Raw genomic sequence first — 257662 nt, forward strand, 5'->3', positions numbered from 1 at the left:
TTCACATTCAAATAAAACTACTAAAAACTTATATTCAGTCAGTTTTCTTGTTAAGGACATTTAACAATAATTGTTAACATATCATTTGCATAATTTGAAAATTTTGTCGGGTGACATCACAGGATATGAACTAGTGCGACACCTGTGGTCGGGTGCGTAAATAAGTTATGGTACATGGTCTAGAAAGAAGCATGTCCGTTTAAATTAAGTCCTGTTTTGATAGGAAAAGCTATTTTTTAAGGGCGGGTTTGAGACTGAATAAAATAAGTATACAGAAAAAAACTTAAAAAAGCTGCAAAGCTAGTCAGCAGCGGAGATACATACGCAGCCAAAGTTTTTCATATTGAGTACTGAGATTAACAATGTTTTAAAGAGACATTGTTTTAAACATTATTACCACCAAATTTGATAGGGCAGACTTCTAGGACTGCCGAGATATTTGCCTTTTCAATAGATTTTGAGAAATATTTAGTTCGTTAATTGAATTTATTGATTTTTTGATGCACTCGTGCATTAATAATATAATAATAATAAGATTGCACGAGATTTGGTATGTTAGTATATGACATAAATTAGGATTGATTGACGTATTCAATTGTTTTTGGTCACTTCGTGAAATTCTGGTGAAACGGAAACGAGTACAACTTTCTTTGTTTAAATGACACCCTCGGTATTTTGTTACTTTATTCGATAGAAAATAACATTCTGTGGTTGGAATGACATATCATATGTCAACTTTTGACATTTTTGAATATGGTTTATTTGAAGTTGCAACGAGCCACTTTTGAGGCGCACCCGGTATACTGAATGATCCATTTTTCCGAAAAATATCCATATCAAGATTGATGTTTGAGATTTTTAATTAGTTTTTAATAATATTTGCATAGATATACAGGGAAATTCAAAATTAAAAAAATATATTTTTTCAATGAAGAACTAGTTTCTAATGAAATGTATATTTTTTTCGGCCACCCTGTAAAATTTTAGTGAGTGTTTTACCTGAATTGATATCTCATTGCATGTCCATCCAGTAGTAAAAAGAAGCATTACCGATCCGCTGAAATACATTATTGAACTCATGCTAGTCCCGAAAGTTTGTAACTGAAACGTTTAAAATATTAAGTTGAACATTTTTTTGTAAATATGATGTTACCTCTATGATTTGTCCAGCTATAGAAGCATCGATAAGTGAAGTCAGTATAAAATCTAACAGGATTATATTTCTAAAAGCTGTATTGATATCTGTGGCAAACCTGTATGATAAATTATTAAAATGTAGATACAAAGATACAAGGGCGGTTTTATAAAAAAATCTAGGGGGGGGGGGGGTAATTTTAAATAAAAGATAAATAGGGAAATGTAAATGCCAATATAATATTTTTATTAAAAATAAAACATTAATATAGAAATAATAATAATAATATCAATAATAGATGTTTTTTCTTACATTTACTTTTCTTAAATTCGCTGGCCTTAAATCAGAGACTGGGGGAATCTGACTTGCATGTCATGTTGATGTAATAAATACTTTTGTGTGCAGTAGTCAGTTTACTGACTTGAAATATTGGTGATAGAATGATAGAACAGAATAAGCAAAGGTACCTCTGAGGTGCAAAGGTGTACCTCTGAATTACAATTTTTAAGATTGTCCGCGTTTTAGAAGGGATGAGAGTTCTTAACCGAACGGAAAATTCTATTATACCGAGGTTCATCCGGGCAGCTTGCGGTGTATATCAGGAAGCCGTGGTTATTGGGACCCTTCGACTGTTGAGGATCACTAAACAAGCGGATGCATAGCGGATGCGAGGAGTGATCGTCGATACGGATAGACGTTCAAGAACAAGAACAATAATCCTCCTAGAATAGAAGACCTAGAATACATGACTAGAAAACTAATAGAAGAATACAAAAAATGGGAACTGGAGCTAAACAAGAATAAGACAAGATACATTTGTGTTGGTGGCGAATTTGAAGACTTGGTATTAAATAATAATAATTTCTGTCCAACATAAAAAGACTCAGGGCAAAAACACGTCCAAATTCATCACAGAACTTCAATACGCTGATGACTGTGCTCTAGTTGCAAATAGGTTACAGCAATTGCAAGAAATGTTGAACACATATACCTGGGCATACGAGGTTTTGGGACTTAAGCTGAACATCGATAAAACTAAAATCATGTGCACTTCCCCGGAAGATCACAATAATGCTATGAAAATCGGAGAACTATTGGAATATGTACCGGAATTCAATTACATCGGCAGTTTGATTTTGGAAAAGGCCAATATCGACTCTGAAATTCAGGACAGGATTAGCAGCGCCTCCAGAGCATTCTGGAAATTAATAGACATGGTTTTCTACAATCATGACTTGAGCACAAAAACGAAACTTGCCATGTACCGAGCAATAATAATTCTCAACATGTTATATGGAAGCGAAAACCTGGGTGCCGTACCGCCGACACATGAACGCATTAAACAAGTTGCAACAGAGACATCTTAGACAACTCTGAAGAATCAAATGGTTCATCATGTCTATCGTATCGGTCCTTGAAAAAGCTAACTGCGAGAGTATTGAAGTCATGATTACAAAGTCCCGTTTAACATGGACTGGTCAACCAAAATCTCTGCTTTACGGTGAGCTTGTAGACAGTAAGAGGAGGCTGGGTGGACAACTCAAAAGGTACATGGATATTTTCCACGAAAACTTAAAGGGGATTAACATGCAGAATGAGTGGGAAGAAGCAGATTACAATAGAACGGAATGGAGAAGAATTATAACCTCAGTTAACAGAGACAACCAAAAAGTAAAGAGGCAACAAAACAATGAGATTTTTGAATGTCCGGGTGCGGTAGACAGATAACATCACGTATCGGGCTTTTCAGTCACAGAAAAGCACATGAAAGAAAACGCCTTGCATGACCATCTTATGATGCGTGTCAAATACTCACCAGCGAGTAATGGCAGTATGTAGGTATGTATGTATGTATGTATGTATGGTATTAAATCAATACTAATATATAAAATCTTTAAGTGATTGACATACTGATTAATAACGATCCTGCTCAAACCATTCAACGTAAGAAGCTCAATTTTGGCATACAGGTTGATTCTAGGGTGTAGAAGTTCGATAAAACGGGATTTTTCGAAATTCCAGTTCCAAGAGGGTGAAACCACCCCTCACATATTACAATATTTTATATACATTATTACAAAAAACGGTCAAGTTTCCGAAAAAACACTTAAACACCTATATTTTATTTTGTTTTTTTTTACATATTTTAAGATTTTTTAAAAATGTATACAGGGTGTTTCGAAAAATCTGGTCATTGATTAATCACGATCCTGCTTAAAGCGCTTGACGTAAAAAGTTAGGGTGTAGAGGTTCGATAACAAGGGATTTGTCGAAACTCGAATTCTAAGAGGGTGAAACTATCCCTCAAATATTAAAATATTTTTTATTTAAAAACCGGTGAGTTTTTCGGAAAAACTCTTAAACACGTATATTTTATTTTGTTGTTTTACATATTTTACGATTTTTTATAATTTTATACAGGGTATTTCATATAATATGACCATTGAGTAATCACGATTCTGCTTAAACTGCTTGACGTTTAAAGCTGATTTTTGGCAAACGGATTGACTGTGGGGTGTAGAGGTTCGATAAGGAGGTGTTTCTCGAATCTCAAATTCCAAGAGGGTGAAAACGCCCCTCAAATATTACAATATTTGTTATTTAAAAAACGGTTAGTCTTTCGGGAAAACGCTTGGACAAGCATAATTTATTTGTTTTTTTTACATATTTTAAAATATTTTAAAAAATCATACAGGGTGTTCCAAAAAGTTGGGTAATTTCTTAACCACGATTCTGCTTAAACTGCTTGACGTAAAAAGCTTTTTTTTTGGCAAACGGATTTTTCGAAAGTCAAATTCCAACGAGATGAAACTACCCCTCAAATATTACCAAATTATATAATAATATCGCCATATTGTTTTTTTTCATGTTGACATTAATGTGAGAAAATTTTATCCAGTTTGTATGTTAATTGAAATTCTTGCTTTGCTTTATCATCACCATTACAAATGATTAATTCGACGCGAACGAAGTCGCTGGTACACGCTAGTAACAATATAAAGATTGAAGAATATATTATGTATTTAGAGATAAAAATCGAAGCAAAGGGATATCTCTGATCGCAGAAAAAAACTGATCTATAACGCGATCTTGAAAAGCGTAATGTTATATGGCACTGAGGTACGGCAGTTAAGTAAAAGACATAAAAAAAATGTGGTAGACAATGAGTCAGTATTAAAACTAAAAGAGAAAAAGAGATTCTTTGACTTGAGTTCACACTTGATTACGTTATGTAAGCAAAATAAATAAAGACAATGGAAGTCCGAAACTCTTTTAGTTTTAATATATAAAAAGAAGTTGTTGTCGACCGAAATGGACTTTTGGCGAAGATCAGCCCGAATCTCCCATTTAGACAGAATTAGGAACGAGAGAATACGAGAAAAAATAAATGTGGATGGTAACATTATGTTCAAGAAATATAAGAAAAACAGTTGCGTAGTACAGCCATGTACAACGAATGGCTGATGAGAGAATACCAAAGCAAGTGTTGCACAACCTACAGATAGAGGTAAACGAGGCCGACCTAAACTTTCTTGGAATTAAAGAATTGATAGAGCCATGTCGGAAAGGAACTACCAGGAGATTGGGACAAGAGACCGAGGTGGCGCATGAAGAGTATGGAGACCGGAAGGCAACGAAGGAAAAACCGGATATACATTTGTACATACGTAATCATATCCTTACTTAATTAAATATTGATGGCGGCGTATTAGGTCTACAAGAGCACTCTTCACATCTCCATTATATTCTTCTTCGGCTACCTGTTGCAATTTTCTTAATTTAATCTGTAATATTTTTAGCTGGGAGGCGCAAAATACAAAGCAAGTGGTTGGGACAACGTAACAGATACAAACCAAATTACACTGATACCCAATAAATACGTTCACAATGTAGAAGATGACCTAAAAAACAGATCAAAAAATTGATATAAGATATCTGAATAAAAATGGGTTGAAATAATTTGTATTTTTTCTAGAAATATTTTTTTGCAAACCCAATGTTTATCCTTATTTGGAAAATGAAAATGGTACAGATCTGCTGCAACTATGCTTTGGTTATTCTTGATATTTTCCATGTTGACTTGAACGCTTGCATATGTTTGTAGAACAAAATACATTACAATAGTAACGGTAATTGGAATAGCTTGAGTAGATACCTAGAAAATATATTTTATTAATGAAATAATAAAATAATACAAAACAAAAATGCTTAAAAAGAAATTCGACAATTGAGAAATAGCCACCTATTATTGTAAAGCCCAACTCAGATGACTCGTGTACTTGGCAAGTACACCAAAATTTGCGTACTTGGCAAGTATACCGTCTTTGTAAACATTTTTTTCATTTGTAATCAACAATAAGCGACAAGCGACGCGACGAGTGAAAAATAATTGCACAAGTAAACCACTCACATAACATGCCAAGTATGTGCCAATAACAAATGATTGTCAAGTACACGAGTCGTCTACACAAGTCTTTCACAAATTCTAATAATTTGGAACCTTCCATACTCTCAATTAGTACTCCAATCAATACTCCCTATTAGTAATAGGTACAATTTTTTAAATATATTAATAGGACTCTGTCTACAAAAGTATCCAGTTTCACTCTTAAAAACCCCAACAATGGATTACCTATCATGGACGACTATGACATTGCTGAGGAATTTGCACACCAGTTTGCATCAGTCTTTACGACAACCAATGACTCTTATATTCCAACGCTTTCACAGAGTTCTAGGCTTCTGCAAGAGATTACTAACATAGAATTTACAGAGCTCAACGTTAGCGAAGCCATAAAATCATTAAAAACTGACAGCAGCCCGGGTCCAGATAGTGTACCGACTGTTTTTCTTCAGAAATGTTGTCATGCCCTCGCACAACCTTTAGCATGTCTATTTAATGATTTACTAATATCTGGCAAATTTCCAGATACTTGGTCTCTTTCTTTCGTTACACCGCTTCACAAAAAGGGAGACAGACAGTTAGCTGGTAATTACCGACCAATTAGTCTAACTAGCTGCATCTGTAAATGCATGGAAAAGGTAATCATCCGCACACTTACTCCATACCTAATGGAAAAAGATGTCTTACCCAGCACACAGCATGGATTTCTTCCTGGTCGATCCACAATAACGATACAATACTACAATATCTACAAATCGATCTACAATAACATGACATCTTGTCTTAGCGATTGGACAGCAGCCTTTGATAGAAACCAACAAACAGACGTCATCTATCTCGACTTTGAAAAGGCATTTGATAAAGTACCCCACAAGATGCTTCTTTATAAACTAAACCACTACGGCATAAGAGGGAATTTATTCAAACTTATATCAAACTTCCTAACCCGACGCTACTTCCAAGTCAGAATAAACGGATCTCTTTCAACTAAACACAAAGTGACCAGCGGTGTTCCTCAAGGCTCTGTGTTGGGCCCACTGTTGTTCCTCCTGTATATCAGTGATCTGGCAAGAGGCATAAAAACGAATATCATATTTTTTGCGGATGATACAAAGTTATATGCAAATCCCGAAACGAGCTACGTCAATCTTCAGCATGATCTAAAGTTGGTGCAATCCTGGGCCAAACAATGGAGAATGAAACTGAATGAGGACAAATGCACTGTTCTTAGCATTGGAATGAATTGTACGCACAAAACCTACACCCTAAATGAATTAAGTCTAAGACATGTAGAACAACAGGAAGATCTAGGGATTACAGTTACTGGAAACCTAAAATGGTATGTGCATATCTCAAAGATTACTAAAAAAGCAAATTCTCTTCTTTATTTCATTCAAAGAGCATTTCAAGACCGCTTATTGATCTTATTTTAAAGATATACAAGTCCTACATTAGACCCAAAATAGAATATGGTCAAATAATATGGAGTCCCTATTTTCAGAAGGATATTGATCTCATCGAGAAAATTCAACGCAAGGTGACAAAAATGCCCCATGAACTTAAGGATCTAGAGTATGAAGATCGTCTTGCGATGTTAAATCTCACCACATTAAAACAGAGGCGTTTGCGGGGGGACTTGATAGAGACTTACAAAATTCTAAACTGTTTCTACACTTGCCCATTAAATATATACCATCCTTGCCAAACTCCACAACTTAGAGGCCACAGCTCCAGCGAAAAATTTTTTTGACTAACCGCATAGTGTACCCGTGGAACTCGCTGTCAGAAGAAAGTGTTTCAGTACCAACTCTCAACTCATTTAAAAACAAAATTGATCAAGAAATGAATACCTTGAGTTCTGTACATTTGCATTACGGCCAGTAAACTCGAAAAAATTACGCGCTACATAAAAAGACAGTAGACTCATCGGTATTTTTATACCGCTTTCTATTGTGTAGATAATAATAATATAGCTCTTTACCAACGGCTTATCATCGTTACAAAAAATTAATATTTGCCAGACTATCGCACTGACAGATCTGTTTGGCTTGTCTCTGTCCTGATGTCTTTTTCCACCATCCTAAAGAGATTGGCTCCACTGTTTTGTACAATGACTAAAGAATACAAGGACATGTAATGCCCATATACGGGCTGCAGCAGAATTTGTGACTTTAGACGCCATTTCTTTGGAAGCAATGAATGAGTCATCAGCTGGTCATCAGCGACAATTTTAGCGATTTTTAATAGTTGGTTGTGTTAGTGAACTTTGTATAAACTCTATTACAATGGTAACTTGTTCAGCTTTCAAGTGTAAAAGGCACAATGATAAGAAAGAGCCAGGAGTTTGGTTAGGAAAATAAACAATCCACTCCAGCATTTTAGCGTTTTTTTTTGAATTTGATAATTAATTTTTCTGATATTATATGTACCTACTTGATATGAGCTATACTTCGATATTAGTTTTATACCTTTTGTTAAGATTTTAATACGTTTTTTTCGTAATTAATTAGTATGATAACACCGGATACACCATAGGCGTAGTAAATACATTTATCAAAAATATAAATATCGCTTCAAGCGGCTATGTTAAGAAAAATATGTGCCACGGCTCTGTTTGGAAGAAAGATCACAATTTGGTCTCGTGTGTTATTTGTCCTTGTATTCTTTAGTCATTGGTTTGGTTTGTGGTTTGGTCCAATGAGATCCAAATGGCTTTAATCGTCTAATAGGCCCAGACCCATTCTGCGGCGTTGGTAAAGCAGTCACGAGAATGGCCACAAAACGATGGGTATCCAACAAATCTTTAGAACGGTGAAGAAATTCACCAGGGCAGAGACAAAAAGTTTATAGTAGAACATTCGCCAAAATCCACGGCAGACACAAACAGATAAACAGTCAAAGCTGTAGTGGGTCTACTCTGGGTCTACTAACAGGGCATTGTATTGACTACATTGATTTACGGACAAAGCCAGTTCTGTCAAGAAGAAACGACAGAACACATTCTTTGTTGGTAAATGTACAGTTCCCGGTAATAGGCAATGATAGGCCATTCACAGAGCTATATGGAGGGTTCAGGTTCAGTCTCCAAGTTGCTAGACTTTGTGAAAAGGATAGGACTGGCGAATGTGACCTAAGATCAGAAGAGGACCACAGTAGATCTGAAAAGATCGCAGTCTCTAACAATACTAATAATAATATAATCTATGAATAGCCTTGATTGACCATCTTTGGTCGTTTCATCTGCCTTTTTATATATAATATATAAATATAATACAAGGGCAATGATGATTCGATACTCAGACAGGGATATACAAAACATTCAAAATTAGAGGCTACATATCAGCAACCAGTATCCTGCCGAACTTACCACATAACCACAAAATTTACAGTACGAAGAAAACGTTTTTTTAATTTCCTCATCTTTAGAATTATTAATTTTCTTTTCCTCCTCCACAAAACCATCGATTAACGAATAGATGTTGTATTTTCGATAAACGTACAGTTTTATAGTTGTCCTCATTATATCCATGCAGATCTAAAATGTATGTAAATGTAATATGTAATGCAGATATAATGTGAAACTGAATGAAAAAGTCGTCATAGTAGGCTTAGAAATAACACTTTATATCGAGATTTTTCAATTTTTAGCCGACCATACCAACAGGTATGGTAGGCTATTAAGATCGGCAAAAAAAAAGTTTTTTTAATTTCAATCAAAATGAGTTATTTGGATCGTAAATGACCTAAATACAAAATATTTTCATGGTGTCTGTCTGTCTGTCCGTCTAGAACACGATAACTCAATAACCGCTAAACCAATTTTAACCAAATTTGGCACAAAAATACTGTGGCACCCGAGAATCTGGCCATTAGTTTTTTTTGGGACTGGCGGGTTGGTAGGGGGGTATTGGAAAATTAAAAATTTTAAAAAAATCGTAACTCCAAAATTACAGTCGCTAGCGAAACGCTGTTTTCAATTCAAAAATCGCAGTTTTTGAGATATTCCGTGTTTCCGTAGTCTGTTTTTCAGAAAATCCGTGAGGAGAACTCCAAACTCCCATCGGACGCGACCCCAGGTGGCGGATAGGTGAAATAACCACGGACCAAAATTGGAAAAATTCCTTACTTTGAAACTAAAAGAACTGCCTATCAACTTTTTATTAACATATTTTAGTATGGGCTGTACGTGCCTCCCGGCGCCAATTTTTTTGAGATATGCAGGGTGATTAATTTATATTTTTACACTGAAGCTGTAATTGTTTAAATGAACAGCTGTATATTTTTTCCCTCAGTATAGTCAGTCATAAATTCTCTATTACACAAATACAAGTTTTCAGTGATACCTATTGGAGATAGTAAAAAACTTGGAGATAGTAAATCTAGGTGTTGTAAGGTTTTACCTGAACCGCCAGAAAGTAAAAAAAGCAAACAAAAGATGATCAAAAAGTTAAGAAAAATGAATAACTTCAACAAGTCATGGGTTATGTAAAAAAAAAACTACACTAAAATGCATGATGTTGATGCATCAATCGGTTAGAGAAAAAACATTATGAATAGTTTTGGCTCATCCTTGATAGACCAAACAATTTAGGCTATTTTAAATTAGTTATAAAGAAGAAAGGTACTCATTTTGTACTCAGCAAGTGTACGGCTTTGTGTTTTTCTCAAAGATGGTACTAAGTATTTGAAAAAGCTTTAAATATACAGTATGCCCCAGATTGTCTTTACAAGAGGAAAACCTTTTTATTATTGACCTTTTAAGAAAATATTTTTTTCCATAGCACAATTAAAATTGCCTTATATCTATCAAAAATAGCACTTTAACCGCAAGGGTAAATTAAATGATACTTTAACAGTGAGGATAGGTTAAAAACTTTATTTCTTCTCGCACGTTTTTTAATTGCTTCCATTTTTGAAAATTTTTGTATTCCTTTTCATAAATTATTCGGGATTTAAATGGAAGTAATTTGGATATGGCGTTTGTCTCCTCGGCCTGAATATCTCTTGGTAATCTACTCATTTCGTTTTGAGCCATTTCTGGCTCTAATTCAATCAGCAATGGACACGAAAGAGAATACAAAAATATTGACTCAAAACTGACAACTAAAGAGACAGATTTATTTATTTGTCAACTTACATAGAAACCAACGCCAACCCAGCACAATATTCTTTCTACTCGTAATAAATTCCTTGAAATAATAATTTCTGAATATTTTTTAAAACGTAACTCGCTATGGAAAAAAATATTGTTTTATACACGACGATAAAATACCATTTTATGGTCTTGTATAGAAAATAACTATTTTATAAAAATTAGAAGAGATATTAGATTATCAGAGAATGAAAACTAAATTATATTACCATAGAAACGCGTTTTGAATTTTAGGACTTTCAACTACATACAGGGTGGCCCGTCGAAAACGTTCCGCTCTTTTCATTGCGGCGCCACTTGACCCCCCTTCCCATTTGAAAAAAGTTGGGGGATGACACCCCCGCTCAGAGGGTTGAAGATTTTGCAATCATTTTTGGGGCAAAAGTTGTCCCCCTCACAGACAAAATTGACGTGTTTTTGGATTTTTTGAAAAAAGGAATACCCTGGCCGTTATGCCTTGCGGAACGTTTTCGATGGGCCACCCTGTATATGCATTTTCATGTTTTTTTTTAATTTTCTCTAACGGTATAGAAATTTCGAAAATGTATAAATGGGATTAACGTGGGATTAACCATTTTATATTAAACAAACATTTTTATGAAGAATGCATTTTTCACGAAATGTCAATAATAAAAAAGTTTTTAATCTTAAAAAAAATAAAATATTACAAAATTCTCTTAATGCAAAAACTACTTGTATAAATTATGACATAATGATTATTATAGAATGCAAATTTTATGTTAAATACACTGATCGGAAAAATATACAGGGTTCAGTTTAAAAACATACAATTTTTATATAAAAATATGTTTCAGTAGCCCTGTATAAATAGCCTATAATTAAATTGTGCGCTATTAGAAAATCTTAATTAGAAAACCTGATACATAGCTTCTTTTGTACACTGAGTCACTTTCTATTATCTAACATCATTTTTATTGTATTTGACGGCATTTTGTCGATTTTTTACTAACCGCCATATTCAAGAAGAGTGGACCAAAGGATATATGGGCGGCGTAACTTTGGGCTACTACAATGGTATTCGATATTCCGAAAAGTGTGAAAGTTGACTGACATAAAATTGAGAACACAAAATAAATTTTGCCAGATAGTGTTTTACGGTTGTTGTTAACTTGCCATAGCCCATGCCATTTCAAAAAGAATGTTGTCATTCTTATAAACTGTGAATCGTCCATGACGATGTTTCTGTCTGATACTGTACTTAAATTATTTTAAGCAAAAATATCTGATATGCATGAATGCGGGATTTTGGTAAACACTCATACTATAATTTCATAATTTGATTCATTAATCATTTACTGCAGTCGTTAACTTGCCTCTTATAAACTATGAATTATCCATGATGCTGTCCTCTCTGATACTGTATACCGGGTGTGTCTCAAAAGTGGCTCACCCCTGTTATTTTTTCAGATAAAAAAACGAGATTTGGTATGTTGGTATATAACATAAATAATTATGATTGATTGACATATTTAATTGTTTAACTTTTGTTAACTTTTGGTTTTTAAATGGTACCCTCGGTATTTTTTTACTTTGTTCGATCGAAAATGACATTCTGAATAGAATGACATATCATATGTCAACTTTATGACATTCTCGCTTAATAAAAAATCGTATTTTAAATTTAAATCTAGAGTGGCTGTTCTTAATCAAGGAGCCTTGGAGAAATAGATTTGATCGTCTAATGTTTTTAGTGTCTTCTCCTGGCCAGATAGAAAATGCTCAAATCGTATTTTTAGTCATATTTCAATTATTTGAAATGGAACGAGGGTTCATTAGCCTATTTGGAAAAAGGATTTTTTTACGAATATAATTTGATACCACACACCTGGTATTTCGAGTCAAATTGTCGTTATATGAACCACAGGTTACAATTTCAAATAAACTATATGCGAAAATGTCAAAAGTTGACATATGATATGCCATTCTATTCAGAGTGGTATTTTTATAAAGTAAAAAAATGCCGAGGGTGCTATTTAGAAATCAAAAGTTGTAGTCATTTCTGGTAAAACAGGAAGTGACCGAAAACAATTGAATACGTTAATCAATCCTAATTATTTATGTCTTTATTATTATGTGTTTGTATATACCAGATTTCGTTTTTTTTATCTGAAAAGATAAAAAAGTTATAGAGATGAGCTACTTTTGAGACGTACCCGGTATTTAAAGGTCATATTGAAGAAGACGTTGCGTCTCTATCGAAGTATATATATATATATATAAAAAAATTTACGCGTCGTAATTGATTGTAAAATTTTAAAATTTAAAATTCGAAAATTTTAAATTGGGTGAGACACTTAAAATGATTCTGGAACAATTAATTTTTAAATCCACTGTATATCAAAAACATTGCATATAAACAACATATTTTTGAAATTAGCTAAAATATGTCTACCGGACCATGCTAAAACATGTAAGGGTTTCCATTTAAAAAAATCAAGATGGCGCCGTATCTGTCAAAATTGACGTTTTAAAAAATTTTGATGTAGAAAATCGGCATACTCGCAAAAAATCACGTTAAAATATCTTTTTACTATCTTAAAAGAGAAAAGAGGAAAATTTTAAATTGGGTGAGACACTTAAAATGATTCTGGAACAATTCATTTTTAATTCCACTGTATATCGAAAACGGTAACTGCAAAGTATACTAAACTATATATTTTTGAAATTAGCTAAAATATGTCTACCGGACCATGCTAAAACATGTCGGGGTTTCCATTAAAAAAAAATCAAGATGGCGTCGTATCTGACAAAATTGACGTTTTAAAAATTTTAATGTAGAGAATCGGCATCCTCGCGAAAAATTACATTAGAAAATCTTTCTACTATCTTTAAATACACTTAAAATGATGTCCCTGTACGTCCCTGGTGAATATGTCGACACTTTTTTAGCATTAAAATATGTAGTACTTATAGCACAGATTATACAGATTATAATCTTTGTTTTTTCTTTATTGTTTTTCATGGTTCCAATTTTCGGTATCGGGCACTAGTTAGGTGACTAGTTTGCGCACATAGCACGCCCACTTATGGCCTCTAAAATTGTGCACAGCGCCTGACCGGCACAGTTTTTAGAGAGATATCGGAAAACCGAATAGCGTCATCCAGTATTTACGCGTACCTTATCATGGTTACGATATGCGCGAGTCAACGCAACACCCGCTAATAACGTTACCACCTGACGTAATTTGCAGATCAGTTACACCAAGCGCTCTTTCTAAATAACCTCTGATAACGTTTAAAAATTGCTTAAATGGGCATGTGCGGGTATTTGACAACCGGAGCCGACCGGCGAGATCTTTTATTTTATGTTATGTTTGAATTGTTTTGAATTATTGCTTTAGTTTTATTAGGTAATTTGATATTTAAGTAGCTGGGATTAGTTTTAATTAAATAAATATGGCCTAAAATGTGGATTCCACCTCTTCCAATACTAAAGAACCTATAAAGAGTCTTAGGTTTACAGCAGATGACGACTTAGCCCTTCTAAGAGAATTTGTTGCTTGTTGTCCTAAACCCATTGGCAGACGTTGAATAATAAAGCACTGGAAATAAGCACTTTAGCCCTTTAGTTTTAAAATACCTAGTAAACAAAACAATTTCTAAGTTTTAAATTCAAAGTTAGGTTAAGTTTAAATAGCGGACGCGACGCGATCAGAATTCTTTCCGATCCGATAACTATAAATGAAGAGAGTTACCACCTGGCCTTATTAACGTCCATGCACGCTATTCGGTTTAACGATATCTCTCTATTACGCTGTTTATTGTTATTTTACGCGAGTTTATTTTTGCGCACAGGAAATTTGACTCGTTTGCACATCGTCATAAAAAACAATTTTCGTACCACGAATTAGGGACAAGATTTTTATCTGTATACTTATAGGATACCTAATCTGTGCTTATAGTAACTTATATTCTCAAAATTTCATTCGAATCTCTAAAAACACTTCGAAGAAAATTATAATAAATCGAAAAAAGATGAAGACTTTAACCCCCTGTAGGTACGAAACAAAGCAAAATCATGTTAATATGAAAAATAAATCATGGCACTTGTTTTTTGAAACACCCTGTATATCAGATATGGAAGTATGTTGGATTTTGGTTAAATGCTAGAGCTGTAATTTCATAATTCGATTTATGAATATTTTACATATCTTGTTAACTGGCTTGCTTATTTCCTGGACTAATTACGATAGGTCTTATTGGAAAATTTGCAATTGAAATTATTATAGGAACTATATAACAGATGCAAAATTTTAGTTTGCCCACCTTGCGTTTAAACCCATCATTACCGCTTGCTCGTTTATTTCTTTAAAATTTAAAAGGAAATTATGACGTGTACCAAAATCGTGTAGATCGAACTATAAAGATTTTCCTGTAGCTTTAAAAAAGACCATAGTATTATAACAATTTTAATGAATAAAATAAAAAGAAATTAGAGAAAGACAATATGAACGAGAAAAAAATGGCGTCAGCCGTGGCTATGAAATGAAACTCGCTGTTATTTTATATTATGTAAAATTATATAGGGAATATCATCGATCCTTATTTCTAAGCCAACAGGACGCCGTTTTTTTTTCGAGCATACGCTATAACTCTTTCTATAATTAAAATATGTTTTTTTTTTCACATCAGCTTTGCTATATGTTTGGGAATAATCATTAAATATAGTCTGTCCAACGAAAGGATACATGACAGTTCTGTGCATTTTAATTTACGAGTGTATTTTCTATCATTTTTTGGATGTCTGTCGAAATCTTGTATGACTTTACCTCACAACAATTTTGTAAAATTAAACTATACTTGTATTTTTTTAGTGTAGGCAAATTAACAGTAGAATGAAGAATGTTTAGGTAGGGGGTTAATCACCGCGACCTGACTGATCTATTGTGTGTTCCCCTTTCTTAAGTTATAACGGGTTATAACTCATCATACAGTCTCAGGGCTTTGATAAAAGCCAGTATCTGAGACGGTTCCACAGAGGCCAGCTCTCCGTCTGTGACATCAGCCGTAGCAAAGCTTATGGCATGAACGGTTGTCGTCTCGGCGATAAGGTGTTCTGGTGTTTCCCCATTTTCCCCACAGAATCTGCATTTGCCGTTGTTTTTCAGCTTCAATCTACTGAGGTGTTCGTTGAGGAGACAGTATCCTGTTAGAAACCCCGTGACAATCCGAAGATTGTTTTTTACATAAATCAAAGGAAATCTTTTATTTTTCTCAGTTGTAAGTTCTGAGGAACTTTTTCGGGTGTCCCAGACCATTAGAGGATTCCCATTCCAGGTTACGGATGGAGTCCTTCAGGCTCCTGGATGGAGTCCTTCAGGCTCCTCAGTTCCGCTTTAAGTTGGTTTCCGCTTGGAAAGCAGAACGAGTCTGGTCCATTTAGTGGAGTGTTCGCTCCTTTTCTAAATAGATCGTTTGCTTTTTCATTGCCTTCTATCTCTTGGTGTGCGGGCACCCAGAGTAGGAGGACTTTATTTTCTTGGCCTAATTTGTTCAGCTTCTCTAGGCATTCTTTGACTAACTTCGAATTGATGGTTACGAAGCGATCAACTCAGCTTTTAGTGCTGCTTGACTATCGGTTAAGATGGCTATTTCCAGTTTTAGATAGTTTCTATCTTAATTCAAATTACAGTTTTGTTATAGAATTGAACATCCCGTGGGTTCTTTGGACTCTCTTCCGTTTTAGTTCAGTTCAGGAAAACGTCCGTATTTTCGTTTACACGCAATGTTTTGATCCGTTTTGACTGAACAGGCAAGATGTATAAGGTAAAACTGACAGTGTAGACTCGGCTCCAAAACGAGAAAACGTTCAATATTTTGGGATAAACCAAGTGCTTTTTTTTGGGGATAAAAAAGTCCTTGTAATAATATAAAAACAATTTAAAAGGTATAAACAAAAAAAATCATTTATTAAAAAGTAATTTTCTTTATTTCTCTGACAAACCACAAGTTAAAACATTGGTAAAAATTGCAAATGTATAAATTATCTCTATTTACATTTTTCCTTTGGTCCTAAAAGTTAAGTACTTTCCTTATTACATAACATTCTTCTTTACATTGGAAGAACCTCATCGTTATTTAGTTAAAAAGGCCATTAGAAATTGTTTCAATAATCTACATTATTTTCTTATCACAATAGAATAATGTTCAACGTTCAAAAGAGGACATTTGAACTACTGATCACACATCATAAAATTTACATTAACATTATATTTAAAATATCTCATTACGTGGACGGGAATATCATAAGACTATAAGTTAATATAATTAAGTACATTTACCCTACTTAAAATACTATAGACAAAAATATTCTAAAACCTATTAAATAATATCAGTCAGAAAATTAGTATGGGAAAAAGAAAATTTACGTTGTATAAAAAAATACAATAAATTAAGTAAAAAGTGAGGAAAAATAAATTAATATGACAAAAAAAGGTTAAAAGTTATAATATCATGGTATGCAATATTAGAGACGGTTTCATTGGAGAAAGTAAAATATTTATAATCATTTTTTTGCCGTCATTCGCAAAAATTATAAAGTACAGTACTGGTAAAAAATAAGGAACTAGGCCATCAAGTTATTTTATTTTTTCGATTAATCCAAAAAGGGTATCATTTTAATCAAATTAATCGTTCCTCAGGAGGCGGTTTCAGAACATGATCTAATTCTACCCTTGGATTGCAAAATTCTTGGGCAGAAGGACTGTAAGTGCCTCTTGTAGCTCTTTTACTGCGGGCTACGTTCACCATACCGCCATTCCTATCAAAAATGCAGTAAGCAGAATAAGAACAATTGGAACGATGATATACAGTATGTTAATTCCGCTATCTGCTTGGCTTAAAGCAACCTAAAAAATATAAAATAGTTTAAAAATCTGTTTATTAAGAGCTATACCCTGCTGGCAACTCTTACTTTTGGGTCGGTATTTACGTATGTGTGTGGAAGTAAATCGCATAGAAATCTTATTATGTCGAAGTGAGAGAAATGAGACGGTGTGCTGTTGCGGCGTTGCCACATTTTTCCGGTACGCCTTTCTCTATCAAGTAAAGTAAAATCACGATCGCAAACCGCTTATTTTTAAAAAGACTTAAAAAGCTGCTATATCCCCTTTCACGTATCTTAGCAATGTGTACAGTTTCTCGATTTATTTTATACGTTTGGCAACGTTTTTACTATTCTCTTTGTTCAGTACATTATAAACGCATTGCACTCTTCTTACTACGTATGGAAAACTCGACCCAAAACTAACCTTTGACAGCCCTTAGAATAAGTCTGACCTTTAGATCGCTGCAGTTCTTTCCTGTCCAATTGTCTTCGCAAACGCACAAATAGTCAGGTTTGTCCGTGCACTGAGAGATACAACTACCATGAACACACGGTTTTTCGTGTTCGCATGGGTCGTCTAGGGCACAATGGTATCCGCATTTTCCACTATTTCCACATGTACACCTGAAGAAAACAAATTTAATATTAAGAAATAAATAAATAATCCGATTTAAACTAACCTGTATGTTCCAGGTAGGTTTTCACAGGTTCCTGCTTTGCCACAAGCAAAATTGTTTACTACGCATTCGTCTATGTCTAGCTCGCAAGAGTCTCCTTCATAACCTGAAAGAAACAAATAATAATTCAGATAAGCATTATTAACGCAAGTTGACATATCCCTGTATAGTTATGAGAAAAACAATCAAGTTTTGAATTAAACTTTATTGTTTTTCCTATAATTATTATACATATTATAATTATCCTTACATTGAACTGACTATAATATAGTCTAGTGAGGATCGCTGAGAGTGACAGTTCGTTGCGTCTGTCATTACGATGACAGTTACGAAGTCATCTCTAAATTCAACCAATAAAATTAATATCGTGTCATCGTTATCTATCTGACGCATGAAAATCCGCCTTTAAGCTGGATTTTGATGCATCTGGGATCCGTTGATACAATGATCCGAAAAAATCATTTTATGTTAGTTATACAGGGTGTCCGGAAATTAATGTAACAAAATTTGGTTATAGATTCTTGAAAAATAGGTGACCCGTATTTTTTATTTTTGGCGAGTGGCCCCCCTTTTCGGATTTACAGCCCCCTGAATATCGCCCCTAAAAAGAGTTTTTTTTTTAATATCTTAGGGCCCGGTTGGACGAAAATCATTAAATTTGATACACGTTGTTTTACCATAAAATGGCATTTTTTGATGCTATTAACTTTTTTTTTTATTTTCATCAGTGGCATCCCTACGGTATTTAAACTAAATATTATTGAAGAAAAAAATGGTACGCCACTGGTTTTTCCTAAAATAAAAATCCTTCTTAAAATCTACATTAAATTTGGAACAAATTTGATCTTTTGACTTTGTTTTGGTACGACGCACCGATTTCGCATAAAAAAATAAAAACCATTTTCATACATGACCAAATCGCTAAAATTTTAATGTAAATTTTCATAGCAAAATTTAAAAAAAAAGCAATTTATGTTTTTGGACATTTTGGTTCGCACTTAGGTAATAAAAACAAGATTTTGGAAAATAAAAAATTATTTTAAACTTAAGTTTGCCGTTTTAAAAATTTTGCCATTTAAATTTACGGTAAAATTTTAGCGATTTAGTCATGTATGAAAATGGTTATTATTATTGCGAAAACGGTGCGTCGTACCAAAAAAAGGTCAAGAGATCAAATTTATACCAAATTTAATGTAGATTTTAAAAATAATTTTTATTTTAGAAAAAAACAGTGGCGTACCATTTTTTTCTTCAATAATATTAAGTTGAAATACCATAGGGACGCCACTGATAAAAATAAAAAAAAGTTAATAGCATCAAAAAATGTCATTTTATGGTAAAACAACGTGTACCAAATTTAGTGATTTTCGTCCAACAGGGCCCTGAGATATTAAAAAAAACTCTTTTTAGGGGCAAAATACAGGAGGCTGTAAATCCGAAAAGGGGGGCCACTCGCCAAAAATAAAAAAATAGGTGACCCGTATTTTTTATTTTTGGAATTTTTCAAGAATCTATGACCAAATTTTGTTGCATTAATTTCCGAACAACCTGTATAAAATTTACACTATGTGTATTTTACTCACCTATGCCGGTACAATTACAGTCATAATTTGCGATACCATCAATGCACTGTCCACCATTTTCGCACGGTTTTTTACCGTTCGCAGTAACACAGTCGTCTATGTTCGTTTCGCAGTATTTCCCTTCATATCCAAGATCACAGGCACAATACGGTACCTATTTATGTAAGAAATATACATATATACAAATTTGACAGTTACCCCCTATATTACAAAAACTTACTTGACTTGTAGTATTACAAATTCCTTTTACGCATTGTTTTACTTTACAGAATGGAGTGTCACAAAGAGTTCCTTGCATGCCTTCCGTACAGAAGCAGGTAAAGTTATTACCGGTGTGCACATCTAAAAGACGAATCAAAAGCATTAGCAATAAAGTATAGACCGATTCACAAAAGAAGACAGGTTACATAATGACCAATGATGACCGTTCTGATAAATCAGGTATCTGCGATATTCAACAATATTGAACAAAAATAGATAAACATTTTAGTATTTACTTACTTGGACCAGTTTCGCACGTAGCGCCCTCTTTACAAGGCTTATTCTCGCAAGTGATCAGCAAGGGTGCTTCGCATTGCTTTCCCACGAAGCCTTCCGGACAATCGCACTTAAAATGACCAATCAAATCCTGACACGTTCCTCCGTGCTTGCACGGATCACTGTTGCATTCGTTGATGTCCACTTGGCAACTGAAAATATCAACTAGTTCGTTTGTACCATACATGCATTTGCTCATTGCATGAAAAAAGTAAGGTAGGATCTAATATTATTTATACCCTTGTATGAAAACAAATTATTGAATACATAATTAATAACAAAATAAGCTCAAAAATGCGCAACAAATCCTCAACATTTCAAATCAAACTCTTATCGCGTTTGACCTAAGTTTGTTGATATGTTCCTCCTTAATATTTTTATTCAAAGCATCTTTTACATGATTAAGCAAAAGTTTACATAATCTAGATTTTTTACTTACAATTCACCCTCGTAACCTTTGGCGCACGCGCACTCGTATTTGGCTACAAGATCTATACAAGTGGCTCCATTCTGGCACTGATTGTTTTCGCACTCGTTTATGTCGACTGAACAATCGTCCGCGTCATATCCTTTGACGCAATCACATTTATAAGTGTTGGTACCGTTGATGCACTGGCCACGATCATTACAGTCGCTGTCGTAGCATAGGATACAACCTATGTCCGGTTTGGTATTCGAATCCAGTTCAAACAGCTCGTCGTAATAAGTCTCGTTGGGATAAATTTCTTTGGTTGTGAAAAACGGTAACAGCAACTCTCCTATAAATAAATTATTTAAGCCATACATAAAAGTGCTAAATTGGGAATTCCTGTATATTAAAAACAAAGAGTTAACCAATTCAATCCTACGAGGTCAACAGGAGATGAAGCAAAAAGCTTTTAATATTTCGCCGGCTGTACTATCTTTATAGACTTGGTGCATTTCAGTTCATTTTAAAAATTCCGACCGCAGCGCTCCAACGGCAGAAATTAGAAGTGCTGTATTTCACGCAGTGCGATTACCGTTTATGTCGATCGCATTGAAATAATATTAAAATCGTGACTTTGTCATAATATTTGGAATTCTCAAAGTATTTGATTTTTTACTAGTGCAGTTATTGAAACTATAAAACACTCAGGTACGAAGTTTGTGTGATGTAACGCTGTTTTGGGTAGTAAAAAATAAGTGAAAAAGAACCCGAACTAGGCGTCGTGTTGTGTTGTGACAATTTCAAATGTTAATAAAATTGCCGAAAAAATGTTAACGCGTAAATAAGAGCGTAATTAGGGCGTTGTTGGGTACAATAACATTCAATAACACAACTTTCCCGGATATTCAACTCTCCCAAAACAACATTTTATAAAAAATGTCTATACCTATGTTGCGGATTCATGTCTCCAAAAAATCCTATATGGGTATTTCGCCACTGCACTGCAAGAAAATCTACAAAATAAAAAAAATATTTTTTGTAAACACTTCTGCGTTAAACCCAAACGGAAACTACTTGTCAGAAGTTATGTTTACAGTTATACAAATTTGCCTAACAAAGAAAAATTGCTTAAAGATTATCTCTTTCCGTCGTCGGAAGCAAAAAAATACAAAGAATAAAGAAAAAAAACTATTTAAAATATTTCAATTCAACTATTCGAGAACACTTTAGATTTTTAAAACAGATACGTCTACAAGAAACTGTTGACGTTCTGTTAAAATGAACAGAATAAAATAATGAACATGTTATTTTAACAGAACGTCACGGTTTCTTGTAGCAGTATTTGTTTTAAAAATCTAAAGTGTTCTCGAATAGTTGAATTTAAATATTTTAAATAGTTTTTTTCTTTATTCTTTGTATTTTTTTGCTTCCGACGACGGAAAGCGATAAACTTTGTATAAAAAATAACTATTTTATTTTGTAGATTTTCTTGCTGTGCAGTAGCGAAATACCCATAGAGGATTTTTTGGAGAAACATTTTATAGCTTCACAGTTTCCCACCAATTTGATCAAAGTCAAAAGCAAAAATTGATTCAAGTGGCTCGACGAAACAAGTGAGCAAACAAAGAGCTCATTACATAATCAAAAAATTTAATAGGCGTGTACTATGAGAGGATAAAAATAATTTACAATATTAATGGTATACTTTTTTTAATCAACTAGTGATTAAATGTTTTATGAATATCTTCTAAAATTATAATTATGATCCTTTAAAAAATTTCGTTATAGCCGAAATAGCCCCAATTGTGACGTCACTAGCAAAACCGGTGAGTAAAACTATGCTCGCTACCGTAGTTGAACTCATCTAAAAAGTTTTTTTAGCTGGAATAATAAATTATAATACAAATTAGATCTACTGGTGATATCAAAATATTTACTTTTTTATTTTTATTTTTAGAATTTTCACAAATTCTGCTTCCTTACACTTTTAGAATAATTATATAATACATTTTTCATACCCTGCTGGCAAGCGAAACCTTGGGTCGGCCTTTACATGTATAGGAGAGAACTGCTATGGCAATCTAGTAAGTCGGAGAGAGCAACAATACGAAGTATTTGTTACACAACCACTTAATCTGACGCTAAATTCCATGCGCTTGGGAAAAGCGTGTTGACCGTACTGTTCGTATACACGAAAATCGGCACCCAAGACCAGAAATGCCAGCCCTAGTATACTCGCTATTTAAACCCGTGCATTTGTATATACCAGTTGTTTACGATATCCTCCGATGGTGGCAGGCACCGGCGGAGAATGCACCAAGCTTATAAATTCTTAATTTTTGTTACAAGTCTACTTATAATGTGATACCAAAAAATTAACGCTTTTTTAAACCCTTATTTAAAAAAGGAAGGTAGAAATCTAACAAATCACAGACAATTTTTTTTGAAGTATTATTTTTATATTAGTAGAGCATTGTGAAAATAACTCAGTTAACTTACCTATTCTGATTTGACCCAAGCATCCTTTAAATCTGTCAGATTTTTTGTACTGATCGATTCTAGAGAGAAACAGATCATCAACATAATTCTCTGAACTCTCTATAGAATTGCTTATAATCAATGGGTCAACAGTCGTAGTTTCAGTTGTGGAAATTACATTGTGAAGTTCAGTATTTTGTATTGCTATAAGTAATATCACATTTCGGTTACTTTTTAATATTACTGCAAGCACACACTTACCTAATCCGAAATCAAATGTCTTATTGTCACTTCCTGCGACATAAATATCTCCAACCCTAACAAGTGCAGCTAAGAACGCTATGTCAAACGGTTGTAACTGAACATTAGGTTCACCAGCTAACATGTTCTCTTCAAAACCAGCTAAAATCCACTTTTTTGTAGAAAAAAATATAAAATATACACCCAAAAATTTACTTACCTTGAAAACTTTGTTCCTTGAATTCTATTACAACAGTGAGCCATTGTCCGTCAAATTTATCTTTTTTAAACCTTTTTGTAACAATTCCTGTACCCAAATTCCATTCAATTACAACTTCGTTGTGGTAAATAAACACCGTAAAATAATTTACTTCGTGTTTAATAAACAATGCTGTTCCCCATGACCTGAAAAAATACGTCAAAGTAAGCCGTAAAATAACATATCAGTTCAAGCATTTCAATTCTATGAGTTTAATCTGTACAAGGTGTAGCACACCTTCTACGTTACAATGTCAACACCCTTTTCATAGATAAATGAAACAAGTTTAAATTGGAAAGTGGCCATAAGGACAATGTAAACACTATTTGGCGCTATTCTTGCAACGGTCGCGACCCAAAACTTTTGAAAATTTCGGAGCGGTTCGGCTTTTTCCGGAATTATATCGCCAAATATTGTTTATTCAAATTTATTATTATTTTCGTTTAATTTTATAAATAAAAGACAGTGTGTTGCATACAAGAAACTTTATTTTATATAAGGACGCATGTATGAAATACCTATGAAACATTGGAAACCGACGTTATGCCACGATCCACGATGGTTTGTGCAGTTCACAGTTCACAGCACAGCTTTTTAAGTTTTTAATGCCACTTTTTCACAATTATCACCGGTTGGAGTAAATAAAACTTGAATTAAACTCACAAGATAGCAATTACTACTTTGAAAATGGACGCTATAAACACTTTTCGGAATTTCTTTAATGAGAGCGGTTTGGATTTTGAAAGATTATGATTTTTGAAGATTCTGACTTTGACAAGAGAAAATTATTTCAGTTTTTGTTTGCCGTTGTTCTTAGCGACCGCTATAGCAGCGCCAGATCGCGTATAACGGTCGCGACCCAAAATAATTTCGCAACCTAAAATTTTTACGGGCTTTCCAATCTAAACTTGTTGCATTTATCTATGACCCTTTTGAAGTGTTTGAAAACTATATAATATAAAAATTCGCACAACAGACATTATGACATACGTCATGCATATGAATAATGAAATTATCATCTTAATTATCACAAGTTTTCAAACAAGATATGTATAGTACTTGATTTTCATGCATCCGGTGTCCGACGATACAATATTAATTTTATTGGTTGAATTTAAAAACTTCCATTGGTTAGAAAATATCGCAGTTTTTAAATTTATTGCATTTTTATGCCTCCGTTCATCGGATATACGATTTGCTTGTGATTGGTGTCATTTTATATTTTCATTTCCATAACAATTTCGCTGTTTTGCTTATAGTCTAAGGCTAAGATCTTTTGCTATCCTCTCCTGAACAGAGTGCGGACCGTCTGGCTGCCGGTAGACGTTGCGTTCACTACTGCGCATCATACCTATATAGTCTGTCCAACGAGAAGATCCTTGACAGTGATAGATGTGTCTGTCATTTTAATTTCAAAGTAGTTTATTTTATTTTACAAAGAAATAAGTTGGTACAACTGGAACGCATAGCAGGATATATTTAAAATTTGATTGACAAGATGACAAGTGATTACTTCAAAATATTGTGAAAAAAACTGTATAAAACTGAAAAAATGTAATCGAGTTATTTTATTTAATAATAACGGTATGTGTTAATACAAAACAAACAAGAACAAGACACTACATACCAAAAAAATATAAAAAAGAACTATTATTTACTTTCAAGCTTTATGAAACTACCCGCATTTATGAGATTATATTTATCAATATAACTTATGCACAAATACAAATTTGTAATATTCCACAGGAATAAATAAAACAACATAGGTAAATAAAACAAAATATTTTATTAATAATAACACCTACCAAATTTTATACCTTAAAGGTTGATTAATTAACTTTAATCTTAATTTTTTTAAACCAGTACCTTTTGACATTATTTTCCTGCAGTACTAAAATCCATTATTTACCTATCGTGTGATGTCGATATTTTACAGCTACTCCAGTTTTTAGTATGTGTTTAGTTTGATCCTTCTACCATATACGAGATGCACTTATCTACGACGAAATGGTATACAAACTTTATTGATGGCAACTTCATTGGTGTATAAAACTTTCTGCCTGGGCAGCGAGTATAAACCATAAACTGTGCTCTGGGTTTACAGTTAATTTTTCCTCGATTTTTCCTCCACTTGACTTCAAAAGACACAAAACACACGTACTAATACGAATCAAAATGCATCATCTTCCAAAACGCAGGGTATTTAACAAAAGTTGACACAAAATTCTAACCTATAATTTGGCAAGACTTTGACAAGCTTCAAAAATGACAAAAATCTAAAGGCGAGTTCATACGCATCGGCGTCCGTTTGTCGTTCATCGTTCCGTCAAACCAATAAAATTGAAATACGATCTGTCATTTTTTAAATAAACCAATAAAACTGGTTAAAAACAACAAGACACGACGCATGACGGATTTATATTTAAACCCATCCATAGATAACTTAAAAATTATTAGAAACTTTTTTTAGTAAAATAAATAGATTGGTATGGGACGTCATCTGCTTTTCTTCTGTCATCGTCTGTCGAAATCTTACCTGAGAAAAAAAAACAGAGTATATTCAACATCTGTTCACTACGCGCAGTAGTGACAAATTCGCCCTGTATTTCAGGAACTAGGGAGGCTAGGACAAACCTATGTGTAGCATATTTAGTTTCATAAAAAAGTAGCAAAGCAATGTGAAAATCGCATCATTGTATCTCTACTCATAAACGAGAAATCCCATAAAACACACGAAAATGGGATATCCTATACAGATGCGATGCGCAGTAGTCTACCGGCAGCCAGACGGCAAGCACATTGGAGAGGAGAGCACAGGAGAGCATAGCAAAAGATATATTAAAGAACCAGTTGTCTTAAAATTCTCGTTGTCCCGACTGTGCTAGCTCTTGTACTATTATATTTTTATTAAGGTTAGATTAAATCTGTCACAAAAGTGTCAAAACGTCCGTTATCGTACGCACAAAACATCCCCCTTTAGAACTTTTTCTTTAATGGCCATAAGCGGGAGTAAAAGACCAACCGCCCGAACAAACACTAGAGGCGGTTTCGTCATCAAATGGTGTAAAAATTGCGAAAATTTAATCATCTAATTTTGACACAAGGGGTCGCGCTTAAATTTTTTAATTTTAATTCAATATTCATTGTTTTCAAACTAAATTATTAGTCTTTATTGTATTTTGTGAATGAATAAATGTTATTTTAAAAAGTTGCCATTATATTAATTTAAATTATATTACATACTACCTTATTATTATAATATATATTATTATATTACAAAAAGTTAGTTATTGTCAGAAATAGTTAAAATCATGTTAAAATATTAAAATTTACAAGTTATAATTAGATATTTTATATTATTTCAAAAACAAAAACATAATGGTACAGCATTGATATGCAGGTCCAAAACAAAAAGTGCCGTTATATTTTTCAGTTTTCGTTGTCAGCCGCGGAAGTTTCAGTGGTTTTAGTGTTGTCGGATATTTCTATTTGTGAAATAGAAATATTGCGTTTGGATTGCAAAACTAAAAGTGGAAGTTTTATTGCAATGTAAGTAAGCGTTTGTCCATTTTATATTTTACTTTTTTCATACCTCCGACAAATATACGTATATTGAAATTTTATAATTCGTTTTATTTAAAAAATTTTAGAAAACAAGCTTGTAATCCTGTAATTGACATAATTGTTATGTAATATATTCCATTTAAAGGTAATATATTACTTTACAATTAAAAAATATATTAAAAATATATACAGGTATTAATTGAGATTTTTAGTGTGCGAACAAACACGAGAGACACTTTATTATTTACTTTCATTTCTTAACATAACAGACGAAGTTCTAAAGGGGGATTTTTTGTGATCGTACGATCTTACTCCGTTGACGGGCTGGAGTAAAAAATTTACGGATGAAAAGTGACGCGAAAACGTTATGACCAATCAAAGCATCGTGGGACCATCGTATCAATGGATAACGGACTCATGAAAATCAAGCTTAAACGCTTATTTAAAAAAAGGAGAAAAATTATTGAAGTATTGAAGAAACTATTTTTTAAAAAATATAAAATGTCAAATAAATGACAGAAATAAACAGAATATTTAATAAATGCAAAACAATTTCAAACATACCTTGTCCTATAACTAAGCCGAATTTTCTCTAAATCTTGTGTGGTATTAGAGTCTGGCAGTGACGTGAGTTTATACAATAAGGGATCTTGTTTACCATTGAAAGTTGCATTAGCCAAACATTCATATCCGTCTTCCAGATTCCTACAAGACGCTTCGTTAGGACATCGTCCTAGCTCACAAAACTCCAACTCATTGCACACTTTTCCTTTAAATCCTTTAAACAAAATCAATTAATATGTGGATGATAATACAAATCTATATTTTATTACCTCTTGGACATATACATCTATAATCGTTCCAGGTATTCTCGCAAATGCCGTTGTGGTGACAGGGATTTATTTTACATAAGTCGTCGGTCTGTATACCTCTGAGAACTAAAGTTTTATCAAACGATACGTTCCCGAAAGGTCGAGGTATGACCAGATCTGGACCGGATATTGGATAAAATTCTACTACCATCACGTTAGTACCATTGCTGACCTATAACCAAAACAATATACTTTTATCTAGACAAAAAAGTCGTTTTGAACTCTATTTAACCTATAGGCTTGGTGTATTTCAGTTGATTTCAACAAATTCCGACCACAGCGCTTTAGCGGCAGAAATCAGAAATTATCAGCATGTATTTCACGCCGTCGCGTCGGCCATCCCGGTTACAGTTCATGTTTTTAAAATTTTCAGTTAAAAATATAATATCTGTATTGTATTGACGACACTATATTAGATTTGAGAACTCGTGGGAATTTTATAAAAAACGAAAAATTCTCGCCGTCCTTGTGGGAAATTCTATTTCAGAAATTTAACAACACTGGCTATAACACTAAATACAACTCTCCCGGAACAACCCAATTATGTCCTAACTAGCAAAACTGGTGCGTAAAAATAGGCTCTCTCCCGTAATTGAAACAATCGGCGTGTTATTACTCATCTAAATAGTTATTTATGATATAAGTGCTAAAAGTGGTATTTTATTTTGTGAGAAGGGAGGCTTGGGACACGACGCCGAAGGTTTACAAACCATCCCTCGAACCTCGTTTTCAAACCATCCTTCGAACAAAATAAAATCAATTTTAGCACACATATCATACACTATTTTTTCTACAAACAAGTTTATGCTCGTATATATCAAAATTGCATTAGCAACTACAAATAGTTACTATTCTATTATATAATTATAATTATTTATTATATTATATTATAATTTTATTACAACAAGTACTAACCACAACACTACAACATAAAAAAAACTATACCCATATTAACTAAAATTCGTAAAATAAATGACAAATAATAATTATTATTTTTACACACACCACTGACACTAGCAGTAGATTGTGTTTGTCTCAGAATATATGCCCCGGCCCGTCCACAATTCAACCCCAGCATCTTTTATCTTCGTCTCTTCAACGCTAACGGCGCCGATCTCGCCTATCTCTTTCTCACAGGATTGATTGTTGGACGGGCCGGAAATCCACGAGCTTGCGACGTTACTACTTGACATCTTGATAGAAAATGCAGACCTGCCGCGTCTTTTGCGTGTTTTTAATGGACACAAATCGAAAAAAGTGCTTAACACGGTAAAATCGCAAAAAGCGCTTGAGACGCAAAAAACGCAAAACGCTAAAAACGCTTTCTGTGTGGCCGTGGGCTAAGACGGCTTTACAAAGTTCTCCATCTCCGATATCAGTTGTACTAAAGTTTATGGCACGAATGGTTGTATTTTCGGCGAGCTCAGTGATGAGGTGTTCTGGTATTTCCCCATTTTCCCTACAGAATCTGCATTCGCCGTACCGTCGGAGAATATACCTATATTTTCATCGTTATCTTTCGGGTTAAAATCCAGACCACGGATTTAAAATAGCCAGGCCTGTATAATCTAATATGTTAAGTGTTTTCCGATTTCTTACTTACTTGAACGTCTTGAATGATTCCCTTAAAATTGACATTGCTGAGTGTAGATGTGATTGCAGCAGATGCCGTTGGCGCGATTAGGTCTGATTTAGTCGTACCTATATTTTCTGCTTGCCTGACAGTTCTCAACTGAGGCTGTCCGCCCAAGAACAGTACTTGCGCATCTAGTATTCCCGTTGCTGATATGGTTTTTCTATAGAGAGGTAATTATTAGATAATTACATATCAAAATAATGAAGCTACACCCACCTAAAGTACTCGGTACCGTTCAGTTTAACTTGTACCAAAGTAACGTTCCTGATAACTTCAATAAGATGATTGTATCCATTGTGTAATTTTACTCCACCTACAGTATAGGCTTCCAATGAACCATTGAACTGTATTCTCACTAATAATTCACCTAAATAAATACAATTAAAGATTATCTAACTGATAATGATATTATAAAGATATATACTTGATTTTATTGTGTTATTTACATGATAACAGGAAAACAATTGTTATTAGATATTACATTAGATTTTTTTTTAAATGACAAGTAAAAGCCTACACATTTTTGATCCCACGATATTTTATGGCTTACCTCCTTCAAGCTGAGCTGCTATATAAGTTTCGTCATTTATATTTTGACCTAACGAAGATCCTAAATAGAAAATTTGGCCCTTTGATTGTCTCGTTCGTATAAACATAGATATATCCACTACCATGCGTATATCTCTTTTAGGAGACTCAAATACATTGACCTAGAATTTATTTAAAAATAATGCATTTAAAATTAAATTGTATTTGTCTTAAAAAATAATTTTCCTTACAGTTACTAATGAGTCTGTTATATCCTCATGACCAAAGGTAGCAGCTGTGTAATTATATTGACATCTGTTACCCAGATATGGCCTGGTACAAGTGCAGCTAAAAGTAAAAGTTTATTAAAAAGTAGTTCAAATGACCCAATTACATTTTTCGTTCTTAAAAATATACTTTTTTGAATACTGGTATTTCAATACACAGGGCGCATCTTAAGGACTGTATTTTAGCTGCTAGTACATTTTGAGCCTCAAAGCACTACGCTCGTGAGTTATTTTGGGCAAATGCATTCGAAAGTGCATACTTTCCGGAAATCTTACAAAAAAATACGGTTGTAGGTTCATTCCCTAAAATTTCATGAGGGTGTATGGAAATCTTGCAATGTTGCCCCCTACTACGTTATCCACACACTTATATGTTGATAAGTTTGAAATCAAAAAGATTGAAGAAAATTAATTTTAATATCGATGTGCATTAATATAATTCTGGAAAAATGGAAATATATACATATTACAAAGTAATTTTAATCTTAGATAATGCATGTTTCAGTAAACTTAAAACGTTTCTTTTATTTATTTTGCAGTATAAAAATACAGGTGAAAAAAACATATCTGCAAAACCCCTTGATGTGAAGTTTTTGACGTAAGACATATATTATTTTGACATATTTCAAAGTTAAGTGTATACTTTCTTGTCCATGTAGCAACACAGGACGTCGTATAACTGAGTACCCTTCTGATTTCCAGTCGGTATCGGCGGTTCTCAAAAAGTAAGTGTAATTTATTTATATTATCAAATGTCCAATAGAAAATATATTTGGTTTTTGTCCATATCTACCATTCCTTAACTTACTAGAACTTATTTAAAAGACATCCTGTATAAAATTTAGTAAGCTTTATATACCCAATACATTTTTCAAAGTAAATGACCAATATTTTAGTGTTATGTTAATACTATATTATACTATACGTATTTGAAAAAGCCGGTTATATCAGGTAGTTCAAATGTACAACTAAGAAATACCTGAAATCTCTCCATTTATCAGTGCAAAATCCTCCAGAATGGCATGGATTAGGATCGCATTGAGGTTTTCTGGGGCAACCTATTTCAGTATTTTGAAAAATAAGATGGCTTGTATTTCTAGGTTGTGGTATAACCCATTCGGAGTTTATTTGTATGTCTTCCGCACAACCTACAAATAATAAAATAATATTGATTTTGCTAATATTCAAATACAAAAAAATAACAATTAGACTAATACTAACCAACGAAAAATGGCTGATGAGTCAACTTGCGGAGATTTGATGGAATTCCGCCAATATAAGTGACAGGAAAACTAAAACATAATGTATATATCACCTATCAAGGGGATTAAATTAAACTATAATAACATGCATCCTTTGAATAATCGAGATATACAATTATATTGTATTAGAGATATTTAACTGTTGTGTAATAAAGTACCTATTAGTTGCATAGTTTTCATTAAAAGTTATGGGATAAATAGTCTGTTCTTCATTGGCACTCAAAACCAAATGGGTTGAATTAATAGCTACAAAAACTTTTTGCCAATTGCTGTCGTTGAGATTAGATCCAATAAAAACGCCTTCCCATTTATTTAATAAACTTGATTGTAAGTTCAATCTCCCTTTGGATAATTCTAGAATATAGTATGTCGGACCCTTGCCTAGAATTGCAGAAAATTTTAATTTACAATATTTATTATTTATATCCCATGTTATTTAATAACCTAAAGCCAAGAGTCCGTCTCCTAAAGTTGTTTTGAATCTAAACTGGACATCATACCCTTCATCTCTACTGGTATTAACTGTCACTAATGAATTACCTGAAATATATTTATAAAAAATATATAAGTATAATATTTAAAATAATCGATAACAAAAATAATACCTCCAAAAGAAATAGTAGTCCTATTTTCACAAGCATAACCAAAAAATCCACTGGGACAAGAACAATTAAATCTATGGTCATTTTCACCTCTCAAATATGGAATACACACCCCATTGTTTTGACATGGTTTTTCGGCACAACCTGTTAATATATAACAAAATTAAAAATATTGGCAGATAAATCAAATAAGAAAATCTTTACCTATTAGTTCCACTGAACAATTCTTTCCACCATAATTCTGATTACATATACACGAATAATTTGCTACTTTATCTATGCAGGTACCATGTATACATGGATTATCTGCACAATCGTCAATATCCTATAACACAAACATTATAATAGCAGATAAGGGATTATTATAAAAAAATCATACTTTGTCACAATGAACACCTTCGTATCCTTCAAAACATTCGCAGATGTAGCTTCCAATTTGATCAATACAATTTCCAAAATTACAAGGATCAGACTCACACTCGTTAATGTTTATTTCGCAGTTCTGACCTGTTACACCTTTAACACAAAGGCATTCGTATCTGAAATAAAGGTTTTGGATTTGTTATGGTCAAAGAATATAAACACGTTCATAGTTTAATCGTTGATTGAAAGGATTGTAAAGATACGCAACTTAATGGGTAAATTCGTGACAAGGCTGATTTGATTTCCCCTTAGATCTCAAGTGGTCTCCGGTGGGGCCGCATAAAACACTTATTTTCTCTAATTTGGCTAGCGAAGGCATATCAAAGACGGTATGGAACTGAAAGCGACAGTATTGCCATTTAAAATGTGTAATATTTGTAATACGTTTTGACGAAAATATCTTTGGATGACAAATCCGCGTTTATGTATCGAAAATTTATTCGTGTTAAACATAGAATAAACAACAAAAATAAAACTTATTTTATAGGTACTGAATATTTCGTATAATCGAAAAAAGTCGTTTACTTAGCTTGGAAATGACGACTATTGACATTTACCATAATATTATACATATGAAACAACAGAAATCTTCATTTTCAAGCCAACTCTGACGCCGTTCTTTGTTTAGTCATATAATATTATATTATAAATTGTTTAATTGTAGAAAATTCGTATTATTAACGTATTGTACCCAAAATCCGTAAATCTACGGATTAATCCGTAGTTCTGGCAATACTGTCTCCGGCAACCACCCACTCTGTCGATAAAAGCAGAACTACGGTACAGTATTCTTTCTCCGCTGTGATGTAAAGAACTGTTAATGCGCAGCGACGCAGAGCTAAACTAAATGCAGTGCGATTCTGTAAACATATTTTCTGTCTAGTGACTCATCAATCGTATAAAAATAACATAGGCTAGGCAAGAAATTTTTTGCTACGGAGCTTACAGAATACCACTGCAGGTTAACTAGCGGCGATGGTATCAGTTACCAGCTACATCTTACTAACATCTCGAACAGGTTTTGTGCCACGAAATCGGCCATAAGATTGCGTATCTTCTTATTTCTCCAATCAACGGTTTAATCTAATTATTTATGTCTTGGATATCTTGACTTACCCTTCAACATCTGAGTAATTAAAAGGTCTTTGGAAAACTTCAGGTAATTCAATATCCCACTTAGATACAATACTAGGATTATAAAGGGTTTTGTTTGATCTTTCTAGACATAAACCATCATATTTGCAAGGATTGCTTTCACACTCGTTGATATCGACCTCGCAATCTTTTCCAACGTAGCCCTTAAAATAAAAAAAACTCTTATAATTAACTGTATTGATAGTGCCTGGAATTAAAGTCATAAAACATTTTATCTAAACATAAAAACTAACGACAAAATAATCATACAATTTTTACGATGCAGTATTGCATACCAATGAATTAAAAAATTGGTCAAGTACGAGTCGGACTCGCGCACGAAGGGTTTCGTACCATTCATTATCTATACAACATTAGACACTATATAATTATAAACTTTTTTTTCCGATTTAGCTGAAATTTTGAATGCGCGTATAAGTAATTTAAAAAAAATGAAGAACACATTACTAAAAATTGTATTAATCAATAATAAATATGTAAAAAGTAAAAATAAATATGTAAAAATAAAAAAAAACGATTAAAAAAAGTCCCCTTGACTAGGATTCGAACCTGCCTTACTACGGCTCCAACATCATAGCAGCGTAAAGTCCTAACGCTTTAACCACGCGGCTTAAAAAAATTCTTACTTAAAAGATAATGTTTAGTGAAAGTACTTTTTTATTTATAGAACAACATTAAACATAGATACATTATCTGTAAAAAATTCAACTGTCTAGCTATAACGGTTCTTAAGATAGACCTTTGTGACAGACGGACGGACGGACGGACAGCGAAGTCTTAGTAATAGGGTTCCCGTTTTACCCTTTGGGTATAGAACCCTAAAAAAGATCTTCTTTATTCACTGTTGCATACATGCAAGAGTGCGTCGGGTTTCTACAAGTACTATAATAAAGAACTTAGGAATTCGGTTTATGTGCACTTAAACTGTGTACTAGAACGTATTTCAGAAAAATAGTTCACTTGTACATGATGTTCCAAAACGGGTGAGTAAATAAAATAAAACACCCTGTATATTAGCATTTTTTGGGTTCCTTCCTGGTCATTTTACATAATCCTAGGTTATTATTAAATTTGTTGTGATAGTACTAAAGAAAAAAAAGCATTTTTTCTAATCGTTAAAAAAATAATAAGCTCGCTTGGCTAGTTTTTGGCACGACCAACCAACTGAGCGAGTATATAAATGCTCAATTTGTAGATATTAGTTTAGTTTTAACGCGCGTCCCGTGTAAAAGTAAAAGTGTTTTGGTATATTGTGGTGATTTAGTATTTTATTTTGCTTTTTATTTTGATATCCAATTTGAACCAAAAATAAAACAACAATTTTGTTCACTTGACTAAAGAGAACAATTTTCTAGATTCTGATAAGAAATACAATTTGATGTTTCATTCAGTAGTTGTATTAGTGATGCGATAGCTATATTTATAAGGCGATAATTACTGGAAAAAGATTCTTACCGCATAGCATATACACTCATAGTCCTTAATCTCGTCCACGCAAGCAGCCCCATTCAAACATGGATTTCCTTTGCAATCGTCAATGTTGATTTCACAATGAACTCCTTCATAGCCTGTATCCGTACAATTGCAAGTATATTCGTTTAAACCATCTATACATTCGGCACCGTTTTGACAAGGTGATGACTGAAATAACAATAAAAAAACTAATAATTTTGTATTTTATAGTTAATACTTAAAACTATCATTCTTACCAGACATATGCGTACGAAATATATTTTTGAATAAATTTGGACAATTATTAACATTTATTGATGCAACGTAAAAGAAAACCAACAAATTATTATCCGTGCCCTTACCCTACCTTGTATTATTTTTTTTTATATTTTAACATGTTAAAAAATAAAAGGCCACTAGTAAACTAAAATTCAAGTCAGTCATATTAAAAACCTATCGCGGTCTCTCTAATTATATTTATAGTTGAATGATGTATCTTAGTTTAAGTTTAGAAAGAAAAATTCACTGTTTGAAAAATATCAAATAATCTCTGAATAATATTGTCTTACTTCGCAATCATCTATGTTGATGCTGCACGTTTTCCCAGTTAAACCAGGTGGACAAACGCAGGTAAATTCGTTGATGCCATCAATGCAAGTTGATCCTTCCATGCATGGGTTAGAAGCACATTCGTCTATTTCTTCTGTGCAATTTCTTCCTTCATATCTTTAAAAAAAAATATATTATTTTTGATAAATATTTCCATAAATACAAACAAGTAAAGATCCAAAGCAGTAAAAAATGTTGTTGTTGACTAATGCAATCATTTACACTTTCTTTTTATTTTATGATCAATCAAAATAATTTTATCGAGATATTATGTTTATAAATGTGCGACCCTGTATTAATCCAACATAAAATCTCTCCAAAAAATCTTATGCAAAATGTCCTTTATAATGAAAGAAGCGATAGACTGTAGATGTTAGTTAATGTTGGTAATGTATGGTTGAAATCGCTTCTTTGATTTTAAAGAGCATAACATAAATAAACATAACATACGTAAAAATTAAAAACAAATTAAAAATAATCATAAAGAAAGTTTGAAGCTTTTTGGTTTTACCTTATTAAGTAACTGTTTCTCCAAAAAATCCTATATGGTTATTTCGACACTGCAAGAAAATCTACAAAATAAAATAGTTATTTTTTGTAAACACTTCTGGCGTTAACCCAAACGGAAACTACTTGTCAGAAGTTAGGTATTGTCTTTTTTTTAAGTAATTGTTATCAGGTAGTAATTGTTAATTTTGAAGTTTAACTTGATATAATGTCATTTTAACAGAACGCCAAGGGTTTTTGTGGGTTTTTGTAGACGTATCTGTTAAAAAAAAAATGTTCTCGAATAGTTGCATTTGTAGATATTTTAAATAGGTTTCTTTCTTCTTTGTGCTTTTTTTGCTTCAGACGACGGAAAGAGATATACTTTCCGAAAGGTTAAGCATTTTTTTTCCGTTAGGCAAATTTGTTTATTAGTAAACCACTGCTGAATTAGTTCCGTTGGATTAACGCAGCAGTGTTTACAAAAAATAATTATTTTATTTTGTAGATTTTCTTACAGTGGAAAAATACCTATAGGACTTTTTTGGAGAGATAAATCCGCCTCAGAGGTATAGATATTTTTTCCAACATAAAATATATTATATACAAAAGCATATTTACCCGGGTTGACAAACACAGGAATAATTGTTAACTAAATTGTAACAGGTTGCTTGATTTTGGCAAGGCTGCGGTAGGCACTCGTCTATATCCTTTTCACATCTAAAAATATCAAATATATTGATATAAATTGCAAAATATAATTTTTTATTTTAACATACCTTAATCCCGTATAGCCCGGTTCACAATAACATTTAAAACTTCCTACGGTATTCACACATAAGCCTGTTATGCATATTTTTGTATTGGGTATATTACATTCGTCGATATCCATGTCGCAGAGTGGGCCTAAAATTATATTTTTATTCAGAAATATCAGATTAAACTAATTTTCAAAGGATAATTTTTATACAGGATGTCCCTTTAAATAAGTCTAAATATTTTAACTGGTAATATACCGATCTAGTCATCGAAACTACGTGGTCTGGATTTTAACGTGTAGGACAGTGATGTAGACAGCTTAATAACCAATCAAATGTATTAAAAAGCGATAAAAGTTGGGTTTATACATTTCTTCTATGCTTCTACGCGGTCAAAATTTTAAACCGCACAAGTAGGCGTTTACGAAAAATGTTGCATCTAGGGTTGGAACTTTATTTTTCACAATTAGTTACTCATTTTGCTACAGCTGTAATAGATTATATTTAGTTTAGATATTATTATCTTCATTCCAAAAGAAAACATGAAAATTTTTAAAATAGTTTATTTTTTCTGTCACATTTTCCTACACGCGTAAAAACCGGCAACACTGTATGTCGGTTTTTATTTTGTCTCTCTGTCTGTCGACCGGTCATTTATATTTATCTCTGTCGCACCGGTTAGTCGATGTCAACAGTTCCCAAAATGTAAGCATTTAGGGAACAAGGAAAACAAGCTTAAGGAAACGCACTACACCTACCTGTAAAACCTGGTTTGCATTTACACTGCCATTCGTTTGTCGTTTTATCAATAACGCAAGTGCCATTGACACAAGGATCTTTGGCACAGGGATCGATGTCTACACTACAGTCGTCCCCTATAAAACCCAAGGGACATCTACACTCGTAGGCATTAATCATATCATAACACACCTGAAAATATATACAAGAAATAATGTAAAATGACAAAAATAAATTATTAAAAATATTATGACATAACAATATAAAATTTTGAATTAAATTATCAAGAACTGTCATAATGTTCACCAGACACACTATAAAAATATTATAGATATATTTAGAGCCTATCTATTAATTATAAATGGTTATTAGCGTAAGAACTGGTATATTGCGGTATATTAATAAGCGGTAAGTATAGGCTAAGATAAAAAATATATGAAGAAAGTTATATTTTTTATGTTCCGGTGGATGGAAATTTAATAAACAAGTATATAGTGCTTTAATTAGGATTTTTTCGCAGAGATAATTTTACCTGGCCTGCTGGACACTTGATGCCTTTACAGTCGTCAGTATTAATTTCACACTTTGGTCCCTCAAATCCTGGCTGACAACGACAAGTAAAGTCATGCTTGTTTGCACCTGGTATACAGGATCCATTATTCTGAACAAAATATATATTTTTAACAACAGACTGCGTACAGAGCGAAAACAAATCATTATTCCTCTAACACATAGAATACTGATATTCTATGGGCTAATTTGACTACTGGAATAGTTATACAGGGTGAGTCTCAAATAAGTGCAAATACAGGATGTTTAAAAAAGACATGTGCCATCTCTCGTGGGGAGATTCCTCACGTAAAAATAAGATTTATTTTTCATAGCAACATAGGTCCGATTCAGCTTTCTTTCGTAGCTACAGGGCGTTAAAATCTTAATATTTTTTGGATTTATTATCATTTTCTTCCAAGTACTTTTAGCGTTTATGAAATTAGCGTTTCGAATGAAATTTTGAGGGTAAAATTTACTATAAATGCGACATATTTTAAAACTAAAAAAGTGTCGATATATTCACCAGAGGGATGTGCATATGGGTTATCAATCGAATATTTTTCTAAAAAAAGCATGTACGCCACTGACTTTTTTTCTCTTGTTAGCGAAATAGTGTAAGCAGTTTAATGCCGATTAAAAGTTGTCTCTTGATATTTTGTCGATTTCGGTCTCCTTGATGAGATAAACGCAATTTTATTAATTTGCTTTGATGCAAGTCCAATAGCAACCTTTAAAAAAAATAATATCAACTTGCGAAAGTTTTAAATAAGTACGCATTGATTCTTCGTCAAAAAATATGAAAAAAAGTTCCTATAAACATGGGTATGGAAATGCATAGTTTTAGAGTTACAGGATGTTAAAACTTTTTTAAATTAGGTTTTTTGTGTGTTGGACGTTTATGAATTTTTCGCTGTTTTTTTTTAAATTTCTATTTTTTTTATTTCTTTTTATTATTAGTTAAAAAACATATCTTGATATTATGGCAACATAGTTAGTAGATTAAATCTACAAAAAAGGAAATCCAAAAAATCCAGTAGTTCTCAAAATTTAAACAAAAAATATATTTTTATAATTTTTAAGTAAAATAAATCGAGTATTTTGGATTTATTTGAAAAACTGCAAAAAGAAAATATGTTTCTATTATCGAGATCTACCAGTCCTGAAAATATTTGCACTTATTTAAGAATCATCCTGTATAATTAATAAAAAAAAATAATTAATTAATTAATTATGAATATAAAAATAAAAACATAACGGCTTGACAATGACAAAGTAATATTATTTTCTTATATCTTACTTGGCAAGGTTGTAACTCGCACACATCGTATGGCTTTTCACAAAATGTGCCCATCCACTGCTCTGTACAATTACAGTAGAATCCATTTTCAACATCTACGCAGACACCATCATTCAAACAAGTCGTTGACTGACAGCTATCCGCGTGGGTTTGGCATAGTGGTCCTATTAACAATTTATTATTAAAACAATATTCCTTCAAGTGATTTCCACATATAAATGTAAGAAAAAAAAGTAGAGAGTATGAACTAAGCCACAACAAACAAAGTGACTAAAATGAAGATGTCTCAAATGATTTATTTATATATCATGCATCTAACTATAATAAAATTAAAAAAAAACTTCATTTTGGCATTTAATATAGTGAATATTAAGTACGTTATCCAAGTACAATTTTATTATTAGAGTATCTGTAAGTTGCAATATGATAAAATATTGTGTTGGTCGTCGCTAAAACAGCGAAAGAGTACATCAGAATAAGTTCTAAGTGTATATCATATTAGAAATAAATTTAGTACAAATATTATTATCCTGCCATAAAATAAATTTTCCTCTCGAGAATTATGTTTAATATCTAGGAAAGTATAGTACAGACTTTTTAACACTTTTAACAGTAAATAACTTATTTTTTTTTATCTAAACTATATCGATACTATGATAGAAATTATATAAAGGACCAAACAAAAATTTGATATAAAATGCATAATGAATAAACAAAGCAAACAAGTAAACCCAAAATTGCAAGCTAAACAGCATTACCGACATCCATAGACATTTTTAAATATAAATAGATAACAATCATTGAATAAAAATATCTAAGAGAAGTCAAACACTATTTTTACATGTATTATTACATTAAAGAAAGAAGTGACGTCATCGACACCCCTTTATGTCTCTTCTCTCGACAATTTTCAAATTATGCGAATTGTGGTTTTCTGTAATTGTAATGTATATTTTATTCGATTTATTTACGGATTATTGAGATTACGATGCTATATTAAATAACATTGTATATGAAACTACCGTTAAATTATCAAAAAAGGGTGTTTAATTTTTCTTGTATTTCAAAGTACACAATTTTTCATCATTTGGCAACATGGAGTACCTCTCGACAGTGAGCGGGAGAAACCCTGTGTTTGTTTAACTGAAATAACGCTGATTCACTACTGTGCCATATGACACAATCGTGCCGATACTGTGTGTTGATACCGGAAAAGGTGTCAGTGTTACTGTATCAACACACCAAAAATTAGAGTGTTACCCATGACTAAAAGAAATAAAAGAATTAAAAGAAACACAATAACTTTAATAATAAGCTTTTACGCTGGTATCGAAATCACCGTTTCGAAACAGTTCACGAAGAGAAATACAATTCTGGTTGAAACGCAAAAGTCATCGTTCGCTAAACGATTCTCTCGCTGATGGAACGCATTTATTCTACTGCGCATAACCGTAACCGTACCAAGAACGGTTATGTTGGGATACATCTTTTGTTGATATACCGTTTCCTTAGTATTTTTATTCAATGATAACAATAAATGAGTATATACAGTCCAGCATACAATTAAAAGAATCAATGCAACATCTATTTATATCACGTCTATGGTTCTACCTTTAAACCCAGTACGACAGCGACACGTATACCCTAAACCATTTTCCACACAAACTCCATAATTGAGGCAAGGATTCGACAAACAGGGGCCCAATTTTCTTGAGCAATTGGGACCTATCCATCCCTGCGCACACGTGCAGTAATAACCACCCCGCTGTGAGAATGTGAAAAAAGTTCAATGCAGAACAAAAATGTTGCAACGTGATTTGAGTGTGGGTGTAGCACCATATAATAACAAATAGATATAGATATACTTCTTGAGGAGCAGACTTTCTAGATGTATTTTGTCCATTTTTTCGAATTTTGGCAAACAAAGAGAAAATGTTACGCTTAAACAATAATAAAAAATAGTACACCTACATGTGAAAAATCTAGTTTTAATGATATCTGAAAAAAACTGTTGACTGTCCTTTAGACGTAAAATTTCTCTTTATTTTTCTGCTACTACGGTCCGTATCCTCAAATACATGGTCCCCAGTCGTAGTTCCATTCGTTATTTTAAGCAGTATTATTCAAAAAATAGAGAAGTTGTAGTCCAAAAAAACACTTTTCATCTGGCAATGACAAACAAACAGCAGATGTGCACAGCACAAGGACATACTTATGTTTGTTTGTCTACCGCCAATGGACATAATACATAATGTACATACAGTCTACATACTGACATAATATTGTAGCTCTGTGTATGTAGTTTGCAATGCCACCTTTGGTTGAAAAGCTTAAAAATGGACAAAATGAATTTAGTAAGTCTGCTGGACACTTATGCTTATTTAATACCAACGTGAATCTAATTTATCTGTAGATCAAAATTCTCTATTGGTGGCATAAAAACGAAAAAATCTGTTATAATAATAAAATAACAGCATTTACGATGCAGAGATGTGACTTAATGTTTTTCACTAGCTCATTGACATAAAACATCAATTCGTCTCACTAGTGATGACGACAATCGGTTGAGCTGATGTCTTAAATTTTATGGAGGCACTGGTTTATTCATCATAGTGTCTTATAAGAAATCATTTCCTATTTAATAAATATATTTTACCATCATTTAAAATAATAATTCAAGTACAAAGTGTCCAAGAATATATCTAATTAATTTTAATTAAGTGTAGCACTGAGTTTACTTAATACCGGTTGTTTTTCAAACTTGCTAGAGCTCACCCCTATAACTTCTAAGTAACATAAATCAGGACTGATTGGCGTATTCAATTATTTCCTATCATTCCTGTTTCACCGGAAATTACTACAATTACTTTGCTTTTTAAATGGTACCCTCATGGTATTTTTTAGTTTATTTGATAGAAAATTTTAAAGTTATTCTATAAAATTTTAAATTTTATAGAAAACGTTTCATATGTCAACTTTTGACATTTCCGCTTAAAAAATAATATTTTAAATTTCAATCCAGAGTGTGATTCAAATGAGAATGGCTGTGTTCATAACGACAATTTGACTCAAAATAGCACTTACTTAATAATTATAAATATACTGGTATATGGTACCAAATTTTCCGCTAAAAAAATGCTTTTCCCCATATGCTACTGAACCCTTCTTCCATTTAAAAAATGAGTTATGATTAAAAATACGATTGGGACATCTCTTAAACGACCAGGAAACACCACAAAAAACACTTGACTATGAATAAAATATACTCTTGAATAAAAAAAATGAATAAAAGGCCTCTTGATTAACAATTAGTGGTTTTAACACACGCATACGCACTTTTTTTAAGCAAAAATGTCAAAAGTTGACATATGATATGTCATTATATTTAGAATGTCATTTTTCTACCAAATAAAGTCAAAATTTCGATGGTACCACTTAAAAATTCGGTGAAACAGGAAGTGGCCGAAACTAATAGAATACGTTCAATCATACCTGATTTATATCATAATATACTAACATAAAAAATGTTGTTTTTATCTGAAAAAAAAAATAAAAAAGTTATAGGGATGAGCCATTTTTGAAAAATACCCGCTATAATTACTAATAACAATTTTGATTTGTTTTGGCAAATTGTGTCCCACCATAATTTTTAATGGCTACCTTAATTATATCTATTCGTGATCATACGGTATTTTTACCCCTAAATATTAGTAACTTACATAATCTAAACAAGAAATTGCATGCAAGCATGGGTTATTTTTACAACCGACTCTCAAATGGCAATATTTTCCTGTCCATGGCTTCCGGCACTTACAGTAGGAACCATTAAAGTGTTCTTGGCAAGTACCACCATGTTGACATATGTCTTTTTTACATATCGAAGCTCTTTGGCATAAAGAACCTGAATATTCAAGTGCGAAAGAAAAAGGTGAGCATGCAAGTAAGTAAAAGAATGTCGTAAAAACAATTCGCCTATTTCCTGTAAAAGCTAATATAGAAATAGAGTGAAAATATATAAAATTTTGTGTAATAAACAATTATTAGTTTTTTAATACTTTTGTTGTTAATCTACAGCAAGGTTTCTCAAATTTATAGTGGCATGTACTTCTTTTAGTGTAGGTTTACAAAACATACTCGCTCCAATCATACTAAGTATGACCTGTCATTTATGAACCAATAAAATTGCATATCAGCAACGGGCGACGCATGACGAATAAGGTAGTAGTAAAAAATGTTTACACCTATGTGGCAGATTCATCTATCCAAAAAAATCCTTTATGGGTATTTCGCTACTGCACTTTCCTACTTTCGGAAAGTTTTCTCTTTCCGTCGTCGGAAGCAAAAAAATATTAAGAATCAAGAAAAAACTATTTAAAATATTTGAATTGAACTATTCGAGAACACTTTACTTTTTAAAACAGATACGTCTACAAGAAATCGTTGACGTTCTGTTAAAATGACATTATATTAAGTTAAACTTCAAAATTAACAATTACTACCTGATAACAATTACTTAATAAGGTAAAACCAAAAAGCCCAAACTTTCTGTATGATTATTTTTAAATTTTACGTATGTTATGTTTATTTATGTTATGTTCTTTAAAATCAAAGAAGCGATTGCCATACATTACTAACATCTATAGATGCATGAGCAATACATTTATTTTTATTAGATTGAATTAAAAAAGCCTCTTTTATTTTTCTTTTAGAAAATTCGCTTCTTTCAAAATTATAATGAAAGAAGCGATAGCCTCTAAAAGAAAAATAAAAGAGGCTTTTTTAATTCAATCTAATAAAAATAAATGTATTGCTCATGCATCTGTAGATGTTAGTAATGTATGGCAATCGCTTCTTTGGTTTTAAAGAACATAACATACGTAAGTAAGTAGATTATATTTACAAGAAAAAAAACCCTAAGAGATACAGTGGACAGTGGTTCTCAAAATTTAAGCAAAAATTAATTTTTTTATTCTCAAAGTAAAATATCTATGTCGGTTATTTTGGACTTTCATGCCTCGTCTCTTGTTGTTTTTACCAGTCTTAATGGTTTATTTCGCAACCAAAAATGACAGATCATATTTCAATATGATTGAAGTGATTGGAACGATGTACAACGCACGGACGCAGATGCGTATGAAGAATAATATTATTAGATTTTTTTGCATTATGTGATGTTTTGTATCATTTGTCACTAAAATATTATATATTTTTTTATATCTCTGAAATATATTAATTTCTCCCTATGATACAAAGAAAACAAGGTATGATCGATAGCAGCTAAGGCAATAAGTTTGAGTTGCATATCACCTGTGACGTCACTATGCCAATATCTATATTGTTCAATTGCCACTAATAAAAAAAGACTCATAATAGGGAAGAATTAGGACATAACCTCAAAAGTTATGCCAAATCATTGAGCTTGACATTTGAAAAGTCATTTTCATATTTATTGTGTCAACAGTTTGACGATTTGAAATTAGCGCGCGGAACAATGCAATGGTGCCGATATCAACTGTGACGTAGCGACCAACCTGCGCAATATCATACCTTCTTTTCTTTGTATCATGATTTCTCGCTTTATATCCCAATTGTACCAACTTATTTCGTTATAAAATAAAATAAAATAATTTGAAATTAAAATGACAGACACATCTATCACTTTCAAAGATGTTGTCGTTGGACAGACTATAATGCAAAAAGTTCATGTAGGTAAAATTGAAATATAGGATGTACGATAATATAAAAAAGCAATAACTGTTGAAAAAAGTACGAAGAAAGAAAATAAAATCGTTTCTTGATGTGACGAGTTCGATTAAAATTTGCTCAAATCCTACAAAATCCACAATTTGAGAAACCTTAATCTACAGTGTTAAACAAACAAGACACATAAATGTGTAGTTATCATTAGAAAAATATAGGTACCTGTAAAACCTGTTGGACATGAGCAATTCATATTTCCATTGACCACGTTGCACTGGCCTCCATTTTTGCACGGATTATTGGCACAAACAGCTTTGCAGTTTGGATATTCTCCAGGGAATTCTGCTTTACAAACGCACTCAGCTCCATTTATTGGATCTAAAAATATGTTTTTTAATAAAGAGTCTCTTTTAAATAAAAGTTATAGTACCTTGTATACATTCGGCAAGCTTGCCACAAGAGTACATGTCACAGTGTTTTTGTTGTCGCTGTTCAATTTCGCAATTATCTCCAAAATATCCAGGCAAGCATTTGCATTCGTAGCTGGTCTTGTGACTGACGCACACTCCGTTATTGAAGCACGGTTGTGAAGAACATTCATCAACAATCTACAGAGAAAATATAATTAAAAAGAAAACAGTGTGTGCTCTATGTCATGTGTGCGCAGTATGTAAAACTTCTTGCTAATAGCTATTAAATTCAACATGTTTGAAAAAGTGACATATAATTCTGTTTTAATATAAATATTATAATTATATAAATTATTATATTATTTTCAATTTATTTCTGTAATCTGTACATTTTCTGTTTCCTCAATGTTATGTTGTGGCAACACTGCCTCGCCTAGGGTTTGTGTGCGCAAGCAACGCCGACTACAGCCCGTCGGTAACAAAGTACAATTCACTAAACATGTCTGAACATGTCGCGTCCTTCCCTTAATTAATTGTGATATTATATTATCTAATAGTAATAAAGACTAATGTATTGAAATAAGTGTTTCCTTCTTGCCACCCTCCGAAACATAGCACTCAATAGCCTGCAAATTTTGTGGAATACCATCCAAACTACACACTTTTATGCAAATGTCTAATGTTAACGCTTAAATTTATTTAAGAATTCCTATTTACAGTGGTTTACAGTAATTTTTGATAAATTATAGGAATATTCATGTTGATTATTGGTTTGAAATAAATATGATAATCCCCTGATAATGAAAATGCGAGTTGCTTAACTCTAATAATTCTAATTCTGAGCTAGCAAACGAACTAGATGTAGAATGTAGAATGTTTAGGAGAGGGGTTAATCACCGCGTTATAACGAGTTATAACTCATCATACAGTCTCAGGGCTTTAACAAAAGCCAGTATCTGAGACGGCTCCACAGAGGCCAGCTCTCCATCCTCGACATCAGACGTACCAAGGTTCATGGCACGAATGGTCGTCGTCTCGGCGCACTCAGTGATAAGGTGTTCTGGTGTTTCCCCATTTTCCCCACAAAATCTGCATTCGCCGTTGTTTCTCAGTTTCAGCCTACTGAGGTGTTCGTTGAGGAGACAGTGTCCTGTTAGAAACCCCGTGACAATCCGAAGATTGTTTTTACTTAAATCAAGAAAAACCTTTCATTTTTCTCGGTCGTAAGTTCTGAGGAACTTTTTCGAGTGTCTTAGACCGTTGGAGGACACCCATTCCAAGTTACGGATGGAATCTTCCAGATTCTTCAGTTCCGCTTTCAGTTGGTTCCCGTTTGGAAAACAGAACGGTTCTGGTCCAGTTAGTGGAGCGTTCGCTCCTTTTCTAGCTAGATCATTTGCTTTTTCATTGCCTTCTATCCCTTGGTGAGCTATCCCAGAGTAGGGGGACTTTATTTTCTTTGCCTAATTTGTTGAGCTTCTCTAGGCATTCTTTGACCAACTTCGAATTGATGGTTACTGAGTTGATCGCGTTAAGTGCTGCTTGACTATCGGATAGGATGGCAATTTCCTGTTTTCGATAGTTCCTATCGAAGATAAATTGTACGCATCTTCTGATAGTGTAAATTTCTGCCTGAAGGATACTGGGGTAGGTGCCCATTGGTTCGGAGTATTTAGTTTTCGGCCCAAATACTCCTATCCCTGTCCCTGCTTTGGTTTTGGAAGCATCAGTATACCACGTGATGGTATGGTCTTTTATATGCTGAGTAAGTGTTTCTTTCTTCCAATCCTTTTTATTACGCAATACTACAGTGAGGTGTTTCTCAAAGTTGTAAATTCTTGGTATGTCATCCACTGGGAGTTGGAGAAGTGGAATTTTCTTTTTGAATGTGTTCCAAGCCCCTGACTTGATGAACGAACTAGATGCTTTATTATCGATGAAATTATGCATTATTTATTATGCAAATTATTTATTATTGATGAAAATATGCATGAAAATGTACTTCTTAGCACACAACCAGAGGATATTGGTACACAGATACAGTATCAAGTTTATTATAATGATTTTCTTAGCTTTAAATCGAATGTTTTTTGGTATTTGCAGAATCGTTACCATTTTTTTTCTCGTTAGTTCGTGCGTCAAGCCCGTGTCGTGTCTAGACTGTCACTGCCTTGAATTTTTACACCAATCGAGCATAAAGAAGTTTCACTTCAATAAATAGCAAACTTACAGAAAATAAATAAGGATAACTAATATTACATCTTTAATTAGAAACTGAATGAGATATTCTCAAAAACTAAACTACTTACAAATTGACAGTTTGTTCCTCCATAACCTGCTGGACATTGACATAAATAAGATCCGTAAGTGTCAAAACAAACCCCACCATTTAAGCAAGGACTGGCAATACATTCGTTTATGTTAATATCGCATAATCTTCCAGTATAACCAGTGTGATTACAGTCGCAATTGAAATTGTTTAGTTCATCTGTACAAACACCTCCTGAAATTATTACAATATGATCAACGGAATTCGTAACAATATTATTTTTATTTGCATTTAGAATAGCTGGAGGCTTGGTGTATTCTTTACCAAAGATATCATCCATCATCGGAGACTCCCGTAAACAAACGAGTTATACAAACACACAAACTTAAATAGCGAGTACACGAAAAATTTGATATTATATTATTATTATTTGAAATGTACAGGGTGAGCAACGATAAAGTCCACTATCTCAGTTGTTTCGAGGTTTCCAAAAAATATTAAATATAAAAGTTATTATTATAGAGTATACAGGGTGTTCCAAAAAAGTGTGGCGAATATAACATATGTATGTTTTCTTAAATGCAACACCCTATTTTTATTTTATTATTAGATTCTGCGTAAAATTCCATAACTTTTTTACATATAATGTTATATACTTAAAATTAATAGTTTTTGTAATATTTAAATCTGTTTAAACAAATATTTGATTGCAGTGTGGTAAAAAATTGTCAGTGAATTGTTTCTGAAGTTGGACAACTAAAATTTGGTAGGAGAATTTCATAGAGATATAGAAAAAAAGTATGTGAAGATATTTTAGTTAGATGATACGAGGCGTTAAAAATATATTTGTGAATTTCAACTGCTTAAAATTAAGAAATTTCAATTTGTTTAAATAGTAAACTTGAGATATTAATCAATCTTTCTAATAGATTTTACAAAACTCTTTTAGAGTCTCTTTATTTTACAAACAACTTTTATTAAGTATATTGATGGTATATTGTCAATGTGTGTGTGTGGCGACATCTATCGGAGAAACGCTACGTGTATTGCTGGTTGATGACACTGTTTGAGACGCCATCTCTTAGCCAAGTAGAAAAGCGAGTTCTAACCAGGCAGCAGAATTTACTGGTAGCTGGCAGAATAGCGAAAAATAGCGAGGTATCGAAAATTACAGATAATTATCGAATGTTCGAGACACCACCAATTGGAAGGTAACACCGCCCAGTCAGTAGTTTTAAGTTTGAAAATACGGTTGAAAACTATGAAATTAAAAGCAATAAAAATTTTGATAGATAATTACCGTTCAAACAAGGTCTGTTGGCACAATCGTCTATGTCTAATTCGCATTTCGATCCACTGAATCCTGGTCTGCACAAACATTTCACAGTATTAGTGTCAATGTCCATATCACATGTGCCACCATTTAAGCAAGGATTGCTCTGTAAATTATTACACAATAACGAAACTTACTTTATCTAATTATTTATTTAGCGAACTCCAAAACTTACAGTGCATTTGGGATGAATTTTGAGTTCGTTTTCGCAATTCCTACCACTAAATCCAGGGGGGCATATGCACCTGTAATCGCCCATTGGATCAGTGATGCAGGTTGCTCCGTTCTTACACGTAGGCTTTCGACGCTCGCATGGGTTTCCCAAATCAATTTCACAATTTTTACCTACAAAAAATATAGAAACATTAAAGCTATAAAAGTTTTCAATTGGACATTTTCCTAAAATTAATAAAAACTGATATTTTTGTAGTCCTTTAGTCTTTGTATATTTTTCAAATCTATTTATTTTTGTAGTCCTTTAGTCTTTGTATATTTTTCAAATCTATTTATGTTCTGGACAATGATGTATACAGGGCATTTACGGTAATACCCGGCCAATAATGTCCCCGATATTTACGAAAATGACCATCAATTAGGAGCAATGTTGCAAAAGTAACTCTTCTATTGGCTTCATTGTTCAGATAACAACGTTATTGACCACATAATATCAGCAATGTAGAAATACAATAGCTAACTGCAGCAACAACAATATAACAACTAACATTTCCCCAATGTCTCTATTAACCGTTTTTAGTGAATTCTAACTTTCACATTAAATTTTAGAATCGAGACATTCAAACCAATCAGATTATTTTATAAAATAAAAATAAAAGAATCACAAAAAAGGGTTGAAAGCAAAACTTTGAATAAAAATATTAAGGAAGTACTCCTTCCTAAAGTTTTTTGAAAAAAAAACCGGATTTTTTTGATTATACAACTCTATATATATTTTTCCTATATAGAAGGATGTGATAAATAAGTGATTATCGCTGGGTGGCCATATTGTAATTGTCATTTTTTGAAATATTAATTCAGAAGTCATTTCTGTCAGTTCCACAAAATATCCCGTCAATTCTTATTACAAAATGGCAAAAGATGTTTAAGATAAGAAGGATAATATGTACTTTATTTCGTTGTATAATCTTTTGAATACAACTCGATGTTTCGAGATTACCTAATACTTTTGCCTGACACTCAATGCGATACCGGCAACAGTACTCCTCCTTCAGAGTCGTAGAGTTGCCGGGTAACGCATTTAGTGTCAGGTAAAAGTATTATTCGGTAATCCCGAAACATCTTGCGCTATTACATTAGAAAATCAATTTTATTTTTTCCTGTCATTACTTTTTAGAAAATCAAAAAAACGAAAATTACACATTCTCATAACCACTTTATTAGGGCTATCTGACAGTATTTTTAGATTTTCAAATTAGCTGATAATTTGAGACCAACTTAATTTTTTTAAATACGGACCTGCATTTTTTATTTCAGGTTTTGAAAGAACTCGGTCTCCTGAGTACAACGATATAGCACGCTTAATATTTTTGTTTTGTTTTAGGTTCCTTAACAATAACAAAACTATTTAAAATAATTTCAAGTCCAATTCTGTTTTTTTAAGTTATTTCGTCTGATTATATTCATCACAACAATATTGATCAGCGCTAATTAATATTGAATAAGAAAAATCGAGCCATTTGAAAGATTGTCAAATAAATAATGTCCAGAAAAAAATGTCTATACCTATGTGGCGGATTCATCTCTCCAAAAAAAATCCTATATGGAAAATTTTCTTCTGACAAGAAAACTTCTGACAAGTAATGTCCGTTTAGGTTTAACGCAGAAGTGTTTATAAAAAATAACTATTTTATTTTGTAGATTTTCTTGCAGTGCAGTGGCGAAATACCCATATAGGATTTTTTTGGAGAAATAATGTCCAGGTCAGGCAATTTAAAGATATTCTTTTTAACTTTTTTTATTGTAAATTTGAAATCTCAATGTCTAATCTAATCTAATAATATGCCATAATATTAATAGTAGCAATTATAAAAAAAATCAATTTTTACAAACTAGTTTCTAATGCTCTACATGTTCGAAAGGGTTACCACATTCCCTAATGCACATATTTCTTCTCTTATACTTCCGAATGCATTTTGTACTCTTTATTGTAAATGTTGAAATGTATTGATTTCACTTTTACAAATGAAGTAAAGTTATGAGCCCCCCCTTGGCGGATATATGATATAATTATCATATTTATATTATTTATTTTATTTAATTTTTTATTATTTTGTAGCTTTTGATTTTCCTTATTCAATATTTTAACTCACGTCATTGTTAAGTTTGAAAGCTTACAAACAAACAAAAATATATTAAGTGTGGCATATCATTGTACTCAGGAGACAGAGTTCTTTCAGATCGTCTCAGGTATCTCACAAATTATCAGCTAATTTGAAAATCTAAAAATACTATCAGATAGCCCTAATAAAGTGATGGCTATGAGAATGTGCAATTACTTTTTTGATTTTCTAAAAAGTAACGTCAGGAAAAAGTAAAATTGATTTACAAAAAAACCGTTTTTCTCAAAACACTCAGCAATCCTTGAAATTTTTTGGATAACAGGTTGGCAAAATCCCAAGGCGCAACTCTGCCCCAATTTAACCATCTTCGTATCTATTACGGTTTCCGAGATACCAATGCTCGTACCTCGAATTTGTAACACCCTGTATACATATACTTATTTTTGTTGTGGGGTATAAATTAATTTGGCGTTCACTTTTTTCAATAAAAATAAAAAAGACAGTTGCTGTATTCTAAAAATCCGTATTACCTGTATATCTTGGAAGACATGCACAAGTATACGTGTTGTGATTATGATCATTTATACATGTTCCATGCCTCATGCAAGGCTCATTGAGACAGTAGTCTAAACCAGTCATTTTCTCAACTGGAACACCTGTTTAATAATAATAGTAATATCAAATAATCAAATAAATAGTGTTTATTTAACTTACAGTTGTCTAATGGTATGGGACATTGTTCAAATATAACGTTGTGATACGACGAAATTAAGTTAGGCTCGAAAACTATACTGGGACCTTCCAATAGACATCCATTGAAATTTTTACCAATCAAGAGTACTGAAGCTCGTTCGTTGTATAACTTATTGCTGGTCAATAAGGCGTAGTTATGACTTGAGTTAGCTATGAGCTAGAAATAAGAATTATGTAGAAAAAATATCTAAATGAATATACAAGACTATGAATTGTATATTATAAACCTAATTACAATCACAGTATGTATTTAAACAAATAGTAATATATTTTAATTTTTTTTTTTAAATATAGTATTTATAAAGCAATTTTTGCAAGCTAAAGTTACAAGTAATCTGCAAAAAAAACGTTTCATGTAGAACTTTACTTACCTTAGAATCTCCATCTACGTCCATTGTTAAATTGCCCATTCTATATTGTAAATAGACTGTATGCCATTTGTTATTTAAAAAATTACCATATACCACTTCTTCATACAACATTCCGTCTAATTTTACCTTAAAATAAACACCCTTTGTATTGACTAGTACTTCTAAGGAATCTTCGTTTTGCTGTTGGGAGAATAGGCTCCCTCCTATTTGCAAAGAAAAATAAACTTAGCAATTAAATCAACGTATAAAGTGTACACCGGGTGTTTCTCAAAATTGGCTCACACCTATAACCATATAATTAATACTGGAGTATTAATTCTAGCCTATAACTTTTTAATTTTTTTAGATAAAAAAACAAGATTTGGTATGTTAGTATATGGCATAAATCGGAATTGATTGACATATATTCAAGTGTTCTCAGCTCAGTATACTTTTTTACTTTATTCAATAGAAAATGACACTCTGAACAGGATGCCACATCATATGTCAACAGTTTCGCATATGGTTTATTTGAAAATAATTGTAACATGGCGTTGTTGTCATAACGAAAATTTTACTAGAAATCGGCTACTCTGAAATTAATTTCGTCCAAGGCTCCTTGATTAAAAATTAGTGTTTTTAACACAGCCAGATGGCACCCTAGATTCAAATTTAAAAAGAACATGAAACAGGAAGTGACCGAAAACAATTGAATACGTTAATCAATAAATATTTATGTCATTTATTAACATACCAAATCTCGTTTTTTTATCTGAAAAAATAAAAGTTATAGGGGTGAGTCACTTTTGAGAAACACTCGGTATATTAACTAATTTAAAATATATATTTAAAAACAGCTTGATAATTAATTTGATATCAAATGAAACCAGACTAACACAAATCCATATAATACTATGTTGTTTTACAAAGAATATAGTCTGCCCAGATAGTAAATACAGGGTGTCCCAAACCAACCCCAGAAACACGCCTATGAGGTTTTTTTCGGGAAAATTTTTTTTTGAAAATTTCACACCTCTACTTTTCAACCAATAACATGCTTTAATGTTGACTAGTTACCATGGCAACTGAAAAAATTTCCGGAAATTTTTTCGAGGCGCCACGAAACTTTAGTGGAAATTTTTTGACAGTTGAAAAGGTAAACATAAGATCTACAATCATAATGTGAATGAACTACAATGTCTATATATTGAAATATTACCCATTTGAGTTTTAGCATTTGATGTAACTAAGGTTGGTAATATTTTTTATTTAAGGAAATATGTTAGATATACCTACATATGAATTTCTTCGAAATTGCCATGTTCTAAAAAATATAGTTCTGCCGCCTTTATTTAACTAAAGCTGGTATTTTTCTATTTAACGAAATATGATGGATATATCTATATGATTTTTTTAGAATTTATTTCATGTTGAATTATCTTCAATGCCAAATCTTTAATGATATCGACTAATATAGCAAAATAATAACGAAACACATTTAGTAATTATAGGTTTTATTAATATTAAAAACACAATTATTGTAAATGTTTGTAGGCTGGCTTGAATTGGTGGTTTGAATCTGGGTATTTTCTGTTTTATTTTGCATTGTGCTCTGATCATGATTGAACTGGCTAGTACTTGATGAAATGCTCCTCATGGATTCAATCATCTGTTGATGATGTTCAGCGTCCAACTGTAAGTAAGGTTTGATCGACTGACTATTACTATGTCCAGTAATTTTAATGAGCTGTTGTTCACCAACTCCTTTCTTGGCCAAATTCGAAACAGCTGTTGCTCTTGCAGAATGATTGGTTATTTTAACTTTTTTAGTGTCAATTCCTATATCTGAAGCTGCTGATTTAAACCATGAAGATACAATGTTCTTACCAACTGGGCTATTCTTGTACCATCCTTTCGAATTGGGTTGATTCCAGTATGGGTTTGGTGTTAAGAATAGTCTGTCGGTTTGAATAAGATTTCCCCTTTTTTCCATCAACTTTCTAAACAAGCGAACCGGACACATTTGTGGATTTTCGAAATTTCTAATCAACCATTTACTATCCGACAGTTTTTTAGAACCACCTTGTGTGGTTTTAGAGAAAATTGGATTATATTCTATCCGACCTTTTGGGTTTCCGAAATTATCAGTTTCTTCTTTGAAGTATTGGATACAAGCAGAATGTCCTTCCCCTCCTCTCCATGCCAGCTCATGTGAAACTATGTGAAAAAATTTACGCTGCAACCCATCTGGAGTATTTTCATCCCACATTTCAATAATTTTTTTGTATTCGTCACTGGTTAAGGCTGAAGCACTCACTTTTCTTTTTGCTGAATCTCTCTGTAGTATTTTGCGCTTAGCATCGCGTGCAGCTCTGGCGGTCACAAATTCCACATCAGAAAACGGATTAAATTTTATTTTATATTTTTCGTAATAAATTTCTTGCAACTGCTTAGCAGTAGAGTTCCACATCACTTTGACCACACTTTCCTTATAATCTTCAAAATTTTTCTTTTTCATATTAAATGCGTAGTCCTCCAGTATAGTAGCCAGCTGTACTACACTCATACACTCATGAATATTATACGACTTTTCATCACAAAATTCAACAAACTGTTTCCATACACTTGATTTTGATTTTCGGGTGTTATCTGGTTTTATATTTTCAATTTCTTCTTTAATGACTTGTTGGTTTACTTTTCCAAATCGCGACATTTCGCTATACACTTCTTACTCTACGTACAGACGTTTTAAAACTAGTAATAGCTTAATGAAGAATCGCAAACAAAATGACAAAACACATAATATGTCAAAAACATCAATACCTTGGCCAACTTAACAAATTGAAATTATTTTAAAATGTCATGTTGGATTAATATTTTTTTTTTCAAATTTAGGTGTGAAATTTTCTTACCGAATACCACGCAAGCTTAAATTATTCCTGGAAATTTTCTTTAGGGCACGAATATTTTAGGAAAATTATCCCTCGTCTTCGACTCGGGATAATTTTCAAAATATTCGTACCCTCAAAAAGATTTCCGAAAATATAATTTAAGCTCTTGTGATATTATAAGTGAAAATTCGGAATTTTTTGCAAATTTGTTTAGTTTTTATTTAAAAAAAAAAAATTTTATAATAATATGGTAACATAGGTAGTAGATTAAATTTACAAGAAAGAAAATCCAGAAAAGATCCAGTGTTTCTCAAAATTTGAACAAATAAAACATTTTCTTGGAAATTTTCAAAGTAAACTAATTCCGTTATTTTGGACTTATTTGAAAAACGATAAAGAGAAAATATGTTTCTTTTATCGAGATCTCCCACCCCTTAAAATAATTACACTTATTTCTGTATAGCCTATATAGTCTATACTATTCTGTATAGTCTTTCCAACGAGAAGATACATGGCAGTGACAGTTCTGTCTGTTATTTTAATTCACAGGTAAATTGTATTTCATCATTTTGGGATGTCGTCTGTCGAAAACTCCCGTGAATCATGACAGACAATTTTGATAAATGATATCCAAAAAGTGCCAGAAATACAATTTATTTTTGAACTAAAATTGCAGATAATAACTGTCACTGTCACTTATTCTATCACTGGACAAATTATACTGTTAAAGACTCCTGTATCTGTATAGTTTAATAACAAAAGGTTCAGAAATATATACAATAATATAAGACTGTGAACTTTTACATTACCATACTAAGCTTTTTATGAAAAATTTAAGATAAATTTATTGAATTTATTTTTAATTTGTCTAATTGTTAATTTTGTTCAAAAAGAGAATATCTCATTGTAGATTTATATATAATTAAAACCAGTTTTTAATTATGTTAATGTATTATTTACTTAGTAAATTTTATTTATCAGTTAGGTTGACGGTATAAATGCTATTTTGAAAAAGTAAGTACAGAATAATAATTATATTTTTATTTTATCGTGGAGTAAGATGAGTCAAATGTCCTTACTGTATGGTAATGCGTATTGTAACTCTTATTATACAAGAAACCATGATTTATTTATAAATATTAAGAGGAAAGATTCTTACCAAAGCATGTTCGAAAATTTAACCCTGTAAATCTCTTTAGTGATATAGTAGTTTGCAGTCTTAGGTAGGATGAGCCATTGAAGTATGCTTCTGATTGGTTCGACGGGCCAATGGCAGAAGCTTCATTTAAGCTGTCACATTCTGGTACATAACAAAAAGCTAGAAAAAAAACCTTTCTTTAATACGACTTCATAATTAGAGAAGGTTAATTTTAAAAAGCAAAAACAGCAAAATAAAACACTAAATCACTACAATACACCAAAACACTTTTACTTTTACATGTATTCAGTGTAAAAGTAAAAGTGTTTTGGTGTATTGTGGTGATTTAGTGTTTTATTTTGCTGTGTAACACCAAAGGTTCCAACCCCCAACTGTAATAAGGTTAATTTTATATTACTAATGTCACAACATATGCAAATTGGTACGCAGATATGTTTTTTAATATATTTAAATGATATTTAATAGAACACAGAGGGTATCTATGTATAGTCTGTCCACCAAAAGGATCCATAAGAGCGACAGTTGTGTCTGTCATTTTAATTCACAGGAAAACGTTATTTTCTGTCATTTATTGAATGTCATCATAGTTTTGATTTCAGGACAGATCTTGTATTTGTAATCATTTTTCAAGGAAGGTTGAAAATATACATTTTTTATTTATTTATTAATTAGTAGTAAAATTATATGGAAAACGTCATCGATCGTCATTTCATAGCCATCGCTGACGCCGTTTTTATTCGATCATACCGTACATTTACTCACATCTTAGTATTATGTAAAGTGATCTAAAACGAAGCCAAAAATGCAATAATATACAGAGTGTTCCATTTAAAAAAAATCATTCCGATTCACACTTAGAAGTTAAAATATTTTCCTGAAATTCATCCTCATACAATACTTTAGGTTTACACTTAAACAAACAAAAATTTTCAAGTTTTTTATTCTAGGAGCTACAGATGCCCGACGCACTATTGCCGGACCCTGTATAAAAAATCATCTTGATTTTATTCAGCATATATTTATTGGCCCTATACAGGGTGGTCTGAAATGTATTCGAGAAACTTTGGCAGCATATTCTGCAGATGAAAAGTTCGTAAAAATTCATGTCCTAAAATTCTTCGTTTCGGATATATATGGTGTAAAAATTTTTGACATGAGAAATTCGATTTCAATATTAGTTTAACACCTCCATTCAGGGTTGGAAAAAATCATGATTTTTTTAAAAAAATCAAAAAAATCAAAATATTTTTTTGATTTAAATCGGATTTTTTTATTTAAATCAGATTTTTTTGATTTTAATTCAAAATAATATTTAAATCGGATTTCCAAATGACTAGGACTTATTTCCAATTAAAGCCCTATCCTAAATGGCGAAATCTTTGTAACTCTGAGCGATACCGATAACATTAATAATTCTACGGCACGTGTCATTTTTCCACATCGGTCACCAATATATTCCGCAAAAAAAGTCGCTCGCTTCAGATCAAAAGGATTTTTTTTTCAAACGTCTCAAAAGTATTATTTTTTGTCATTTTAATAGTAAAGCACCGTTACGCCTAAGCACAAAAGTACAAAAATATATTATTAAACTGATATTAGGTGTCAAATTCAACGAGTGTACAAATCGTTTCTCGATTACTGTTTGTATTATTTGCAATGTTTGAAATTGATTAAAACATTTGTAATGTTTAAAAAAAAGTGTTTTATTCGGAGTAAAAATGTAATTTTTGTGCCTCCTTGTAACGTCGGAATAGCTTTACGATGGTCCTTAAAATGTATAGCATCGTCAAAAAAAGTATAATTTCTACTCTTAATAAAACAATACACTATTCTTCGGAAATAGTCTTAAGTCGAGAATGAAATTAGTATTATCTAATGCCAAAGTGTAAAGTACTTACTGCAAATCAAAATGTCGGTAAAAATTTGGAAACATACAACCGTTTTAAAAAAAATAAAACATTTTGTTTTCTGACAACGATTCTAGATTCTCGGGTATGAAGATATAGTCTCTATATCAGAAGAACCTATGTAGTTCTGTTCTGGTCTGCGAATGATATGTATTCGAACCGCGAATTTTTGTTACTTATACATAAATTTTAAAATAAATCCCTGCGTATAGCGGTCTTATGGATTCACACCAAATTACTTTAAAAATCGGTTCAACATTTAAATTGATGAATAGGTATTTTTATACAGTTTTATAAAATTTACAATTATTTTTCAATTTATTATCTGTTATATCTGTTATAGAAATATTTTTATAGCTTTCTAAGACAGATTTTTATAACTTTTACAGTTATTTTTTTATTTATTATAAAGTTTCAATAAAATTAATTTTTTGATTTAAATCACATGATTAAAATTAAAAAAATCACTTGATTTAAATCATTTGATTTAAATCATGCCAACCCTGCCTCCATTACATGTTTCTTACCTATGGAGTAATAACTTTTCGTCCATACCTGTATAAAACTACCGATAACAGCTTTCTTGGTAACAATCGTTACGAACAACCGTTCTTAAGGTATTTAGAATGGAAACAGTCAATACATTATAAAAAAAAAATATGTCGACAACATAGTGATTTCACTAAATTGATAAATTTGGGAACTTTTTTTTATTTTTCTACTATGTACTATCTTTCTATGAGTCTACTGACATTGAAATCAAATTTCTCACTCTCGGAAAACACCCAGACACCAATTTTCATTCAAATATGGAAGTTAGTTCAGAAATTATTTGGAAAAACAGTAAATAAAATTAAACTTGTACACCCTGTATCTCAGAAATAAATCATTTTAGAACATAAGATTATACGAATTTTATCACTTATTTTTATCTGTAGAATATATTGCTTGTGATATTGCCGAAGTTTCCCGAATACAATTCGGACCACCCTGTATATCAAATACAAACAAACTATTATATTGTTTTTAATTAGGTCGGAAAATAATTTCAGCCATAACATACCATAGTTATACCAAAAAGTTTGCAACAAATGGGAAAACTTTTTACTATCGAGTTTAAAAAAAATAGTAACATAAAAAGAAATGCTCAATAAAACTAAAATATTATAAAAACATATATATTAATTAAAACTTTAGAATATAATATACGTTATTTTCCCAATATCCTATAAATATAACGTGCATCCAGAAACATACACAACCAATAGATCTATAAGTAGAACAACAATATTGTCACAAAAAAAGGAATGAATACATTTATCTAACAGTAAATGATGTGCACTTGAAAAAAAAATATAAAATTAATCATGTCATAGTTTGGATTTCAAATGTTTTGCCCTCAGAGCGTCAATTTTAGCTGCAGCAGTCTGTTGCAGTTGAGTCAGTTTCATTGCCAAACCCATGTTGCCTTGAATCTTAACTTTTCCTTGGAAAAAGGCTCTTTGCGGCTGGATTTTTCCAGTAAGCAAGTCGAGCACGTCACCATCTTTTACTATAAACGTTACATCTGGTTTTACTTTTGAATTAAATTCAATTTTGCCCTTTCCTTCTTTGGCATTGATGACCCAAAAACCTTCTTCACCATTATCTTTAATAACCTAAAATACAGTTGGTTTTAATACTGTCGTAAAATAAGTCAATATAATCCCACAAGAATAAGTAAATATAGAAGTACTATGTCAAAAAGTTTGCATAAAATGCAATTTTTTTTCTATTGATTACAATTTTATTTATACAGAGTGTTCCTTAATGACATGATAATATTTAAGAGGGTGATTCTTGGGCGTATTTTAAGCAAAAAACTTCATATGAATGTATGTCCTAAACATCTTAACTTTTGAGATACAGGGTGGTACAACTTTTTTTAAAAAATATTTTTTCATAATTCTGATGATATTGTAATTATTTTTATGAAATTTCATACACGTCTTCCATGCTTAAAAATTATATTTATATATTATATTATGTATACAAAAAAAAAATTGTGTTGTATCTCTCAATTTCCATCCAGCCAACATTTTTAGCCATTTGACCCCGAAGTAAAATCAGTTTTATTTTTTTTAACCAAAAACTATGTGTCGGACAAAAAAATCAAGAGTAGAAAATTATTTAGAAATGAATGAATATTTTGAAAATAACTTTTATTCTAAAAGAAGTCAGTGGCGTACCATTTTTTCTTTCAAAAACATTCAATGCAAAACCCGTATGAACGCCACTGGTTGAAATGAATAAAATTCTTTGTAGATCAAAATAGGCATTTTGATGCATAAAAGACGTGTATTAAGATTCATAAAGATATCTATAATAAAATCAGAGTTATTATGAAATAAAGTTTTTTTAGAAAATTTTACCACCCTGTATCTCAAAAGTTAAGACGTTTTGGACACATATTCATATGAAGGTTTTTTTTAAGAATAGGTCCAGGACTCACCCCCTTAAATATTAGCATGTCATTAAGGAACACCCTGTATAGTAAAAACTTATCAAATAATATAAAATAACAACGCTAATATAATTAAAAAATAATATTGGAACTTTATTTCTGCATAAATAGAAACATTACTCTTGTATCAAGATCGTCTAGTTTACTTATTTCTCTGAAAGTAGGACATTACCTTTAAACCATATATTGCTCTATGTTTCTCAATTAACTTATCTTCATCTTCCAACATAGCTTGCTGTAAAATCTTTAAATATTCAGAAACTGTAAAGGAATCTTCTTTAGAACTACCACCAGAACTTGGTGGAGGTAAACTTTTGTTTCCTGGGAATCCCAACTGATAGAGAGCAACTACAACAGCTCCACCAAGCCCTATGTTGTGTTGGAGCGCTACCTTCGCGTTGGGCACCTAAAATATATTTTATAATTTAGATTTTGTGGTTAGACTGTATGATTCTGTAGCTTACTTGTCTTGGACCAGCTTCGCCCCTTAACTGCCAAGAAAGTTCAGCACATTGTGCTAAACCAGTGGCTCCCAAAGGATGACCTTTGGAAATTAAACCTCCTGAAGGATTTACCTAAAAAATAATGTATTTTTAAAAAAATAATGCATACACTCACCAGTACGAAAAACGGGCACCTTAAAATTTTCATGTATTTTGAAGTTTTATATATTGTGTTGTAGTGGACCGATTTTAATGATTTTTTAAGCAATTTGTAGCTAAATTCTTTGACTTTCTAGTGTCTCTTTCTAAATTAAAAATTTAAATTACCATCTGTCAATTATACAAGGGAAAAAAAACAAAATCATAATATTTTGGTGACAGTTTGAAACACCCTGTGGAGAACGTTAACAAAGCAAGGAATTTAAAAATCATTCTATCAGTATCTTTTCACGATAGTTTCTTTTTTGGTTCATCTCAATAGCTGTATTCCTTTTGGAGATATTCACTTTTGAAGAAGACACAACATTTTTTAGTATTTTTTACATCAAAACCATGCCTTTGCTTTTGGTCCTAGTCAACGTCCAATGGACCAGATGACTAGTGACTAAAGAATACAAGGATATGTAACGCCCATATACAGGCTGCAGCAGAATTTGTGATGTTAGACGCCATTCTTTGGTTGTAACGAATGATTCATCAGCTGGTCATCAGTGAAAATTTTAGCGATTTTTAATAGTTTGTGTGTCGTGAACTTTGCATAAACTTTATTACAATGGTGATTAGTTGTTCAGCTTTCAAATGTAAAAGCCACAGCGATAAAAAAACAGCTAGGAGTTACGTTTTATAGGTAAATAAACAGTCCACTCCACCGTTTTAGCGTTTTCTTATTGAATATGATAATTATTTTTCTGATATTATACCCTCCTGACAAGCGAAACCTTGGGTCGGCGTTTACGTGTAGAGGAGTGGCAATCTAGTAAGTCGAAGAGAGCAAAAATACGAAGTATTTATTACATAATCCCTTAATCTGGCGCTAGATTCCATGCGCTTGGGAAAATACTTGCCTTCTGTCTTTATTCAATACATATTATTTTACTAAGCGTGTTGACCGTACTCTTTGTACACACGAAAATCGGCACCCAAGACCAAAAATGCCGACCCTAGTATGTACTTAATATGTGCTATACGTCGATACTAGTTTTGTACCTTTTTATAAACATTTTAATACGTTTTTTTTGTAATTAATTAGTATGATACCACCGCGTACACCATAGACGTAGTCAAAACATTTATCAAAAATATAAATATCTCTTCAAGCAGCTAAGTTAAGAAAAATATGTGCCACGGCACTGTTTGATGGTATGGTAACAATTTGGTCTCGGGTGTTATTAGTCCTTGTATTCTTTAGTCATTGGTAATGTCACTGTCTTCGAAAAATCATATTATTATTGTCTCCTGAGCAGTTACTCCAACAGATATGGTTTTAAGTCCAAAAGTTGATCTCTACCATGATCAATTAAAGCAACAATAGCCGATACTTCAGTACTTAAAACCATATCTACTAGAGTAAATGTCAATAAACAATAATAATATGACTTATTAATGACCGTTACATTACAAAAATAATAAAAACACTATTTTATAAGTGTGTTGATGAGGACCCAAAATCAATGCTAAAACTGCGTTAAAATCGTTAATGTCTTATTCAAAAGCGAATATCTCCAATAAAAATAAAGCTAATGAGACAAATCAAAAAACAAACTATCAAGAAGAGATGTAGCTAGATAATAAAATGATTTTTAAATTCCTTGCTTTGTTAACATATTCCACAGGGTGTTTCAAACTTTTACCAAAATATCAACATTTTCTTTTCCCTCGTTTAATTAACAGATGGAAAGTTTCATTTTTTTCAGAAAAAGATACTAAAAAGTCAAATAATTTAGCTACAAATTTGATGTTAAAAAATCATCATAATCGGCCCACTAGAAAAAAATATATTAAACTTTAAAATACTTCAAAAATTTAAGTGTATATCTAATACAAAAAAAAAATATTTATTTCCAAAAAAATCTTAATACTTACAACATATTTTCCTCCATAAGTATTGTCTCCCCTGTCAATAAATTCACCAGCTTTTCCTGGAGGACACAATCCAAGAGCCTCATAAGTTAAAAGTTCATTTGCTGAAAAACAGTCGTGCAGCTCTACTACTTGTATGTCTCGTGGAGACTTGTTAGTTTTTTTATATAAACGGTCAGCAGCTAGTTTTGTCATGTCATAGCCTACAAGTTTTAGACTGCTTTTTTCTCTGAAAAAAATATTATAAATTAATAATTGTAAATTTATTTTTGGTAAAAAAATAGTTTACTTAAAAGTTGAGGGTAAATCAGTGGCCATTTCCATGCCTAATATTTCAACAGCTTTTGATTCAAGTTTATGAGCACGAACAAAAGCTTCTGATACAATTATTGCAGCTGCTGCACCATCACTTGTAGGACAGCACTGGAAGTTGACATATTAACTAAAATTATTTTTTAAAAAAATTAAAGATTCTTACTTGAAGTTTTGTCAATGGTCCATATACTTTAGGAGATTTTAATATTTGTTCTAAGGAATACTCATCCCTAAATTGAGACAAGGGATTATTAACAGAATGTTTATGATTCTTATATGCCACTTTAGCAAAATGTTCTGGCTTGGTACCATATTTCTTCATATGCTCTATCCCAGCATTACCAAACATTTGAGCAGTTATAGGTGAAGCATCTAAAATTTATGTCATTCAATATACTGAGTAATAAGAATGTGATTAACACCAACCAATATCGGCAATTTCAGACATAATTTCAACGTGTTTTTCCATCGGATTGGCTCTGTCTTGAAATACAGATCCCAAACTACCTCTTTGCATTTTTTCAAACCCTACAGCCAGAGCACATTGACATTTGCCACATTCTACCAGTTCCTTAGCCAGTAGCAATGCACTCGAACCAGTTGAACAGTTATTATTTACATTAAATATAGGAATACCTGTCATTCCTACCTCATAAATTACCTTGAAAAATACGGATTAAAATATGGGTAATAAAAAAGCCATAAATAAGTTAATTACTCGTTGGCCACTTGTTGAATCTCCATAAACAAAGCCGGCAGTAGCAAGTTCAACCTCTTCAATTCGGACTCCGGAGTCTTTTAAAGCTCCTAGAATGGCTTCTTTGCCCCAGTCAGGATAATCTCCGGGTTTAGTACCGGGCTTATCGAATTTGGTCATGCCAACACCGACAACAAACACTCGCACCATGTTGATAAGTTCTTTTGATTCTAAAATAAAAAAACTAACGTTAGAAACCTACAAATTGCAACGTATGCATATAATGCACTTTCAACTAAGGTATGATGGTAAGAACAGTTATTAGAACTCGATGACACTGCTTTCTCTGAGCATTTTATTTATTTTGCCAACTTCTTCAGTAAAAATAGGTTATAAAGTAAATATAATCGGAACTTCTGTACTTACCGTTTAAATAGAAGACCTAACACTCTCCAATTAGTTTTCTAAAACTTAACAAACGCACTTGGTTAATGCAAAAACGAAATTAATTAGTTTTGTTTAGTTCTTGAACCTCGTACCGTGCCTCCCCATTCAAGTTTCTGGAGTTTCTCGACATTTTCTACGTCTGACGGTGTTGCCTGTTCTCATTTAATTAAATCGTACCAAAAAATATTACAAAATTGCATAAATAATAATGTCCTTCACAAGAGGAAATGTCCTTTCAGCTAAATAAATGTGATTATAAAGTCTAATCCTTAAAAATCATTATTTATCACAAAAACGTTAAATAAACAATGAAAACTTGACAACGCTGCATTATGTTTTTAATGATTTTGTAAAATTCCATTCATTTCTTGTAAATTTTAATTTTATGATCAGGTACAAGGTGCTTTAATGAAGAATTTAACAACATAGCCAGGTAATTTGTGCAAATCCTAAATATGGTAAAGGGAAAAAATGGAAAAATATATTTAAAATGGGTGCCAATGTATTTCTGGTTGCCTATAATTTTAAACTTAATTTCTACAAATTCAATATTGGTTTTGTCTGTTGTCTCTGGTGTTACACAATACTTTCTAAATAGCAGAGATTCTAGGTTCTATTTGCGAGTACTAAACAACAGCTCTAGGCCCTGCGGCTACATGAAACATGCATAAAATACGCTCGTAGTAGCGGGTATTGTATAATTGACGCCGGTATAGATAAACAACAAACTACATCTATTATGTCGTAACATCCAAGTTCTTTCTCATGCTTAATTGCTGTGTCTGTATTTTCCGTTAAAAAATGAAACAAGGGTCATTGTTGAATGTAAACCACACCACGAATGAACTAAAATTCGTTTAAAAGAATTGTAGTAGCTTGTTTTTATTGGATGTAAGCAACGGTTTTTCTTTTCGCGTTATTCACGTTCGGTTTGATGTTAACGGCACGATTTTTTTACATGTTTTTGTTTATCTAACAGTGAAATTTTTCGTGATGTACTTATCACTTTTTGTCGAAAAAAATATCACGATATTTCTATTAGCAGGTGGTGAAAGTTTTAGACATCGCCTGATGCACCTGTTGATAAAAATAAATAAGCAGACAACCCGAAGGAAATTCGGAAAATAAATAAATTAGATTTGTCTAGAAAGCAAGATAAAAATATAAATTGGTTTTACAAATTGCAATTGATGTTTAGAATATTTAAATGAAGGAAAGGATGTTATTAGGATAATCGATGAAAAATGAGATTAAAAAAAAAATATATTAATAAAGGAGAACAAAAAACAAAAGCACTTAAATATAATTTCACTAATAATATTGAAATATTGTCGGAAATCTCTTAATGATTTAGATGATAGTCTTTTGAATAAATTTTCATTGGGCAAATTTTTATGAAAATTTAAGTAAAATAAGAAAAGGTAGAGGACATTATGCTTAAATATATTAATAACATAACAGAATTTAAAAATGCAATAATATATGCAGGGTCAGTAATTTTTCCGAAAAGCTCTAACAGTATGTCCCCGGATTGTCTCTATATAAGACGAAAAACTTTGAGATTGTACTAATATCCAGGTTATTCAAAATAAATCTTCTGCATATAGGGTGGCCCAGTGTTCCAAAACAAATTGAATATCAGCTTATCTAATGGTATTCAGAGATACCGTATGATCGGAAAAACGGCGTCCAGTTGACTTGGAAATGAACATCAATGACATTCCCCATATCATTGTACATATAAAATGACAGCGATCTTCATTTCATAGCCATCGCTAGCGCCTTTTTTTCGATCATACGGTATTTAGTGCGATAAAAAGTGAAGTTATATATTTTTTAACTTTGTGATCGTCTTAAGTATGTTTATTTTTATTTCACTTTCCGGCGGTTTAGGTAAAACTTTACAAGTCCCAGTCCTATGTACATTTAAATTTTCTTAGTACCTCCAATAAATAGCCTGCAGGTATCGTACTAAACAGCTCTAAAACCCTATACAGGCACAGACAAGATATTATTCATGGAACTAGAATTTTACAGTAAATCTACCGCAAAATAATACATTTCGTCAAAGTTTATTTAATTCTGTAAACTTTGATTTCGTTTAAAAAAAAGTCAAATTTAGTGTTAAAATGTATTTCTATCACTCTGTATGTAAATTGTAAATGAAAAATATTTTTGTGGATATTTTTAATAGGAAATTTCATATACAGTATGTCCCCCGATTGTCCCCGACATTTTCCTCTTTACAAGAGGAAAAACTTTTTTATTATTGAGATTTTGAGAAAAAATCATTATAAAAATGTTTGCTTGTTCTAAAATTGTTAAACCTGTTGATACTTTTCCGAATTTCCATACCGTTTTAGAGAAAATTAAAAAAAAACATGAAAATATAGTTGAATTTTTTCCAAAAGTCCTAAAAGTCAAAAGACGTTTCTAGGGTAATATAATTTCCATTTAATTCTTTGATAGATGGTTATAGTTAATTTTGATTAGCGTCATATTTTTTGCTGTTGTTAAAATATCACATTTTCCACACTATTATCATCCTTTTCGTAGCATTGAACTAAATAACAAAATCCATTTATTTTATATTGTTTCGTTTTAAATTTAAACATTAGGGTAACCGTAAATAGGGAAAAATAAAAAGCGTTAATATAGACGCGAATTAAACAATGAATTCAATGATTTTCGGCAATTTTACTATTACTTGTTTAAAAAATTAATCAATTAACCCGTCCCGTGACTGCATACCTATATGTTATTTTATATGACTTTTAATACTGGCTGAACACGAAAAAAAATTATGAAGGTTATCATTTCCTGGTTTCACAGAGACGTCTTTTTATCTGTAAAATGAAGAGGTTAGTCACTGAGAGCCGTTAGAATTAGCGAGACCTAGCTAAGACCTATTCGTGCTTCGTTACAGGACTGGGAAAATACAACAATAATTTGTCTTTGGTATATAAGTAGGTAAAATAAGTAGGTATAATATGAATAGGATCTAATTACATAATTTTGCGAAAGAAAAAAAAACCGACGACAATGGAAATGTAAAATTCCTTTGTATTTCAATCCTTCAACGTGAATTTGCAATTCACTTTAAAGTTAGATTTTAAACCGAGCTCTTATAGTCCAGGAGGTAGAGAAGATTTTCGGTACTTATTTTCCCAGTCAGCAAACACTGATAGAATTATTTGGTATCCTATTCTAAGCAAATTTCATATACATGGTGCTGCAAATTCGAGGTATGAGCATTGGTATCTCGGTAACCGTAATAGATACGAACATGGTTAAATTGGAGCAAAGTTGCGCTTTGGGATGTTTACCAACATGACATCAAAAAAGTTTTAAACATTTCAAGGATTGCTGAGTTTTTTGGAAAAAACGGATTTTTTTGAAAATCAATTTTAGTTTTTCCTGTCGTTACTTTTTAGAAAATCAAAAAACTAATTGCACATTCTAATAGCCATTTTATTAGGGCTATCTGATACTATTTTTAGATTTTACCCCGAATTTGTAGCACCCTGTATATGTAGGGGGGTATTCTGATGGGCTGGGGCGGAAAATGCATTATCAAATACAAATATACTGCACTTTTTTTCCAGCGATAAAAATGTTCTATTAGTGAGAGATGTTGTGCCCCAGTTAAGAAAAAAAAATAGTCCAGCTAATCTGTGAGAATGGGTAATAAATAGCCTTTAATAGGTACGTCTAGCAGGTGAAAAATTGGAAAAATAATTATTGAAACCATTACCCTTATTTTTGCAGTCCTAAAAATTTGCCATATGATAGTTTATATTTATATTATAATTTTAGTTTCGGAGATACAGGGTGTAGAAGTTTCATTTTTATTTCATTTTTTTTCCAAATAATTTCTGAAGTAACGTTAATATTTGGATGAAAATTGTTGTCTAGGAGTTTTTTGACATGACAAATTTGATTTTGATGTCAATATGACTGCTACTTGTAGGGGGCGCCATCTACATGTGTTTTAACTGTTTTGAAGAGATTTTTTCCAAATAATTTCTGAAGTAACGTCAATATATGGATGAAAATTGGTGTCTGGTAGTTTTTTGACATGAGAGTAAGAAATTTGATTTTGATGTCAATATGAGGGTGCATGTGTTTTAACTGTTTTGAAGAGTAATAACTTTTTGTCCGTACCTGTATAAAACTATTGAGTGAAAAAATATACATTTTTGTGATTTTTTACGTAAAAAACGTCTCTTGGTAAAAATCGCTACGAGCAACCCTTCTCAAGATATTTAGAATGGAAATAGTGAATACATATCGTTATTGACAAAAAATAAACATGTTGAGTAGATATAGTTATGCGACAGAAATGGTAAATGTGGGAACTATATTTTTTTAAATTAATCATAAATTTTTCTTCGAAAAAATGATAATAAAGCAGTTTCTGTTGAACTTTTGGCACAAAACCATTTAAAATTTATGATTTCTCAACATGTTTAATTTATGTCAATGATGACAGGTATTGATAATTTCGATTCCAAATATCTCGAGAACCGTCACGCGTAGCGATTTTTACCAAGAGACCTTTTTTACGTAAAAAACGTCGCAAATGTATATTTTATTACACAGTAGTTTTATAAAGGTACTGACAAAAAGATATTACTCTTCAAACCAGTTAAAAAATATGTGTGGCGCCTGTAGGAGTAGGAGTGACGGATGAAGTAGGAGTCATATCGACATCAAAATCAAATTTCCCAGGAACGAGAAAATCGAAATAAAAATGAAACTTCTACACCCTGTATCTCCGAAACTAAGCATTTTAGGACATATATTTATAGAACTTTTTTACTTATTTTTATCTGCAGAATATGCTGCCGAAGTTTCCGGAAAACAGTTCCGACCACCCTGTATATTCACACTGGGAAAATAAGTTAAAAAAAAATTCACTGCCTCCTGGACTATATGATTTATATGATTTGCTTCAATAAAAAATGCCGTTTAAGATACACCAGTGCCTTCTATTATTTATTATATTACTTTAAAGATCAGCCTAGGGGTGGCTATTGTTTACTTCATCAGCTGTACATACTTAGATATTGGCAGAGATATTGGGTTAGATTCCGTTTCAATATTTTGTTGGTTGATTTTTGGTTTTAACTCTTTGATTTTTGGTATTATTTATTATTGTAGTGCAAAAAACTAATTATTTTGGTGTTTAAGTGACATAAACTACAACCAGATATATGGTCATTCTCGGTTTCGCATAAAAAAATAGAAAAATTGAAAAATTATACGTTGTGTAAGTGATTTAACCTAAAAGTGCCCATACATTTTTTACTTATCGTGATTTTTGTGTGTGTTTTTTAAGACTCTAACAATTCATCAATAAAGCTAAGTGGAGTGTGTTTTTGGTGCTATGCCTCATCTTTGTTGTGTTCCTGGTGGAAAGGATATACATATAGTTATACTAGGCAGCCTAAAGTGTCCGGAAGAGCAAGAAAAGTGGGTACGAGTTATAAATCAAGAGAATTCTATTGAAAATATCTTTAATAAATTTAAAAATAATATTCTCCCATGATGGTATTAATGAAAATTGGACAATTATGTTTATTTTATTCATATTGTGGAATCTCCACTCCAAGTGTTGTTGGTTCAGCTTCGATAGATTCAAACACTTAAGTAGGTATGATGATCTAGGGAAAAATAAAGAATATGTGTATTAAAGATCATGAAAAAGATTATTATTTTGAGTTCAAATTTTAAAAAAGATTTTTGTAAAGACAAGACTGATACAGTTTAAACGAAGAATGTGTTTTTGTTTGATAATATATAATGTATGTCAAGCATAACATATATTTGTTCAGTCATTTTTAATGAATAGTGTTGATTATTTATAATACCAAATTAATATCAAATATTTAAGTGATGGCTCAATACAATACGAATAAAATAACAATAAAATTGGTATATTTGCATAATACAAAATTAAGTTTTAAGAATAAAGGTGTTACTAAAAATACTAAGAAATTCATATTTCTTTGTTTTAATTGGTCTAATGTTATTTACATTTTACGTAAGAATTATACCGTATCATCGAAAAAAATCGGCGTCCAGTTGGCTTGGAAATTAACCGGCAACACTGTATCCCCCCTTTTATTTTGCGTCTCTCTCTGTCAACCGGTCAATTGTATTATTCTCTGTCGTATCCATTAAAATCCTATACACAGTAATTAAATGACCAGGACTGTATTTGCATAATACAAAATTAAGTTTTCAGAATAAAGGTGTTACTAAAAATACTAAGAAATTCATATTTCTTTGTTTTAATTGGTCTAATGTTATTTACATTTTACGTAAGAATTATACCGCATCATCGAAAAAAATCGGCGTCTAGTTGGCTAGGAAATGAACATCGATGACATTCCCTAAATAACTGTACACATAAAAAATAATTAACTAGAATTTTACAATCTTGGAAAATTTGATATTCTTGAACCTTGTTTCTAAATATTCTAATTTTTTTTATTTTCTTGGGATTTAGGTTCGGGAAAAACGCTGATTAAGTTTTCATTTGGTTTTTCATTATTTTTATGTATGTAATTTTTTGGATTATATTCGACACTATTTTTCTCATATGACACAACACTGATGAAGGCTATAGTTAGCCGAAACGTTTTTTTTAAACCAAATAAAAATAATGAAAACCCAAATGAAAACTTAAATCAGCGTTTTTCCCGAACTTAAAAATACCAAGAAAATCAAAAATTTTAGAATAATTTTACATATAAAATGCCAGCGATCTTCATTTCATAGCCATCGCTGACGCCTTTTTTAGATAATACTGTATTATTTGTAAATATAATTTTTCGAACATTGATACTTGCAAAATATACATATAAATTTTGTGAATGCAAATAATAATACATCACTATTAGTAGATATTGAATGTTTTTTGTTAAATTAGATCGATTTTCAAACCCAAAATTTAAAATATATTTACATTTTACCCATTATCTTATGTACCTATACATTATTTGTACATTGTAAAATATTTGCTGCATTTGTATGGTTCATAGTTTATTTGCCAAAGTATTTATTACTATAAATAGGTAGGTATATATGTTGTAGTTATTAACTGTATATTATGTATGTTTCATGTAAACTATATCATTTTTAAAATACAAACCAAAAATCTGAGGAATAATTATGTTTTCCATGTATTCTACAACATATTTATTAATCCGTTATATCTAACTAGCGTGACGTCATAAATCTCGCCCGTAGGCTGATCTTTTAATAGAAGGCACTGGATACACCTTCAATCCTAGTCTTTTTAGCACTTAACCTATATTGAAGATCATGTGCAATATGACAATGCAGTTGCACCATAGGTATACATAATCCACACCGGTAACAGATGACCACTTTAATAACAAAGCTCATGTTACATCAAACGGAATAATACCCGTTCAAACACTTGGCTATCATCACGAAGGATTTACTACATCGCCTCATAATTAATTGATTTAAAGGCCGAAACGGGTCTTTATAAAACATAGCGAACCGCTTTTTCTGCACATTAGTAGATCAAGTACGGCCCGTCAAAGCTCCGATCAACGGTGTTCCCTTAATTAAACGCAAATGAATATTCATAATGATTAAATAAATATATCACAGTTACGACCGTTTTACTGTACATCCATCCTCTCGATTTATGCTAATTTAAACATAGTGAACTAGTTGAAATTCATTAATCGATATTTTTTAATGTCGGAAAATGTTATTGGCTAATTGTTTATTATACAGGGTGGCGCCTCTCATACGCCGCGGAGGCTCCAAGAAGAACGACAGCTTGTATTGAAATGAAATTTTATGAGCATATGTAGGTTAATTCAGAGCCCTTTTAAAAAATATAGAGTTCTACAGGGTGTACCCCAAAAAAATACATATCAAAGTTGTGTTTTTTGTAATAACCCTATATATTAATTGATTTTCGGATTCTGGGAGATAAATAAAGGTGAGTTTTATAAGAAAATGTAAAATGTAAGGTTTTTGACATATTTAACATTTTCTATAAAGAGAACAATTTTTAAATTAAACGAAATAAAGAACAATTTTTGAATTACAATAACAGCTACATAAATTGGAATTTACCCCGTATAGCCTAATATGTAGTTAAATTAACTATTATACTTTAAATCAAATTAAAACTTGATCCAAAAAGTTATATAGGGTGAGACAAAATTAATATTGAACATTTCACCTTTAAAAACATGTGACTCTCTTATTTTAAATGGAACACCCAGTATATTATTCCGATATTCACTGGATAATTCGTGTCTCTTCAAAATACTATAAAGGCTGCCTACCCCTCAAACAAAGATTTTTCTAGATATTTTCATTTACGTGGTTTGGTCTGGGTAGATCTTTATTATTAAAAAAATTCTCAGAAATTTGCCGAAAATGCAAACTTATCCTACATCAGAAAGAATTGATATGATTCTATCGGTTGGCGAATGCAGTGTGCTTTCACCGATTAATAGAATACTTAAATGCTCCTGATTTTATCTAGTCTAAGAGGGATATGTTAAAGACAGTGTTTAAAAAACTCGACCAACTATTGTCGACAACATGAGAGAAATTATTGTAGCTGCTTTTCGAGGTAGAACTCCAAAGATCCTGTGAAAAGACAATAATTTTATGCAGTTAACAGGAAAGGAAGCATTTTGAGCATTTGATTTCATCTAGCTAATTTTTGTCACATAATTATAGGTTTATATCTAGTTTTAATTCTGTAATAATTAAAATATCTTTTAAACGTGTATTTTTTATTACCGTTGAGTATTTTACTCTACAATCTTTAATTTTTGTTAAATTAACAAAAGATATCACAGCCACCTAGATTTTTTTCACATAATAAAGACCTTCTGATGCAAAATCATACAAATTAAAATATCTAGCAAAATCTTTGTCTGAGGGGTAGGCAACCTTAATAATATTTTGAAGATATATAAATTCCCCATTGAACACAGGAATAATATACTGGGTGTTCCATTTAAAATAAAGGAGTAACTTGCTTTTAAAAGTGACTAATGTTCTATATCAATTTTGTCTCACCCTGTATAACTTTCAGGGTCAAATTTCAATTTGGTTTAACATATAATGGTTACTGTAATTAAATATCAGGCTATACAAGGTCAACTAAAATTTAGGTAGCTGTTATCGAAATTTAAAATGTATTCTTCATTTTCAAATGTAAATCATAAATATGTCAAAATCCTTTCATTTTAGGTATATGCTTCTTTAATAAAACTCACCTTCATTTTTTCCTAGAATCCGAAAATCAGTTAATATATAGGGTGTTCCATTAGAAAAAACACAACTTTGATGTGTAACTTTTTTTGGGGACACCCTGTACAATTCTATATATTTTTATCAAATGCTTTCAGTTAACCTACATATGCTGCCAGAATTTCATTACGATATAAACTACCGTTTTTTATAGAGGTTCCGCGGCGTATGAGAGGCGCCACCCTGTACAGGGGGTTCCGTTTAAAAAAAATGAAACTTTGATGTGCCACGACTTTATGACCGACAATGTATACTTAAATTTATTACCCACTTAATAGATATTTATAAACCCTATATAACTTCTATATTATGTAACTTTTTGCGGAATAACACAAATAGAAGTTAAATGAGATGATACCGTATGATCGAAAAAAACGGCGTCCGATTGGCTTGGAAATGAACATCGATGAATTTTACATATAAATAAAATGATAGCGATCTTCATTTCATAGCCATCCCTGACGCCTTTTTTTCAATTTATTATTTTTTTTTCAATAACTACCTATTAATTTTCTATACTCGTTTCAAACGGACAATCCGGTAAACTTCACACTTGACGGCAACAGTTAACTCGTCAAATGTTATCCATAGTTGTGGTCTCTCATTTATGGCCTTGTTTTCCAATAATTCGATCTGCCTGGTTAATTCGACAACGATTTCGGTAAACTGGCCATTTTATATCTATATTAGAGATTGTGTAATTGATATTTGAGTTCGAATTGATAGCAGAACCGTTTGTTTTAATGTGGTTTGTGACCATAAAAGCTATTAAATCCGCAACCTATTTAATTAATGTCCGTGAAAAAAGCGCCATTGACATGATCCACTTAAATGTCTTAAAATATACCTTTATTAATTTAATTTTGAGAACTATTTTAGGACATTATTAATTATTAAGTACCTATAGCATATATATAAGCTAAAGATGGTATGGATAATTATTAAGTACCTATAGCATATATATATGCTGAAGATGGGCGGAAAACCATTAGTGGATGCCGTGGAAGTATTGTTAAATAAATGTCTGATGGAGGGTAGAATCCCGGACGCATGGAAAAACGCAGAAGTTGTGCTATTATACAAAAAAGGAGATTTTACAAATATAGAGAATTATAGACCAATAAGCCTTCTCTCGCATCTATACAAGCTCTTCACTAGGATTATCAACAACCGACTGTCTACGAAACTAGATTCCTATCAGCCAATAGAACAGGCAGGCTTTCGAAAAGGTTTTAGTACCATCGATCATCTACAAACAATTAAAACAGTCATTGAAAAAACAACAGAATACAATATACCTCTACATTTGGCCTTTGTAGACTACCAAAAAGCCTTTGACAGCATCGAAACCTGGTCATTTCTAGCTGCAATGGAGGACGCGAGAATTGATTCCAGATATTATTCCATTATTAAAAATATCTATGATAGTGCAACCTTCCAAGTTAAATTAGATGATGACCTCAAAACAGAAAAAATACTACTCGGCAAGGGCGTGAGACAAGGAGATACCATCTCTCCCAAGTTATTTACACTGGCACTGGAAAATGTCTTCAAGAAATTAGAATGGGAAAATAGAGGTCTAAACATCGATGGGGTACACCTTAGCCATCTGAGGTTCGCAGACGATATTGTCTTGCTGAGCACCGACATTCAAGAACTAAACACCATGCTAAATGAGCTAAATGACCAATCCCAGAAAATTGGCCTTAAAATGAACTTGAAGAAGACCAAGATAATGAGCAACAATATCCATAACATTACCGTTGACAACGTTATTATTGAAAACGTCGACCATTATATATATTTAGGTCATAAAATCAAGCTGGGCAAGGAAAACCAAAATACGGAGATCAAACGCAGGATCCATTTGGCATGGGTAGCATTTGGAAATACGAGCGATATTTTCAAGGATAAAAAGGTGCTCGTGAACCTAAAGAAAAAGGCTTACGACAGCTGCATTCTACCTGTGCTTACGTATGGCTTAGAGACTATGGCAATTACACGAAAAACAGCAGAACAACTACGAGTCGCACAAAGAGCCATGGAAAGAATCATGTTGGGAGTCACCATTAGGGAAAAAATACGGAATACCCACATACATCAAAAAACAAAATTAATAGATGTCGTTAAAAGAGTGGCAAGTCTGAAGTGGCAATGGATGGGACATGTGGCAAGATAGGATCCAGACCGATGGCCCCAAAAAGCAATCCTATAGAGACCTAGGGGAACAACAAGAAGTGTGGGCCGACCAAAAAAGAGATGGGTCGATGACGTCAGGGCAGTGGCGGGAAGACAATGGATAAGATTGGCTAGAGATCGCGAAGCATGGAAAAACCTAGAAGAGGCCTATATCCAACACTGGATGGAACCAGGCTGAGAAAAGTACCTATAGTAAACGCCACGAATGTTTGGGAGTGATTCATCGCTTGATAAAGTTAGAATCGACACGCGCGCTATCATTTTTACATTAAAAACGTAAATTTTTACCGCAGACGTAGGTTTTTAAAGGCCCGGTCTAATCATCTGCCTGCGCTCCTCCTACTTATTCTAAAATGTTAGCGCGATTGACAAAGACGATACTATATCGCGTTTCTTTGATTGATTCGTTTTTGTGCGTCAGTCAATTGGTGTGCTTGCAGTGCGACCAACGGGGCATTCCATTTTATATTTATAACCAAATATATGTTTTGACAAGATTTTGACAGTTAAAATAACAAATTACAACAGATTATATATTGATTATTATATGACTTGAAACACCACGGCACTGGAATTAAGTTTTATGTAACCTTGAACAGATTAGTTCACATGGTAGCGACCAATGAATCACTCCCAAACATTCGTGGCGTTTACTATATCAATCAGGGTTCAGAACCTTTTTTGAGACATCAAAGCACCAGGACGCAAAATTATTAATTCCCGTTTTTTTCGGTAATTTCGGGACTCGGTAATAATAATTAAAAACATATTTTTTGTTACGTGCGAAGGACTTTTGATACTTTCTAGCGGTCGAAATCAAACCCTTCTAAATAAGTAGTGATGCTATCTCTTACTATTCTTACTTCTGAAGTTATTTTGAAGTTTCTATAATGTTTTTTAGCAATTATTGAAGTTTGAATATGTTATTTTATTATTTAGTATAATAATGCTGAACGTATTAGTTATATTTTTTTGTGTTATATTTTTATAGGCATTTTCATCTTTAATTGAAAATGTTAAGTGTTTTTTTTTAATTTAGTTAAGTTGGTTTCGAGGTTGGTTGATGTTGTTTCGTTTGGGTTCATTATTTGTGTTCATGTTTATTTTCTCATGACTTAATAATTTGATATTATTTTCATTTGAAACTCAATTTTTTATCGGTTTTACTTTTGAGAACCATCCCTTGCTTGCTAGTTGACGAACTCCACAATCGTTGAACGAAAATGTTTTAGCGCGGTTCTGGAAACTCTAAGTTGGTTTATGTTGTTTAGTGGGAAATTTAAGTTACCTATACTTTTTTCTTTACTTATGTTCATGTTAATTTTTTCATGACTGATTACTTAATAATTATTTGATATTATTTTCATTAAAAATCTCAATTTTTTATCTATTTTACTTTGAAAAACCATTCCTTGCTTTCTCATTGATGAACTGCACCACCATTGAACAAAAATTAGTCAGTATCGAAAGTACCGAAAAAACCGGGAAATCCCGGCTCGGTACCGAAATTCCCGGTTCCGAAAAACAGCTCCGGTTCCGGAAACCCTACTATCAATGTACCTATCTGGTTTAAATATGTAGTTACTCATTTTTTAATTTTTTTTAATGGCGTCTAGAGACCTGCGGCGAATTGTTTTTTTTTCTGGAAGTCAGTTCTAGATAGGTACGGTATTATATATGTAAAGAATGTAGTTTGTTTAGGAAGGGGGTTAATCACCGCGACCTTACAGATCTATTGTGTGTTCCCCTTTCTTAAATTATAACGAGTTACAACAATCATACAGTCTCAGGGCTTTGACAAAAGACAGTATCTGAGACGGCTCCACAGAGGCCAGCTCTCCATCTTCGACATCAGCCGTACCAAAGTTTATGGCACGAATGGTTGTCGTCTCGACGCACTCAGTAATACGGTGTTCCAGTGTTTCCCCATTTTCCCCACAGAATCTGCATTCGCCGTTGTTTCTTAGCTTCAATCGACGGAAGTGTTCGTTAAGCGGCGGCTACACGACAGCGACTTGCCTGCACGGTATAGTTTGCGCAAACAAGAAGGAACACTGTGCGGTGTCCACACGATGCAAGTAAGAGCGTACATTCATCATTATTTTTATTCGGAATTTGTGGTTCCGTTCGTGGAAATGTCAAGTGACGAATTATTAATTTTTATTGCTTATTGTTAAAGAAAAAACAGCAAAATAAACGGTATAGATCGAAGGAGTAAAAACTAACTTAAATAGAAAACAATTTTCTTGTACGCATCATTTTTTTTTGTTTCTATTGGAATAATCTTTCAATTTTATCTTTCATAAACATGGCAACGATTAATATATTTCAATAAAACTCGTCATAAACTCCTTATTGGAATAAGTACGAATATCAGACATTTTCTAAGAGTTGATAACTAATAGCACAAAACCCACAAAATAAGTCACAAAACTGTACCTTGAATTCGCTGATACCGCACAAACTGGTTTGCGCAAACTAAAATTTTTAGCAGCGCGACGTTTAAGCGGCGGCTATATGGTAGCGACTTGCCTGCACGGTATAATTTGCGCAAACTAGAAGGAACACTGTGCGGTGTCCACACGATGCAAGTAAGAGCGTACATTCATCATTATTTTTATTCCGAATTTGTGGTTCCGTTCGTGGAAATGTCAACTGACCAATTATTGTTTTTTATTGCTTATTGTTAAAGAAAAAACAGCAAAATAAACTGTATAGATCGAAGTGGAGTAAAAATTGGCTTTTAAATAGAAAACCATTTTCTTGTACGCATCATTTTTTCTGTTTCTATAGGAATAATCTTTCGATTTTATCTTCCATAGGCATGGCAACGATCAATATATTTCAATGAAACTCGTCATAAACTCCTTATTGGAATAAGTACGAATATCAGACATTCTCTAAGAGTTGATAAATAATAACACAAAACCCACAAAAGTCACAAAACTCTAGCTTGAACTCGCTGATACCGTCTACACGTAAGATATCACCGCACAAACTGGTTTGCGCAAACTAAAATCTTTAGCAGCGCGATGTTTACGCAGGCCGCGCTTGTTGTTTTGTGCGTGCTACCGTTTTACCGTCTACACACAGCCAGTTCCTGATACAAACAGGTTTGCGCAGGTAAGCTCGTGGTAAAGCTTGTACGTGTAGCCGGCCCTTAAGGAGACAGGGTCCTGTCACAAACCCCGTAACAATCCGAAGATTGTTTTTACTTAATTCAAGGAAAATCTTTGATTTTTCTCGGTCGTAAGTTCTGAGGAACTTTTTCGAGTGTCTTAGAGCGTTGGAGGATTCCCATTTCAGGTTACGGATGGAGTCTTCCAAGTTCTTGAGTTCCGCTTTAAGTTGGTTTCCCCTTGGAAAGCAGAACGGTCTTGGTCCAGTTAGTAGAGTGTTCGCTCCTTTTCTATATACCGGGTGCGTCTCGAAAGTGACTCACCCCTGTAACTTCTTTATTTTTTCAGATAAAAAAACGAGATTTGGTATGTTAGTATATGACATAAAATAGCACTGATTGACGTATTCAATTGTTTTTGGTCACTTCATGTTTCACCGGAAATGACTGCAACTTTTGATTTTTAAATGGCACCCTCGGTATTTTTTTACTTTATACGATAGAAAATGACACTCTGAGTAGAATGACATAGCATATGTCAACTTTTGACAATTTTGCTTTAAAAAAAATCTAGAGTGTCATGGCTGTGCTAATAAAAACACTAATTTATAATCAAGGAGCCTTGGAAAAATAGTTTTGATCGTCTAATGTTTTTCGTGGCTGATCCTGGCCGGTTTAAAGCTGCCCAAATCGTATTTTTAATCATATCTCAGTTTTTTCAAATGGAACGAGGGTGGCTCATTAGGATATTAGGAAAAATCAATTTTTTACAAATAATTTGGTACCACACACTTGGTATATTTCGAGTCAAATTGTCATTATGAACTGCATGTTATAAACCACATGCGAAAATGTCAAAAGTTGACATGACATGTCATTCTATTCAGAGTGTCATTTTCAATCGAATAAAGTACAAATATACCAAGGGTGCCATTTAAAAATCAAAAGTTGTAATCATTTCCAGTGAGACAGGAAGTGATAAAAAACGATTGAATACGTCAATCAATTCTATTTTATGTCATATACTGACATATCAAATCTCGTTTTTTTTATCTGAAAAAATAAAAAAGTTATAGGGGTGAGCCACTTTTGAGACGCACCCGGTATTATAAATAACAGAAAATGTAGAAAAAAGCAATAATAAACTAAATATCTCTTTATATTTATACTAAGGTATTATTAACTGTCAAATAACAGCAAATCATGTTTAATTATGAAACTCCATAAAAAACAGATGTGACATTTAATACATTTGATTAATTATTAATGTATTATATTACAAAAGATAAATTATGATACAGTGTTCACTGTTATACATATTTCTAAACATAATTCTGTGTAACGCTTTCGAATAAACTAGTTTTCTATATTTTGACACCCACTGTTGACCTTTACGTACGAAGATATAAAAATGTGCATGCATTAAATGTTGCTACATTCCATCATTGGATATTATGAAAGATGAAGTGACACTATTTTCTTCTTTTACTACAAGAACGTAAAAATATTATGTATTCTTAGTAATATTATGAGAAAATAATTGGTAGGTAATAATATTCTTCAGTGTAGGTTATTTGGTAAGATATGGCCATTTTTTAAAAGGTCTTTTTAACTTTTCTTCCGGATTGTTTTTGCCTTTTGAAAAATAGTATAAATAATATAAACCTTCTCGTATCGACAAAATTAAGAGTCTCAGTACCTTCAATTGTTTCGGATATACTATAATAGATATCATCCACAGAGTCAAATCCCTCAAATGACAGTGGGCAGGACACCTATGGGCAAGAAGAACAGACAACAGATGACCACAAACATCAAAAATTACAGTACCCACGACGAATTAAAAGATATTAGAAGAAGACCGAACCTGAGATGGGACCATGATATTAGGAAGTTAGGCTCGCATAGCCAAGAATATACAACAATGGGTCCAACTACAAAGAGAGTATGTGAGGAAGGCTTCTTAGAAGCAACCATAATTGGAAATGGTTGAATAAGCTGAAAATGATGATGATGATGATGATGACTAAAAAATCAAATAATTTAGCTACAAACTGCTCATAAAATCAAAGTCGGTCGACTAGAAAACAATACCTACATATATAAAACTTTAAAATAAATAAAAATTTCAAGGTGCCCGTTTTTCGTGTCAGTGAGTGTATAATGAATCATTACCGGCAACATCTTTTGCCAATTCGTCTGCTGAAAAATTCTGTACCTGGAGGAATCGCATTAAATATCTTTGAAAACCCTGTATAGACTAGTCGAGGAAGTCTAAAAATGTACATATTTTATATTCCAGGAGGTTTTTTCTACATATTTATCTAAAAGCAGTCGGTATTTTAGGAAATAAAATTTTATGGCAATCATATTTCAGACAAAAAATATACGTTTTCACCACTATTTTGTCCAGAGCATCTAAAAAATAAAAGATAAAGTGAAAATCTCAAGTGGGAAACCTGATATAGAACTTTTTTCGGAACTATACAATATTATCCGTCCATGTATATTATCTACAGAGTGTTTCAAAAAACATGTGCCATCTCGTGGGAATATTCCTCAGGTAAAAATTTGATTTATTTTTCGTATCAACATAGGTCCGATTCTGCTTTGTTTCGTAGATACAGGGTGTTAAAGTCTTAATAATTTTTCGATTTATTATCACGTTCTTTAATTTAGTAGTTTTAGTGATTTGAATGACATTTTGAGGGTAAAAAATACTATAAGTGCTACATATTTTATTGCTAAAAACGGCAGGCATCAAAATTCATCAGGGACGTGCCAATGGATTATCACTGGAATACATGTGCACCACTGACTTTTTTTCTTTTGATATCAAAATTGTGTAGGCCGTTTAATGCCAATTAAAAGTTATCACTTGATATTTTGTCGAATTCGACCTCCCTGATGAGATAAACGCAATTTTATTAATCACAATTAATAAAAATTAAATTAAATTAATAAATTAAATATTTTACCTAATTTATTATGAAATATTATTACTATTAGTTATTATTACTATTAGTCCAACATACAGCAATAAAAAATAATAAAATTATGGTATTTAAGATAATTACAAAAAACCTAATTTTAAAAGTTTTAACATCCTGTAACTCTAAAACTAGGCATACATTTCCATGTCCATGTTTATAGGAGCTTTTTTTAATATTTTTTGATGGGGAATCAATGAGTACTTATTTGAAACTTTCACAAGTTAATGATATTAATTTTTTTAAGGTTGCTATTAGACTTGGATCAAGACAAAGTAATAAAATTGCGTTTATCTTATCAAGGAGGCCGAAATCGAAAAAATATCAATAGACAACTTTTAATCGGCATTAAACTGTTTACACTATTTCGCTAACAAAAGAAAAAACAGTCAGTGGCGTGTATGCTTTTTTTAGAAAATTTTTCCAGTGATAACCCATATCCACGTCCCTGGTGAATATGGCGACACATGTTTAGTCTTAAAATATGTCGCATTTATAGTAACTTTTACCCTCAAAAAATCATTCGAAACGCTAAAAGTACTTAGAAGAAAAGTATAATAAATCGAAAGACGAACGACTTTAACACCCTGTAGCTAGGAAACAAAGCAGAATCAGACCTATGTTGATATGAAAAATAAATCTTATTTTTACGTGAGGAATCTCCCCATGAGAGATGGCACATGTTTTTTGAAACACCCTGTATATTTCTTTAAATTAGCCACTTTTGAAAGAACTAGATTTACTTTGGGACTAAACAGTTTTTTTAAGGATCGGCCTGGTTCTTATAAGTACTTGAGAACGTTTTAAATCACAAATTTGAATTGAATAGAGGCCACTAATGACAGTCTGAAATTGAACAGAACTCTAGACTTAACCCCGGTTCTCGGAATATTTAGGTACTCGAGTGTCGGGTCACGGATGACGAACCGAATCGGGGGTGTACAGGGTGTCCCATTTTCATGCGTTTTATGTTTTTCTTCGCTTATGAGTAGAGACACAAAGATGCGGTTTTCACATTATTATGCTACTTTTTTATGGAACTAAAGATGCTACACACAGATTTGTCGTAGCCGTCTTAGTTCCCAGAATACAGGAATTATACAGGGTTGTTTACTACATACCACACGAAGTATTATTGTAGCTAAACGATTAGATTTTTATAAATTGTAAGTTTTGGGTTCGTTGAAGAGCTATTAGGGCTACAATTTAAAAATAATTTAACAAGATACAGAGTACAGAGTGTCCCAAATAAGTAAAAAATATTATAGTTGTATTTTTTAAACGGAACACCCTGTGGTTTATTCTATTTCTGGATTCTACGATTGTAATAAAGGTAAATTTGATTAAAGGTTTATCACACTTACACCTTACCGTTTTTTAAATATTTTCAATTTTGTGAAATTGCAGTGAAAAATTGGTCTAAATTATAAGAAAATGCATTTTTTACGAAAACTTGAAGAGATAGGTAAAAACTAGTATAATACAATTTGATAGACAATTAAAGTGTGCATCTGATTCTCGTAAAATATACAGGGTGTTCTATTTAAATTAAACAAGTTACTGCCGTGACACCGCCGTTTAAAGCAAGTAATTATTTAATATAAATTTTTAGACACTCCGTATAAGGTAGTATTTTGTTTATTACTGCAACACAATATCTTATCAATAAATAAACTTCAGTAAATATTTAGTATTAAAAATGCTGATACCTGGAGAAATGAAGCCTTAAAATTTTTACCGCAATTTCATAAAATTGAAAATCTTTCAAAAACGGTAAGGTTTAAGTGTGGTAAACTTACTCAATCAATATCTTTATTACTCAATCAAATTTATCTTTATTTCAATCGTAGAATCAATCTAAAAATATAATAATATACAGGGTATTCCATTTAAAAAAATACAACTGTAATATTTTTTACTTGTTTGGGACACTCTGTATCTTGTAAAAGTATTTTTACATTGTAGCTCTAATAGTCCCAAAACTTACAATTTATAAAAATCTTATCGTTTAGCGACAATACTCCGTGTCGTATGTGGTGAACAACCCTGTATACAGCGAAATTGAAAACGTTGCATTTTTTTACTTTCCTGGCAACTTGGTTATCTTATAACTTGACGAAAAGGTAAACACTGAGTTTCATAGGGATTTTTACGTAAAATTCAGCGAGGTCACTAGTTTTTTGTGGGGAGAGTTCTCATTCTTAACATATGACATATGACCTAAACTTATGATTTTTAAACAGGCTACTCTCTATATTACTTTATTCGTCTTGTTATGGGCATTCTAAAAATATAACATACTATACCGGATGCGTCTCAAAAGTTATAGGGCTCACCCCTATAACTTTTTATTTTTTCACATAAACAATGAGATTTGGTCAGTTAGTGTATGACATAAATTAGGATTGATTGATGTCTATGATTGATGTATTCAATTGTTTTTGGTCACTTCCTGTTTCACCGGAAATGACTACAACTTTTGATTTTTAAATAGCACCCTCGGTATACTTCTACTTTATTCGATAGAGAATGACATATCATATGTCAACTTTTGACATTTTCGCATATAGTTTATTTGAAATGCGGTTCATAATGACAATTTGACTCGAAATACCAAGTGGTACCAAATTATTCGTAAAAAAATGCTTTTTCCCAATATGCTAATGAGAAACCCTTGTTCCATTTGAAAAAATTGATTATGTTAAAAAATACGATTTGAGCATCTTTTAACCGACCAAAACAAGACATGAAAAACATTCGACCAAATCTTTTTTTCCAAGGATCCTTGATTAAAAATTAGTGTTTTTAACACACTCTATATTGAAATTTAAAATACGTTTTTTTTAATGCGATTTTATTTTAATATAGTTCGTTGTGTATATAAACTACCATACGACCGAAAAAAAACGGCGTCAAAGACGGCTGGGGAATGACAATCGTTGATCATTTTGGCGAGGTCAAGCTCTTGACGTCATTTACTTAGCCGGTACTCTACCATCTTTTAATGGCATGGCGCTTAATACCATTTGGCCTTAAGAAGGTTTTTTTTTATTTTTATATTGAATCAAATTATTTTTAAATGATGTAGTACGCTTAAAATTTGACATTTTTTTGGAAAAAGATTTGTGTCTGGAAACGTTATCCTTTTTTAATCAAGGATGTGTTAATTTTTGACAAGTTTTATGTAAAAATTTAGTAAATGACATCTAGAGATTGACCTCGCCAAAATTATCAACGATTGTCATTCCCAGCCGTCTTTGACGCCGTTTTTTTTAACATACGGTAGAATTTTTATACAGTTATGTTGTGTTATGTTCATGGGGGCGTTTTCTTCTACAGTTACCTTATTAAGAACAACACTTTTTATCGTTTAGTATTCTTTTTTAGAGTTAGAGAACTATACCAGATGTATCATATCAGTACCCGTTCTATTGGAATGTATATGTTGTATGCAAAAGAAAAGATTCTTCGTTTTTACGCATCTGAATTTAAAAAAAACCGTCTTTCTAGCAATAAAAGGCAACAGTGACAAAAAAAAACTTTAAATTAAAAAAAAAAAAAAATGACAGACAACTCAACTTGTTAATATTCTCTTTTTGCGCAGACTATTAACTATTTCATGGTTCATTCATTCAGTCATTACAAAAGGCTAAAACACCTGTTGTTACTCAAAAAAATAAACACAACCTCACGAGAATAAAACTAATACCAAGGCCTAAACTGATGCTAGTTAAATATTATTATGTTTTTAAACAATTAAACAAATTAATGAAAACGTACATATTTCATATTTCCTTTTCATTCATAAACTGCTTCATTATACACCTTTTCGAAGGTTCTCATATACCTATTAAACAAATTACAAATAATATTTCACGTAAATACAATTATTGCAACATTCTATACAGGTAGGTATGCATGCAATATTTAAATTATTGCTAAGTCGTAAAATATTTTGTTTACACATTACATATAATATTTTTAAATCGCCTAAAATACCAAATTATAGAAACAAATTTTTCTTTATTGTTGTTAATTACATAATTATTTTTATTACTTATTATTAATAATATAAAGAGTTATATTAGGATGTAACGTATGTATTTGTTATGAGAAATAACAACAACTAAATAGAAATTAGAAATAACAGTGTAAAAAAATCTAAAAGAAAGTTCCAAACTGAAATAAGGAATAAGTTAAAATGCCAAGGTAAGTAATTGTTGAATTATTTCAACATTATCATTCACTTAAACCTTTTTACTTGATACCTACCAATTTACAAATCAACAATTATCAACATTAATTGTACCTCTGAGAATTGTACCGTATGATCACAGATCTGTGGTATGATCGAAAATAAACGGCGTCCAGTTGGCTTGGAAATGACGATCGATGACATTCCCCATATAATTTTACATACAAAATGACAGCGATCTTCATTTCGTAGCTATCGCTGACGCCGTTTTTATTCGATCATAATGTATAAATCAATTTAAGGATAATATACAGGGTGGTCCGAACTGTATTCCGGAAACTTCGGTAGCATATTCTGCAGATAAAAACAAGTAAAAAAGTTCATATAAATATATATGTTCTAAAATGCCTAGTTTCGGAGATACAGGGTGTAGAAGCACAGTAGAAGTTTCATTTTTATTTCGATTTTTTCCAAATAATTTCTGAAGTAACGTCAATATATGGATGAAAATTGGTGTCTGGTAGTTTTTTGACATGAGAATGAGAAATTTGATTTTGATGTCAATATGAGGGTGCATGTGTTTTAACTGTTTTGAAGAGTAATAACATTTTTTTTGTCCGTACCTGTATAGAACTACCGAGTGAAAAAATATACATTTCCGTAATTTTCTACGTATAAAATGTCTCTTGGTAAAAATCGTTACGAGCAACCCTTCTCGAGATATTTAGAATAAAAATAATCAATGCATGTCATTACTGACAAAAAATAAACATGTTGTGTAGATAGTTATTTGACTGAAATGATAAATTTGGGAAATTTTTATTTTTTTAAATTAATCATAAAATTTTCTTCAATAAATGATGATTGATGATGATATGGCACAAAAACATATTTAATTTATGTCAGTGATGACAAGTATTGATAATTTCGATTTCAAATATCTCGAGAACTATTACTCGTAGCGATTTTTATTAAGAGATCTTTTTTACGTTAAAAACGTCGTAAATGTATATTTTTTTACTTAGTAGTTTTATACAGGTACGGACGAAAAGTTATTACTCTTCAAACCAGTTAAAAATATGTAGGTGGCGCCCTCTACAAGTAGGAGTCATATTGACATCAAAATCAAATTTCTCATATCAAAAAACTCCTGGACACCAAATTTCATCCAAATATTGATGTTACTTCAGAGATTATTTGGAAAAGATCGAAATAAAAATGAAACTTCTACACCCTGTATCTCCGAAACTAAGCATTTTAGGACATACTTTTATAATAACTTTTTTACTTATTTTTATCTGCAGAATATGCTGCCAAAATTTCCGGAATACAGTTCGGACTACCCTGAATATTTTCAATGTGCAAATTTGCCGAAAATGACACTTATTTAAATTAATACCGTTGTTAATACTAACGCTGTATACATACCTACCTAATAATATTTTATACATAAAAAATCGAGTATAAAGTTAAATAAATTTAAAGGTCGTTTCTTATTTGATTGTAAACATTGTTGAAAATAAACCGCCTAATTGCATTATGATTAATTAACTTATTGGCCAATATTCGTAATATTTGTGCCATGGATTTCATTACCTAGCTTAAAAAAATAAACAAGAGTGACCTTAAAAAGATTTATCCATATAATAGAACAACTACTATAGGTGTGTGTTTTTTAGTTTTAATATTTATGAAGCTAATAAGGCTAATATCTACAGTAAAAATGAAAGTATCTAACTACAGAATTTTTTGTCCATCGTTATTATTTAATACTTAATAAGGTAAATAATATGTTATTAATTATTTCATAAATAATTTAATTAACTTTGAATGTTTTTCAAATATATACCGTATGATCGAAAAAAAAACAGCGCCGAGTTGGCTTGGAAATAACGATCGATGACATTCCTCATATAATTTTACATATAAATGACAGAGATCTTTTTATTTCATAGCCATCAATGACGCCGTTTTTTTTTTCATCATATTGTACCGTATGATAATAAATTAAAACTCTAAATTTGAATGTCACATGATTTTTAATAAATTTCCTCCTATTAGTCTTTAAAAAATTACGATTTTTTTATTTGCCATAATGAGTTTCTTGGCCGGTCAAAATAGGTACATACTTGTGAACCGTCTATGACTCATTTTAAGGCACTACAAAAGGTATAAATTATAAAAAGGGTAAAGGAAGGAGATACGCACTCTTGATTTTTCTTCAAAGTGTAAGAACCTCAAGCCAGAAAAGTGCTTTTCGGCATTAATGTTTTTTAACAAGTGAAAAAAGTATTTACAGTTCTTTATTTCAATCTTATAATAATTATTGAAAGTTTAGGATCTAACGTTTTTAACTAGTAATCCTTGGTACATCTTTAAGAAATGACTAATTATTGTACTGCGAGAGGTGAAATAATACGATAACGCGGAAATAATGCATTCCGCATTGTAAAAAAACAATTGCCTAATTGTTATTCTGTAATCGTTAAAAATATTAAACATCCTGCAGACAACTATTCAGAGGGTATTTAATAAATATACTAATCAAATTATTTATTAAAAATTTTATACAATTTTCATACCATTATTAAAAAAGGTAAATAAGGACCTTTTTGTTACAGTAGGCTGTGTATTAAGTTTCAATAATTAGCACTGTCGTTATGGGCAACGTAAACAAATATCTTGAACTTCTTGAAAAACTTACCGATGTAGAAGAAGGCGACGATTCTGAGCTTTTCCAACTCCATGGTAAAAACAAATCCTTTTCGAATTCAGTTACGAAACACGCACAACAAAAAACAATCCGGACATTCCAAACATTTTTACAAACTACACATTATAGAAACGAATAATAAAAACTTTAACGTAAAATAATGAGAAACTATAAAAATGCTCTATCGCGCACAACCACCTGACAAAATGTGCCTGCCTTGTTTCAGTTGTTTCTTACCTTACTCACCTGTAAAAAAAAATAATAAGTCGAGTAACTGACAGTTACTAAACAAATGCGCAAGTGCACAGGTAATTTGTTTTTGTTATGCTGGCAACCAAACATACACGAGATGGTTTTAAAATTTAATAATTAATTTTAATGTAAACATAATATCCTATAATACTAAGTTATTTGTAATTTTAACTTCAGTGAATGGAAGATGTAACAATCTTTATATTTATTTTTCTATGTTAACAATACATAAAGATGTATTTTGTACTTATATCCAGATTAAAAACACGTTTTGGTAGGTAAGAAATAGACTTGACAAGAATGTCTATATTGGTCTATATTTAGAAGAGAGAGACATTAATTTTAGCTCATAATATTAAATCTAGAAAATTCAGAATCAAAAATTTTAAATAAATTTATAAATTGTTTAAATTTACCGCCATAAAACCGGAAACTCGTATGACAAAACAAATGACTAATCAAATCCGTCATGGCGCCTTCTGTCGCTTATCATTTTGAACAGTTCAAAAACTCGACCTGAAAACGTATTAAATAGTGATTTTTTGTTGAAGTTACTTGAAAAAGAGGTGACGGAAGATTCCGAGCTAGAAATACATGAGGTGTTTTCGAAGAGTCACGAAGAATATTCAGAAGAAAAAATGAGTGTAGATGCGTATGGCCCGAGTTCTCAAACTCTCACGTTTCTCGATACAGAAGAGGCAGATCTTATTGGGGCAGATACCCAGGGCTCCGAATGTGATTTCACAGATTTTACTATCCCTTCGCAAACTCAAGCATCACAGCATGATCACACGGGACCCAAAGTTCATGGCGTACAGGTTAGTATATAACATTTTCAAGGACGTATAATTAGGAATATGCAAATATTTAGGTACTAAATATGCAGGTTTTCGACCCTTATTTCAACTCTAAATTAGATATTTTGTCTTTAGAATCAAAAGGAGGTTTCTCTTTATATAATTACATCCATGTTAATGAAAAATACATAATATAGAGATTTTTTATACAATACTTGCCAGACCTAAATATTCTTAAATTGGTTTTATAACTATTATCTTTAGCATTAAAGTACTTCTATTACATCTTAATCATTTCAAAATTTATTTTAACAATCTGTAATCTGGACTATTTATATGAGATATATAGATAAAAATCCTTTTTTTTTATTAGATAAACAACAACTTGTCAACTAAAATAGCATCTGTGACTACTGCTTTGGGAGAACTACAATTTGAAGAAGAAGATGAAGAGTTTTATAATAGTAAAGAATTACCAGATTTTGCCTGCAAGTATTGTGGCATCCACGAGCCAAATTGTGTGGTAATGTGTAACTTGTGTAAAAAGTGGTTTTGCAATGGAAGGGGAAACACTTCTGGGAGCCACATTATAAATCATTTGGTATATTAACTTTTTAAATAGATACATACAGTAGATTATTGTTTTTTTTTAATTAGGTTAGAGCCAAACATAAGGAAGTTACACTCCACAAGGATGGACCTCTTGGTGAAACTATTTTAGAATGCTACAGTTGTGGTGTAAGAAATGTCTTTGTATTGGGTTTCATCCCAGCTAAAGCTGATTCTGTGGTTGTACTGCTTTGCAGACAGCCTTGTGCTGCTCAAAATTCCTTGAAGGTACAGAACTCAATAGTTGTATAATTTGTAGAATTGTAGTAATACATAATTTTATAGGATATGAATTGGGATCAAGACCAATGGAAACCCTTAATTGCAGATCGTTGTTTCCTTACCTGGTTAGTTAAAATTCCATCTGAACAAGAACAACTTAGAGCGAGACAGATTACTGCTCAGCAAATAAATAAACTAGAAGAATTATGGAAAGAGAATGTTGATGCAACTTTTCAAGATTTAGAAAAGCCCGGAGTTGATGAAGAGCCACAACAGGTAATTTAATTTTATATTTTAAACTTCTATTTTTTTATCATAAATTGGTCATAGGTTCTGTTGCGTTATGAAGATGGCTATCAGTATCAAAATATATTTGGCCCTTTGGTTAAGCTGGAAGCTGACTACGATAAGAGACTTAAAGAGTCTCAAACTCAAGAAAATATTGAGGTCAGATGGGATGTTGGACTAAATAAGAAGACTATTGCCTACTTTACATTAGCAAAAACTGATGGAGACATGAAATTGATGCATGGGGATGAATTAAAATTGCGGTAACCATATAATATCAATAGTTTTTGTTCACAATAATTATGTTTGTTTATTTTTTAGTTATGTTGGAGAAATGCATAAATCCTGGGCTGGAATTGGTCATGTTATTAAAGTAAGCTTATATTTAAATAAATCTACATGATGTTACAGTGTTATTCTTTAGGTTCCTGATAATTATGGTGAAGATATTGGTATAGAGTTAAAGAATGGTTCAGGAGCTCCTACTGACTGTACTAGTAATTTTGTTGTTGATTTTATTTGGAAGAGTACAAGTTTTGACAGGTAACTAGTAAATATATTTAACAATTTAGAGCATAGAATTAATTTCTGTTCTTTTAGGATGCAAGTAGCATTAAGAAAATTTGCAGTTGATGATGCTTCTGTTTCTCAGTACATTTATCACAGACTGCTCGGTCACGAAGTGGAAGAAGTTCTATTTCGTTGCCATCTTCCAAAACACTTTTCCGCTCCAAATTTGCCAGATTTGAACAGATCGCAAGTATATGCTGTTAAACATGCTTTACAAAGACCTCTTTCATTGATTCAAGGTATGATAATTATTATATTATATTGCAAATTTGTAATGGCTTTCAATAGGGCCACCAGGAACTGGGAAAACTGTAACATCGGCTACTATTGTGTATCAGTTAGTGAAGCAAAATGGCGGACCAGTGTTGGTATGCGCTCCTAGCAACACAGCTGTAGATCAGCTAACTGAGAAAATTCACAAAACGGATTTAAAAGTGGTGAGGTATGGTAGTATATAATTTTAAGAGACTACTTTTCAGAATGTTGTAATGTATAATTAATATAGTTTTGATTTACAGACTTTGTGCTAAATCTCGTGAAGCTATTGATTCTCCAGTTAGTTTCCTGGCTTTGCATAATCAAATAAGAAAAATGGAAGGTAACACTGAGTTACAAAAGTTGCAGCAACTTAAGGATGAAACCGGGGAATTATCTAGCATGGATGAGAAAAGATATAGGTATCTTTTTAACATAATATGTTTGTATTTTTGTAAAGACTTTTTTTTATATAGGATGTTGAAAAAATTGGCAGAAAAGGAACTTTTGGAAGCAGCTGATGTTATTTGCTGCACATGTGTTGGTGCAGGTGATCCACGTCTTGTTAGATTGAAATTCCACTCAATTTTGATTGATGAAAGCATGCAGGTATGTTTTAGCAAAAAACTTTAGGTAAAATATAATGAAATCTACTTTTTGATCGCTCATTTTAGGCAACAGAACCGGAATGTATGGTGCCAGTTGTGTTGGGTGTGAAACAACTCATTTTAGTAGGTGATCATTGTCAATTGGGTCCAGTTGTTATGTGCAAAAAAGCAGCTAGGGCTGGTCTGTCTCAATCTTTATTCGAGAGACTAGTTGTGTTGGGTATTAGACCTTTTAGATTGGAGGTACAGTACAGAATGCATCCAGAACTGTCGCGTTTTCCATCCAATTTCTTTTATGAAGGAAGGTAAGTCTTGTCGCTAATGAAAAATTCCATTGTTATGTCTGCATATCTCATCAAAACTTTTTACTCATACTGTGTATACAGGGTTTTCGAAAAATGCATTATATCTGGTTTCTTATTTGAGATTTTCACTCCAATCTTTTTTACATATTATGTAACACATTCAGGCAATGATACTACACATTTTAAAAATGTTTTCATGAATATACCGGATAGTGTAAATTCAGTCTTATACAACAGTTGAAGTTATTTAAACGTAATGCGGTATATTTTTTTCCTTGCTGTATTTGCCATATTCCCATTCCAAGAATGTAGAATGTTTAGGAGGGGAGTTAATCACCGCGACCTTATAGATCTATTGTGTGTATTCCTATTCCAAAAGTACCATATAATTTTTACTTGGTGGTTCGTGAAATACTACCGTTTTAAGAGTAATTGTTTTTACATATACAGTATCACAGATAAAGTCCGCATCATATGGATTTTTTTTTATTTATACCGGGTGCGTTTGAAAAGTGGCTCACCCCTATAACTTTTTTTTATTTAAAAAACGAGATTTGGTATGTTAGTATATGACATAAATTAGGATTGATTGACATATTCAATTGTTTTTGGTCACTTCATGTTTCACCGGAAATAACTACAACTTTTTAAATGGCACCCTCGGTATTTTTTTACATTATTTGATAGAAAATAACACTCTGAATAGAATGACATATCATATGTCAAATTTTGACATTTTCGCATATGGTTTATTTGAAATTATAACTTGCGGTTTGTAGCGAAAATTTGACTCAAAATGCCAAGTGTATGGTATTAAATTTTTCAAACCAAACCTCGTACCATTTGAAAAAATTGAGATATGATTAAAAATACGATTTGAGCATTTTCTAACTGGCCAGAACAAGACACTAAAAACATTAGACGATCAAATCTATTTTTCTAAAGCTCCTTGATTTAGAATTAGTGTTTCTAACATAGCCATGGTACCCTAGATTGAATTTTAAAATACGATTTTTTATTAAGCGAGAATGTCAAAAGTTGACATACGATATGTCATTCTATTCAGAATGTCATTTTCTATTGAATAAAGTAAAAAAATACCGAGGGCGCCATTTTAAAATAAAAAGTTGTAATCATTTCCGGCGAAACAGGAAGTAACCAAAAACAATTGAATACGTCAATCAATCCTAATTTATGCCATATACAAACATACCAAATCTCGTTTTTTTATCTGAAAAAATAAAGTTATAGCGGTGAGTCACTTTTGAGACGCACACGGTAGAGTTAGGTGAAATTTGACTGGGGCGATAGTTTCTGTTTTGATTTAGATTAAAAATGACATAAGAAAATTTACTCTATCACTTGGGTACCTGTCAAATTTGACATTTAAAGTAATAAATGGCAAAAAACGGATTCCCTGGCCAAATTTGCAAAAATTATTTTATACAAGTACACGGAGCCTACAGTATATGGCCAAATCTGAAGCTACTATCTGAGAGGCTGAACTAGGCAAATGTACTCAAGGTGGTTGAGTTGAGAAATTGCTTGACAAAATATAAAGTTGGATAAAAACTTTGTTGATTGGTGATAAAAAATACTGGATGTTCCATTTGAAATTGTGGGGATAAACAATATTTAGGCTCACCATGCATACCGGGTGCGTCTCAAAAGTGGCTCACCCCTATAACTTTTTTTATTTTGTCACATAAAAGAAACGGGATTTGGCATGTTAGTATATGATATAAATTAGGATTGATTGACGTATTCAATTGTTTTTGGTCACTTCCTGTTTCACCGGAAATTCCTACAACTTTTGATTTTTAAATGGCACCCTCGGTATTTTTTTACTTTGTTCGATAGAAAGTAACATTCTGAATAGGAGTCAACTTTTGACATTTTTGCTTTAAAAAAGATCGTATTTTAAATTTCAATCTAGAGTGCCATGGCTGTGTAAAAAACTCTAATTTTTAATAAAGAAGCTTTGGAAAAATAGATTTGTTCGTCTAGTGTTATTTGTGTCTTGTCCTGGCCAGTTAAAAGATGCCCAAATCGTATTTTTATTCATATCTCAATTTTTTTCAAATGGAACGAGGGTGACTCATTAGCATTTTTGGAAAAAGCATTTTTTTACGAATAATTTGGTACCACACACTTGGTATTTCGAGTCAAATTTTCCTTATGATCCGCATGTTACAACTTCAAATAAACCATACGAAAAAATGTCAAAACTTGACATATGATATGTCATTCTATTCAGAGTGTCATTTTCTATCGTAATAAGTAAAAAAAAATATCAAGGGTGTCATTTAAAAATCAAAAGTTGTTGTCATTTTTGGTAAAACAGGAAGCGACCAAAAACAATTGAATGTGTCAATCAGTCCTAATTTCTGTCATATACTAACATACCAAATCCCGTTTTTTTTATCTGGAAAATTAATAAGGTTATAGGAGTGAGCCACTTGTGAGACGCACCCGGTATAACAACCAATTTACTGTGAATAGTTTTGAATAAGACACTATTTTAAAACACATTTCATTTAAGCATGCTACAGCCTTAGTGTAAAAATATATTTTAGTTATAGGGTTAGGTTGCAAGTATATTTGTCAAAAAAAAATTGTGTGCATATTTGAAGTGAAACATCTTACCAACAATATTAAATTGAAGGAATTGAAGGATAGTGTTGCGAGCCGGTGTGGACTCGACCTAACCTCACAATATGGCCCGCCCTCGGATGGCCTTAACATCGCATAGACACCGCAATGATTCATTCGTTCGAGAAGAATCGAGACCCACTAGAATGGACTAGTACATACGAGAACATTCGAAAACCTTCTCTATGCGCCTAACGATCTATGGACTATTCTAGATTTCTTTTGCTGTAGGTATAAAAGCCGGCGGCAGTGGCCTAGAGAGGGCAGTTATAAATATACAGTTGACGCGCTAAAATTCAAAATAAATTCTTAGTTATAAATCGTTTGTAAATAGTTCTATAAGTCTTTTATCGTTATTGTTTTTGTTAATTAGTGTTAAATAAATAGTGTTTAAATAAATTGTGACTTTCTATCCACACGGAACCGACGAAAAACGTAACAATATGTTTGAAAAAGTGTAGTTTGAAATGTTAAAAAGTAATAAATTAAAAAAAACATTTTTCACGCGTAAAAAAATAGTTTTTTACGCGTAACAAACAGTTTTTTACAGGTAAAAATAGTTTTATATGCGTATCTTCCGTAAAACACGTCTCGTCACTACATATTTCTGTGTGTCTCGCTAGCTCGTGTGACACGGCTTTGAATTTTTACTCCCAGCGCGCGCCAACTTCAAAGATTTACAATCAATGAGAGACTTTTTCAGAACACTTGGGCATTTCATATTTTATTCCTTGTAATATTTATTGAAGTGAAACTTCTTTAAGCGCGCTGAGAGTAAAAATTCAAAACCGTGTCACACGAGCTAGCCAGACACACGGGCTGTCTCGCCGTAGCTTAGAAATACGTAGTGACACGACGTGTTTCATTTTACTATTTGTTACATGCAAAAAACTATTTTTTACGCGTAAAAAATGTTTTTTTTTTAAATTTATTACCTACTTTTTCAATATTTCAAACTACACTTTTTCAAACATGTCCTTCAAATCCTTCAATTTAATAGCTGTTAGTAAGAACACATAGTGCAAACACAATTTTATATTATTTTTAATTAAACTACATATTTTGTTTGTGTTATTTAGCTTGCAAAATGGAGTTAGTGCTGAAGAAAGAAAATTAATCAAGATTGACTTTCCTTGGCCCATTGCTGATAGACCCATGTTTTTCTTAGTTACACAAGGTCAAGAAGAAATTGCTGGTAGTGGAACCAGTTACTTGAACAGGACAGAAGCCGCCAACGTCGAAAAAATTGCTACCAGGTATGTTATAATGAAAAAACATTCTTAAATATATTTTATCTATGTCAGTGAGTTAAGAAGCTCTTAACTCACGCATTTTGAGTGAGTTAAAAGCTTCTTAACTCACGCATTTTCATTATCGCTCTCCTTGTTTAGATGACTACCAAAGAGAAACAAATATTTTGTAAAACATTTATTTTGCACTAAATTGCAAAAATATATGATGAGTACCGTTTCATTTCCATAGTTGTGTACTTTTTTTTGGTGCATCATTTTTCATACTTAGAGTATGTATATTCATACTTCTGTTTCAATCTTGCTGGAAGCAATCCAGAAATGGCTCTGAATGCCTCTTCTTCAGTGTCAGAGGGAATACTTTCCTTATTGCTCTTTTTTTAAACTAGCGATATCAATATTATTTACTGTCATATTTACATTGCCATGCATGGTGTTGTTTCAACAAAGGTATTAAGGTAATTGATTTTTAGGATAGGTACATAGAGAAAGTTAATAGTTTAGAGCAGTAGTTCCCAAACTTATTTTTCTCGTGGACCACTTTCAAAATTTTACTGGTTTCGATGGACCCCCTGCTGCTACATTTCTACCACATTCTTAAAGTCGCCAAAAAATAAAAATTGTGTCACTTCTGAGTTCTGTCCCTATATTCCGATATGTAAAATAAAAACGAAAAATGGTACATTTTATATCACTTTATTTATTAAAAGAATAGAAGTTACGTATTGCTATATTTAAATAAATCTCAAGGATGTTACAGTGTTATTCCTTTAGGTTCTTGATACCATGGTGAAGATATTGGTATAGAGTTAAAGAATGGTTCAGGAGCTCCTACTGACTGTACTAGTAATTTTGTTGTTGATTTTATTTGGAAGAGTACAAGTTTTGACAGGTAACTAGGTAAATATGATTTTAACAATTTAGGAGCATAGAATTAATTTCATTGTTTCAGGGATGCAAGTAGCATTAAGAAAATTTGCTGTTGACGATGCTTCTGTTTCTCAGTACATTTATCACAGACTACTCGGTCACGAAGTAGAAGAAGTTCTATTTCGTTGCCATCTTCCAAAACACTTTTCCGCTCCAAATTTGCCAGATTTGAACAGATCGCAAGTATATGCTGTTAAACATGCTTTACAAAGACCTCTTTCATTGATTCAAGGTATGGTAATTATTATATTATATAGCAGATTTGTAATGACTTACATATCATAATCAATAGGGCCACCAGGAACTGGGAAAACTGTAACGTCAGCCACTATAGTGTATCAGTTAGTGAAGCAAAATGGCGGACCGGTGTTGGTATGTGCTCCTAGCAACACAGCTGTAGATCAGCTAACCGAGAAAATTCACAAAACGGATTTAAAAGTGGTGAGGTATGGTAGTAACTAATTTTAAGAGACTACTATTCAGAATGTTTGTATAATTAATATAGTTTTGATTTATAGACTTTGTGCTAAATCTCGTGAAGCAATTGATTCTCCAGTTAGTTTTCTGGCTTTACACAATCAAATAAGAAAAATGGAAGGTAACACCGAGTTGCAAAAGTTGCAGCAACTTAAGGATGAAACCGGAGAATTATCTAGTATGGACGAGAAAAGATATAGGTATCTTTTTAACATAATATGTTTATGTTTTTGTAAAGCATTTTTTTTTATATAGGATGTTGAAAAAATTGGCAGAAAAGGAACTTTTGGAAGCAGCTGATGTTATTTGCTGCACATGCGTCGGTGCAGGTGATCCACGTCTTGTTAGATTGAAATTTCACTCAATTTTGATTGATGAAAGCATGCAGGTATGTTTTAGCAAAAAAACTTTAGGTAAAATTTTAATGAAAACTTTTTGATCACTCATTTTAGGCAACAGAACCGGAATGTATGGTGCCAGTTGTGTTGGGTGTAAAACAACTAATTTTAGTAGGCGATCATTGTCAGTTGGGTCCAGTTGTTATGTGCAAAAAAGCAGCTAGGGCTGGATTATCTCAATCTTTATTTGAGAGACTGGTTGTTTTGGGTATTAGACCTTTTAGATTGGAGGTACAGTACAGAATGCATCCAGAACTGTCTCGTTTTCCATCCAATTTCTTTTATGAAGGAAGGTAAGTCTTCTCACTAATTAAATTTGATTATTATATCTGCATATCTCATCAAAACATTTTGATCATATTGTGTATACAGGGTTTTTGAAAAACTGTCTTTATATCTAGTTTCTTATTTGAGATTTTCACTCCAATATTTTTTACATATTATGTAACATGTGGGAAATGGTAGTGCACATTTTATTTAAAATTGTTGTCATGAATATACAGGGTAGTTTAAATTAAGTTAGGAAATAAACAACTAGCCGAAAACTACCGACCTATTAGCCTGACAAGTGTCATTTGTAAGTGTAAGGAAAAAATCGTGACAAAGGAGCTGACGGATTTCAGCAGTAAGGACACGCGCTGGGAGTAAAGATTCAAGGCCGTGTCACACGAGCTAGCGAGACACAGAAATACGTAGTGACGAGCCGTATTTTATGTAAAATACGCCTATAAAAATATTTTTTACGCTTAAAAAACTGTTTGTTACACGTACAAAAATAAAAAATGTCTATACTAGTGATTGGAGTACTCGAGCGAATTTTCGCTTGAGTACTCGATTATTGAAATAACCGACATCGCTCGATTATGGACGAGCGATGCAAGTACCAAGCGACGAACGCAAGCGATCCTAGAATGAAATAAATTGAAATCCGATTTTAATGTGACATACTCGATAAAAAGCCGAGCGAATTTTCTACATACATTGCAGGTAGCAAATTTATACGACGCCGTATATACCGGGTGTTAATCAAAAGTGGCTCACTCCTATTACTTTTTTATTTTTTTAGATAAAAAACTGATATTTGGTATGTTAGTATATGACATAAATTAAGATTGATTGACGTATTCAATTGTTTTCTCTCAATTGTTTGCGTATCTCAGGAACAAAATTTTGCAACCTACATCGACAATGCTTCGAAATAAACTAAATCAGGCGATCAAGCGAATTGCTCGCCGCTTACTACTTGCCGTTCATTACCGAAAGAATATGTGCCCTGCGCACGCAGCTTACTGCTTGGCGCTAGGCGTTAACGAATACTTACAACATGCGACGGACAAAAAACCGTATTTTTAAATACGAACGATATTTCGCTCGAGTGATCACTCGGTTGTTGCATTCGCTTGATACTCGAGTACTCGATTATTGAAATTAATCTGTTTTTCCCATTACTAGTCTATACCTATGTGGCGGATTTATCTCTCCAAAAAAATCCTTTATGGGTATTTCGCCACTGCACTGCAAGAAAAAAAGATTTTCTTGCAGTGCAGTGGCGAAATAACGTAGAAAACTATTTTGTACACCTAGAAAACTATTTTGTACACGTAAAAAACTATTTGTTACACGTAACCGTGCTTTTCGTCTCGTATGTCTTTCTAGCTGGTGTGTCACAGACGCACTTGGCTAGCTGCACTTCAACTTCAACTTGGTGGTTGCACTTCAAAGATTTACAATCAAAGAGAGACCTTTTTAGAACACTTGGGCATTTTGTAGTTTATTTTTTGTAATATTTATTGAAGCGAAACTTTTTTACGCGTACTGGGATAAAAATTCAAAGCTGTGTCATATGAACTAGCGAGACACAACCCGTAGTTAATAACTGTTAGTAAGAAGTTTCACTTCAAATATGCGCGCATAGTGCACATACAATTTTTTTTTATTATTTTTAATTGAAGTACGTATTTTGTTTGTGTTATTTAGCTTGCAAAATGGAGTTAGTGCGGAAGAAAGAAAATTAATCAAGATTGATTTTCCGTGGCCCATTGCCGATAGACCCATGTTTTTCTTAGTTACACAAGGTCAGGAAGAAATTGCTGGTAGTGGAACTAGTTACTTGAACCGGACAGAAGCAGCCAACGTCGAAAAAATTGCCACCAGGTATATTTTAATGAAAACACATTCTTAAAATATTTCTTAAATATATTTGATGCAATTGTAGTACTTTTTGTACATTATTGTTTTTAATATATTGCAGATTTTTAAGAGCAGGAGTCAAACCGGAACAAATAGGTGTTATAACTCCATATGAAGGGCAGAGAGCGTATTTGGTTCAACATATGCAATACCAAGGTTCCTTGCATAGTAAACTATATCAGGAAATTGAAATTGCCAGTGTGGATGCTTTTCAAGGAAGAGAAAAGGATATTATTATTATGTCATGTGTTAGGTAAAATTTAATAAGTATATATCCGATATTTAATTTATTGAATGTTTTTTTTTTGTTATGTGTTATAGGAGCAATGAACATCAAGGCATTGGATTTTTAAATGATCCTAGAAGATTGAATGTGGCTTTGACCAGAGCAAAATATGGAATTATAATAGTGGGCAATCCAAAAGTTCTGTCTAAGCAACCTTTATGGAACCATCTTTTATCATTTTATAAGGAACAGAAGGTAATATATGAGTCTTTATTGCACAAATCGGTTAACTCCATAAAAACACTGGAGAAATGCGATGAATAGTATGCATTGGTTTTAAAATTCCTTTTATATTAAATTATCATCAGAAATGTTACAATTTTTATGTGACTGGAATAAATTTACATTCAGTGTATGGTGCAATAAGCAATAATTTTTATCATAGAAAAAAAATAAATATTAGATGTTCATGCTTGCTTCATCTGCGGTACGAACATAGTGGAGGCAGGTTTCTGCTTTCCGGCAACCAGCGCCGTCTCTGGGGACCTATTCTTGACCACTCGCATCTTCAAATATCGCTCGCATCTCGCATCTCCTAAAAAGCCATATAACAATACACAGATTTTTAGAATTTTTTAGAATTTAGTTAATACAAACAAAAGCCAGTATCTGGGACGGTTTTATAGAGGGTAGTTCTCCATCTCCAATATCAGTTGTACCAAAATTCATGGCACGAATGGTTGTCGTCTCGGCGCACTCAGTGATGAGGTGTACTGGTGTTTCACCATCTTCCCCACAGAATCTGTATCTGCCGTTTCTTCTTAGTTTCAATCTACTGAGGTGTTCATTGAGGAGACAGTGTCCTGTTAAAACCCCGTGACAATCCGAGATTGTTCTTACTCAGACCCAGGCAGATGCGTAACTTTGCGTATATACATCACGTGTATTGTATATGGCTATTTCGGAGATGCGAGAAGGATTCGGAAGTAGATAATTAAGAGGAAATTTACCTGATTAACTAACCTAACCTAACCAAACCATATTCAAACGGCGCGCCCGCCTCGCCGGGGCCGGACATAGGTGTATTTGGTCTATAAACCTGGCCAAAAGTGATATTTTTTTATTTTCATTTTTTATCTTAACTGAACACAAATCTATAAATACTAAATGTAAGCATGTTTATTAGTTATTAGCTTTTTTAAGTCGTAAGTTGACTATCAAATAAATAATATATTTCAATTAAAAGTATGAATTATCTTGAGTGTATTCTGAATATTTCTAAGATTATAAAAATACTGGAATTGTTTGTAGTGCTTTTTTTTGCAAATTGTTCATAATAACTGTCATGATGGATACAGAGCCAGCTTTGTTTGTTGGCTCTATTCTGTTTTATGCCATATTTTTATTTTGAAACGTTTCCTTCTATCTATTTCTTTATAATGTTTTATATTTAAAAAATCAGAGGCATTTTTATAAGGTGTAAGACTATTCGGCAATATTCCGCATGGAAATTAGTATCCGTTCAATGCTTAAAGTCTCCAGCTTTGGAATATGTACAAAAATCTTGCCAATATTTGCCACTGCCAAAAAAAACATTGATTTAAATAGATTCTTAAAGGAAATAGTCTTTACCCTATAACACCCATCCTCGCTCAAATATCGTCTATAATATACAAATTACTTTCTTGTTCTAGCATCCTCATCCAATTGCTTGGTTTTGCACAGAATGGCCCTATTTGATCGGTGGAAAGGGTTTCAGAATAGAGGAAAAAATATTGTGTAGGAAAAACAAAATGAGGTTCCATATTAGCACCCTCTCCTCTAATAATTAATATTACTAGCAAAAAAGCAAAAAAATCATAAAACATAATTTTGGCCAACTTTTAGTTCTTAATACCCTCTGTGCGCCGTCGGCGCCTGCAAAAGCAGAAATAAATAAATTTTCGTTCCGGTAAAAGCGAGAACGCCGATGAACGCTGGTTGACGGCTCCTACCTGCTTTCACTGTGAACTAGCCGATTTGATAACACGCTTTAATTTTTCAAGGTTATAAGCGCGAGGCGGCGCGGCGCGGCGCTACTATGTAACCATATACAGGGTGTCCCAGAAATACGTGCAAGTATTTTAACTTAACTGGTAGTATAGTTCAACCCCAGAAACACGCCTATGAGGTTTTTTTCTAAATATTTTTTTTTGAAAATTCGGAATTTTTTGAAAATATTTTTGGAATTTTTTTGCAATTTTTTTTAGTTTTTATTTAAAAAAATAATTTCTTGATAATATGGCAACATAGGTAGTAGATTAAATTTATAAGAAAGAAAATCCAGAAAAGATCCAGTGGTTCTCAAACAAATCTCGAAGTATTGGAAAGAATATGTAAGGACCAAGAACTATTGACTACAATAAAACGACGAAAAGCAGCATATTTTGGTCATATTTTTCGAAATAACAAATATAGTTTCCTACAGCTGATCGTTGAGGGAAAGATTGAAGGACGACGAGGCATCGGGCGTAAACGGTTTTCCTGCATGCGGAATTTGCGCCAGTGCCATGGTTTAATATAGGAGAGGCAAGTGCAATTATCCGTTTGGCTCAAGACAGGGAGGAATTCCAATTGATGGTCGCCAACCTCCGATGAGGAGAAGGCACATGAAGAAGAAGGTTTTCAAAATTTTAGCAAAAATATTTTTTTTGGAAATTTCAAAGTAAAATAACTCCATTATTTTGGACTTATTTTGAAAAACGATAAAGAGAAAATATGTTTCTTTTATCGAGATCTACCACCCTTTAAAATACTTGCACTTATTTCTGGGATACCCTGTTTATAACAATACACGTGATGCGTATACGCAAAGTTGTGAACGATGTCAAGAATAGGTGCCCAGATTGGCGCTGACTACCAGTAAGCGGCAAACCTGCTTGCACTGCGTTCGCACACTTACTGTAGATGGAGCTCAAAGCTTGGTAGGGTTGTATATAATAAATATAGTACAAAAAGCAAAAATACTACGAAAATATTAGATATTTTTATTACAAATTTTTCAATAAAATGAATCTTAATAATTCTGTTACATTTTCATTTGGGATAAATTCTTCAGAAATACTGCTGAAGATGCAAATAATGTTTTCTTCATCATTTTTTGTATGTAAGGACTCATCATTTCAATTTTTTCTAAATTTTATACATTTGTTTAAGAGGAGTATCGAATTTTGGCAGATATACCATGTCTCTTGTTTTCCTTGATACAGTTCTCTTTAGGTTAAATTATTCTTAATATGTGCTAATTAATTTGACTTTACAATTACTTATCACTGTTATCATTCAGCTCTCGCTTCTGTATCTGCGTTATAATTTCCATTAGTTAATGAAAATGGCACCTGAAATAAATTATTATTCAGTTGTCAAAAAAATAATTTGTGTTTCAGTCATCATTATTGACAGCTTATCTCTTTATCTCCATGTAAACTAACTGTTCTTTTGAGGTAAGTTTACAATAATCTCACTGTAATTTAGGTTCTCACACAATGTCCTTCCATTTTTGTACATTAAACATAAACCAAATTATAAAATAAACAAGATATAACAAAATAAACTCAAAAATTTAGATTAAATTTTAATGCGTCAATTGAAACGTCAAACAGAACTGACAATAGATGGTATTTCAATAATATTTGGCTTTTACCTTAGTCTTCTTATTCATGGTAATTTTCTATAGAAACTATTGTTTTCCTTTTCATTACTATCACTGATAAGTATAAGTTAAAAACACACGGCAATCGCAAAACAATTTCCGATGCACGTCATCAATCATATCGAAATTCACACTAAAGCTTATAAACCTGACAAAATGAAATTTTGGCAAAAATGTTTAAATTTGTTGTATAATTTAAGATACCGAGCAGCTCTTCATTTTACTTTATAGAGCAAATGTTTTTAACAGATATTTTATTTAGATTAAAGCTGTTTAAACCTTTTTTTATTATCGCCATGTTGGTCACATTGCGACGAGACAGCAACGTTGTCGTTTGTTATTTGAATAATATCGTGTTGCAGATGCAATAATCTTTGGGAGTAATTCTCGTTTTTTTGCCGATTTTTATAGTTTTTTTAAGCACATTTCAAATTTTAATAACTAAATTTTCGAGTTTTTGTATTGCATTTCTGGAAATTGTGTGTTGAAAACATGCCGAAGTATTTAAACCGTCGAAACAAACAGCGTGTAAGTTTCCTGAAATAGAACGATTGATATTAGAATATTATTGATAATAGAACAAGTGATATTTTGAACGAGAACGTGACAATAAACGTCCTTTATTACCCTTGACTGCAATCCGAGAAGTAAGTTTGATTGGTAAGCACATACCACTTTCAAAGTTATTTCTACTTACTTTGATTTGTAGCGAGTAGCTGCTGCTTTAAATTTAAATATTTCTACTGTGATTGTTAGGGACTACTGTTAATAAATAAATTAATTATTAAAATATCAATTATTACATGTAAAAATAAAACGTAACAATTTTTAAAAAATGATATAATAAATATATTGTTTCCTAATTTTTCATTAAGATTCATCTCATAAATCGATCACAATCCGGCAGCGCTGTCGCCATCGCTTGTCACTCAAAGTTGGTCACGTGCATCGGAAGTTGTTTTGCGATTACTTTATTATTAAGATTTACAGCATTTTAGAAAAATGTTTTTATTCTTTTTAAGGTTTTGGTTGAGGGACCTTTAACCAATATGAAAGAGTCCCTAATACAGTTTGCTAAACCAAAGAAACTAACCAATTCTGAAAATCCAGGAGGTCATTTTATGTCTACATCAATGTTTGATGCAAGGGAGGCAATGGTCCCTGGTTCAGTGTATGACAGGTCTGTTTTTACTTCTCTTTAAGAAAATAACGAAGAAAATAAAAATATTGTCACCTTTTAGAACCGGTTCAACAATGAATGGATCAGGACCATTCGGCAATTTAGGTACCAACTTTCAACCGAGTAGGCCTGTTCAAATGGATATGTTTGGACGTACTCACGACCCTATCGGGTACATTGCACCAGAAAGGTAGTAATTTAAATTTTCGATACTTAAATTGAATATTTATTTTATTGAACTTATATTTTTCAGAGCTCAGGCTGGTTTTAATCTTCCTGTGCCGGTTGGTATGTTTATGAATATGGCCCATATACCTCCCAGATTTTATAATCAGCATCAACAAGCTGTACAAGCTAGGCAACAACAACAAAATCCTAGGGGACAAAATAGAAGAGTTCCACAGAGACAGAAAGGTAATAGGATATCAATATTATTTCTAGTTACTATACACATAATTATTTATTTTTTACATGATAATATATATTTTTGTGATAATTATTTAACTGTAACAATGAAAATGCTACAGGCTTCAGAGATATATGTATATCTACTTAAGTACAACAATTATCTTTCAGAAATAATGTAGTATGGTACAAATGAACTACTACATAGTTTCTTAAAATCTCTAATCTGCAATCAATATCTAGGTCTATTGTTAAGTTTTTCGTCGGTTCGGTGTGGATAGAAAGTCACAATTTATTTAAACACAATTTATTTAACACTAATTAACAAAAACAATAACGATAAAAGACTTAGAGAACTATTTACAAACGATTTATAAATATTTATCTAGAAAGAATTTATTTTGAATTTTAGCGCGTTAACTGTACTCGTCTATTTATGTCTGCCCTCTTTAGGCCCCAGCCGCCGCCTTTTATACCCACAGCTAAAGATTTCTAGAATAGTCCATAGATCGTTAGGTGCATAGAGAAGGTTTCGATTATTCTCGTATTCCAGTGAAACTCGATTTTTCTCGAATGTCTGAATGAATCATTACGGTGTCTATTCTTTAATGCGATGTTAAGGTCATCAGAGGGCGGGACATATAGTTAGGTTAGGTCGAGCCCACACGGGTCCGCAACATTATTAAGTTTTTTTCATTTTACGAAATTTAAAAACATTTTTTATCTAATATAGGATTTCTCAATATACGTACGTATATTATACGTACGTTTACCTACGTAACGTACGTATAATACTACGTATATGTACGTAACGTACGTATATATAACTACGTAACGTTATACGTACATTTAAAATTATAAGCTACAGAAAGTTCACTCTAGCCATGAAAGTCCTACAGCGATATATAAACTAACAAGTTAAAGTATTTTTCAGAAATATTGTACTGTGGTATAAATGACCTACTACATAAAAATCTTTCATTTGCTAACAATATCTAGGTCTATTATTTTTTAATATTTTATGATACCTATTTAAGGGTTTTTTAGATTTTCTTGCAGTGGCGAAATAGAACATAAATAAAACAAAATATTTTATTAATAATAACACTTACTGAATTTTATACCTTAAAAGTTGGTTAATTAACTTTAATCTTAATTTTTTAAATCATTACCTTTTGACTTTTAAATCATTTACCTATCGTGCGATGTTATTTCACAGATACTCCAGTATTTGGTACCATATACGAAATGGTATATAGTAAACGCCACGAATGTTTGGGAGTGATTCATCGGTCGCTATCATGTGAACTAATCTGTTCAAGGTCGCATAAAACTTAATTACAGTGCCGTTGTGTTTCAAGTCATATAATAATCAATATATAATCTGTTGTAATTCGTTGTTTTAACTGTCAAAGTCTTGTCAAAACATATATTTGGTTAGAAATATAAAATGAAATGCCCCATTAGTCGCATTGCAAGCACACCAATGGACTGACGCACAAAAACGAATCAATCAAAGAAACGCGATATAGTATCATCTTTGTCAATCACGCTAACATTTTAGAATAAGTAGGAGGAGGGCAGGCAGATGATTAGACCGGGGCTTTAAAAACCTACGTCTGCGGTAAAAATTTACGTTTTTAATGTAAAAATGATAGCGCGCGTATCGATTCCAACTTCATCAAGCGATGATTCACTCCCAAACATTCGTGGCGTTTACTATACAAACTTTATTCGTGGCTAATACAACTATCTGGTAAACTGTGTCTCTGGGCACCGAATATTAACTGTAAACTATGGTCTGGATCAACACTTAATTTTTTTTACTTTACTTAATTTTCCCCCGAGTTTTCCTCCACTTAATTTTAAAAACACGAAACACGTAATAACACTATTATTAATAATCATAATTTATCATTTCTATTTGACATAATTTGACACAAAATTATAACCTATAATTTGGCAAGAGTTTGACAACTCTCAAAAATCTTAAGTCGAGTATGTATAGTCTGTCCAACGAGAAGATCCTTGACAGTGATAGATGTGTCTGTCATTTTAATTTCAAAGTAGTTTATTTTATTTTACAAAGAAATAAGTTGGTACAACTGGAACGCATAGCAGGAAATTAATATATGTATTTAAAATTTGACTGACAAGTAACTTCAAAATATTGTGAAAAAAACTGTATAAAACTAAAAAAATGTAATCGAGTTATTTTATTTAATAAAAAACGGTATGTGTTAATACAAAACAAACAAAAACAAAACACCACATACCAAAAAAATATAAAAAAGAACTATTTCTTACTTTCAAGCTTTATGAAACTTCCCGCATTTATGATTATATTTATCAATATAACTTATGTACAAATACAAATTTGTAATATTCCGCAGGAATAAATAAAAAAACATAAATAAAACAAACTATTTTATTAATAATAACACTTACCAGATTTTATACCTCACAGGTTGATTAATTAACTTTAATCTTAATTTTTTAAACCAGTACCTTTTGACATTATTTTTCTGCAGTACTAAAATCCATTATTTACCTATCGTGCGATGTCGATATTTTACAGCTGCTCCAGTTTTTAGTATGTGTTTAGAGTATGGTCCTTCTACCATATTCGAGATGCACTTATCTACGACGAGATGGTATACGAACTTTATTGATAGTAACTTTATTGGTGTATCTGTATAAGACTTTCTGCCTGGGCAGCGAGTATTAACCATAAACTGTGCTCTGGGTTCTACAGTTAATTTTCACTCGATTTTTCCTCCACTTGACTTCAAAAGACACAAAACACACGTAATAACACGAATCAAAATGCATCATCTTCCAAAACACAGGGTATTTGACAAAAGTTGTCACAAAATTATAACCTATAATTTGGCAAGACTTTGACAAACGTCAAAAATCTAAAGGCGAGTTCATACGCATCGGCGTCCGTTTGTCATTCATCGTTCCGTCATTTTCATTTTTGAAATAAACCAATAAAACTGGTTAAAAACAACAAGTGACGACGCATGACGAATTTATATTTAAACCCATCCATAGTTAACTTAAAAATTATTAGAAACTTTTTTTAGTAAAATAAATAGATTGGTATGGGACGTCATCTGCTTTTCTTCTGTCAACGTCTGTCAAAATCTTACCTGAGAAAAAAAACAGAGTATACTCGACTTAAGATGGGTATGTACCCATCGGCGTCCGTTTGTCGTTCATTGTACCGTCAAACCAATAATATTAAAATATGATTTGTAATTTTTGAAATAAACCAATAAAACTGGCTAAAAACAACAAGAGACGACGCATGACGGATTTATATATAAATCCGTCCATAGATAACTTAAAAAACTTTTTTAGTGAAATAATAAATGTATTGGTATGGACGTCATCTGCTCTTTTTCTATCATCGTCTGTTATTGTTTTAGGCAAAAATCTTAGTCAGGATCAGACACAACCTTTCAGCCAGAGTCTCCAACTTACTCAAGGCGGAATGTCCCAACCTGGACTGTCCCAGCCTGGATTTAGTTTATCTCAACCTGGTCTATCTCAAGCGGAACTGAGTCAGGATCTGTACATGGCCGAATATCAAAGCCAGATGGACGGGCTGTTGTCACAGGATTCAACTTATCAGGGAGATAGGTAAGATACTTATAGCAGGGATGGCGAACATGTTTGAGACATGTCTCATGGAGACAGTTTGAGACATGGGGTTTTGTTTATATTTTTTTAGTACTAGTTTGGGAGTCACGAATGCCCATCTGCACCATCAAGTTAAGTTTAAACATTTTTAACTGAGTATTTTTAAAACTAAACCTCTTTAAAATTTATCTTGTGAAACTGGGCGAACTTTTTATTCTCCTCTACTTCTTTAACTAGTGAAACTTTTATCCGCTCATAGTATATGCCTATTTAATTTTTTGCTTATGTAACGAGTACTTTTACACACTTGTTTCGTCGAACTACTTGAATCCATTTTTGCTTTTAATGTCGTTTTAGGTCTCAAACTAAATCGGTGTGAGAAGCTGTGAAGTTATGAATTGTTATTTCGGGAGAGTTGAATATCTGGGAAAGTTAAGTTATTGAATGTTATTGCACCCAATAACGCCCTCCTTTACGCTTTAACGTGTTTTCGGCAATTTAATAACGTTTGAAATTGTCAGAACACAACACGACGCTTAGTTTGGGTTCTTTTTCACTTAATTTTTACTACCCGAAACAGCGTTACATCACAAATCTCGTACCTGAGTATTTTATAGTTTCAGTAACTGCACTGGTAAAAAAGCATATACTTAAATATTATGACAAAGCCATGATTTTAATATTATTTCAATGCGATCGACATAAACGGTAATGGGAATTCGTGAAATACTTTATACCCGGCACTTCTAATTTCTGCCGTATCGAGCGCTGCGGTCGGAATTTTAAAAATAACCTGAATACAACAAGCTTATTAGTACGAGAGCTAGTAACGTCGGAAGAACAAGTATTTTAAGACGTTTGGCTCTTTGATATATCTTTTACTATGCTCTCTAGAAAAGCATGCGGCCCGTCTGGCTGCCGGTAAACGTTGCGTTCCCTACTGCGCATTGAAAAAAGATCCTATATTTTTTATTAATTTAGTCCTATAAATTCTAGTATTAAATATTAATCGAACATGTCTCCATAGCGCAGTGCGTAGAGTTTCTGACCACGAACCGATGATTCAAAGTTCGAATCCGGTTCAGGGCAAATACTTTTTTATTTTATTTTCGTTTATATTCTGATAGTAAAGTATTAAATATTTGTTTTTTTTTAATTATCAGTATTATTTAATACTTTACTATCAGAATATAAACGACAATAAAATAAAAAGTATTTGACCTGACCCAGATTTGAACTCTGAATCATCGGTTCGTGGTCGGAAACTCTACGCACTGCGCTAAGGAGACATGTTTGATTTATATTCAATGCTAGAATTTATAGAACTAAATTAATAAAAAATATAGGATCTTCTCCCAATGCGCAGTAGTGATCGCAACGTTTACCGGCAGCCAGACGCATGCTGTTCCAGAGAGCTTAGTAAAAGATATATCAAAGAGCCAGACGTCTTAAAATACTTTCTCGAAAACGTTGCTAGCTCTTAGACTATATAGACAGCATTTAAATTGCTTTCGTGTCAATGCCAGTGATTGAAAAAATACAAATAGAATATAAATTTTCCACACAAATTAGAAAATTAAGTAATCCCGTCTAAACAAACAAATGTTTGCCTAGCAACCGTGGGTTATTTAAAAAACTTGCGCGGGTCAGTTTCTGACCCTCTAAGGTCTGACTGACAGGTCATAGGTTCGCCATCACTGATATATAGTCTATACAAAGAAAGAATATAAAACATGAGCGACAGTTTTATTATTATTTTAATTAAACATAACAATAATAATAATAATAAACCATTTATTGTAATTTCTTTAGTACAACTTTTAGATACATTTGTCTAGTTTTATACATAAGAAACAAAACAGAAATCACAAAAGGGCTGAAATGGTAGTAAATACTGATTGTATTGAATTTATATTTTTATAATTTTTGAATGTTGTTTTTTGAAATTTGAGTTGTATTTTGAAATTGTCGTCTTTTGAAATTATACTACTATTTTGTGTAAATAATAATTTAATGATTTATGCTTAAATGTTTTATTATATAAAATAATTCTAAATTGTAGCTCTAACAGTTCTTAGTCAACAAAAATAAAACTTTCAATTTCTAAAAATCTAACCATTCAACTCTAATCCGCTGTGACAAATGCGTGAGTAACTCTACTTGATTATTTTGTGTTCCAGGTCTGCTTTTTACCAACCTAGCGCCCAATTCTCCCAGCCATATTGATACGTCACGCCATAGACCAGTTACAGAAACGCGGAAGCGACAAAAGACGTTGAAAGGTAAAGCAAATCAAAATAAAATCGAAAGTGAAGAAACGACCAAATTGTCAGTTAACATCCAGAATAAAAATAAAACAAGACGAGAAAACAACGCGCATAACTCGAAAATATTTAAAAAAATATATAAAAAAACATATAAGAGAAAAATAAAACGATTATAACGTCCACACAGAAGGGGAGTATTGAATAACTCGAAACAAGTAAGGCAGACGAACTCGACGTGATTGTTTTCTTAGATGGTTCATTTGAACTACGAAGATCTATAAAGATATACGACTTTACTTAACGTAAAATATATTAATTCAATTGACTCTTAAAAAAACACCTTAAGTAAAATATATAATAAAAAACGATATGGGTTTTACGTGTCAATCGTATTATCCTAAATCAACATTACAGTTTTTCTGTACCTTCTAGTTATTTTTAATTAGTCTTTTTTTTTTGGTTATTAGGGAATAGTGGTACTCTTTTAATTTGACGACTGACCTATGTCTACATTTATTTAGAAAATTTTACATTTTTTTTTGTTTACTCATTTAAAAAAACACACTTTGGGTTATTGGTTGTTAAATCAGGAAGAGTACTATTGGTATGTATAAGTGGATATAATATATTTGGTTTCATTTGGTTTCCGATATTCAGATAGCGATAAAAATGATTGGTTACCAGAGAGTCTCTTAACTATAAATTATAAACTTTATAATAAAAAATACATTTCGTCTTTGGTAATATACTGAGATTTTTATAGCTATCTGGTATAAAGGAATGAAATAAAATTTAAAATATTATCAGTACGCCCATCATTAGGTTAGAATTATTATTTTATATCATATAAATTAAAAGAGCAGGCAACCCTAATATCTATTTCTCCATATAATAATTCATTCTTTTTTCGAGCGTAGTTAGATATTTCCTCTTAAAATTCATTAACAGTTATTATTTGTCATGTTTTGAGTGTCTTAGATTACTCCAAATATTATAAGTTTTAGTTTATGGGGGAATAAACTGATAAAAGAAGATATTATGTCGTTTCATTTAATTTTATTATGGTTATGGATAAAACAGAATTGTTAACTTGTTGGCATTTGTTAATATTACAGCAGTTACTCTAATGTTAACTAAACTGCACCTTATACTCTAGTAGTTTAAAAATTTACATTTACCGGAAATTTAAGCAATTGATTAATTTTTTAAACATGCAGTACGTTAGATTCATAAAAAATGTATATTTTGTGAATTTTAAACTAATAATAAGAACATAAAAAGCAAGACGAGGAAAAAACACACGTAACGCGGTAATATTTAAAAAAAAATAAAAACCAACATACAGGGCCGGCAAGGTTTGCCTTTGGATGCCGATTTTCACTCACTACAGTAAAATGTACTGAATAAAGAAAAAATAGCAATTATTTTCCGACGTCAGACTCGTGAGCAGTGACCCATTTGATTCCAAATTCGCGTTCAGCGACCCAAGAATCTCCCATAATATACTGATTTTGTTCGGATCCATGTTTTTTTTTTAAATTCGCATCGGCCATATTTGATCTGCCATTTTGAATTTTGCGAATCCGACGTTGGACTCGTGAGCAATGACCCATTTGATTCCAAATTCGCGTTCAGCGACTCAAATAACTCCCATACACAAACTTTTATCCAAGTCCGTGCAATTTTTGGAATTCGTATCGGCCATATTGGATCTGCTATTTTGAATTCTGCCAATCCGACGTCAGATTCATGAGTGACCAAAAAAAAACCTATACCGATTTTGGTTAAGATCTGTGCTATTTTCGAAAATCATGACTTGTTCCAAGCTTATTAAAAGATAAGGTTATCTCGTAACTCGATCCGCCATTGGAAACGTCATCAACTACGTCACAGTTATGCGGCCGATCATAGATAAGGGCATAAAAACTGCCGATAGTCGGACAGTGCACTTCCGAATCGATATTCATTGGCTTCCATAGTTTTCAGCTGTTTGATGTTTCTTTTTTTTTATAACATTGCCCATTTATCTCTCTTTGTCCGTTGCATTTTATTTTTTATGACTGATTTTATACGTTCTGTAGCATACCTGTGACGTAGTTGCCGCTTCGCCCCTATTGGTCTAAAAGTTACGAGGGAATCTGTTTAATATAGTAACCTTACAGCGCTTTCAGATGGAGCGGACCGTCCGCGCCTTCGAGCAAGTACCATGAGTTTATATGAACAATTTCACATGGTCGCGTATGCTCCGTCCGACGAGAAGTGTCTAGCCCCAGCAGGCAACTATTAAGCTTGAACAATCAGGTTGGTTAGCTTGGTTATTTGGAGGGTGTTAATTCATTTGTGTTTGGGTCAAAAACTCTAACGTGATTGGTCGGACTTAATAGTTGCCTGCTGGGGTTAGACACAAGTCGTCCGACGGCTGTCCGACGGTCCGTCGCGGATGCTCCGTTCCATCTGAAAGCGCTGTTAGACTTGTGGTAGGGTTTTTGAGGTTAGAAAAAAATACGAGACATGTTAGCTCAATTCTGATAGGGTGTTTTTTGAGTTTATCAGGCTCATTTACATTAGGTTATAGTGTTATACGTGAGAAATATTTTTTTTATTTTTTCTTACTACATTTTCCTGAATTTTCACGGATTTTCACCAAGTTTTTGAGGTTAGAAAAAAATGAGACGTGATGGCGTAATTCTGATAGCGGATTCGTGCTCAGCGTCGAAAAATACTGTAGGATATGATGATCTGGTAAAAAGCACAGACCACTTTTTTTGTGGTGTTGTGTTATCAAAAAAATAAGATCCTATTTGTAACTGCATTAGAACTATAGGTACATTAAATTCGTTCGTCACTGTATATAATGAACTAACTTTCTAGAGAAACGTTAGATCATAAAACAGTTATGTGAAAAGCATCCCTTATTTTTCTTCGCACGTATATTTTGTTCAATCTAGGATGGCACAGTGTTGAAGGATATCGTGTTTAAACCACGGATTCTAAAAAAATTATGCTATACTACAATATATTTTCAATTAAATAATTCTACCCAACTTCCAAACAAAACTTTATTGATTTATTATATTTAGAAAAAATATAAACCAACTTTTGATATGTACTGTAACATCAAAATATCGAGCTAGTTCATCTAAAATCTAAACAAAATATAAGACATATTTATTTGTGGAGTATTGTGGTTATAAATATATGTGGTTATAAATATATTTTAATTATATATTTAAACTTTTAAATGTCAACATTTAGGCACTACGAATCATTGTCTTGATATAGGTTCATAAATATACAAAAAAATACAGCTTATATATCTATCTAAAAATAATATAAACAAAGATATTTTTTAGTTGGAAGGATTTAAAGCTTACACTAACGTTTTTTTAATAATTAATTATACAAATAATTTATTAGTTATAGCGTAAAAAGCTGAATAAACATAAATAATAAAAAGTAAAATTATATCACAAAGATGTAAGGACAAACGTAAAATAAAATGATAATACTTTTAAATATGTTTAGTATTGACTAAGGCACACTAGAATTCAGTTGATGTGCGGTTTTGAGGCAGTGTAAGAAAGTAAAAGATTACTATCCTAATTTTCGATATGGCCTCTAGAGAACTATAAAAGATAGAGCTATAGCATATGAGTTTAGGTACTATGGGCTGGCAAAGGTTAGTCTTGGGTCGATATTTCCGTATGTAAGAAGAGCACAATGCGTTTATAATGTACTGAACAAAGAGAGAACAGTAAATACGTTGCCAAACGTATGAAATAAATCGAGAAACTGTGCACATTCCTAAGAGACGTAGAAGGGGATATAGCAGATTCGTCGCAGTCGACCGGTCGTCCCAATCAGTACCATATCAGTACTTATCATTCTAGGGAAGAGTGTACATCATGCGTTGAGCTTCACGATTTAATTACGTCTCGTTATACTTTATGTTTATTATTAACGAGTCGTTGTAATTTTCCCTATAGCTTGTAAATTTTTGAGTGCAAGTTAGAAACGCTTGCACTTTTGGAATTGAGTTGGTGTTCGACAGTGGTCGCGCTATTAGAACTCTGAATTCAAAAATCGATATCTCGAAATCCATTAAAAATAATTGATTGTAGATTTTTTCAAAAACATTCTTAATATTTCTGCTATATTTTCTTCGCAGACAGTATGTGAAAATCTTCATAAATAAAAATGTTACACGCTTGCAGAAAATTGCAATGCACTAAAAGTAAATGGATGATTTTTTAATTTTGAACGGGAAAAAACAACCTATCGAATCTTTCTTATTTAAATATCTTGTAAAAGATCCGAACTTCAAAATAAAGTTATCGCGTGTTATCTAGTTCATCTAGTTATCTTTTCGAAAATAAAAGTCTTTTAAAAATAAGCCGTTTACGATCGTGATTTTACTTTACTTGATAGAGAAAGGCGTACCGGAGAAATGGGGCAACGCCGCAACAGCACACCGTTGCATTTCTCTCTGCAATACCGACCCAAAAGTAAGAGTTGCCAGCACGGTATATGTGATTAAATAGGGGGTAAAAACGCATGTATTCAACTTTGCTCCAGAGATGTTCTTATTGTATATGACAGAAAATTTTTTGTCAAATATTCAAATTAGGAGAAAAATAAACATAAATATTTTGTAAACCATGACATGAATGGCTAGTGAATTTTAAAACGTGTTGTTTGTTAGGAAAATATCTTTGATCACAACTAGTGGATAATATCTTTTATCACTAACTAGTGGAATTTCGTAAACAACTGAAGGTAATAAATTAGATGAAAGTTGCCAGCCTATTTAATTACATATGTTTCAGCTCATATGATAACTTTTTTAACGGACATATATATAACTTATTCTATAATATTCGCATCTGATTTTTCAAATTAAGTAACAAAAGTTCGATTTTTTAAGATAATATGGATTTTATCTAATTCTTATAGATAATGAAATTGTTCCTGGTGCTTGGTTAACCAATCCTCCACCTGTTGATAGTTCTTACTCATCCAATCTACGTTTGCTTTGACTGTTTTGATAGCGATATCGAATGATTGGGTAGCTGTACTGATGTTGGCTTTTATACTTTCCCTGAATCTTATTAGCTGTAACAAATGCTTTGATAAGTAGAGAAGTTTTATTGTCGTGGAGCGTCTTACCTCATCCAGTTGAAATTCTGTTGTCATATGGGATGCTAGAGAATTAATCATTTTTCCTAAGATATTGAATCCATCCCCGTAACTGAAACAAAATTGTTTTTACAATGTAACGATGGATGATATTGTATTTGGTATTCAAGTATTGTTTAGACATTTTGGGTATAATGTAAGATAGTTACTATGGTCTGTCCAACAAGAGGATCCATGGCAGTGACAGTTGTGTCTATAATTTTAATTCACAGGAAAATTGTATCTTCGGTTATTTTTTGGATGTTGATTTTTGAAATCTTCCCTAACTCGTTGGACAGACGTTATATGTAAATACGAACGGGGTAACCCGAAAATATTTTAAGTTCCCCACGTACACGGCCAACATACATTCAAAAAAATTAGTATAATTTAATCACGCGTCTCTTAAAAACTTAAAACACGAAGCAATCAAGGTCAAACGTTGTGGTGGCTTCAGAAAAATAAGTAAACATGGAGTATGAATAAATATCAACGAAATATCATCGTAACAACAGCTATTTTAGAAACGTCTAGGTTTACTTATTTCACTCAGATTTATGAAAAAAAATCCTTTGCCTCGGGTACAGATACCGCCCCGCCACGTTTTGGAAGTAGCTTAAAACGAAACAAAATTGAACGAGGCAACAGGAAACATCAAAAAATTCCCCCACACCGTCCTCACTAGTAGTTTTCAGGCGCTTTTAAGAATCGAAAGTAGGTCGAGGCAAGCCGAAGTGGCTCAAGACAACTGGAAATAAACCGAAATGCGACAAAGTTGGGCGACGAAACGCGACCTTGACGTGCTTCGAAGAGTTCTCCGCATAATGTAGAGGCTGTTTAAAGTTTATAATGAAAATGGAGAACATTGAATATCAAACTATCGAAGAGTCTATATCTAATATTTTATGAAATGGCGTTCGCAGGTTTTGGACCAGGAATTAAACAACCTTTTTTTTAAATTGCCGACATTTCGACGTGCATTTTCGTTTTTATCAAGGAAAAAAAAGGTTGTTTAATTCTTGGTCCTAAATCTTCGAACGTCATTTCATCTGTACAAATCTATCACGAATATTTTATTTTTAAAAGGCAAAATACCTATGCAAATCAAAGATGAGTTGAACGCCATGTAAGGGACTAAATTTTGGGCAATTTAAACATGGTCATACCAACTTGGTTAATGTACTTGAAGTAATGGTAATCGATTGTCTTCAGAAAGGGAACACCATCACAGGAGAATTATATTACGCATATTAAGTAACAAACGGAAGGTAGGAATATAGTAAAAACAGCCACATCTGCAGATGAAGATTCTCACACCTCTATCGCTGAAAATTTACGTGCTGGAGTTCGAACTGCTAGACCCTCTATATTATTCTCTCCAGATTTATTTACCAGGATACCTATTCTTGAGATCCTGGGTAACTTTGTGTATACGCATTACATGTATTGTTATATGGCTTTCTCGAAGATGCCAGTGGTCAAGGATAGGTTCCCAGGCACGTCATTACGGAATTCATCATCAATGGCAGATTGGACTATATCATAGTCATGTCTCATGTCCATATCTAGTCGAGAATGGGGCCAGGTTTCGATTCTCAGCAAATACATGCTGGATTTGGTGGTTTTAGTGACATATCTCTCTCAGATATCAGCTACAGGGCCAGTGGCGGATACAGAGGGGATCACAACCCCCTAAAATCTGTAAGTTTGGTTAAATATTAGCCTTTTGGGTTAAAAATGACGCACTAGAAGGCATATTTTACATTATTTTTTATTTGCCCCCCCCCCTAAAATAAATTCCTGTATCCGCCCCTGTACAGGGCATAAATGTATAAATGAAGTTGGGTATTGAAATGTAATTTATGAAGCTGAGCCACAACTCTTCTCTAACAGTATATGGTATGCTGACCGGATATGTATAGTAAAATGCAATATAATATAGTATGGTTGGCCAATTCTATACCTCTAATAGAACTTGGCGGTCGCAGTGAAGTAGTTTTTGTAGTTGAAATAATACAATATAAATATGGCATCAATTTAACTAATTTTCAGGCTGAAAACATAGTTAATCAGCAATATTCCTAAAATATTATGGACTGTAAAATGTTAGAGCGATAAATAACTACTGTCAAACGACATTAGGCTAATAATATAATTTTATTGACTGTTCAACATTATACCATTGTTAGTATGTGAGTTTTTTTGACTTACTGATTCAGCAACTCGTTCCAATTCTTTCGTATAAAGTCGAATGCGATCAACATTCCTTCTTTATTATTGGCAACAGACTCGAACACCCTATCCGCGTCCTGGATCCTGATACTATAACCATCAATTAGTTTATCCAAATATCTGCAAATAATTCCAAAATTACAGGCTAAGCCCTAAGTAGAAAATAAGCTCTACCTCTACATTTTCCTAGATGATTAAAACAAAAATGACCATGCGGAAAAACGATACGTATACAACCGGTATGCTACGCCATCTGATAGCATTTCTTTATAAACTATCTCAGGGCATCTAATTTAAATATTATAATTGATAAGTTTTTGTTACAACGTTTGTGATAAATTATGAAATTGATTTCGATGTTTCATATTACAAACTTGAATTGTACTAATGGTCACTTGTAAAAACTAATACATAAGTAACGTAAAAAACGAAATTTTGGTATGTTAGAATATAACATAAATTAGGATTGATTGACGTATTCAACTGTTCTTTGGTTCACTTCCTGTTTCTACTAAAAAATTCCACTTGTTTCTATGTGACATCACAAAGTACGCTAGAATACATACCGGTTATATGAGTATCGTAATGGTTGATTTATCTATGTGTTATCCATAGATAAAGGAGTAGTGTGATCTATGTCAGTATATCGATTACCTACATAGGTTTCTGAACTTTGTTAAATGTTATGCGTTAAACACGAACATATGTCTAATAACCTGTAAAATTGGAATCGGAAATAATTACAAACAAATAAATATATGTTAGATTTAGATTAAAGTTAGTATAGTATCATAAATAAAAAGTTATAAACCTCAAGAATTGATGGTTTATCGTTCTTTTTGTTATCTAAGAAACTAAAAATTAAGAAGGCCATGAAAATGACGACTATATAAGCAAATTTTTTAAACCAACGTGACAAAACCGGAATAATATACAAGTTATTGGATTTTACATTCTGTTTAATAGTTTTCAATAAATAAATAGATATATAAACTCTATTTTGCAGCATTTTTTATTACAAAAATAATTGAAAATATAAAATATAGTCTGGATCTGGTAAGGGAAACTCAGTTTTTTAAAAATATAACAGATTTTATTCTTAAATATCCGGAAGCATGTGTTTTGTGAAAATAGATCAGGAATTTCTATAATATTTTCCAGTAAACTTTATAGGCTTGCTGCATTCCGCCAGTGCTGCCACCATCGGAGAATATCGTAAACAACTGACATATACAAATACACGGGTTTAAACTGTGAGTATACGAAAAATTTATTTTATAATTATAATTATTCTAAGTGTTAGGAAGTATAATTTGTGAAAATTCTAATTCTAAAAATAAAAAAGTAAATATATTGATATCTTCAGAAGGTCTAACTTGTATTATAATTTATAATTCCAGCTATAAAAACTTTTTAGATACTACGGTAGTGAGCATAGTTTTACGCACCGGTTTTGCTAGTGGGTTCATAACTGGGGCTATTTCGGCTATAACGAATTTTTTTAAAGTACATACGTAATTATAATTTTAGAAGATGTTCATAAAACATTTTAATCACTAGCTATTATTAAAAAAGTATACCATTAATATTGCAAGTTAAGGTGCGTTCACACCGGTTCACAGTAGAACGATCGTATGTTTGATACTGGACATAACACTTAAAATCGTATTTAAACTTTTAATATAAATTTCTTCAAATACGTATTTAGAAGGCCATAATTTAATCAACTAAAATCGAATTTTATTGAAAAATTCACCCAAAGCTATATATTATGTTATAGAATATATGCGTTTCTTGTTAAAGATATTTAATATGTGGGAAGTTTATAGAGCAAATTATGGATCAAATAAATGACTTAATTCATGTGCCCCATACAAAAGTTTTAGCCGATATTTTAACGAATAACTTAAAAGAAATTTTGAAACCCCACTTGGGTGTTTATTTAACTCTATTCTCGGTGAAAATATACATTTTCAGCGAAATTTATTATAGTTTGCATCTTTCTTTTGTAATTATCAAAAAGTCCCACCGAGTCCCGATTATTTGTTGGTGGGTATGACTTCTCTATTTTATGCTAAACTTATGAATACAACGTTTTATTGCAGGCGCTTGCAGCAAAGATGGCTATGGAAAATTTTGTTTAAAATTTAATTTTTTGTGATACACTATACAATAATTAAGGAATAATTATTGTAATTGAATACATGTTGGTATTAAAGAACTGGACAAATCGCAAGGTCATAATTCATATAGAATAAAAATATGATAAAAAGTTCATTAAGTTTTGGAATAAGTATGAAATTATTAAGTTTAATTTGTAATAGTCAATTTAATACGGAAATTCAATTAAAATATATATTCTGGAAAAACACCCCTGCACTATTCAGTAAGTTATCTATAATAAAGTTATGACTATTTTTAACATATTTGAAGATTTTAGAACACATTTATTCAAAAAAACGTCTTAATTTAGAAATTTTGCATAATTGCCGAATGTCCAGCAAAATGCATTGCGTCGATCCACTGTGCGGCTGCGCCGCGCCGCGCAAGACAGTTTTTTAACATGTACTTTTGAAGTGTATTTTTTTAGCGCGCACAAAAGTATATGTTAAAAAAATTATATGCGCGGCGCGGAGCAGCCCAGCTGGTGTGAACGCACCTTTATGTTTCTCTCATAGTATAATATGTCTATTTACTTTGTTAACTCACTTATTTCGTCGAACTGCTTGAATCCATTTTTGCTTTTGATCAAATCGGCGCGGCGTGAGAAACTATGAAGCTATAAATTGTTGTTTCGGGAGAGTTGAATATCCGGGAAAGTTGAGTTATTGAATGTTATTGTACCCAGCAATGCCCTAATTACGCCCTCCTTTACGCGTTAACATTTTTCATCAATTTTATTAACATTTGAAATTGTGATACTGCACATTCTAGTAAAAAAATAAACTAATTAAATATTTAATTCAATAATTAATTAATTAATGGGACTGCGTGAAATACTTTATACCCGGCACTTCCAATTTCTGCCGTTAGAGCGCTGTGGTCGAAATTTTTAAAATGAACTGAAATGCACCAAGCCTACGAAGTTGTTATGTTAATAGCCTTCTTAATATTTCTTAAATTTTATTACAAGTTATAGTAAGTAAACACTAAATTCTTTCAATATATTCATATTATTTAAAGCTAAAATATGCAAGACAGACAAGTTAAGATTGAAAGATGAGCATGCAATTACTTGTATTACTAGGACTTTAGTTCTAACTGTGTGTATTTTACCTTGACAGTAACCACTTTAATTTAGTACAACCAAGTGCATCCAGGAGGACATTCTTCTCTGACGGTGAGGTACTTTCCAGATATTTTTCGTAAGCAAAATTCCATTCTAGCTCTGAACCTTCCCTTATCGCTGTACAATATATAATGGAACGGAGGTTTGGCACAATTCTACAATATTTTAATAAAATAGGTATATTATGTATATAACTGTTATCTGTCGTATAAGAACGAAAATATAAGCATAACAGATTTTGTCGATACTATATACAAAACAAATTAAAGTCAACATACGACCCTGTATATTGTGTAATAGGTACAGGGTATATCAAATTTGGCGACTTGGTGAAGTTAGTTGATTGAACTCAGGAGGGACTCTTTTAAGTGTGTTTTTTGGATATAGTCAGCTTCGGAGTTGTTTTTAAATAGCGAATGTGACGTCATTAAATTTATTTTCTTGTAACCATGTCAAAGTTCATCATAATCAGAAAGAACATTTTTAAGTAATTTTTATGTACAACAATTTTCTTTCTGTAGAAAGCAGTAGTTTGTAGTTACTAAGCTCAGTTGGCATAAAAATAAGTTTAGTTGCCAAAAGAGTGAAGGCAAGATTCTTCACCTTGTAGTTACTCAATAGCTAGAGGGAGGTTTTTTATATAATATGTTTATTTTCTACCGGGTAATGCATCGTCTTTGGAAACATAGGACATCGCATGCAACTTTTGAACTGTCCAGATATTGCTTCCCTGTTAATTTTACAGCTACTTACAACTTTGTAAATAGATTTTTTAATGGTTTTTATGCTGAATACACATGCCAAATTTGAACAATTTTGGACAAGCCGATTTTAAATATTTTGCATCTATTTTTAAATTAAAACTGAACAGGTCACAATGCAAAACCAGGCAAATGCCAACGTACCTTAATGTCATCCTATAATATGCCTATAATTTTGTCAATGTCAAATTGCATTTTGTAAACGTTAGGCTTTTCCCTCATTTGAACCAGTTTTAAATTATAAAAATACATTTCGAGGACACTAAGCATAGGTACTATAACGTAGTAGTCAAGTAGTAGTGTAGACATGGTGTAGACAGCACAACAAATTCCATTTGACAATCATAAAATCATAGGTTGACAACTTAAGGTATGTTGACTTTGACTGATTTTGCATTGTTGCCTGTTCAGTTTTAATTTAAAAATAGATACAGTTTTTCTTAAATTACTTAAAATCGGCTTGTCCAAAATTGGCATGTGTATTCAGCATATAGGCAGATCTTTAAAACCCCTATTTACGACTTATTAGCTGTAAAATTAATAGGGTAGCCAATATTTGGACAGTTTTTGCATGGGATTTCCTATGTTTCCAACGACGATGCCACCACCCGGTATAATATAATATAGTTCCGCTGACGTCACATTCATTGGTATTAAAATACTCTGAAGATGATTAGGAATTTCTAAAAAGTCTGTCCTCAAGACGCCAATTTTCATTCACCCTGTATATAAAGGAGAAACTACTGGAAGGCTAAAAGAGAGTTCCTTCTAATACTATTAAAAATAAAAGAAGGAAGTTGAAATATGCAAAATAAAAACTAAAAATATATTTTGTGTTTTATTTTTTCCAGTTTAACACCCAGGAATAATAATAGTACCAGAGCTAGCAACTTCAGAAAAACAAGTATTTTAAGACGTCTGGCTCTTTGATATATCTTTTACTATGCTCTCTAGAACAGCATGCGGCCTAAGATCCTAAGATCCTATATTTTTATTAGTCCTGTAAATTCTAGTATTTAATATAAATCGAACATGTCTCCATAGCGCAGTGCGTAGAGTTTCCGACCACGAACCGACGATTTTTTTATTTTATTTTCGTTTATATTCTGATAGTAAAGTATTAAATAATTCTGGTGATTAAAAAAAACAAATATTTAATACTTTACTATAAGAGTATAAACGAAAATAAAATAAAAAAGTCTTTGCCCTGACCCGGATTCGAACTCTGAATCATCGGTTCGTGGTCGGAAACTCTACGCACTGCGCTATGGAGAAATGCTCGATTTATATTCAATACTAGAATTTATAGGACTAAATTAATAAAAAATATAGGATCTTCTTCCGATGCGCAGTAACGAACACAACGGCTATCGGCAGCCATGCAGTTCCAGAGAGCATAGTAAAAGATATATCAAAGAGCCAAACGTCTTAAAATACTTTCTCGAAAACGTTGCTAGCTCTTAGACTATAAAATTATTTTTAAAATATTATTATTTACACAAACATATAAATTTGTTTGTGCTATTTATTTTATCTTTTTACAATTTCTCTAATAAAATAATATGTTATACGAGCCCTAACAACTATATGTTGGGATAAAGTGATATTATGAAATTATTGCCCTGGTTTTCCAAAATGACTGAAAAATATATGTTTAATTTTTTAAATATAAACATAGCCATATATCCTAAACAACTTGACAATATTTTTATGAATTTGTAAATCAATCCATATTTACAGAAGCAGGTTTTGTTCATAAAAGGACAAATTTGCTGACAACTAAATGTTGGGACAAGTATTTTTAAATAATTAATATCATCCTAGGCGGCTTTGCTATAAACGTCACATATGTCGCAAACTGTTTACTTCAGCATTGACAGCTTGTAAGTGACTCGATACTTTGAGTAGTAAGATTTACTGTAAGAAATTTTAATTTTTTTAATTTTCAATTTTGTTAATTTAATCCAAAGTAATGGTCCGTGGAAAAGCTACAAATCAAAAACTAAGCGAAATTATCATTCGTCAATACAGTACGCGAAAAACAATTCGAAAAATTTCTGATGATTTCTGAAGTATTCCAAAAACCACGGTCTTTAATATAATAAAAAAAAATTTGCCAACGTAGACCTTAAAGGTAAAAGAAAGGTAAAAGTCGGCGAGAAGAAGTACTCTTCGCGAAATAACAGTTAAATGGAATACTGTAACTGGTTTAAATATATCAAGAGAATGTTGCCGAAAATCTATCCACAAATGCGGTCTGGGGTGTTACAAGGTAAACTTTATTTTGTGTGGATAATCAATTAGGTACCTGAAGATTATTGATACAAATTCGTATTTAGGCCAAAGAAAAACCGGTACTGACAGAAATTCAAAAGATAAATCGCTACACTTGGGCAAAATGTAAATTATCGTGGACACAAAATGATTGGAATAAGGTCATATTTAGCGATGAGTCTAAATTTGATGTTTGGGTTGGAGATAATCGAAAACGAATAATACGAAATAAAGCAGAAGCCTTTCATAAAGATTGCTTAAAGAGGGTTGTTAAATTTCCTGAGGAGATTATGGTTTGGGGTTGCATGTCAGCAAGAGGTTTGGGCAAATTAAATTTTATAGATGGCACTGTTAACGCCCAAAAATATCAACATATTCTTGAGACTTCACTTTTGTCTAGTGCTCAAGAATTGTTTCCAAACGAAGACTATATTTTCCAACAAGATGGAGCATCGTGCCGTTCAGCAAGATCAACTAAAAATTGGTTCGGTAATAATAATATAAAAGTTCTGTCCCATTCTTCAAGTAGTCCGGACATCAATGTTGTAGAAACTGTGTGGCATAAAATGAAGCAATATTTCAGAAACCACCCTCAACGAACAATTTTTGATTTGCGGACAAAACTGCAGGAAATTTGGGATAATTTTTCTCCTCAAATGTGCCAATCTTTGGTAAATACAACGCCATTAAGAGTTCAGGCAGTCGTTAAGGCGAAAAGTGATGTAACTCCGTATTAAACAAATTTCTTGTTGTGCTGTCCCAATATATAGTTGTCAGCAAATTTGGCTTGATTTTGTCAAAATAAGCTATTATCAAAAGTGATTTGTTTGCAAAGTTATAAAAATATAGTAAAATTGTCTAGATCATATTGTAATGTTTGAATTTAGAATAATAAACAAAATAAATTGAGTCGTTTTAACAAATTACTATTTTCATTGCAAAACAAGATCTTGTCCCAAAATATAGTTGTTAGGGCTCGTATGATCGAAATAAAAAGGACGTCTTAGTCGCGTTTGAAATGATAATTGTTAATAATTTGGGTCAGACTGAGCCAAGGTTGTCATTTATTAAAATTTTGCGAATAAATTATAAAAAATTATTATTTAAATATCCGTCACGCCAATCATTCATAAGTAAAAAAAGTAAAAAAAAAATAATAAATTTAAGGGTATTAAACATAAAATAAAACACTCGATATGCAAAGCTGTTCCCAAAACAAAACAAAACAAAAAAAAAGACGCAAAACAAAAAGCAGTTTCCTTGCGAACCATTTTTATTAACCAAATCTGGACTTACGTATTCGCAGTCGCATTCCTGTTTCTAGACCTGTATTTAAATATAATTAAAAAAATAACATTAGTTATATAGTAAAAGCTTTAGCGATATGGTTTATCATTTTGCCATGCGCTCTTGCATTCGAAAATGCAGTTACATTTAAAAACCATCAATTTTTCAGAAAATGTATGGATTATTAAATTATCCATCCATATTTAACAAAGTATTTAACTTAGACAAGGCTATAGTCTACCCAGCGAAATACTGTTTGAACCAATGACATATGTCATTGGTATGAACAGTTGTACATTATTTTAATACACACAAAAGTAAATTATGTTTTTTTTGTAATTTTTTGGATGTCATTTATTAAAATCAGTAATTATCTCGCTGGATTAGATTATAAAAAACTAAATATTAAACACTTATTATAATAAATCATTCACATAAATAAAAAAATCACACACATAACCGTAATTTATATAAAATTTAGTATCCAGAAAGATGGTCGTAGTCAAAGGTCGTAGTTTACTTTAAAGCACGATTTACAAATAACCAATGATGCAAAATTCCCATCTTAAAAGTAATATTGGGGTTCGATCCGTTCGATATACGTATTGTTTGCATTGAATTGTTCCACATTATGTCCTCGGATTGCCTTTACAAGAGGAAAAACTTTTTTATTATTGACATTTTGAGAGAAAAGCATTCTTCATAAAAAATTTTGCTTCATAAAAATGGTTACCCCGTTTATACTTTTCCAAATTTCCGTACCGTTTAACAGAAAATTTAAAAAAAGCATGAAAATATGGTTGACTCCAATGACTAAAGAATCCAAGGATAAATAACACCCGAGAGTAAATTGTTACGGTGTCACCAAACAGTGCAGTGGCGCATATTTTTCTTAACTTAGCTGTTTGAAGAGATATTTATAGTTTTTGATAAACGTTTTGCCTACGCCTATGGTGTATACGGTGGTATCATACTAATTAATTACGAAAAAAACGCATTAAAATGTTAAAACTAGTATCGACGTATAGCACACATCAAGTACATAAAATAATTATCGAATTTAATAAGAAAACTAAGAAAACGCTAAAAAGGTGCAGCGGACTGTTTATTTACTTATGAAACGTATCTCCTGGCTCTTTCTTATCGCTGCGGCTTTTACACTTGAAAACTGAACAACTAAAGTTCACTACACACAAACTATTAAAAATCGCTAAAATTGTCGCTGGTGACCAGCTGATGACTCATTCGTTGCCATAAAAAAAATGGCGTCTAATGTCACAAATTCTGCTGCAGCCCGTATATGGGCGTTACATGTCCTTATATTCTTTAGTCATTTGTTGATTCTAAAAAACTACTAAAAATTAAAACGCGTTTCTATGGTAATATAATTTCAATTTCATTCTTTGATAGATGGTTATTATTAATTTTAATTAACGTCAATTTTTTGCTGTTAAAGTATCACATTGTCCAATAACTATTAACTCCCCTTCTTCTTTTTCTTACAGTGCCATACTCTATATAGAGCGTCGGCCACCTCTCACATGTACTTGTGATGTGTATCATCAGTGTTTCACAAGTACACGGGACCTACAGTTTATTGCCGAATCTGAACTGCACTATTTGAGAGGTTGTACAAGGCAAGGTGGTTTGCCATTGCCTTCCTTGAGGTGGCGGCTCGTTGGTCGCTCTATTTAGATAAATAAATATTTTTATTTAAATAAATAAAGCGACCGTACTGGCTGTAATGTAACTCCCTATGGCAACTCCCCTTAGCATTGAATTTAATAAATTTTCTGCCTCTTTAACATTTTAAAACAGCAAAAAATATAATGTTAATTAAAATTCTATCAAATGATAACAATCTGTCAAAGAACGAAATCGGAACTACACACACCGGAAAAATCTAGGGATATCATTTTATTAAAGTTAAAAATAAATGTTTTGAATAAACAACCACATATTTGTAGGCCGATTATTTCTACTTCGATTGAAACGAAGTAGTCACACTAGTTATTTCTAAATTTGGGATATTTGCAGAAGTGTTTGTGCATTTTTTGTCAAATGTATAAAAAGCACCTAGCATCAGTTGTTCGAATTTAACCTGTACTGGCTATGTTTTCATGATAACTGGCCAGAATTCATTCAAATAACTCTGTTTAGTATTAAACGACATTATGGAGCGTAGACATCTTAACAGAGATGAAATGCTAAGGGCCATGGGTATGCTCGAAGCTGGAATGCGCCAAATCGACGTAGCTAGAGCATTAAATACAACGCAAAGTGTAATATCGCGATTAAGTGCACGCTACCGTGAAAGTGGTGATGTTGCTGAAAGGCACATAGGGCGACATCGCATTACTACCCCTCAGCAAGATCATTTTTTACAATTAAATGCTCGACTCCGACCGGCTCTTACAGCATTAGAGCTTAGTTTAATTCTCCAGGAAACACATAATGTAACCGTTAGTCCTGACACTGTTCGCAATAGATTAAGAGAGGTCAACTTAAGAAGCAGACGCCCCTGGAGAGCTCGACCCTTAACGAGAGGAAATCGAGAGGTACGATATTTATGGGCTCAAGATCATGTTCAGTGGTCGAATGAACAATGGGCTAATGTTCTCTTCACGGATGAGTCACGCTTTGGAATTCATCCGGATTCGAGAAGGCTTAGGGTATGGAGAGAACCAGGAAATCTTATTCGGTTGGATCATGTTCAGGAAGTGCACCCTTATCAAGGTGGAACAGTTATGGTCTGGGGAGGAGTCCAGTTAGGCCGAAAACCCGATCTCGTTTTTCTTGAAAGGTTTCTAACAGGAATCACATATCGTGATTTAATTCTTGAGCCTGTCGTGTTACCATATGCCAATGATTTTGGGAGAAACTTCATTCTCATGCATGACAATGCATGGCCTCATACAGCCAGAGTGGTAAGTGAGTGGAGGCTATACCCTTTATTAAGTAAAAATAGTTTTATCTTTTTTTTTAATTCACAGTTTAGAATAAAAAAAAATGTGTGTTTTTTTTGAGTTCAATAAAAATCAAGGTAAATTTGAAAAATTCGGTAAATTTCGCATTTTTATTTCCAATACGTCCTGTAAACTATTTGTTTATTTTAATTTTATTATATCAGAAATGCAAATAATAAAATTACTGACGATGGTTGGATAAAATTGTAATATCCCTAGACTTTTCCGGTGTGTGTATATTACCATAGAAACGCGCTTTTTGATTTTTAGGACTTATATGGTCTGGATATAGATAAAATGGTATGGAAATTTCAAAAATTATAAACGGAATTAACCATTTTATAACAAGCAAAAATTTTATAAAAATACATTTTTTCTCAAAATGTCAATAATAAAAAGTTCTTCCTCTTGTAAAGACAATCCGGGGACATACTGTACAATTTTTCATAAATAAACAGAAAATCTTAGGTAGAAAGGTTGTCTTTACTGTTATATTAAACCTATGTTTATTGCAATATACACGTTTCTTTTCGATATTTTGACTTGTTAAAAATAAAATCAATAAACAACAGGTACTTCTAATTTTTGAATAAATAACAGTAACAAGTAACAATATCTACTGTTTCTACTGTTATTTAAAAATTACTTTTACCCCAGTCTACAACATATTGGTATTGTGCATATCGTGCTCAGAAGTGAGAACCTCATTATTGGGTCATTTATAGATACTCTTGTCTCTGTTTAACATCCATAGATTGTGAAGAGACAGAAGGTGGTACGCATACTCTCGAAATATCCATCTGAGTATTGAATAATTTGTGCTATGTAATATCTTGTTTAAATTTTATTTGCTATGTGTTATCAATGCTTTAATATCAACGTTATTTTTCTTTATAATTCGGTTCATAAATTATTTAAGAATTGAAAATATTCAACTTACGTTTTGCCATTGATCATCCAAGATCTGAACCTGGCTCTGGATTCGTGAACGCATCTGGATTCTGCACTTCTACAGGACCACGTTAAAACCATCTGTCTGATTCTTCTGGTAATGTAATCGTCGATATCATCGTTAAAATCTACTAACTGGTAGGTCCTCTTAAATATCGCTTTGTGATATTCCTAAAATTGTCTTCAATAGTAAATCATTAACAAAAAGTATACCTACACAAATCAGTCACCATTCTTGAAAGCAATACTGTAGTAATGTTAATTTTATCAATCTAAGATGAATACGAATACTCTTTCGAGATTTCAAAGGTTTTTCAATTATTAGAAGGCACTTATTAGAACCAGAGATGGGTAGTAACATTTTGAAGAACCAGAGATGATATTTAGAAATATTTTAGACATGAAATAATATGTAAATTAAATGAAAAATCTAAAATATATCATCAACAAGTGTTGTTTAGGCTCTCCTTTATAGTCAGCAAGTCAGTTGTTGGTGTTGTATAACACTTTAATATAGGTAGTCATGTTGTAATGATGAATGATATTTATATACCATACGAACGAAAAATAAATGGTGTCGGAAATGAATTGGGAATGAATATTGCCGTCGTTTTGTATGTAAAATTGTACTGCGACTGTCACGATCCAAGCCAACTTGACGTCGTTTTTTTTTTCGATCATAGTGCATTTAGAAAGTAAAATCAACGTTATTTATATATTTAGGCGCCTTAATCATTTTAGAATTAAAAAGCGAATGATCATACCTAAATTTTATTGAGACTTAAGTTTCATTCAGAAGCTCGCAATTAGTAGAATAAATTAGTGGTTTCAATTACACTTTATACATTTTAAGCTTCATTTAAAACCTCGAAATCAGTGGAATAAATTAGTAGTTTCAATTAGTTGTATAAGCATTCAGAACGTCATAATTAGTGGCAGTAATTTTCAATTAGTGGAAAAAGTTAACAAACCTTTGACTTTTCCAATAATTATTATTCTTTAAAATTTGCGAGGAATGTCATTTTGGCCTTTGATTATCACCCGGCAAGAAAAATTATGGTTAGAAATCAAAAGTTTATTGTTTTATAAGCTAAATATTATGTTTTCTCTATGGATACAACAGACTACCGCAAGCTGTTGCCAGGATATTTTATTAATTTTAATTGTGTTTTTTAGACATTATGAATGATCGTAAACTAAAAAGTATAAAGTGTAATTGAAACCACTAATTTATTTCACTAATTGGGAGGTTCTGAATGAAGCTTTAGTTTACGATCATTCACAATGTTTAAAAAACACAATTAAAATTAGTAGGATATCCTAGAAACAGCTAGCTTGCGTTAGTCAGTTTTCTATCCACAGAGAAAGCCTAATATTTAGCTTATAAAAAAATCAACCCTTGATTTCTAACCACAATTTCTCTTGACGGAAAATAATCAAAGGCCAAAATGACATTTCTCGCAAACTTTGAAGTACAGTACGTCTGTCCGTGCTGTAGCTACGGGGTATCCGTGAGAGGGGAAACGATATTCTCTCGATGTTTTTCGTAAAAAAATAGACGAAGCGTCCCATCAATAAAAATTCAACAAATTTGCAAGTAGCCAATAAAATGAGTGGGCGGAGCGATTTGCGGTGACGCACTCGTCAAATCGACGTATAAAATATATTGCTGTTTATTTAAATGTTTTTTGTCCGCATTCCTTTCATAGACCCAGATCCAGCAGATGTACTGTATACTATTAGTGAAAAAGTTAAAAGTTTGATAACTTTTTCTGCTACTTGAAAATGTCTACCACTAATTTTGACGTTCTGAATGCTTACATTGAAATTAAAGGAACAAACTTCTACGTTAATTGAAACCACTAATTTCTTCCACTAATTGTGAGGTTCTGCAAAACTTATGATGCTAAGTTTATTAGAAGTATTTTGGTGCAATGTGGTGCAAAGTATTTTTTTCTTTTAAATGAAATTCTATTAGTCAATGACAAACTGAACAGCATTATTACCTCGAATAATCCAAAAGCTGGAGTGTCGTATAAGATGTCACTAAGAAATGATAATTTGTCGAAAGCTACGGCTGTGGGAATGAACATTATTTGTTCGTCTTGGACAGCCATTCTGAAAATAATGTAAAATTTAGTGTTGGCTTTTGATAAATACAGGCAGTAGCCATTATTAGAATTAATACGGATCTTTGTGTTAATTTGACTTAGATTTAGTTATAGAAATACTGTGTTATGTATACTACATGGTACAATTTAGGTATATCAAACATCTCATGAAAAAATCATGAAATTAAGTTTTTCGCGAACGCTTCATAGACGTGTTTCTGGGATTGAAATATACTACCCCTAAAAATATTGGCACTTATTTAAGACTCACCCTGTACAGGGTGTCGCCTCTCATACGCCGCGGAGGCTCCAAGGAGAACGAGAGTTTGTATTGAAATTAAATTTTATTTAAAAATATAGAGAGTTCTACAGGGTGTCCCCCAAAAAAGTTATATATCAAAGTTGTGTTTTTTGTAATTGAACGCCCTATATATTAATTGATTTTCGAATTCTGGGAGAAAAATAAAGGTGAGTTTTATAAGAAAAGTATATGACTAAAATGTAAGGTTTTGACATATTTAACGTTTTCTAGAAATAAAGAACAATTTTTAAATTATAATAAAAGCTACCTAAATTGGAATTCACCTTATATAGTCTAATATGTAGTTAAATTAACTATTGTACTTTAAATCAAATTAAAACTTGATACCAAAAGTTATACAGGGTGAGACAAAATTAATATTGAACATTGGTCACTTTTAAAAGCATGTTACTCTCTTATTTTAAATGGAACACCCACATATTATTCCGATATTTAATGGAGAATTAATGTCTCTTCAAAATACTATTAAGGTTGCCTACCCCTCAAACAAAGATTTTCATAGATATTTTCATTTACGTGATTTGATCTGAGTAGATCTTTATTATTTAATAAAATCTAGGTGGCTGTGATATGTCTAACGTTACTTCAACATAGCTGTCTAATTAGTCTAATTTTAACAACTAGTTATCATTTTGTGTCAGTTACAACACACAAAAAAATTTCTCAGAAATTTGCCGAAAAGGCAAACTGAGAATTGATATGATTCTATTAGTTGGTGAATGCACCAACTAATAGAATACTTAAATGCTCCTGATTTATCTAGTCTGTTTTTTTATGGGGATATGTTAAAGACAGTGTTTACAAAACTCGACCTAGTGTCGACAACATGAGAGAAATTATTGTAGCTGCTTTTCGAGGTAGAACTCCACATAATGCCTTTTAAAATGAAAGGATCCTTTTTGAGCATTTGATTTCATCTGGCTAATTTTTGTCGCATAATTATAGGTTTATATCTAGTTTTAATTCTGTAATAATTAAAACATGTTTTAAACGTGTATCTTTTTATTACCCTTGAGTATTTTACTATACAATTTTTAATTTTTGTTAAATTAACAAAATATATATTACACAGCCACCTAGATTTTTCAAATAATAAAGATTTACTGACGCAAAATCATAAAAATTAAAATATCTCGGAAAATCTTTGTCTGAGGGGTAGGAAACCTTAATAATATTTTGAAGATATAAATTCCCCATTGAACACCGGAAAATATACTGGGTGTTCCACTTAAAATAAAGGAGCTTTTAAACTTTTTTTAGTTACTTGACTAATGTTCCATATTAATTTTGTCTCACCCTGTATAAGTTTTCGGGTCAAATTTCAATTTGGTTTAACATACAATGGTTACTGTAATTAAATATCAGGCTATACAAGGTCAACGAAAATTTTGGTAGCTGTTAATCGAAATTTAAAATTTACTCTTCATTTTCACAAAATGTAAAATATGTCAAAATCCTTAGATTTTAGGTATATGCTTCTTTAATAAAATTCACTTTTATTTTTTTCCTAGAATCCGAAAATCAATTAATATAATATAGGGAATATTAGAAAAAACACAACTTTAATGTGTAACTTTTTTGGCGACACCCTGTATAATTCTTTATATTTTTATAAAATGCTTTCAGTTAACCTACATATGGTGCCAACATTTCATTTCGATATAAACTACCGTTCTCCTAGGTGCTTCCGCGGCGTATGAGAGGCGCCATCCTGTATATGTGATCTTAAAATATTATTTTATTTGGATAAACTTTGTATAAAAAAATATATATTATACATTGTATAATAACCTTGCTATCATACGAAGTGGAATTTCGTAGTCCAGTTGGCTGGCACGTGCCAAATCCATCGCGTCAGTAATGAGTTGAGCTCTGGCTAGCGCTGGTACTGCCATTATCCTTTCACTCAATCTTTTCCAGTTCTTCTCGTCGTAATTTACCAAGTAGTATCCTTCAAATTGAAACATTTGGTTCACATATGCAATAATCAGTTTATTAAAAGATAACTTGTATACCTGTATAATTTAAGTTTAACAAATACCAATCTCCGATGGGATCTACTTGGACTACAACTTCTTTTTCACCTCTCAGCCATATCTTGGGCTTGGTATCCAAATTATTTTGGGTCAGACTACTACTGGTGTACGAGATGGGTATCCACCATCTTGTATCATCGCTGGGTTTGGGATTGTTTAACAAAAATCGTTTCTGAAAATGCCGAAGATTAAGTATTTGATTTAAGTTAAGTAAAAAAATATTATACGGGGTTATTCACACAATCTGTTCATTGAAGTATATTTGTATCTAATTTAGATACAATAAAATCTTCATGATTTTATATGAATGATTTTCAGCACATAGTGCACATACATGTTTTTACATATTACTAAAACGTACCTGAACAAGTTTTAAAGTATTTTTTACATAATCTGGTACGACATTGATGACAGGAAAACCGGCCTGTTCAGTCCAGGTACTCATGATCTCGTTGACCGTCTCATTAGGCAGCAAAGCGCCACTTCTATGCGCCTCCTCTGTCAAACTGTCAAACAGATCGTCCCTATCGGCATTACCGAATTTGAATTTTTCCAGATATTTAATCAGCCCAGTTTTGAAAGTGTCCTCTCCAAGAAAATGGTTCATCATACGTATAATACTTGCTCCTGTAAAACAAAATACCTATTCCTTAAAGTTTTTTTAGAAACATAATAAAAATATTCATCAAATAAAAAAAATTGAAAGAAATTGTTATTTTATAACTTTGGGAGAGATTTAAATGTGTAGAAAAATAAGGCTAATTATCGCGTAATAAGAAATAATTAAAAAATTACAGAAAAATAAAACTATCAAATTGTAACTATTTAAATACAATATAAGACAATATTCCAATCTTACCTTTAGCATAAGAAATGTCGTCGAATGCCTGTTTGATTTGCCTACTATTGATAAATTCATAACTGATAGGCCTAGAATATTCCAGTCTGTCTACACTCATTGCCCTCTGAATTTCACTGGGTATAAATTCTTCCATGATTTTCCATGATGGTTCGGCCTACGAAATAATATATATATAATTGACATTGAAATTACATTTTGTAGCAAATCCGTTAAAGAAAATGACCAAAGGACAGAAATATTCTTTCTATATTTGTATATTAAGGTGCGTACAGACCTAACGAGACAAGCGCGAGACGAGAGCGTAACAAGAGCGAGACGAGCGCAAGACTAATTCCATTCATTTTTTGTGAGACGCCTGCCATGAGCCATGCAACTTATGTACATTTTTTTTTCCACAATAAGGGGCCGTCCTCTGCCGGAAACACTGCGACCTGTGAGGCCTACTGTGTTTAACTTATGTACATGGTGGCGCCTCTCATACGCCCCGGAGGCCCCAAAGAAAACGACAGTTTGTATTGAAATTAAATTTTGTGAGCATATGTAGGTTAATTCAGAGCACTTTTTAAAAATATAGAGTGTTCTACAGGGTGTCACCAAAAAAAGTTGTTTTGTAATGGAACACCCTCTATATTAATAGATTTTCGGATTTTGGGAGAAAAACAAAGGTGAGTTTTATAAGAGAAGATGACTAAAATGTAAGGTTTTTGACATATTTAATATTTTCTATAGAAATAAAGAACAATTTTTAATTTAAATAAAAGCTACCTAAATTGGAATTTGCCTGGTATAACTTAATATGTAGCTAAATTAACTATTGTACTTTAAATCAAATTAAAACTTGATCCAAAAAGTTATACAGGGTGAGACGAAATTAATATTGAACATTGGTCACCTTCAAAAGTATTTTACTTATTTACTTATTTTAAATGGAACACCCAGTATATTATTCCGATATTCAATGGAGAATTCATGTCTCTTTAAAATACTATTAAGGTTCCCTACCCCACAAACAAAGATTTTCCTAGATATTCTCATTTACATGATTTGATCTGAGTAGATCTTAATTATTTGATAAAATATTTGATAATAGGTTTTAAAATCTGATAGCTGTCTAATTTAGTCCAACTTTAACAACTAGTTTATCATTTTGTGTCAGTTAAAACAAAAAAAAATCACAGAAATATACCCAAAATGCAAACTTATCCTACATCAGAAAGAATTGATATGATTCTATTAGTTAGTGAATGCAGTAGTGTGCGTTCACCAATAATTAATAAAATACTTTAATGCTACTGATTTTATCTAGACCGATAGATAATACTTATCTGTTTTTTTTAATCTTTGTGTGAGGGGTAGGCAGCCTTAATAATATTTTAAAGATATATAAATTCCCCATTGAACACCGGAATAATATACTGGGTGTTCCATTTAAAATAAAAGAGTAACTTGCTATTAAAAGTGACTAATGTTCTATATTAATTTTGTTTCACCCTGTATATCTTTTCGGGTCAAATTTCAATTTAGTTTAACCAATGGTTATTGTAATTAAATATCAGGCTATACAAGGTCAACTAAAATTTAGGTAGCTGTTATCGAAATTTAAAATTTACTCTTCATTTTCACAAAATGTGAAATATGTCAAAATCCTTAGATTTTAGGTATATGCTTCTTTAATAAAACTCACCTTTATTTTTTTCCTAGAACCCGAAAATCAATTAATATATAGGGTGTTCCATTAGAAAAAAACACAACTTAGATGTGTAACTTTTTTTGGGGACGCTCTGTATAATTCTATATATTTTTATAAAATGCTTTTAGTTAACCTACATATGCTGCCAAAATTTCATTTCGATATAAACTACCGTTCTCCTTGGAGCTTCCACGGCGTATGAGATCTCGCAATCGAGCGAGCCTTCCACAAACACGTCTAGGCTGTGCCGCGAGATTTCTTTGATCGGCCGTTGAAAACCGACAGAGGACGGATGCTATCCGACTTCGTGGGTTGTCTCGCGAGACCCGTTCACACTTAGCAAATTTGGAATTTGGCGCTCGTCTCGCTCTCGCGACGTCAGATCTGTACGCACCTTTAAAGATGGAAGAGACGTCATGATAGCCATCTCTAATGCCGTTTTTCACAATTATTCGACGTTTCTCTTACATTTGATTTTTTTAGTTTGGTACGATTCTCTCTGTTTAATCTGTATTATTTCTTGTTAATTTTTTAATTGGTTTTATGTAAAATATATAAATCTACAAAGACATTGCGCCAGAACTTCAATGAGAGTGGGATTATCGCGAATATTAGAAAGAGGCTTGAACATGGAACAACTTTCACAAGTAAGTAATTATATGATACATGTTAATTGGGTTGTTTAAGTTCGTTATATCGAAAGCCTTTCGCGGTCTCGCTAATTTTGTTCATATACGAGTACTCCTTCTTTAGTCATTTTATTCAAGGGTTAAATGAAACACACATGATCTACTCCAAGGTACATCAAATATGTCGCAAATCCTTCTTTTAACCATAGATCGTTCCACCATTTGGGTGTGACAAGGTTACCGAACCATTGGTGCGCTATTTCGTGAGATAGTACTGTTGCGATGGTTCTTCTGTCTTCGACGGTTGAACCATAATTGTCAAAGAGCAGGTTGCTTTCTCTAAAATAAAGAAATTGATTGAAAACAGTCCATTTATTAGCGATTTGTTGTTACCTGAATGTGATGAGACCCCAATTTTCCATAGCGCCGAAGCCGAATTCTGGTAGAGCCACAATATCAATTTTGGGGAGGGGAAATCTTATACTAGAATAAAATAAAATTACTTGAAATTTAGTTGATTAACACTGAGTCTTCATGAAACTCGGCTGTGACACCGTTCTTCCCGATTCTTATGTAAAATGGCCTCCTGAATACAAAATATCCAAAATCAAGAATCCAATAAAAATGTTGGCTTCTACAATGCTATTTTTGGAGTAAAGGTAATAGAGATTTCTCTCCCGCTGAAATAGTTATAAAATAACTTTGAATGTGGTAGATAATGATACAGTATTGAAACTAAAAGAATGCATATTTACTCTGCAAAAACCCTAGACGATATATTATATCCAATTGCAAGTCTGACTCATTGGTGCGCCAGCCTGAGGAGGATGATCTCTTTCTCTTAACGATTCCATATGTGAAAGGAACATCGGAGAAGACCAGGCGAATAGCCAAGCAGTATAAAATTAAAACTGTTTTTAAGTCTGGGATTACTCTGAACTCTGCGAAGTGTTCTAACATAAATAAGAAAAAGAGTGCATCTACTATGTAACTTTTGAGTGCGGTGAATCGTATATTAGGGAGACAAAACGTCCTCTACATGGACGACTTGACGAACATAAAAAAAATACACAAAGAGACAATACAATGAAATCGGGCATTGCAGATCATGTGTGGTCCAAGCACCACAACATAAAATTGTGGGAAGCCAAGGTTATCCACAAAGAACCCCAATGGAAAAGCGGAAATTTAAAGAGGACGTATTAATATATCTAATATTAATGAAATCTTTAGCAATCCCAGTATGGAAATTTCAATAACATGACAACCACTCAATGCAGGTATTCTCAGTGGACAACATGCTTGACTGCACCCAACTAATTCAAGAGTGAATGCTTGGCTCTAGTATGTAAGCTCAGTAGTCTTAGGATTTAGATTACTACGAGATAAATAAATAACTATGAGATATAAATACTCTTTGATTACTTAATAACGGTCAGTGATTCTCCTGACCGAAACGTTGTGTAAGCAAAATAAATAAAGACAATGGAAGTCCAAAATTCTTTTAGTTTCAGTAATAAAATCAATAAACATGATCGTAAGGAAACAGGAGCTATATTTGGAGGACGTCATTTTACATGAGAATCAGCAAATGGTGCCAGGGCCCGAGACAATTTTTTTTGCAGACCAGTGTAACTGGTCAATGCAACCGGATACTGCAAACTCGATGGTCACCTTCACGAAATAAATCTAAATCGTATACACCTTCAGAAAATGAAGAGACACTTTTTTAAAAATATTTAATTTTATTTACCTGAAATAATCCTCAAAGTATCTCAAAATTGTTGGGGCAATGTTAGCAGCATAATTCGTCTGAGATAAATATTCTTTTCTGGCCCAGACTTTAATATTTCTATCGGATGATTGCATAGATATTAAGTCACTCATGACAAATGCAACTAAGTATGTAGGCATTTCGGGTGTTTCGGGATAGTTGTCCCAATACCAGGCACCTTCCACTGTTCTAAACACAGATATAAAAAAGTAAGTTATTATGATGTAAAAATTTGCATCTTTCATCAAAGTCATCTTTTCTTATTATTTTACAGGATGACCCAGTTAGTGTTCCGAAAAAGTCAACTATCCTTGTGTGAGATTTCCACCTCAATCTTTTTGTTTCAATAGTATATTGCATACCGAGGAGGAAAGTGTTTCATTACTGTCGAGAGATTGATATTGTTAATCGAGAGGCGGTAGAGTCGAGATTAACTAAATCCCGAGACAATAATGAAAACTTTCCTCCGAGGTTTGTATACCATTTTATTTACAACCACATCATTAATTAAACAATAGGGACAAAATAAATATGCGAACATTCTGTTTTGGCATTTCCATATCTATAGTTGCCGGTACCAGTGGTTATTATGGCGCAAATCTTCAACAGCAAAACAGACGACTAAGTGACAGTTTTGAATTTCTCGCTTTTTCGAATTTGTATACCATAGAAAGCCAGAATATTGTCGGAAAGTTCTAATAATGAAGACTACTTTAATATTGGTACTCCACCAGAACTTACAGAAGCTGCAAAAAGAGCAGAAGCCAGTTTACTTCCAGAGAAAAGTAGGGGGCAATAATATCGCCGCGATATGAAATAGCATTGAAAGTATACGAAAAATGGTGTGCCGAAAGAAATGCTAAGAATATTGCTTCGGAGACAGTCTTGATGGCATATTTTAGCGACATGGCAAGGCAGAAAAAGCCATCTACTCTTTGGGCTACGTACAGCATGATACGGACAATGCTAGAATTAAGGGAAAAGACTGACATATCAAAATATCACATACCCGTCGCTTTTTTAAAACTCCAGAATGTAGGTTTTAAGCCAAAGAAGTCTAGCATTTTTTACCTTCAACAAATAAATGTTCAAATCTTCAATTATTATTGTTAATCTTCTTGTTTATTTTTGTTGATGTTAGATAAGTATTTAATAAAGATATTACAAGAATATTTTGCTTAATTAAATGAGGCGGGAAATAAGAAAAACCGAGTAAGGGAAATGGGTGAGGGAAATGAAAGAGGGAAGAAACAAACAAACCAAACCAAACACCGTGCTATAGTTTGCTGACATGATACTTCCGAAGTATCTTTGGAATGAGAATTTAATAACAAATCCACTGAGCTAATAAAACATATTCCATTAAAAATACTTTGTTGTTTATTAAGAGAAATATTTGGTAGAAAAAGGTTTTAACCAACTAATATACAGGGTGAGGTCTTTTACAAGTGCAAATATTTTCAGGGCTGGTAGATCTCGATAAAAGAAACATATTTTATCTTTACCGTTTTTCAAATAAGTCCAAAAAAAAACCAAATATTCAAGTTTAAAAGTAAAAAAAAGTATTTACTTTTAAAAAATGTTGATAGCCACCGGATCTTTTATGTTATTGCATCCCTTTTAGTGCCGTAACTTTGGCCAAAAAGTTTAAAAAATTTTCCGCTGGTTTAAAAAGTTTTCTAAAATACAGGGTGGTCCGAACTGTATTCCGTAAACTTCGACAGCATATTCTACAGATAAAAATAAGTAAAAAAGTTCGTATAAATGTATGTCCTAAATTGCTTAGTTTCGGAGATACAGTATGTAGAAGTTCCATTTGTATTTCGATTTTTTCCAAATAATTTCTGAAATAACGTCACTATTTAGATGAAAATTTTCTGCATTCTGTTGAACTTTTGACACAAAATCATTTCAAATTTATGATTTCAGCCCAATAACTATTTAGTCAACATGTTTGATTTATGTCAATGATGACAGGTATTAATAATTTCGATTCCAAATATCTGGAGAACCATTACCGACCATTACTCGTAGCGATTTTTACCAAGAGACATTTCTTATGTAAAAAAGTCGCAAATGTATATTTTTTTACTCCAGTAGTTTTATTCAGGTACGGACGAGAAGTTATTACTCTTCAAACCAGTTAAAAATATGTATGTGGCGCCCTGTACAAGTAGGAGTCATATTGACGTCAAAATTAAATTTCTCATGTTAAAAAACTTCCAGACACCAATTTTCATCCAAATATTGACTTTACTTCAGAAATTTTTTGGAAAAAATCGATATAAAAATGAAATTTCTACATCCTATAACTCCGAAACTAAGTACTTTAAGACATACATTTATACGAACTTCTTTATTTATTTTTATCTGCAGAATATGCTACCGAAGTTTCCGGAATACAGCTGGGACAACCCTGTATACAGAAAAAATTATAAGAAAATGCACGATCTTCAACATCTTTTTTTGCGAAAAAAACTTCATATACTTGGGGTCGAAAATACCACCCCTAAAAATATTTGCACTCACCCTGTGTTAGTTTAGAGTTTTTCGGAGAGCTGGGACATCCTGTATACATTTATATTATTGCTAATCTAGGCACTTACGGTAATATTTCGCTTCTTTCCAAAGGCATGTTGGATAACGTCGACATGTTTCCAGGCCTAGCCAGCCGTATGTTAAATTTCGCCTTAAAATACGGCTCGTCGAAGCACGGGAATGCTCTCCTAGCATCAGTTGGTGAAAACTGAGTACTGGCAGCGATTCTGTAAGTAAAATAACCTCCGGTAAGTGTCAGAATCAAAGAAATACGTCCAAGATATAACCTGGTCTCTCCAGAAGGTGACTGGTAATGGCTTTTATAAAATCCTTGCAGCTGATTGTTAAGTTCTCCTTGGTATCTTAAATTTAGAGAGTACGTTTTGTCTTTTTTCAGTTTCTGATCGACCACTATCCTGTATCTTTGTCCTTCTAGGTAGTCGTGAGATCTGATTGGTAGAGAATCTAAAAATTTATTTTTAAGGAAAAATTCTTACTCAATGTAGAAACTTTTTCGTATTTCAAAAATCGCTTGAAAAAAGTTTGTTCATCGTCGGTACATCAATACCTTATAATCGAAAAAAAAACGGAGTCTAGTTGGCTCGTCTAAATGACGATCGATGGCATTTCCCATATAATTTTACATATAAAATGATAGCGATCTTCATTTCAAAGCTATCGATGACGCCGTTTTTTTTCGATCATATTTTATAAGATACAAGTATTTATTTGTTGTATTTTACTTTTAAAATACACTCACCTACACGAAAAAACGGGCACCTTAAAATTTTGATGCATTTTAAAGTTTAATATATTTTTTTCTAGTGGGCCGATTTTATCATCTAAGTACGCCTTTTCTCGATAGTTTGTTTTTGATTCCTTACAATATTTTTATTTTTATTTTTTATTATTTTTTTTTAATTTATTATTTTTATTGGAGATAATATTCGCTTTTGAATAAGACAGTAACGATTTACACCAATTTTAGCATTGATTTTAGGTCCTCATCAAGACGCTTATAAAATAGTGTTTATTACTTTTGTAATATCACTGTCATTGAAAAGTCATATTATTATTGTTTATACTACTGCTTTACTCTAGGTAAAGGTATCTCTCCACAGAGTATTGCTCAGAGTACTCTCTCTCCACAGAGTATTGCTCATGGTTTGCTCTAACGAATTGACATGAGAGATAAAAAAAAAGTATCGGCTATTGCTGCTTTAATTGATCATGGTAGAGATCAACTTTTGGACTTAAAACCATATCTGTTAGAGTAACTGCCCAACAGACAATAATAATATGATTTTTCAATGACAATGGCATTAAATAAATCCTTTGCATAAATCATAAACACTATTTAATCTACGACAATGTCATTATGACACATTTAACATTGTCATTTGGATGTCATTATGGCTTTCATAATAGCACTAGTGCTATTATGAATTCATAATAACACGCAAATTTTAAAATAAGAAACAAGCAAAAAAAGGTACCTAAATACGTTTATTTATTGAAAACATTAATTTTAATATCAGTACAATTGGTTAAATTAATTCCAGACTATGACAGGTGAGTTGAGTTTTTAGAGAGTAAATTTATTTCCTGAGTGCTTGAACTTGTTGAAGACCCATCATTGCCAGAAATGTTACCCAAAATATTACATGACACTTTTTTGTTATTTTCTTTGGAATTTTCTATATACCTCTCTGCCACTGTGATGTGTTAGAGCGCCAACCACCATGTCTTTTAACAGTTAATAAATCCACGCCTGAATCTGCAAGCAACGACGCAGACGATCTATGGAAACAATGTCCAGTGTATTGTTGTGAATTTGGAAGACTTAGGAACAATGCTATTATTATACGGCATTTTCCTTAAAGTATTAATGCCAACGGGTTGCTTAATACATTTTCCATTTCTGTAACCCACAAAAAATCGAGTATGCTCTGTGTTGCTTGGCCGCATAGCTATATATCTTCGAACCATTTCCACCATATTTATTCCTTCAACATTCCCTTCGTTATAAATAAATCTCGTGATATCTTTGTTTTCGTAAATGGAATAATGGCATGAATGCATTGTTCTTCATCTTTAACATTATGCAGCTGCAGATTTGTCAACTCGATACGCCGGCAGGCTCCCGCAAGTGAAATCTATCCACTATCAATGAAACTTTTGTCAGGAAATAAGTTTTATCATCGGCTTCTAACAAAAAACGAGTTATGCCTTCTTTTCTTAAAATTCTCGATTTTTTTGACCGAAATCCTTCCGATTTTCTTTTTAAAAATGCAATTAAATGGACGTACTTACTAATATCTGTATTTTTCTTCACTGATATAACTGAACGTAGCATGGAATAATATACCCAAAGTGATGAAGGCCTTCCTATGTTTTGAAAGATGTTCAAAATATGCCAGGAGAACCTTTTCGTTACTATTATTCTTTATTCCTTTCCCTTTACACCAATCTTCAAGTTTTACATAGGCTTGCTCGTACGTTTGTCTTGATTTTTCGGGAAGTAGGGAATCGACAACGTTTTGCGCAATGCCTTCAATATCTGAAGGAACACTTTCAGAATCAAAATCACCCATATTAATATTATTTTTTGCTTTTTGCTAAAACTGAACGTTTAACACAAAATTGAACATCAATAATTGAGTTGTCAAAGTCAAAATGGAAACAATCAACAAGCACGGTTACCACGGCGTCGGCGTCGACTAATATGGACACCTGATAATTTTGAATTTTAATTTTTATGAGGATATCTCTGATATTTTAAATTAAATCAAATCTCTTGGGATCGTCCCTCGTGTCGCGTCGTAGATTAAATTTTGAATGATACACGTTCGATACGAACTTTTTAATGAAACTTGTGTAACTAAACGTTACACGCGTTTCATTATGATATTCGTATCGAACTTGTATCACTAATAACTAGTATAGGTTTGTCGACTAGAACCAAAAGAAAATGCATGGCTTTAATGTAAAAAATTCGAAAAAATGTTGTCTTCTTCAAAAGCAAATATCTCCAAAAAAATGAAGCTATTGAGATGAACCAAAAAACAAACTATCGATAAAACATACACCTAGATGACAAAATAATTTTTAAATTCCTTGCTTTGTTAATATACTCCACAGAGTATTTCAAACTTTCACTAAAATATCAACATTTTGTTTTCCCTCGTATAATTGACAGACGGTAACTTTGGTTCTTAATTTAGAAAGAGATACTAAAAAGTCAAATAATTTAGCTAGAAATTGCTTAAAAAATGATCAAAATCGGTCAACTAGAACAGAATATACAAAACTTTAAAATACGTGAAAATTTTAAGGTGCCCGTTTTTCGTGCCGGTGAGTGTATGTCAGAAATAATTGCTGGATTTAATGCAAATGCAAGTAGAGTGACTAACTCCAACATAAGATATATTATAGAATGAGAAATGATACAAATATCATTAAAATAATCCAAAATAGATGATCTATAACCTATGACACAAGTTGATATCTTACCACCATTTTGACCATCTGAAGATCTAATATCTAGAGATTGCGAGTCTATGTCTATTTTATTTGCATGGAACGTAATAGTATCTGTATCTTCTGCTGGTTGAAATGTGATGGTCTCTGTTCCTTGTGTAGTACCATTTCCAAAATCCGGCCGAATTTCTATCCTGAAAAAAAAACATTGCGTTATTTTTTTTTAATATAACCCTTATATAACTATTCTTTAGGACAATAGAATAAGTCTTAGAGCGCTTTCACACACACCGCCAAAATCGGTGCCGGAGCCGGTCCTGAAATCGATTGCAAATCTAAATAAATTAGCTCCTTCACATATACTCCGATTTGGTATAATAGTCGTGGACCGGTCCCAATACAATAGGATTAAATCATATACTTAGAATATTATTCTAAGTCTATGGATTAAAGGCGGCCGCACACATTTCCTACTATTCGAAACGATTGTCTGAAACGATTATCGGATCCGATTATCTGACGCTCAAATAAACTATAGGTTATTTAACTATATCGCACACTTACGATCCGATATCGGATCGGACGTCTGAGTCGGATGGTTGGCAGTGCGCCGTACTGGTCGGACCGACAATTGGAAGGTGTTCTATACATTGTTTTTGTCGAGGTTTTTGTATATTGTAGGGCAAACATACGATTATTTTTGTCAGTTTTGATGCGTGAGTTGCTCAGTGCAGGCTTCTTTTATTATTAATTAGTTATAAAAAAATATAAAACGGAAATATTTTGTCGGCAGTGTGCGGTAGTCGTCCGATTCAAAATCGTTTCAGATAGTCGGATCCGATAGTAGGAAATGTGCGGCCGCCTTAAGGCCGGGACACACCTATCATGCACGTTTCCGATCCGAGATTCTATTAGATAGATATATTAAAGTTGTCATTTTATTTATAAAATTATATAGGGGAATGTCACCGACAATCATTTCCACACCAACTAGACGCCGTTTTTTAATCGAAAATCCTAGCGTCTGTAAGTACATTATTCTATTTCAAACTTTAAAAATATAAACACATTTTTTCAGATATTTTAAAAACCGTTATTCCGATTTGAGTGAGATTTTGGGTGTCTATGTTTTGCTAAGTGCTTTAACATTTGACTTTCACAAAAATCAAGAAAATGTATGGGAAGGGTGAAAACTACCCCCACCCCTACATAAAGTTTAGTATAAATATTTTCCAACTCTAACGACGACCGATTTTCTTTTCCTAAAATTGTCCTTCTAGTATTTACTAATTTTTTTTGTCTCTTGTAATAAATCACAACCAAACCAAACCATCGCGGATACTTTTTGAGAAAAAAAAAATATTTTTCCAAAGCTGACATCCAAAAAATATTTTTTGTCATATTAAGCTATACAGGTGCATAAAAAATATTATGCTTTAATAATCTAGTTGGCGAAAATATAGAATTTTATGTTAGTATTACAAATTAGTTTGACAATGAGCTTCATAAAGCTTTTAAAAAAATAATAAATTTTAAATTAATTAACGTTCGGGTTTATTTTTGATTGATGCCCTTTAATGGACAAACGAAGCACTTTTGTATAACGGTAAATATGTGCAATTAAATCATCTTGATACAAAATATACGTAGTTGTTCTATGTCCACGGAATATTGGAACTCCTTTTATATTTTGTAGGTCCGATTTGGAAAAATAAATTCTCCAAACAATTTTTTTCTCAAAAACTATGCAATGTGGTGTATTTTTACAAGAGACAAAAAATGTAGTAAATCGTAGACGGACCATTTTACGAAAAGAAAGTTTGTCGTCGGTAGAGTAGGAAAATATTTATACTAAAATTGGGGTGGGGGTAGTTTTCACCCTTCCCGTACTTTTTTTTGATTTTTGTGAAAGTCAAGTGCTCGGTCAAATGTTAAATCACTTAGCAAAACATAGACACCCAAAATCCCATTCAAATCGGAATAAAGGAGGGCGCGCACTGCATCGGATCGGACCGACCAGCAAAAGCGACTGCGACCATCGTACATATAGACGGCGCCGGCGTCCACTAAAACATTTCGGCCTGTAGAGGCCAGATTCCTACCTCTACCTATCTACGATAGTCGAGTCACCGCCTTCGCCGTTTCTCGCCGGACTGACCGATTCAGTGCGCGTACACCTTAACGGTTCTTAAAATATCTGAAAAAATGTGTTTATTTTTTTTTTCAATTTGATGCCCTCTAGGGGATAAACGAAACGCTTTTGTAGAGAGGTAAATCACGATATACCCAGTAGGAGGTAAATTGTATCCAATAAACTTATTTTTATTCCAAAAACACGTAGTAGTTCTTTATCCACGGAATATTGGGAAACATGGAACACTGTATCCTGTATTACACCAGTGATATTTCATCCAGGAAATGTTAATATAATTATAAACACAATTATTTTACATAAATACACAAATTTGTGTTTTGTTGGAAAATGTCACGATTTTGTTTTCTTAGGTATCAATATTATAGTTATTGATGACTGAAACTACGCCAAAATATATAGAACATAAAAGAAATTTCATATGGAAACGATTTGAAGAACAGGAAACAGTCCCGAAATTTATTTTTTAAAGATTGAGAATCTGAGATTGTGTATTTTTTGATGATCTTTTCTTGAAAACACCTTGTATATTGAAACAAACTTTTTATTAGATAAACTACAAGGTGAGTTTTAAATAAGTGCAAATATTTTTAGCATTAAAGAGTTTTTTTTTGTGAAAAAAAAATAAAATTTGGTATTTTTGGATTTTTTTTGGAAAATTTAAATTTTCAGTTAAAAAACGGTAAGGAGAATATATAATTATTTATATTTTGTGATTGAAGTATGTTTTAAGAGCGTTTCAGTGGAAAAAATCGCGACGACAAATTTAGAAACTCTAATTATAAAGAAAACAGTTACTTTGAAATAGATAGGTATACTTTAGAGGATTTTAATTTTACAACTTAAAATTTTATTGTTTTAGACCCATAAACAAGGAAAACTCTCCTTTACAGTTGCGGTTAAATATTTATGGCCTTCCTTGTCTTACTTAGGCTGTAGTAGTTTATTTGATGGTGCTCGAAATACTTCGTCACTGGCATAAACAGAATAGTTCCTTGAACCCCCTGCCAATGTAGGATATATCTCTGATCTCTAATAAATTTTATTAAAAGTTATTTGCCGCATGCTACGTTCATTTATTTGATAGTTTAGCTTTTATAGCGTCGACTATTCTTTATGATCTCGGAATTCAAGATAACCGGCTGTAAACTCGTATAAACCTTTATTTTAACATCCTAAAACATGTCTCAAAACCTACATATGACAGCGTGTGCGCGACTTGTAGATAACTGCGGTCAAAGGTAAATAAATCGATTTTCTGCGCATTTTTTGCAAATATCTCGTTTCCTTTCACATTTACGCTATTTGTATTTATTGTAAATATTGTCGAGGATAAAATTCTCTACAACTTTTGTTTCAAAATTTTTTTTGTATCTCAAACCGTTTTTGAGATAGAGGGCGGTGAGCGAGCAATCTTTCATTATGTACGGTATCATTTAAGTTCAACCTGTAGTCTCGGTCAAAAACACGCCGTATAAAATCCGTTAATTATTGAAAAATATGTAATTATAAATAATTTACATTTTTTCATAAAAGATCATATTGAATATAATATATTTTTTCCATAAATTAAGTATATCTTCATTTAATAACACTTACCTCTTTGTACAATTAGAAAACTATTAACAGAAATATTTTAATTACATTTTAATTACCTATAGTTAGATTTATACTAATTACATTTTAAGTAAATAAAAAGACAAGAAATACATTTTTAATTTATGTCTATTAAAAAATACGATTTCATACATTTATCATGGTTGAAATTAAAAAAATTGAATAAAAATAAAAAGAACTCCATGTTCTTATTTTTAGTTTTCTTCTTCTTCATCATCATCGTCGTCTGGTCGTTGTGGAATTTTAAATTCTTCATTTTCATCTTCAACGACATTTGTCTCCAAGTCTTCTAGGATTTCGGGGTCAAATGTACCATCTTCATTGACAAGGCAACCCTGATTTCCTGCATCCACATCGCGAACCACAATCATTCTTGCAGTTGCAGAATATTGTGTTCGGCAAATTTTCTGGAGCTGGAGGTAGAATAGTAGTGGTAGGTTTCAGAAATCCATTACGCATTATCCAACCCCAGTCCTGGGGTTCTAAATCATGCCCTAACCAAGTCTGAACTTGGTAGTAAACACGATTGAAATGTTGGTGAGCTGCTGCACTTGTTGGTTGAAGATTTGATAATTGTACAGGTTTATTCAGTTTGGTTGATTTGATAAGTTGTGTATAATGATGATCGATGCTGTTCTCAGATTTTGGAGCATTATAGATTGCTAACAAAGTTCGCACTCCATTCTCAAATAATTTTCTAATTCTACAAAGAGGTAAGTGTTATTAAATGAAGATATACTTAATTTATGAAAAAAATATTCTATTAAATATGATCTTTTTTGAAAAAATGTAAATTATTTATAATTACATATTTTTCAATAATTAACGGACTTTATACGGCGTGTTTTTGACCGAGACTGCAGGTTGAACTTGAATGATACCGTACATAATAAAAGACTGCGCGCTCACCGCCCTCTATCTCAAAAACGGTTTGAGGTACAAAAAAATTTTTGAAACAAAAGTTGTAGAGAATTTTATCCTCTACAATATTTATAATAAATACAAATAATGTAAATGTGAAAGGGAACTAGATATTTGCAAAAAATGCGCAAAAATCGATTTTTTGACTTTTGACGTCAGTTATCTACAAGTCGCGCACACGCTGTCATATGTAGGTTTTGAGACATGTTTTAGGATGTTAAAATAAAGGTTTATACGAGTTTACAGCCGGTTATCTCGAATTCCGAGGTGAAACCCCTAAGATGACTGGACTATTAGGTCTTCTTCTAGGTCTCTGGATTCCTCGTGGGTACCATACTGTAATTTTTGTGATCTATCTCTTGTTCGTCCTTCATGCTAGGTGTTCTGTCCATTGCCACTTGAGGAATTTGATTCAGTAGATGACATTTATTACTTGGGTCTTTTGGTGCAGACACTATTTTTTTACGGTCTCTCTTCGTTATTTCCAGCATATTTTCTTATAATGTCCATTTTAAATGTCCAGGTTTTGCATGCATGGATGGTACATATTGAGAGTACAGTTTTGCATAATTGGTAGTAAGTACACATTGGTCGAATGTTTTATTCTTTAGATAAAGTAGCATTCTAGATTTGAATAATATGATCGATGCTAACTTAATTCTCCATCTATTTTCAATTTTTCGTTTGTTAGTCCAGTCTAGTTGACGGAAGATTGTTGCAATTTTGAAATAAAGCATATTCGAAAATGTCAAAAGTTGACATATGATATGTCATTCTATTCAGAGTGTCATTTTCTATCGAATAAGATAAAAAAATTCCTAGGGTGCCATTTAAAAATCAAAAGTTGTAGTCATTTCCGGTGAAACAGGAAGTGACCGAAAATAAATCCTAATTTATGTCATATACTTTTTAAACATACTAAATCTCGTTTTTCTAACTGAAAAAATAAAAAAAGTTATAGAGGTGAGCGACTTTTGAAACGCACCCGGTATATCGAGTCGAAAGCCTTCTTGAAATCTATAAGCTAGGGATGGTGGAAGTTCGTATTCTTTTGTTCGGCTGATAGTTTCTTTTAGTGTATGTGTGTGATCAATCGTGCCGAAGCCTGCTTGTTCTCGTCTTTCTTATGCAGCGTCTGGCGTGTTTTGTATTCTATTGTTTATTATTTTTGTGAATATCTTTTATGATACTGGTAGTAGGCTTATTGGTCTATAGTTTCTTGCTGCCTTTCTTATGAATTAGTAGGTATTATGTTAGCGCTATTTCAGTCTTGCGGTATACCGGGTGCACCTCAAAAGTGGCTCACCCCTATAACTTTTTTATTTTTCCAGATAAAAAAACGAAATTTGGTGTGTTAGTATATAACATAAATTAGAACAGATTGACATATTTAATTATTTTCGGTCACTTCAGGTTTCACCGGAAATGACTACAACTTTTGATTTGTGCCAAATGGGGATTGACATCAACGTTTAATTAGTACGTCATATTTCATAGTTTCGATATAAATGACATAATAAACTTTACTCTATTGTTGACTGGCCTTGTACATTCATACTGATATACCTTGTACATGATACTGAAATATTCGGATTTATTAAAAAAAAATTATATTATTAAAATTCAATTTTTATTTTTGACACGACAAAGAATTGCCGTTTTATAATAAAAATTTTAGAGGTTACTAGATACTTCGTAATTAACATGTAGCTCTGTTATATTAAAAATGTTTTGTGGTGTGTTGTTGCATAATCGACTAATTTCCAAGCATCGAATGGACGAAGGAAGGAAGCGAAGTAACGCGAGGAAGGGACGAAGGAGCGAAGTGTGAGTATGGGGCTTAAGACATGAGCAACATTTGATTTATTCAAATGACAAAAAAAATGAAAACGTATAATTCATGAAAGTTACAATCTGGATTAGTTTGCAACTGTTCAATATGGGAATAATCTACTTATTTTGTAAAAAATTTCTCAGTTCATGATTATAACCGTTAATTTTCTATTAATAATTAATTTGTTCTATTATTATTAGAACATTTTTAAGTATACATTCATCTGTGCGAAAAACGGGCACCTTAAAATTTTCATGTACGTTAAAGTTATATATTTTATGTTCTACTGGACCGATTTTGATAATTTTTTAAGCACTTTGTAGCTAGGATATTTGACTTTTTAGTATATATTTCTAAATTAAAAATGAAAGTTATCATCTGTCAATTATACGAAGGAAAACAAAATGTTCATATTTTGGAATGCATGGCCACACTGGGTATTTTTTTACTTTATTCGATAGAAGATGACACTCTGAATAGAATGACATAGTATATGTCACCTTTTGACATTTTTGCAAATGGTTTATTTGAAATTGTAACCTGCGGTTCATAACGACAATTTGACTAAAAATACCAAGTGTGTGTTATCAAATTATTCATAAAAAATGCTTTTTCCAAATATGCTAATGAGCCACCCTCGTTCCATTTGAAAAAATTGAGATATGATTAAAAATACGATTTGGGCATCTTAACCGACCAGGACAAGACACACATAAAAACATTAGACGATCAAATCTATTTTTCCAAGGATCCTTGATTAAAAATTAGTGTTTTTAACACAGCCATGGCACTCTAGATTGAAATTTAAAATTCAATTTGTTTTTGAGCGAATATGTCAAAAGTTGACATATGATATGTCATTCGATTCAGAGTGTCATTTTATATCTAATAAAGTAAAAAAATACCGAGGGTGCCATTTAAAAATCAAAAGTTGTAGTCATTTCCGGTGAAACAGGAAGTGACTAAAAACAATTGAATACGTCAATCAATCCTAATTTATGTCATATACTAATATACCAAATCTCGTTTTCTTATCGGAAAAAATAAAAAAGTTATAGGGGTGAGCCACTTTTGAGACGCACCCGGTATATTTTCTCCTTAGGCACCTGGTGTATATATTTGCTAGGATTTTCCTAGTTCTTCTACCAGAATACATAAGTATTTCAACTGTTATTCCGTCGTTCTGTGCTGCTTTTCCATTTTTCACATCTTTACTGTGTTCTATTGCTGTTTGTACAATTTTTGCATTGTCGTTTTTGACGTCTTTTGTAATTCTCTTTCTTATTGTCTTAAATAATTCTGCCTATGTTCTATTCTATCTCTATTCCATAAATTTATTTTATATCAAGCAATATACGTAAGTAATATATATTTTAAAACTGTAAAATATATTTTACAACATCAAATTTACTTATTTTTAAGAGAAGATAGATTTTAAAATTACAAAATTTCTGTGATAATAATAGATCTGATGAATTTCAGTTTAATGAATTTAATTCGTTATAATGAGTTTCCAAATATGTCATTTTTAAATGCTACTGTAATACAAGTCGTTAAAAATTATGTAGTATTATTTTTTAAACGATACACATGCATATCTTTTTCAATTTTTCCTAATAATGCAATCAACTCAGTTTATCGTTGCGTTTTGTAATAAAATATGAGTCAGAGAGGAAAACACTTAATTTTATGATTTTAAACAGGGCGTGTAAAAAAATATTACAGCCATGTTACAGCCAAAACATCTCCGATTTTAAAAAATAGCATGAGTTACCTATTCTCTAGTTGTTGAAACATATTATATATTAAAGAAGTACGTTTAAATTGCGACATAAGATCAAATATATTAAATACAATAATCTCATTAAATTTAATTTTTTAATTGATTCGGCGGATAGGTACTTGGCGGAAATCCATAACTAGACTTATTAGAAAAAATAAAGCTAGCTTTTATTTTACTTTCCACCACATATTTTCAAAAGCACTACATGTTTTGCGGTAGGACAGCTTCTCTAGTTTAGCTCTGTCATCTGCAAAAGCAAAAGTTATATAGGGTGTCCCAATAGTCCGTAGACATTGAAGTACTACCTATTTTTGGAATCAAAATAAATTTATTGGACACAATTTACCTCTAGACAAAAGTGCTTTGTTTGTCCGCTAGAGGGTATCAATTTTTAACAAAAATAAACATTTTTTAGATATTTTAAGAACCGTTATTCCGATTTGAATGACATTTTGGGTGTCTATGTTTTGAAAACGGCTTTAACATTTGGTTTTTAAGAAGTACGTTTAAATTGCGACATATGATCAAATATATTAAAACACATAAACTCATTAAATTTATTTTTTTAATTGATTCGGCCGATACTTTGTAGAAATCCATAACTAGACATTAAAAAATAAAGCTAGCTTTTATTTTGCTTTTCACCACATATTTTCAAAAACACTACATGTTTTGCGGTACGACAGCTTCTCTAGTTTAGCTTTGTCACCTGCAAAAGTTATATAGGGTGTCCCAATATTTCCTGGACATAGAAGTACTGCCTATTTTTGGAATCAAAATAAATTTATGGGACACAATTTACCTCTATATAAAAGTGCTTTGTTTGTCCGCTAGAGGGCATCAATCTTTAAAAAAAAACATTTTTTCAGATTTGAATGAGATTTTGGGTGCCTATGTTTTGCTAACTGCTTTAACATTTGTTTTTTACGTAAATCAAGAAAATGTACGGGAAGAATGAAAACTACCCCCACCCCTACATCAATTTTAGTATAAATATTTTACAACTACACCGACGTCAGAATTTTCGTAAAATGGTCCCTCAAGTATTTACTACATTTTTTATCTCTTGTGAAAAACACCACATAAATTAGGAAAACTATTTTTTTTCCTCAAAAAGTATGCGCTGTGGAGAGGAAAGGCTTTCACCATGGATACAACTGAGTACCGCAAGCTGTTCCTAGGATATTGTATTAATTTTAATTGTGTTTTTTAGACATTATTAATGATCGTAAACAAAAAAGTATAAAGTGTAAAGCTTCATTCAGAGTACTCTAGCTGCTGCTGCTAGGGATTCATCAAGTCAAGTAGCTTGATGTTTTTAGAAACTACTTGACTTGACTTGAAAAACCAAGTATTTTAAAATCGTTACTACTTGATATCAAGCAGTATCAAGCTACTTGATATTACTTGATTGCATCTTGTCGCACTGCGCATTCTATAATAGTGATCGGACATCGGTCATCTAACATCGATGATAATATCACTTAATATTATGGATGCTAATAAAACATCGGTTGAAAAATATCGATTTTTAAAATGGTTAGTCTTGACACTGAACGGCAATACTAGCACCAACTTTAGAAGATCTCCAGCAAATAATAAATAAGATAGGGGACATGGGAAATCGTTTCGGTCTTAAAATCAACGCTGCCAAGACCAAACTTATGGTAATAGGACGCCAGCCTACAATCAACACCGCATTGACTGTGGATGGAAATATTATAGAGCGAGTTCCACGATTTAAATATCTGGGTGCCATGATCAATGAACGATGGGACTGCGATGAGGAAGTTAAACTTAGAACGAATTATGTAAAGTCAACATTTTTTAAACTTAAAAACTTCCTATTAGCACGCAGTCTCCCGCTAACACTTAGACTACGGGTAGTAAAATGCTACATATGGCCTATCTTACTGTACGGCGCAGAAACCTGGTCTCTCAAGGCTAGAACCCTGAACCGCATCGAGGCTTTCGAAATGTGGACTCTCCGGAGACTCTTACGTGTGCCATGGACCGCACATGCCACCAACGAAGAAGTTTTAAGAACTGCGCGGCTACAATCGACTTTCCGACCGGCCGTGCCGCTCGCGCCGCTCGCTCTCGCCGATACCTATTCAGTGCGCGCGGAGCTTTAGAATTTTTTTTAATAAAGTTTATTATTGCAGAATTTTGTGGTTGATTAAAAATATCAAAAAAAACTTAATACAAAGTGAAGTATCAAGTAGCTTGACAAAAATCAAGGAGTTGTGAGCAATTGCTTGACTTTTCAAGTACTTGAAATTGTAACTACCTGACTTGAACTTGACTTGATTTCAAGTCAAGTAGTGAAACCCTAGCTGCTGCTACGGAGTACAGCTAGAGGCGTGGGTATACAAGTCCGCGCCATTATCCGTAGGATCAGTTATAGAAGAAAACATAAGAATATTTTGATTGGAAACAGAAAAAACAGATCGGCGCAGAAAAAAAATGTTTTTCTGCACCAGATTTGGATGAACTAAAAGAGAAAATTATTTTAACATGAAATATATGCTTCATTTTCTTCAATTTTTTATTCGGATAGTTCACCGAAACCGCAAGATGTTATCCTTTATCTTTAAGCCACATATTCCAATGTATGTAATGTTCGCATTCAGATTCACTAATAAGATACTAATATTGGACTACTAATGCTTATATTTATAAAACGGCGTATTATAACGATTCCATGTTCATTTACAAATCGTTTTCAAGAACAAAACAGAATAACCAGATTCTATCATCAGCATTACAATAACTATCTTCACCAGTAGATTCACAAAAACGATATTCAACGCCTGATATATACCTGTTCTTTATTCTTATTATAAGAACTCTTTGTTAATGCATTGACCAACTTCTAATAATCCCTCTTTTGTGGATAGTGGGTAAATTGATATGTGATTGGGATTTAAGATACAGTATTATCACACCACTTTTTATCATTGAACTTCTTTGCACAATTCCATAACAGGTTTTTACAGAATCATCCTTATTTCGTGTACAATTATTGCTAATGTCTGTCCAACCAGGATAAGAACGATTTCGGCAAACAACATCCAAAAATTGATAGACCAAACAATTTACCTTTAAATTAAATTGACAGAAAGTAGCCATCACTGTCAGAGTTCTATTGTTAGATAGACTATAATAATTTATTGTCTAGTTGGCATTATTAGATATGGTGTTACAAAAATTTATAATCGCATTTTATTTCTTCTTTTTCTTACGATACCGTCTTCAATGAAGGTTTGCAATAATCTCGGGGAAACATTGTCTATCTTGTGCAACTTGAAACAGGGCGTGTTAGTCTAGACCAGTCCAATAACCTCTTATGTTTTTCAAGCACGAGTGTTTTTTCTCCCAAGTCCTCATGACATGGCCCAAGTATACCGTTTTTAGTTCTTTATATTTAAGTAATTCCCTTTCTTTGGTAACCTTTCCTAGAAGCTCCTCATTGCGTACATGATCTGTTCAGGATACGTTTATTAGTCTTCATTAGTAAAGAACATATAGATCCACATTTCAAAAGCTTCCAACCATCTCAACATTAGGCGTCCAGATTTCACAGCCGTATAAGAGGATTGAGTAAATATGATGTAGAATGAGCAGTTACATAACAGATTTCTCATTTTAATTGATCTGGCCTGTTCTTATACGTGGTTTAACTTGTAACTCGGGGTCTAAGTCTGATGTGAGCCAGGATCCCAGGTATTTAAGCTTACTGACTGACTGTTTGTAACGCATTGTCTATACAGGGTTGTTCACCACATACGACACGGAGTATTGTAGCTAAACGATGAGATTTTTACAAATTGTAAGTTTTGGGTTCGATGAAGGACTATTAGAGGTACAATTTAAAAATAATTTTACAAGATACAGAGTGTCCCAAATAAGTAAAAAATATCAAAGTTGTATTTTTTTAAATGGAACATCCCTGTATATTATTGACCACATTTTAGTTTCTACGATTAAAATAGTGTAAATTTGATTGGGTTTATTATACTTAAACCTTACTATTTTTGAAATATTTTCAATCTTGTGAAATTGCAGTGCTTTAAGGCTTCATTTCTCCAAGGGTATCAAAGTTTTAATACTAAATATTTACTGAAGTTTATTTACTGATCAGTTGTTGTTGCAATAATAAAATAATACTACCTTATACAGAGTGTCTAAAAATTTATTTTAAATAATTATTAGCTTCAAACGGCAATAACTTGTTTAATTTAAATGGAACACCCTGTATATTTTACGAGAATCAGATGCACAATTTAATTGTCTATCAAATTATATCATACCATTTTTTACCTATCTCTTTAAGTTTCCGTAGAAAATGTATTTTCTTGTAATTTAGAACTTATTTATCAATATACCCATGGACTATTGACATTTTAGATTATTTTTAAAGATGAACCAAATTTTTAAAGAGTACAGATACTAATATTGTCGATATAATTAGTTTATTTCATTAAAAAATAAGAAAAATTGTTTAAATATTTATTAAAGAGGATCAATTAATATGATTCCAGTATTCAAACTACATTAACAGACTATTTGCGTTGATTAATAATAATTGCTCCAAATACTAAAAAACTGAATTTTGTATGGGCATTAGACAGTGTGATAAAAAGTAACACCTTAAAAATGATATTTCATTTTTTAATAAATGCTTATTTATAACAGAGACTTTAATTTGATAACTTATTATTATATTGATTTCTGACTCAAATCCACATTTATTTATAATAATTTATTAACGAACACAATTAAGTATGTAATTAATTAGTATATGTAAGTGAAATAATGGTGTTATATTTAATTAATGGTATACCTGCTCTTTTATAAAGATTTAAATAGTTTTCTTTTTCGCATATTAGTCGGCTAGTAATATTATCGTTTTGCTTAAAAACGATAATATTACTAGTCTGTACATTTTGTACATTTGTTGTTTTAAAAACAATCTAAAATGTCAATATTCCATGGATATATTATTGATAAATGAGGTCTAAATTATAAGAAAATGCATTTTCACGAAAACTTGAAGGATAGGTAAAAAATGGTAGAACAATTTGATAGACAATTTAATTGTGCATCTGATTCCTCCTAAAATATACAGGGCATTTCCTATTTAAATTATAGAAGCATTGCAAGTGTTTGAAGCTAATAATTATTTAAAAATAAATTTTTAGGACACAAAAAAAAAAAAAAAAAAAAAAAAAAAAAAAAAAAAAAAAAAAAAAAAAAAAAAAAAAAAAAAAAAAAAAAAAAAAAAAAAAAAAAAAAAAAAAAAAAAAAAAAAAAAAAAAAAAAAAAAAAAAAAAAAAAAAAAAAAAAAAAAAAAAAAAAAAAAAAAAAAAAAAAAAAAAAAAAAAAAAAAAAAAAAAAAAAAAAAATGGTAGAATACAATTTGATAGACAATTTAATTGTGCATCTGATTCTCCTAAAATATACAGGGCATTTCATTTAAATTATAGAAGTTATTAAGCCGTTTCTGAAGCTAATAATTATTTAAAATAAATTTTTAGACACTCTGTATAAGGTAGTATTATTTTTATATTTATGTACCGTAATAAATAAATTCCATCTAATAAAAATAAACTTCATTAAATATTAAAGTATTAAAAAACATTGATACCCTTGGAAAAATGAAGCTTTAAAATTTTTACTGCAATTTCACAAAATTGAAAATATTTCAAAAACGGTAAGGTTTAAGTATAATAAACCTTAATCAAATTTACCTTTATTTTAATCGTAGAAACTAAAAATGTAATAATATACAGGGTGTTCCATTTAAAAAAATACAACTTTTGTAGCTCTAATAGTCCTTCAACGAACCCCAAACTTACAATTTGTAAAAATATCATCGTTTAGCCACAATACTCCGTGTCGTATGTGGTGAACAACCCTGTATATTTGTATGTCCGGTGGTGGAATATTTCTCCTGCTAAAAAAATATTATCTTTTGCTGTGTTCTGCTTCAGGGTTTGCTGTGTCAGAGCTTCAGGGTTGTCAGCGATAATCGCAGTGTCATCTACATAACCTCTTAGGTTTTATAATCTTTTATTAATTCGGAAGCCATTTATTTTTCTCAATCCCCTTATTTTGTAGAGCTTATAGAAGATATATCTAGAATATACAGGGTGGTCCTAACCGTATTTCGGAAACTTCGGCAGCATATTCTGCATATAAAAATAAGTAAAAAAGTTCGTATAACTTATGTTCTAAAACGATTCGTTTCGGAGATACAGGGTGTAGAAGTTTCTTTTTTATTTCGATTTTTTTCGAAATAATTATTGAACTAATGTCGATATTTTGGTGAACATTGGTATCTGGGGTATTTAGTTTAGGAATGGTTAAGAAAAAATTGAAATAAAATGAAACTTCTACAACCTGTATCTTCCAAACGACGCATTTTAGGACATACAAATATAAGAACTTTATTTTTACTCATTTTTATCTGCATAATATACTGCCGAAACCGAAATTTTCGGAAAACAGTTCGGACTACCCTGTATATTAAATAATAAGGGAGTATATCTCTAACGAACTCCGTGTTATATTGGTATTTCATCTATTTAGTCTTGCCTTAAGCGTATGTATACTGTTTGTCTTATTTCTAATCACATCTACAGTATGTCCCCGAATTTACAAGAGGAAAAACTTTTTTATTATTGACATTTTGAGAAAAATGCATTCTTCACAAGAAAATTTGCTTGTTCTAAAATAGTTAATCCTGTTTATACTTTTCCAAATTTCCATAAAAAAAACATGAAAATATGGTTGAATTTTTTCAATAGTCTTTTTTGAAGTTTAAAAGTCAGAAGTCGTTTCTATGTAATATAATTTCGATTTCATTCTTGGATAGATGGTTATTATTAATTTTGAATAACCTCATATTTTTTGCTGTTAGTAACGTATCACATTTTCCTATAACTATTATCACCCTTTCCGGAGCATTGAACTAAATAAATTTTGTACTTCTTTAACATTTTAAAACAGCAAAAAATATGACGTTAATCAAAGTTCTGAAAGAATGAAAACAAAATTATATTACCACAAAAACGCGTTTTGATTTTGAGCACTTCCTTTAAAATTCAACTATATTTTCATGTTTTTTTTTTTAATTTTCTCTAAAAGGGTATGGAAATTTGAAAAAGTGTAAACGGGATTTAACTGCAATCATTTTAGAACAAGCAAATTTTTTTATGAAGAATGCATTTTTCTCATAATGTAAATAATAAAAGAGTTTCTCATTAATTTGAAATATATTTAAAGAATACCAAATAAATTTAAGCTATATTTCGTTTATTTTAACTTTAATATAAAAGCCCTCGCAGCCTTTCCCAAAGGACTTGTCCTTTAAAGAGTTCACTTGGAACGTTCAAAAGTGGAACGACAATGCTGTCAGTAGGGCAAATGGACATCCTTGACCTTTTTTATTATACGATATTACGATTTACACAAAAAAATGTAAATACTAACGTAATAGTTTCGTATGCCAAAAGCTGGCACTGAAACAAACCTAGAAATTTGGAGTGCACATGTTTGTGTTTATTTAATATGTATTTTTTGTCAGTGGCGTGTGTATAAAAGAGGTTAATAATACATGGTTACAAACCCACCTAATTTCTTGAAAAGTTTCAAATAAACTACTCAAAACAATTATCGCATATTTAAAAAAATATATTAATTTGAAAACCAAGACACATTGAATTTTCCGAATTACGTTTTTAAATAGTTTGGATACTGTAAAGGGAAATTCGATTTTTGCCTGTGAAGCGCTTTTGCGATTTTATCGTTTGAAGTTTTTATTTCGATTTGAGTCCATTAAAAACACGCATAAGAAGCGGCAGATCTCCAGTTTCTATCAAGCTGTCGATTAGTAACGAAAAAGCTCTTGGAATTCCTGGCCCGTTCAACAATCAATCCTTTGAAAAAGAGATAGGCGAGATCGGTGCGGTTAGCGTTGAAAAGACGAAGATATGCTGTGATCGATCGTTGAACGGGCTGAATATTCGACGACAAACGCAATCTACTGCTAGTGCCAGTGGTGTGTGTAAAAATAATAATTAATATTTACCATTTTTTTTGGAATTTTAGTTTATTTGTGTATAGATTTTTTATGTTGTAGTTTTGTGGTTACTTGTGCGTTATAATTATAACATAATATAATAAAAATAGGAAACAAATTTCTTGCAGTATAGGTATATAATAAAATTATATTAGAATTCTTGCCACTTAACTGCTGATATAGTCCAGTCATCTTAGTCGAAATAGGGTAGGAATCTCGGAATTCAAGATAACCGGCTGTAAACTCGTATAAACCTTTATTTTAACAACCTAAAACATGTCTCAAAACCTACATATGATAGCGTGTGCGCGACTTGTAGATAACTGAGGTCAAAGGTCAAAAAATGGATTTTTTGTGCATTTTTTGCAAATATCTCGTTCCCTTTTACGCTATTTGTATTTATTATAAATATTGTAGAGGATAAAATGCTCTACAACTTTTGTTTCAAACATTTTTTTGTACCTCAAACCGTTTTTGAGATAGAGTGCGGTGAACGCGCAATCTTTCATTTCAAGTTCAACCTGTAGTCTCGGACAAAAACACGCCGTATAAAGTCCGTTAATTATTGAAAAATATATAATTATAAATAATTTACATTTTTCCATAAAAGATCATATCGAATATAATATTTTTTTCATAAATTAAGTATATCTTCATTTAATAACACCGATCTCTTTGTACAATTAGAAAATTATTAACAGAAATACTTTAATTACATTTTAATTATAGTTAGATTTACACTAATTACATTTTAAGTAAATAAAAAGATAAGAAATACATTTTTAATTTATATGTCTATTAAAAAATACGATTTCATACATTTTCCATGGTTGAAATTAAAAAAAAAAATTAAATAAAAATAAAAAGGACTCCATGTTCTTATTTTTAGTTTTCTTCTTCTTATTCATCATCGTCGTCTGGTCGTTGTGGAATTTCAAATTCTTCTTCATTTTCATCTTCAACGACATTTCTCTCCAAGTCTTCTAGGATTTCGGGGTCAAATGTACCATCTTCATTGACATCACTCTGATAGGGTGAAGCATTGAGACAAGCTTGCCCATTACACTGGCCACAAGCTAAAGAGCACGGCAACCCTGATTTCCTGCATCCGCATCGCGAACCACAACCATTCTTGCAGTTGCAGAATATTGTGTTCGGCAAACTTTCTGGAGCTGGAGTTAGAATAGTAGTGGTAGGTTCCAGAAATCCATTACGCATTATCCAACCCCAATTTTTCTAACTGTACAATGTACAAAGAGGTAAGTGTTATTAAATGACGATATACTTAATTTATGAAAAAAAAATATTATATTCAATGTTGTAAATTGTAAAGGGATGGGATCATAGACAAACACAGCGTAGAATTAAATTTCTATATCAGCAGTTAAGTGGCAAGAATTCTTATATAATTTTATTATAATAAATAATTATAATTATATAATAGACTAGTAAATATAACTAATCGCTGTCCTAAAATTGCAGGACAGGATTTATCAATTTTTTTGAAGTGAACGGCTATATGAGTTCTGAGTACGTCGACGGCTATCTTGAAAAAATAGGACGGACGCTTCGCGTGGAAGTTTTTCCAAAGATAGCTCAACTGGACGGAGCATACGCGACCCATGTGAAATCGTTCATATAAGCTCATGGTACTTGCTCGAAGTCGCGGACGGTCCGTCGCGGACGCTCCGCTCCATCTGAAAGCGCTGTTATACTATCAAATTTCTTTGACAAAGATTTTATGAAAAATTTGACTGTGTAATATGTGTGTGATTTTATAAAATATTATATATTAACACTGTCAAATTTTTCTTAAAATATCTTTTATAAAAGATCTATGACAAAGACATTTTATAGTGTAACAGCGGCCTTAACTAAAGATTTTTAATTTTGAATACGCCACTGTCGATCTGGTTAAAAATGAAAAATTGACATGATATTCATTTTGGGCGTGAATCAGATGTTACTTTTAGATTGAGGCAAACACCGATGATAATCATTCGAAATAGATTTTTGGATACGATACTGTTTATATTTATGTTTTTCACCGGTAGTAAATCAAAAAAGAAAATGCATTTGAAATAATGTCCTGGCACTATTTTAATAAAATGGCATAACCATTAGAGCAAAACTGAAACAGTAATATTTAGAAAATTATTCAATCGAATTATTTTATGGTTATAGTAAAACGTTTATCTGTATACATACTAATAAAAGTTATAAAAAAATTATTGCGATACGTAAATATGATATTGCTTTAATAACACTAAGTAAATATTTTTAATGATACATGGTGGTCCAATTTTAAATAGCGATCATTTAACAGTCGATAAAATACTTATTTATGAAGAAACATTATATTTATATCAATATAAAGTTGGTCCAACAAGTCAGAGAAGATTTCGATAGACGATATCCAAGAAGTGACAGAACATACAATTTGAGTAACGGAAACCAGCTTTTTTCTGGGTTTCCATTTTTTAGACTTCTATGTCGGTAGCCAAAAGACATCACCTACCTGCTGATACTTACCTAGGCTCAGAACTCCAATGTAAGGACATTGAGTTGAGACTCATCAACTCGAGGGAGGATCATGGTCAGATCTTCACAAAAGGAATTGATCTCAAACCCAAGGAGGCAATAGAGAAAGAGAGATATATCCTCTATTATAGATTCGGGACAACACCGATATCAGGTCTAAGGAGAGACCAAGTTGAAGAGGTGGAGGAAATGGAGACAGAGCCTCCAGCTTCCATCTCACGGGTACCTCAGCTGGAGACAAGCCCCTCGATTGTGAAGGGCACGATGGCCAAACCCTAATCGTGGAAAGATGTAATACCCTCGTAGGAGGTAGATATCCACTCCTCGGAGGAAGAACATCTTTTGTCAGAGGAGGATGGGGAATATAATACGTTGTCTCTCCTACAACAGGAAAATACACATGTATGATGAATAGATTTAACCGTATAATGAGTTATAACTCAAGAAAGGGGGACACAATAGATCTTTAAGGTCGCGGTGATTAACCCCCCTCCCACTCATGAAATATTCGACATTCTACAGTAGCCAAATATCCAGGTTTTTATCAAGAAATAAACCAGTCTCAAAGGTATTATGATAGGTGTATTATTCATGTCTCGACATTCATGTATATCCCAGGTATATCAAGTAATTCGGCAATTTGCAACAAGACTCTGCTTTATAATTAGGCTTTATAATAGTAAAACGCCGATATTTTAAACCAAAGATAGACATTTTGCAAAGAGCCCATCTCTGTTTTCAGTCGCTTTGCAAAATGCCTATCTGAATTAGGCATAATTGATGATATTTGCTGTGCATTTGTGCAAAAAGACCGCTTGTTTCAAGACTATTATCAGATTGCACAAAGCATTTTACGAGGCACTGGCAGAACAAACATAATTTATCCAAGGATCATTTTTTCTTGAACAAATATCGTTCCAAATTAGGAAAAAATGGCACGAAATAGTGATGATTCTGTTTAAAAAAGTAAAGATTTCAGTTAACGTCTCCTTTTTGCTGCCAGGGCTAATCTGGACGGGGCCTACTTTGTTTACGCGGAATCCGAATCGCGGTCCTCGGCCATATCATGGTCAATGGCCGACTTAGGAAGTGTCTAAATCAACTCTTACTCACGAGATATCCGATCTCATCCGGCCTCGAACCGACGTGAATGAGCAGTGTGTATCAATAGATTTTACACTTTTCCCTTGAACAACAGCACGATACAGATTTTCGAACCGGTCACCGGTCCATTCACCAGTATCGCCTTACGTCGCTTAACTTCGGTGTTCTAATGGGAACCGGTGTTTCAACGTAGGTCGTTGCTCGATTCTGTTTAAAAAATTCTATTTTGAAAAAAAAAACATTAATAGAGATCGGTGCTTTAGCATGAAAAGTGGTATTATACACAATTCAAGGTGGTTATGGCAGTAATACTTGTGTTAATTAGTAGGTTATTAAGTATTTATCAAATTTTTTATATATTTTGGTATTTAAACTTATTTATAACTATAATTTATAAGAACATACCGGTTACGAATACACTCACCGCCACGAAAAACGGGCCCTTAATTTTTTTATGTATTTTAAAGTGTTCTGTACAGGGTGGGTCAAATTCGACGCTTTTAAATGGAAACACCCTTTTCTGTAGGAGATAGACAAAAACTAATATCGGTGTCTGGAGCTCAATTTTTGTCAAAAACAAGATGGTGAAAACCGCATATCGATATCTGTTACCGTTTCGGAGTTACGGGGTGTTTTTCAAAAATATGCATTTTTAACAAATCGCTGTAACTTTTTTGCTATGGAAAATTTTGTATTTTTATGAAAACATTTCCAAAGCACATTTTTACGTAGAATTTTTTTAAAATTAATAATTTAAGAATTATCAAGAGAAAATTTGATTTTTTATATGGGACACTCTGTATATTTTTAATTTACTGAAAATAATTTAAAATTACCTTTCCAAAAATATAACACACTTGATATTTTGCTCGTTTTCTCTTCGAGATATCGAGTATACAAAAATTCGCACGCTTTAAATAAGTAGGCTTTGAACGGCACCGGCTGTAATGCAAAAAAATTCTAGCTGTGACCATCAATTAAAACGAAAATAATATTTGCTATGAGAGATGCAGAATTTTATAACAATTTAAAATATATTTAACCAACATCAACACATTTTAATCTATATCTAATAACAATAAAATAAATAGCAGAAACCAAGACATGAGATTTTGCTACAGGTGTTCGACATATCGACCGTCTTCTGTTATGGACAGACGGGGCAGTTTTTGAACATTTCTGGCGGAATTCATTAACTCGGTGGGGGTGAAAGATACCCTCTTATAACTGCTAAGTATTTCTAATTCTTGTCTAGATTATACGGAAGAATAAGGAACCTCATTCTTCCGCAAATATATCCATAGGATTAGATCCATGGGCACTAAGTCAGGCGGCCTCGACGGCCAACGGCTGGGATCTTGGTTAGATATTAAATTATTTTTGAAATTGGCTGCAAAAATTTGCTGATAACTTCAGCGTTCAGAGGCGGTGCGTCGTCTTGCTGGAAAAATATGTTTTTCCATTAAGGGCACGAGTTCCATTAAGGGCATATCATCAATAAGGGGTCCAAAGCCTACTAGTTAAAAGTGGCGAACTTTTAAAAATTCTGTATTTCGAAGGGGATTATAACAAAATATAAAGTGTGCTATATTCTTGGAAAGGTAATTTTAAATTCTTTTCAGTTAATTAAAAATATAGAGGGTGTCCCAAATAAAAAATCAATTTTTCTGTTGATAACTTTTAAAATTATTAATTTAAAAAAATTATGCACTTAAACCATTAAATTCTACGTAAAAGGTGCTTTGAAATGTTTTCCGTAGAAATGCACAAATTTTCCATAGGATAAAAGTTACAGCGATTTGTTAAAATGCACATTTTGAAAAACACCCCGTAACTCCGAAACGGTAACAGATATTGATGTGCGGTTTTCACCATCGTGTTTTTGATGAAAATTGAGCTCCAGACACCGATATTAGTTTTCGTCTATCTTCTATAGAAAAGGGTGTTTCCATTTAAAAGCGTCGAATTTGACCCACCCTGTACATGTTGTGTTCTAGTGGAGCGATTTTGATGATTTTTCAAGTAATTTGTAGCTAAATTATTCGATTTTTTAGTGTCACTTTTTAAATTAAAAATGAAAGTTTCCATCTGTCAATTATAAGGGAAAACAAAATGTTCATATTTTCGTGAAAGTTTGACATACCCTGTGGAGCATGTTAACAAAGCAGAATATAAAAATAATTTTTTTATCAAGGGGTACCTTTTCTCGATAGATTGTTTTTCAATTCATCTCAATAGCTTTATTTTTTTGGAGATATTCGCTTTTGAAGAAGACACCAACATTTTTTCCTAATTTTTACATGAAAACCATGCCCTTGCTTTTGGTCTTAGTCAACACACCTATTAAATAGTGTTTATGATTTATGTAATGTTACTGTCTTTGAAAAATCATATTATTATTATCTGTTAGGCAGTTACTCTGTAGCTGATATGGTTTTAAGTCCCAAAGTTGGATCTCTACCATATGATCAATTAAAGCAGCAATAGCCGATACTTCAGCACTTAAAATCATCTCTACTAGAGTAAACCTCAATAAACAATAATAATATGACTTCTAAATGACAGTGACATCACAAAAACAATAAACACTAATTTATAAGTCCCCAAAATCAATGTTAAAATTGTTGTAAATCGTTACTGTCTTATTCAAAAGTGAATATCTCCAATAAAAATAAAGCTATTGAGATGAATAAAAAAATAAACTATCCAGAAAAGACGTACCTAGATGATAAAATAATTTTTAAATTCCTTACTTTGTTAACATATTCCACAGGGTGTTTCAAACTTTCACCAAAATATTAACATTTTGTTTTCCCTCGTATAATTGACAGATGGAAACTTTCATTTTTAATTTAGAAAGAGACACTAAAAAGTCAAATAATTTAGCCACAGATTGCTTAAAAAGTCATCAAAATCGGCCCACTAGAACAAAATATATTAAACTTTAAAATACATCAAAATTTTAAGGTGCCTGTTTTTCGTGCCGGTGAGTGTAGATAGGCCGATACGACGTTTTATAATATGCCTAGTCTATTTGCAAAAATCCGGATTATTCGATACGCCTGCTACATATTATTTTTACAAAATTGCTGATACTAATCCATTTATATACTCAAGAAAGAACTTTATATAAACTTCAATGCTATTTTCTCTATACGCCTCATGGTTGACCTAGCGTTTGTATACATTTACGAAAATCGAAAGTTATTTTCAGAACTATGTCTTATAAACGCATCGCTTAATAAAATCGTAATTGTTATTTAAATGCCTTTGTTACGCAACTTCTGGCTCATTAATAAAGCCAAATTCTTTGTTTTGTTTGGATTCATTGAGTAACATTCTTTCTTTTCAATGAATTACGGGTTGGAATTTTTTTGTTTCATTTTTGTTTGACAATTATAGTAAACAGATAGATAAATCATCAGTAGAGTTCTGAAATAGAAATAAATATCAACTTTTATATTTCATTGTGAAAATGTTTCGTTATTTTTAATATAAATACAAGGTGGTCAGAACTGTATTCCGGAAACTTCGGCAGCATATTCTGCAGATAAAAATAAGTAAAAAAGTTCGTATAAATGTATGTCCCAAAATGCTTATACATATAGATGCGGAGATACAGGGTGTAGAAGATTCATTTTTATTTCGATTTTTTCCTAATAATTTCTGAAATAACGCCAATATCTGGATGAAAATTAGTGTCTGGGAGTTTTTTGACATTTTGATTTCAATATGACTCCTACTTATAGAGGGCGCCACCTACATATTTTTTAACAGGTTTGAAGAGTAATAACTAAGTAAAAAATAAACATTTACGACGTAAAAGAGGTGTCTTGATAAAAATCGCTATAGTGTAAAACTTGGAAAATAAGTTGGTTATAATAAAGGTTTTATAATTCGGAAACTCTCTATTTATTTATCTAGTAATGCTGAATTTGAAAGTCGATTAGAGAAAATAGTATGATTCATTGGCAAGTAATGTAAATATTTACGATCCGGTAAAATTGTGATGTAAGAGGAGGCTTAGATAGCCGGAGGCGAGTCAGTAGTTGATAGGCCGGCCGGCTGTTGTGTTGTGTTTTGTCATAGAGCTGATATTTGGGGGTTGAAAGTCTTTTGACTATAAACGTTGCAAGTACTGTAAGGCAACGGGTCGTTTGACCAGAAGAAAACCTCTTGTGACGTCTTGTCTTCGAGGTTGGTCTTGAGAGTTTGAGGTCTCCCTTGTCTTCTCGATTGACACGATGCGGCGTTGAGGTAGTGAGGTACCCCTAGCCTATTCGATTGGGATGCGAATCTGTTTAGCGGCAGATTTGCGTCCGGGGAAAGCCCCTATACTATTTCAGATAATACTAGCTAGTTGTTGAAGATGATTAACCAATATATAACCGAATGATATTTGAATTAGATGGAAAATATGGAATGGGATATATTGAATAGAATATACCAGTGGCTAGGGGGCGGAGTACCCCCGGGTGTGTCTTACCAACTATCAATTTTATCCAGATCAGTAAATGTTTGTTTTGTTATTTTCATGTACAATGAGAGAGTGCTTGCCAATGACCAATTAAATGGATATTTGAGGTGGCAAAAGAGTAAACTTAACACTTTTTCAATTGTCTTTAATTTCCCTTTTAAAGTCTGTCCATATATTCAACGAGTTGTTGTTCTTTAGGAAGAATATCTTCAGACAACATCCAAACATTGACATAACATACAAGTTCTCAATTAATTAAAATGACAGATAACAACGTTCAGTGTCAGACGTACTCTAGCTAGACAAACTTTACATACCTAAATAAATTCATAATTTATTTTTCGAGAAAATCCGGATTTTGTCCAGATTTAAGAGCTCATTTGTTCCCAATTTTCAAAAACTTTAATGGAAATCCTACTTTTTAGTATGAATACTGTTCTTAAAATAGTGTTTTAAGAGTACTATTTGTCTTTATATTTTATTCTCAGATTTATATACAGGGTGGTCCGAACTCGAAGGGATTCCGGAAACTTCGGCAGCATATTCTGCAGATAAAAATGAGTAAAAAAGTTCGTATAAATGTATGTCGTAAAATGCTTAGTTTTGGAGATACAGGGTACAAGGTGTAGAAGTTATATTTTTATTTCGATTTTTTCTAAATAATTTCTGAAGTAACGATAATATTTGGATGAAAATTGGCGTCTGGGAGTTTTTGTCATATGAAATTTGATTTTGACGTCAATATGACTCCTACTTGTAGAGGGCGCTACATATTTTTAACTGGTTTGAAGAGTAATAACTTCTCGTTCGTACCTGTATAAAGCTACTGAGTAAAAAAATATACATTTAAGACGTTTTTTATGTAAAAAAGTCTCTTGGTGAAAATCGCTACGAGTAATGGTTCTCGAGATATTTGGAATTGAGATGATCAATACCTGTAATCATTGACCATAAATTATAAAGTTGACTAAATAGTTATTAGACTGAAATCATAAATTTGAAATGTTTTTGTTTTATTATCATTTTTTCGCAGAAAAATTTATTATTAATTTAAAAAAATAAAAAGTTCCCAAATTTATCACTTCAGTCAAATAACTATCTACTCAACATGTTATTTTTTGTCAATAATGAAATGTATTGACTATTTCCATTCTAAATATCTTGTATATTTATTTATTAATGTATATTTCTTCACTAGGTAGTTTTATACAGGTACGGATGAAAAATTATAACTCTTCAAAACATTTGAAACACATGTAGGTGGCGCCCTCTATAAGTAGGAGTCATACTGACATCAAAGTCAAATTTCTCATGTCAAAAAACTTCCAGACACCATTTTTTTTCAAATATTGACGTTACTTCAGAAATTCTTTGAAAAAAATAAAGATGAAACTTTTACACCCTGTATCTCCGAAACTAAGTATTTTAGGACAGAATATACTGCCGAAGTTTCCGGAATACAGTTAGGACCACCCTGTTTACTGATTCACAATTTATTAACACTTCACACAAAGTTTAGTACATAACAATCTGACCTATCTTACATAAATAAGATTGTCACTGCATATTTCAATTGCATCCCATTTGACTTAATACACTTTAATTTATCAAATAAATATGTTAACGCCTTGCGTGCTAAATACAAATAAGCTTAAAGCAAAGAGCTTATATAAGCTGAGACGATGAAAATTCTGATTTAGCAAATTTCTTCGGGAAATTTTTATAGTCTATAAACCTGTCACGAAGCATGTCTTCCTCTCTAATTAGTGTAATGCCATGGGTTGGGAAAACTGCCCTGATTTGAGGAAAAAATAGGTTTTTAGGACAGGAAAAAGAAAAAGGTCGACGTTTGTTTGTTCCAGTCCCTTTTCCTTAAAAGATGTCACATCTGATTGAATAGGATTTCATATGATAACACTTTGAATAAAAAGATTAAGGAAGGAGTATAATGTTATCCATGTATTCATGCATGGTAGACGGACATGGGCCCTAGGGTGTGGAGTGTGGATCCTTGACAGTTCTTTTTGACCATTCTTTTGACACATTTGAATTTGATTTGAAATTTTGTGGATTTGTCGGTCTTTACTGAGCTTATTTTATGTTATTTATTATTTATTCTACTAGTAGTTAGTTGTTTAAAGGTAGTAAATCTAGAAGGACATTTTGGCCGAACTTAAATTAATAGTGACACTATTGCTATTTATCGAAAAAGGCTATAAAATAGTCTCGGTCAAAAATCGAATCGAGGGAAATAATGAAATAACTTTTCGCTAGTAAGTGACTATTGTATAATATACATATGGTAATCGCAAAACTGTTTCCGATGCACGTGATCAACTTTGAGTGACAAACGATGGCGACAGCGCTGCCAGATTGTGATGGATTTATGAGAGGAATCTTAATTTAAAATTGACAAACAGCATATTTATTATGTCATTTTTCAAAGAGTTTTACGTTTTATTTTTAATTTAATAACTATTATTTTAGTGATTAATTCATTTATTTGTTTTATAGCTTATTATACTTATTACATATTGGCAAAAACTATTATGGGTTATTTATTTATTGATGTACATCTTACAACGCAATAAGTGGTAATAACAAGTAAGAAGGTGCTATTAATGGACAAACTAATATTCACAGAATTTAATAAAAATTAATTATGAAAGTGGTATAATATGCTTATCAATCAAACTTACTTTTCTGACTGCAGTCGAGGGTAATAAAGGACCTTTAAGCCCGGACCCCATTAGCCAACACGCTACGCCACGCGATGCCATGCCACCCCACGTCATGAAGATCAGTGCGTATGTTTTTCCATTTAATTACATGTATTGTGTACACACTAGGCAACACGCCACGCTATCCGACGCTATAACACGCTATGACACGTGTGATGGTCGATTCGTCGGTCCCAGATCTCACCGACGTGTTTTACGGCATGTTGTTCCCCGCTTGCCTCTCTAGTCCTGCAGCTATTTTCTAACAGTTATTTTCGATAGCTATAGAAACAAAAATGTTTTTTGAGTGTTCAATCAGTAAGAATACAAATTCTATTATTAATTTTAAAATTTAATAATCAAAAATTAAGGAAAGAAGGTTAATGGAGATTGTGAAGTTAAGGTATTATGATTATAATCTAATATCGGTATAGGTATCGATACTTCTAGCATTTTCGTATCCCTACTGACAACTTTTTTTAACTCTAATAAAACTTTTAGGCGTGTTAAGACGTGTTAACACGTGTTACCAAATGTGTACACCCATTCCCACGTTGCAACACGTGGGATAGCGTTGCATCGCGTCGGGTGTTGGCTAATGGGGTCCCGGCTTTATTAGGTCTGTTCTCAGAAGAACCCCTGACTAGTCAGCACGTTTCTCATTGGTTACAATGCGTAGAAACCTGATTGTTAGTCTGGTTTCTACACATTTCAACCAATAAGAAACGCGCTGACTAGTCAGGGATTCTTCTGAGAACAGGGCCATTGTCACGTTCTCGTTCAAAATAGTTAAAAAAAACAGGGAAGTTACAAGCTCTTTGCTTCGACTAAACCTTCCGCATATTTTCAAACACAATTTCAAGAAATGCAATACAAAAATTCAAAAATTTAGTTCTTAAACGAACTGTTTGTGCTTAAAAGTGCAATTTTTAAAAATAGACTATGAAAATAGGCAATAAAACGCGAATTACTCACAGATTCCATAACAACACGATATTATACAAAATAATGACCGACACTAGGATAATTGTCAAATAATAAAGCACAACATTGCTGAACACGGCGCAATGTGCCCACATAGCGATAATAAAATTCGGTTCAAACTAATTTTTGCAGCTTTAATCTAAATAAAATATCTGTCACAACTATTTGCTCTATAAAGCAAAATGAAGAGCTGCTCGGTATCTTATATTATGCAACAAATTTAAACATTTTTGCCAAAATTTTATTTAGTCAGGTTTATAGACTTTAGTGTCAATGAAGAAATGATTGATGACGTGCATCGGAAAATGTTTTGGTTTGGTTGTTCACACACTTGGTATTTCTAGTCAAATTATCGTTATAAACCGGATTTTTTTAAATCTATGAATATATATTATTATGTATAATACCCCATCTATGATATTCCAGAGTAGCTGTAACCACGGACGTAGCAATAACTCTCATATAGGATGTTTTCGTAAGGACCAAATGTTCAAAAATAAACTAGTTTTTGACGTATTTTAATTTTAAATGTTTCTAAAGGTATTATTGGCACTTTAATGAACAACAACTTTGCTCTAATTTAACCATCGTGGCCGTCAAAGATATTTTTTTTATTAGGATTTAAACATTTTTATCTTTGGTGGCCGTCGTATCTCCTATAGTTTTCGATATCCCAACGGTGGGTCTTAAATTTGAATTACCCTCTATATCTTACCTGTAATGTAAAGGCTTTATACTTCTTGGCAACCTTTCGTTGACCTCATCCAGCAAATTGTCCATCATTATCGAGCTTTCTCCCTCCTTCTTCATCAACGATGCCATGGGCCCTTCCCCTGTCCCACTGCAGCCCCTTGGTACTAAGAAAAATACTACCAGTCCAGCCAAAACCGCCAACAAGAGGGCTCCTATCGCCATGAGGGTGCATAGCGGCTTGGATATGACCAGACCTTTTGAATTGTTTTGGTTCACTGTGTATTTCTTTTGGCTCGAGTTATTTTCGAGGTCCAACGACGTGGGGACGCCTGAAAGTAAATAATATAGGTTAGAGTGTTATTCTATTTAATAACTGAATGTGGGAATCTTGGTCTTGGCACGAAAAGCAAGACCAAGACTAGTGTTTCATTTGCAAGATCAAAACCAAGATGTGTGCTGCCTTGTATCAAAAATATCGTGTTTTTTTTTTATTTTAATCAGATTTTTTTGGTGTTGATCAATTTTTTATTTAAATCGGAGTTCAAAATAATTAACGACTTATTTCCAATTAAAGTCCTATTTTAAATGGCTAAATCTTCAAAACTTTGCACGATATTGATAACATTAACAGTTCTACGGCGCGTGTCGTTTTTCCACATCGGTTAAGCCGGTCCCACACGATGTGGCAAACACCTTCCAACGTTGGTCAAACCGACATTTGCCACATCGTGTGGGAGGCACACTTGCCAAATATATATATTGTATAACATTGTGCCGAATGTTGGTTCCAACGTTGGAACCAACATTTGGCACAGTTTTCGACATTGTTATTCAGTATACATAATAGGCAAGTGTGTCTCCCGCACGATGTTACAAATGTCCCAATGTTTGCCACATCGTTTGGGACCAGCTTTAATAAAAGGGATATTGTTTGGAAATGGTCATGACTGTCTTGAGTTGAGAACGAAATTAGTACCATCTAATGTTACAAGTGCGAATTATTTACTGCATATCAAAATGTGTTTGGAAAGAACTAGAAGATAAATTGGAGAATGCAGAAGTCAGTTCAAGTAAAAGGGATCGTTTTTCGTCTACAAACAAGTTTGTTTTATTTGAAAAAAACGCTACAAATTCAGCAATATGGTAACATTTTTTATACAACAGAAATATACAGGATAAGACTTAAATAAGTGTAAATATTTTAGAGGTAGCATATTTCGAACTCAGATACAAGTCTATGAGGTTTTTTCCGCGAAAAAAAATTGAAAATTTTTGGAATTTTTTTTAGTTTTTAGTTGAAAACACAATTTCTAGATAATATGGCAACATAGGTTGTAACCCCCTATAACTTTTTTATTTTTTCAGATAAAACAACGTGATTAGGTATGTTAGTATATGACATAAATTGGGATTGATTGACGTATTCAATTGTTTTCGGTCACTTCCGGTTTCACCGGAAATTACTACAACTTTTGATTTTCAAATGGCACCCTCGGTATTTTTTTACTTTATTCGGTAGAAAATGACACTCTGAATCGAATGACATATCATATGTCAATTTTTGACATAGTCACTCAAAAATAAATTAAAATAAAAAAAGGGTAAAAGATGCTCAAATCGTATTTTTAATCATATCTCAATTTTTTCAAATGGAACGAAGGTGGCTTATTAGCATATTTGGAAAAGGCATTTTTTTACGAATAATTTGATACCCCACACTTGGTATTTTGAGTCAAATTGTCGTTATGAACCGCATGTTACAATTTCAAATAAACCATATGCCAAAATGTCAAAAGTTGACACATGATATGTCATTCGATTCAGAGTGTCATTTTCTATCGAATAAAGTAAAAAAATACCGAGGGTGCCATTTAACAATCAAAAGTTGTAGTCATTTCCGGTGAAACCGGAAGTGACCGAAAACAATTGAATACGTCAATCAATCGCAATTTATGTCATATACTAACATACCAAATATTGTTGTTTTATCTGAAAAAATAAAAAAGTTATAGGGGGTGAGCCACTTTCGAGACGCACCCGGTATACTAATATACCAAATCTAGTTTTTTATGTGAAAAATAAAAATGTTATAGGGGTGATCCACTTTTGAGAGGCACCCGATATCAGTGGCGGATACAGAGGGGGGGCCCATGGGGCCCGGGCCCCCTCTAAAATCTGTAAATTGTGTAAAATATTAGGTTTTTGGGTTAAAAATGGCGCCGTAAAAAGCATATTCTACATGGCTTTTTATTTTGAGCCCCCCGTAAAATAAATTCTTGTATCCGCCCCTGCCCGGTATTTTAATATGGTAATTTTATTGTAATTTTGAATGTAATTTTAAAATTTCATTTGTATTTTTCAGCGTATTCGATTGAATTAGAAAACTTATTACTCTGACTGAGTTAATAAATTTAACACTATATTTAACATTTTTTGTTTTTTATGGCTTATCAAAAAGGCAAACATTTTAATTTAAGTTAAGGGTAAAATTTCTTTATTAGTAGATAATATCATGATAATAATTTCATTGTTAAGTTCTGATGATACAAAGTTAATAAAAATAACATTAAAATTATTCTAGACGAGAGTTATATCTATTAAAAGAAATATAATAGATCTGGCGTCTAATGTTTTTGTCTATTTATAAAAATGATTAAAACGATATTTAACTCTAATTAGTAGTGTCATACACTTTATCGAATTGGATGAAATTAACCTAATTGAAATGAAAAAAAGAGCTGCAATTTCAAGTTGCACGCTAGACTTTTTTCCTTTTATCTGTTACAGACACGACATTTTCCAGTTTAGCAAAACACAGATTGAATAACGATAATTTCTGATTAAAGAAAGTTTACTTACATAATTCTTTTATTTCGGAGATTATGGTTATGGTATATATCAGTGTATTTTTTTATTTTTATTTATTTTGTATAGAAACGCAATTTAAAAATTATTTATTCTACAAATATCCAGTAATCGAGTGAAAATAACTGAAACTAGAAATAAAAAATTGTTTCTTTATGTCTATTTCTCAAGTCTACGACTGTGACAATTAGACCTCCTGTATTATATGTATACCGGGTGCGTCTCAAAAGTGGCTCACCCCTATAACCTTTTTATGGTTTCAGATATAAAACGAGATTAGGTTTGTTAGTATATGACATGAATTAGGATTGTTTGGCTTATTCAATTGTTTTTGGGCCATGCACTTCTTGTTTCACCGGAAATGCCTACAACTTTTGATTTTTAAATGGTAAGTACCCTCGGTATTTTTTTACTTTATTCGATAGAAAATGACACTCTGAATAGAATGACATATCATATGTCAACTTTTGACATTTTCGCTTAAAAAATCGTATTTAAATTTCAATCTAGAGTGCCACGGCTGTGTTAAAAACACTAATTTTTAATCAAGGAGCTTTGGAAAAATATATTTGATCATCTAATGTTTTTCGTGTCTTGTCCTAGTCGGTTATAAGATGCCCAAATCATTTTTTTTTTGATCATGTGTTAAAAACACTAATTTTTAATCAAGGAACTTTGGAAAAATATATTTGATCATCTAATGTTTTTCGTGTCTTGTCCTAGTCGGTTATAAGATGCCCAAATCATTTTTTTTGATCATATATAATTTTTTTCAAATGGAGCGGGGGTGGATCATTAGCGCATTTGGGAAAATCATTTTTTAGGAATAATTTAATTTAACTGGTATTGCGAGTCAAATTGTCGTTATGAACCACATGTTACAATTTTAAATAAACCATATATGCGAATATGTCAACTATGATGGTTTGTTTGAAATTGTAACATGGGGTTCATAATGACAATTTGACTCGGAATACCAAGTGTGTTTTACCAAATTATTCGGAGAAAATGCTTTTTCTAAATATGCTGATTAGCCACCCTTGTTCTATTTAAAAAAAATGAGATTTAAAAAATCGATTTTTAAATCGGCCATAGGACAAGACACAAAAAACATTAGACGATCAAATCTATTTTTTAAGCCTCTTTGCTTAAAAATTAGTGTTTTTAATACAGTCATGGCACTCTAGATTGAAATGTAAAATACGATTTTTTTCAGCGAAAATGTCAAAAATATACATATTACGATGTGTCATTTTATTCAGAGTGTCATTTTCTATCTAATAAAGTAAAAATATACTGAGGGTGCCATTTAAAAATTAAAAGTTGCAGTCATTTCCGGTGAAACAGGAAGTGACTAAAAACAACTGAATACATCAATCAACCCTAATTTATGTCATATACTAACACACCAAATCTCATAATTCCAATTTTCGCAAAAAAACTTCTAATCGTGTTTCTGGGGTCGAAAATATACTATCCCTAAAAGTATTTGCACTTATTTAAGACTCATTCTGTATATATAGCACGTACAGCAGAGCCCTTCATATTAGAATCTCAGTATCAGGGTATTAAACTATTCTTTGGTATCAGTCATCCAAAGTCTGTGTCTAAAGTGGTGTATGGTTTCCTACTTATTGCATTTTATAGGAACTTTCTTAAATATAAATTATTCTAAAATCTTAGAATTAGAATGATAAATGTCAGTGGCGGCTGATGTTAAAAAGCATAAGGGTAGATGCTCTCTCAACCCTCAAGGCAAAAGGAAAGAAAAAAGAATAATTGGGTGCATATGATAAAAGTTTTACGTTACATTTTATACGATCAAATAATGATGTAATTTCTAGCAGAGAAACTAGAAGGGTAGTAAACTATTAAGGGTTAACTACTCGTAAAATGAGTAGATAAGTTTTTTCTTGTGAAAATTGGACCCAACCTCCTTTAGAACTCACGAGCTGCCACTGATGAATTTTTCACTATAAAACATTAGAAAGCATTGTATAGAGGTTTCATTTTCATATGTTTTATGAGGTTTCTCGTTTATGAGCCGGGATATAAAGATGCGGTTTTCACATCACAGTGCTATTTTTTATAAAACCATTTTAAAAAATGCTACACACAGATTTCCTAGTTTGAAAAAAATCTACGGGACTCAGTTTTCACCTTTCCGATAAATTACAAGATAACCAAGATACAAGGGGAGTCGAAAAGTGCAACAACTTCAAATTCTCCATCTATTCATTAACTAAGAGGGATAGGACAAATCTATGAAATATAATTTTAAGTTTCATAATAAAGTAGAGCAGTAATGTGCAACCATAATATATTTGTACCTCTACTCATAAACGAGAAACTCTGTCAAAACACAAAAATAGGACACTCTGTACAGGGTGGCTCGAATTCGACGCTCATTATTGGGATTTCGGAAACCGCAAGAGATACAGGATCGGTTAAATGGAGGCAAAGTTGCACAATTTGATGCTCAATAAAATGCTGTATCGCGTTTTTATTTTTTATTTATTTTTTTGCATAAAATATTCTGGTGATGGCATTTTTTGTACGAAACGTCGGCAAATATCAAAGTGAATATACCTATACAGTGTGTCAATTTTAAAACTTCCCACCCTTAATATCTTTCTTGTAGTTAAAAATATGAAAAATTGGAAAGACCTCAATTTTATTTGTAAGGGGGACGCTTTAAATGAATATTTTTAGCCTTTTTCTTTCAACCCCCTAGGAGGGGTAGATGTCACCTTTATAATCTTAAATGGGAATGGGGGTCAAGTGGCACATCGTTTTAAAGGGCGTTTAATTCTCTTTTCAGTGGTATCCTACTTTATTGCTTTTTATCCAGAGGTTTCCGAATAATCGCGTTTCAAAGTTGCAGAAACAATTAAATGTGCCTGCATTGAGATTTTGGTTTTCACGTTAGTGTTTACACAAAAGTTATTGCAATGGATCTCCTTGTAGTACAAATGATTAGAAGATTAGGTTACACCACTTACGCCCTATCTTATAAGTTGTTCAAAATGTTGTCCATTTTGTGTAACTAACTTTTGTCTGTAAACAGTAATAAAGTATGTTTTTAAACATCTCCCTAACATTTCGGAAAACTTCACCGGGATTTGACTGGCATTCTGCTGTAATTTAAGATCATCAATATCAGTAGATTGTGTTTTATAAACAATGGAGTTAAGATGTCCCCCCAAAAAACAAAAGTCTAAGTGATCTTGAAAGCCATTCAATTGGTCTCCTTCTGCCAATCCATGTACCCGGAAATCTCTCGTTTAACCACTGTCGGACCGAAAAAATAATGAGCTATAGCACCGTCCTGCTGGAATGTTAACAAATCCTCCTGTGAAACTGATTAGAGGTTGCAACTCATTCGAATTTGAGAAAGGAAACATTAATGTTTATGATGATTTTTTGTTTATTAGTATTTCGAATTTCGACCCCCTAGAAAAATGTAATGGCTACATCCTTGTTACCCCTAATCTTCTAGTCGTTTGTACTACATGGAGATTTACTGCAATAATTTTTGTGTAAACACTAGCCTGAAAACCAAAATCTCAATGCAGGTATGTTTTACTGTTTCTGCAACTTTGAAACGCGATTATTCGGGAATATCTGGACAAAAAGCAACAAAGTAGGATACCACTGAAAAGAGAAATGCCCTTTAAAACGATGTGCCACTTGACCCCCATTCCCATTTAAGATTGCAAGGGTGACATCTACCCCTCCTAAGGGTTTGAAAGAAAAAGGCCAAAAATAGTCATTTAAAATGTCCCCCTTACTAATAAAATTGACGTGTTTTTTTGATTTTTCATATTTTTTAGTGCAAGAAAGATATTAAGGGTGGGAAGTTTTAAAATTGACACACTGTATAGTGTTTTAAGAGTGATGAAAGGATTTAATAAAATTGAAAAAAAAATCAGGTCCGTATTTTAAAAAATCAAGTTGATGATGGTCGCGAGAAGCCGAAACGTCAGAGTCAATATTTAATCACACAGAGTTATAGAGCAGAAAAAATGGCCATGAAAATATGTTTTTCATTTTAAGTTATCTTAACAAATAAAGCCAGGAAACAATAGAAAACGATGATGAAAATTCCGTTTTTTTTTTCGAATATATCCGGAAGTATTCGGAATTTTTCAAAATGCAACACGGCATTTTATTGAGCATCAAATTGCGCAACTTTGCCTCCATTTAACCGATCCTGTATATCTCTTACGTTTTCCGAAATCCCAATGATGAGCGCCGAATTCGAGCCACCCTGTACACTTGTGGATTAATTTATAATTTTCAATAAATAATATTAAATAATGAATTTATTTTTTTTAAACTGCTAAAAAATCCAAGAGACGAATATAATATCACCTTGATTATTATAGTATCCCACCATGGTATTAATATTTTCTAACTCAATTCTCAGTTGCCACTTAAAATTCAACGTTTATTTTCTTATTTCTAACTAAGTCTCCTAATTGACACACTAATTATTACACCATACAAAAAACAAAATATCTTCTAAAACCAGTTGGCGTCTGTCACGCTTTCGAGTGATACCCGTTCACACCTGAAACTCGTCACTTTTTTCTTGTTTTCCGAGCGACGAGACCGCGGCTGATTTCTTCCTGGCACTAGCCAGATCGGTGCCGACGCTTCCTGACAGCGTCCCGACGTCCAACTGGACGCCCAACGCGGGCGTCCGTATACAGTGTTGGGCGGTGAATTTAAAAGCGCGCTTTTTTTGCGCGGATGTTTTATTGGGCAAATGTATATTGAGATGGGAACATTTTGTTTCTGTTCATATCCAGATTCAGACCACGGTGGTCCGAACTGTATTCCGGAAATATCGGCAGCATATTTTGCAGATAAAAATAAGTAAAAAAGTTCGTATAAATGTATGTCCTTAGTCAGCCCGGCGCTGAATAAGTCCATGGATGGCAACAATGAATTTAAAAATCGCGCCCTTGATTACGTAACTAAAAGTTTAATTGGTATCAGATATATATTGATTAACAATTATTTGAAAAGTAGCAATAAAGAACATCTCTCAGACTGCGTATCAAAGCTTATACTGCAATCCGGAACAGAATTATTTAAGCAGTTTGAAAATAATAATTTTCTTTTGAATTAAAATGATTTGTGTAATATGCGTAGTAAATTCACAAAAATATAGGCGGAAAGATACATGGAAGTTATTTTCCTGGTTTTAATTTACTAATTTATTTGACGGACATGTTAACTAATAAGACGTGGGTTTTAAACTAAATGTGCTTGAGATGCGGCGAAAATATAGCGGAATGCGTTTAATATGCATCGGCGTCTGTCCATCGCGTGATTTAATGCATCTCATGCCGGTTGCTTTGATTTAATTGGTGATTTGTTTCGAGTGATAGTGACCATAGATCACGCAATGTCACGGTAACAAAATTATTTTGTTTGTTTTCGATATTTTTTTAATAACCTCATATCTTTTATAACCGGGATAAAAGAGTATAAAATATAAGAGAAAAAACAAGGAGAATACTTTATAGCAAGAAATCAAATTCTATCAAAAGCATAAGAATAAGTGATATTGATATGGTCATATTAAGCAGGCGTCCCACGACGCGGGACTTGGCGAGTTTGGCGCGCGACTTGGCGAGCCACGCGTTGTGGGAATGAGACCGCTCGTCGATGCGACAAGCGGCACGGCTCGGTCTTCCGGTCAGTTGTCGGTAAATGTGGCACAAGTCAAAGGATGAACGAGCATCGCAGGCTTGACTTGTTGAATCATTTCCTACCATTCCCACGTAGGCTTGTATTAAACAAAAATGTTTTGCAGTCTCAGTAGCGTTCTTCATATCGTCGCAGAATAATCGTTGAGATAGGTGTATTTTTTGCAAATTAAGTTTCTCATTTATTTATTTTTTGAAGAATGGAGTGGTCAAATGAACTGGTTATAGAATTTTTGGAACTTTACGAAGGAGAACCAGCAAATTAGAATCCAAAGGACCCAAACCACAAAAATAGAAATATTGTTCATGATAGTTGGAAAAGAAATGAAACTAATTTAAGTGTCAAATGCACGGTGGCGGAACTTAAAAAGAAGAAAAAAGCATTGATGGCAATTTTTAGAAAACTGTGGCAAAAAGTAAAATCAACCACTGGAACCGGCACAGGGACTGACGACATTTTTAAACCGGACTGGTTTGCATATGAATACATGCACAGATTTTTACACCTGGAATTTTTCCACCATCGTCTTTTTCTTTGTTTTTATTTAAATTATGTTCAACACTCATTAAAATAAAACTTGCTGCACAGGCGGCAATGCGCTGTTTTTGTTGCAATCTCATTATTTGTTCTTCCCTTCAGGATGTTGACTACACACTACCACAAACAAATATATACACTGCCCTGTTTTAACTACTATGTAACTTGACAAGTCCATTCGACGCGACGCCGACGGTCGCGCGCAAATTTGCATTGGCCGCGCGCCGCGCCGGCGCCGCACAGTAGGCAATATGTCCAAACCAAGTTGCAAAAAATAACATCCACAGTTAGCATCTATGGCAATAACATTAGATTGGAAACGCATTAGTTAAGAAAAAAACCACAGAAAATCAACAAAAAAGCATATTCGGAGTCTCTTTCGAGAGGCTGTAAAACGAACTTTGCGCAAAACCTACATTTTCAGTTAATTTGTGCCCAATAACTGCCTTTTTTCTACAATTTTTTAAGTAGTAGCCGTTGCATTCAAGTGACACAGTATTATAACAATTGAATCGGACGACCTTAGCTTGCTGTCAATAATTATTGTGAAATTGTCATAACGTGTTTTACGTAGATTCCAGGTTGCGGTAAATTTAATGTTAAGGTAAGTAAAAAAGTATCTTTTATTTTGATTTTTTGGATAAAAACTAGGTAAAGGTCAAAGTAGAACATAATCATTTAAGGTTTTTTTGATAGTGGCATATATTCTATCTTAGAAAAGTTAAGTCAAAAAAATCGCAAAAAATCGCAACACTAAATTTATTGGAAGCGTAAGCCTCCATGCTTATGTGTATAGTAAGATCCTTTATGTGGATACTTCTCATAAATTACTTGTTATCGTAGCTAGAGAAGAACTCGAAATATAAAGTTACGTAATGTTTCTCAAGATTTCCGAAGAGGTATGTCATAAGTGTCAAATGACATTTTTTGACAAATTGACAAATTTTGACAGTACCTAATTTTTTTAATTAATTGAAATGGATTTTTCTTTCAGATTTAAAAATGTCCACTTTGTGACCATTTCTTTCAGCTGTTATAAAAAAAAATATCAGTAAATAGTAGGTAAGCTTTTGTGGGAAATATTACCATTTTACTGGTCAATGGTTAAAAATAGTGATAGCAAATTAGGCATTTCAAAATAGGAATACCTGTTATCTCATTGTGACATTACACATGACATCATGTAAAGGATTCTTATGAGTTTTACTGGTAACCATATTGTGATGCATACGGCGAATACATCACATATCAGACTAACTAAACTAATCATGTAAGATTTTCTTTTATACATTGACACCCCCTTTATCTTTTTTATTTGATGTTTCCGAAAACTGTCTCAAATGAAAGTGGGTTTGAATAAATTTGCCAAACAAGTCTATTTCGCATATACAAAGTGCTTCAAAAAGTCTGGGCGTGGTTCAACTATCTTATTTCAAATTAGGTATACTACATAAAAGTACTTAGGATTTTTAGGAGAAAATAAAAATCAAATAAAAAATTGGGTACTAATTTGAAATAAGAAAGTTGGGCCACGCACAGGATTTCTAAGGCACTCTGCATATGCAAAGAAGACTGTTTTGAAAAATGTATTCAAGACCATTAAACTTTTATTCAAGGCACTTTTTCCGAAAACGTCGAATAAAAAAGATATAGAGAATATTGACATCCTCTGTATCTATATCTATATAACAAACCCTGTATATGCCGGAGGAGTAATAATCGCTCAATATCTGTCTATTTCATCTTGGCTCTGCCAAAAATCGTAAAATTTAGTGAAATGTAAAATATTATTACCGTATTTTGGTAGCTGTATTAGTCAAAAGATGATTTTTCCATTTTATGAATCCCCCCCGCCACCCCCAACCACTCTCAAGTCAGCCAAAACTAACTGAATTCACAGGCTACTGGCATATAATGTTTTTACCAAATTTGAATGAAATCGTACAAAAAAATAATTTTTGCAACATACTTCTGGATTTTTTCCCACTGTGCGCCGTGGGAAATAACCACGCTCGCTGACTCGCCACTTGGCGAACTAACTTGCCAAGCCGAAATTCGCCATGTCCCGCATCGTGGGATGCCGGCTTTAGACATCTTTATTATATTACTCGTTATATTATAATAATATTAATAACTTGACAATTGCACGGTAAATTATTCTACTAGAATAAAAACTTGGGAATTTTGTTTAAGTGCAAACCTAAACCAAAATTACGCTGTATTTCAGGAAAATAATTTAACTTCTATAGGGTGACTCAAAAAAGTGTAAGTGAATCGGGATAAATTTTCTGAAATGGAACACCCTGTATATAATTGCATTTTTGGCTTCCTTTCAGATCACTTTACATAATCCTAAGATACGAGTGAATATATTTCGATAGGTTCAGAAATATTAATAAATAAATAAAAAATAGACATTTTTCAATCTTTCTTAAAAAAATTATTAAAAATACAAGAACTGTAGTGAAATCAAAACTATATTAGGTACTTACTTTACATAGTCTATATTTACTTTACTTTACTTTAATATAAATATTACTTTACTTTAATATAAATATGGTAATCGTAAATCATACAGTATGTTCAAAATTCTACGCCAAATTTAGTATATTTCAAAATTTTTAACGGTTTTTCAGATATTCGTGGTTATATATTTCATATGGCATTTTCCACAGTAAAATTTTATCAAAGCCACCCAATGATTTTTCTCTCATATTTTACCGTTGAAAGAGACAAATACTTTAAATACAAAAAAAAATCATTTCTTAACTGTCCATCTAATAAAAAAATAATATACATAGTGTTCCATTTAAAAAACTAAGAAAAATTATTTGATACTTTAGAAAGTTCGGCGTAGAATTTTGAACACCCTGTAGGATTTAAGATTACGATATTTACAGCAATGTATGGATAGACCATCTAAAGTAAAAACCTAATATAGTTTTGTTTTCAAGACAGTTCTTGTATTTGTAATAATCTTTTTAAATTTTCATTCTTTGATAGATTATTATTATTGACAGAATTTTAATTAACATCATATATTTTGCTGTTTTAAATGTTAAAGAAGCACAACATTTATTTAGATCAATGCTACGAAAAGGGTGATAACAGTTATCAGAAAATGAGATACTTTAAAAACATCAAAAGTATGACGTCATTATGACGTTAATCAAAATCCTATCAAAATTAATTATAACGATCTATCAAAAAATGAAATCGAAATTATATTACCATTGAAACGCCTTTTAATTTTTAAGACTTTAGGAAAAAATCAACTATATTTTCATGTTTTGTTTAAATTTTCTCTAAGACGGTATGGAAATTTGGAAAAGTATGTGAACGGGATTAAACCATTTTAGAACAAACATTTTTTTTTATGAAAAATGCATTTTTCTTAAAATGTCAATAATAAGAAAACGTTTCCTCTTGTAAAGACAATCCAGGGACATACTGTATAAAATTATTTAATTAAAATTATATTTCATGATGAATTTAAGTGTCTTGTAAAGAGAAACATCTGGAATGTAAGTTAACAAAAAAAGCACTTCACAATCTTAGAGGAAACTACAACGCTTTGTAAAGACACTTCGAACGCTACAATGGAAGGAGGAAGTTTACTTTGAAGACCTAACCGAATATATTGTTCTTTGCGGACCGTAAAAAGAATGTTTAGTAAACCTGAAACGACTTTTCGGTAATTAAAAGCCAAGTGATCGGCAAATAACAGTAACAGGCCACACAAGCTCGCGCTTTTTATTTATTTATTCGTTACAAACTTAGGTACACCACTTTTGAATATTTATTTGGAAAGTGGCTCGTCAATAGAACAGCAATATGCGAATGCCATAATAACAGCGGTATGTCTTTTTTTTATTGAAATTCTCGTGATGGACATGACATAAAACATAATAGCACAGAGAACATATTATATGTTCTCTGTGATAATAGGTTTGATCCTAGATTAAACATAAATCAGCTACGAACAATCAGATTTAAAATAGTTTGAAAAATGATACATATTTGATTTAATTTATTTAATAATTATAATATACACACAACCACACTTATATGGAATCACTGATTATTTCTGACTAAACTTTTTGCAAGAAAAAAAATTGGCATATAACTTTAAGATAAGGCTTTTTGTTGTAGATAATCATGAGATTAAGAAATAAACGACTTCTGCGATTTATTTTCTTGTGAATTTTGTGTTCAGTAGTAAAATCACGATTGTCTGGTAATTTTCATTCTATCCAAAAAAAAATAAAAAAATGCCTTATGTTGGATTAACAGATGTATAGAGGGGAAGAATTATTGCTCTCATTGAACAAGGAATGCCCCAAAGAGATGGTAGGAGTGTTGTATCGGAAACATATTGGGGACTTGGAACTAGGAACTCTCAAGAACAAGCCCAGGCAAAGTCGTCAAAGAGTCACTACTGAACAACAAGACAGCTTTGTGTGCCAAATTGCTAGAAGAAACCCCAATGTTTCTCATCCAGAGATACAAAGACAACTTCTGGGAGCTACAGGTGTGAACGTTTCAGTTGAAACCATAAGAAAAAGGCTTCGTGCTCAAGGGTTGTACAGTAGGAGAGAGTTACGGGTCCCCACAGTTATCTCGACAAAATAAAATTGACCGGCTAAATTGATGCATTCCACATCAAAACTGGACAATTGAGAAATGGCAAAATGTTATTTTTTCGGGTGAGACCAGAATTGGCCTAAAATCAGATGATCATCGAATTCGGACTCTCAGAGCTCCAGGAAGATGAGCGAGACTTCAGGCTACCAAGTCTGTACCAAGATATAAAGAAGGAAATGTAATGTTCTCGGGAGATAATATACTGGGAGCAAAAACTCCATTGTTACCACTTCAACAAATTTTAACGGGTCGGAGGTATGTTGATTTAGTGCTAGAACCAATCATTAGGCTTTGGAGAGCTGTAATTGGGGATAAATTTATCTTCATGCACGATAATGCACCTTCCTATACCAGAAGAGAGGCTAGAGAATGTCTTGAAACGGAACGTGTTATAGTTTTAGACTGGCCTGCATGTATCATCAGATCTAAACCTTATCGAACACTTATGGGACCAGCTCAAAAGAAGGGTTAGAGATCGTCGAAATATTCCATGAAATCTCGTACAGCTTATTGATGCAGCATTAACAGGATGGGAAAACATACCCCAATACAACGTTGATAATGTAATAAGAAGCATGTCATTGCGGATAGAAAGTTGCATAAGAGCTAGAGGTGGCAACACGGATTATCAATTTTCTTTTTGTTTTTGCTTTTGGATCATTAAAAATTTAAATCTCATTTCGTTTCAGAAACCAAAAAATACCATTGTATTTATTTTGGGAACTGATTAATTTTGTTACTGCTATGTGGATTATTTTTCATTCAAAGTCTTTGGTAAGGACTGATTTTTATTCATAAAACAAAATGTTCATACGTCTCAAAAATTAAGAAAAATAATAGATGATTTTCCATTCCAAGTTTGGTTGTGTATATTATGTTATATTGTAGTTTTGATTTCAGGATGGTTATTGTATTTGTAATACTTTTTTTAAGAAAGGCTGTAAAATGTATATTTTTTATATATTTGTTAATATCTCTGCAACTATCGAACTATATTTACTCATATCTTAGGATTATGTAAATTGATCTGAAAGGAAGCCAAAAATGCAATAATATACAGGGTGATCCATTCAAAATAAATCATCCTTATCCACTCACACTTTCTTGAGCCACCCTGTAGAGGTTAAAATGTTTTCCTAAAATACATCCTAGTACATACTTTAGATATGCACTTAAACAAAATTCCCAAGTTTTTTATTCTAGGAGTTACAGATGCCCGACGCACTATTACCAGACCCTGTATAGTACCGAATGAGATAGATTATACAAATTAAAAACAAAATTTTCATAATACTGAGTAAATTTAGCACTGACAGCGATTAGAAAATCGACGCAAATAGTTTTTTCCTTTTTACTAACCATATCTTCCAACTATTTCCTTCGCACATGGTAAATAAACTGTCATTTTAACCAATGAAGGCGGACAAGTTGACGTGAATAAATTTATAATTCAATTTATATTTTTTAGACAATTGAATGTAGTAATTTTCAAAAATATAGCACTTGAATAATAACAATATTAGAACGTAGACTCTAAGCGATTCAATTTCTTATATTAGAAAATGTTATATATCTTTCATCTTTTCAAAACAATTAGTTCTAGCCAAATCTTAGTTTATTGTTGTTGTAATTGAAGTATGTATATAACGATGACAGTCTCGTAAACCTTAATAAAATATTGTACACAATAGAATCTCGGCATTTAACTGTAAACGTAATTAGAAAATTCGGATAAACCCGTGAATTTGAATTACCTTGTTCCAGTTACAAGCATGAATCATTTTTTTAAATTTAATGATGATAATATTCTAATTCTTTAACTTTTATCTCTTGTTATACCAAAAATAGAGTGAAATTAACTATTATTATCATTGAAAGACCTTTTAGAAATTTTAATTTTTTGAAATGAAACTTCTTTACGCGCACTGGGAGTAAAAATTCAAAGCCGTGACACACAAGCTCCTCCCTCCTGGGTGCCTTTTCTGTTGAGGTTGGCAATTAATATGGCATATGACTCTCTGTTCAGAGCTTGGTGAATAAGGGTGTTTCCGTCGGTGTGAGTCCAATCTCTTATCGTATGTAGCCACAATTTTTTTTCCTCCCTATGCTACGTTTTCCATCGATTTTTCCTTCTATTATGAGCTGTATTTCTTCATATTCTAAGTGCCGCATTATATGTCCAAGGTAGGAAGAATTTTTGATTTTAATTGTGCCTGTTAGGTGTGCACGAGTTTTCGTTCGGTTTAAAACTTCAGAGTTTGTTGTTCTGGAGGTTCAACTTATCTTCAGCATCCGACCATACATCCACATTTCAAACGCATTAAGGCGGTTGATGTCTTCTTGTTTCAGCGTCCATGTTTCGCATCCATGTTGAAGTAGGGGCCATATATAACATTTTAATGTTCTTAGCCTCGTTGGTATAGCTATTCTCGGATGACATAAGAACTTCCGTATATTGAGGAAACCAGCCCTAGCTATTTCAATTCTTCTTCTGATTTCCTTGGAGTGGTCTAGCTGGCTGTTTAATTCCCTGCCCAAGTAAACATATCTTTGCGTGGTTTCTAGATGGACGCCGTTTATCACTATGTCGGTGTTTTCATTGTCTTGCGGATGTCTGTTGAAAATCATAGTTTTTGTCTTGATCTCTAGATTCATCCTAATACTTTCTTCTGTCAGTTTGTCCATTAGGGTTTGCAGCTGGTCTTCGGATTCTGCTAATACCACGGTGTCGTCTGCGTATCTAATATTGTTTATAATTTTTCCATTTATTTTAGCCCCTTCTGGACAATTTTGAAGAGATTTTCGGATTATGTATTCGGCATAAACGTTAAACAATAATGGTGACAATATGCATCCTTGTCTGACACCTCTTTGTATGTCTAGGTATCTTGTATTTCCTTTTTCAGTTCTGACACAACCTTTGTGATTCCAGTTTTTGTTCCTTATAATGATAATATCTTTCTCATCCAAGCCTACTTCAGTGAGAACTTCTAGTAATTTTTCGTGCTGTATTCGATCGAAGGCTTTTTTGTATTCAACGTAGCATACGTACAGCTTCCTTTGGACATCCATATACCTCTCTGCGATTATCGTTAAACTCAGGATGGCTTCTCTCGTTCCTGTCTCCCTTCTAAAACCGTATTGTGATCTAGGAAGGAAATCATCACATTTGCTGTATACTCTATTGAATATTATTCGCATAAAGATTTCGCTGCGTGGCTCATCAGACATATTGTTCTGTGGTCTTCGCATTTCTTCGCTTTATTCTTTTTGGGTAAGGCTATGAAGGTATATGTTACCCAGTCTTTGGGGATTGTTCCGGTTTTATATACTTTATTGAAAAATTGGGTCAGTATTTTGATGGCATTATCGCTTATGTGTTTGAAGTGCTCTGCTGTTATTTGATCTTCGCCCGGTGCTTTATTGCTTTACGTTTCTCGAATTGCTTTGATTTCTTCATCTTTTAATATGGGTAGATGGTCTCCTATCACACACAAGCCAGCGCGACGAAAAGTGGTAACGACGCGCGCTGGGAGTAAAAATTACTAGATTGATCGACTTACCTGTAACGAAGATCGATCTTAATTATCCGAGCTGTTGTCCGAAATGATTATTACACTATGTATTATGCATGAATCTGGCCGGTTCAGCACAAAATATTTAAAGAAAACAAACTAAAAATGCACTCGATAAGACCCGCCTGAGATCCTCGTCATTGCATAATTTTGGATAATTAGGTCGCAGGAATTGGGAAGGGCGGGTTTGTAATAATCATTTCGGACAGCTCGGATAATTAAGATCGACCTTCGTTACAGGTAGAAGAATGTAGAATGAGTAAGAGGGGGGGGGGGTTAATCACTGCGACCTAAAAGATCTATTGTGCCCCCTTCCTTGAGTCATCACACAGTCTATAATCTATCATACCCCTGTTGTAGAGGGGACAGGGTATTTCCCATCCTCCTCTGACAACAGTTCTTCCTCCGAGGGTACACACCCTTCCACGGTTGGAGTTTGGCCCTTCGTGCCGCCCTTCACAGTCGAGGAGCTTGCGTCCGGCTGAGGAACCCGTGAGGTGGAGGCTGGAGGATCTGTCTCCATTTTCTCCACCTTTTTAACTTGGTCTCTCCTTAGACCTGATACCAGTGTTGTCCCGTATCTATAATAGAGGATATGTCCCTCTTTTCCTATTGCCTCCTTGGATTTGAGGTCAATTCCTATTTTGAGGACCTGACCATGACCCTCCTCCCTCGAGTTGATGACTCGCTAACTCGATGTCCTTACATTGAAGTTCTGACCCTGGATAAGGCTCAGCAGATAGGTGGTGTCTTTCCCCTTGCTCCTCGGCAGAAAGACCGTGATGGCCGCCCATCGTTACAGGCAAGTCGATCAATCTAGTAATTAATTATCCTTTGTTGTTGTCCTCTATGATTATTACACTATATAGACCTTCAGAACAAACTCCAACCGTGGCAGCGGCAATGGATAGGACATGTGGCAAGACAGGATCCAGACCGATGGCCCCAAAAAGTAATCCTATGGAGACCTAGGGGAACAACAAGAAGTGTGGGCTGATCAAAAAAGAGATGGGTCAATGACGTCAGGGCAGTGGCGGGAAGACAATGGATAAGATTGGCTAGAGATCGCGAAGCATGGAAAAACCTAGAAGAGGCCTATATCCAACACTGGATGGAACCAGGCTGAGAAAGAAGAAGAAAGAGACCTTCAAGACACACGCAGGCAGCACGTGTCATTATGTTTATATTTTCTTTGGAATAATACTTATTCTGGATGCGTAGGTATATGCAATACTTTTCTTCTGCTTAGTGCAGAAGATGACACCATTTTAATACAGAGAGTACACAAAGAAAGGTAACCAAAAGAGTCTGTTTTCTGAAAAAGAAATCTATTAAAACGGACACCACATTTTTTGACACGTAAAGTCGATATTGTCTATAAAGTCGGGTGTTATAAAATTATAATTGTTAATTGTTTTTAACAAATTAATAAATGCATCTTATAGTCGTTTGAATGCTATTTAGATCGGCGAGATATTCAGAACTCTAGTCAAAACTGCTGTAGGTTCCAGAAGATTATTTGTTATGTCATGAGCCACGATTATGACACACGAGCTAGCAGAGCTAGCGAGACACAGCCTGCAGCTTATAAATACGTAGTGCAACGTGTTTTTCAAAGCTGTCTACGTGTTTTAATACAAATTTTGTGAAAGTGGATGAAATGAATTATTAATTTTTAATTTATTACTTTTTCAACATTTCAAACTACACTTTTCCAAACATGTCCTTCAAAGCCTTCAATTTAATAGCTGTTAATATGAAGATTCACAGTTTCACTTCAAATATGCTATACATAGTGCACACACATTTTTTTTTTGAATATTAATATACAGGGTAAGTCTTAAATAAGTGCAGATATTTTCAGGGCTGGTAGATCTCGATAAAAGAAACATATTTTCTCTTTACCGTTTTCTAAATAAGTCCAAAATAACCGAGTTATTTGACTTTTAAAATTTCCAAAAAAAATATTTTATGCCTAAATTTTGACAACCACTGGATTTTTTCTGGGTTATCTTTCTTGTAAATTTAATTTACTACCTATGTTGCCATATTATGAAGAAGTTATGTTTTTTAACTAAAAACAAAAAAAATCGCGAAAATAATCTTGTTTTTAGCTGTTTTGTTTAATTAAAATAAAATTTGAATTAAATAAAACAGCTAAAAACAAGATTTAATGTATTGTTTAATGCAATGTTTCTTTTTCCTGTCAGTTAAACTAATTTAGTGATGCAAAACCTGGAATGATAGGTTAATTTATCTGTATTTTTTAAATACTCTGATGTAAGCAAATAATTTTTCAGAAGGAAAAACCGTGTTATAAACGCGTACTTGAATTTAACGAGTGTCGGTTGTGAAATAAGAAATAACGGATCCGAAAAAATTCCAATCAGATAATCAAAATATTGATTTCGAGAGAACACATTTTTACTCTTTAATCTTTAGAATAATAATCTAGCTGGGTAATTTAATATTATTTGCATCAAAAAAGTATTGATAATAGATAGAACCTCGGATAGAACGAAAAATAATACAGGATGTGTCGGATATATACATTTTTCTCAAATATTTACTCCCGCTGCCTCTGTTCATAATAAAATATTATTTTACAAACCTCTATATCAAATTTTGATTCACATAAAATTAAAAATAATTTTAATAAGGTTTTCTGTTAATTTTTCAGTCGACGTACGAGACGATACTGGGTCACCCTGTATAAAAAATTCATCTTGAAGATAGGAGATAAAAAAATTGGCGCCGGGAGGGTTGTATAGCCGCCCATACTAAAATATGTTAATAAAAAGTTAGTAGGTAGTTCTTTTAGTTTCAAAGTAAAGGAATTTTTCCAATTTTATTTATCTCAAGAACTGACTGATTTTGATGTTATTACAAATTTTGTTGCAAATATTATTCCTATTCTTAAATTGAAAACCGCGTTTCGCTAGCTACTGTAATTTTGGAGTTACGATTTTTTAAAATTTTTAACCCCCTCCCATACCCCCTTACCAACCCCCCACCCCCACCAAAAACTAATGGCCAGATTACTACATTTTATGTCTCTTGCAAAAAAGCGCTACATCGCATAGTTTTTGGGAAAACATTTTTTGGAGAATTTATGTTTTCAAAGCACACCTACAAAATATACAAGGAGTTCGAATATTCCGTGAACGTAGAACAATTACGTATTTTTTGGAACAAAAAGTGCTTCGTTTGTCCGTTAGAGGGCATCAATCAGAAATGTACCTGAACGTTAATTAATTTAAAAAAAAAATATTATTTTTTTTAAGCCTTTTATGAAGCTTATTGTCGAATATAATTTGTGATACTATCATAAAATTCCATGTTTTCGCCAACTAGATTATTTTAGAACATTTATGCGCCTCCATAACTTGATGTGTTAATTGATGACCCATTTTTTGGAAGTCAGCTTTGGAAAAGTATATTTTTTATATTTTTTTATTCTTAAAAAAGGAAATCGAGAAGACTGTACAAACTATGGAGGCTTGGCAGTGACAAGTACATTAAGTAGAATATATGGAAAGATACTAAAGGATAAAATAGAACATGAATATAAAGAGATAGAAATAGAAGAACAGGCGGGTTTTAGAGCGGGAAGGTCTACTGTGGATCATCTGTTTACCATAACACAGGTCTTAGAGAAAAAAACGGCAAAAGATCAAGAGGTATACTTACTATATATAGACCTCCAAAAGGCTTATTGCAGCATACCATTAAATAAATTGTGGGAAACGTTGGAAATGACTAATATAAATGTCAATCTACTTAAAGCAGTTATACACAAAGTGTACAGAACTTATACAGAACACCACAGATAGAATAAAAATACGAGACTCATTGTCAGAAAGCATAAAAATTACAAAAGGCCTCAAACAGGGATGTTGCCTATCTCCTATACTATTCAAAATATACAACAAGAACTACAAGCACTAAAAAAATGGATGCTTAAGTGTAGAGGAATGGGAATCCCTCTAAGAAATGAGGACACCCTATACACCCTATTTTTGCGGACGACCAGATAGTCCTAGCCCAAGATCACGACGACCTTGAATATATGGCAAGGAAGTTGATAGAGGAGTATAAGAAATGGGGGTTGGAGGTAAATATCACTAAAACTGAATGTATGACTGTAGGAGGCCACAAGAGAACATAGTCTTAGAGGATGGAAGCGTGATAAAAAACTGTGACAAATATAAATATCTCGGATTAAAAATAACTAACGATGGAAAATTCGACGAGGGTATAAAAGATCGAATAATGCAAGGCAGAAGGGCAATATCTATGTCGAATGGTGTACTATGGGATCAAGGAATCTCTAAAGCTAATAAGAAGAACATATATAATACGGTAGTGCAAAGCATAATAACTTACGGAAGCGAAGTATGGCAGTTGAAAAGCAGAACAGAGAACATGCTATTAGCGACCGAAATGGATTACTGGAGGAGATCTGCTGGAAAATCGAAAAGAGAACAAATAACCAACAACAGAGTAAGAGAGATTATGGGAGCAGAACACACAATTGTGGACGACATAAGAACAAAACAACTCATATGGTTTGGTCATGTGCAACGAATGCCCGATCACAGAATACCAAAACAAATTTTACTGTGGACACCTCGAGGCAGAAATAAAAGAGGAAGGCCGCGACGAAGCTGGAGGGAGGGTGTGGATAAAGAACTAGAAAATAGAGAAATACCTGATGATCTCTGGCTAAATAGACAAGAGTGGAGGTTAGGTGTCGGAAAACGTTCTGAACCGACTAATATAAATAATATTTTTTTCTCAAAAAGTATGTACAGTGGAGTTTTTTTTAATAAGAGAACAAAAATGTAGTGAATACTACCTTTTTATGGAAAGAAAATCGGTTAGGTTATTGTTGTTAGGAAAACCGTCGATGGAGTTAATAAATATTTATACTAAATTTTACGTAGGGGTGGGGGTAGTTTCCACCCTTCCTGTACTTTTTCTTGATTTTTGTGAAAGTCAAATGTTAGAGCACTTAGCAAAACATAGATACCCAAAATATCATTCAAATCGGAATAACGGTTCTTAAATTATCTGAAAAAATGTGATGCGGATCTCTAGCGGAAAAACGAAGCACTTTTGTATAGAGGTAAATTATGTCCAATGAACTAATTTTGATTCCAAAAATACGTAGTAGTACTATGTCTACGGAATATTGGGACACCCTGTATACTACGTGCTACCAGATCTAATAAAATTTTACAACGATAATAAAATTTAAGGAAAACATCTGTATAAAAAATGTTATTATGACTGTATTATTATAAATAAAGTCGTAATTTTTAAATGTTTCATCGATAAAATTGATGAATTCAAATATACATTTTTCTCAAATCCAACGTTGTAACTACGTTGTCCGAATCACCTAAAGATCACTTAAGCAAAAAAGGTTAGAAGACAACGTTTATTCGACGTCGCAGAAGCTTCCTACTTTGCTGTAGTACTAGTCCAACGTCGGCACAACGTTATAAAAACGTTTAAATTTATTTTAATACCTAAGGTAGGGAGTTAACTATTTTTTGTAACTAATCCAACGTTGTGTTTAGTAAACATGTGGTCGCAAGTCGTGAAAATGCTACTTGGGAATGTTAGTCGGGAACTCTTGTGAACTAAAGACCTAGTTCAAGGAACTATTTCCCTGGAGGAACTAGAACTAAGGAACTAGTTCCTCTCAAGGAACTAGAATTCCCACCTCTAATAGGAGATGAGATACGAGAATGGTTAAATTAGCTCAAAGTTGTATATTATTGTGCCTAGGGTTCAGAACCGGGAAATCCCGGTACCAAAAGTACCGGGAATTCCCGGTTCCTTTGAGACATCAAAGAACCGGGACTCGAAATTATTAATTCCCGGTTCTTTCGGTACTTTCGGGACTCGGTAATAATAATTAAAAAGATATGTTTTGTTACGTGCGAAGACTTTTGATACTTTCTAGCGGTCGAAATCAAACTTTTGATATTATTTACATTTGAAACTTTTTTGAACAGGTTTTACTTTTGAGAACCATCCCTTGCTTGCTAATTAACGAACTCCACAATCGTTGAACGAAAATTTTAGTACGGTTCTGGAAACTCTAATTAATACTACCAATTAGGGTTCAGATCTTTTTGGCCATCACAGAACCAGGCCTCGGTAAAAATAATTAAAAATGTATTTTTTTGTTACGTGAGTTGGTTGGTTCGCAAAGTCTTTTGATACTTTCTAGCGGGCGAAATCAAACTCTTCTATATAAGTAATGATACTATTTCTTATTGTTCTTGCTTCTTTTTCTCTTTCGAAGTTCCTATAATATTTATTATGTAATTTTTTAATATGTAGATGTTTAATTCAATATTTTAGGGCTTTTGTCTCAAATTCAGTTAATTGGGTTTAAGTTGTTTGATGTGAAATTTAAGTTACCTATACTTTTAGTGATTATTTAATAATTTGATATTATTTTGATTAAAAATCTCAATTTTTATCCATTTTACTTTGAAAAACCATCCCTTGCTTTCTGATTGGTGAACTGCGCCACCATTGAACAAAAATTAGTCAGTACCGAAAGTATCGAGAAAACCGGGAAATATCGGTTCCTAAAAGGCGCGGTACTAAAATTCCCGGTTCCGAAAAACAGCTCCGGTTCCAGAAACCCTAATTGTGCCGTTTAGAAACATAATTCTGAGTAGATCCAGAGATATTCGAGAAAAACCGAAAATTAAAAGCTATTTTTTTTTAATTGAAAATGTCAAAAGTTGATAAAAGCTATGCCATTCTATTTAGAATGTCATTTTCTATCAAATGAAGTAAAAAAATACCCATATACCATTTAAAAATGTTGTCATTTCTGGTGAAACAGGAAGTGACCAAAAACAATTGAATACGTCAGTCAATCCTAATTTATGTCATATACATACCAAATCTCGTTTTTTTATTGGAAAAAATAAACAAGTTATAGGGGTGACCCACTTTTAAGACGCACCCCGTATGTAGATTATTTTAAGTTTTAATATATAATATATATAAATAGACAGTAATTATTTCTTATTTTGCAAAAATATTGGTTAAAAATTATATGTATGTAGTATATTTTATTTTCTAGTATTTACTGTAAAAGTAAACTTCCTATTAATATTATATTCTGTTCTAAATACTCTTTAAAAACGAGAAATTATTTGTGTGTAATGTTGGGTTAGATTTATTTTAATTTCATACTTGAAATACCTACTAAAATAAATTAAAAAAATAATGTGTCATTATTTAATATTGGAATTACAAAATAAACCACAGTTAATCCTTGTAATACAGATTTCATGATTCCCGTTAGTCTTTGTTTGCAAATTAAGTCATAAAACTTATAGTCATAACCTCGGTCATAACACTAAACCGCAGGATTAGAATATCATCGATGTGAGAAAATGACAAAGCAATATCAACATATTATGTAAATAATGAGAGAAGAATCTTTTTATTTTAACAATTTCACCAGCGGGTGAAGCTTCCATTGATGCGGGTGATGCGTCGCATCCCGTCAAAATACTGTAATACGTTTATATTTAAAAAAGTCACTGTGTATGAGATCTACATCTACAAAAACCCTTAGAGTATATTAATAGTTAAATGAACAAGAAAGAAATAGTAAGGGAAATGTATAAAAAAGAAGAAAAAGATTAAACGGCTCAGCCCTCAACAACTCCCAACCGTATACACCAGTGTACACCAGTGCAGGCACGCACACTCACACAACTACACCTACACTAGTGTACACTGATGTTACTGCCTTCAGGCCTCATCAGTAGGGTAAGGAATCAGGAAGCGAAGAAACCGATCACAAAACACAAAAAAAAGGAAGCAAACGATGCAACGAGGCACCGTGTGCAACCCAGGAGATGGAAAAAAATGATGAAGAAACGAAAATCAATGATGGAAAATAAAAGGAGCAAACGGGAGCCTAAAGCCCCAATTTGTAGCCAAGAACCAGAGTCGCCCAGGATTATGGGCTTCGTCCAACCAAAGCAAACAGCCGCGGAGGTAGCCAACAACAACCCGCCGCAATACCCTTAGCTGTGGTACCAATATATAAACAAGAAAGAAATAGTGAGGGAAATGTTTGGTGTATACGGTTGCGAGTTGTTGAGGGCTGAGCAGTTTAATCTTTTTCTTCTTTTTTAATAGTTAAATGTATAATGGAACTGTTTAACTTAAGTAGCTGTACAAAATAGCCCGCGACAGCATATACATTTTAATAATTACGACGATGACACATCGAGTGCGCAACAAACTGTGTTTGACTGGGTTTGTCTAATCTTTTATAATAATGTTACAATATGATTATCTCTTTGATATTTTGAAGCATTTAATGTTAATAAGATTATTTTCCTTAAATTGTTCCCAAAATATTTTTTAAATCATCATCATCATCATCATTCTCAGCTTATTCAAACATTTCCAATTATGATGTAGTATGTGAGGGAGTCACATACTCTCTTTATAGTTAGACCCATTGTTGTATATTGTTGGCTATGCGGACCTAAGTTATCCCTGCTAATTTCCTAATATCATGGTCCCATCTCAGGTTCGGTCTTCTTCCAGATCTTTTAATTCCTCGTGGATCCCGCTGTCATTTTTGTGGTCCAACTGTTTTCCGTTCTTCTTGCCAGGTGTCCTACCTATCGCCATTTGAGGGATTTCACTCTGGATGACATCTATTACCTGGGTCTTTTGTCGTATCCATTGTGTTTTTTTACGGTCTCTCTTGGTTATTCTCAGCTTATTTTCTTCCATTGAGCGTTGTGCGACCTGCAGTTTCCTCATGATGTCCGTTGTGACTGTGACTGGTAGCTGGTAGTACACACTGGTCGAATATTTTCTCCTTTAGATGAGTGGTATTCTAGATTTGAATATGATTGAGTTTCTTCCATAAGTGCTCCATACTAACCTAATTCTTCTGTTGGTTTCTGGTAGTAGAGATCCCAAGCTGTGTATTAGTTGTCCCAAATATATTTATTCTTCTACTAGTTCCAGTGCTCTGTTATTTATTAGAATGTCTTTTCTTTCTACTAGTTCGTTGTACATTACTTTAGTTTTAGCTAAATTCATTTTACCTTATTGGTAGCTGTATTTAGTTTATTAATTTGTGCTTGTAGTTCTTCAGGACTGTTGGCAATATTCTCCATCTATTTTTAATCCTTTGTTGGTCCAGTCCAGTTGACGGAAGATTTCTTCTAATGTTGCTGTATAGAGGTTTGGGATATTGCGTCTCCCTGTCATACTCCTTTGCCAGTTGGAAACTCTGATGTTGTTTTATATATCATTATTCTTGCTTTGGCTTCTTTGTATATATTGGCCAGAGTATCTATATAAGGCTTGTAATACCTTGTTTTGCTAGGGCTTCTATTATTGCCTTAGGATATATCGAGTCGAAAGCCTTCTCAAAGTCTATAAAGGCTTTGGCTAGTGGAAGTTCGTATTCTTTTATTTGGCTGATAGTTTTTCTTAGTATCTGTGATCAATATATATGTACACATACAACGTATATGTGATCAATCGTTCTGAAGCCGCTTAAAAAGCCTGCTTTTCGAAATATATCGATATTATTTTCAAACCCAATTCTATATTAAAATTTTATTCGGTCATAAAATATATTTATACAATTGAGACGGTTGATTTGAAACCTAATACGAAGTATATATTTGAAATAGTCCATATGGTTTGAATCCAATCGTGCATTAAGAAAAATATACATAAGGCCAAACAATACAAATAAAAGTCCATATGTTTCCGGAAAAAGGCTGACCCATATTTCGGAATATTAATCTTTGTGGATCGTTGAACGTTCTAATTTTATCTGGAAATATGGAACATATTCCGCCATCAGATAAAATATGTATCTGCGAATCTATCGTATCGGGATAAAAATAGTAGCGAACTATGCCAATGCCATTGGAATACGATTAAATCGTTTCAGATAAGCGCGAGACTTTTTCAATTTCCAGGTTTTGTAAACTTTGATTATATTACCTCATTTACTCGAGATTTATGACTCTTATAAAATGTTTTAAATTATTAATTTTATTAATTCATCATCATCATCATCATTTTCAACTTATGCAATTATTTCCAATTATTCCTCCCTTATATACTCTCTTTGTAGTTGGGCCCATTATTGTTGTCTATTGTTGGCTATGTGGGCCCAAGTTATCCTTGCTAATTTCCTAATATCATGGTCCCATCTCAAGTTCGGTCTTCCTCTAGGTCTCTTATTGCCGTACTTATAGTCCGATCTCAATCTCAGACTTGAGTCGAACTTAGCCAAGCCATAATCAAGATTCGAGATTCCGTCTCTACACATGCAAACTGTGCATCTTTCGTGCCGCTTTCTTGATCAAATCTCCTCTACAATACGCATTTTGCATCTAAGATCGTGCTGAAGCTTGAGGTCGACTCAAGTACCGACTATATATATACCATGCTGTAATTTTTGTGGTCCATCTGTTGCCTGTTCTTCTTGCCAGGTGTCCTGCCCATTGCCACTTGAGGGATTTGACTATGTGGATGACATCTATAACCTGGGTTTTTTGTCGTATCCACTCTATTCTTTTGCGGTCTCTCTTGGTTGTTCCCAGCATATTTCGTTCCATTGAACGTTGTGCGACATGCAGTTTCCTTAGGATGTCCGTTTAAAGGTTGATTCTCACTATACCTTCTATATCAGCTCCCTTCCGTTTCCCTTCCGTTTACATAAAATATTATATCATGTAAATGGATAGGACATTGCACACTATCCGTTCCGATTTCCTTTCGTTCCATATCTTCTCCTTCCATACATTTTTTTGGCGGACGGACTGAAGCGTATCGGAAACAGCGTTGTCAAATTCTTACATTTGTACCAGCTCTGTTAAAATTTTGCTGATATTTATTTACTCTCTCCTCTCTATTAAGTAGTCTCCCTCTTTGGTTTCGTATGCATATGTCATGACTGGGAGTACACATTGGTCGAATGTTTCCTTCTTTAGATAGAGTGGCATTCTAGATATAATTAATTAATAATTTTTCCTTAAACAAGGGTAATGTTGAGCGAGTCTGGGCTATGTCTGGTATAAAAACAAGACCTAGAAGTGCAAGACTAAAGCTTCATTCGAAACCTTGAAATTAGAGGAATTATTTTAGTGGTTTCAATTGGCGTAGAAGTTTGTTCCCCTAATTTCAATGTAGCAAGACCAAGACCCAGCATGCAAGACCCTTGCGGTCTTGGATTTTTATTTGTTGTTTTTGATTTACATCTCATTTCTCTTAGTAATTAAAAAAAATAACAAATTTTTATTTAGCCCCTCCCCTGTAACTTAATAATATGTATGTGATTGGTGATGGCTATCCACATTCCTACTCGTATGAAGGCTTTTTTGTCGAAACATACAGGGTGCTTCACGGCTATAGCACGTTAGACTTTTATGGAGTATCGGTGATAGGATTTTTTGAAAGTTTGGATTTTTCCATAAAGGCACCTGTTCCATCTGTATAATTTATTTTCAGAATTACAGTGTTGCCGCTTCATACTAAAAGTGGTAGCATATTTGTTATCTTAAATGGAACACCCGGTATATTATTATATTTTTCGAATCTACTTCCAAATCTCAAAATTTTTCTATTTTACTAACCTATACCAATCTCTAATAGTTTTCGAAATAAAAAGTAAAACATGTGTAAAATTGACAAAAACATGATCTTGAATAAGCATTGTAGGCCAGTAAACGTAGCCGAGCATTATATGTAAAGGTGGAAAAAATTAGTAACCAACCGATCTCAACGGGAATGTGTAGATAATTATCTCCTATTTAACCCCTCAAAAGTCCCATTCGGTTCCAGTGGGGGAAGTTTGAAAAAAACCGCCGCCATCTTGGATTTTTTCGTTTTTTTCAAATATCTCCGTTTGCACAACTTTTTTCGAAAAAACTAAAGATATGTTTTTTGTAGAGAATTTAATTTAGAATATTCTACCTTCAACCATTTTTTTTTCTAAAATAAATAGTAATAGAGATAGAGCAATTTTTTACTATATGTTTTATAAATTTTCCAGTTTTTTAAACCAATCAGCTATAATTTTTGCGTTAACAGTATAGTGTTAATATAGATACAAAAGTTTGTGCAACTGATTCCGTTGCACTGATCACACTTTGCAGAACATTTAAGACCCAGTTTTTTTTAAGTATAAATTTAAGCATTAAAACAATTAAAAATAACGTTTAAATATTATTTATTAAATAAAAGTATTGTTAAGAAAATTATTATTAAATTAAAGTTGTTAAATAAAATCTGCTATGACGTCATCCTGAGCGTCATTTTCATCCTCAACTAAAATACAAAAGTTTGTGCAACTGATTCCGTAGCACTGACCACACTTTGAAGAACATTTAAGACCCAGTTTTCTACAAGAGCAATTTTTAGAGCATTGACTCTCTTTGCAATAATTGCAAAAAAAATATTTTAGTAGGTCAGGAGGCGCCACATCTTTTATTTGAATAGGTATTAATTGCCTTTTGATCTTTCTTCTCTCTATATTGTAAAGGATCTTACTTGTTACCAATTCATTCTTGAATCTAAAAAATACAACTTATAACATTTCCTGTAATAGATATATCGTTACATTTACCTGATAGTATGTCCTGAGTAAATGGAGTTTTGCAGAGTTTTCAGTTGGAGGCAAATTAGCTAAATTAAAGGTAGTCGTAAGGGCTTGTCTTGATGTAATACTATTGTATAGAGTGTATCTCAGATGGTTAATATGTTTGATATAGCTTGGGCAGTGATATAGCTTTAAAAAATAATTTAATTCTGACTAGAACAAGTCAAAAATGTGCCTGTCGATACTGAAAATAGATGACTGGTTTCAGTCAGGATTAAATTATCTTTTAAAGCTATATCACTGCCCAAGCTATATTAAACATACTAATTATCTGAGATACACTCTATATAGTAGGGTTACATCAGAACAAGCCCTTCAGACTACCTTTAATTTAGCTAATTTGCCTCCAACTGAGAACTCTGCAAAACTCAATTTACTCAGGGCATGCTATCAGGTAACTGTAAAGATATATCGCTATTATAGGAAATGTTTTAAGTTGCATTTTTTAGATTCAAGAAGAGATTGGTAACAAGTAAGATCTTTTAGAATATGGATGCAAGAAAGATCAAAAGGCAATCTGACACCTATTCAATCAACAGAAGATGTGGCGCCTCTTGACCTACTAAAATATTTTTTTTACAGTTGCAAAGAGGATCAGTGCTCTAAAAATTGCTCTTGTAGAAAACTGGGTCTTAAATGTTCTGCAAAGTGTGGTCAGTGCAACGGAATCAGTTGCACAAACTTTTGTATTTTAGTTGAAGCGGAAAATGACGCTCAGGATGACGCCATAGCAGATTTTATTTAATAACTTTAATTTAATAATAATTGTTTTAACAATAATTTTATTTAATAAATAGTATTTTAACGTTATTTTTAATTGTTTTAATGCTTAAATTTATACTTGTGGTTTATCTTTATTTACACTATACTATTAACGCAAAAATTATAGCTGATTGGTTTAAAAAACTGGAAAATTTATAAAAGATATAAGTAGTAAAAAATTGCTCTATCTCTATTACTATTTATTTTAGAAAAAAAAAAATGATTGAAGGTAGAATATTCTAAATTGATGAATTCTCTACAAAAAACATATCTTTAGTTTTTTCGAAAAAAGTTATGCAAACGGATATATCTGAAAAAAACGAAAAAATCCAAGATGGCGGCGATTTGTTTCAATCTTCCCCCACTGGGACCGAATGGGACTTTTGAAGGGTTAAATAGGAGATCATTATCTACTCATTCCCGTTGAGATCGGTTGGTTACTAATTTATTCCACCTCAGCCTCCAGATTGACTGGCCTATTGGTTAAATCATAAATTCGACATATTTAAAGCTAAAATTTGTTTCATAGGTTAGGGAAAGTCGACATATTCGGTCTGTTTAAATCCACTGATTGGATATCAAACAGGGAGGTGAGAAAAAAGAATTATTTCCGATTGTTAAAAAAATTGTTAAAATTATTGTTATTTTAAATTCAAGCCTATGTATACTATTTAAAAAATTGCAACCCAAATACAATTGTTTTCAAGGATATACCATGTTCCTATACCTAAACCTTCTGGTTTCTTCAGTAAATCCATTTAAAAGATAATAATAATTCTATTATCGTTGTTTCGTTTAAAGAAAATTGTTACTGTATTTTCACAAAAACGTAAATATTTCAAAAAACAGCAAGATTAAAGTGCGGTAAACCTTAATTAAATTTATCTTTATTTTAATCGTAGCAACTAAAAATGTGATAATATACACAGGGTGTTGCATTTAAAAAAAATACAACCTTGAATTTTTTATTTGGGACACTCTGTACCTTTTGAAAATAATTTAAATTGTTGCTTTAGTAATCCTCCAATGGTCCCATTACTCGATGTCAAATGAGGTGAATATCCCTGTATACAGTTTTTTTCTTAATATTTTGAAGTAACCCATATCTCACTAAAATTTTAAATATATACAGTTCACCACATACGACACGGAGTATTGTAGCTAAACGATTAGATTTTTACAAATTGTAAGTTTTGGATTCGTTGAAGGACTATTAGAGCTACAATTTAAATTTTTTTTACAAGATACAGATTGTCCCAAATAAATAAAAAATATCAAAGTTGTATTTTTTTAAATGGAACACCCTGTATATTATTACATTTTTAGTTTCTGCGATTAAAATAAAGGTATATTTGATTAAGGTTTATCACACTTAAACCTTACCGTTTTTGAAATATTTTCAATTTTGTGAAATGGCAGTAAAACTTTTAAGGCTTCATTTCTTCAAGGGTATCAAAGTTTTTAATACTAAATATTTACTGAAGTTTGTATATTGATCAGTTATTGTGTTGTAATAGTAAAAATAATACTACCTCATACAGAGTGTCTAAAAAATTATTTTAAATAATTTCTAGTTTTAAACGGCAATAACTAGTTTAATTTAAATGGAACACCCTGTATATTTCAGGAGAATCAGATGCGCAATTTAATTGTCTATTAAATTGTATTATACCATTTTTTAACCATCTCTTCAACTTTTCGTAGAAAATGAATTTTCTTATAATTTAGACCTCATTTATCAATATGGAAAATTGACGTATTAGTTAGATTGATTTTAACGCAACAAATATACAAATTGTACAAGTGCTAAAAAAGATAATATTACTAGCCCATTTTTATACAAAAAGAAAACTATTTAAATATTTATGAAAGAGTATACCATTAATTAAATATACCACCATTATTTCCGCCCAAATATTTATTAATTACATTGCCTTAGATTACCCCTTATTGTGTTAATAAATTATTCTAAATAAATGTGGATTTGAATCAGAAATCAGTATATAATAAGTTATGAAAATAAACGTCGCTGCTGTTATAAATAAGCATTCGTTAAAAAACGAAATAAAATTTTTAAGGTGTTACTTTTTACCACACTGTCTAATACACATACAAAATTCAGTTTTTTCATATTTGTAGCAATTATTGTTAATCAACGCAAATAGTCAATTAATGTACTTTGAATACTAAAATCTAAAATCATATTAATTGGTCCTCTTTAACAGATATTTAAACAGTTTTTTTTTTATTTTTTAGTGAAATAAACGAACTATATCGACAATATTAGTATCTGTACTCTTTAAAAATTTGTTACATCTTTAAAAATAATCTAAAATGTAAATATTCCATGGGTATAGTGATAAATGAGGTTTAAATTATAAGAAAATGCATTTTTTTACGAAATTTTGAAGAGATGGGTAAAAAATGGTATAATACAATTTAATAGACAATTAAATTGCGCAACTGATTCTCCTAAAATATACAGGGTGTTCCATTTAAATTAAACAAGTTATTGCCGTTTAAAGCTAGAAATTATTTAATATAAATTTTTAGACACTCTGTATGAGGTAGTACTATTTTTATTATTGCAACACAATAACTGATAAAATAAAATATATAATAAATAAACAATAAATAAACTTCAATAAATATTTAGTATTAAAAACTTTGTTACCCTCGGAGAAATAAAGCCTTAAAATTTTTACTGCAATTTCACAAAATTGAAAATATTTCAAAAACGGCAAGGTCTAAGTATAACCCTAATCAAATTTACCTTTATTTTAATCGTAGAAACTAAATATGTAATAATATACAGGGTATTCCATTAAAAAAAATAACACTTTGATATTTTCTACTTATTTGGGACACTCTGTATCTTGTAAAAGTATTTTTAACCCTTAACTGGTCCAGCGTCGTCTGACAGACTACGCCAAATAATTAACTGATTCTCATTAGTTACTGGGACCGCCTACTGGATTGGCATTCCAGCTAATCCTCCCCCCCCTCGGTCAACGACTGATAGCCATATTTATGCCCAAACCGGATTAGTTTTTTAGAAGTTATGGCAGAAGTTACTTAAGCCGTAGTCTCTCAGACGACGCCGGACCGTTTGCGTAAGATTTTGTGTGTAACAAACTTTTGTAAAATATGACTGGGCCTTCGAAAAGAGTGCGTTTAGGAAACTCTAGTTATGAAGAAACTCTATTAAAATAATATGATGAGGACTGTGACAGTGACAATATGACAATCTGCCAGACAAATGCTTTTGACAATGTCAAATATTCCAAGAGAAATATACTTTACAATTGGTAGAATACTTGCAATTCTTGTACAACCAGAACACGCCCACGGATATATTCTTATCCTAGTTAAAGACAATGTTATGTCCTAGTTTCATTATTTTTAATGCCTAGAATGTACGAATCCATTTTGTAAAACATGTTCTGGAAAACAATGAACTTTGCCTCATGCTGTAACTAAAAGCCTTTTCTTTAACTTCAGTTTTATAGCTTAATTTTTTTATATATAATATTAAAAACATATTTCTATATTGTAATGATTATTAGTAATATGGTTTTATTTTTTAGAGCTTAGTAAAAATCTAATTGTTTTTTTTTCAAATTTATATGTATGTTATTTTATTTTGTACTCTATTTTCTTAAAGTTTATATTAATTGAACCCATTTTTGTCTAGATTAGTTCAATAATACATAATATAATATATAATAAAATAAAAATTTGTTATTTTTTAGTTTTTGTGTTTTTTTTTCACTTTTTAGAAGGCGTAGTCCCACAGACTACGCCGGACCGTTTATGATACATATCTATTACCGGACCAGTTAAGGGTTAAATTGTAGCTCTAATAGTCCTTCAACGAACCCAAAACTTATAGTTTGCAAAAATCTAATCATCGTTTAGCTACAATACTCCGTGTCGTATGTGGTGAACAACCCTGTATATGTCCCGTTTTGCAATCCAAGTCTATCAACTTATTTCTTTTAAAATAAAATAAACTACTTAGAAATTAAAATGACAGACATATCTACCCACTTTCATGGATTTTGTCGTTAGACTATATATTTTCATATATTTTATTTTTCTAAATAGACGGAATCAACCATTTCAGAACAAGTAAAAGCTTTTATGAGACAATTATTATTATTTATTAAGACAAACTGTATGTGATGAGGTTATGCAAACGATTTATATTTTTTTGTTTATTAGTAAGTAATAAAAGTTTTACTCACTTGAATAATCAATTTTTCCAACCATCTTTTCGGTTTCAGTCCAACTTTCTTAAACACACTAACTCCACTACAGTTTTCCGAAAAAAAAAATAATCCGATATATTTTTACAATAATTTTTCCTTCATGTTTTTCACCTTTACGTATCAATTGACCAAAACCATTTAGGTGAGTTCTGTTTACACTGAGATAGGATTAGACCTCGGTTAAATCCAGAAGGTTATCTGAAAGCTATTTTTCGTTGTAGCACACGCACCAACACACCAACTCGCGAGTTAAGTAAGATGACTGAACTATCTTCTGCTCATCGGCCCATCCTTCACTAATTGAAAATTAACACTTTCCTACCGAATAAATAAAATAAACATTACAGCTTTACTGATTCACATAGAGTAAACAAACCTTACTTAAATCCAACGCATGTTAAGAGGATATACCACTATACCGGTTGTCTCAGTTCAATATCCATGAGCTATCTTTTCGATCAATAATTATTATGTTACCCTGATTTTTTTTCAGGATAGCATAATATACATAGATACTTACACAGAGTATCCCAATATATCGTGGACATAGAACTACTACGTATTTTTGAAATCAAAATAAGTTGGACACAATTTACCTCTATACAAAAGTGCTTCGTTTGTCTGTTAGAGGGCATCAAAATTTCAAAAAAATAAACAATTTTATTCCAGATATTTAAGAACCGGTATTCCGATTTGAATAGGATTTTAGATTTTAGGTCTCAATGGTATATTAATATAAAATTATAAGAATGCTTTTAATTTGTTTCATTTTATTGCCTCAAAACAGTAAGTAAATAAAACAATAAAAATAGTAAATAAAACAACAAAACCGACAGAAAAAACAGTAAATAAGGCAGTGACATAGGCGTGAGCAGGCTTTTTAATAAGGGGGGCCAAAGTTAAAGGTTACGAACCGGAGAAAAAAATAGCGCCGCAGGCGAAAATTTTTTTTAAACGAGCGTGCGCAAAGTAACATTTTCCGCACGCAGAAAATTGATTTTCCCGAAAAATAATTTCTATTAAAGCATTTCCAATGGTTTTTTTTTGTGGGTTTTTGGTTGAGGTCTTTTTTTATTTATTGGCCATGGCCCCCCGGTCGTTGTTTTTACTTAAATCAAGGAAAACCTTTGATTTTTATCAGTCATAAGTTCTAGGAACTTTTTCGATTGTCTTAGACAGCTGGAAGACACCCATTCCAAGTTACGGATGGAGTCTTCCAGATTCTTCAGTTCCGCTTTCAGTTGGTTCCCGTTTGGAAAACAGAACGGTTCTGGTCCAGTTAGTGGAGTGTTCGTTCCTTTCCTAGCTAGATCATTTGCTTTTACATTGCCTTCTATCCCTTGGTGAGCAGGCACCCAGTAGGAGGACTTTATTTTCTTTGCCTAATTTGTTGAGCTTCTCTAGGCATTCTTTGACCAACTTCGAATTGATGGTTACTGAGTTGATCGCGTTAAACTTCTGCTTGACTATCGGATAGGATGGCAATTTCCTGTTTTCGATAGTTCCTATGTAAGATAAATTGTACGCATCTTTCGATAGCGTAAATTTTTGCCTGAAGGATATTGGGGTAGGTGCCCATTGATTCGGAGTATTTAGTTTTCGACCCTATCCCTGCCCCTGCTTTGGTTTTGGAAGCATCAGTATACCACGTTATGGTATGGTCTTTTATTTGCTGAGTCCTTCCAATCCTTTTTATTACTCAATACTACAGTGAGGTGTTTCTCAAAGTTGTAAATTTTTGGTATGTCATCCACTGGGAGTTGGAAAAGTGGAATTTTCTTTTTGAGGGTGTTCCAAGCCCCTGACCTGAAAATTCTCCCAGTACTGTTTCCGTCAATGACCATTCTTATCATTGTCGTAATCATTGGCATAACTACCGACGACAATGTGCAGTGGTGCTAGGTCTAGAATGACCTCCTTTGCTACTGTTGGACATGTTCTCATGGCACCTGTGAAGAGAAGATGTAAACGAAACGTCGTATCCCACTTTGCAGGGTGTGAACATGTGCACCGTCGGTCAATAGTCTACCCATCAAATTTTGTCGCGACATCAACTTTTGACGTTTCTTACGTCAAAACTGTCACAGTGCTACGTGTCGTACACCGTCAAGTTGGCCTTGGTCTAATCTATCGTCATACCAAATTTCATTTAAATCGGACAATTTTTTCTAAGCCGTAGGCTGTCCTTACCGCTGTTCCTCTCGCGAGTCGTGTTTCATTTCATTGCGAAGTTTCATTTCAAAAACAGTTATAGTAATCTAGTTTTTAAAAATAATATAGCTAGTAAAGGGAAGGAAAGGAAGATGCTACAAATTTTTTGTCATACATTGCCATTTGATGTACAAAAAAATCTCAGATCTATTTAGGTGCTGACTGCTGACGCTCTAGAAACTTAGAAACCATTAATGGATACATGAAAGCTTATACAGAAGTATTCCGTTTAAATATAAATAATAGCATACAGATAATTAACCAGGTATAGCCTCTTAATTATTCATAGAACAACTTTTTTTCCTCTTTCCTTTTCTAGCAACCAACTACCGGTCTAGAGTCTAGAGACATCGAAAGTTCAAGATTCTTTCGACAGATAAGTGAAGCTGTATTATTTTTTGCATAACTTATTCTTGAATCACTTAAACAATATGTGCTCTTCATTTAGAACAATACCTTGTTAAACAAATATTTAAAAATATATTTGACATGTTTTTGATTGTTTGTTTCACTTGTTTTAGGAGATTAATTAGCTTTTAGTTATTTCTGTACATACCTATTTGTTTTTTTCTTAGATACGGTAACTTTTATGACAACTGTCAAATTTCATTTTAAGATAATTAATTAAAAACTTCAGTATTTATTGAAAAATAAATTATCTATCTGCTGGATCTCTATTGTCTATGAAGTATATTATAGTCAGTGTAATAATACACCATACGAACGAAAAAAAAACAGAGTCAAAGACGGCTGAGAAATGACAATCGATGATAGTTTTGGCGAGGTCACTACTTGGCCTGTATTTTTCTTTTTTAATGGCCCTTACTGCCTTTACTACCTTAGTTGGCTTTTTGTTATTTATTTTTATATTGACTAATAATTATTTTTAAGTGGTGTAGAGCTTAAAATACGAGAAAAAATATTTTTTTGAAATAGATGTGTGTCTGAAAACGGTCTATCCTTTTTAATCTATCTATCATTATAATCATCATCATCATTTTCAGGTTACTCAACAATTTCCAATTATGGTGCAGCCTCCATCACATACTGTCTTTGTAGTTGGGCCCATTGTTGTCTATTGATGTCTACGCGGGGGCCCAAGTTATCCCTGCTAATTTCCTAATATCGGGGTCGCATCTCAGGGGGTGTCTTCTTCTAGGTCTCTTAATTCCTCGTGGGTACCATTTCGGTTGTAATTTTGCGGTCCATCTGTTGGCTGTCCTTTCCATTTTTTGACTCTATGGATGACATCTATTACCTGGGCCTTTTGTCGTGTCCACTCTATTCTTTTACGGGCTCTCTAGGTTATTCCCAGCATATTTAGTTCCATTGAGCGTTGTGAGACCTGCAGTTTGCTTATAGTGGTCGTTTTATGTGTCCAGGTTTCGCATTCATAGGTCATCGCTGGTAGTACACATTGGTCGAACGTTATCTTCTTTAGATAAATTTAAACATCTATCTATAATTAGTGTTAAGTTTCATGTCAATTTTTAGTAAATGATGTCTAGAGATTGACCTCGCCAAAATGATCACCGATCATCATTCCCCAGCCGTCTTTGACGCCTTTTTTCGATCATACGGTATTTGTATCAGGAAAATCTTATAAAAATGAGTGAAGTATATAAGTAAAAGGTGACGAAATATTGACAAATATAATAATAATAAATGCTTATAAAAATGAGTGATGTAAATAAGTAAAATCTGATGAAATATCGGTAAATATGGATTACAAACAATATTAATTAATGCTTATAAAAATGAGTGATGTAAATAAGTAAACAGTGTGCCCTACTCATCAATTAAGAAATGATATGCTACACAGTATGTGCAGGAAATTTGAACATACCGGGTGCGTTTGAAAAGTGGCTCACCCCTATAACTTTTTTATTTTTTTCAGACAAAAAAACGAGATTTGGTATTTTAGTATATTACATAAATTAGGATTGATTGACGTATTCAATTGTTTTCTGTCACTTTCTGTTTCACCGGAAATGACTACAACTTTTGATTTTTAAATGGCACCCTCGGCGTTTTGTTGCTTTGTTCGATAGGAAATGACACTCTGAATAGAATGACATGTCAACTTTTGACATTTTCGAATATGGTTTATTTGATATTGCAACAGGCGATTCATTACGACTTTGAACGAAACTTACGAATTTGACTCGAAATACCAAGTGTGTGGTATCAAATTATTCGTAAAAAAATGCTTTTTCGAAATATGCTAATGAGCCACACTCGTTCCATTTTATAAAAATGAGATATGATTAATAATACGTTTTGGGCATCTTTTAACCGGCCAGGACAAAATACGAAAAACATTAGACGATCAAATCTATTTTTCGAAGGCTCCTTGATTAAAAAATAGTGTTATTAACACAGCCATGGCACTCTAGATTGAAAATTAAAATTCAATTTTGTTTTAAGCAAAAACGTCAAAAATTCACATGAATATGATATATCATTCGATTCAAAATGTCATTTTCTATCGAATAAAGTAAAAAAATATCGAGGATGCCATTTAAAAATCAAAAGTTGTAGTCATTTCCGGTGAAACAGGAAGTAACAGAAAACAATTGAATACGTTAATCAATCCTAATTTATGTCATATACTAACATACCAAATCTCGTTTTTTTATCTGATAACATAAAAAAGTTATAGGGGTGAGCCACTTTTGAGACGCATCCGGTATCGTTTAAAGTTTTTCAGAATATTGTATACTCGAATAAATCTTTCTGTGCACCAGCAAAATGCTAATAAACTACTTAAAATCAGTGACGGCTCGTGGTTTATTACTTCTGGGGTGCACAATCTTGGAAAAACAAAATTTTACGCGACCACGCCCAAAATTTAAATCTTTTTGGGCTATAAAATCGTCTGTCTAAGGTTGCAAATAATTATAAGATCATTAAAAATTAAAATCTATAAACCACGTCCACTGAAATTTATTGTCTTGCACATCCATGTTATTTTTGTAGTTCCTGAAATGAGAAGATTCAATATGACACTAATTTTGCAGTCGCAAGCAAGTACAAGTGCAAAGTGCACTGATTATTATTTTATATTAATTTGTACACTGGGTATTTTAAATTCGCATTTAAATCCCGTATAAAATTCTGTAAGTAAAAGGTTATACCAGTTTTATTAGCCCACGCCATGTTCGCTGAAAATGTAGAGTGGGCAGGTTGACTAATAAAAATTTGTGAATTGTAGGTATTTTCTTACGTAAGGCCAATTAACAGCAAATATATGTATTATCTCAAAAACATTAATTAAATTATTTTCAAAATTCAGTAGGTATCCCAACATAACAGTATTTTCTACTATAAAATTAATCATGCCCGAGTATTTTGATTATAGATTCTCATTTGAACAAAAATCTGATTTTACAATATACATGTCTTCAAAAAATCTAGAAAGCTACAATAATATTTGTATACAGTATATTCCGGATTGTCTTTGCAAGAGGAAAAACTTTTTTATTATTGACATTTTGAAGAAAATGCGTTCTTTATAAACATTTTTGCTTGTTCTAAAATGGTTAATCCCGTTTATACTTTTCCAAATTTCCATACCGTTTTAAAGAAAATTAAGAAAAACATGAAAATATAGTTGATTTTTTTCGAAAGTCCTAAAAATCAAAACGCGTTTCTATGGCAGTACAACTTCGTTATCATTCCTTCATAGATTGTTATTTATAGAATTTTAATTATAGTAATGTTTTTGTTGTTTTAAAATGTAAATAAAGCACAAAATTTATTTAGTTCAATGCTACGGAAAGGGTGATGATAGTTATCGGAAAATATGATACTTTAACAACAGCAAAGAATATGACATTAATCAAAATTAATAATAACTATCTATCAAAAAATGAAATCGAATTGATATTACATGGATACTACCATAGACGCGTTTCTATGGTAATGTTACGTTTTTCGTCGGTTCCGTATGGATAGAAAGTCACAATTTATTTAAACACTATTTATTTAACACTAATTAACAAAAACAATAACGATAAAAGACTTAAAGAACTATTTACAAACGATTTATAACTATTTATCTAGAAAGAATTTATTTTGAATTTTAGCGCGTCAACTGTACTCGTCTATTTATGTCTGCCCTCTTTAGGCCCCAGCCGCCGGTTTTTATACCCACAGCTAAAGATTTCTCGAATAGTCCATAGATCGTTAGGTGCATAGAGAAGGTTTCGATTGTTCTCGTATATACTACTCCATTTCAGTGGAACTCGATTCTTCTCGAAACTTCGAATGAATTATTACGGTGTCTACTCTTTAATGCGATGTTAAGGTCATCTGAGGGCGGGACAAATAGTTAGGTTAGGTCGAGTCCACACGGGTCCGCAACAGTGATTTAGAATTTTTTTTTAAATTTAATTTTTAGTACAAATTCAACCATATTTTCATGTTTTTCTTAATTTTCTCTAAAACGGTAAGGAAATTTGAAAAAGTATAAACGGGATTAACCATTTTAGAACAAGCAAAATTTTATGAAGAACGCATTTTTCTCAAAATGTCAATAATAAAAAAGGTTTTCCTCTTGTTAAGACAATCCAGGGTCATACTGTAGATTGCAGACTTTTTCGAAGTCAGTGTCACACAAGGACACATCTAACAATTGTTTTAATATGATGACACCAGCAGAAATACCGTTGTTTTTCAAAATTGAAATTTACACCTTCAAAAAATTTTCAAAATCTTTTTGGATGATTCGAGAGGAAAACAATGATGAGCTAGGTCAAAATTTTTCTTTTATATATCCAGTGGCAACTAGTTTTGTTAGGTAGCTTGAAAATTGGGAGAGTGAAGGAAAAGTACTGTATTAAGAATTACTCACTGCATTTACTTAATTTATGTAACTAATTCTTTTTATAAAAAAAAATCAAAAAGTAATCACTAATATTGATATTTTTAGAGCAGTTTTATTCTCGTAACTTGTATATAGGAAAACTGGCAGATATACTTAGAGAAAGTTTAGATATACTCGTAGAACCAAATTCTAAATAGCTTTTTTATTTGGCAGTTTTTATTATTTTGTCGTCATTTATACTTGTTTACACGGTATTTTAAAAACAATAAAAGTGTTAATCTGTGTTTCAAAAATGCAAAGTTTCTGAGATGTTTAATTTGAAGATTGCCTATTTTCTGGATATACCCCTCGATTTTGACCGGGAATATTTTTGGAAATTTTCGAAACACGGTTTAAATAGGGCGAATATAGAGCTCCACTAGCTCTATCCGTAGAGGACACACTGGTCGTTTAGCTACTTACTGTTACACGCATGTTACACGAGTAAGATTCGAAACTTTTTGACGTATACTGTAATAAATTTAGAAATTTTGAATTACTAAAACTCAAATCAAGAGTATTTTTACTATTTATAAATAACATTAACATGTAAACTTGTTTTTTCTACATAGTATTATTCTATTAATATTATTTATTGTTAACTATGTTATAAAATTAAATAACTAATACCGGGTGCGCCTCAAAAGTGGCTCACCCCTATAACTTTTTTATTTTTTCAGATAAAAAAACGAGATTTGGTATGTTAGTATATGACATAAATTAGGATTGATTGACGCCTTCAATTGTTTTTGGTCACTTCCCGTTTCACCGGAAATGACTACAACTTTTGATTTTTAAATGGTACCCACGGTATATTTTTACTTTATTCGATAGAAAACTATGTTCTGAATAGAATGACGTATCATATGTCAACTTTTGACATTCTCGCTTAATAACAAATTGTATTTTAAATTTCAATCTAGAGTGCCATGGCTATGTTAAAAACAGTAATTCTTAATCAAGGAGCTTTGGAAAAATAGATTTGATCGTCTAATGTTTTTAGTGGCTTGTCCTTGCCGGTTAAAAAATGCCCAAATCATATTTTTAATCATGTCTCAATTTTTTCAAATGGAACGATGGTGGCTCATTAACGTATTTGGAAAAAGCATTTTTTTACGAATAATTTGATACCACACACTTGGTATTTCCAGTCAAAAATTTTCGTTACGAACCGCAAATTATAATTTCAAATAAACCATATGCGAAAATGTCAAAAGTTGACATATGACATGTCATTCTATTCAGGGTGTTATTTTCTATCGAATAAAGTAAAAAAATAAAGATGGTGCCATTTAAAAATCAAAAGTTGTAGTCATTTCCGGTGAAACAGGAAGTGACCGAAAACAATTGAATACGTCAATCAATCCTAGTTTATGTCATATAGTAACACACCAAATCTCGCTTTTTTAACTGAAAAAATAAAAAGTTATATGGGTGAGGTGCTTTTGAGATGCACTCGGTATAGAGATAGAGTGAAAAAGGATGGACTCTAGGAAAAAGGGGTCTTCATTATCTCAAATAAGAATAGGGAAAACATTTCCATTAAGGAAATAAAAAATGTACGTTTGATTATGAACGAATGTTTGATTACTTTTTGACAGCTACATGTATTAATACCATAGCCATTTTAAAGTCCCAAGTTCTGAGAATTAAATACCTAGATCTTTACTTACATTATATAAATAATGCTATTCTATTATCATCTTATATATCTTGATGTATCAACTTTCCGTTTACTTTTTCGCAGACCATACGGAATCTTAATTCTTTGAACGTATATTTCATAAAATTGAATGTAATAATATTTAAACTGAATATTTACATTAACATTAAGGTTTTAATATTAACGGCATCAAGAATAAAACTTGATACCACTATTATTCAAATTAATATTCTTTATTTAATTATTTTATATATAAATTCTAAATTGTATTTTAAATATCTATCTATTAAATTTAAATATTTTTGAAAAAATCTGTGGAATAAAAATGGAATCAAAATATACTTAGTTTTAGAATTCTGGTTAGATTACAGCATAACAAATATATATTCGATACCATTTAAACTTTTAGTTACGTAATCGAGGGCGCGATTTTTAAATTCATTGTTGCCAACCATGAACATATTCGGCGCCGCGTCGCACAGTGATGCCAAAAACGCGAAAAGTGGCAAAAAATAATTTCTCAACTTACTACTACATTTTTTTAAATTATTTTTGTTAAATGTGGTTTCCTAAGTATATAAGTGATGTTTTGAATTCAGAAAATTGAATTATGTATACAGAGTGTAAGTACTCAACGTAAGAAGCTCAATTTTGGCATACAGGTTGATTCTAGGGTGTAGAGGTTCGATAAGAAGGGATTTTTCGAAATTCGAGTTCCGTGGGGGTGAAACCACCCCTCAAACATTACAATATTTGTTATTTAAAAAACGGTCAAGTTTCCGTAAAAACGCTTAAACACGTATATTTTATTTTGTGTTTTTACATATTTTAAGATTTTTCAAAAACGTATACAGGGTGTTTCGAAAAATCTGGTCATTGATTAATCACGATCCTGCTTAAAGCGCTTGACGTAAAATGCTGATTTTTGGAAAACGGATTGACTTTAGGGTGTAGAGGTTCGATAAGAACGGATTTTTTGAAACTCGAATTCTAAAGGGGTGAAACCACCCCTCAAATATTAGAATATTTTTTTTCGGAAAAACTCTTAAACACGTATATTTTATTTTGTTGTCTTACATAATTATGTTAAGATTTTTTTAAAAATTTATACAGGGTGTTTCATAAAATATGACCATTGAGTAATCATGATTCTGCTTAAACTGCTTGACGTTTACAGCTAATTTTTGGCAAACGGATTGACCGTGAGGTGTAGAGGTTCGATAAGGAGGGGTTTCTCAAATCTCAAATTCCAAGAGGGTGAAAACGCCCCTCAAATATTACAATATTTGTTATTTAAAAAACGGTTAGGTAGTCTTTCGGGAAAACGCTTGGATACGCATAATTTATGTTGTTTTTTTACATATTTTGAAATTTTTAAAAAAATCATACAGGGTTTTCCAAAAAGTTGGGTATTTGATTAACCACGATTCTGCTTAAACTGCTTGACGTAAAAAGCTTATTTTTGGCAAACGGATTTTTCGAAAGTTAAATTCCAACGAGATGAAACTACCAAATATTACCAAGTTATATAATAATATCGCCATATTGTTTTTCTCATGCTGACATAAATGTGAGAAAATTTTATCCAGTTTGTATGTCAATGGCAATTTTTGGTGTGCTTTATCATCACCATTACAAATAATTCGACGGGGTACACGCTAGTTTCATATGAATTTGTTAAATATTTATGGTTTAATAATTGGAAATTGAAAAGATATATGGAAAGTATATCTTTTTTAGGTATGTTAAAAAAATATTAAAAATTTCCTATCTATCAATTTTTTTAATATCCGTATTAATTATTTATTCTTTATAATAAGTAATCAAGGTTCTCATGTGTCAATAGAACATTATAATGACTCATGTAGATGCCTTAGATGAATTTTAAGAGTATACTCAAAATGTATTATTGAAAAGCTCACATTAACAATATGTGTACTTTGGTAATATTTACTAAACTGAATACTTCCTGTTTGTTTTTTGTTGTTTTATTTTCCAGATAGTTGGATATAATCTTATTATACAAATAAATTACTTTAAATTAGTGTAGAAATCTTAAATATTTTTGTCAAAATTTTTCGAATCATTTGACATTGTTGGAATCAAATAAATTGAATAAAATCGTGGATCAAAGTAATTTGTCAAATAAATTTGGTGCAAAACTGCTATAAAACAGATATTTTGATTTTTAAATGTTTTAGTTCTAGTGGCAACGTTCCAAGAATATTGCATCAAAGAATACTATACGACATATAAAGCTACGAACGACATATAAAACATGGTACCTTTAATACATTATTTTAAACCGATATTTTAAAATAGTTCTAGGAAAAACCTTATATAACTCTTATAAAACTTCAATAAACAATTAAAAATTCAAATCAAAAATAAATCTTCTTATTTGCCTGGATTTTAAGATAATTTTTGTTACCTATGTCGTAAAATTATTTTAAAAAATGTTCGCAAGCTTATTAATATCACTGATTAAAACATCACTTTAATAATCAATTAAAAATACCAGTAATAAATAAATCCTCTTATTTGCCTTGATTTTAAGTAGATAATTTTTGTTACCTATGTGATTATTTAAAAAAAAACCTACGCGTAAACTTATTAATATCACTGATTAAAACGTCACTTCAATAAACATTCAATAATAATAAAAAACGCGCATATAATACCCTTTGGCGCCGGTTCCTTCGTATTCAAAAAGCGCGAAAAAACTAAACAAGTTATTTTGTTTAAATTTCCAGATCGCACGCGTATCTTAATTAGTCGTTCCGATCACAAATGGTCAAGTGTTACTTCTTTCACCGTCCGTCTTTCTCCTTATTACTGTACAAAACAAGGACGGAGTTATGATCGACCTGAAAGTGAATATAGTAAATATATCGGTAAGTAAGTCTCCCCCATAGATTTATGGTCTCCCCTCTTTTACTGAGGCACATATGTTCGGTTTCAGTAAAGGCACTGGGTATATAAATGCGCTAGGTTGTAAATTAATTGTTATGTGAAAGATAAGGACGGCAATTTCGTCAGATACACCGTGTGCCGAATATTTTTCGTGAGAATTTTTATTCAACGATACACAGTCAAATATACCAAATCATGATACAAGAACGGACCAAATAAACTTTTAGTCACGAGATTGAGCTTTACCGGAACAGCGTTGCCCACTTTTATATATTTTCTTTTAATGAAAATATTTTAGGAAACAAAAATAAATTAATTATAAATATATAAACAGTTATTATTTAGGGTAGAAGCACCGGTTGTGGCCAGGTTAAGGGATTTTTAGAGTTTGACTTATCAGAAAAAATATTTGTAGTTAATTTTGGAGATAAAGCAAAATTTTTGGTGCTTCTCCAAACATTTTTCTCTCAAAATCTGCTTTTATTGTAAAGATTTGTATTTTTCCCATTTGTGGCCACCTTGTGCCAAATGTGGCCACATTTACTACCATTTGTGCAAAAATATTCTTGCAAAAATATTCTCTAGGTAGTGTTAAGGGAGGACCAAATTGACCACTTGCGCTGGCAACCATCAGGGTTGTTACATTATCTTTCTCAGAGGTAGTAGTAACGTCATAGACACCTTTCCCTCTTGTCCCTAGGACTAAATTGCCTTTAGGTGATAAAATCGCTGTTTTGTCCAGGTTAAAAATTCTATTTGGCTGGTTCAGAATTTCGATGTCATGACCTAATTGCTGCCGCACTTCTTCAAACCATTGCCTGATTTTTGTCTCCGTAACAGCCGCTCTTGCTTGGTTTATGTATTCCGAAAGTTTCCTAGATACTTCCGGGTTTCTAACTAGGAAAGACTTAAAACACTTGTCTCCAGGAACATTATTCTTGAAGGGAGTCGGTATTTTAAATTCTTCTATTAGCTTTTGTACCGAATATAGAAGACCTTCTCGATTACTCGGAAACCCTTTTGCCGCCTAATGAAGAATCAACTTCATCATTTTTTTTCAACTTCTAACCCATGTACTGCAGTTGGGCCAACTCTTCTACAGCTATCTGAAGTTTTACCTGACAATCTATTTCGCACCGAAGTCCGGGGCACTTTAAACTGTTTGCACGCCGTTGACACAGCTATATTTTGTTCACGGATGCCATATCTTCTTGGGAGTAGTTGAAAAGAACCTTTTTTTGCCATTGAAAATGTTTAAATTACCACAGGATAATTCCGGGGGAGATGGCTATACGGGAGAGATGGTTAGTCAAATTCTCATATTTCAAATAAATCTTATTTTTAAAACTACAAATACGTTGTTTATTTAAACAAAAATCGACAGGCCTTCTCTCCCGAAATTATCCTAACTAAAAAAGGCAACATCGAAAAGGTGCGGTTTTTACACGGTTTTTAGTATGTGGCCACAAATATATTTTAACTTTGCCGGTTCTGGCAATAACTAGCAAATTGACAAAAAATCCTATTCCAGTTGTGGCCATTTTTTTTTTAAATTATAAGAAGAAGAAACCTAACCTAATACAGAATTTAAAAGGTTTAAACACCTTCATTTAACCTATTCAAAAGTTGAAGCAATAAAGTTTAAAAAATGCAAAATATAGCCTGTTTACTTACACTGTGATCCTTAACAAATTCGCTTAGAATTGAGCAATTTTCAGACACTGCACTTTGAAAGCCGTTAGACACAGACACATGATGCATCTATAGTTCCATTGTTCAACCTTCAACCTAGAGGTTGCTAATAATTGTATGTTATGATCTACGTGATTGCACATTTGCAAAATTGACCAAAAAAACCTAATATTTGGTATTTTATGCAGAAGTGGCTATAACCATCTAAGTGGCCACAGCCGGGTGTTCTAACCTACATCAACAAAACTCACCTTCTTAACAGCACTTAAGAAACATAAAGGGTCATTACTACCGCTTTCCCGTTCAAAATATTCTAATAAAGTTGCGATGATTTTTTTACGGCTATTAAGATATTTTTTACACTTTGCACTAAAAGAGGTTCCAAAAAGAACAATGTTCGACTGCAAGGTGTGCTAGTAAACATTTTCAAGCTTAAAGCATCACAACATTCAACCAAAAACTCGTAATATAAAACTAAAATGTCAAAACGAATGACAATGTCAGGAAATAAATAAATAAATGCGGCAACTTGACATTTTTTATTAGGAGCTACCGTATGATCGAATAAAAACGGCGTCAGCGATGGCTATGAAATGAAGATCGCTGTCATTTTATATGGGAAATGTCATCGATCGTCATTTCCCAGCCAACTGGACGCCATTTTTTTTCGATCATACGGTACCACCTGAATCGCCAGCACGAAATTTTAATTCCAGTTAGTCAGCACGGCGCCGAATATGTCCATGGTTGACATGTTGGCAACAATGAATTTAAAAATCGCGCCCTCGATTACGTAACTAAAAGTTTCATTGATATGAAATATACTTATTATATATACAGGGTTGGGCAATAGTGTGTCGGGCTCGGGGTCGGGCATCTGTACATTCCTCATATCCTTATATGACTTTACTTATTAAATGACAGGAATCTTCATTTCTAAGTCAACTCTAGTATATAACATCTCACATCAATGAAGTTAATTTCAAAAATGGCTATTTTAAACTAATTTAGAACATGACTAGCATGTTTTGATATGGAAGTAAAAGAAGTGCCCTCTTGCCTTTGATCAGTACATTCATGAAGTAATATCCACTCATATACATTAAGTTTATTGGAGTTTAAAGGTTGATTCTCACTATACTTTCCATATCAGCTCCCTTCCGTTTCCCTTCCGTTTACATAAAACATTATATCATGTAATTGAATAGGACAATGCACACTATCCGTTCCGTTTCTTTTCCGTTCCATATCCTTTCCTTCCATACATTTTTTTGGCGGATGGACTGAAGCTTATCGGAAACAGCGTTGTCAAGTTCTTATATTTGTACCAGCTCTGTTAAAATTTTGCTGATATTTATTCATTCTTTCACCTCTTAATTAAATCTATTACCTTTTTCAAAATATAGACATTTTTAAAATAAAACTTTCGTGATGATATAAATTGTACGATAAAAAGTATGGAACTGATACGGAACGGAAACTTGTATAGCGTCAATACAATAAAAAATACGGAACGAATATGGAATGGATATGGAATGGAAACGGAAGGTATAGTGGGAACAATGGGAATCAACCTTAAGTTGGAAAAACGGAAAAACTGCCATTTTATTTTTGCTATTATTGTAGTTTGTAGGTTGTATGGGAGGAGAGAAGTTAATCACCGCGACTTTATACAGGGTGAGCCTTAAATAAATAGCAATAGCAAATATTTTAGGGGTGGTATATTTCGGTCCCATAAATATGTCTGAGGTTTTTTTCGCGAAAAAAAAATTAAAATTTGAAATTTTTTGAAAAAATTCTTTTAATTTTTAGTTAATATATCTTCATAATATGACAACATAGTAGATTAAATTTACAAGAAATAAAACCCAGAAAAAGTCCAGCGGTTCTCAAAATGTAAGCAAGAAATCAATTTTTTTTATTTTTAAAGTAAAAAATCTCGGTACTTTTGGACTTATTTGAAAAACAGAAAAGAGAAAATATGTTTCTTTTATCGATATCTACCAGCCCAAAAAATATTTGCACTTATTTAAGACTCCCCCCCTCCCCCTATATCTACTATTATAAAAAAATAAATAGATTGCATTTGCACATTTCATCTGAATAATATAATGCTTAAAATGTATATAGATATATAGACATTGTATTATTACTGTCTCCGGATTTCATTAATTTCTCGACTAAATTAATTGAATTCACAATATTTTTAGCCGACCATACCAACAGGTATGGTAGGCTGTTAAGATCGGCAAAAAAAAGTTTTTTTAATTTCACTCAAAATGAGTTATTTGGGTCATAAATGACCTAAATACAAAATATTTTCATGGTGTCTGTCGGCTAGTCTGTCCGTCTGTAACACGATAACTCAAAAACCGCTAAACCGATTTTAACCAAATTTGGCTCAAAAATACTGTGGCACCCGAGAATCTGGCCATTAGTTTTTGGTGGGGGTGGGGGTATGGAAAGGGGTTAAAAATTTAAAAAAATCGTAACTCCAAAATTACAGTAGCTAGCGAAACGCGGTTTTCAATTTAAGATTAGGAATAATATTTGCAACAAAATTTGTAATAACCTCAAAATCAGTCAAAGTCGCAATTTTTGAGATAATTGATTATTAACATATTTTAGTATGGGCGGCTATACGTGCCTCCCGGCGCCAATTTTTTCTTTTGGTACACTGTATAGAACAGTGACTAATTAACAGTTTGCTAAGCATCTCTACTATGATGTCATAGCGCTTCGATACAATAGATAAATTTAAATTTTATCATGTGTATCATCGGTGTGCGATATTTTTAACATGAAAAAGATTGTACCGCCCTCACCGTTATATTGATAAAAAATTTATTGGCTTGATTTCCTGTATGAATATGTTATTTCGGGTGCTAGGATTATGACTTGATTAAAAAAATAGATTGATTCATCAATTACCGAGAGCTGCTAGCTGCTATCAACAATAGATAGATCGTTTTTTATACAGGGTGGTCCGAACTGTATTCCGGTAACTTCGGCAGAATAATGCAGATAAAAATAAGTAAAAAAGTTCGTATAAATGTATGTCCTAAAATGCTTAGTTTCGAAGATACAGGGTGTAGAAGTTTCATTTTAATTTCGATTTTTTCCAAATAATTTCTGAAGTAACGTCAATATTTGGATGAAAATTGGTGTCTGGGAGTTTTTTGACATGAGAAATTTGATTTTGATGTCAATATGACCCCTATTAATTAATAAAATATTAATAATAAGAGATTAATAACTTTTTGTTCGTACCTGTATAAAACTACTGAGTAAACAAACCTCAAAATCAAATTTCTCATGTCAAAAAACTCCCAGACACCAATTTTCATCAAAATATTGACGTTACTTCAGAAATTATTTGGAAAAATCGAAATAAAAATGAAACTTCTACACCCTGTATCTTCGAAAGTAAGCATTTTAGGTCATACATTTATACGAACTTTTTTACTTATTTTTATCTGCAGAATATGCTGCCGAAGTTTCCGGAATACAGTTCGGACCACCCTGTGTATTTCGGGATAACGATTCCAATTTTTTAATACCTTTTAGAAGATGCTGCAGAAACATTTTATTTAGTTATTTCTATGGAACTAGGAAAACAAATTTAATTATAATCTAGGATTATGAAAAATGACCAGGGGACTAGACCTTTTGACTAGACCCAGAAATTCAAAAATATACGGGATGTTCCATTATTTAAAAAAATAACCTCACCCGCTGACACTTTTTAGAGACGCCCTGTACAAAGTCGTTATGCACTGAATTCAAATCCCAAACTTCTAAAGGGTTTTATATTATAATGCCTATAGATACCAGTCCTACTGTTGTAGGACCCTGGAATTATTTTTAATTTTAAATACTTTGTATGATAAAAAATTGTTGAACCAAACCAAACCACCAAACGTACTAAATTTTGCGATAAGTAAACGCTTATGCTGCATTTTAGGCTGTAAGCGTTCGTTTACATGGGGCTTGACAATACTACATATTAAGTTGCATTACAATGCTTTGTCTGTATGCTTGTATGTGTGTCATAATATTTGTTATACTTATACAGGATAGCTCACTGTTGGTGGTAGGTGAAAAGGTTATTAAGATCAAATTATAGGTACTACATATATAGGTATTTTATCAAAAGAGTTTCTCATTTTGTTTATTTTTTTAAGTTTTATACTAAAATTAATATACATTAATGTACTAAAGCCCGGTTGTACACACATTGCTTAAATTCGAATTCAAGTGAACTGTGAAAAATACTGAACTATTTCCCTTGTAGTATGATATTATAAGAAGTCCAGTTTAATCCTAAAAATGGCTGGTTAGGCAGTTTATTGCACTCATGAAATAGTTAATTCTTGAAATAAGCTCAACGATAAGAAGCCATTGAACAAACTAAACTCGGTTTAAATCTGCTCACCCTGAATCAAGTATGAACAACATGACCTAAATGTACCGGGTGTACCAACTTCCGTAAATTTATATACAGTCAAATTGAAAACCATATACACTTTTATAAAAAGGTACAGGGTGTCCCACTAAGAATAGCTCTCGGCTGTATCTCGGAAAGTATTAGCCGTAGGGCTTACGGAAAAAAATATTTATAACTAAAGGGGCTATGAGAAATTGCTGGAAATTATTTTCAAGTTTGTAAAATGGACGGCCGTTAGGTGGTATAGTGTGACCAACGGATCTGTAGCTACTGGGTATCGGCAGGGGAACGCAGTTGTAAACAAAACACGCCCAATTTCATTCATAAAATAGGCATGGGCGTACGGTGTTTTATGATAATAATGTGTATCATAAATATAATATTTAGATTAATAATTTTTTCAAAAAACTTTATGCTGTTTGAATCGTTACTGTTGAGTTAGCAGATAAACACTAAAATCTTTTATTAAAGCTCCCTTAAATATTTTGAATCATTTTATTATTATGTGTTGTTAATATAATAGAAGAAATAATTACAGCTGGGGGTTGGAACCTTTGGTCTTACACAGCAAAATAAAACACTAAATCAGTACAATACACCAAAACACTGTTAATTTTACACTGGACGCACGTTTCGCTAACCATGTCTGCCATCAGCAGATGATCAAGACTGAGTCTTGAGGTATATTTATTTATATATCTGTACTAATTATATTTTTTTCTATAATACATAATTTTAGATATAACTATTTCCAGCAAAAAAGATCTTGAAAATAGTTAACTTTGGAAGCGCAAACAAAACATAATTTTACTCACCAGTAGATCCAATATTGCCTATTACACCAGATATGGTATCGCTCCGCCAGCACTTTTTAAAGGTTGGGTCATTGTCTACCCATATGTTTCATCCAAATAGATAATACTTGGCTATATTTTCGAATTTCGCGTATATATTTATATCTCTCTCTGCAATCTAATGGGCCGCTCCATTAATATTTATCTGTTATTTTGACATTTACGCCAAAAAAAATCATTTGATTTTAATAACCCTCTTAGCGTTTCCCTGCCAAAGGAAAATTTGATTCTTCCTGCATTTTTTGCAAAAGCTTTCTAATTGTGGGGACGAGTTTGAATTCGAGATAAAATCTATTTATCAAATTCCTGACCACTTGGAAAAAGTCGTCGAGCGTTTCAACAGCAATCTCACGTGGTCGTTTCTTTCCAGGGCTGGATATCATTTTATTGGGGTTAGGTTCCAGCCTTTTTTTTTATCTTCTCCGTGAATTTTTTTATAGCCGATAAGCTATAAATAAGCACCTTATAAAGAAATATCCTCTCAAGTTTACGTTTAAGCGGCAACTTAAACGAACTCTCTGTAGCTTCTTCGTCGCAAACCCTATTATGAACACAAGGAAATAAACCAAATGAGATTTCATCCACGTTTATTTATATTTATTTTAGTTTAGCTAAAATATTTAGGTAAAATGTGTGCTTTTTATTTTAGCCAATATTTAATTTTAATATTCTAATTATATTATTATTATTCTACTTACTTATATAAATTAGCTATTATTTCTCTTGTCTGGTTATGTAGCGTCTTACCCTTAACAAATTTATTCATTTTAAAACACAAATATACGATAAAACTTGATATTAATAATTAAAAACTACGAACGAAAAACACTATAACAAGATAACACAACTTAACTATCAAATATACGAAAAATATAGGAATAAAGTTTAGGATAACCGGTATAAAATAATGAAATAAAGTAATAATTATAAAAAGAATGACACCGCCACTGGATATTTCAATAGTATTCAATATTCCTACTCTTTTCAGAAGAGACCGTGAAGTTGGGGATAAAGCAAGCGAATAGGAAAGGCGTAAAAGCCATGGCAACCGCGTGGTAACAAATCCTGTGACGTACTCTCGCCAATCATGTTCGATGAATAGGGCGGCCATGCGCGGCGATGCCGGTTTGCCAATGATATCGTTGAAAAATCTTGAACTTTCATAATAAGCAGATTATACAGAATGAAAGAAATAAATTATTAAATAAAACATATCGAACAATATGAACTACGTTAAAATTCCTTAGTAATATACGTCAGAATATATGCTAAACACATTATATATAATAAAAATATATTACATTTATAGTTCATGTCTGGCAATTTTGCAATTTTATAGATAAACGTGGCAATGTCGATTTTTTTTTCTCGCATTCCTTCCGTAGCTTCAGATCCGCTGGTCAAACAGTAGATTCCGTCCGATCGGTCCGTTCCGTCCGTTCCGTCCGATCCGCCCGTTCGGTATGTTCCGTCCGTTCCGTCCGTCCGATCCGTCTGATGCCTTTATTATTTGAAGTAGTTGAAGTTGTCGGCATTATGAAAAAGCAATCAAAAGATAAAAAACGCTGCTAAGACTATCAAAATGTTGATCTAATAACAATTTGACGTTTATACCATTACGTCAAAAGCAACTTTTTTCCAAAGCCTACCATGACTTCACTGAATCATCGTTTCTTGTTCACTATTATTAATATCTTAATTATTAGATATTAATACATCTGATATTATGATATTCTGGTATATCGTCGATTTTAAAATAAACTAACTGTTTCTATCTTATTTTTAGGTTAGAATGGGCATAATCAAGAGGGCTACTACTGATACCGTGTTGTAAAAATAAGATAATTAAGGGCATATTTTTTGGTATTTATTATAATTTTGCTAATATCTTCGGTTTGAAAGAATAATATCAAGATGCGGTTTTCGCTGACTGTTTAAGCTTTTTCTTTTACTTTTTTTTGTTAAATTGTAAGACAACGCCCCCTAGCGTCTACGTTCAAAAGCTTTTTATTATTGTTTATATGGTACAATATAGAGTAAGAAACGCTCTTTTAGACGAGCCCTCGCTTGTTGGATTCCGATCATCCAGTCCACAGTTATTAATATTCAAATAAAAACAGATCTAACCTTCCCCCACTACTTTATTTTGGTAGATAGGGGAAAATGGCTATAACAAAAAATATTCAAAATTTACTGAAGATTATGAAGTTGTAACTTATAGTACATCTTATCTAGGCAAAATTGTGTAAAACTCCATTTTCTTATTTTTTGTTGCAGTTGCGCTCCCTAGCGGTCGTTCTACAAACTTGACAATAATTTCCAGCAATTTCTTATAGCCTCTTTAGTTATAAATATTTTTTCCGCAGCCGCTACGGCTAATACTTTCCAAGATACAGCCGAGAGCTATTCTTAGTGGGACACCCTGTACCTTTTTATAAAAGTGTATATGGTTTTCAATTTGACTGTATATAAATTTACGGAAGTTGGATTTACGGACTTTGTATTCTGCCTAAAATTTGGGATGGTAGAGGTTGGAACCCTTGGTGTTACAACAATAAAATAGCAAAATAAAATACCAGTTTACCGCAATACACCAAACTATATTTTAACACTGGACTTGCGTTTCACTAATCATTTTAGCATCATCAGCAGATGATTAAAACTGCTAAAACCTTTAATCGTCCGCTGGTGATACTAACAGGGTTAGCGAAAATAGGGAATGGTGTGTCCAGTCCAAAAGTAGTGTTTATGTTTATTGTGAAAACCCCTTTAGTCTGTAAAGGCAAGCATTAAAGATTTAAAAAAATTGTGTGTTGGTTATACTACAGGTTATACGATGAACGATATTAAATAATATAACCAATCGTTTTTTTTTCACGTAAAAAATCGTTTTGTACGTGCAACAAATAGTTTTATGCGTGTAAAAAATTGTTTTTTACGTGGAACAAATAAACTTTTACGCGTAAAATAAAAAAAAATAATAAATAATTTGATTAACAGCGCTTTCAGATGGAGCGGACCGGCGCGGCGCACACTGGGGTATTTCACACAGATAGTTGATCGAAATTTTTTTATGTAGACCTTATATAAATTATTGCTATTTTCAATTAAAGAGGAAATAATATGAACAAAATAAAGGATAATTCGTCGATTCTAAAAAAAGAAAGAAAAATCACTGTTCCAGTGTTTCCACGGTCAATGCCACTAATGCCAGTAGTAATATCGCAACTAATACTACTAATGCTACGACTGATCCGCGAGCAATGCCCATACCACTAAAGTCGCTACTAATGCCAAATTGTGCTATACTGCTAATGGCACTAATGCGATCGCTTTGTACACAACAATACCCCATCGCGGTTTACACCTCGCATTAGTACCGTATGATCGAGAAAAAATGGCGTCAGCGTTGGCTATGAAATGAAGATCGCTGTCATTTTATATGTAAATTTATATGGGAAATGTCATCGATTGTCATTTCCCAGCCAACTGGACGCCGTTTTTTTTTCGATCATACGGTATATCACTGATTGGCAAATTAGAGAAAACCAAGAATGTTTTTCTCATTTTATCAGCAAAGTCGCAAAAAGTCGCAGTATTTTATTTTACTGTATGAAAGCCCAATGTTTACTAAGTAAAACGTATATAGACAATATGCTGAATTCTTCGAAATGCGCAACTAAATCTCTAAGTATAATAAAAATGTCACAAATTTAATCAAATTTCCTGAACGCTTAACTTTTAGTTGCAAAAAAATCGTTAGTATAGAGAATATCAAAATAAATAATACGTTTTTGTAGAATACATACCTGCAGCTTGCTGAGCCATTTTCAATCAAAACAATAATATAAACGTAAAAAGAGCACAAGAACAACAACAATTTATAATTTTAAACATAAAATTTAGCCATTTACCTCTTATCTGTGAGAAGTAACAACTTTGACGTTTCGTTGAAACGAGTGTATGCAACTAAACACACCCATAGCAACGCCATTCATGGCAGACATGATTTAACTTATCATTTATCGTTTTTTGGGAAATCTTAAACACATTTGCTTTTTCCAATTTCGATCACCTTTTGCATGCTAATACCCCACCGTGCGGCGGCGCGCGGCGGCGACGCTCTAAAAAAGCAGACCGGCCGGCGGCGGCGCTGGCGACGGATCGTCCGCGACTTCGAGCAAGTACCATGAGTTTATATGAAGAATTAGTTATTTACTTTGAAAATTTCCAAAAATATCAAATTTTATTTTTTCTTCGCGAAAAAATCCTCATAACTGTGTTTCTATGGTCGAAATATACTACCTCTAAAAATATTTGCACTTATTTAAGGCTCGCTGTATAATAAATATTAGAAAAAAGGCTATAAAATAAATATTAAAAATGTTCTAAAAAAAATTCAACGCTATTCATAATTTTATGTATTTTGCATAGACTTAAAATAAAATATGGTATTTTGCGATTATGTATAGTAAATTAAACATGCCAATTTAAAATAAATATTATCCAAGAGTACGAGTTTATTGTACGAGCATGACGAATATTCGAAAATATATCTTAAAGAAATGGGAACAGGGAATTTCAAACTTAGCGAGGAGGGCAGAGCCAGTTTTTCACATAATAAATAATTCAGCGCTGTGAATCACAGCCTCATTTGAATAAACACACTGTATTTTTTTGACAGATCCGATCTTAAACAATTTTGTGCGTGATATTAGACCATTAAAGCTATAGAGATTCAATCTAGAGTACCATGGCCGCGTTAAAACACTAATTTTTAGTCAAGGAGCCTTGGAAAAATTGATTTGATTGTCTTTGTGTTTTTCGTGTCTTGTCCTGGCCGGTTAAAAGATGCCTAAATCGTATTTTTAATCATATCTTATTTTTTTCAAATGGAAAGTGGATGGTTCATTGACAAATTTAAAATTTTTTACGAATAATTAGGTACCACACACTTGGTATGTCGAGTCAAATTATCGTTATGAACCGCATGTTACAATTTCAAATAAACCATATTATGAGAAAATGTTAAAAGTTGACATATTATATGTCATTCTATTCAGAGTGTTATTTTCTATCGAATAACGTAAAAATAAACAACCGAGAGTGTCGTTTAAAAATCAAAAGTTGTAATTTATTGTAGTCATTTCGGGCCAAACATAAAGTGACCAAAAGCAATTGAATACGTCAATCAATCCTAATTTATGTCATATAAAAAATGTCTATACCTATGTGGCGGATTCATCTTTCAAAAAAAAAAAAAGTAAAGTGTTCTCGAATAGTCGAATTTAAATATTTTAAATAGTTTTTTTTTTCTTTATTCTTTGTATTTTTAAGATAACTTTCCGAAACGCTAAGCATTTTTTTTTCTTTGTTAGACAAATTTGTATTACTGTAAACATAACTTCTGACAAGCAGCGTCCGTCCGTTTAGGTTTAACGCAGAAGTGTTTATAAAAAATAATTATTTTATTTTGTAGATTTTCTTGCAGTGCAGTGGCGAAATACTCATAAAGGATTTTTTTATGTCATATACTAACATACCAAATCTCATATGAGAAAATGTTAAAAGTTGACATATCATAATTTCAGAGTGTCATTTTCTATCGAATAAAGTAAAAAATACCGAGGGTGCCATTTAAAAATGAAAAAGTTTTAGTCATTTCCGGCTAAACAGGAAGTGACCAAAAACAATTGATTTACCGGAAATGATTACAACATTTGATTCTTAAATGGCACCCTCGGTATTTTTCTACTTTATTCGATAGAAAATTACATCCTGACATATCATATGTCAATTTTTGACATTTTTGCTCAATAAAAATCGTATTTTAAATTTCATCTAGAGTGTCATGGTTATGTTATAAACACTAATTTTTAATCAAGGAGCCTTGGAAAAATCGTTTGATCGTCTAACGTTTTTAGTGTCTTGTCCTGGCCGGTTAAAAGATGCCTAATGCCCAAATCGTATTTGTAATCATATCTCAATTTTTTTCAAATGGAACGAGGGTGGCTCATTAGCATATTTGGAAAAGGCATTTTTTACGAATAATTTGATACCTCACACTTGGTATTTGAGTCAAATTTTCGTTGATATAATTTCAAATAAACCATATGCGAAAATGTCAAAAGTTGACATATGATATGTCATTATATTCAGGGTATTATTTTCTATCGAATAAAGTAAAAAAAATACGGATGGTGCCATTTAAGAATCAAAAGTTGAAGTCATTTCAGGTGAAACAGGAAGTGACCAACAACAATTGAAAACGTACGTCAATCCTAATATATGTATGTCATATACTAACATACCAAATCTCGTTTTTTATCTAAAAAAATAAAAAAGTTATACAGGTGAGCCACTTTTGAGACGCATCCGGTACCTATGTAAGAAATTTCTCTCATGTCGCATACTTAAAATCTTTTTTGGATTGCGCTATCTATATTTTTTGATGCTCTAACCTACATCGGGCCGATAAAAATTTAAAATTGTTTTCAATTTTTTTCGTACCAATCTCTGATGAGTTTTCCAGACTGGGTGAATTTATGGATAATTTACAGCGTTGGCTTCTTGTGTAGCAATGGGAATGGATCATATTTCCACAGAGTATTACACATACATACAATACAAAAAAATATATGAGCTAATGAAATATGAAACATATTTTTTTCAGAAAAGTATATTATTGCTCAACCTAATGCTTTACTTTCGTTTTTTAACCTTTTTTACAAGGGCTTTACTGTACGGTAATAGTATATTAAACAACGAATTTCGAAAACGACGGTTTGCACACGAGTTCGACAGTTTGTTGGCTCAACAGGTCGAACGAGTGTACAAAGAAGTTTTCGAACGAGTTTTTTACGCTATTTTTTCTACGACTACAAATTAGCGTAGTTTTGTGAAATAAGTTGCGATGTAATGATGACACTTTTCTGACGGCTTCGTTGCGTTTGGCGTTTCAGCCTGTTTCAGCGTTTCAGCTAAACATTGGACGTTAAAAATGTTAAAATTGGCACATGTCGTGTGCAAAATGACACATGTCGGGCGCTAAATCCTTAGCACACAACAGTTTGCAAAACGCCAATTTCAGATCGAGTTTTCCGTGTGTCAAACTGCATTTTCTAGGCTAGTCGTAGAAAAAGTGTTTTCGCGTATTGTGGTGAAGTATAGTATTTTATTTTGCTATTGTAAGACCAAAGGTTCCAATCGCCAACTGTAATGAAAAATGTATATTTGTCATTAAAATATTAATAATGTTTTATTTTTATTACTATACAGGGTGGTCAGAACTGCTTTCCGAATCTTCGGCAGCATATTCTGCAGATAAAAATAAGAAAGTATGTCCTAAACTGCTTAGTTTTGGAGATACAGGGTGTAGAAGTTTCATTTTTTTTCGACTTGTTCCAAATAATTTCTGAAGTAACATCAATATTTGGATGAAAATTGGTGTCTAGGTGTTGGTAACAGAAGCCAGCTTGTGAGGATTGATACGTCTATGTCTTCTTGTAAGCCTATAGAATGTGGTGTCCCTCAGGGTTCAGTACTTGGCCCTATTTTGTTTCTGGTGTTTATCAACGACATTGCAAATCTGGACATTAGCGGTAAAATCTGCCTCTTTGCGGACGATACTAGTTTCACTTGGAGCGGCCCAGATGTTGCGGCGCTATATGATACTATATCCAATGACTTACGCACCATTAAGTCTTGGTGCGATTCTAATCTCCTATGCCTCAACCTATCAAAACTAAAGTTTTGTCATATAAAAGTACTATAAACCTTTTGTACTTAATAACACTACTATTGACGTCGTGGACTCTGTGAAATTCTTAGGACTTCTTGTAGACAACTCGTTAAAATGGGACTCTCACATTGAAGCTCTATCAAAGAAACTAAGCGCTGCCTGTTTTGCGCTAAGATCAGTTTCTAAGGAACTTAACTTCTCAACCTCTAGAATAGCCTATTATGCCCTTTTTGAGTCACATCTTCGTTATGCCCTTCCATTCTGGGGTACTTGCTGCGCAACAAAATTTGATCGTGTTTTCATACTTCAAAAGAGAGCAGTTCGATATTTATTGGGACTGAACAGTAGAACTCACTGCCAGAATTTCTTTAAAAATTTGAAAATACTGACTCTTCCTTCTTTATTCATTTTTGAATCCGTTTGCTTAATCCGCAAGCACATATCTGCTATTCCCGAAAGGCCATCTCATAACTATCCACTTAGGAATGCAGAGCACGATCTTTATCTGCCAACCCCGAGCTCAGAACTAGTTAAGGGTTCAATACTGTACAATGCCAAAAAAATGTACAATCATCTGCCTTTGAATATCAAATCGCTTTCATTCTTTCCCGCATTTCGCAAGGCTCTAAAATCATACCTACTGGAGAGAGCCCTATATGCGGTAAACGACTTTTTTGTTGATGTTTGATTATGAACAATTTTGAATTTTGAAATTTTGATCATCTCACACACTGGTCAAAGATCAAGTATTTAATATTCTATAACTTTAAAATTATATCTATTTACTGCGTACTGTTCTAAAATTGTCCATGTATATTCTTTTTGTAATTTTAAAGACTTTTTTTTTGAATTGTATTATTTGTATTGTGTATTTTTTGTTGTTTGTATTTTTTTGTGATTTTGTTGTTTGTGAGTGCTTTGTCGATGAAGCTGTTTTGGCTTTTTGCACAATAAAGCGTTGTTTGTTTTGTTTGTTTTGGTATCATGAGTAATTTGAGTTTGATGCCGATATGACTCCTACTTGTAGAGGGTGCCACGGCGCCACCTACATATTCATATTTTTCAACTGGTTTGAAGAGTAATACATTTCGGTCCGTACCTGTATAAAACTACTTAGTAAAAAAATGTACATTTACATGTTTTACGTAAAAAAGGTATCTTGGTAAAAATCGCTACGAGTAAAGCTTGATTTTCATGCGTCCGTTATCCGTTAATACGATGGTCCGATATTAATCTTATCGGTTGAATTTAATTATATGTTGATACGTTGGTCCGACGGTGCTCTGATTGGCCATAGCGGTTTGCGCCACTTTTCATCCGTAAATATTTTACTTTAGCCCGTCAACGGACCCGTTCATACGATAACGGACGTTTTGACACTTTTTGACAAATTTAATCTAACCTTAATAAAAATATAAGTAAAATAGCAAAATCGTTATGGAAACGAAAATATAAAATGACACCTACGTATATCTGATAAACGGAGGCATGAAAATGCAATAAATTTAAAAACTGAGTTATTTTCTAACTAATCAAAGTCCTTAAATTCTACCAAATTAATATCGTATCAACGTATCGTCGGACAACGGATGCATGAAAACCAAGCTTAATGGTTTTCGAGATATTTGGAATCTAAATTATCAATACTTGTCATAATTGACATAAATTAAACATATTGATTAAATAGTTATTAGATTGAAATTATAAATTTGAAATGTTTTTGCGCCAAAAGTTCAACAGAAACTGTTTTATCATCATTTTTTCGAAGAAACATTTATGATTAATTTAAAAAAATAAAAAGTTCCCCCAATTTATCATTTCAGTCAAATAACTATCTACTCAACATGTATTTTTTGTCAATAATAACATGTATTGACTATTTCCATTCTAAATATCTTGAGAACGATTACGGTTAATTTTTACCAAGGAACTTTTTTTACGTAAAAAGCCACGGAAATATATTTTTTCACTCAGTAGTTTTATACAGGTAAGGACAAAAAATTATTACTCTTCAAAACAGTTAAAACACGTGTAGGTGGCGCCCCCTACATATAGGAGTTATATTGATATCAAAATCAAATTTATCACGTCAACTCCCAGACTTCTACACCCTCTATCTCCGAAACTAAGCATTTTAGGACATATATTTATACGAACATTTTTACTTATTTTTAACTGCAGAATCTGCTGCCAAAGATTCAGGAAGACACTTTGGACCACCCTGTATAGTAATAAAAATAAAAAAAATATTATAATTTAAACAAATATACATTTTTCATTACAGTTGGAGGTCGGAACCTTTTGTCTTACAAAAATACTACTTCACCACAATACACCAAAACACTTTACCTATACCTTTAACAATGGACGCGCGTTTCACTAACTATGCATGTTAGCATCATCAGCAGATGATTAAAATGAAAGGAAAACGGATTCTTATAGTACTTTTTATTTAGACAGACTATTAAAATTTTAATTTTTATACAGGGTGTCAAAAAAATAGTGTATCTAACTTCGGTGGGTGATTCTACAGATAAAAATTAAAAAAAAGTTTCTAAGAACATACGCCCCTGAAATGCTTCCCGAAGAAATTACAGACCTCGAAAGGTTAAATAAAAATAATATATTTTGTTTAGTTTTAAGAATATTGGCACAATTGGTAAATCGTTTTTCTTGAAATTCGGTACTCTTACACACATTTTAATACCAAAACGAACGGTGATAGTAATTCCGTAACAGTCCTGAAAGAGTACTTTCCATTAGGGTAGAGAGTATTACTGGTAGTACTTCTTTTATCCTTATAGATACACCGGAGAACTGAAATATCTATACCGAAATAAGGAACAGGACTAATAATAGAGTACGAGAAATTAAAGAAGAATATTGGCAGCGATTTAGTAGCGAAATAGAGGCGGATATGTACGGAGCACAAAAACGTATTTGGAAGATGTTGAGGGGTTTGAAACGAGAAACAAATGAAACAATACAACTAAGAACAATTGCAGAAGATACATGGGAAAAATATTTCAGAGACTTATACGCAGAAACAGATGAACCAATGGAAGCACAAGAGACAAGCCAAAGAGATAATACAGAAGATCATGCGCAAATCACTTACAAGCAAGTAGAAGAGACAATAAGGAAATTTAAAAATAGAAAATCTCCTAATCAAGATAAAATACCAAACGAGCTAATAAAAAACGCAGGCACGGCTATCATAGAGGAATACACAAAACTGTTTAACATTATATTACAACATAAGAAAATACCAGAAGAATGGAAACAAAGTATAACAATACCCATTTTTAAAAAGGGAGATAAAACAGACCCAGCAAACTATAGCGGAATAACATTACTGAGCACCTCGCTAAAACTTCTGACTAAGATCATTGCGGACAAAATCTCCTCAATAGTGCCAATAAGCGAGGAACAACAAGGATTCCGAAGAAACCGATCAACTACCGATGCACGATTCATACTCAGGCAACTAGTTTAAAAAATCCTTAGAATATAACTCTCCAGCCTATATATGTTTTATAGAGATTTGACAAAGGCCTTTGATAGAGTCCAACTAAAAGACATCATCACCATCTTGGAAAGCAGTAATGTTAAAAGAACTCACAGAACTTATCAAGGACTTAAACACAAACACAACAACCCAAATAAGAACAAACTTTACCTTAACGCAGCATCTTCGAACTACAACTGGTATTCGCCAAGGCGACAGTCTCAGCCTTCTGTTATTCAACACAATCATGGATCAAGTAATAAAAACCGTCAAGAATACTGGATTAGGATATCGAATGGGAATGCATAAAGTAAACATATTATGCTTGCCGATGACGCAGTACTTATTGCAGAGTCAAAGGACGACCTCCAAAGAATGCTACAAGCTTTTAACAGACAGGCAGAAAAACTTAACATGCAAATTTCCACAAATAAGACCAAATGCATGACCATTACAAAGGAGCCTCTACGGTGCAAATTGGTAATAAAAAACAAAACTATTGATCAGATAATGTCATTCGAATACCTCGGATGCAAAATTACAAGCTCAGGATTCCTGGTAGAAGAAGTAAGGAAACAAGCCAATAAAGCTGCCGCGATATCAGGACATCTCAAATATCCCATACGGAAAAACAAACATTTGAGTACAGAATGTAAGTCAAGAATATACAAAACCTGCATACAACCAGTGATGACATATGGTGCGGAAACCAGAGCTGAAACATCAGTAACAAAGAGAATCCTACAAACTACTGAAATGAAGACCTTAAGAATGATAACTGGATACACAGTGAGGGACAGACAGAGAAATGTAGACATAAGAGAAAAGTGTCAAACAAACGACGTTGTCAGATGGATAAGGCAGAGAAGAAGAGAATGGAACCAGCATGTCAATAGAATGGGCCCCGACAGAATGGCCATAATAATTCGCAACAACGTACCCCATGGCAGAAGACCTACTGGACGACCACCTAAACGTTGGCAAGACAGTTGGCAGTCAACCTCGCAAGAGTTGCTTAGACGAGGAGGAAACCGGAACTAAACAGGCGATACGCCTTCTAAAAGAAGAAGAAGAAGAAGAAGAAGATACAATAATTTCAATAAATGAAAATTAAAGCTATAGGACTTTTTTATGTAAAAAAGGTGTTCTTCGTTTAGTTCGAAACAGTGAAGGGTTTTCAAGATATTTGCGTTTAAATGTTCCGATGCATTGATTTTAGCATCAGCGAAATCAGGAGATTAATTTATTTTTTTTCCATAGCAACTGTTAAAATTGCCTTATATCTATCAAAAATAGTAGATAAAATAGTACTTTATCCGCAAGGTTATGGTATTGGTTTAGACATGGTATTGGCAAGGGTAGATTAAATGATACTTTAACAGCGAGGATAGGTTAAAAACTTTATTTCTTCTCCCACGTTTTTTAATTGCTTCCATTTTTGAAATTTTTTGTATTCCTTTTCATAAGTTATTCGGGATTTAAATGGAAGTAGTTTGGATATGGCGTTTGTCGCCTCAGCCTGAACATCTGTTGGTAATTTACTTATTTCGTTTTGAGCCATTTCTGGCTCCAATTCAATCAGCAATCGACACGAAAGAGAATTAAAAAATATTGACTCAAAACTGACAACTAAAGAGACAGCTTTATTTATTTGTCAAATTACATAGAAACCAACGCCAACCCAGCACAATATTTTTTCTACTCGTAATAAATTCCTTGAAACAATAATTTCTGAATATTTTTTAAAACGTAACTCGCTATGGAAAAAAAATTGTTTTATACACGACGATAAAATTGCATTATCGTCTTCCAAAATTATTTAACTCGCGATTTCATCGCTCGTGAATTAATCTTTTCGGTTGACCAAAAAAAATAACGATAAAATGGTATTTTATCGTCTTGTATAAAAAATAACTATAAAATTTCTTTTCATATTATCATTTCACTAATACTAAAATCGATGCATCGTAATCTTTAAACGCAAATATCTTGAAAACGGTTCACCTTTTTGAACTAAACGAAGAGCACCTGTTTTACGTAAAAAAGTTCTAACTCTTTATATCATTTGTTGAAATTACTGTATCTGTCTATATTGATAAAAAAGTAGCACCAGTAGTACTCTCTACCCTAATGGAAAGTACCCTCTTAGAGCTGTTACGAAAATTTTCACAATGGCCATTCGCTTTGGCAAATATGTGTAAAAGTACCAAATTTCAGAAAAAAAACGGTTTACCAATGTTCTCAAGAATAAACAAAATATATATTATTAGTGGAGTGCTTTAAGCCCTTATGGAATATAAACCTCGGAATTCATTTACTGTGAACGAATTTTTATAAAACTTTTTGCATTGTATTGTTAATAAGATATATTACAAAGTTTACCCATTTAAATTCGTTGCTTTCACTTTAGTATTTAAATAAACACACATATACAAATGCATACATACAAGATGGCTCCGTATTCCGGAAAAGCTCTGTATCAGGATTCCTATTTGAGATTTTCACTCCAAACCTTTTACAAAATATGTGTTTAATGGTAGTTCACATTTCAAAAGTATTTTTATAGATATAGAGGGTGAGTCAAATATATATCTATACTTGTTGAGTTTCGGTTCCAAAAATACCTTAATACCATAGAGGTATTATAAACCAAACCAAACTAAAAGGTTTTTGAATTATGACCACGTCCATGAGGACGTCAATCTAGATGCCCAGGAACCTTCGTATGAGAACTTCTAATCGAGACGATTGACTTATTGTAAGTTTATCGCTAAGAAATCGCCGATTGCCAGCTTTTCAAATTGATAATGAATTGCACTTAAGGAACGTACATATTAACTAACGGACTGTAAGAAGAAGATTAAATGAAGCAAATCTTATGTCAAGAAGCCCGCTTTGGAATCAGAACATACTAGATGTGATGACTAGACCCAAAAGCAAAGGCATGGTCTCAATGTAAAAAATACGAAATGTTAGTGTCTTCTTCAAAAGTCAATATTTTCAACAAAAATAAAGCTAATGAGATGAACCAAAAAACGAACCATCAAGAAAGGATGTATCTAGATGATAAATTGATTTTTAAATTTCTTGCTGTTTTAACATATTCCACAGGGTGTTTAAAACTTTCACCAAAATATCAACATTGTGTTTGCCCTCGTATAATTAACAGATGGGGAGTTTGGTTTGGTTTTTCCAAAAAAAGTCAAATAATTTGGCTACACTCTGCTTAAAAAATCATCAAAATCGGCCCATTAAAACAAAATATATATAAACTTTTTTAAAATACATCAAGTGCCCATTTTTCGTGCCGGTGAATGTATTTCAAAAACTATACATTTTAGTCATATACTTTTCTAATGAAACAAACCTTTATTTTTTTACTAGAATCTAAAAATCAATTAATATATAGGGTGTTTCATTACAAAAAACATAACTTTGATGTGTAACTTTTTTTGGGGACACCCTGTAGAACTCAACATAATTTTAGAAAATGCTTTAAATTGACTTACATAAGCTCACAAAATGTGATTTCAATACAAACTTTTGTTCTCCTTGCAAAAACCGCGTCGTATATGACGCGCCACCCTGTATAATTCGATTTCAATCAAAATTTCAATGATTAGAATATAAGCAGAACAGGTATAGCTTATGCATTAGATTTATTTATTTAAATAAATTTACTTAGAAAAAGAATTAAAAAAATCAAAAAATTAAGAAGGAAATCATTAAGAATTTACTAAAATTACTAAGATAAAAAATTAAAAGCATCGAAAAAAAAATGGGTAAACATTTTAATACTTTATCTACAAAACACAATACAGAAGGTTTCACATTAATATATTCACAGTAATTGAATTCCGAGGTATAAGTCTCTGGGCACTCCACTATCCCGAGGTCTGTAACTTCTTCGGGAGACATTTTAGGGCATACGTTCATAGGAAATTTTTGTTTTATTTTTATCTGTATAATCACCCACCAAAGTAAGATACAGTATTTTTTTGACGCTATACAGGGCGTTAAAATTGCCTTTTTTAATTTGACAATAATTGTCATACTGGTACAGTGGTTCAATCCTGATTTATTTTAAAAATCTTCTCCAGATATTACGCAATATAGATTTTTCTTTAAGTCTTACGTCATTATAAAATTTATTCATTCTAAAATTAGACCTTATATAAACAAACTAGAATAATGATACCACGCAATATTTTTCCATGTCTAATTGCTTTCGAGCAGCCTAGAAAAAAGTAATAAAAAAAGAATATAATTGTTACTAAATTTTCGAAATTATCATACAATAATTGGCTTGGCCATATATTTAATTGTTTTAGTCAAGGTTTTTTTACAACTCTCAACTTTACATTAATACAGGGGTTCCTAAACTTTTTCACTTTAATGTATACTTACATTGAAAAAAAACATTTGATATAAGGAGAAAATATCCAAAGCTGAAGCAATTTCATATACAGGGTGTTTCAAAAAACATATGCCATCTCTCGTGGGGAGATTCCTCATGTAAAAATAAGATTTATTTTTCATATCGACATAGGTCCGATTCGGATTTGTTTCGTAGGTACAGGGTGTTAAAGTCTTAATATTTTTTCGATTTATTATATTTTTCTTCCAAGAACTTTTAGCGTTTCGAATGGCATTTTAAGGGTAAACGTTACTATAAATGCGACATATTTTAAAGTTAACAAAGTGTCGACATATTCACCAGGGACGTGCATATAGGTTATAACTGGAATATTTTTCTAAAAAAAGCATGTATGCCACTTACTTTTTTTCCTCTTGTTAGCGAAATAGTGTAGGCAGTTTAATGCTGATTAAAAGTTGTCTTTTGATATTTTGTTGATTTCGGCCTCCTTGATGAGATAAATGCAATTTTATTAATTTGCCTTGATTCAAGTCTAATAGCAACCTTTAAAACATTTTAATATCATTAACTTGCGAATGTTTTAAATAAATAGTCATGGATTCCTTGCGTTTATCTCATCAAGGAGGCCGAACTCGACAAAATATCAAGAGATAACTTTTAATTGGCATTAAGCGGTCTATACAATTTTGATATCAAAAGAAAAAAGTCAGTGGCGCACATGTGTTTTTTGCAAAATATTCCAGGGGTAACCCATATGCACGTCCATCAAAATTTCATTTGAATCACTTAAAGTACTTGGAAAAAATTATAATAAATCGAAAGATTATTAAGACTTTAACACCCTGTAGTTATGAAACAAAGCCGAATGGGACCTATATAATATATTCATATGAAAAATAAATCTTATTTTTACGTGAGGAGAGATGACAACTGTTTTTTAAAACACCCTGTATACTTTTTAGCTGATTTTACCCAATATTTTTTGTTTCTCATGGGTAGCAACAAAGCATTTTATTAATTATATACAGCAAAAAATATTCTTTGTTAGAACTAAAAACTTTGAGAGAAGACAATAAAAATGGCGTTGAATTTTATGCATTGTTATTAATCTTAAAATGGAACAAACTGCATTAAATCATATTTCATGGCCGTGTTGCCTATAAAAGGGACACATACGAATTTTATTTAAACATTTTTTTTTGTGTGCCGCCAATATGACTCAGTTCACGAAACAAGTGGGTCAGATTCTATTATTGTCAAATGACAGCATAAAGTTCCTTAATATGCGCCAAGTGGTTTCAGTTTTATGTGTTTCTTATGACAAGAGATGCATACAAAAGGTTTACCATAATCGATTACAAGATTATTTGCGAATAGTAAAAATTCGTAACATGGACATGGGTTTCCTGTCAGGAGTGCCGAATTTTGTTTTTTATCAGTGCATGTTTATCTCTCTCTCTCTCTCTCTATCTTTATTCCTACAAGAGGAATGTAGTGGTCAGGTGATGTGTGAAGTTTGTCTCCATAATTACCTGTTGTGCTTCATGTACAAGCGTGTGCAGTGGCTTGTGGGTAATCTTTGATAGCTGATCTATCCATCGGGAGGGCGAGCGGCCTCTTGGTCTTCTGTCCTGTATAATGAGTTTCTCCATACACCATACAGTCAGTATCCTTCCTCATAACGTGACCGAAATATTTAAGTGTATGTGACTGTATAGAAGTTGAGATACGTTCTGTGATGTTCAGTTCTTGGGTTATGGATTCATTGGTGCGCCGGGTAGTCCAGGGAATTCTGAGCATTCGTCGCCAATAGTACGTCTCAATTGCGTCAATTTTTTTTATTTCTGACTGTCTGATCGTCCAGAACTCGGAGCCATACATTAATATGGGAAATATAAGGCCTTGAACAAGCCTTTTTTTAAGTGCTTAGATTTACTTTTGTTAAGGAGCTTAACTTGTCAGTTGCTAGAACTGTTTATTATGCACTTTTTGAGTCGCACGTAAGATATGCCCTCCCATTCATTACATATATCATTTTATACATATATGTAAAAAATTATATGGGGAATGTCATCGATCATCGTTTCCAAGCCAACTGGACGACGCTATTTTTCGATCATACGGTATATTTAATCGTTGTTGGTGTTAATTTACAAGCAAATTGATATTTCTGCCAAAATCTTCCTTGGCTCATTGGACAGCATTTATCTAAAATAAGTAAAAATAAGCAGCCCATCCCTAGTTGCAATAATGTATTATAAGGTGTCGCACATGCATTACCTACTACGTATTTCGAAAATGAAATCGTAAACTTTTTATTACGCGAATGAAAGTCAAATTTTCCTACGCGATTTAACGACCGTGCAATCGTAAAAGGTTTTCCTATATGAAAATTTAGATTTACTGCCCGTTTCCGGTTATGTGGTCGATAAATATACTTCGGATTATCTAATCCGTCAAATTATGTACTATTTTTATATAAAACAATAATAAATAACCTATATTTCTGTAATTTATTATCTCAACACAAGTAATATTTTGAGCACTAGCGTTTACTAGTATAGTTCTAGTAAGACGTATATAGACGTGCAACAAATGAACATCGATAAAACTAAAATCATGTGCACTCCCCCGGAAGATCACAACAATGTTATAAAAATCGGAGAAGAACTATTGAAATATGTAGCGGAATTCAATTACCTCAGCAGTTTGATTTCGGAAAAGGCCAATATCGACTCTGAAATTCAGCACAGGATTAGTAGCGCCTCAAGAGCATTCTGGGTTTTCTACAATCATGACTTGAGCACAAAAACGAAACTTGCAGTGTACCGAGCAATAATAATTCCCACCATGTTATATGGAAGCAAAACCTGGGTGCCGTACCGCCGACACATTAACGCATTAAACAAGTTGCAACAGAGAGATCTTAGACAACTCTTAAGAATCAAATGGTCCCATCATGTCTCAAACGTATCGGTCCTTGAAAAAGCTAACTGCGAGAGTATTGAAGTCATGATTACAAAATCTCGCTTGAGATGGGCTGGTCACGTATGCAGAATGCAAGAAAACCGCATACCAAAATCTCTGCTTTACGGTGAGCTGGTAGACGGTAAGAGGAGGCCGGGTGGACAACTCAAAAGGTACAAGGATATTTTCCACGAAAACTTAAAGGGAATTAATATGCAGAATGAGTGGGAAGAACAGAATGGAGAAGAATTTTAAACTCAGTTAACAGCAACAACCAAAAGTTAAGAGGCAGCAAAGCAATGAGATTTTTGAATGTCCGGAGTGCGGTAGACAGATAACATTACGTATCGGGGTTTTCAGTCACAGAAAAGTTCATGAAAGAAAACGCCTTGCGTGACCATCTTCTGATGCGTGTCAAATACTCGTGAGCGAGGAATGGCAGTATGTATGTATATATGTATGTTCCTTATTCGATCTTTTCTTGTTACTCTCAGTACTCCATACCAGAGGAGCTGACATTGCCCAATTCCATACAGAATCGAGTCTATACTTTCATTTTCCCTTTTATAAAGCTGTTGCTTATTTGATATTTTCTTGTTACCCCAAGTACTCTGTGTAGATATTAGTCTCCATTCTTTCAATCTTACTCTTCAAGTTTTAGTTAATACCAATTTTCACAGCCAAAAATTAAGGTCGGTATATATACTGTCTTGTATACGAGTACATTTACCTTTACTTTTGTATATTCTTGTTTATTTAAAAATCTGTTCTTAATCGCCTAATACAAGCGGGACGTGTTGCCAATTCATTCCATGATTTCAGTCTCTTGTTCTCCTGCGTCCCTGTACCCCAAGTACTCTTTGTAGATAATAGTCTCCATTCTTTCAATCTTACTCTTCAAGTTTACCAATACCAATTTTCACAACCAAAAATTAAGGTTGGTATAAATACTGTCTTGTGTACGAGTACATTCATCTTCACTTTTCTATATTCTTGTTTATTTAAAAAACTGTCTTTAATGGCTTAATACAAGCGGGACCTGTTTCATTCCATGATTTCAGTCTCCTGTTCTCCTGTGCTGTTAATTGCCAGATAGAACCTCACCGCCAGATAGAACTTCTATGTAACAGGCATATTAAGAACATTACCATCAAAGTCACAAAGCCTCCCATGATATGTAGAAGACTGGCGGGAAATAGATGGGATAATTTACTAACATTTTGCACTGGATGTATACCATGATAGTAAGACCCGTGTTTACCTATGGATCAGTTGCTTGGTACACAAAACTAGAGCACTGTACAACATTTCTATATGAATCGTGCTTCTAATAACACAAGGAATCAAAAGGTTTGCTCGAACAAAACAAACGGCTAACAAAATAAAAGTAGCCCAAGGAATACGAAATGCAGTAGGTAGGTACAGTAAATTTGGAAATACTACGAAATTTTCGGCGATGTCCAGAAGCAGTCTTTGAACTGCAAAATTCTTTGCAGCAATTGGGTTTTATGTTTTATTTCAAGAATGACAGCTTCCAGCGAAAAATAAGTTAAACCAGTGGATTTTACGTGAAAAATCGATGGTACTCAGTTTTTTTTATAAAATGATAGCCATTTTCATTTCATAGCCATTGCTGATGTCATATATGTTTTCAGTCATATTATACAGGGTCTGTAAAAATAGTGTATCTAACTTCGGTTTCTTAAAATGCTTCCCCAAGAATATTTGTTTGGTTTGGTTTGGTTTATTTTTAAGAACATTTGTAAACCGTTTTTCCTGAAATTTGGTAGTCTTACACACATTTTAATGCCAAAGCGAATGGCGATCGTGTAAAGTTCCGTAACACCCATGGGTACTTTCCACTACAGTAGATAGTACTACTGGTGGTACTTCTTTTATCCTTATAGATATAGTAATTTCAACAAATGACATAAAAAAGCTAGAACTTTTTTACGTAAAAAAGATGCTCTCCGTTTAATTCGAAACGGTGAACGGTTTTCAAAATATTTGCGTTTAAGGTTACAAAGCATCGATTTTAGTATTAGTGAAATGATAAAATGTCAAGAAATTTTAAATAAATTAATCTCCTGATTTCGCTAATATTAAAATCTATTATTAAAATCGATGCATCGAAACCTTTAAATAAACGCGAATATCTTGAAAACTGTTCACCGTTTCGAACTGAGAGAAGAGCACCTTTTTTACATAAAAAAGTCCTGCCTAGCTTTAATTCTCATTTTTTGAAATTACTGTATCTATAGGGATAAAAGGAGTACCACTAGTAGTACCTACTATCTACTATAGTGCAAATTACCCTTTTAGGAGTGTTATCAGTGGCGTAACTATCGATGTGCCGTGTGTGCGAAGCATTTCCATATCTATCACATGCTATCGCGAAATCAAGCAAGTTCACACAAGTTCTTATCTATCACATGTCTTCTTAACTACTTAACTATCACACGCTATCGCGAAAATAACTTATTACTTTACACTTGTTCTTGTGCAATTTTGTAGCTGTGTTTTCCTTTTTATTTTGCAAAATAAAAATAACTGGAAATATGTGATTTTTCATTAGAGCATTACATTTGACAAAAAGGAAATTTGCTGTATTGTCACTGGATTTCTGTATCGAATAGAAATAGAACTAAGCTAGTTGTAGCATCAAACAGAGCATGAAAAATTATACTGATGGCCAAACTAGTTAACTCATAATCACAAAAACTCTAGTTACCTAATGGTTGTATTAAGGGAAGCCCTGTAGCTCAGTAACTAAGAGGGTCATGACAAATCCTATTAGGGCATCTCTCATTTTGTCAAAAAGTAGCGCCGACTATTGTGAAAACCTATTCATAAGGGCAACAAAACACATGAAAATGGGATACCCTGTAGGTACAAGGTATTCCATTCGTAAAAAACTTATTAATAATAATCTTATTATCGCCCCTGCATACGAAGGGCATAAAAAATTGCTATAACACTTAAATTCAATTTGTTCTTGCTTCAAATAATATCGCGATTACCTGTGCTGGTTATGAAAGCGCGTTCCGCATACCATGTGATAGATAAGAACTGCATTCGGGATCGCTCGATTCGCGTAGCATGTGATAGATATGAAAATGCGCCCGGGCCTTTCGGCTATACAGACCACAGTCTAGCAATAAATCCAAACTCCACGATTATTTTATTACGATTTTATGTAGAATAGATAATGTAAATAATAATATGTTTTACCTATTTTTTTATTGTTTATCTTAATTTAGTTATATATTAATATATTTACATTGTTTATCTTAATTTAGTTAGTTTTGTTGTTGTTTTTTGTTTTGTTTTTATATATTTTTTTATTTATTTGATATATGTTTTGGATTACATATTCTGTGTTGCAGTAATAAATAATACTATATTATATAAAAATTAATTTGATATTGTTATTTCTAACCTAAAATATGAGTGCATATTATTCAGATTAGTATATAAGTATTGAAATATGTAGGTGTAATAGGGGGCCCGATAAAATTTTTGCACACAGGCCCGTGAGACTGTTGTTACGCCACTGAGTGTTATGGAATTTTACACGATCGCCATTCGCTTTGGCATTAAAATGTGTGTAAGAGTGTTCTTAAAAATAAACAAAATATATTATTTTTATTTACCCTTTCGAGGGCTGTAACATCTTCAGGCAATTTTACAGCATATATTCATATTCATAGGAACTTTTTGTTTTATTTTTATCTGTAGAATCACCCACCCAAGTTAGATACACTATTTTTTGACACCCTGTATATTTTAAACAGATGTTGAAATCACAATTTAGCTTCACATTAACACCTACAAAACCGAGAGAACTATCCTATTTTTTCTATTTCGATCTACACCAGTAATAAATATAGTGTAATATTTTAAAACCCTGCTCATCTGCCTGTTTATAGAAAAAAGTGCCGCCAAAAATTGCTGTTTTATTGGGCCCACTTAAAAGAGCGTTTGATGTGGAGCCGGCGATATGATTTATGTGTTTACCACCCTGACTCCCGCAAGGGGTTAAGCATACTTATGCGTAGTATTTATTAGTTTAGAAAATCTAGGCGCCACATTTTTTTCTTTATTTTTAGGTTTATACGATATACTCGTCAAAATTAATGTAAAACGTATATTTAGGAGTAATTTTAAATCCAACATTTTATATTTTTCTACTACTCAATCAATGTATATCATAACAGACTGGAGGTCAAAAAACCTATATTTAGTCTATTGATGATCTAACGGTAAAAAATCAACGACTAAAAAAGTTATTTTGTTTTTATTATATCTTAGAGCATTACTGAAAAACCAATGAATGGATTTTGAGGCAGTCACGGAATGAAAACTATAGTTTTCTACTACCATTTTCTCGACTGGAAAGCCAGTTACCGGTAGCGGCTAGACAGCTAACTTTGAATCCATAAGGATATTTCATTTTTCCCTTGGTTATAAGGTTAAAGCTACCTAAAATTCGAAATTTGAAGTTTGTGACATATCTAGAAGTGCCTTAGAATTTTGATGATCTGTCAGTGAGTCAATGTCGAAATTAAAGAAATTTGACAAGCGATAATCATAAACTATGAGAGATAATTACTAGATTTCTGCAGATAAAAATAAGTAAAAAGTTTGTATAAATATATGTCCTAAAATGCTTAGTTTTGGAGATACAGGGTGTAGAAGTTTCATTTTTATTTCGATTTTTTCCAAATAATTTATGAAGTAACGTCAAGATTAGGATGAAAATTGGTGTTTGGGAGTCTTTTAACATGAGAAACTTTATTTTCATGTCAATATGACTCCTATTTGTAAGGCGCCATCTACTTGTGTTTTAACTGTTTTGAAGAGTAATAACTTTTCGTCCGTACCTATATAAAACTATATACCGAGCAAAAAAATATAAATTTTCGTGACTTTTTACGTAAAAAAGTTCTCTTGGTAAAAATCGCTACGAGTAATGGTTCTCGAGATATTTGGAATCGAAATTGTCAATACCTGTCATCATTGACATAAATTAAACATGTTGACTAAATAGTTATTAGACTGAAATCATAAATTTGAAATCTTTTTGTGCCAAAAGTTCAACAGAAACTGTTTAATCATCATTTTTTCGCAGAAAAAATAATGATTAATTTAAAAAATAAAAATTTATTATTTCAGTCAAATAACTATACTTAACGCGTGTTTATTTTTTGTCAATAATGACGTATTGTCTATTTCCATTCTAAATATCTTGAGAACGGTTGCTCAGAGCGATTTTTACCAAGAGAAATTTTTTACGTAAAAAGTCATGGAAATGAATATTTTTTTAGTTAGTATTTTTATACAGGTACGGACGAAAAGTTATTACTCTTTAAAAGAGTTAAAAAACATGTAGGTGGCGCCCCCTACAAATAGGAGTCATTTTGATATCAAAATCAAATTTCTCGTATCACAAAACTCCTAAGTACCAATTTTCATCCAAATATTGACGTTACTTCAGAAATTATTTGGAAAAAATCTAAATAAAAATGAAATTTCTACACCCTGTATCTCCGAAACTAAACATTTTAGGACATACATTTATACGAACTGTTTTACTTATTTTCATCTGTAAAATATGCTGCCGAAGTTTCCGGAATACAGTTCGGACCAACCTGTATTTAAATGACAATTACAAGAAACGATGCAAGCAAATACAAGTGTTCTAGAGATTCTTGTATTTTTTTCCAAGTCGCCTTTTGAAACTGTTTTTTTGCGGACTTGTCTCTCCTACTATGCACCGTGTCTAGAAAAAATGGCTCACACATTTAGGTCACCCGCCTATCACTGCTCCCTTCCAAAACAAGACAACCCTCGCCTCAGGTCGAGATCGGGGCTAATTTTAGACGCGCTCCGCATCGGGGACACTCGGGCCTATCCCATAATTACTTTTCTATATTTTCTTTTCTTGTCGGAGAAATATCAGATTACGAAAATAAAAGACCGCGAAAACGTAATCGCCGGGCGGCTCGCAGGAAGTGACCTGAAAGTCAGAAATTCGGTCGGATTTCGCCCTTGTTTCGGCCGATTCGTGAAAAGATTGACTGCACCAATGCATTGTTCAACGATTTTTTTCTGTCATTATTTTATTGTTATTCATTTTTAGTATTTTTAGTGTCACGTTCGTTGTAGCCGATCTGTTAATAAGAAATTATTATAAAGAAAAACTAATCTGCTACCCATGTGTACGGCAGTTTTTCATCAATTGGTTCGATTGTATTTCACTAAAAATAACTAATTAAATATACTAAAAAAGGTTGGGCGCCTTGCATATACAGAAAAAAAAATCACAGTTGCAGTTGCTTAAAATTAATGACTATACTCAATCAGGATGAACCCTAATGATGGTAAAAAAATGGCGAAATTATGTTAGCTATAGTAGTTAGCTATAGTTAGTTATAGTAGCAATATTTGTCAGATAAAATTATGTTGATAATGTTAAGTGAAAAATATTATAGAAAAATAAAAAATAGTAATAAAAAAAGTTAAAGCTATTGAAAATAAAAATAGGGTGGTATTATTTTATTTAGTAGTTATACAGTGTCTAAGTATAGTCTTCCCGAGAAATAAATTCTAGAATCTATGTTCGGAGGCGCATACTCTAGAAATAACGTCACGCTATATACAGTCTGTCCCCGGATTGTCTTTACAAGAGGAGAAACTTTTTTATTAATGACATTTTGAGAAAAATTAATTCTTCATAAAAATGTTTGCTTGTTCTAAAATGGTTAATCCCGTTTATATTTTTCCAAATTTCTATACCGTTTTAGAGAAAATTAAAAAAACATGAAAATATTATTGAATTTTTCCTGATGAAATCCTAAAACGCAAAAGGCGTTTTCTATGGTAATATAATTTCGATTTCATTCTTTGATAGATGGTTGTTATTAATTTTGATTAACGTCATATTTTTTGCTGTTATTAAAGTATCACATTTTCCAATAACTATTATCATCCTTTCCGTAGCATTGAACTAAATAAAATTTTGTGCTTCTCTAACGTGTTTAAACCAATAAAAAAATATGACGTTAATTAAAATTTTATCAATAACAATCTATCGAAGAATGAAATCGAAATGATATTACCATAGAAACGCCTTTTGATTTTTAGGACTTAGGTATAGAAATTTGGAAAAGTATGAACAGGATTAACCATTTTAGCAGAAGCAAACATTTTTATGAAGAATGCATTTTTCTCAAAATGTCAATAATAAAACTATTACAAAACGTAATGTTCGTAATGAAAACTAAGATCTAAATCATATTTTTAAATACCAAACTGACATAAACAAATTAACCACTATACGTAAAGTCTGTACGAAACCGTTTTAAGACTGAATCTGTAAAAATACGTCGTTGAGAAAGTAAAAGATCGATAAAGCTAGACTTAGCTGATCGATATTCTCTTGGTGTAAACTTGTCCTAAGCAGTGACAGCGGCCAAGATCTCGATACCTTTCAACTTCACCATAGGCCAAGACACCGAAACTGGGGTCAGAAAGATAAGGGCATCCCAGACCAATACAACCACAAATGCTATCACATACTATCCTTATACTAAGCATGCCTCTGAGGCATCAGTAGGCCTTAAATTTCTATGGGACGTACTATTGCCCTCCTACGAAAACATCAGAGCTGGGAGTAGGAGTAGGATTCTAAAAACATGAAATTAGTGTCCTTGTTAAAAGAAAAGGACTTTAAACTCACCTCGAGATACTTCGAGGGTCTCCATGATAAATATGTCCGCCCTTTTTCGTCCGCCTCTTTCTATTAGACATGTTGGAGAATGAAGAAAAACGCAAGGAAATGTGCGTCAACAGCGTGCCAAATATCTTACGATAAGTGCCTGACTTTATCCTAAAAATATACATTGAAAATAACAAATTTGCAACCTGTTGCGTTGAAATTTCAGCTGATTTAGATTCTCAAGCAAGAATTAAACAATTCGAAATTCTAAAAGCCCAGAGTTGATAGCAGTTTTAGCTGATCAGGTGTCCTGCATTGATATTAGTCTAATCTCGGATATTCTTCAGGGATAATATTTATAGATGGTTCATTGCGTATAATCTTATGCATGGGAGATATTTCATGCTCAATTTTCAATTTTACCAATCTCTAAAAATTGAATAAAATCTTGGAATGAATTTGGGGTTGTATTTTTTGTATGCACGGACTACTTTTTATTTTCAATAATCATTTTATTCATTTTTCAATTTTTATTCGTTTTTTTTTTTGACAATCCATTATTGAACACTTAATTTATTTTATCCACTAATTGCATTGGTGCAAATAATTAACCCCTTTAATCAATCCGAATGCCACATTTTTCTGACATTTCCATGCTTTTCATCGAGCTTGGCATTCAGGATTAATGTTAAAGCTTTTGCTTCCATTTTTTTTGTCTTATTATAGCTTTATAAATCACCTATGCGAAGCAAAAAAGTCCCCTTCAAATGGGTTTATAAACATACAGAATGCAATAAATATGTTCGTGTAAAGTGTGAATTTATTGTGTTTAAAGAAATAACATTATCTTTGAGTTTAAGTACCTTCCGAAGGTTTAAATGTGTCATTGAGTTGCGTTAATATATTTTTACAAGCTAGAAAATATATAAAATTGTTCAGAGTACACGATACAAAGTTTTAATGCCAACTTTATGTTTCTCTATGCTGAATGGTATAATATAAAATATGACATAGTTATTCTATATATCATATTTTATTGTATTTATGGTAAAAAATTAAAATATCAAACCTTATTTTTCTTATTA

At 32.4% G+C, this 257662-nt stretch overlaps 4 protein-coding genes across 8 annotated transcripts; 1 reads left to right on the forward strand and 3 right to left on the reverse strand.

The window, feature by feature from the left end:
• Window positions 1-16625: 16625 nt before the first annotated feature.
• Window positions 16626-90261, reverse strand: LOC115884605 (protein crumbs). The gene is given in 44 exon segments (XM_030903239.1): window positions 16626-17462; window positions 17465-17561; window positions 17992-18163; window positions 18220-18322; window positions 19800-19953; window positions 20020-20141; window positions 20301-20488; window positions 20776-21094; window positions 23245-23427; window positions 23485-23625; window positions 23684-23868; window positions 27851-28064; window positions 28120-28330; window positions 29762-29954; window positions 30011-30161; window positions 30345-30504; window positions 30574-30670; window positions 31589-31757; window positions 31831-31901; window positions 32030-32252; window positions 32316-32411; window positions 32477-32617; window positions 32678-32798; window positions 32853-33012; window positions 34013-34194; window positions 35507-35692; window positions 36073-36229; window positions 37220-37318; window positions 37378-37504; window positions 38115-38286; window positions 38627-38755; window positions 39944-40107; window positions 41555-41708; window positions 43663-43844; window positions 45866-46021; window positions 46074-46251; window positions 48363-48556; window positions 49623-49761; window positions 49831-50000; window positions 52483-52608; window positions 52667-52862; window positions 53077-53279; window positions 57106-57264; window positions 90027-90261. Coding segments are annotated over 44 exon segments (6915 nt in total). The 5' UTR covers window positions 90070-90261; the 3' UTR covers window positions 16626-17334.
• Window positions 60177-65659, reverse strand: LOC115884606 (non-specific lipid-transfer protein). The gene is made up of 9 exons (XM_030903241.1): window positions 65476-65659; window positions 65071-65279; window positions 64779-65013; window positions 64516-64724; window positions 64327-64460; window positions 64041-64266; window positions 61980-62090; window positions 61688-61921; window positions 60177-60670 (listed from the first exon to the last, which is right to left on the reverse strand). The coding sequence occupies exons 2-9, from the start codon at window positions 65257-65259 to the stop codon at window positions 60383-60385; spliced, it is 1626 nt and encodes a 541-aa protein (XP_030759101.1). The 5' UTR covers window positions 65260-65279; window positions 65476-65659; the 3' UTR covers window positions 60177-60382.
• A 664-nt stretch (window positions 90262-90925) lies between the features above and the next one.
• On the forward strand, window positions 90926-114289 carry LOC115884543 (regulator of nonsense transcripts 1 homolog). Its single transcript, XM_030903156.1, has 20 exons — window positions 90926-91105; window positions 91458-91685; window positions 91742-91921; window positions 91979-92191; window positions 92246-92466; window positions 92525-92576; window positions 92628-92746; window positions 92804-93012; window positions 93062-93215; window positions 93292-93450; window positions 93505-93637; window positions 93703-93941; window positions 97673-97849; window positions 101900-102091; window positions 102160-102319; window positions 106778-106935; window positions 106997-107125; window positions 107189-107349; window positions 110775-110988; window positions 113169-114289. The coding sequence occupies exons 1-20, from the start codon at window positions 90926-90928 to the stop codon at window positions 113212-113214; spliced, it is 3324 nt and encodes a 1107-aa protein (XP_030759016.1). The 3' UTR covers window positions 113215-114289.
• Window positions 114290-117475: 3186 nt separating this feature from the next.
• Window positions 117476-223085, reverse strand: LOC115884542 (aminopeptidase N-like). 5 transcript variants are annotated; one of them, XM_030903154.1, is made up of 21 exons: window positions 222932-223085; window positions 211728-211934; window positions 211593-211659; window positions 176567-176873; window positions 147666-147826; window positions 144440-144617; window positions 144221-144379; window positions 141594-141803; window positions 140234-140323; window positions 139996-140179; window positions 137519-137675; window positions 137021-137286; window positions 136639-136831; window positions 136415-136574; window positions 134197-134308; window positions 132180-132361; window positions 128283-128312; window positions 123939-124106; window positions 120642-120782; window positions 118422-118503; window positions 117476-118367 (listed from the first exon to the last, which is right to left on the reverse strand). In XM_030903154.1, exons 3-21 carry the CDS (start codon window positions 211615-211617, stop codon window positions 118203-118205), a joined length of 2970 nt encoding a protein of 989 aa, XP_030759014.1. In that variant the 5' UTR covers window positions 211618-211659; window positions 211728-211934; window positions 222932-223085; the 3' UTR covers window positions 117476-118202. The 5 variants fall into 5 exon arrangements, with proteins under 5 accessions (XP_030759014.1, XP_030759011.1, XP_030759010.1 ...); XM_030903151.1 differs by having other exon boundaries at window positions 211593-211934; window positions 222960-223079; XM_030903150.1 differs by having other exon boundaries at window positions 211593-211934; window positions 222932-223079.
• Window positions 223086-257662: the final 34577 nt, after the last annotated feature.

Source organism: Sitophilus oryzae, unplaced genomic scaffold (genome assembly GCF_002938485.1).
Source record: "Sitophilus oryzae breed Bouriz unplaced genomic scaffold, Soryzae_2.0 scaffold_302_pilon_pilon, whole genome shotgun sequence".
NCBI classification, from domain to species: Eukaryota; Metazoa; Arthropoda; class Insecta; order Coleoptera; family Curculionidae; genus Sitophilus; species Sitophilus oryzae.

What these genes read in the sequence shown, in the direction of transcription:
- LOC115884542 (XM_030903154.1), bottom strand. Translation starts at nt 211,617, where the DNA reads ATGGTTGGAAAAATTGATTATTCAA. An exon ending in TGGAAAAATTGATTATTCAA is followed by an intron (nt 176,874 to 211,592) that starts GTGAGTAAAACT and finishes ATTTACTTTCAG; the next exon opens with GCGTCCCCACGTCGTTGGAC. An exon ending in CGACATTTCTTATGCTAAAG is followed by an intron (nt 137,287 to 137,518) that starts GTAAGATTGGAA and finishes TTTGTTTTACAG; the next exon opens with GAGCAAGTATTATACGTATG.
- LOC115884606 (XM_030903241.1), bottom strand. Translation starts at nt 65,259, where the DNA reads ATGGTGCGAGTGTTTGTTGTCGGTGTTGGCATGACCAAATTCGATAAG. An exon ending in GATTTACCCTCAACTTTTAA is followed by an intron (nt 64,267 to 64,326) that starts GTAAACTATTTT and finishes TATTTTTTTCAG; the next exon opens with AGAAAAAAGCAGTCTAAAAC. An exon ending in CTTATGGAGGAAAATATGTT is followed by an intron (nt 62,091 to 64,040) that starts GTAAGTATTAAG and finishes ATTATTTTTTAG; the next exon opens with GTAAATCCTTCAGGAGGTTT.
- LOC115884543 (XM_030903156.1), top strand. Translation starts at nt 90,926, where the DNA reads ATGAGTGTAGATGCGTATGGCCCGAGTTCTCAAACTCTCACGTTTCTC. An exon ending in TGATTGATGAAAGCATGCAG is followed by an intron (nt 93,638 to 93,702) that starts GTATGTTTTAGC and finishes CGCTCATTTTAG; the next exon opens with GCAACAGAACCGGAATGTAT. An exon ending in GTCGAAAAAATTGCTACCAG is followed by an intron (nt 97,850 to 101,899) that starts GTATGTTATAAT and finishes AATATATTGCAG; the next exon opens with ATTTTTAAGAGCAGGAGTCA.